Here is a 276,414-nt window from a genome sequence, read left to right as displayed (position 1 = left end):
AACCACCATTGAGCAATTATTACTTGCTGTGTGCACAAAGGCTACAAGCAACTAGAGTCAAGCCACTTTTGTTAAAAGGGAGTTAAAAATTTATCATGTTAAAACAAAGACCTGTTGAGTTAATAGTTGCAGCTGACAGAGACTGATGGTTATACAAACTGATTACACAGGTTCCGTTTTATTTGATAAACTTAACAATATCTCCTGACCCCAGCTGGTTCTTGTGGGGCAAAGGTGAAGACTGCTGCTTTGGCCCACATTAGGTTTGTAGGCCAACCCTCCTGGTGATTGTTTGTTGCTGGCTGTGAGAGAGTCACTGGAAAGGTGGAGCTGGTCTCTGAGGAGTAATTGAGATCCATATCACACTTGGATCAGGATGGGATCATGGCCTTCGGAGCGGAGGGTGTTTGGGTAGTAAGTCGGAGTGGCGGAATGGGGACTGGAACGTGCCATGATCTGCATTGTGTCGATGCTAATCCAAATGATCTTATTGTCACCAGTGAAAGTGTGTGCCCTCATCAACAATTTGTGTTTGATTATGTGTGGATATGGATCTATGTGTATGTCTTCCTGCATCCCCTTGGTCATCTACAGTATTTAAGCACAACTACCAACCATAATGGTACTGTTTACAGTCACAGCATAATGATGTTATCCAGGAGAAATGGTCCTCCAAACCATCCCTGACAAAGCAAAGGGGATGCATTTATCTCATTAACAGGGTGGAGATGCTTAATTACCACAAATTTCTCATGAATGAGTCTTCAGCAGACTCTGTATGTCCCTCTTATCGCTGTCTTTTTCTTTTTTTTTTTTTTTTTTTGCTTGTTTATTTCTAATGTGCATGTGAAAGTTTTAGCTTAATGTAACGTTTAATGTGCATTGGCTAAAAAGCCCATATTATAAAAAAAGCTGTTCTTGAGTTTTTTGTTTTGTTGTTGTCACATAAATGTCATGTCATTTAATTTTAGCTTCTCAATATGTTTTTTTTTATTAGTCACAGATGTATACAAGAGCTGCTTTTGTATGAAAGTCCCAGAGCTGAGTTAGAGGAAACAAAGTCACTGCAAATACTCTGAATGCATACTGATCCCAAGACATACAATGACTAAAATAACCAAAAATAGACACAATAAACACAAACAGTTGAAGATTGAGCAAAGGGTTAAAACAGGTCCTGAAACAAATGACACACAAGAGACACAAAATGACAAACCCAAGGCAAAAAACAACCAAAAATAGACACAAAAAGGAATGAGAGGAACAAAAAATGACAGTAAGCAACATGAAATTTGTAGTGGTTTCGATTGCTATATTATGTAAATGTCAGAAATGAACAGTTTTAGGAACTACTATGAAATGTGCTTCATGGGTGGATTTTAATTAGAATTTTCATTTGTAAGAGCTTGAAATGTTTCCATGACAACTCAAGCTTATAATATGATATGGTTAAAAAAAAGAAAAATGCTACAGCTACTAAAGGGAATTTAAGGTGAATTTGTTTTCTCTATTTCACTTTCCAAGGAGAAGGTTGAACTTTGAACTTTGTTTTACCCTTACTGTCTTGTTTATTCAGAGATAACAACTGGTCTTTGAGGTGTAGGGCCGAGTCCAAAGAACACATTATTTTCACTCATATGCCTGTGGTGCTGTCAGCCTCTGTGGATGTTTCCATGTTAGTTCCACTTGTTCAGCATCACTCGACCTTCCTTCAAGCATCAATCACTTTGCTCTGTGTCCCCCTTCTTTGGCCACTGTTCTTTCCAAAGCTTTCCATCTGTGGGAATGTGATGTGCAACTGACTCAACATGCACAGACTGAGAGAAACAGATGATGTGTAGATGTGCGGAGCAGCATCGCCGAACACCTCACACTCTAGATCTTGTTTTTCCTTTACAACAGAGACCAGTTGTGTAGTGGAGCTTTGGATTGCGATGGAGTACTGATGTGGACTGACAGTATTTCTTTGCTATTACACAATAAATATTCAAAATAATTAGATAAGCGCTTTCATGTTTGATATATAAGGAGGTGTAATACACCTGAACATTTAAAGATAGCCAAACTGCAAGTTTTATTGTCTGAGTAAAACAAGGAAGCTTTCAAAAACAATGTAATCAGTGGTTTCTATTAAACATCCATATATCAGAAAATCTACACACAGCTCTAATTCTGTCATCTCTGATGAAACCACATTCTCGCATCCTTCCTTTTTTATATCCTCAAACATGTGCAGACAATATTTTCTCATTTCCTTTTTGTTGTGAACCTTTCAACCCAGAAATGCCCCTTAACCTCAGAGACCAGGCCAGCCCTCTCCCAGCGGGTTACAAACTGAAGAGATTATTGCCTGGAAAATTATGCATTATTACATGCATGGATTAATTCAGGTTTACATTTTGACATACTGTATAACTATTTCTATAACATCTTCTTTTTTTATTTAACATCCTCTGCAGGTCTCCTGTTTGTTGTAAATCACTACTCTTTATTTTTTTAATATGCATGGTTTTAGAGTGAATTTATTCATTTACACTAAAGCTGATTAAAAACCATGGTCATAGTATCTTGAACTAGTACAGAACTGAGCCAAGTCTGGAATCTTGCTCACTTTTACTGGATGTGTGGTGCCGAACATTTAATTAAGTAAGTAAATTAAGTAATTAAGCAGTCGTACATTTATTTAATCTTTTTGTAAAAAGTTGATGACCAACTCGTGGTTTACAGATCAGCTATAATGTGTGCCATGGACAGAATGAAAAATATGATTGTTTGCTTTCTTAGAGAACATTTGCTATGACTTCACTACGTGTCACTACATTAATTTAACAGTTTTAACCAGCATTAAGAGTTTAGCTGTCAGTAATTTAAGTTAAAAACTCACTCAAGTTCCAGCAGCTGTTGTTTTTTTATCCATTCCAAATTGCTGGATAGTAACTGAGATCTTTCACCTTGTTTATTTATGAATTAAAAGTTAATATTCTTTGCCAGAATAGATCTGGACAAATCTGCACTAGATTTGTTCATTCTTGTTTTCAAAAACATGAAATTTAATACTGTGTTAAAAGCATTGTTTTCTTAGTGGAGTGCTAAGGTACATTTTAGAGCATGCACGTAGTACATCAAATATTTCAATTGGTACTTATACTTGTCGTGAAGTACTTTTTAAGGAAATAGTTGCACTTTTACCTCAGTGGTGAGTTTGTGTACTTCTACCACCTCTGGTGGCCATTGACAATACATCATTTCTGTCCAACTTTGATTTATTTCATGGCCAGATTAATGCACCAAAATGCTGCTGGGCCCCTATTGTCCACTTGCAAAAAAACAACTAAAAATGACAAAGAAATCTCATCTTATAAGCCATAACTGGATTGACTTCGACTTGGATGTGAAGAAATTTAATTATGACTGGGTGTTTATGTATTTCTATGTGCTAATATTTCCCTCAGTATGTTTTTATGTTTCCCGGATTATGAAAATCCCAGCCAACATTTATCATGTTTGGGTTTCCACACTGAGAAATGCCAGGCAGGAAAATGTAAGGAGTTGTGCTTAACAACTGTGCATAGCTGCTTAAGCACAACAGCCTTACTCTGCAGTTGGGTGGGATGAGTCTTCTCTATCATCCTGTCTGGTGGGTAGCTCAGTCATGCAGGACTTCCTTTAATGGACATCATGCACTACTTTCATTCTTGAAGATGCACTTCAGTCGAGAGCACAAAAACAGAGCTTATGAGGAAAAAAGGAAAAACACCTGTTTAACCAGGGTTACTTTTGTTTGGGATTAATCTTTTTCACTTACAGTATGAACTGTTGTCCTGAAACTGCCCCGAGAAAAACAGCCTGTGAAAGGCAATTAGTGTGGAAACAATACACTTAGTACGCCTCAAAAATCCTGTTTGTGTGTATGTTTTCGACAGGCTGATTGTTTACTTGGCCACTGATTGCTGTGTCCTATGTTAAAACGGGAGTCCAAACGACTTAACCACTAGAGACCAAAGCTAAAAGTAGCACCACCTGTACCCAAGTCCTGATTGCAAACATGATAAATAGATGCCCCTGTGCATTGCTGCTGCAGCAGTTAGAGGAGCTGTTCTTTGTCCCAGCTGAAGACAGAGACAGACGTCACATGCAGTTTTGCTAACCATGCCAAATCAGAAATGTCTCCTGATCCCACCCAAGACATTCCTCATACTGCCAGGCCTCCTTCATCTCAGCAGAGAGCAGTGATTCACTGCCTTGTCTGGTCTGACCTACCTGTGTATGTGTGTGTGTGTGTGTGTGTGTGTGTGTGTGTGTGTGTGTGTGTGTGTGTGTGTGTGTGTGTGTGTGTGTGAGAGAGAGAGAGAGAGAGAGAGAGAATACACCTCCTCCTTAAGATGATATACTGTATGGAAACATTATCTCACTCAGATAGGCATGAAAGGGGACTCCCTTTTTCAACTTTTCCTCTCATATTTCTGAGATAAAGTCTTCCCTGTGGACTTTGTTTATTATGTTGTAAAGTGTGATTGAATATTTGGCAATACTTTTATAAATACTGAGTTTATGTTAGGTTACAGTGAAGTTTAAACATGCTTGTTCTGGCTTTGAGTTTGAGACTCCACTTGTATCCACATCTGTGACCTTATTAAAAAGTTATATTCCCATTTACTCCCTACGGCTCAGTTCACAGTCTTAAGGCTGCTGTAAATCTGCAAAAAGGTGCATGGGGGCAACAGACAAAAGTGTTGAACATGACCCATTTCGCATTATTAACTTGATATGATGAACTTGTTAGCAGACAGTTGATTATTTACACATCCAGGACTCGGGGAGCAACATTTCCTTTCTTGTTAATAAATGTGAAATATTCACTCTCTGTTCAATAAATGCTCCACTATGTTCATGAGCTAGTTGCTAATTGTTTTGCGTTCGGTGTTCAGTGGGTAGTGTACGGTGGGGATTTGATGGCTTTTGTGCTGAGAGAAGGTCCCTAGTGCGGTCGAAAACAATATAAGGGTGTTGAGCGTGAATCACAACAATAAAGTTAGTGGACAGCTATGCGATGAGCCCATAATAAAGCTTCCTAAAGCCGAGGGGATTAGGAGATTTAGATGCTAATTTTCAGTTCAATGTTTCCACATAGTTATGAATAAATATTGATTATAGCTGCTGCTTCTTCCACACTCACAGTATCACATACTAGTTTGTACCAGCTTCTCTTTCAAAGTTTTATTGCATTTGCCGTTGTTGTTCTTAAAGCAACTGAGCTCATACTCTGGAAGTTTTTTCACCGATGGAAGGTCTGATGGCTAAAATGGCGTTATCAAAGTGAATAAAAATGGTTGAATGTGTGCAAGATTAGTTTGTATTGCAGATTCTGGATTTGAACAAACACCATTTTGAAGTAGTTTTAAAGCTGTAACATTTCGTCTAAATGTTCCCATATTTCATACAAATTTAGCTAAAGAGACTTAGTGTTAAGAATCCCTACACCTGAGTGACTGACTACAACTTAAATAACATTATGTGCATCAAAGTCTAAACGGTGTGAAGAGACCTGTGTGACAATACATTTTTCTGGGAATCCACACAATGTTATTTGCTTCAGACAGAATTTTCTCGTAGTAGAACCATCAGCTCTATTGAACCAAAATCAGAATGATAAATGTGACTAATAAATATGTTTGAGGTTTCTTCTGTGTATGAGTATCTATGTTTAGAATATAATAACCCGAACATCAAGCTCTATTTCTTCTGACACACACATGCACTCCACTCTCCACCTTTTCTCCCCCACCCTCCATGTTCCTTCCTGTTTCCTGTTCCGCTGTCCTCTGCTCAGGAAGTGTTACTGGGTTGCAACAGAAACTTGTGACTCACCAAGCCGTTAACTTTGTGAACATGCAGAAGAAAAGAGTTTTTTTTGTTGTTTTCTTTTTATCTCCATCTCTAACCCCTCTGGTTCTCACATTGTTTCTTAGACAAATGGCTTGCGGGGGCTTTAACTCTGGATACAAAGCCACATTTGTCCTCCACGTTTAACCACCTGCTGACTCTTGGCTTTGCTATCTCTGAGTAAGGTCTCTCCAGCTGGGAAGTCTGTAGACTGTATGCACCTGCTGGCACTGATGCAAGTCTGAGTCACTTAATAAAACATTAATTTAATCTCCTTTACTTTATGACTTATCCGAAGTGGTGGAAGTCAGCACCCTGACCAAAATGTGACATGGACGTAACTGTGTGGTCTCAATCTGTCTGGTTTAGAGATTTGCTGTAAATGTTTCTTTGTGAGTTATGTTGTCTATTTCTATGAGGCATTTTTTTGATATCAGCTATACTCCCTTTGGCCAGAGTTTGTGTTTTGTTGTAACATTTACAGGAACACTCTGCTCTTCACATGAAACACAATGAAACAAAAGTGTTGCTGCTGTCACAGCTCTTTTTGCAGTGACCATTACAGGCTTTAAGTAAATCCCTCCTTCATCTTCTAGACTGCTGTGCATAGGCTGTGTGTGTCCCCACTTGCAGGAATGTCTGCCGTCCAGGCCTTTTATTAGGCTCATCCATACCACCACATTATAGGCTCCTGTAGCCAGGCAACTGCAGGTTCTGGCTGGTTACCATGGCGAGTACCCATTGAGTGACGTCGCTGGCCCTATTTGCTTCGCTCCTCTTTGGAATGAGACCCCCCCAACATACACACACAACCCCCTACCAACTCTTTTAACACTCACACACACATACACTCACTTAACCCCTTGCACACACCCACTGCGCTTCGTCACCCTCTGTGCAGTTATTAGAGGAACTAACAATTTGACAAAAACATGAACTTTCGAGGATGAGTCTTTAGGTAGAAAGCCCGGAGTGGGAACTCCTTTAGTAAACTGGCAAGAAGCACTGTGCTTTACTTTAGAAGTAGATAGCACTAGCCATACCACAGTGTACAAATACCACAATGCAAAAGTACTTTGTTGACAATCATATGCCTTGAAGCTTGTGAATTTTTCACAAAGGATCAATAAATTCTTGTGAATATCTTGGATTTTGTATTAACAATCTGTATCTGAAAACTATTACGTAGAGTATTTATTTTAAATTGTAGCAAAGTATGTAGCAGAAAATGAACATACCCAAATGAAAATATCTATATACAAATTTTACTTAAAAAAAATTTATTTTACAGATATCAACAAGCATTTTCTTACTGTAAACAAATGTAATTCAGAGACTAAAGATTTTTAGTTTTATTTTTTTAGTGCATTCCAAATAGATTATCACCTCCTATACAGAGTCATTTGTTTTAGGAAACAATTGAAACTTCAGAATTTTTTTCTTTATCACAGTTAAGCATAAAAGTGTGGATACAACTAACATTTATTTCCTTTATCAGTAACTCTTTCAGTTATTTAGCAATACCTACACATTCTTGACGTCGGGCCTTAGTTTACAATTAACTCCAAGATCAATAATGATCTCTCATTTTTCTGGGCCAAAACTGACAGGAATAAATAAATGTTGTTTGCGGTATTGTGTTCTATGTACAGCTTGGTGTATTTGTACTAGATGTAGAGAATATTCTCTGGTGTAATTTGCTCAGTCTTAGTTGACCTTTTACTAAGGATAGTGATCACACACTCTCCTGAATCTATAGAGACTTTCTGCATTTTTTTATATTTTTATCTTTTAAGAGGCCATATGACCTGCTAAGATCCTTAAGTCAAGCAAAACAAGCAGCTGTGGATAAGCTTTTGTAATCCAGTCACAGTTTTAAACAAGAGAGTTGTTACTGACTGAATATTTTGTGTTTTTGTTTGTACTCTAATTGTTGTCACAATGTACACTGTATATTTCCAGTATTCCCAGTAATATTCTGTGGCTTATATCATCAACAGTGTATCATGCTGTGAGCTTGCAGAATGGAAGCTGCTGTGGATAAACTAATTGCTTCAAAGTGTTGGTGTGTACTCTTTTGTCATATGCTCCATCTATCTTAGCACGGTGCTGATGGTGGGAGGTGGGTTTGTGACGACTGGTGAATGGAGTGACTTGCAGGAAGAGGATTCCAGCAAGTTCTCCATGGCTCTAATTTGAACGCCTTTCATTAACTATGGATGATGACGGGTGGGGGTGGCCTGAAAGGGGGGAAAGGTGGTGGGGGTTGTGGAGTATTGTGATCTGAACAGCAGAGCCCCACTCCAGCTGAATGGGCATTGTCATCTGGATTTCAATGGCTAACCAAAATACTTTCTCTCGCCATGGGGGTTCATGAAGGGCACTCCTGCCTCTGTGGAGCATCACATCACAACTCAAGTGATTTGTTCAAGAACACACTTTAACTAACGATTTCAGACTCAGTTTAATCGTAATAAAATGAAACAATATTGCATCTTCATATACACGTATAATGTATGATTACATTAAACGTCAACAAACAAAGAGAAAAAGAGTTTATTCTTTACATGTTGAGAAAATGAGACTTCCAGCAGTGACAATGATGCAAAAAACATTGCAGGTGTTCAGTGCAGCGGAAAAACGGACTGCTACGTTTTATCTTGTAACCTGGATATCCAAGGCTATCCGGAATCTACAGGTCCAGAATTCGACTGCAAATTTAAAATAAACTTATGAATAAAACTAAAATCTGTCCGAGATTTATTAGGGCTTTACCGTGCCTGTACTTATCTTCTTCTTTCTTTACTGTTATTACACATGGTTGGAGCTATCAACATGTCGCCGTAGTTCCACAAAAGGAAATTGAATGTGTGGGAGTGCAGTCTCTCTCAGCTACTGTACAAATTTGTGCTGACAGTGCACATCAATGTAAAACAACAATGTATGTATTTAATAGCAAAAGTTCCACAAAGAAAAAAGAACTTGCAGTTACAACGGTAAACAATTCAAATTACTAACAATTTAAAAGTCTTACAAAAAACAGGTACCTAAGAAAGATACTCCTTTTTGTCGTGAGCTTCCCCTTGTGGCTGATAGTCTTAAAAAAACAAAGAAACAAAACCTGTAGATACAAAAAAGGCTTTTAAATTTGTGGTCCGACGGTGTTGATGGGCCAGCGTAAAACAGCCAGAGGTGCTCCCGTTGATTTTAAAAGTTCAGATATTTAGAATTAAAAATAAGAATGAAAAACATCCATCACAAAACAGTTTTTGAAAAGCTGCAGGTCACTTTTACGCACCAGCTGCTATGAGCCGCACGGCTACACATAATTCCTCTTGTCATAGTCCCCGTTCTGCGTGGCTCTCTTTGTCTGTGCGTATTTTACTGAATATCCCGAGTTGTCCCTGGGCGGACAGGAGCAGCACAACACAGCTCCCCCGATCAGCAGCAGCGCTGTGGCCGCCCAGCCAATGTAAAGCGCAGCGCCGATCTCCCTCTTCTTGGATGGAGGTACCTGCGGGTTGTAGAAGTCCGATATGATGTTGTTGGCCATCCAGCAGAGAGGCACCAGCACAAACAGGCCACTGATAATGTAGATGACCCCGCCAGCGTTCACCACCCGGGCTTTAATCGTCTCAGTGCGAATGCAGTTGGTGCACTGCGCCCCAGCAATAACAACCATGAGCCCCAGCACGCCCATCACAGCGGAGATAATGGTGAGCGCCCTAGCCGCCTGCAGGTCGTGGCTGAGGGCGAGGATGGAGTCGTGCACCTTGCACTGCATCTGACCCGTGCTTTGCACCACGCACGACATCCACAAGCCGTCCCAGATTGTCTGAGCCACCACGATGTTGGCTTCGATGAAAGCCGTTACCTTCCACATAGGAAGTCCGCACGCAACCATCACCAAGAGTGAGCCAAATACGCACATCGACAGTCCCAGGATCTCTAGTGCAGCCGACACCATTTTCGCTCTTTAGGTTCAGTCAGGTCTATCTGAAACTTTTCAATCTCTTCACTAATTTCTCGTCTTAAGTGCAAGGTTTTTTTCTGCTTTTTCTTATGCTCTTTTTTTTCGTTCTTTTCTCGAAGTCTAAAAGCGTCAATCGTTAGTTGCGCATCACTAGTTTCACTTACTGCAGTGCAGGGATGTGAAAACAACTGGAAACACAGTAGCACGGATCGCGAATATCTGAAGGGTGGGGGCGTGTGGAAACTTTGCTCCAATCAGCTGTAGCTGCATCATCAAAGGACCAATGAAAATGCAGGGAAGTTGCGCGGCTGACAAAAAAAGCGGTCCAGGACGCATTGTGAGGTTGAACTGTTATTTACAATGAATAGTGGGGCAACAGAGGGGGTGGAGGTGGACCAGCTGAAATACATTGGTTTGGTGAATCATGGGTTTGTTTTTGAATTTTCAGACATGGAGACGAAACCACTTGTCTGTGGTAACCCCCATTAAACGGCTGCCTAAAAATCACTGATAAATAAATACATTAATTGATAAATGCATAAGATAAGATAAATATCATGTTCTTTTAAAATTGGTGCCGTTGTCCTTATGTTTAATGGTTATTTGAATAATTTACCATTACACATTGAATTTCCAAACTTATTTTTATACTTGAAATTATTGCAAGGGTATATACATGAATAAGATAGGAAAAAAAAGAGAAAGAAAATTATTTCTGTAAATGTTAAATGTCGTCCAACAAAAGAAACAAAAGACCATGGCTTTTGTTTTAATACAGGCCTATATTACCAATGAAAAGCCACATAACCAGGATCTATATTCTTTAGTCTATTGCAATTACAATATTTCATTAAAAGTTTATTGGCTGGCAATTTTTGTTATTTGTAAACAAGAAATTGTAATATGTAAAGGAATGAGCGGCTGTCAAAGGACTGTGGCATACATGTGGCAAAAGCATATTTAGATTTAATATTGCAGAAGAAGCGACTTAAAAAGACACATGAAAACACATGTGCATCATAATAATATAAAATGTACATATATGGAAAGAAAAACTTTCCACCTCTGCATTTCTAATTATAGTCTGGACCTATAAGTGTAATTTGGGGCATGAGAAACAGAATTTTACACATAGCCAACAAAAACACAAATTTTAAGCAAATGTAATCTTGGCAACTATATTTTTTTAACAAGATTTCAAACATTCAACTGGCATTAAATAAATGTGCTAGGATCCGCTTCTTTTACTTAATTAAAAGTATAACTCATCATTGTATAATTAATTACAAACTACAGATAAAGTGTAAAAAACTATGGATTATTTAATCAATTGTTTAAATTGAAAACATTTGAAAAATAGTCAGAAATCCCTTTAAAAAAGACACCAGATTTTGTTGCATGGATCCACACATTTTAAATAAGCTGTCTAATATAACACAATGTTGTATTTTATAAAATGCTATATAAAACTAAATCTGTTACATGGCACATTTAAAAACGTGGGCTATATTTCGGATGATTAGTGGAAGTAGGTTTATATAGATTTAAAATAAAATACTAAAGTAACAAACAAGTATTTCATTTTTTCCCCAAATACAGCGCTTACATGTAATATTTTCCAGTAATTAGTCGGTAAATCAGTGGGCAAAGAAGGGATTAGAGAAACTACACTACTTTAGCGGCCATATTGGCTCTTTCACTCCTTGAACTTTACCTGCTAAATGTTCCGAACGTTGAGCCGTAATGGCGTCAGTGTCACAGGACGAAAGAAAAACTTAATGGACGAGGGCGGACTCACGAGAACAGTTTCCGGGTTTCCTTTCCCTGGGCTGGAACTGCGACAAAAAGTAAAAAAGCTCCTGTTGATAACAGTTCTTCAAAGTTACCGTCAGGTAAGGCAGTGTTCGGTGGCTTGTTGTTTCATGGTTGTTTTACGAACTGTTAGGGCGAGTGGGAACAGTGGGAAGGAGAAATACGGTAGATTTGGTTGAAGCCGAGCTGGCAACATGACACCAACGGCGCTAACAACTGTTGCATGCTAAAGTTTGGTAGAACGTTAACATAGTTTCAGTCCTATTTTAGGATCTTATGCTGTTGATCAAACACGATTTAATTATGTTTAACTAAGCTGTGTACGCTGTGTTTCGTAACGTTAGTGTCAAAATGATGTCATTGTACCAGATGATGTTTGGACAGTTCAGGGTCTAACAGACTGGGTGTGGTGGACATCCAACTGTTAGACACTCAGAGGCCTTTACATAAGTTTCAAACTCCTTCCCCAGTTACTGAAGCATTTTTATGTTCTTTCTAACTTTCTGACACAGCTGACCCAGTTAGCATTGAACACTGATTGCCCAACACCCTGCTAAAAAACCCTTGTTTTTTGTTTCAGTTGGAGAAAGTAATGACACTTATCTGTGCGGGCCTGCATATTCATAAATCAGTGCCAAATAAAATGTGAATCAAACATGCTCATAGCACCTATTTTAATAAACTTCCTGTAACCCCTTGAAACATTCCTGAACTCTGAAATCACTTCTGATTTATCCCTGACCTTTTGATCGGAAAGCACATTTTCACAAAATAAATTCTGTTTTAGACAACTTTACAATAACAATGGGAAACATTACGTGTCTGTCTGAGATGTGGCGGAGGGCCGCTATTGAAGTATTATCATCCATCTTTTCTTGTTTTTTGGCTCAGTGAAAACATTCATATTTCACTTCCTGTCTTGTTGAGTGGCAAACATTATAGGCACCACGTCAGACTGTGTGAGCTCTAATCTCAGCCTGGCAGTTGCCCCTTTACTTCAGAAAGAACTTTTCACCCAGTTGAACACAGATCAATTGGTTTGAGAAAGAAAACACTTAGTGCTGAAAGACAGCGGAGGCCTCTGATCGAGCAATTTCCCACTTTTTCTGCCACCTTACAGTTTTTTTAACAACCACCTGTTGGAACAAGCGCACTAGCAAAGACATCTGTCTGACAATTTAAACTACAAGGGGATGTTTGCACTGTGGTGTTAATGGAAAAAGAAAACTTGATTATTGTTGACAAACCTGAATGGACCTGAACTATTGTGACTTTGATGATTTTACATAGCAAGATAGCTTTACTCACTAAACTGTGGGGAAAAATGAATAAACACATTAAGAAGCTGTTTTATTGTGATAACAGGAAAAACAATCATACAGTATGTGATGTTTGATTTAATTTCACCCACTCTGTGGTGCAGCCAGTCAAACATATATTGTTAATGTATTGGGCTGGTAATAGGTATGATCCCTTCGATTTGTAGCTGCAACTATTTGGATTATTGTGTAAGGGATTTTATGCCTCCATGCTGCCAATAGCCATGACTGGAGGCATTCAATTACTTGGTTGTCCTTTTTTCTATCAGCTCCATTCTGCTCAACGCAATATCTCAGGAACACATTGTAAGCAAGCAGTTTCTTCAAGTTTGACCAAAATATTAATTTGGACTGAAAGGTGAACTGATTAGATTTAGAGCAAACTGGGACCGCCATACTTTGTACTTTACAAAGACTACTGCAATTCAGTGAACAATAATCAAAATACACAGTTCAGACCATGAGTATTTGGACAGTTAGTTTTTTTTTCTTTGAGCATAACCTCGGTCGCCCGCAGGACAAATGCACAATCACCTAAGATATTTCACAAATGCACTGATTTATCCCAAACAAACCTCGACAAACTATACCTTGTTAGAAAGCAGGAAACCTTAACTATTCCAATCGTATAAAGCAATCTAAGATTGAAAAACCACAGCAACAACATTTTCTCTATATATATTAAGAATTATCTTTTATGATGTTTGCAGGGGCACAAAGTTATTGAATCCACAAGCGCACACCATTGTCTGAGTGGTACTTCAAAGAATAAAATAGTGCCAAGCTCTTGATCTCAAACACAACTGCAACTGGTGTCCGCCTGGCCATACCCTTATAAAAAACAATCCTGAAAGCTTATTTTCTGTTATTTTTCACACAGTTTGTTAGATTTCTGGCCCCTTAAGTGTCCGAAAGTGTGCCTGTAAGTCCATTTTGTTGTTAGGTTCACCTTGCACACCTCCATTTGACTATTTTCAGCCAAAAAACTAAAAATTTAGCTGAGGATAAACCCAACATTTTTACCAAGTTTGTGCCTCTGTAATTTTGTTGCAGTATCAATTAACAAGATTTTGTCTTTTTATTATAAAACTACAAAATTCCCCCTTTCCAACGACACAAAGCTCATTGGTGTAGTCCTTACTATTTAGGAATTACAACCATTTTATTTTGGGTATGCTTTTTTCGGGCTTGTGAACAAAAAGAGGGATGACATTTAGAGGGTTACATTTAAAGCTTAAATTTGAGAATACTGCAATTCAGTAAACAACAAATAATCAAAATAAACAGTTCAGACCTTGAGTATTTGGACAGTTACAGTTTTTGTTCTTCTTGCTCTGAGCTTCTGAAGTAATCAGGCTACAAATTGTTCTTTGAACAGCTGTCCTTTAATCATGTAGAAAAGAGGCTCACGCATGGTTCAGATTTCTTTGAATTTTGACATTTAGGGTGGAGCTGTTTGTCAATATGAGGAGTAAAGATGTGAGCATGTAGACTGGGTGTGTATCTGTCCAGTTATATTTGAAGTCCTAAATGCTTAGGGGTCTCAACCAACTCTGAGCCACTGGTTAGCTCTTTTTGTCTTGAAATGACACAGTTGTTATGGAACATTAAAATAAGTGTCCAATTACTTCCGTACTCTCGGTATTTCAGCGATGTGTTTATTGATTTGCCAAATTATTACATATAAATTCCTATTAACTAAAACATAGCTGTACATATTCCATATCTGGAAAGGTCAAATAGGAGGATGGTGCCAGGTCAATAACCCCCCCCTTGAAGTGTAACTTGTTTTAGTTTCATATTTAGTGTTGGTGCAGAACTTTTTTTTGTTAATCAAATCTTGCCTTGCTAAAGGGTAGTCGTCTGTGGAGCGCAGTGTTCTAGCAAAACATTTTGTGTCTATGTTGTTACTTTCCTATCCTGTCCACATAATCCCAAATGGTCCATCCTGTGCTTCAGAGTCTGAGTGTTATGAACACGCCTGCAGACTTCCTTGTATTTGAAAGCCTTTTTATACTGATTGAGGCTGTTTTTCTTTTATCTAGGCTCATTTCATATAGTGTTGTTGCCCACCATGACTAACTCTGACCCCCAGGGGCACCTTAATTACAGACAAATACCCCTGACCATGTCTGTTGTTGTGTGTCTGTGTGTGCCTTTAATTTTGCCAAACACCACTTTTTTGTGGTCCATAGCCTTGGCCTGGGGTCTCAGTTTCTATAATCAGTAGCCAGGAAATTATCATTTTTGTTGTCGCTCTGAGTTCACTGAATCTCCATGGTGAAAAACTGTTTCCAGTAAGAGCAGAAACTCCTTTATCCAGAGAGTGAGTGTGCGAACCCTTGACATTGCTTGTCAGGAAGGTGAATAGGTCTGCTAGTACTGTTGTCCTTTCATCGCTTCACTCTAGTCAATAAAACAACTGTAAATGCATTACATGCCAACAGCTAAGGTGCCATTTTTCCCTTTTGGCCTAAAGTGTTTAAGCCCCCACACATCTAGCCTGTTAATAGCTGTATGTGTGTGAAAGCAGCTTAGCAATCCAGCCGATTAAACTGCCATTATTAAGAGAGCATTACTCCAGTGTGCCTCCTGCCTGTCTATCCTGTAGTGTTGTCTTTGTGATATTACAACTGCTATATTGGAATGGTTTAATTAATCTGCTGCTGCTGCTGCTGGTGGACTAATGCTTGTTCCCACAGAGCTGTTGAGGAATAATACTTGGGGTGTGAGTACATGCACGTGATACACATGATTACAGTTTTTGTACAATTATAGTGTGGGTGATTAACTAATTGATATAGTGTCAGGTTAAGTTAAATTGGTGTATTTTTACGTGAATGGCCCTTTAGCTCCTAAACTGGCACTCCTCCACTCTAAATTACCGGTGTGTTCTTGCTGTGGTTGGTCCTGAATGTGAACAGCGGTGAGGCACGTGTTCTCCCATTGCCTCCAGCTGAGTTGCCCTGCATAGGAAAGGCTTCAGGAACCAGAGGGATAAACAGCCATTGTTCACCCTGAAGGCTTGGTGAAACCACCCTGTCAGTAGGAGAGATCGCTGCCCACTCTCATTTAGATACAGTGGGTACCCTGACTAAAACATTCAACAGTGAAAAAGGGTTCCCCAAGTGTTCACAAATGTATGTTTATTACATGTCAGTGGAGAAAGGTCAGTTTAGGTTCCCATGCCACCTTTTTTTACAATATTTAATCAGAGTGCATCTCCATTTGGCAGTGCACTGCAACCGGCCTCTTTCTAATGCTTATCACACTCCACCTGTCAAGGGCTAGTGTGCTGGGGATAAAATGGAGACTGTTCTTCCTGCTCAGTCATTATGTAGCTAATTTATCAACCAGGCTTGTTCCTCTGTCGTCTGCTCAGGGTCATAGGGTGGGGTAAAAGCACAATACTGTAATAGTTTAATGGGAGTCTGGGAACACACTTGTTGCACAGTGTTCCTAATCTCAGTTTCTTCTGTACAATAGTATTAAAGAATAGTAATCAGTATCTGACGGCCTGAGGCTCAACAGGCAGGGTATCAGGCTGGAATGCAGAAGTCTCCCAGTTCCCATCCCAGCCCACACACCAGGTGTGTCCTCGAGCAAGACATTTAGTGGTAGCCCCCCAAGTCACTCAACTCGACACTCAACAGCAGTGCCAAGGATGGATTAAAATTTTATAATTTATTTTTGAAAAATCTTACTACCACCAGAGAAAGTTTATGTTGAATTGAATTTTTTGCATTGTAAATATAATTTGAAATGGAAAAAAATTGCAGATTTGCTCTATTGATCCTAGCACAATAACTAATAATGAGTAAGTGAAATTATATTATACATACATACATATATATGTTATGTCATTGTTATAAATCAAAAGTAATAATACCAAAAGGATCCGACTGGTCAAACCTTGGGTGAAGTGTAAACTCTGATTCACCCTGACTGTTGAGGGACAAACACTAGTGTTATATTATTTTGTGTGCAAATTGCTTGTTGTTGGGCAATAACTTGTTATTTAACTGCTCTTAACTGTTAATGTGTCTTTGTAGTAATAGTTTCTCAGGGAAAAACTAAATCTAATTTTGGGTATTTTTAATGAAAAAAAGTTCCTTCGTGAGTGAGTCTCTGTGATCTAATTGAACTCATTATATTATCTAAAATGCATTGTCTCAATTCTTAAAACTGGACATTTGTAGCTTGTGAAAAATTTCGAGGTGGGGTTTTCACAGGAAAGTGTCATAACTGCTGCGTAAGCAAGAGTCAAAATCGAATACTGTCCCAATGTGGTGCTGTCTTTAAAAGAAAACATTCATAAAGCAGGTTTAAGCAAGTCTGCGTTGTGTTGTAAAAAATGAAACTAACCAGATTATTTTATAATTAAAATAATTACTAGTTGCTAGCTAAAATATGTCCTTATGGACAAAACCTTGTCTTGTTCCGGCAGGATTTATTGATCTATTGATCCTAGGACAATATCTAATAATGAGAAAGTGAATGAATGAATAAATAAATATTAAAAAAAATAATGACACAAGGATGGCTATAGTCTCACAGTATAGGTTGCTAGGATTGCAACACTATTAACAATGTGATAGAAGGAGCGTTACTTTACGATTTACAGCGTACTAGTTTTGTGCACAATCACCATACAGATGCTAAAACCGACAATAATTCTCCTTTTCTGACATTCAATCTCTTAGCCTCCAACTGGAAGTAGCTACTTTTTCCAGAGTCTTCCTTTGTAGTCCAAAAATGACCCAGACACACTGCTTCACTGGGTGACATGTTTTTATTTTTTATTATTACAAAGCATTTGAAAAACATATTTTAGCAGACTGACAAACATTAAATGTGAGAAAAGGAGATTGTTCCCCATAGCATTTCCATAGTTATTGTAGATAAAGATGATAATGTAGAACATAACCAAAATGATGCTTTAAGAAACTTTATAAAAGAAAGCGTTCAGTGAGTTCTGAAAAGGGCTTGCCTGGTATTGCTTGAAAGAAGTGGTTTTCTGCTTGTGGAGTAGAGTTTTAACTGTATTTAAAATGTCTACTTTTCTTTTTCTTCCAGCAGGCCCATCAGGTATCAAGTAAACGGTAGTGATGTCTCAAACTGGGGAGAAAGGGAAGGTAAATAAATGTCATCATCGACAAATTTTTATTTTTTTTAAATAGGAAGGGATTTTAATAAGGCAGTAGCGATTAAGATGCTTGCACAGGCATCTAGGGAGGATATCCTGTATATGTGCACATTTTGTGCCTTGGTTTTATTGCCTGTTGGAAGTTCTTGACCGTATGCATCATCAGTCTCAACTCACATCTATAGTACACTTCATACAAAATGGAAAATGTCAAACTAGGAGTTAATAAGCAAATTTACTGAATTAAAGGAACAAGAACTTAAATGGAGGAATTCACACATCAGTAAAATGACATAATTACTTTCCCCTTTCATTTCAGTCATGATGTATTTTTGTTCAATATTTGCTGGTTAATTGAAGTTTCTGGTCCTATCCTTTTTGTGCTCTACAGTTCCCAGATGCAACAGGTTATGTAGGGTTTGCCAACCTCCCGAACCAAGTGCACCGAAAATCAGTGAAAAAAGGGTTTGAATTTACCCTAATGGTTGTAGGTGAGATCGCTCTTGCCTGCTTGTATAGTGCTTGTTTTATCCAAAGTCCTTCATATTGTAGGTTAAGAAAATACATTTTTATTTTACATTTTCTCTGTTTTTCAGGAGAGTCTGGTTTGGGCAAATCAACTCTTATAAACAGCTTGTTTCTCACTGATCTTTACCCTGAACGCTACATTCCTGGTGCTGCAGGTATACTCCCTCGTGTACACACACACACACACACACACAAACACACACTAAAATACACAAATATGCACACTGTAATAATAGAGAAATGTCTGATGCAGTGTCTCCAGCTGAGCATTATTTTAAGAGGAATGTTGGCAATGTCTTAGTTACAAAATAAGACCGTGTCATTTTTATGACTTGACTAACAGATAGATTAGGACTTGTTATGGATTAAAACAAATCCTGGTCAGTTTGTATTGATGGGAAAACACATTATTTGATTTTCTTAAAGCTGCGTCCACCTTACTGATGCCTGCAGTTATGGCATTGGCAGGTTGTTCACTGGCTTTTTATAAGCACAGAGCTCAACCAGGAATTTTAGATATGAATGTTCTGAAACCGGTTGAGCACTGAGTGAATTCATATGTTATGGGTGTTAATGTCAGTTATATCAGTTTTTCTTGAACTTCTACTCCACAGAGAAAATTGAGAGGACAGTGCAGATTGAGGCATCAACTGTGGAGATTGAGGAGAGAGGAGTAAAGCTTCGCCTTACTGTTGTCGACACCCCTGGATATGGTGACGCCATCAATAGCCAGGACTGGTGCGTGTGTATGTGTGTGTGTGTGTGGAGGAGTGAGAAGTGATAACAATTTGGGACATGTTTCCTGTCCGGCAGGCTCTCTCATCATTCCCTCCTGTCCTCATCAGCTACCTCCAGTTTAAGCCCAGACTCCCATACTCCTGCCTCTCCTCCCTCTGCATTCCATATGTGTAGATTTCTAGAACTGTGTGTGTGTGTGTGTGTGTGTGTGTGTATTTGCTTGTGTGGCAACCTCTTGCCAGTAGCAATGGAGCCCTCTGTTGATTGTTTTGGCATTTTTTTTAGTCCTGTAACCATGTACACTCTTGTAAATGATAGCAAAGAAAATTATGTTTGGTAATTATGTTTAAAAGTAAATAAACCAGGGTTCATATGCGTTATTTAACTTCATAAATAAACTAGTCTAAAATTAAAACTGTTGCACCTGGGGGTCTGCGTGTGACTGTGATCCGCCAGTCTTTTTTCATGTATGACCCTGCCACACCCCTCAGACACTGAGTCGGACATGACTGCGTCAACATGTCAGGAAGTCGTTTTTAATGAGTGGGTTTGAAAATGAAAAATACAAAGTGGAAAAAAATCTATGTATAGCCTTCTGCAGAAACGACTTACAACTTTTTACCTCTGCGCTTTTGGGTCACATGAAAGGTGTGCTGTAGTATAGGACTTTCAAATAACATTAGACCAGCTTTACACATAAGTGTTAAAGGATGCCTTCACCGATTTTGAACTTGCTTCTTTTGTTTCTAGTTCGGGTAGTACATGTAACTGAATGCAATAAAACTTCCCTCTAATTCCCTACATTAAAATATCTCTCTACTTCTAGCTGAAATATTCCTCGAGATAACATCACTTGGAGGGACTTTCAGTTCAAATTATGTTATCTTGTTGCTTATACTATGGGTTTTGTAGTCATGGGCAACCTGCTTTTAGAGAGCTCCCCAAATGACATCATCTGAATTCCTAATGACTAAAAAGTCCTCTGGGTGATGTCATCTGGAGAAGTTTTTTATTGAGAAGCATAAATATTTTAATATAGGGATTTCAGAAGGAAGTTTAAAAGCATTAACTTTTATATTTAAACCAACCTAGTGAAGTTCCTTTAATCCCAATTTCATGGTATTCATGGTATTGAATGCAGCACTAAGAGCTAACAGAACAAGTATAGAGACGGGTCCATTATCTAATGCCATGAGAAGATCGTTGGTGACTTTTACCAGTGCTGTTTCTGTACTATGATGAACTCTAAATCCTGAGTGAAATTCTTTATAACAATTATTCCTGTAAAGGTGGTCACATAATTGTTTTGCGACTACTTTTTCAAGGATTTTAGAAATAAAGGGGAGATTAGGTATTTCTCTGTTATTGGCTAAAACACCTGGGTCAAGACAGGGTTTTTTAAGTAGTGGTTTAATTATAGCTACCTTATAGGCCTGTGGTACATAGACTGTTTCAAAAGATACATTAATGATATCTAATAAGAATGTATCTATTAAGGGTAAAGCTTCCTTGAGCAGTTTAGTTGGAATAGGGTCTAGCAGATGGGTTGTTGGTTTAGATGAGGTAATAATTGCAGTTAGCTCAGTGAGATCTATGGGTAACAAGCAGTCTAAGAGGGATTGGGGCCTTATGGATGATTCTAGCAATGTTGTACATGAAGTTTGATCTGTAATGTTTTGGGGGAAGATCTGGTGAATTCTTTCACTAATAGCTACAATTTTATTCATAAAGAAAGTCATGAAGTCATTGCGGCTTAGATTTAAGGGAATACTAGGCTCAACAGAACTATGGCTCTCTATGGCATTCATTTTAAATAGGGTGGCAAAAACGTTCAAACCAACTCCTAATATAATGCACTTCAGTATGACTCCTCCACCAGCTATGACCTCAATAATAAACACATAGTTGAATTATCACCTTTATAACATTTTCAACATAAAAAATAAGAAATTATAACCATATAAATGTAGAATTCATGGCAGAGCTGCTGTAATAGATTGCACAGGTGGTCATAATGTTATGCCTAATTTGTGTATAATGCAACCTTTTGCTTTACTTGGGACTAGTTTGTTTTAATGAGGTTTTGTTTGTCAAATAAAATTTTGCTTCGATTTGTTTGTTCTCTGCCAGCTTCAAGACCATCATCCAGTACATTGACAATCAGTTTGAGCGTTACCTGCATGATGAGAGTGGACTGAACCGAAGGCATATAGTGGACAATAGAGTACACTGCTGCTTCTACTTCATATCTCCATTTGGACATGGGTAAACAAACATGACTCAAATCATGATCTGATTTTGAAATTATGCTTTCTCATTTTGGTTTCCCCATCTGTCTTTAGTACACCAGAGATTACTTGATATAAGAAAAATATAATTTATAGTTCTCACTATAAAACAATGCACCTCTCATTAGGACAGTTGCTAGCTAGTGTTTCACCAAAAAAAACTTTTTTTTATGGGTCATTCATTTTGAACTGTAGTTGCCTATCTATGCTTTTGAATTTTATCTTATTATGCTTTGTCATCCAGTGTTCTCTAATGTTTCTTTTTCTGTAAAATGCTCCACTTTTCTTTTATCTTCTTTCAGCCTAAAGCCTCTAGATGTAGAATTTATGAAGGCCATCCACAGCAAGGTCAACATAGTCCCGGTCATTGCCAAGGCTGACACACTGACCCTGAAGGAGAGAGATCGTTTGAAGAGGAGGGTGGGTTTGAACACAGACGCACGTACACAGACACTCACACACAGGTGTCCACAGTTTTCTACTATATCATCTTTTCCCAAAATGTGTCGAGATACTTGTCAAAATGTGGGTGGCTGTTCAATGTGATATGCATTTGTTTCAGATTTATCTGCGAGTGTATGGATTCACAATTAGAAAGTACATCATTGACCTATACATTAAAACCCCATCACACATGCACTGAAATTCTGATGTGTGAAAGCTGCCGACATTATCTGGACTTTGTCCTTCGAGCCCCCAGCACAATGTCCACTCATGCATGCAGCACAGCACTCTGTCCTGAATTGTCCGGTGGATTAAAAGCGAGTGAATGGGCTTATTGGAGACACCTTTTTCATTTGATGCACAGCTCTGATGTGCTGTAAACAAAACACTGTTTCCCACATCCTAAGTTTTCTAAAATGTTGTGCCTCCTGTGTTTCACATGTGAGGACATTTCTTCCTCAGATGATCTCCTGCTGTTTGTTGTATGTGTGAAACGCAACCCCAGACAATGTTTTTCTCTTAACATTGTCCACAGTTTCTTAGGAAAACAGGCTTGTTGATAGCAAAACACTTGTACTTGTCCACCTTTATCAGCAAGCCTGGTGTGACAATCCACATGTGATGTGTACATTCCCAACTAATTGCAGAGGTGTAGGGCCTATGTTTTTTGTGGATTTAGTCAGATTGTTCAAAAGTGGAGGGAGGGACAATATAAGGGAGGAAATGGTATGAGGTACAGAGAAGTACGAGAAGTACATTGTATATAATATAGATGAAGCACATCAGATTCAGTATCACCCCATCCCACATACTTCCTGTTGAAGCTGACCCAAGTATCCGCTGGTCTGCATGCTCCTCAGCTTCCTGCAGTCCCAACAGGGAAGGACACATTCATTTGATACAGCACACACACACACACACACGGCACAGGAACATGTTCTGCTGATAGCCTAACATATAAGATGAGTTAATAGGATTTTCCTGCTTCTGTGTTACTCTTTCCCCTCCTGTCCTTTATTTTCTGTGGTTGTGTTCTTTTCTCTCCTTTGTAATGCAGTATTCATATAAACAGTACTTTTCATAGCTGCAAGTAAAGACACTAAATAGTTTTAAAGATAAATTTAAACAACTCTGTGGTCAACACAGTACTATGATTGCCATACTCACTGTGCTTTACATCTGGATTTAGTATAAAGCTGAAACAATTGTTCAGTTAGTCATATAATAGAAAATGAATGGGAAACTATTTTGGTAACTGACTGACAAATATGCCAAATATTCTTTGGCTGTAGCTTCTGAAGTGTGAGGATTTGTTGATTTGTAACTTTTGCATTAGGGTTTTAGGCTGTTAGTCAGACATAACAAGTAATTTAGACTACAAGAAGTTGTGTTATGCATAGGATACTATACTTTGTAATTTTACTGCCAAAATGATTCATTGAGAAAGTTACTATCAGACTAACCCATTAAAATATTAATGAATTGCATTCCTAGATTAAAATGTAAGCAGTGTGTGTGCGCCATTTGTTGCAAATTACTTTTTCTTCTCAGTCCACTTCAACTCTTTAAAAAAATTTTTTTTTTATTGGAAGTCAGGCAGTCTGCCCACCTGCCCAGACCTCCCACCTGCCTCTGATTGAGGTCCTGGAGCCACTTGCCTGGCAGGCGTCAGGCTGGTCGGCTGACTGGTGTTCAGCTCTTCTCTGTTCTAATCAGCAGCAAGTCTGCTTGGTCCAAAGCTCCCACAGTCAGATTGCTGGAAATAGCTGATGCAGCATCTTAGGAAAGAATGGGTTCACAGTTTGGGTTTTCAGGACACACACTTTTTTCCCCTAGAGTGAGTATATAACACAAAACTGCAGTGATTAAAATAATGTGCTTTTACCAGTACACATTGATTAGGTCTCAGAAGTCAAATTCCTCCATGGTATTGTCTTTAAAGGACAATAACAAAAAGGTTTTGACCTTCCTCAAACCTTCTAAGTGTTTCTTTGGCACTTAAAATGAACAAAACCATGTTTCCTGCTGGGAGCACCCCCGCCCCAAACCACAGAAAACCCCCAAGCAAGGTTACTTTCTGATTCAGCTGGCAGCATGCAACAGGTCGGCTGCTTTGATTAGAGTTTTGGCATAATGTTTGTTTATTTTTTTCATGCTTTACTTTTCATTCAGTTCACTGTTAGAGTTTATATACTCATAGTGTAACCAATACTGGCATAGAGGGAAATGATAAAAGTGGGCAGCGGAAATGCTCCAAGAGTATCATTCTCAGCGTAGCATGCCAACACAGATAGTGCTGGCATGCTCAGTTAAGTGTTCCCTTAACAGAAATTTCCCACTGTACACAAAGGAGCAGTTAGCTGATGAGTTTAACAAAATGAACAACCTCATGCACACAGGCCCACACAAAAACATAAGTACATAAATCCATGCATCCATTTGCTAATTTTAGCAATAAAATTATTATTATTACTATTATTATTATTATTATTATAAACTAAACTACATAAACTACATTTATAGACGGCTCATTTTTGTACAGGATGCACATTAAAAGACAGGTTTACATTTAAATCTACTGTATCTAATACATTCCTGGACAAGTCATTATTGTCAGGAAATACACAAGGGTAATTGCGCTATAACTTTGTATCCCTACGGAGTACATATTGTTCCTGTTAGGCTACATTTTGGATAGCCAATCATCTCAATCAAAATAAGTGGGCTGCGAGTTTGTGTTTATGTGTACTTCAAATACACATGGTATAGTTAATAAGATTTATGTCTTTGACATGAATTTACATACATACACTTCAATATTGTTAGTTTTATCATGTTACAGCCATTTCATGTGGATTCTGTCTTTTGCAGACTGCTACACAGAATTCATATGACATATTGACTCACTATATTTAAATGATGCCAGGGCTTTTACAAAAAAAACACTCTGTGACATAAGACTACTGACTAGACTATACCAGCTAGTGTAAATATCTTGTTTCTTGTGTGTGTGGGTGTGTTCAAACAGAGTCATAAATGTGCTCACTCATCTCCTAGAAGTATAAACATATCTACTCAAGTACTTGTCATGTTGATTATATTAGTTGAAGTGGCTTCTAGGTGTCCATTCCAGATTCCTGCCATGCAGTCCCGTACAGTGTAATAAGGCACCGGGCCTTGCTTTGAGGTTAGAGCACTAGCAGCCAAAAATCTGCCAGAAAACAAGTGCTGGAGGATGATTGATAACCCCCATTCTCCCACAGTATTAGTTTGTTTTTTCACAGGGTACTTTTTTACTGGATAGAGTCATTTGTCTTTTAGTAAATGGGACCCCCACCTCTCAGGGCTTGTCTAAAACCTTCTCTTATTATTTAGGGGAAACAGCTTGTAAAAAAAACAATATATTTCCTCCAGTGTCTTAAGACTGTTCCACTGTCAAAACACAACCTGTTGCCCTGTGCAGCTCAGGTCAACAGACCTTACATTGTTCAGTTTTCATCTCCTTAGCATTGCTTGCCTCTTGCTCAGGCTTTCTTCTCCAGGCAGTGACTTACTCAGCTGCCATATGCTTTCTTATTCTGTAGCCTTGTGTTGTCTTTTTGTTTTTTTTTTTGTTTGCTCTAATGCCAATTTCCTTCAGCAGGGCTGCTGTTGTCTCTACCTCAGAAGTAGCCCTGAGGAGGGGGCTATATTGAAGGGCTGATCCTCTCAGACTGGACCCTCATAGTCATATCCTGTATGGGACTTTAGTCCTAAATTGCTTTGCTGGTTATTTTCTTTTTGAACATAGAGGATGTTACGCAGATGTTTTGTCTATCTCTATCTGAACAAAAGATTGTTTTGGGGCTGTTTTTCACATACTCCTTTAGTTCAAACTATTTAAGTAATTTAACTGACAGAAAAGTGAAGCTACAGTCTTAAAAGTTTCTTTTGTTGTTGTTTCATTTTTTGTTGTTTGTTTTGTGCATTCACGTGCTGGATGGCACCTTAGACATCAGAGGAGTAATCTACCCAACAGCCAAACAATTAAAGGGCAAAAGCTCCTTTTTTTGTAAGTAAGATTTTCACGAGAACAGTTTGCATAAATCATGTATTTTGGTGAAATTTTAAAAAACACTGCCTTGAAGGAAAGGAAAGCACAATTAATGCTCACCACTGTCAAACTGAACAAAAACACAGATATACTAAAGAATTAAAAGCTAGTTGAAGACAAACTGCTGCATTTTTGGTATAAGCTTCAATCTGTCTTTTTTTTTTTTTCCTTTGTGTGAAGATGAAAGGCTGCTCTCCTAAGCTAGAGGTCATAAAGGACTAGAGAACCCAGTTGCTCTTCTGTTCTCACACAAGGCTGCGGGCAGCAGGGAAAGCAGCCCTTTTACCTCCCTCCACTGTCTTGGTTTTTGTTCTTTCCCTACTCTCCTTTCTCCTCACAGTCAGCATCTTGTCTTTCCCTGTCCATCACTGCTCAAGGTCTTCAAGTTAGAAGAGACACCCCACCCACCCCCCACCCCCTTCCAGTAGTTACCACATTTCACACTGGCTAAGGCACTGTCACAGTTTTCCCCTTGTTTTCTGATTTGCTGTTGTCTCTCGCCACATTCCCACTGTGTGAACCAGCTCCACAGCCCCACGGGGACGCATTTTCAGTGCCGGACTGCGTACAGCAGCCAGTATTCTCACCAGAATTTCTTAAATGGAAATACCAGAAGGTGAACCAGTTTTAGCCCAGAGTGATCCAATCTGTTTGCGCTAGAAGAAATTATGAGGCAGGTATAGGTGACTGATAAATGATGTGTTAATATGTAAGTTTGATGATTTTTGTGTCTTTGCTATTCTATGCTGGTACCTCATCAGTACATGTTGACTGGTGGTTACTTCATTCCTAACTTGTGTGCCCATGTGCGTGACCCTGTGGAGCTTGTGCCTGGTCCTTTTCCTCTCACTATTTTAAGCACGAGGATACATTTATTTTTCTGGCCTCCAGCAGTCATTGTGCCAGGGTTTGCCACATGTCTCTATAGATTTGAAAACAATAAATGTGTGTTTCAATTTGTTCGCAAGTAAAAGTACATGCCAATTATAGCTTGAAAACAGCAGGTTTGCTGTGTTGCTAATGAGTCACATTTTGCTTTTGACTTTACCTTTGAAGACCCTTTTGATTACCAGAACAAGTCATAAAACTTATATGTTGTTGAAATGCTAAACTTAAACTGCCCCCTTCTAAATCTCACTTAAATACAACATTACATGAATAGCTCAATTGTTCCCCTCCATGCTCTTTGATCAGCGGGAGAGGTGGGTGGTCTTAACTGTACTAATACTTAGCCCAGACAATAGGAGTGTGAGTTTGTGTGTCTGTGTGCTTGCATAGTGTTGATCACGCTACTCATATGATGCCATAACATTACCATGTTTGTGGGACTTCCTCTATGCTTTCCATCAGTACTTCCCATTAGAACAACTCCAGCTTTTCTGGTCTGGTCTGGTCTGTTCCAGCCTGAACCGTCCACTCCATCTCAGCTCTGGTCTGGTCTGGTCTGTTCCAGCCTGGACCGTCCACTCCATCTCAGCCTCTGACTGGAAATATTTGGAATGTGTGTCTTTGCATGTATGCAAGTTTCCTAAATCCTTTTGAAAAAGGGTTATTGTTGTTGTTCAAGTGCCGCATTTGTCAGTCTGTACTCTACAGTATAGGTATATTTAATGTAGATGTTTAAGCAGCTGTAAAATATGGCAGAAAATGTATATTTTCTCATGCCAGGTCATCTTTCACCTCTTCTAATCCACTGGTGTTCTTGCGCTACTAAACTTCACACACATAAATTCTTTTTGTACTCCCGATGCCAGATTAAACCCAGTCAAAAAGTGTGTGTGTGTGTGTGCGCGCACGCGCGCGCGTGCACACACTTACTACTTAGTAAGGATCAACAGAGTGAAGACATTTTTGTAGAGTGAGATAGAGAGTGTGAGTGAGGTTGGTATAAGGTCTAAATCCCTTTGACCCCCCCTAGATCAGGTATTGTATGGGGCTCCCTCACCCCCTCAGACTGCCTGCAGGCAAGCGAGAGCCAGTTAGCTGAAAGTTGTTTCCTGGCATTTGTTCTCATGTTTTAAGTTTAGCAATATAAGTTTGAATACTTTATATGCGTAAGAGTGAATAGAGTTTTGGTGTGTTTGGTTGGAAGAAGCCAATGGAGCAGCCTTTCTCCTTGTTTTAGATTGTATTTATGTAATTTATTGACATACTACAGACTGTACTTTTATCTGAGTTTTCACCATCCTAGATTCAGTATTACAACTGGAGATATCGCTACTTATCACCATATATTTTCTTTATTAAAAAATGGGTTTGCCATTTATTTTATGTAGGAAGAGAACATATTTTGCTTGTTAAGAACTCATATTTTACAAAGTTTATTTTTGCTAGACAGTTGGAATATCAGACCCACTGGTGTTTCATTTATCTCATGTCTGACATTTTTATGCGTTAACCGCAGCATGACAGTTCTCTTAGGGAGTTTTGTTTAGACAGTAAGATAACAGACAGTAGGACTGCAAATCCCGATGATACGTACACTGAAGGTGTGTGTGTCTGTGTTTATTTGGCCTTGTCATTGGAATGAGTTTATGACCGTGATAAACTGAAAGGTTTTCCTTAAACAGCTTCTGTAGTTTGGGGGTTTTAATGCACTACATGCAGAGCTCTCTCCTTACTGTTAATTTTGTTAAAATGAATGCTGCTTGCTGAAGGGTGTGAATACATCTAACCTCATTTTAGCCCTTTCCAATGTAGAACAGGTATTTCTGTATTAAAACAGCTAGATGAAATGGTTATGTTCACTTAGTTGCAAACACACATTTGGACCTGCTCAATGTCATAAATGAAAAAATGAACTCAGCAAAATGAAATGAATGCCCACCATGGTCAGAACTTTAATTTAATAAACTCTGCAATCTTGGAAAAAGAGGGCCTCTGTCCCTCAAGGTGTTTTCTCAGTATGAAACCAAGTTTAATAATGACTTCTAATAGCACTAACGCACATATTCATTCCCACTCGACAGAAGCTGGCAGTCAGCTGTGAGCTTACTTAAAATTGTTTAAAAGTGCTGCTAGTCTTGTCCCTCTTCTCGACTGGGGTTGATTAGTGTTGAGATGCAGATTGATTGTTTTGTATTGTGATTTTTTTTTTTTTCTCTCTGTACGTTGTTGATTTCCTAAGAATGCTCTGGTACATGTTTGTACTTCCAAGTATTGTTCCCTGTTAGAGTTTTTGTTTCATGGATACAAACACCATGCCAGGCCAGAGGACTCTAGGTTCTCAGGAACCACTTGAGAAAACTGTGTAATTGTGAGTGTGTTTTTGTACATGGTGTTACCTGTTGAATGTCAGGACTGCAGGGTTCACCACAATCCCCTGTTGTGTCTCTTTCCTCTTTTCTTCAGCAGCTATTTGTTTTTGTCCAAGGTTGTTTGTCCAGCAATCATTTCTCATCGCTTAGCAGGTGTTTGACTCATTAGTATTTCTGTGGGTTTTCTTGTTAGAATGAACAAATCATAAAAATATTTTTCCCTCAGCAGGCTGACGCGATAAAACTGTTGATCCATATAATGATGGGTTTGCATCCTGTATCATTACATTTGGGGCTTTTGGTTAGATGTGCTGCACCACTGTAGAAAAACCGCTTATCCATGTATCCCGTGAATTCACCCTGTTTAATTACATCTATGTATAGACCTGCAGCTATATTTGGGTTACACATAACCACTACATTATATTTAATACTGCTATTCCTAGACTTTGAATGAGTCTGACCTTATACTAGAGCATGATTCACCTGCTGTTTGTCTTATTTCCAACCCATTTTTAACTGAGTCATGTTGGAATATTTCCATAAACACAGTGTCAAAATCATCTCAGTCAAAAATATAAATATTTGGCTTCCTTTTCTGATTATTACTGGGGCAAAGTGTTGTGTGACATTGTTTGCCTTTTGCCCTAAGTGCACTTAGAGGACGTGCATGGCCAACCAAAGGAGCACAGGGAGGAATAGTGGTGGGGGGGTTGTATTATAGCTGGACAGGATGGTCATAAAATTAAAATGGCTCTCACTGCCAACACCTCTGTGCCAACAAAAATACCCAATTGTGTGAAGGAGAGGCTGGTGTAACATTAGGAATTAGGGCTTACATTGTGTACAGTAAATCAGTAGGAGACAACAGGGATTTGGAGCAGGCAGTGATTTTGACATCTGATGATCCCTGAGAGGTCTTGATTATAGGTGTCAGGCCATACTAAGCACATGTTACGGAACAGAATAATTCAGGTAAACAGCCATTTTGCAGCTTTTGGCTTAGCAAGGTCTGGAAACAGATGATGGCAGACAACGGACTCATGTTTGTGCAATGACCAGATGATGATTCTGGATATTTAATGGTAGTTTGCATTCATTATAAATGTTGGATTGTCTTTCTTGTTTATTCATTTAACAGATTTCTTGTTGATCTTAAAGTTTGATTTTTTTTCATATTTTATTGCATTTTATCTGAAATTTTCTATCGTAGCTACTGTACTGTACTGTTACTGTATACATTGTTTGTTTCAGTTTTCCTGCCATTGTGTGAGTTATGTTTATTTTCCCACTGAGTGCACAGATTTCCAGTATTCTCAGTGCTCTGCCCCAACCGGGTGATGTTTATCCAGCATCCATGTTGGAAGGCTCAGTAAATCACGTATGTTCGAATAAATGAGAAAGAGCCTCTGGTCCAGTGTCACGCTCTCCTGAGTCCAGTAAGGCCTGTTTGTTTATAGATCTGCCCCACAACAATACCCAGCTATCCCCATGCGCACTATCTTGCGCACAGAGCTCACTGAGAAAACAAGCAACAGCCATAACAAGGGCTCAAACAGAAGCTGTGCTCTGTAGGAAAACCTGCGCTCACTTCCCAGGCTCCTGGCTGACTCACCACTGTCCTATTATACAGTACAGTACATGAAAGTCTCCCAAAAGTCAGGGAAACAACACTTGACATTTTTTGGGCTCCATTATATAAGATTACATTGTGGATTAAAAAAGCCTGCTCCTGGGAAAACAAAAGAAAAATGCAGCTTTGATGTTTAGAATAATAAATACTGACATCTGTCCCTAAGGTAGTGGTGAAGAAAGTTCCTTTGTTTTAACTTGTTTCTTCACCGGTGGGCCTGTGACTAAAGGGTGAGAAGCGTGTAGCTGTTCTTTCCGAACCTGAACACACACCTACACACAGGCGGTTATTACTTTTCACCTGTCTACCCTTTCTGTCTCACCACTCTTTTCCTCCATTGGGGGGCTTTAATTAAAGTTGTTGCTGCAACAACAGGTCTTCACTCACACCCTGTGTCTATTAGTTTATAGGGCTCTCTCACTTTCTGTTTATTAGTCATAGCAAACAACTGTTATTTGTTTCTCACAAATGCATAAATTTTATACATACACTGGAAATATGTAGATATATTACAGAGGTCATTGCCTTTTTGGAATCAACATCTGCAAGAACTACATAATGCATCTACTGCACACAAAGTTTAATGATTTAAGGTCAGGCGTACCTTTTGATTGTTCCTGCTGTGACACCTCTGCAGGGTTCATGACTTGGGCAGGGGGATATGTCAGAGGGTCACAATGAGGTTGTGACACTCCTGCCTCACCCTGTGGGTTTTCTGTTGTTTCCACCTCTCAGATCCTGGATGAGATCGCGGAGCATGGGATCAAAATTTATCAGTTACCAGATGCAGACTCTGACGAAGACGAGGAGTTCAAGGAACAAACCAGAGTCCTTAAGGTGGGTAAAACTGCTGACATCAGCTGTAATTATGCTACGTTAGACATTTTCATCTCCTGTTTTAGTGATTGATACCATTCTCTGCCTTCTCATGCTTGTTTCCCTTTACTGCACTTTCCTCCACTTAGATATCTTTATTTTCCAGTCCCTTTCTCACACTTTTTCTTCTTGGGGATGCACTGACCTTAATCTGTCTTTACTAGGCAAGCATCCCTTTTGCTGTGATTGGCTCCAACCAGCTGATTGAGGTGAAGGGAAAGAAGATCCGTGGTCGTCTTTATCCCTGGGGAGTCGTTGAAGTGGAAAACCCTGAGCACAATGACTTCCTCAAACTTCGCACCATGCTTGTGTGAGTCAGCTTGGTAATAAAACTGAGTCAGTAACCCAATATAGAGAAGAAAGTTCTTTTAAAAACTTAACAGAATGTCTGCCTCCATAAAGCTGGTTGTAGTCTACTAGAGAAAACAGCTCTACTGCCTCCTAGTGTGTGAAGACAGGATTGCATGTCTGTCTTATAGGACCCACATGCAAGACCTTCAGGAGGTAACTCAAGATCTGCATTATGAGAACTTCCGCTCAGAGAGGCTGAAGAGGGTGGGCAGGTGAGACACTGATTGCTATATTTTCGACAGCCGATGGGATGCTTCTCTTTCAGGCAAGACTAATTTATTGTTTTTGTCCCTGCAGAGCTGTGGATGAGGAGGTGATGGATAAGGACCAGATCCTGCTACAGAAGGAAGCTGAGGTAAGACCACACATAGCTGCAAGTTAACTCTTTATCCTAATTTGTTCTATAATTTGTCTTAATTTTAAATGGCAATGAGTTCAGGCTCTTCAGGATCATTCAATTCTCACTATGCCATACAGTATGTGATAGGAGTTGCTAGTTGCTGTAATCATTTCTGTTCTTTCTGGCTGAGTTCCCTTGCTAATGCAACTCTGTTGCAAGAAATGGGTGACAAAATGCCAAGTCTTTACATTGTTGGGTGCAAAAAATAGCATAATTCAAGTAATTTATGCCATACAATTAAGTTATAGTAAATATTAAGCAGTTTAAGTATTTTTAGTTCAAGTCTCACAGTTGTAGTAACATTTCTCAAGGCAGGCAAAAAAAAAAAAACTCCTGCATGTGATCACTTAAAGGTTCCCAGTCAGATGCCCACTATTTAGCGAAGTGTGAATTCACACTAAATGTGTAGAAACACTACTTGTTTCATTTGTTGTAAATATGGTATTGATAAGATGTAGCTCTGGTTTACTAATGGCAAGACCTCAAACCTGTTAACTTTTCAATTCTTTCATGTTATATGGAACGAAAAATTATTTTTTTAACCCCATTTGTTTGAAATGCATTGTTTAGCGTCTTGGCCATTGAGCCTGCATATTATGAGGCAATAACCTGTTTCCTGATTGTAGCTGATTTGCCTGTTTATGTTACTTCTACAATTCTGCTATACTGTAGTGAGTGGGCAGGGTGCAGTCAGAGCTGTTTGTAAACACTGTGCCCAGGAAGGATATGCCATCATATCCTGTCTGGATGTCCTGGGCCAGTTTTATCCAGTTTTATCCTGATGGGCCCAAAACATGTAGTCTTCATCCAGACGGACAGTTGGTAGTAAAGCATTATTTGGTGGTGATGAGTTGTCTGTGGTTTTTTGATTTTAATAATGATTGAAAAATCAAGACCATTTTCCATTGTGACATGTATTTTCGCTGTTAGTGCACAGCAGGTCATCTGAATGTGTAAAGGGTTATTGCAAAACATACTAATTACTGAAATAGTATATAGCAAAAATAATTAAGTCAATAAAATTATAAATGAACCAAACATAAACTACTTGAGTTTCCAATGAAACATAAGTATGTCTTTAGGTTTAATTTTATTTTTTTTTCATTTACATCAATAGATTTTTAATAGTTTACAAAAATAAATACTTATCAAGTGCTTAAGGCCCTGGCCTTTTCTGTGAATTCGGTTTTTTGAGGTAGTGCTAGGTTTACCATGATTCAGAACAAAGTCTCAGTTCTCGCTCTCGCTCTCGCTGTCGCTCTCTCTCTCTCGCTATCTCTCTGTAGATGATTTCTTCCTTAATGTCAATAAAAAGACATTGGCTTATCCTATTAAATCTGAATTAAATGTAGAAATTTGAAATCTATTGTGAGGTTACTTCAAGCATTTTCACTTGTCTTGATTTTTTCTGAATTATGCTCTTTAGTTCTTCAGCCATTAATGTATATTTCAGATGTTATAACAACTGTAGAATAGCAGAGTTTTCAGCCTTTCAGTTGTCCCAAAACAGCTTGATTTTATTTACAACATAAAACCACACAAAAATAACTAAAAAAGGAAACTGACATTAATGAGCTAAAACGTGAACCATGTGAACTTCTTTTCCTGGCCACTGGATGGCGATATACATAAAATCAACATACAGTAAAATGTGTATTTAACTGTGTGACTGGTGAGACTTTCAAAATGCTATTATCTCGGTAAAGGTTTTTTGTGTGATTATATATATTATTAATAGTCCAGTTGTTACGTTTGCATTTGAAGTTATTTACCTTTCGGACACAATTTATTCAGACACAATTTAATGTTTAATTAATTTTTAAACAGTTTATTCAATTGCTATTACGGGGCCACTGGGTAAGGCAGTCGTCCACGGTCCACAGGGTCAGTGGTTCGAAGTGTGTTTAAGTATACGTCGAAGTATCTCTGGGCAAGACACTGAACCCCCAACAGCCCATCCCCATCCCCAGCTGTGCAGTGCTGAAATTGGGGGGGGTTGTTGCATCATGAAGGGCATCCGGCGTAAAAACTGCCAAATCAATGCGAACAATGCTCTGCTGTGGTGACACAGAACTCAGGGGATAAGCCGAAAGGACAAAAAAAATAAAATAAAAAATTCAATTGCTATCCATTATTTTTGTGTGACTAATGCTAATAAGTCTATTTTAGTTAAATGTCAGTGTAAGTTTTTGTTTATTTACTTCTTTGATTTCTGCTGTGACGTTATATAGATTGACATTTCTTTTCATAGTTTGTTTAGTCATCACAGTTTGCCTTTAAATGTGGTCGGACATTCTCATTTCCTTAAGACGACACTCAACAGCAGTGCCAAGGATGGATTAAAATTTTATAATTTATTTTTGAAAAATGTATAAAAAGATCTTACTACCACAGATGTTATGTTAAATTGAATTTCTTGCATTGTAAATATAATTTGAAATGGAAAAAAATTGCTGATTTGCCCTATTGATCCTAGCAACTATGTGTGTGATTATGTGAGATGAGATTAAGTGAAATTATATTATACATAAATACATATATATGTTATGTTATTGTTATAATTCAAAAGTAATAATACCACAAGAATCCATCTGGTAGAACCTTGGATGAAGTGTAAACTCTGATTCACCCTGACCGTTGAGGGACAAACATTAGTGTTACATTATTTTGTGTGCAACTTGCTTGTTGTTGGGCAATAACTTATTTAACTGCTCTTAACTGTTAATGTGTCTTTGTAGTAATAGCTCCTCAGGGAAAAACTAAATCTACTTTTGGGTATTTTGAGTGGGAAAAAAAAAGTTCCTTCGTGAGTTACTAAAAATCTCCGTGATCTAATTGAACTCATTGTATTATCTAAAATTCATTGTCTCAATTCTTAAAACTGGACATTTGTAGCTTGTGAAGAATTTCAAGGTGGGTGTTTCACAGGAAAGTGTCATAACTGCTGCGTAAGCAAGAGTCAAAATCGAATACTGTCCTTATGTGGTGCGGTCTTTAAAAGAAAACCTTCATAAAGCAGGTTTAAGCAAGTCTGCGTTGTAATGTAAAAAATGAAACTAACCAGATTATTTAATAATTAAAATAATTACTTGTTGCTAGTTAGCTAAAATATGTCCTCATGGACAAAACCTTGTCTTGTTCCGGCAGGATTTCAGGCTGAACCTGCACTACAAATCAGCCTGACAAACCGAAACATATTATGTAATCCGGACTTCTCTCTAGCAGTTCCCTTAACAGCTTAGCTGTGAACATTAGTCACTTTGCACTACATGGTAAATTTATCACATTTTGCCACAGGCTCCATTTATGGGGAAGCTAACATCTAAGCTCATATGTATTTCACAAGTGTCTGCCGAGAAGTGTAGTTCATGTGGTTTCACATTCACTGCAGTTGATTTAAAGCTAAAACGCATTTGACTGATGGCTCGAGTCTCACAGTAAGCAATTGCTTGAATAAAATGTATGAGACTGTGTATTTCACTTGTACAAACCAAATACAGCAACAAATTGCAACTGATACAGAATAATTAATTTTGCCATACATACTTTTAGAAAGGTTGACAAATTTTAGTTATTGTCATGTTTCATCTTATAAATTTGAATGAATTTCCAGCTTGCATTAAAGATGAAAAATTCTCCTTAGCTTGAGCCCATAATGTCAGAAGTTTAGTGCAGGTGATTTGCATTGTGCCTGTTGTTAGTCTGAGCTTGCTACCTAAAGTTCTCTTGTGCTGTTACAGGGCTTTTGTTTTTTTTTTTTTCTCATATTTTACAGAATAATTGTTTCAGTACTACAGCATATGTTTAACATGTGCTTCTCTGTGGCAACGTTGCAGTTTTGTCTTTATAGATTTGTTTTCTTTAAAGTGAATTGATGTGATCTGTGTTTATTGTTGTTAGTCTTATATATTTCACAGTTTTGAAATCAATCAGTCAGTACTTTGTGAAGGATTAAATGTAGAAATATTCAGGGTGTTTGAGGCTATACTGGGTGAATAATTTAAAAAATATCACTGCTTATTTTAACAGCTAAACTGAAACTTACAATAAACCACACTTTATCATATCTGTAACATTGTTTAAATGTTTCTTGTCTTTGTAGCTGAGACGCATGCAGGAGATGATTGCTCAGATGCAGGCGCAGATGAAGATGAAATCAGACGAGTAAAGGGGTCAAAACAGAAGGGAAGCACGGTGCTTCCTCTTTTTCTTCTTCCTTCCAAATATCCATCTATCTATCTAGCTGTTCAGAAGCTCACCACTCATATTTTCTTTAACATATTGTCAAGACTCAGATTTGTGTATTGGTTTGCTAAGTTGGACTGCACAGAATTAAAAAAACAAAAAACAAGAACATCAGTTATGATTGCCACATGTACCGACCTGCCAGTAACAATGGTACTTAGAGATTTCACCATCACACATCATGTTTACAAAAATATATGTACGAAATAAATTATTCTTTTTATTTTTAATTTTTTTTGCACTTTCAGCTAAAACAGTTTAAACATGTTTTAACTTATAAACTACAACGTGCTCCTCGTGTTGTCTGTTGGCCTATGAGTAATTCAGAAGCCCGTCATCTTTACCTCTAGATGGTTTTAGACCTTCAGTGCCTGCTTGTTTCAGTCTGATAATGCCGTAACTATAAATACTATATAACCACAGTGAAAGGTAAGTATATGCAATAACTGTATTGACTGTTGAGAACTATCATATCCGGTGTTCTAGGTGAAATATTTAGAAATCTTATTTTATAGCCCTAAAGGGAGAAACAAACCTTAGAGTTGTGTTTTAGCTGAAAAAAAAAAACGGCCATGTTGTGTGATTTTCACATTTAATCACCTAGAGCTGCAGGACCTTTAATCTCAAAGAAAACTACAACCTCAGACTGAAAACTAATCTAAACGTTCAGTCCAGTATCTGTATGTGTCCATACTTGTTCCACTGATGCCATTTAATGTGTGAAATGTCTGTTTGTACACTACCTGTTCAGTTTTTCATTACTTTACTCTATTTAGCCATTTACGTTTCATTATCAGAATAATACATTTAACTTTTATATGCAAACACCGTCTACCACTCTGTGAGCAACAGACTTAACCCTTTTCTTCAGCACGTCCATCCAATTCTACTGTCAACAATGTGCCATTGTTTTGTTACTTACGCAAATCTGTGTGTTGGAATTAAGACAAACATCATTAATTCTTGAGCATCAACATGTTTTTTTAAAAATTTGAAATAAAATTTGTTAGATAAAATTTACATTTGTTTCTTGGCTTACTTTTATTCCGTCTACTATTTGTGTTTGTTCACTAGAGTTAACAGTGGGAACAAATCAAATATAGGTTTTGGTAGCTGTTAACTGTGTCTCAATTTGGGGGCTGCATCCTTCAAAGGAGAGAACCATTTTTAAAGCTCTTAAAAATGTCCTCTACTTTCCCCTGGCAGCCACCTGGTATCGAAGGCTCCAATGGGTCGACCCCTCACAGCATCATATCCCAAGATCCTTTTCATGTGTTAATTGATGTGATGTTGGTGGCTAGTTGCTATGCTAAAACCAAGGAATCTAAATACACAAGTTTTTATGAATATACATGTTACAGACATACAAACGTAAAACGGGGTACTTAAACCTGTCTAACCATTTAAACATAGGTTTCCATGCCATTACACAGGAAGTAGAGTGAAAAAGGGGGAAAGAAATGGGGAAAGAGACAGGTAAATCACAAAACAATGTATATCATCATATCTTGTCATCTTGCATTTTGGATTTTATGATCACCCATTAACACAACAACAACTGTGAACTTACATTTAACAATACCAATGATGATAATGTGACCACTACTTATTTAAAAATAAGAAACTTACCTAGGTTACTGCTAACACCATGGTGTTTCCCTGCAGCACTGTTTAAGTGACGGAATGTTGAGATGTTTTTAAAAGGCTGTTTTATTGGATGTAAAGGTAAAAGTCTTTGTGGTTTTATAGACTAATAGAAAAGGGAAACTTATGGAGTTGCGGTAGTTTGTATCTTACTGCTTTAGATTTTTCTGTTTAATTTATATTTAAAAAATCACTTAGATGTTTTATAATATTGTAATGTTTCAGATACGTTTTCAACAATCGATTACCCTTTTAACCGGTGTTTTGAGATCTTTATAATCAGAAAGTCGGTTTCTGACTTTAAAACAGACTTAATAAATAATCTTCACTGGTGTCAGGGAGGCTGAGTTTTGACCCTGACCCCCTCACGGCATCCTGCGTGACTCCCGTTTGTAGAAATCTCTGCACTTTGATTGGGTGAGGGGAGTAGGAGGGGCGTTCAGCTGTCAGCTCAACCCTCCCTCCTGCTCTCTGTCCGGGGTTTGGAGCAAAGCAACGGGCCGCTTTCTGTGAGCCGTCGCTGCTGTGAAAACAAGGGAGGAGATCGGTCAACATGATGACCAATAACAGATACAAAAGCCGGATCCCAGTTAAAACAGGTGAGCCTGGTTTCTGCGGTTATTTACGGTTATGCGTTTAATAAGAATCAATGCAGTGACTGCTTCATGTTTCTGTGTCCCTGGGCGTCGCTCCGCATCCTTGCACCTGCGCCGCCTCCTTATCCATACGGTGATGGCCAATAGAGGACAGCACCGAGGTAAGAGGCGACATTTAATGTATTTATTGTCTGCTTTTAAGTGCATCTTAAAATGGCTATTTATTGCAAGGTGTATTGTCTGAGTATAGCCGTGCACAGCTCGGCCTCGGCTGAGGCAGCATCAGGTCGCACGTTTTTGCTGTTGTCCAATCGTTTGAATACTTAGTGTGGCCATGCCATCACAGGTTGACTTCTGATGGCCATCAGTTCAGGCGCAGGAGGGGTTAGATTTCATTTATAAGAGCATATGTGGAGCAGCCAACATGGTACCCAAATCCAGCATCCTCTTCTCTCCATCCTCTCTCCTCCGTCTCTCCGCAGCCCGCAGATCTCTCTGCGCGTACTGCTCGTTCAGGCGACCTAATTGTTAGCGTTACACCAGGACCATTCATGATTACAGTCGCTGATGCTGGCTGCCTTTAGCGAGCCCTCCCTGAGCATTGTTCAGCTGAAACACAGCTGTCACACGAGCCTGGAGGGGAGGTCGCATGTCTGATGACCCTGGGCCCTCCTCCTCCTCCCCCTCTTCCTGTTAGTGTATTTTAGTGTCGGAAGACTGTAAAGCAGTTTTTGTATGTGCAGGGTGTGTTTTATGATTCAATAATGTTGCTTAATAGTGTTGATCATCAAAATGACCAAAAGCCATTAGAATTTGTAGGAAGGGCAGAGTTTAGTTAGCAGCAACTCTAGGACAACAACGATGTCTATCAAACAGAACACATGCATATTTTCTGCATATATACTCAGAGATGGGGAAATACTTGAACAAATGTACAATTTATGTTGAGTCTGCTTATCTTAGAATAATATGTATTATTGGAATATATATTAGCTCATAATAGTTGAGCTATCTCAGTAGCCAGTAAAAAGGAAAACATTTGCATGTGAATGTAGTGTAGAAGTAGCAGAAAAGAGAAAAATGCATATAACTGATCACTGCAGAAAAATACATTATTTGTTTGGTCAACCAGTATTTGGGTAAAACACGCTATGCTTTCCAAACCAGCATCTGCCAACTAAACTAGAGAGTGAGACATACGAGCATTAAAATCTATATGTACATGAAGAATAATGTAACCACATTTTGGCTCTTATTTGTATATTTGAAAAATAGCGGTTGTTTTTATATTTGTCCAGTATTTAGTCTCAGTTTTGAATTTTGTCCTCCTCCACTGCTGGTATTTAAGCTGGTCAGCTTGCAGAGAGATTTGCTTTCTCCCCCCAAATTCACAATTGCACCAAATTCAGCGTCTGAAATGTTTGTGGTCAAATACCAACACCACAGAAAACACAGACTGAGACACACAAGCTTTCTGGATCACCTGGATTAGTATGATTCTTGCAGACTGGTGTCATTGCATGTGACATTTCCAGAGAATAGAACTTAAAGTCTAAGCTCCACATGCTCTTCTCCTAACATTCCTCCACTGTGAGTATTTAAAATAATACATAGCTTTTACACCTTGTGAGTTTTGCAGCTGGCTGTCATCCACTCCTGACTCCCACATACTCTGCTGCATCTGACCCCGTTGGCTACTTTGACACACATATCTCATACTGTGGGCCATCCAAGAGGTGGAAGGAGCTAAACAAAAAAAAAAACATGATCAGTACGGCTGAGTTAAAGCGGAGAGCATCTCTCCCTACCTCACATTTGCCGTAATTTCCTTTGCTGTGATATTCTGTTACCAGGCAACAGTCTTTTTTTAATCCGTTTTCAACAATTTTCTGATATGAAGGAGTGGACGGCACCATCTGACCTGCCCACATTCCCATGTGGTGATTACTGTGTGTGTGTGTGGGCAGATTTTCACTGAACATTTTTCATCACACATCAGAACCTAGAGAAAATCACAGTTTCATCAACACTAAATCTGCATGTGTCACCTCGATATGGTGACACAGAAAGTTCATACAAACCGCCTTTAAAATGAACATGGTCCCAGTGTAAAAATATTCTCATCCTCCCTGAACAGATATTTTCAGAGCTGCTCCAATCATCTAAAAACGTGAAATTAGTCAATTCGCAGCTTTTGATCGAGTCACACAAATCATACTGTAGATTAATTTTTATTTTACTGAGCACCTCTCGTCTACTTTTGGCTTCAAATATGATTTGATTGAAAGCTCATTCTTAACCTTGCAAAGACAAAAGTCTTACTAGGCTTACTGTTACACTGCAGCATCCATGAAACACATCTGCGTCTTGACTTCATTTTAATCCCATTTGGAGCTATGGGAAATCTAATACATTGGATTTGACTAAAAACTTTTTTTAAATATAAAAAGTACTTTTTTATTTTAATCTTGTTGTTTTGTCTTGGAAAACGAATTCATCTTCTGTAGTTCTTCCTGCCTTCTCTACTTTTGACAGAGCCCGATGCTCTACACATTTGAGCCACCAGGCCCCGTTAGCTAGTATAAAAAAAGTACTTTAAACTCTGGATTGCAGCTGAAAAACAGGCTCTGCTCATACAATCATGGTTCAGGGCTGCCACTTTCTAATAAAGCACCATCAAAAGGGTTCATAGATTGTATAGGTAATATTATATTGTACTATTAATATTGGTTAACAAGTTATTTACATATGTATCAAAGATCTGTTGGCTCAACATGTAGATCCTTCAGCCGACCTCTGGCCTTCTAATAAAGGGCACAGCATCTAGAACAAAATCCCACTATCAATAATTACTATTGATAATTAATATCGATTATTACTGTAAAGACTAAAAAACCAGAAACATTATTTAATACCTGGGAATCCAAAATAGCTGTTTACAAATATCAAAACTCTTTTAAAAGTGTGCACTGCATTAAAATGTTCTTGTTGTCTCATCTCGGGGGTGTTGCGATTGTCAAAAGAAAACAGACGTTGATTAATATGTATTCACGTTCATGCACATGTCAACTCACTTTGGACACACTGAACTCCCCCCACACCCCTTCTTTTGCTCCAGTCTTCCTTCATTACTCCTCACTATCCCACTTACTGCCTCTTTGTCTTTAAACACGGTCTCACTGCTGCATATGGGACCCTCACTGGCTCTCAGTGAGGACCATCTGTGAGACTGGAATTGGTGAGTCTCAGGGGGTTGGATGGAGTATTGAAAATTGGTATTGGACCCCCTGTAGCTCCTGGTTCTTCAACCAATTTATACCAAAAATAAAAAATATGTTTTTTGTCTAAAGTAAGTGGTTTTATTTCAGGAAATGCTTATTATCATATTCTTATTGTAGATAAAACTTAGTTTAAGACTATGAACATAAGCAGGTTTCCAGTCTTATTGCTAAACTAAGCTGACTGCTACTTACTGTAGTTTTATATATAAGTGACAGACTTGATCTAATTCTTTGCAAGAAAAAGCATTAAAAGCATAAAATGTGACATAAAACCGTTTTAATGTCCCTTTAGGGTTGCAAAAATCTTTCTTAATCCATACTTTTAATTCAGTTTCTGTATCAGATTGTTTAACCATTTGACTAAAACATTGTATATAACATCTATATATATTGAAAAACGTTTATATTATTTACAAGTATCTTAATGGCAGCACCTTTGCAGTAAAATTAAATATTCTAGATGTGTTTTGCATCATTTTTACACATTTTGCTTTTGTTTGGTACCTTACTTAAAAGAAACTTTAGGATCTCCAGTAGAATACAACAGCATCAGTTTGCAGCATCCAAAGAGCAGGCACCCACTTGTTAAAGGGTTTAATATTACACTGTTTGCATTTTGATGCACTTTAATACATGAACCACTTTGGTTTAGAATAGGAGAAAAGCAACAACATTTTCTTTGCCATGAGAGATTCTTACCTTGAATCTGCCTGATCTCTGAACATATAATCTAAATGAAAAAGAAAATTACCAGAATAGATGTAAAGGGAAAAACAAATAAAATAAAATAGCAACAAAATGAGACCATAGCATATACAATAAGAAACAAAATGAATGAGGGGAAAAAAACAAGTTTACTAGATGGCTGCCTGAGATAGTTTCTACAAAGGAAGGATAAAAGGAAACATTAAATACAGTATTTGACTTTTAACATAATCACAGTAAGCCACTGTAAATACAGCAAATCCTAAAATAAGTCAGTATCTGTCATTTTTAGCATGTGTGAGTTTTTCCTCAGCTCTTTGTTCTTGTTCATGTGTTTGAAGAGCTTCAGCCATGCAGTGTATTCGTATTCACTACTGCATTTAACACCAATGATCCAGTCATATGTGCCGGCTTGTTTAATATTTCTTGTACCTGATGTAACTCCACTCCTTTTTATCTCTTATACTCTGGGGTTCTTTTCTACATGCAGTACCTCTGCAGTATTTGTCATGCCTTGACTCTGCATTTCAAAACGTTGTTGGAAAGTAACTGGAGGCTGACCCAAATATGGTGGTTCTTAAAAAACCTTTTTAAGTATTGGGTCGCCCTTGACATACCTGGGATTATGAGTACGTTGGAATTACAGCTCAGGAGACTCAACAGTAATCCACTGAGATAACAAGTATTATATTTGTTTCATAACACTTCTTCCCTAATGAACTGCCAACAGTTATTTTTGACTGTATAAGACTTAAATGTTGCATTTATACCTATAATAAGATTTTAATGAATTCTATATATTGGAAACATCTGTCTTTGTCTACAATCAATCTTCTGGTGGTGTCTTGATTTGCATTCTTATAGGGATAGTCACAAACTCACAGTTTGTCATCTAGAAATGTTTAAAGAGACTGCAGTGTTGATTTAAATACATTGGTGAGCCATAGCTACAGACACACATTGTTGCTAAAAGTGTTGCCGTTTTTTGCCAAATCAAATTGTATATTTGTGTTTTATTGCATCACAACAGTGTTCATATTCATCATGATGATGATGTAGCATGGTTAACTGACGTGTTTTCAATAGTTTAAGGACAACAGTGAAGATAATAGAGACACTGTATTGGGGCTGTGGATAGAAAAACAATATTTCACAAAAGAGAAAATATAAAATATCACAAGACTTCTGAGAAACTTCCAACATCCCGGAACATATTTTTCCTTTTTTCCTGACTGAATTCTTCTGCTTAATGTTCATGGATTCCATTTAAGGTTATAGCTGTGCCCACACAAGTTCCCATTGCTGTTGAATAGGGGGATGCTGAAGTTGGCCTTCAATAGCAAAGTGATCTTCAGTGAAGCAATTTTATTGTTGGCTGAGCAATTACATGCTGTCAGATTAGCATGGTAAAGAGCCAAGAGCGCACAAGCCTTTGCATCTCTGAGGCAGGAAATCAAAGTGGGGAGAGGGAGGCTTGGGGGGCACAGCATCTATGCTGTTTGTATACCCCCACTCTCACCCCTCCTATCTCCCCTTATCTCTCCCTCTTTCTCAGTGTTGCCTCACTTACTGGTCAACAGGCATCAAGTTAGAAGAAGCATTCAGGGTTAATGGAGTGAAAGCGTTGCCAGGAAAGGTCACCCCTGTTGATCTCTACATCCCAGCCTGTCTGTGGACTTAAAGCCAGGAAAACACCACATGATTTTCACCCCAGTTATTAACACAATTTGACCAGTTGATCAGAGTGACACCCTACGCATGTTCTTCACCGATAACATCCAACTGTTTTATCTCCATATCAATAGTGATATAACCTATAGCTGGCTGGTCTGGTTGTGCTGGAGGTGGCAGAAGTATTCAAATCTAAAACCTTGTACCTAAGTTAGGTGCAGGTACTTGCTTAATTAAAAGTATTATTTCGATTTCTTTAATCATGTTGAAGTACTAAGTACTAAAATGTAAAATGGACTTTATTTAGAAAAGTGCAAGTACATCACGAAGAACATAATTTTTCTGGACATTTATTTGATCAAGTTACTAATAAAAACAACGTATTTTTAGACACTGTTAAACTTGTTGCTGTGGCAACATAAATGCAGAAATCTGCTCCAGAAATCCAGGCTTTTTAATGATTATTTTATGTACCTTTGTGCTGTTCATTTCAAACCACTTATAACTATCAGGTATTTAATCCATAACACTATACCCGCCTTTATTAGTTTTTATTATTTTGTATTAAGAATCAGTGTATTTAAAGTGCCTAGTTACTAAATCTGTAAAAAAAAAAAGTCCTACTAAAATATGAGCCGTCAACAGTTGACCTTAAGTATGTGCATAAATGTACTTATTGTACTACCTCTGCTCTACAGGACATTAATAATTGATTTAAAACAAGATGTGATGTGATATTTTATTCAGATCGGTCAGCCACTGTGTCTTAGGCAATTAAAATAATGACAATAATGTGCTAATTCTGCACTTAATATTTCTTTTGTTACTTGAAAATATTTGCTTGAGGATGATATTCTAGTCCTACACTGGGTCAGCAAAATTAGGTCACTGCTGGTAATCGCCAGTGGACCAGTCTTAGCTGATCCTGCGGTATGACTGCAGTCGTTTAAAAAAGCCTGTTATCAGCAGTGTGATGCTGAGTCTTTTCATGGTCAGTTAAAGTCTCCTTCAGCCACACTGTGTTTGTGGCTGTGTTGTGGCATCTCACTGCTTTAAGCCCTGGCAGAGATGAAGAGATGTTGGACCATTCTCGTTTGTATTATTTCCTCTACTACATGCGTGCTGTGCTGTTTGTGTGTGTACCCTGGCAGTGGAGTAAACTGCTGTGGCCTTTTGGGAGTCACTTCCTTCAGGGCCACAGCTTTGAATGTCTGAGAGGAAGAAGCTGACTGCTGCCTGCTGACTGAGTGGCTGATCTCTGGATCTCTGCCTCTGCAGGATCGGCCAACAACTTGACTGACAAGCAGTCTGAGTCATGGTACATTCAGTCTCTCAAATATTATTCACACGGTCATTTCCCAAACTCGGTAAAAGACCAAGACATTAAAAAAAAAAGTTCATATTTCATCAGCATTCAAATTCGGCACTTTTTCACATCACTTCCAACATTGTCCAAATTAAGGGGGGTAGTCAGCACTTGGGGCAGATTTAATTAGTGCAGCAAAAGTAAGTAATAACATTTCATTTTGAAGCTTCCTAAGCACTAGAATGAAAAACTTTATACAAGACACAGTTTCTTGTCTTCACTTAAGATGTTAGTTGAACATAAAAGAAGTGTGCCTGGCAAAGATCATGTGTAGTTTGTGTGTCAGGTCATTTGTGTATTTGGGAGAAAGGGACAGCTGGCTACTAAGAAACACAAGGTGGGGGTTTAGGCCGGGGGCTATTGTGATACCATTTAAAGACATCTGTTCCTTTCTTCTATTCAGATTTACCCTCCATCCCCTCCACACACAATGAGATACTCTTTCATGTCTCTAAACTCATTATAAAGTTTGCATCATAGCTGATAAAAACAGAATTTCTTTTTCAGCTCAAACTTATTTATTTATTACTTACTTGTTTGTTTGTTTGTTTGTTTGTTCTGAGTCGAGTATGTCTCCCCCCAGTGGTGTGGAGTGGAAAAAGAAAAAGAAAAAATGAAAAGAAAAAAAAAAGCTCAGCTTCTTTTATTTTAAATAGTTTTTAAGCTCTGCTGCCCACATCATGTATGAGTCAGACACACCCATTTATACACATGCCGCTGCGCTGTCACATCTGGAAGCAACTGAGTCTAACCTCTGCAATGAAATGTACCTCATCCATTATACAGTCTATGCACTCACACAGTCTAACAGTGAATGGATTGCTGAACAAGCCAACAGGGCACAGGCCCAGAGGCCCAAGAGTTCAGAGAGCTCCTGGGCCAGAGCCTCACAGTGTTAATTATCTGTTGTGTCACATATCTCAGACAAAAAGACCACAAAGAAATGCAAAACTATCCAAAAGTAAATGAAAAGAGTCAAAAGTGACCAAAAAAAGAGACAAAAAAATGAGAGAACAAAAGCAACCATGAAAAGAAAAAACAAAACAAAACAAAAAAATGATATAGTGAGACAAGTGACAAAAACATTCCCATCACAATGGCAACAAAAATGAGCAGACCAAACATTCCCTACAATTGTGAGCAGGGACCCGTTTTCTCATATTCTGCCTGTGTGTGTAACCCTAAGCAGAGGAACATTGTCGACTTTAATAATTTAAAATTAGTTTGAATGTATTTACAAACTAACAAAACTGATAAAATGTGTCACATATGTGAATATATAGAAAATTGCTTTCTGCTTATTAAACGTGAAGTTACAGCCAGCTGCCAGCACTAATGAGCAGAAAAAGCTATGTTTCACCCTTAAATTTTAATGATTATGAGAGATAATATTTCCCTGTGATTACTTATTTCCCACAACTCCTTCTCTTGGAGACATTGCACAAATGCAGGCCTTGCAGGACAACCTAAACACATGCGGTCAAAACATCTTCAGCATCAGTTTAATTTAGTTCAGCCATTTAAACTTTCATTACTACTGATTTTTACAATTTTAGTTGTTAGTTTTGATCACATATAGAATCTGATCACCACAAATTGTTTACCTCATGAAAAATGAATCACATTATAATAAAAAAAAAAAGGAAATTCACTAATCCCTAACTGGCTGTAGCCTTTATGAAAGACATTCATGTTAATAGGTCAATTGGTGGCTCTAAATTGCCTGTAGGTGTGAATGTGAGTGTGAATGGTTGTCTGTCTGTGTATGTCTCTCTGTGTTGGCCCTGAGATGGACTGGAGACCTGTTCAGGTTGTACCACCCTACGACACCTGGGATAGGCTCCAGCTCCCTGCGACCCTCAACAGGATCAGCGGTTAAGATGATGGATGGATGGATGGAATTTTACTGGATTCTGGGCAGCCTTTGTTTATTTTTAAAGCATCCACTGTGAACCACTGGCTCACAGAATGCAGAGCAGTCTCTGTTCACCACACTGTCACAGAGCAGACTAAACATATGGATTGACAGGTTAATCTACTCAATGATTTAATAATCCCATTCTACAGGCCTGTACCTGCAGCAAATGTCTCTTTATCTGTTGTTTGTGCTGAGCTGCAACTTTTGGCACTTTTTCAAGTTCAAACAAGTTTTTTTGGTTTTACATCTTTTAACAGTGACGTCTAAACGCTTTCTCTAATTCCTTTCTTCAGCGTTTCTCGAGGCTCGTGGTCATTTCTCTCAGCATAGGGTTTTATTTTTCAACTGTCGGAGCTGGGGGAGGGAGCACAGGCTCAATGAATGAGTTTCTTTAAGAGCTTTTAGCTTCTTCCATCCCTGCCTCCCTCAAATTACCAGCTCTCTCCTACTCCCTCTCTCTGTTTTCCTCACTCTCGCAGTCAGAATTCCTCTGTACCTGTCTGAACAGGGAAAGTTGAACGCTGCAGGGCAGAAGAAAGACAGAAAGAAAGAAAGAGGACAGGGAGGAGAAAACAAAGGGAATCAAGAGACACTTTGAGAGAACAGAAGATGGTGTGTTAGAGGCTATTTGGTAAGAGACAGAGAGAAAGACGGGTTTGACAAGGTCTCAGGGCTTCAGACTTGCCTTTTCCTGTTCTGTGCCAGTCTGTTTTTTAACTTTCTGAAACCCGTGGCTATTTTGGTCCATCAGTGTCGAAGAGGTTTAGGATGGATGCCATCATGCTGCAAGAAAAACTGGTGGAACGGCTGCTGTGCCCACGAGTGAGAACAGCCAGGCAGAAGGTAAAGAGCTAGATTTGTGGGGAGAGGTGTGTGCAGAACAAGCAAAAGGAGTGGGGAAATCTAAAACAATGGTAAAGTAGCATGGAAAATAAAGACATAATATCCAGGATTAGTTTAAAATAACAATAACAAGATTCCCTCATAGTTGTAAGGGCAGTGTCCGCATCGTTTTGGTGACAGATTTACTGCTGAGATGATTCGTCTATTCTCCAAGTGTTTTTATTATGTTATTGATTTATTTCCCTCATTCTTACTCCCAGGCTCTTTGGCAAGTGTGTCTGCACCACCTGTGGTTTTTTGTGTTTGTGTGTTTGGTTGTGCTTGTGTGCGTGTGCGCTGGCGCAATCCTCACCCGAGGAGGATCTTGGAAATGCCCGTAACAAGTTATGACAGCGTGTTAGGACACTGACTGTGTGTTTTGGCTCCAGTGTTTGCAGAGTGAAAAAGAGCTTTTCAGGTCTGTTGAATGCAGCTTCTGTGTGTGTGTGTGTGTGTGCGCGTGTGTGTATTTGTATCTACACGTCAGCCTGTAGCACTGCACAGTAAGGATGACGTGCTGCCAGATGCAGAGCTGGACACAGCGAGAGACTGGTAGCCTGTGGTTCTCTTTGTGTGTTTCTCAGAGATATTTAGTGGAAAATCTGAGACACTGTTTTTTTCTCAGCTGCTCACAGAGGAAGGCTGTGCACATGTTTTTCCACACAGTTGTAGATTTTCTGCATTATCGACCCTGCCTGTCTGTTGTGGGGATTTTATTGCATCAGATGCTGCCAGATTCATTTTGTTCTCACATTGACTGCTGCTGGTGTCTGTTTTTGTTTTTAACCAGTTAGTTTTTGATGTGTTGTTGTGGAGCGGAAACAATTAGTGAATTATTCACTTAAACAATATTAAGTGGTAAAGTTTTTTATAATCAATAAATTGTTTAGTATTTGAATGAAAAGTTCTTAGTAAGCTCTTTCTAGTTTGATTAGTTTTATAGTGGTAAATGCTGTCAGACCTTTTTTGTAAATACACTGTAATAAACTGTGAATTACATGTGGGGGGATCAATAAATGATTCTGTCTTATTATATCATAGCACATGATCAGTCTGGAAGTAACTTGTAACTAGTATCCAGACCCCAAAGATATAGAATTTCCTATCAGATAAGAAGGGAAAACCGCACACACAAGAAACTGTCACTAGAGAATATTTGGTATTTTTACTTAAAATGACAACAGTATATTAATGAACTACTTGTTTCAACTATGCAATAATGGTATATAAGTAATAAGTCAGATAAATTGATTATCAAATCCTTTAATCAGCCCATTAATGACATTTTAAATAATACTATTTCTTCCTCCTCTTTGGGCTTTTTTTCTTTCCCAGGAGAAGCAGTATGTGGGGTTTGCAACTCTGCCCAACCAGGTCCACAGGAAGTCTGTGAAGAAAGGTTTTGACTTTACTCTGATGGTGGCAGGTCAGTTCGTAGCTGAAGATGCAAGTGTGACAGTTGCCAGTAAATGTAGTCCAGTACAAGAAAACTGCAGTACAACTTGTCTTCATGATAGTTATTATGTACATTTTTAGTGATGTGCTGGTTTAAAGTTTTGGTTGTTTTATCATATTTACTCTCACAAAGGTTTAATATGTGCAAAACTATAACGCTTACCTTAAAGAGATCTACATAATAACTTAACAGCTGGGTTCATTTTCACTTAGTTCATTCTAATTACACATACATTATACTGTGTGTGTCTGTCTCTGTGCTGCAGGAGAGTCTGGGATGGGTAAATCCACCCTGGTCAACAGCCTGTTCCTAACAGACCTTTACAAAGACAGGAAGTTACTGAATGCTGAGGGTGAGTTATATTTTTTCTTGTGTTATATTATCTTTGTCATCATGTTGGTCACTTTTCTTCCATTCTTCTTCACCATGATGCTTTTCAGAGCGTATAAACCAAACTGTGGAGATCATCAAACACACTGTAGACATCGAGGAAAAAGGCGTCAAACTCAAACTGACCATTGTAGACACTCCGGGCTTTGGAGACGCTGTAAACAACAACGAGTGGTGAGATGGAAGACCTGCTGCTCTGATGCGTCCTTGATTCAGCCTAACAACCTAAATTCACAGTGTCTGGAGGATCTGCTAATGTAGTTTCTGTGTGTGTGTGTGTGTGTGTGTGTGTGTGTTTTTCTGTGTGTGTGTATGTCCTAGCTGGAAGCCGATCACAGACTACATAGATCAGCAGTTTGAGCAATACTTCAGGGATGAGAGTGGACTGAACAGAAAGAATATCCAGGACAATAGAGTTCACTGCTGCCTCTATTTCATCCCTCCGTTTGGGCACGGGTAATAACACACACACACACACACATACACACACACACACACACACTTATTCATGGAGTCATCAATTAAAACATTATTGATTTGTAGGACTTGAATTAATTTGCTCTGTCTCTGTCTTTCTTTCTTTACAGACTGCGTCCAGTGGATGTCGAGTTCATGAAGGCTCTGCATGAGAAAGTGAACATTATTCCGCTCATTGCAAAAGCCGACTGCCTCACGCCCAACGAGATAAAGAAGCTGAAAGACAGAGTGGGTCCCATGCCTCAAGCTCCACATGAATTCCAGATGTTTGCAAGTGCGCCAATTATTGTCTGTAACGTTTGTTCTGGTGTGTGTGTGTGTGTGTGTGTGTGTGTGTGTGTGTGTGTGTGAATGTGCATGTGTAGATACGAGAGGAAATAGACAAGTTTGGGATTAAAGTGTACCAGTTCCCTGAGTGCGACTCTGATGAGGATGAAGAGTTTAAACAACTAGACAAAGAGCTGAAGGTGAGCCTGGTTATCTACTGATTCTATTCAATAAATTATAAAACGTGGAGCTCATTGCATATTGAATGGAATAAACCATTGATTCTAAACGGTATCACTTTACATTGGCACACGCTTCACCCTCTTTTACTCAAAGGGACTTAAAAGGAAATATTTGGGGTTCAGTGTCTTTCCTATTGCTATTTCTGTGTGTTTAGAAGAGACTGAGAATTTAACCGCTGCCTCTGCAGTTTGTGGAGCTGAACCACAAATGCCCAGGGTAAACTTGATATACAGAGAAAGACGATGGCCATAGAAAAAATCATAAAGGCTTCATTATGTCTAACATCAACTGTATTGTGCAGTTTATAAAGGTCACGTAATTTATTAGTGTTTTGAATTGAACGCAGTCAAACATAGAGCACAATGTTTGGAACTCAGAGCCTCCTGGTGACCGTGTGCCCACTTTTTCTCCATCTCCGTGTCTTTTGAGTCTTCATTGTCTCGTCACAGTGAATTAAACAGTCGACACTTTGAAAGGTTTCTAATGTGTAATGGAATGTGACAGAAGTAGTTTGTGAAGAATATAACTAGGGACACGAAGGTACGAAGTTCAGGCCTCATCAAAGACTGCAGGAAGTCAAGAGTGATTGTTGGATTATCTGTTACAGAAAGTTACAGAATGGTCGGAAAGTAATCAGACACAAGCCCCCAGTTCTGCTATTAGAGAGCACGTTTAAGATGCTGTTGGTTAGTCGCACAGTGTTTGAAGAAGCATTCACCAGGACACTATGTCTGGATGGATGCAAAGAGTCTTTACACTTTTTATTGTAAATAAAATTCCACTTAGTTACACAGAATTGAGACGGGGGAAATCCTGAGTCTCTTTGTGATATGGATTAAAACTGATATTTTAACATTTGGGTGCCTTTAAAGTGGAATGTAGTGGCTGCTCAGAGGTGATTAACATGACTCCACCGATCAGCTGGGAAAAACCAGTGCAGGAAAAATGAGCAACAAGCAGACTTTTACCTGTCTCAGGGAATACAGTTGTGCGTCATTTGAGCTTCTCATTGGCCTCAGTAACACCGTTTATCAAGGCAGAGCAGAGAGATTAAACATTTCACCATCATGTCTGCGTGTGCAGGAGTGCACCCCGTTCGCCGTGATTGGAAGTAACACAGTGGTGGAGGCTCGAGGGCAGAGGGTGAGAGGACGGCTGTATCCCTGGGGAATAGTTGAAGGTATGTTCATGTGATGTGTTCCCTGTCTTTGCGGCTCTCATCAGACACTGCTTAAAATATAGATATTTCTTTGCTTCAGTGGAGAACCAGTCGCACTGTGACTTTGTGAAATTGAGGAACATGCTGATTCGTTCGCACATGCACGACCTCAAAGACGTCACCTGCGATGTCCACTATGAAAACTACAGAGCGCAGTGCATACAGGAGATGACCAGGTGTGTGTGAGAACAACTGCTGACTTTTACAGATTGTAGTACAGATGAGTTTGTTTCACTCCTCCTCCTTTTCTTTTCTTCATTGTCGTCTCTCAGTAAACTGGCTCAGGATAACCGAATGGAAAGCCCCATCCCCATCCTGCCGCTGTCCACTCCAGATATGGACACTGAGAAACTAATCAAAATGAAAGACGAGGAGGTATGCTGTGATTTTTATGACTTGATCTCAGATTGGTCCATGCTTCCATCCCTGCCCCTTTACTCTTTAAAAGTCCTCCTAATATTGTTTTGTGACAAGCATATGTAGATGGATGCTAACTTCATGTATCTGGATTCAGGAGCTTTTTACTTAATTAATACTGAATTAAGGTTGACACACTGGCTCTGCTGGAATCTTAAACCTACTGGCCCCTTTGAAGCTTGCTACTAAAAACATTACATACAAACAGTCATTAGTGGTTTCAGGGAGCAGAAGTTGCCAGTTGTGCAGCATGCGCAACAACCTTTGCTCACTGCCACATCCTTACATGTCTGTGCACAGATTGAGCAAACAGGGTTTTTTTTGCTGCTGCAGTTTAAAGGATAGATTCACAATTTCTAATATAAAGCAACAGGGATTTGTTTTAATCAAAGCAAGTGGTTTTCTTTCACTGAACATGGCTTTCCTGTTAAGATGGTGTGAAATGTGTCTAATTTAGAAGATTGCAGAAGCAGAAGCATGCACATAAAAATTCACATATATTTTTTTTATTATGGAGGTCAGGGCTGTGGATCTTGTGCTTCATTCCTTACACAGGAACCATCTTTAGGTGGAATCTTTCAAAGAACAAGACGAACAGGAGGTATAATATTACAGCAAGCAAAACCTGTTTTAGTGTTTGTATGACGCCCATAAACGGATCATGAGAAAATAATAATCGTTTTTTAGTCACTTTGCATTATTGATATATAGTATTTTGTGTCTTCTAAATAAGCTCTTCCAAACAAGAAATAAGAATAGTAACTTTGGCCTTTGGGCTTGCGCTCAAGTCCATTCATGTGAGCACTTGATTTTTGATATTAACTTGAAATTTTTTGAACCTATCCTTTAATACTTAGCTAACCCTTTAAGTAAGTAAGTTTAAGAAATGCTGCAAGGTTGCAGGTGCATGTATGTATTACATTTAAGTGTAAGTGCAGTTGTCGATCTTATCGTCCATCCTCTTGTCCTGTTCTGATGCTTCTGAGGCAGCATTTGAATCACTGTTAACTCTTAAACCCTTGCGAACCAGTTCAGATTTATATGCTTGAGTTTAACCCTCCAAACCTTTCTCATTTTCTGCAGCTGAAGAGGATGCAGGAGATGCTCAACAAGATGCAGCAGCAGATGCATGAGAAAGACCAGTGACTGCTCTCAGAGCGGAACAGAGTTGGGCTGCAGTGCCACCTGCTGTTTCTCCCCTGAGCTACAGCGAGACCTTCAGACTTCTAACATGGATCTGTGTTAACTCTGGCTGTACAATTTTATCTTCAGCTTGGTGCTTTGTATAGTTTGTCTGCCTGGAGGGTTGTTTTGTCAGAGTTTTTTTTTCTCTGAATCTATGCGTCTGCCCACTTTTAGCCCCTGATGTGTTTTAACAGTCTTACCATATATAATATAAATGTGTAATTTAAATTACTACTCAGTGTATCTAATTTATAAATGCTGATCTTTTTGGATATTTTATCAGGGTTTGGATGCGTGTTACAATATGTTTTTTTAACAATTTTAGGTTATTTGTGATGCCTAGATTTGAACATGGATATTGTTTTTATTATCTTGTTTGGGTGTGTGAGTGTTTGTATTTTATGAAATTTCATTTGATTTTATCACCAGGCATCCGTCCATAAAAGTCCCTTTTTTTCTTGGAAAGGCACCACAGTGAATCTACTTTTTTTTTAATCCAACTTCTGCTCTTGTTCATTTGCTCTCTGATCCTCATACATATCTTAATGTGATATTTTTAACATATGTGGCAAGTCTAAATGTCCTCTCCCAGCATTTTTATACATGCTGGCTGAGCTGAAAATGCACTTATTGCCAGTGGCTAACTGTGAACGGAGAGCCTTTGACAAACTGAGGGGGTTGGTGCAGTGCAGGGTGCATGTGCATGCATGCTGCCATTACTCATATCTGCTAAAGGCAGTGGGGCCATTTTTACTGCTTAAAAGCCCTGTGCTCATGATAAAGCGTCCTGACATACAGCGTGGGGTGGCAAAAGTAGATCAGTAATGAGCAACTGATGCTGTGTTATGCTTCTGTTTTATATTTTAATTCCTCACTGAGCTACAGTATGCCGTTGAAGTATCCTGCTTGTGAGTTTAGTTTGAATGTGTGTGTGTGTGTGTGTGTGTGTGTGTGTGTGTGTGTGTGTGTGTGTGTGTGTGTGTTTGCTGGTACTGATGAACGGTACATATTTTGCCTGAAGGCTGTGAGCTCAGCCTGTGCCCCATTTATATAAAGGTGTGACAAATAAACTCTTGTTTCTCGTCAGTCTGGCTTCACCGAGTGATATGTTAAGTTCTAGTGAGAAGAGCTCGACATCCTCTGTTGCTTCCGGACGTCCGAGTCTGATATGGAGAGCTGGAGCTGCTGAACAAAGGGGATCTGCGGATTCACGTTTATCTCCTGCAGCAACTCTTCCTCTGCACTGACCACAGCATCTTCTCCTGCCACTCAGAGAAGTCAGAGTGGGTAACTAAATATTTCTACAGTGTGGTAGTAGTGCTTTTGCTTCTAACGTAACAGATGTGTGAAAGTACAAATGAAAGTCATGCATTTGCAATCTTATTTAGCAGTGCTAGTAATAAAAGTAATATAATAGTAAAGTAATAATAATACCAATAATGTAACAATAATGCTGCACAAAAATATATAATAAATGTAGTAGAATATAAGTATTACTGAATTGTCAGAGAAATCAATTATTTAAAGTAGTTTAAAAATAGAAATAACCAAGTACAAGCACCTAGAAATACTACTTGAATAAATACCTGTACGTGGATGCATCATGATACAGACCATGTTGCCACCTTTACTGCACTTCTGCTGCAGATGTGGCTTTCTATGTAGTTTCTACTTTTCATGGGAAGTTTCCTGGAAGAAATACAAACCAATAAATACGTTCAATAATTTTTTATAGTTAAGTAGTACTTAAGTTAAGTGCAGTTTCCGTGTAAACAGAAAACAAACGTGCAGTATATGTGATCCGGCTGCAGCAAAGTACAGATGCAGACCGTGAGACAAGAGTTGTAGGTCTAAAAATCTAAAAATGTCTCTGTATTACTCTTTTAACATAACCAGAATAAGATGGGGATGCTTCATCAGTGTGGGTAACCAAAGGGATGTAAGCCTTATATTAGCCTGTTTCGATTGCTTTGATCCTGTTTCTTTTCACCCTGCTTTGATACTTTTATATTGTGCTTTGTTCCTGTTTCTATCGTGCTTTGATCCTGCTTCTCCAGGCTCTGATCCTGTTTTCAGTCTGTTTCGAGCCTGTTTTGTTAGGGTTAGGGAAAGCTTCATTAAACATAGCAAAAGCAGAAGAAACTGAGTTATTCCTGCATCGCCTGTGGTTGGCTTTTGCCTTTTTCAAGTCTGGTCAGTCGTTGAAGCAGACTGCAGAAAACTTGACACTGGGTCCCTTGCTTTTTACCATTTACATACTAATTTACATTTTTTATGAAATAAAATGGCCCACATGCAACTTTCTCAAATTAAATAACAAAAACAAAACTGTTACTTATTGGTACTAAATCTACTTTAATCAAATCCGACAGATATAAAATTTCTATTGACAATTACTCATTCTTTCCCACCCCTCAAGTTAAAGGTATGGGTGTCATCCTCCATTACTTCCCTCATACATGACATCACACGGTGAGCCTACGCCATCTTCGTAGCATCAACCATCTACGTCCCTCCCTCACATCACATAACACTGCCATAATGGTTCAGTCTTGTCACTTCTCAGCTTGACTACTGGAACTCCCTTCAGTTTGGTCTTCCCCAAAAACCCTTCACAAACTTCAGCTTGTACAGAATTCGGCAGTGCCAAATTTCTGCCTGTCACATTGCACCCGTTCTTCAGCAACTCCATTAACTTCCTATATCATATCTCATTCACTTAAGAATACTGTTGCCATTCATAACCCCGCCCCTTCATACCTTGCCAACCTCCTCCATCAGATCCTCTTCATCTATCAGCCTCACTGTCCCTTCTGCTTGCCTATTATGGGGGGCAGACCTATGGAATTCCCTACTCCCTGATCCCAGATCTGTTCAGGCTTTAATAGTCTCCATGAATGGTTGACCTTCACAGATGTCTGTACAGATGATGTTGATGCTGTGACATGTTCCTTTGTTTTCTGTTGTGTTGTATTATCTTTTATTTTAATATTTTAAAATATACAAGTATTATTAATTAAAATCTACACAAATTAGTGAAAAATGTAAAATATATTGAATAAAAAATCTATTTAATTCCAATGAATTGTTCATTTGTTTTAGAAAACTTAATTCTCAGTATATGCTGAATTGTGTGCTAGTCTAAATACACATTTTTATGATTTGCATATTTTGTTGGCCAGCTTTAAAAGACTCAAATAAAATGGAAGTGTTTAAATTGCCAGTCATATTCTTAATTTGGTGGTACATTTTTCATGACTATTAAAACAGAGTTAAACAGTTACTGAGATCCTTTCCATGTCATTGTGCTCTACATGTATGTGCAAACGTGTGTGTGTGTGTGTGTGTGTGTGTGTGTGTGTGTCTGTGTGTGTGTGTGTGTGTGTGTGTGTGTGTGCTTGCACGTGTGCTCTTTATCAGTCAGAGCCAGCTGGCAGTAACAAATAGACACATCCCTGTCAGAGCAGCATTAAGAAAGATAGTCCTCTCCTGAAGACGTGCAGAACTAAAGGTAAATGATTCTCTTCAGACTTTATTAAGTTTTCTGTTCTGTAGTTTTCATAATATTATTGACCTTAAAACATGAAGGTAGTGATAAAGTAGCTGAGTAAATTAATTATTTTTTATGAGAGAAGAATACAAAGAACTTGCAAGAGATACATGTGAAACATTTTATTTTATTAAAAATGTATCACACAAAAATTTAAATACAGTTTCAGTGTGTTGTGCCACTTTTCTGCTTATCAAGAAATGTCACATGGGCTCCTGATCTCAGAGTCTTGACCTCTCAAAGCTGTAAGAAAGGAACGCAAGCACAGGGCATTTCTCCTATTGTTCTATATTGTATAGTGTAGAGTGTGTTTTCAATAAAATCTATAGTAAAGTCATTTTAAGTATTTATTTAGAGGATAAAAAGCAGATACATTTTCCAATGTGACCATAACCATTATAAAAACTCGACATCCTAACACACTTACTTATACACTAGTCGTGATGCTACTGATATAACCTACTGGTATTTTATTTGATAGAAAACATTGCAACAAAAAGGCAGCTTTGCCCTATTTTTCACCTGCATGAAGATTTGGACTTTACATGTGCATACAGTTAACATTTTCACATTTTGGAATAACATTTTTCTGTATTAATTCTGTTTCACTGTTTCACTGAAACTGTTAGTAAAGTAACATGACATTGCTGTCATAACAAAATCAATTACTTGCTCTTCTTTTTGCACAGAATATATACAAATGTTTATAATATACAGTATGGCAACAATAGAACACAGAGCCAACTCAGCACCTCTCTGACATGATATGATGATATATTAAAATAAATTACTATGCTGCCTTTATCTTCATGCCAGCCACAAGAATACAACATTATGCTTCTGTTGATGTTTAATGTTACCGTCCAATTTACATACATCTGCTAAAACAGCTGAACCATCACAACCATCGCTGAACCATCACTTTGTTGTCGTGTGCACTCAGAATAAAGGGGGTTGTGGTTTGAGTTAGGATTAGTATTGGTACACCTTTTGAATAGTGTGTACAAAGGAATATAGTTTTTGTATTGGTACTCCTTTGTACACACTCCTTTGTATAGTGTGTACAAAGGAATATAGTTTTTGTATTGGTACTCCTTTGTACACACTCCTTTGTATAGTGTGTTCAAAAGATTACCAATACTAGCACCTTTAAATATACAACTATATCAAAGTCAGACTAAGCGTTTAATGGGGAATAACTTTCTTCTCCCTTTAGTGTATTACAACACAAAACAACTAATTTTCCTCTCCTCTCCTCTCTTCCCCTCCACTGATTAGTAAACATGAAGGGTTTCCTGCTCCCCTGTCTGCTTCTCTTGTTCAGAGGTCCAAGGTCATCTGCCTGCCCCCATGTTTGCTTCTGTCACGGTACTAAGGTGGATTGCAGCAACAGGTCTCTTACCTCCTCCTCGCTGCCCACCACTTTTCCTGCTGGGACCACCGAGCTCCTTCTCCATGACAACTGGCTAACCTCTCTTCCTAATGGGCTCCTGGATAACCTGACCTCCCTTCGCTCTGTCTCCCTTCATGGTAACCCCTGGGCTTGTGACTGTGGTGTCCTTTACCTGCGAGCCTGGCTGCTGCGTCAGTCCACTGGCCTCACGTCTGACCTGGGTATCAACTGCAGCTCCCCTTCTAGTCTGAGAGGGCGACTAGTGGTGTATTTAACTGAGGAGGAGGTCTTAGACACCTGTCACTATTGGTACTGTAACCTGGCTTTGGTCTCGCAGGTGTGTCTGTTTGTGTTTGTATTTGTGCAGGCGGTTCTTCTGGTGGCCCTCATTGTGTTTCTGAGGAGATTTGAGAGGCTGTCCAAGGAGGCAAGGGGAATCACACAGGAGAGCTTCACAGCTGGGGAGGCTCCGGGGGAGAACGACTATGCGCCTTTAAAGGATAGCAGCATCTAAAATGGAGCTGCAAAGTGTGATCGTTAGATGGAAAGAGGAGAATATATAGTTTGGACTCTAGCGAGAAAATATTGGTTATGTGCTGTTCTGTTCCAGACCAAAACTCCAAAGTTATTTTTTTTACATAAGCAGGAGACAAATTAATGGACAAACCTAAATAAATGAGGAAGTAACATAATACACACATTGGGGAGAACACTGAAGCTACTCTGGCAGCTTGTGATGGTCAACATATCACTGAGATTCTCCATATTGTTTTGTTCCTTGAATTTGTCATCCATATATTTGCTGTAGACTTTCATGGAACTTTATATACCACTGTGCACCACCTTAAATCAAAATAAGGATCAAAACAGATATCATAACAGATAAATATCCTGAACAGATCCTGGAACACGTAACTTGCAATCCTGCACTGCAATTAGGTAGTTATCAGCCATATGTTTATGACATTGATGTACATGTTAACCTAAAACAAGTATAAGTGAGTGAGAAATGGTTACTTTATTATATTTGTATTACATTTACATTTTCTATACTGATTGTTTATTTTAGTCTCACATAAAATTCAATGTTTAATTATGGAACTGCATCCTGATCTTTAATCCCCAAAATAAATGTGAATAATTAGTCATGATTTATTCATAATATTGTTCGTCATTTGCATTACTAACACATTATCTCAAATGAAGACAATTTTACTTTCCTTGGGTATACATGTCATTGCTGTATTAGTACTTTTCAGTTATAAAGGGAAATTTTATACTCTTCATCTCTTTTAATGTTTAAGATGTGGACAATTAATACAAAAATAATCTATAACAAAAATTGTTTGTTTGTTTCTTTTTAATTATTCTTAATCAAGCTGGCAGAAGACAAACTAAATAAAATTAGTGCCACCTTTACCATCTGCAACAGTAGTGGTATTTACACTTTAGTTCATCAATAAATATATTCCAGTATTATAATATGTATCATAAAAAACATGTGTGCAGAATGTTTATGTCCTGACCGACCGTGGCCTTTCTGTGTGGGGTTGCATGTTCTTAACCATGTTTGCACATGCAAGTGAGTGTAAATGGTTGTCTGTCTGTGTCTATTTCTCTGCATTTGCCCGCAGATAGACTGGGGACCTGTGCAGGGTGTACCATGCCTCTCGCCCTAAGAAAGCTCCCCCGCGAGCCTACATAGGATAAGTGGTTACAGATAATGGATGGAAAATACATGTGTGCAATTCTTCAATTATAAGTAATGATTACTGTCACGTTGGGTACTTTATACAAAGTTTTGAAAAATTTTACATTTGCATTTAACCGAGTATTTCACTTCTTTGGGTAAAAGTGAACAATCCAATCTTATCTTATACCGCAGCTTTGTGAATAATTATACCTTTAATTGAGTATAATTTCTCAGTTTTAAAACGAATGAGGGGCCAGAACTTTAGAACCACCTCGTGATATAATGCACTCCAGTGTGATTCCACCACGCACTTTGACATTTATAATAAGCACAAATTAGATTTATTACCTGTTTGACAGTTTTATCTCAAAGAATAAGAATCGATAACTATTAGGTTGCATTATATTGTACAGATGTACCTAATAAATTGGCCGGCGAGTTTACTTATGGTAAATGTAGATAATCGTGTTTATTTTTGTGGCGGAACCTTTCTGCTGAGACAACGTTTCAGGGCGGACGGTTTTACCTGATGGACCCGCTTATGTTTACACGCGAGATTTTTTCGTGACCATGTGTTTAAATTTCAAATGCCTATATTTGAGCTGTTAAAATAAAAAAGGTTTGTTATTTATAACAGCCCATAAGATCTGGTAGATCTTTTTAGCTATGTTAATATCGTAATTAGCTTCTTAGCTCCTGTTACTTCTTTTCTCCAACTGATACTGTGACAGCTTTTATACGTGTTTTTTTATTTACCTGTACTAATCTGCAGAACTTAGTTTAAAATGGGAAAACTAAGAAAGAAACACAACTGGAAGGGACGACAGCAGAGTGACCCTCAACAACCAGCAAATGAAGAGGAAACAGGCGTTGTGGTTGAACTAAAAGGTAGGAAATCATTCATGTCCAGATCCAAGTAGAAATGCCACAATTTAAAAACTTTGTGGCAAAAACGATTTTATAAAATGTTATTAAGAAAAAGTAAAATGTTTCATAAAAACTTAATATTTTAAGTCAGATTACCTTACAGTTAAAGTACAGTACTTAAGTAGCTGTACTTTGCACCAGTGCAATTAATCTGTGAAATTTACAAACGGGTCACTTTATTATTGCCACTTAAATTTGTTAAGTGTTTAATCTCTTGACTTCACCAATGTCTTTGTTTTCATCAGATGGAGCAAAATTAAAAGGTGTAGATGAGAGCAATGCATTGGTCCTCCCATCCAGCAAAGCCAAGAAGAAGAAATCCTTGGTGACACCTGCCCCCACCAAAAAGCCCCTGACCAAGAAGCAGAGGAAAGAGCTGCAGAAAATCCTGGAGCGTAAACAGAAGAAAGCTCAGGTAACCAGGGTTTCGGGTTAGGAATGGGGGCTTAACACATAAGTTTATTAGAGGTTACTAAAAATAAAGTCAAAGAAACAGGAATAAACGTGCTTTGTGTTATTGAATATTGATGCTACTGTTGAAATTCTTTGTATGTTACTGAACTAAGACTTGAGATCAAATTTGTTTTTGCAGTTACTCCACAAAACTTGATGAGATATAGTTAATTCATAAAGTAATAAAATGATAAACATAATAAAAAAACATTAGTTTGTCTAAATACCTTTCAGCCTCCAGAATTGTGGGCCTATGAATAAAAATGGTTGTAATTATTGTTATTATTATTAATATATCCAATATATTAGACATAATAATAGTTAAGAGGCTACGTTCACATCTTGGTTGTTGCATTTCCATTTTGCCTCTAGTTGTGTACATACTTAAACTGATCAATATTGTGTCACTATCCAAAGATATATGGACCCAACTGTATACTGGACAACAACAGTCTGGACAGATATGACTCCGAGGACTGATTTACAACACACTTCTGTGTCCCCCTCCTTGTCTTGTTTAGAGAGCAGACATCTTGACCAAACTGGCTGAGGTGCAGCTTCCAGAGTCTGAACTGAAGCTGCTGTACACCACCTCAAAACTGGGCACGGGAGACAAACTTTACCAGTCTAAACAGTAAGTGCACAACACTAGCTTCCATACACAAAAATCATTATGATTCTCATTTAAAGATGTAAGGAAGGTGGAGATTTTATTGTTTGGCAATTTTTAGGTCATCAGAAGAAATAAAAGGGGAGGACTCTTGTCCAAAGATTAGCAGCGTTAGTGGAGCAAACAGGAAAAGAAAATGGAAAGAAGAGGAGGAGGAAGATGAGGATCAAAAAGAAGAAGAAAGCAGTGATGCTGACACGTCCTCTGATGATGAGGATCAGGGTGATGAAGTAAATAAAACTACAGAGGTAGTTGAAGATAAGAAATCCACCCCAATCCTCTGTCAGGACCCAGAGGAAAAACCAAAAATACCTGAGCATCAAACCACAGCAGAAAAAGATGGACAGCGAGAGAAAAAGAATTTGGAAGAAAACAAGAAACCATCACAGCCAGCTGTCTTTATTCCTGTTGACAGATCACCAGAGATTCAGGTGTGTGCTCAGTGTATGTGTGTCTGAGAGTGTAAAATGTCAGAGTCATTCAGATTGTTTTCTGTGCAAAAGCTTTAAGTGTGTTTGAATGTGTTGCTTTAGGAGGCTCGTCTAAAACTGCCTGTTCTGGCAGAGGAGCAAGTCATCATGGAGGCAATAAGGGAAAACCCCTGTGTCATCATCTGTGGAGAGACGGGAAGTGGAAAAACAACTCAAGTGCCTCAGTTTCTGTATGAAGCTGGCTACGCCAGGTACTTTATGCAATGTTTTTTTTATATATATATATATATATATATATGTGTGTGTGTGTGTGTGTGTGTGTATATGTGTGTAAATGTATATGTGTGTGTGTGTGTGTGTATATACACACACACACACACAATTTCACGTAATTTTCTTTCCCCCTCCAGTGGCAGTGGGATTATTGGGATCACAGAGCCAAGAAGAGTAGCAGCTGTCAGCATGTCCCACAGAGTGGCCAAAGAGATGAACCTGTCCACACGGTACTGAAGATGCTATATATTTGTATGGTTGTATGACTCAAAACAGCATGCATAGTGAGGTAGTTATGATCTTATTTTTATTTTAAAAAAACAAATATTGAAATAAAAAAATAACCATCTCACTATGTGTGCTCAATCTACTTGTTATGTGTGGAATGTGCAATAGGAAACCATACATTGTTTTCATACCTCTGAACTTTTTGCTTGTTTTTTTTTTAACTTATGTCTCGCTGCAAAGGAAATTATCAAATGGATAATTATTGGATATGGATAATTATGAGTTTACACAGATCAGTGCTTTGAATAAAGGCATAAAGACATATACTTCTAATAATGACAGACATGTTAAATTAATATGATTCATAATCACATTTTGTAAATGATACCTATTATGTTATGTCTGTGCTCAGGGTGGTGTCTTACCAGATACGATACGAAGGGAATGTAAGTGACGAGACCAAAATCAAATTTATGACAGATGGCGTTCTGCTTAAGGAGATTCAGAAGGTAATCATTTTACACTCCATTGAGTTATGTATATTAAATACAGTTTCACTTGTTATAATTATTTTTAAGGTGTAACTGTTATTTGTGACTAATTGTGGCGATACATTCAGTTAACAACATATTTCCTGCATTTGTCTACAGAGAGATGAGAACAGTGTGTAAAATGACATCCTTTGGTCATAAATGTTAAATGTTTCTTCTTTTGCTTTGCATCAGGTCTTTTTTTTTTTTTTTTTTTTTTTTAATAAACCCAGTAACATCAAATGATAGAGGCTGGACAGTGGTGAATATAATATGCTGAGGAGCTTAACCAACTTATTAACCAAAGACATTTTAGGTGTTGGTTTTATCCTTGAATGACCCATTAGATTTGACTGAGTTTTTTTCTGTATAAATATAAAACCATAACTAATTATTTTTTCAGCTTGCATCAAACAATTTTTGATTCACAGTACATTATATTTGATTTGTAATTTTTCACCATTTCTGTCTTAACCTACAGGACTTTCTGCTGCAGAGATACAGTGTTATAATCATTGATGAAGCACATGAGAGAAGTGTGTACACAGACATTCTCATTGGACTGTTGTCTCGTATTGTCCCACTTAGAAACAAGGTAAGACACACAACTGCAACAAGTTCTCAGAAAGGTTATTTTTATAATCATCTTTGCATGTCCCACACCCTTTGCAGAAAGGCATGCCCATGAAGCTGTTGGTCATGTCTGCTACTCTCCGGGTCGAGGACTTCACAGAAAACCAAAAGTTGTTTCGTACAACTCCACCTGTCATTAAGGTGGATGCTCGCCAATTTCCTGTCACCATCCATTTTAACAAGCGCACCCCACTGGAGGATTACACTGGAGAGGCCTTTCACAAAATTTGCAAAATCCACCGAATGCTGCCTCCAGGTGCACAAATACGCAAATGCACATTTATTTAATTTTGTATATACATTTATAAATAGTTTTGGTCTTTGTGTGGCCTGTAGAAAGAAAGTGAGAGTGTGTTTGACACTATGGTGGAATTTATTAAGATTTCAGATAAAATCAGGGATTTGTTTTAAATGTGAATGGGGTATTTATAAAAATTGCCTCCCATAACTAAGCTGGGATCAGCACTAGTTTTTAACATCCTTATCCTGTCACTTTCAGGTGGTATCCTGGTATTTTTGACTGGTCAGGCAGAGGTTCACAGTCTGTGCAGGAAGCTGAGAAATGCTTTCCCCTTCAGGAAGGGAAACACGGCCACTGCTGAGTGTAATTCACACACCTGTTTGTCCCCTCACACTCTGACATATCTGCAAAGCTTTTTTAGATTACCTTTGTTTTTTTTGTCCAGGTGAAGATGGGGGAGGAGACATCTCAGAAGAAATGAGGAAGTTTAAGAAGGCTAAACAGAAAAAAACTGTTGTAAGTTGAATTTTAGGAATATTCCAGTAAAACGTTCCTCTTTCTTAAAGCCACATCTATTCTTGACACACGTTTCTTGTGCACATTGCACATTTCTGTCTGTAGTCTCTGCCCCGAATTGACTTGGACAACTACTCTGCGCTGCCAGTGGATGAAGGTGATGAAGACAGAGCAGCGGGGATTGGAGATGAGGAGAATGAAGGCTCTGACTTGGACATTGGAGACGATCCCACCGATGCAGGCAAGCTTCTCCAAATGCATACTGCATACAATAAATCCTGTTGTATTCGTTTTAGATGAGTGTTTTTACGGATTCTGCTCTTTGGTTTGTCACTGCAGAGGAGAAGGCTGACCCATCGATTCCCCTTTATGTTCTCCCACTGTACTCTCTTTTGGCCCCAGAGCAGCAGGCCAAGGTGAGATTAACATAATTTTAATGCAAAAATGCTTAAAAGTGTAATAAAAAAAAACATTTAAAGCAAACATTTTACAGTAAAAAGGAGAAAATGAATTTTAAAAAATTTTGTAAAAATGGATCCCCGTGGTGCCGGTCTTTGAGCCTGGATAAAATGGGAGGGTTGCGGCAGGAAAGGCATCCGGCGTAAAAACACATGCCCCATCTTGGCGGAACACGTTCCGCTATGGCGCCCCATGAAGGGACAAGCTGGAAGCCATTGATCTTTGATATTAACATACAATTTCAAGTTTAAAGCATTAAATAGGTTTATGTATTTTGTTGAAAACTACTTTAAGACATATGCAAAGGTTCTGAAAAATAAAATAAAGAAGTAAATTAAAACCACACTGCGGTGAAAAGATATTTTATTTGTTATGAAACTGTATTTTTGATTAAAATGAATTTTCTAAAACTGGTATAGACAAAAGTATCTTGTGCAGGTAATGGTATCAAAATGTTTTGAGATACTCAGACCTTGCTAAAGTAGGTATTTTTTAAAGGAAGTTTTGATTCTCCATAGTATAGTAAATATCTCCTATAAAAACCTCACACAGGATGAATCTAAAAGCAATAGCTGTAGCATGACAAACTTATACAATAAACATATGATAATGTTTGATTCTTGACTGTAGGTGTTCAGGCCGCCTCCATCTGGCACCCGTCTGTGTGTCGTAGCCACCAATGTGGCTGAGACCTCTCTGACCATCCCTGGCATCAAGTACGTGGTCGACTGTGGCCGCGTTAAGAAACGTTTCTATGACAGAGTGACAGGAGTGTCATCCTTTAAAGTCACATGGACGTCACAGGCTTCAGCTAATCAGAGGGCAGGTAGAGCTGGACGAACAGAGCCAGGGCACTGCTACAGGTCAGTACTGTGACACTGTATTATTAAGCAGTTTTTTAGATAAGAACATTCAGTTATTTGTGTGTCTGTGTTGGTGATGTTTCTGCAGGTTGTACTCGTCCGCAGTGTTTGGAGACTTCAGTGTGTTCTCAGAAGCAGAGATCACTCGCAGACCTGTTGAAGACCTGGTTTTACAGATGAAGGACCTCAACATAGATAAGGTCCGTTAAACTCAAACTGTCATTTCTGTTTGGAATGTACAAGGGTTAAGTGTCACATTATAGAGAGAAACTCTTCTCTCATTAATGTGTTTTTGTCTTTCTATATTGTTTGTTTGTTCCTTATGTTATACCACAATGGATGGAGATGAACACCATTTTAGTCCACTATGTGTCTGAGACAGTAAAACTTCTTGATTTTCAAATAAAAAACAGCTTTCTATTTTGGGTTTGTGCAGGTGGTCAACTTTCCTTTCCCTACACCTCCCTCTGCTGAAGCTCTTGTCGCAGCTGAGCAGTTATTGATCTCATTAGGAGCTCTTAAACAGCCACCCTGCACTGGACGGTAATTGTCTGTTGTTTCCTTCACTTGGCGAAGTCCCCTTCTTTCCATGTTCTTTCCAACTGTTTGTGAAAGGGCACCTTCACTGATACTGATCTTGCTTTTTTTGGTTCTAGTTTGGTTAATACATGTAACGGAATGCTAAAAAACTTCCCTCTGATTTACATATATAAAATATCTCTCTTCTAGCTGAAAAATGCCCCCAGATGACATCACTTGGAGGAACCTTCAATTCAGATTATGTCATCTCATTGCTCGTACTATGAATTTTGTAATCACAGGCAACCTGCTTTTTTAAAAAATCCACCAGATGACATAATCTAAACTCCTAATGATGAAAAACTCCTCCGGCTGATGTCATCTGGAGGAGTTTTATCAGCTAGAAGCAGAGAAATATTTTAATATATAGCGACATCAGAGGGAAGTTTAAAAACATTAATATACATTTACACCTAAACTAAAGGCATAGAAAACAAGATGAAAATTGGTAAAGTTGCCCTTTAAAGCAGTTTATGTAGTGTTGAAGTGTCTGTTTTTACAAAGAAATGTGAAATTAAGAAGGTCACATAGGGTGAAATTAGGGTTCTAATGAGGTTATTGTGGACAATATCCAGTTAATAGAATTTGTTTTTCCCTTTTTTGAACATGTCTTCTGACAGTTTCTTTAAACATGCTCATTTAATTAGCCTTTTATATTTTTGTTAAAATTGGAACTATGGTGTGTTTTTATTTTATTAGTTTTTTTAGTTTAGCTTTCCTAATTAAACAAATTGGGAAGGTTTTAGGTCATTTCAAAGGACCAAACCTATTTTTTGTTCTCAGTGTAAAAGAGATAGAGAGAGGAAGGCTGAGTTGTCCCATCACCGCTCTAGGCAGAGCAATGGCTTCATTCCCTGTGGCACCACGATATGCTAAAATGTTAGCACTTGGTAAGCAGCAGGATTGCCTGCCATATGTCATTGCTGTGGTAGCAGCCCTGACAGTTCGAGAGATCTTCGAAGACCATGACAGGTAAGGACACAACGCTCACTTCAAGTATATCCATTTTTAGATGTTAAAGTCTGGAACAATGGCTCCTTGAGTGACCCAGAGAAGAAAAGCTAAATATTTTTTATGTTTTTAGATTATTACATCTTTATTTTCATTTCCTCTTAGACCTGCACATAGTCAAGATGAGAGTTCCAAGCTCACACAGCGCAGAGCTCGACTGACCCAAATGAAGAGGTTGTGGGCTGGCCAAGGAGCCTCGCTCCTGCTGGGGGACCTCATGGTCATGCTGGGTAATATAACTTCTATTCAGATTTGACTGTATTATTCTGTATACTGTAGGAAAGTTATGCTGTTAGATCATATATTGGTGTTTAGAGTCCCCATGGCTTCAGAAACATAATAACATATAACCGGTTTCAGCACGGAGCAGAGAGGTTTAAGATCAAAAAGCTTATGATTTAAAGTCTTCTCTTAAGTCAAGTTTTAAGCCGAGACTTAATTTAGGAAGAGAGGATTGAGGTGCATAAAAATGTGTGATGTTTTACCTGCACCTTCAACAAATGTTAATCATGTACAGGCAAAGAAATATATGCAATATGTTTTTATTAGGTGTGATATAAGGTATACCTATACATGTGTATGCATGTGACTGCAGGTGCTGTTGGTGCTTGTGAATTTGCCGGCTGTACTCCTAAGTTTTGTGAGGAAAATGGCTTGAGGTATAAAGCCATGGTGGAGATTCGGAGGCTCAGAGGACAACTTACAAATGCAGGTACACATTAGCAAAAGACAAAAAGCTCACACATACCCGCCACGGAAACACAACAGAAAATAATGTGTTATCCCATCCCAGTGAATGCAGTGTGTCCAGAGGTGGGAGTATTTGTGGATCCCAAAATGAATCCACCAACAGAGCACCAGGTGGTTTGCTTGCGGCAGATAGTTCTGGCGGGACTAGGAGACCATCTTGCACGGCGTGTGCAGGCTGAAGATGTGCTGGACCCAAAATGGAAGAATGGATACAAGGTGTGTTGGACTAAAGGTTGTATCTGCAATAGGCGTCAGTGTTCCACTACCACTCTCCTTTATCTTCTCACTTTTGTCTGTTCATAGACGCCTCTTATGGATGACCCAGTCTTCATTCATCCCACTTCTGCACTGTTCAAAACATTGCCAGAGTTTGTGGTCTATCAGGAGATCATGGAGACCACCAAGATGTACATGAGAGGTAAATGGGTTTTGTGAAACAGCCAGTAAGGTCACTCATGTCCAGTCATCAGTGATCTCTTAGTGTTGACTTAAAGCACCCTCAACTGTGAATATAAAGTTATGTGTATGTTGTATGTTATCCTCTCCCAACCCTCGCTTTCATTGTAATGAAATACTTGTCTAGAGAGTCTACATTGTCAATGTGTTGTGTTGATATTGTTGTAATAATTTTAGGTGTGTGTGTGTTCCTGAAAATGCTGTCTCAAATCCACATTTCATTGTTGTTCAGTTTCAAGCCACAACAGTTTGTCTTGCATTGCAATGTTGCTGCTGTTTTTGAAATTACATTTTCAGGATGAGGGTCTCAACAGTTCATTAGTCTTCCTTTCGGTCTTTGTCAGGTGTGTCAGCAGTAGAAGCAGAGTGGGTCCCCCAGCTTCTGCCTGTGTACTGTCATTTCAGCTCCCCTCTGGAATCACCATCACCGTGGTTCTGCTCGTCCACCGGCACTGTCAGATGTCACCGTCCGAGCACCTTCTGTAAATTCCCTTAAGCAAACCACCAGAGCTGTGTTTATGCTGACAAGTGTCTCTGCCTATGTTTAAGTCATTACTTTTTATTTCTCCTGCAGTCCGTGTTGGTTGGCAGCTGCCAGCAGTGGAGATGGAGTATCCAGACGGCCTGCAGCGTTACAAGCTATTTGCAAGGTTTTTTCTTGAGGGACAGGTAATGGATTAACCTCTGAAATTGTTTTCTCTTCCTCTCTTAACTCTTCTCTTGAATTTCACAAAAGTTTGGGCACAAAATCTTGAACCTGACTATTCAGTCATGTCTGGAATACGTGCTGATGTTTCTAACTATCAGTAGCCTTAACTATTTAGCATCCACCTCTCTTATTCTGTATTTTCATCAGAAGTATTTTTTTTCTGGGGTTAATAATATAATCAATATAATTAACAAATATTTTATAATGTTTTAGATGTTTTTGTCTAAATAAACCTAATATTCTGTTATGTTCTATATTGTTTGTGTATCAAGCAAAAATGTGTATTAAAGATAACAATCAAACAGGAAAAAAAACAAAAACATTAACAAGAACCTGAAATTTGAACCTGCCCTTAACTGTACAGAGAGGGAAAACTATTGGTTGCACCATTACAGACCTGAAATAAACACTGCATGTAATGTCAATGTTTGTCTGCTTTGCAGGTTTGTCCTAAGCTAAAGAAAAACTGTGGGCACCTTCTCTCAAACCCCTCAATCATGCTGAAGACGTGGGCAAAGTAAGTTGATAAAATCCCACATATCCGGCTTTACTCTTTGAGGCTTATTTTTTTTAATTGTTTTTTTTCTTTTTTCAATAAACTTTTATTATTGTGTCTTTATTGCTTTAGGCTGCAGCCAAGGACAGAGGCTGTGCTTGGAGCAATGGTGTCAAAGAGAGTTGACTGTCGAGATGCTCTCTTTAGTGTGTGGAAGACTGAAGATAAATGTGAGGATTTAATGTGATTTGTATCACTTGTTGGTCTCTGATTTAATCTGCCTTCATGTTGTTATAAATAAGGTTATTTTCTCTTATCCTCCTACAGTCCTGTTGTCAGCATACTGCCAGTGGATACCTGAATCAATGCATCAAGAAGTAACCAAAATCTGGCCTCCTATGTAAATATTGTATGGACTTTTGAGAAGAAATTGGATTTCATCTCTGGTATTGTTTTAAAATGTCCTTTCATAGTGCAACTACCACCACACAACATGGCTATTTCACCATTGTTTATTTTGTACACTGTATCTTATATTTGTACACTTTTGTTCAGCTAGTTCAATAATTACGTTTTAACTTGTCATTGGTATGCTGCTGTGAGTTGTAAATGTCAGATTTTGTCTTCATAAGACGTATTAAAACTGTCTGGCTCCCAGTAAAGCTTGTGTGGGATTTATTTATACTTTAAGGGCATCTCAGTTGTTTTAGCAAGTTAAAACATTGGTTTAGTATTCAACTTTAGAACTTTTCAGCCAGTGAACACCCGTTGTTAAGTGTCTTCTAAGGCTTCAAATGAGGTTTGTAAGGTCTGAAAATGAAATTCTGATGATGGTAGTCATGGTGACTGCTTTCAGTTTTTTATAAATGGGAGTAAAAATAAAACTTTTACAGGTTTCTGACCAGTGGTAAGATAAATGTTCATACTGCTCTTAGAAGGAGTAGTAAATAAAACACACCACAACCTCCTTGAGGTGGCTATTCTAGAAAGAGCTTAACGTTAAAATTGCTACAAACTGGATCTTAAAATGACCAATCAAATCAAAAAGTTAGGTGCTAAAGTTATGCAGACATGGCAGAACATCACCAGAGAAGATGCCCAGCAGCTGGTGTAGAGATTGCATGCAAATGATATGCAACAAAATGTATGAAATGTGGCTACTTTCATTATATAACATTGCTGTATCTCAATCTTTAGGTTTCCACAAAGGCTGAGATTATGTGTAGAGGCAAGTTTACTCGTGTCCAGAGATCGTTGTATGACACACAATGAACATTTATTGAATTCCACGTTTCACAATTGAATTAATAAAGTAATTCCTCAGAAAACGTTTCTCAAATAATTCCACAGATCATTATAAGAACCCCTGTCGGCTCATACATCGCGAATGAGCACTGCTATAATTTCTATTATTAAAACTAAACGATAATAAGTCTGATTATTTTTTTATAGTTGAATTTGTGCACTTAATGCTATGTGTTTTTAAGTGCTCCAACGTCACGGAAGGGTTCCATCTTCAAATTTTAAACTCAAAGCTAAAGATAAAATATGAGTACTGTAACATAGTAAATGTCCTGATATTTGATCCTTCATAAATGTACAGGGATTAGTTCATCGCAGAAAATATTGAGAAAGTTTGCTGTGATTGGGGGATCGTCAGTTGTGTCGTCATATCCTCTTCTCAGCTTGTACACTTCCGGAGAAGCGAATGACAACAGTGGAAAGTCACAGTTCATATGTAAAATTATCAGGGAAAAATAAAAAGCTTTTTAATCTGAGTCGTTTTAAAACCAAAGAACCAAACTGTCGAAATGGTGAGTACCGTTGTGCTTTTGTCCACCGTTGACGAAAGAAATAGTAACAAATCAAACAAATCCTGTTGGTTTGCCTAGCTAACGGCTAACTTAACAACAATACAACGACAGGAGGAGAAATATGCCCTGTCACTGTGAAATTAAAATCCCAAAAACTCAGGTAAAATATGTGTTATATTGATATGACTTTGTTTATTCCACAGTTTTCATTCCACATGTTTGACCACCCGATGGCCCGGGGGTTTCAGAACCGCTTCTCCACTCAGTACCGATGCTACTCGGTGTCGATGCTGGCAGGTCCCAATGACCGATCCGACGTGGAGAAAGGAGGCAAAAGTCAGTGTTATCGTCATGTGCCGGTACATTTGTGCCGGTACATTTGTTAAGAAAAGTTTTGAGCTTTACTTTACATGATGAACTACACACCTTTTTTCCTACATTCTACAAAAGCCATTCTTAAATTAATAAATAGAAATAAATGAACTGATAAATCCTTTATTTAGTTAAGCTACTGTAATCAGGAAATCTAATTGTGTTTGAGATATTATTTGCTTTTCCAAGAGATACCTATAAACAACTTATATAGTATATTGTATATTGAAATTGAGAACATAACAATACAATGTTGCAGCTCTTTCCAGTAATATGGTATATAGTAGTGGAACTAGCTTTTCTTAGTTCAGAATAGCTATGAAGAGCTTTTAAAGCCAGTCTCTCCTATGATGTGGTGTTATACAGGGCGTTGTACTAAATCCAAAAAGGCCTTTCTTCATGCAGTGTTTTATGAGTTTAACAGTTTTTGTAATAGCCAACCTAATAAAGCCACAGGTAAAGATAAGTTTATCACCTCTTAAAAACAGACACACAGCAGAGACATGACAATTAAGCCTAGACATAACAAAAACAGACAGTGCTATAACCCTATACTGAGCTTTTCGTCTGCATTGGATTCTCAGCTTTCTAACATGTTCCATTGCTGCAGACTTTCAGAATCAAAGTCTCTCTTGCTGTTGTGATCTCATGTTCTTTCTAGGAACTAGGTCTCAGTCATTAAAATGAAAAGTCACAATCCACCAAATCCTTATACTTTATGTGTGCAGAAACCTTTAACTGGAAGGAGGAAGGAAGGAGTTTATGTTGTTTTTTTTGTTAATATATCAGCTAATTAACTTTTTGATTAACCTTTTTTCAGTAATAATGCCACCTTCAGCTCTTGATCAGCTCAGTAAGTACATGTTAGATTAATAACCTCTTCATAATAATAAAAATAATAATAATCTCTATGAAGCTTCCATGACTCTGATGTTTCTTCTCCTTTCTTATCTGTACAGGCAGACTTAACATCACCTATCCAATGCTGTTTAAGCTGACCAACAAGAACTCAGACAGAATGACACACTGTGGAGTCCTTGAGTTTGTGGCAGATGAGGGAATCTGTTATTTGCCACACTGGGTGAGTTTAATTAATTTTAAGTGTAGTGTTGATGTGACAGGGACATAGTGGTCTGCCTTTACCAGGGATGGAATACTAAACTTTCCTTCCTAAGTAGAAGCAAAATGATTAAACTACATTAATAGTGTATGGGAAAAGGGAATTGCGAAATATTGTTCTAAATGTTAAGGTTAAAACATTTATATTCTCAACTATTTTAAAATTTAAGCGACTGAAATAAGAGATAAAATCTAATTACAGGTTTCTTAGTGTGTCTGAAATGTTCTCTTTTGATTAAACACTATTAAGTTGCCTTTGGAAGTCAAGACAGGACTCATATTTGCTTAATTTTATTTAATACAGATGATGCAGAATCTTCTGCTAGAGGAAGGTGGTCTGGTCCAAGTGGAAAGTGTTAACCTTATGGTTGCCACTTACTCCAAGTTTCAGCCACAAAGTCCAGACTTCCTGGACATTACGAACCCAAAGGCAGTGTAAGAAATATCAGTTAGGAACAGTAATTAGAATTTATTTTCTCTCAACATTTTGTGGTCAACTAACTAATTTGTCACTTTTTTAAAGACTGGAGAATGCGTTGAGAAATTTCGCCTGCTTGACAACCGGTGATGTCATCGCTATCAACTACAATGAAAAGGTAAATTAGTTTATTTAAGGTAGTGTTGAACTAATATGCAAATTAGCCTTCATTTTTATTTATTTTTGCTGAATACCACAGCTAATAAACGTGTGTGTTTGTTTCAGATATATGAGCTGCGAGTAATGGAGACAAAGCCAGATAAAGCAGTATCCATTATTGAGTGTGACATGAATGTAAGACCCTCATCACAGCTAACCATGTTATTCTGTTTTTTATGCTTGGAGTTTAATTTTCTTTCTTTGGTTCTCAGGTGGACTTTGATGCTCCTTTGGGTTACAAGGAGCCTGAACGACGACCTCAGCACCAGGAAGAACCAACAGTAAGGACCAAACTCCTGTAGATACCTCTGCAGGTTGTGCTCTGAATCATTTTTATACTTTTTCTCCACAGGAGGAAGAAGGAGATCCAAGCAGTTATGCTGACATGGACACAGGATTTAGAGTGAGTAAATGTTACTGTGGGTTAAAAACAAATACATTTTCTTATAACTACTGACATCTAAGAAAATTGGAATTAATGTAACTTTACCTGAAATTTTAATTTTAACCAACAGGCATTTACGGGTTCTGGCAATCGTTTGGATGGTAAAACAAAGGGGATTGAGCCCAGCCCTGCTCCATTTGCCCCAAGTGACTTTAAAAGGTGATTAAGTATTTTATATATGTTATACACACAGGATAACTCTCTATCATAGTTATGTCCCTTTGACTTACTCTGTTAGCCAGTAGGTGTCAATATTTGATCTTTTTACTACTGCTCTTTGTGATATAATGATTCAGGAGTTGGTTTTAAGCTTAAAATCTGTAACTTGGTCTTTCATCTCAAATTTTTGTCATACAGAGGCATTCCCAACTACGAATTTAAAATTGGCAGGATCACCTTCATCAGAAACTCAAAGCCTCAGCCCAAGAAAATTGTGGATGATGTAAGAAGTGTGAAGTATTTTATTATTATTTTAAAATTTTGACTAGGCTGTATGGATATTATTCTACACATTGTAGTGTACTTCGTCACAATCTATTGTGCAGTACCATAGCAGCTTACCATAGCACCAAAGTTATTTGTTTTATTTGTGTATTTATACATTTATATTAGTTTCACTGAATCTGTTTACTTTATGTAGAGCTCATGCAGCAGTTTTCCAACTGTATCTACTTTAAATCTCTTTTCTCAGGATGATGCAATGAACAGATTTATTGCCTTCTCTGGACAAGGACAGTCTCTACGCAAGAAGAGCAGAAAGCCTTGAAGTGAACAGACTAGGCAAACTGCACAAACTCACCATCTACTGTCACATTGAACAGCAAAGTAAAAAACTAAATTGCCTTCTGCCCCAGATAAATTGGGGTTTTTCCTCTATGTTCCTTTTGAGGGAGTTTTGCTGTTGGGTTAGGATTTTAAATAAAATTCTGACAATAATGTGTTGCTCTGCTAAAGTTGAGGTGCATAAAAGGCTGTCAAACCAGTCCAGGTTGACTAATTAGAGCAAAGCAGAAAATATTGTATCATCACAAAGGATAGCCAACATAAAGATAACTTTTGAAGTATTGTAATATCAATTTTGAATTGCATTTGACCATATTTCCACTCTTCTGCCCATAATTGATGCATTTTTACAGCTTATTCGACACACACTGTTTCCAGAGATCTGTTCCGATTATCTAATAATTAATGACCTTTTGTTTTTAATAATAAAAAAAATTTAATTTCTGTTACCTTTTTCTGAGTTATTGGGAATAATGTTTTTTTTCTGGTTTATTTAAAGACAAATAAATAACTTTTTTTTGAAGATTGCTGACTTATTGTGGCTAGTGATTTATTTTTGTAATGTCTCAGCATTTAAATGAACTATTAAATTAGACTGGAATATAATAGAATTTGTCTAAGTCATGTTCTTAAAAAAAGTTTATCTACCCTGGAGGTAAAATGGCTACAGCGCCTCTCCTGTGACTGCAGAGCCCCCAGTTTGGGTTTGGCGGGGGATCTTTTTTTGCGTGTCAGATCCCCCCTATATTCATAAAATGGTCTATCATTAAACAACATTCATGTGCATAATCTAAAGCTAGATTTGGAGTTAAGCAGACTGCATTAATCAAGTCCTGTTGTCTTTGGACGTTCCCTGTTGAGATGCAGTGGAAAGATTCTAACAAAAAGAAGGTTTTTGTAATTGAAAGATAGCAGTAAAGATATTCATTCATGTGATTATCTTTTCTTACTTTTCAAAACCTTTTATTACTTTCAGAAAAATCTTAATAAATTTTCAAGGGGGGAAGCCTGTTGATTTTGTCAGCCACCATTAAATTGAAACTCATCTTTTGGAGAGGCCTGTATTAGCAGGATGAACAGCTACAGCAGTCAAAATGAGAAGGTGAAGGTCTTTTAGCTGTCGGACTCGGAGATTCTCGGGCTCTTATTGTGAAAATAAGTAAAACCGGAAGTACTCGGCATGCTAGCAAAGCAGCTAACGTTAGCAATGGACAAGTCTGAAACACGGTGGAGGGTAATTTATCAAGACATTAACTTACATTGCGAATTATGCTCTTGGCAAAATGTCGTTAATTAATTTCGCCGATCTTGGCCTAGTACTCTTGATTAAAAAGTGAAGAATGTCAAATCCGAATCAAAATGTTGCAAGGTGCTTAGCTATTGTGGCCAAAGTAGCCTGAGGTTGCTTAGCTAACGTTAGCAATAATCAGCAGTTCCAGACAGGCCAGGAGGCTCTAACAGAAAAGTTAGTTAGGATTTGACTACTTGCTTTTAACTAACGTTTTTAAATTAGTGCGCTATTGTAAATGGTGGGGTTGTTATTTTCACAATTATAAAGTTTAAATGAATTTATATATTAAATTCCAGGAGTTTCTGTTTCCTAATAGTGTGTGCAAGTTTAATTTCTTGCAATTTTATTTTATATTGTATATTTTATCAAAGTCAATTGGCCTGGAGTTTTAACCTTTTGAATTTTTTTTTTAAATTAATTAGTACAAACTGTAATTTTATCTTCATATGCTCTTATATTACTGTCATCTTAGGGCATGTTAAATGGAACCATGGGAGTGGAAATGATGCAGTCATTCACTGGAAACAAAAAAACAAAATTGTAAAAGTATGATTTGTACAATGCCGATTGTTATTATTGTCTTTTGACTGTTTGTACAGCCACCCCGAGGATGTGATGACTACATAAGTGAATTCAGACACTGCAAAAGCTTGTTGAATTGTTTCCATCACTACTACACTTATGGTACCACTCCTTCGTGCAAGCAGTGGAAAGAGGACTACAAAAACTGTAAAGAGTGGGAGAACCACAGAAGCTTTGAGGCCAAGGTAGGCTACTGTACAATTGCATTCTATTTGATTTGCATACAATTGAAAAGACTGTAACAGGTCAACAGGTTTGATGAAATCAATTAAAAAGTGTTGCAGCTTTTTCTTTTTGCCAGTGAGAAATCCAATATATGTTATGTAGTCTGATAGGTGTGCATCAAAATTGTTTGTGTAGTTTGACTTGAACTGCTACTGAGATGTTGAAAATCACTTAACCTTAGAGAGCAAAAGCTAATATTTCATTCAAGTAAAAATGAAATATTTATTAAGAAAGAAACTGTTCATGCATCCACTACAATCAAACCATGTCTTAATCACATTCACACTTTTACTCACAAAACGTTTCTCTGTATTTATACTGCAGGAAGCATTGCAGAGCAGTGAAAGGAACAGAGTGGATGAGCAAAGAAAGTTTACCCCAGTATGGAAACTGAGGCAAGATCCTCCCAGAGACTGGCACACGCCCCTCAACCAGGAAAAGCCTCAGGACAGCTAAATTATCACCTAAACTGTTGTCACTGCTCCATGGTCACTAAATCAGAGTGAAATCAACAATCACTAAACATTAAAGTTTACTTAATTTACATAAATATCATTTAGTTATTCACTGCCAATTTGAGTCAAATTCTGTAAGTAAACATGATTATTTAGCACCTAGTGGTCAGATGAAGATGACAGTGATTATTCGACCTGTGAATTACAATATAACCCCTGCAAAGTCAGTGGTGTTTTTTCATAAATAATTGCATCTTTAAAGTTTATTTACAGTAAATGCTGATTGCACTCACTGTAAATTCATTGAATTAATGATGTGTGTTTCATGTTAAGGGCAATAACATTGGGTCAAATTGGTACACTTTCAAGATGCCAAGATATTCCATCCAGTCAAGCGAAAGATCAGCTGGAGGTCATAAACTTCAACTTCTGTCTTGGCCCATTTTAGGAGCTAAGTTAAAGTTAATGCTGTATTACAGTATACTAGCACTTCATATTCGGCTTTGGTTTGCCTCAACCACAATAGCCCTAAATAACTTTATCTTCTATCATGGGGTCATGCTGTTTTTGATGTTGTAGGCACACTATTGTAAAAAAAAAAAACAATTATGCATTAATCACCTTCAAAGTTTGAAACCATGTAGAGCTGTGTTTTAGCAGCTTTGTGTCATATGCGATTATAATAATCCTCAAAGAGGCCATATTGTGCTTTTTTGGATGTGATGTAGAATTATTTACTTCTGTAAAATTGAGTGTCAATATTTCCCGTAGTCAAAGGCTGAAATGCTTTAAGTGATTTTGTTTACATGCTCGCTCTAAGTAAAAAGCCCAGTTTTTAGTTAGCATGGGTTGCTGCATGGTGCATGGGTTTCCATGGACACTAGGTGCACCAACAAGGAACATTTCGGGCAAATCAGATGAAAAATTTCTCAGGGCTTGAGGGGTCTTAAAGACACAAGACCTGAAACAAACCATTTCAGTGACTTGAAGAGATGAGCTGTTGCATAAATAGCCAGTATATAATGAGCAAGCACATTTTTAATAATATGTTGTCTTGAAACCACAAAAAATTATATATTATTTGTGAAGTTAGAATATTCCATAACAAATTGGATCAACAAAAACATTTATTTCTGTAATGTTTTAAACAGATGTGTGAATGTCAAAGAACAACTACTCAATACTTAACAGTCTTGAATTGTATCTGATATGAAAATACACTAAGGTCACTGCCTCAATCTTTATGGTGCTTCAAAAAAATAAAAATAAAAATCAGTGTTCTTCACATCTACAGGCTGTCATGAATTTTGAAAAGTGTACAAACAAGGACACAAACTAAATGAAACATACACAGAGGCAGCGCACACACAATTGATCTCTGTCCATCACTGTGTGTAAACCTTAGTGATATCATTGTATTTTCCATCAGGAGCTTCATAATTGGTCTTGGGCGGTGTGTAGGCAGGACCTTCATGAGTGAACGGAAACAGAAGGATGTCTGGCTTCAGTGCTGCCAGGTACAGCTCCTCAGACTCTAACTTTAGCTCCTCTAGTGCCTCCCTCTGTGCCTTCAGAGCAAGTTCAACAGCCTGAACTTGGGCCATGTGCTGCTTCTGCAATAGCAATGACAGATGAGCATGATGGAAAGTAGAAGTTAGAAGTAACCCCCACCCCACCACACACACACACAAAAAATCTAACACAGATTTGATGGGTAACTGGTAACCTGCTTGTATCGACTCCACTCTTTCAGCAGAAGCGCTCGCCTCTCACTTTCATCAAATGACAGGCTTGGTGCAGAGCGTTCCCTTTGTGAGAAAAAAGAAAACTCCAATTTATGGCACGGTCACAGTAATACAAATGATACATAATAGCATGCCTATAAAATTTATAATTTACAAATTGCAATGTCTGTGGCTTTGTAAGAATTAGCTTTAAACTGTTTTAATCTACGATGTGGAACTGCTAGAGTGTGATATAGTTTATTAATAAAGCTATTTTTAAGCCTGCATTCTAGGAGTCAATTAAATTCTAAAACTTGACTAAAGAACAATTCACATGAAGACATTTATGTTATCTTTAGTGTGGAACCTAAATGAAAGCTGAGTTTAAAAATCAGATTAAACCTAACTTATGAGTGTTTTCAACTGTACTGTGATCCGAGTCTCTGGAGAACAGACATGGATTGAACTTGGTCACTAAATTCAGATTTTTCGGTTATCAGTTGGCTGAATTGTGAACAGAGTCAGCGTGTAGAAACATGAAAATGTGCCTAACATTGATTCTTCATGTTACAGCTGAGAAGCAAGAATATTTTTTTGTTTAAACAACTTACAGATGACATTGCTGAAAGTAACAGAGCATCAAGACATCAAGGATGTCACTAGTGTCTATATTTTTTCTTTTTTTAAAAACTCCATGTTAAGACAGAGATCAACATGCCACCACTGCCATTGTTTTAATCATCAGAACATCAGTGTTTGGCCAATGTGGCTAAAAGTGAAATGAGCTGTACCTAGTCTCATCCAAGCATTTGGCTGAAGTGATGAAGTCTTCTATTGGGATGAGCTCAGGTGGAACCTTCTCCATCTTTTTCAACTTTTTTTTCAGTCGCTCTTTCATTATCAGATCCCTTCTTGGATCCACTTTCTTCTTCTTTTTAGGCTCTGCTCTATTAAAATACAAAGTACGACTTTATGTGAGAACATTCACTGACAACATACACTCTGCAATAGATCTGAATAAAGCAACATATATAGATAGGATGGCAAGAAAAAGAAATATTGTCTAGCATCATAGCTGGTGAAAAAAAAAAAACAGGAACAATGAGATTTCGGACTAAATTTTGTGTCAAGCAAGGATGAACCCTCCTAACCTCAAGCTTGGTGAAACGTATGCTGGAAACAGTTCCTGTTACCTCCAGGTTTATATTAGGTCAATTTTATTTAAATAACACCTGATACAGAGTAGCAATTCAAGAAGCTTCACATCAGCGTAAAAGTACATTTGTCAATATAAAATCTAATCAACATCACATGTCAAGGTGAAACTTTACTTCATTGGGGTTTACAATCTGCTAATTAAAAATGCCTGAGAGAAAACTCCCCATAAAGAATCTTTACACAAACATCTAATTATAAACAGATTAAAAATCCCTAAATTGTCTCCTATTCCGAAAGAGAAATTATTTCAAAATTCTACTGCTGGTCTATAACACATGACTGTAATTTTACTGAACTGCTCATTCACTATAATCCAGCCAGACCCCATAGGTCATCTATCAGTCATCGTCTGTGTAGGGCACAGACAGATCCTTATATCAACAATCATTAAAAAACACCTGTTTTTTGTAGCCACATAGTTTGTGGATTTGGTGGCAAATGATTAGCAGATAAATTTATCAGTTGATAAATACATAAGTAAGAAACAATACTGGCAATTAGACAAAACACAGAACAGAATCTCAATAAGCAGAATCTTTCTATTCTTCCTTCATGCATTTTTATTCATTTTTCTTTGCAAATCACTTCTCATATTTTTACAGCTGAGCTAATTTAAGGTCTATCCATAGGTCAGGTTGTTCAAGTCAGGATAAAGTAACAGCTGTTCCATAAATGTCTGCAGGTATTCTTATAATATACTTAAAGGACTGCTTTGGATCATTATCCTGTTGTAAAACCCAGAATCTTTTAATTTTCACTTTCATGACTGAACCACGGGACTTACATCCAGAGTATGCCGTTATGTGGTGGGATAAAGTGATACAGATTTTTCACTAAATGATAAATAAGTACAAATAAACTATATACATAACCCAGTTGGGATCATACCTCAGTGGAGCTGATGTTTTTAGTGTCATCACTGGTGCAAGCCAAGGATTCGGTACAACACGGTGATGTTCTCCCAACAGCAAGCTGCTAAACAACACACAGCAAACAGGATGCAAATCAAAACATGTCACCTGCAGAACCCTTATGTTGGCGGGAGAGTATCTGTCAACCACAGAACTGAATCAGAAATATTTCACCACTAACTAAATAACCGTAGTACAGTAAGCTGGAGTTGGCTAGGCCCTTGTTAGTTTACTTTATATTACAAACACTTACCGTGACAGAGCGGTTTGTTGAGATAGAACCCTGCAGGAACAGCGCAATACAGCCAAAGACATGTTGTCACTGTCTGTTTTTTCACTTTAAACACATAATAATAACCGAAATGTTCACATGTAACTACACATCACTTTGCCTGTCCCCTTGCATGAGCAGCACCATGAAGATGACGTTTATTTCAGGCGTAGCGCAGAAGGATGACGTTGGATGAGGCACTCCTAATTTCACGTTCGCATTTTCGGACAATTTATTTGTGCTAAATAATTATTATACTGGACTAAACCTAAGCAGCTCTTCAATAATTCAATGCTAAAGGGTTTAATGTTATTTATGATTCTTTAACGATTTAATAATGCATTCTTTTTACATGTATGAGCTTTGGCGAATCTTACTGGACGAATGGAAATTATTACCGCATTATTTAGGGGAAAGGTCGGGGCTGTCTCAGCCTTTATATTCACCACGAAGTGTTTCAGCTCCACAGCATATTGTTCTAAAACGTTGATCCTGACACCGGTGGATTGTTAAATCAGCGCCATGGCACTTCTGAGAGGTAAACAAACGAGTTCTCCCAGAAGGGAAGCAGGCATTCATGCTGCTGGACTTTAGATGTGATGCTTTGATTCCATGAAAATGTTCATTTTAGTCGTTTTTTGTATCTGAATTTTTGTGGTTGCTTTAAAACGAATGCTTTCCACACACACTGTAAATATTATTTCCATGTAAATATCTGGCAACTCAAACTTTCGCTGCACGTAACATTTCTGTGATATAGCTTATGTAGGTGAAAGGTGACAAGATGGTGCAAGGTTCTTGTCGATCACATCTCCTTTTTGTCAATTGTAATAAACGAAATATTTAATATCACATAAACTCGCAACAAATTTGCTATGCAAAAATGGAAAAAATGGACATATTTACGTAAATGCTCATCACAAATCGATAATGCTGAGAAGACATGATCTGTCTCAGCATACATAACGATTCGTTGATAAAGAAATTTAAGTTAATTTAAGATTGATTTATTTGGTATATTTTTTTTTCAATTTTTCCAATTTTGGCAGTAGAACTAAAACTTATTAATGACACTAATTTATCAAGCGTCAAAACAGATGTCAGATAATACGTACCATTAAAAAACTCAACTAAAATATAAATGCTTCAAATCATAATTACAATTAGTTAAATGCACTTTGTTTCCAACTCAGATTATGCCTTTACAGGCCTTTTAATTGTTCACTTGTTCACTGGTGCACTTTGTATTTTTGTTTACTCTACACGTAAAGGGTAGTGTGTGTAAAACACACAACATATTGCACAACACATCCCTCCAGCACGTCAAATGTTACTATGTTACTAGGTCAGGCAAAATCAAAACAAAAATCCAGATAGTAAAAAAGACAGGCTTCAACAGATGTTAGCCAACAGTTCCATGTCCATCCTGTACCCCCTGACACGTACAATAATCAATAGTTCCATGTCATGCACACAAATCATTACACACTGAAAGGGAATCCAGTATTTCAGACAGCGATCACACCTGATTATTGTGAAACACTGTGCAATATTTAGTACTCAAAATGTTGATAAAAGCTGCAGTTTTTCAAATCAGTCCGGTTAGAGATAGAATGTGAGAGAAATATTCATACCTTGAGGACTGAAATTCCGCAATTCTTCCTAGTGTCATTTAATGTATGTCCTTAATATTCTATTTTTGACCTTCTGTATGTGTAATGTGTCTACTGTGCCTGTTTGCAGTGTGTCCAGTGGTGGGTGGTATGAACTTCTGTCACTGTCTTAAAATTCTCTTTTTTTCTTTAGGAGTATTTATTGTAGCTGGTAAGCGCACTCCATTTGGAACTTATGGTGGCGTGCTAAAGGATCATAGTGCAACAGATTTGGCTGAGCACGCAGCCAAAGCTGCTCTTGCTGCAGGGGGCGTGGCACCAGAACTCATAAACAGTGTCATATTTGGGAATGTCATGCAGGTACAGTCACAAAAATCGAGCGGCTGATCACGAGGATCATTGAATAAAAAAGCCTATAGTGCTGACTAGTTCCCTAACCCCTTTAATTATTTTGATTTTAGAGCTCAGCTGATGCACCTTACATTGCTCGTCATGTGGGTCTAAGGTGTGGTGTTCCCATTCCGGTGCCTGCGCTCACTGTGAACAGACTGTGTGGATCTGGTTTCCAGTCCATCATCAATGGTGCTCATGTAAGAACTTCACCAAGGACAAAAAGCACTTGCTACAAACAGCATGTTTCTTCCATCAGATGTAAATTAAAATATTTCACAAATATCAGTTGAACATAAGGTGTCTGTATGTGTGTGCGTATAGGAGATTTGCCTCAAAGAGTCTGAGGTGGTTCTGTGCGGTGGATCAGAAAGTATGAGCCAGGCCCCATACGCTGTTCGCAACATACGATTTGGTACAAAGTTTGGAGCCGATCTAAAGGTTGGTTTTTGGTTCAGTGTTGGCATGTGTTGGTTGTTCACTTGGCATGTGAAGGCTGTAAAAAACATTATGCAGTTTTGTTCCAAAAACTTCAACACAAGTTTAAAATCTCTCCTCGTCTGCCTGACAGCTAGAGGACACTTTGTGGGCTGGTCTGACTGACCTTCATGTCAAAATTCCAATGGGCATCACAGCAGAAAACCTGGCTGAGAAATACCAAATCAATCGAGAAAACTGTGACAACTATGCATACCAGACACAACAAAGGTGGAAGGCGGGTAAGACAGGCTTCATACTTGGATATCTTTTTTATTTCATGGTCTTTTCACCCAACACATAGTAAAAAAGCTCATTCCTAATAATTGAATTGTAATGTTTTGCAGCTCAGGAGGCTGGTTACTACACAGCAGAAATTGCTCCCATTGAAGTGAAAGGTAAGAAAGGCAAGGTGTCCATGACTCAGGATGAACATCCTCGTCCTCAGACCACACTAGAACAGATGGCAAAACTGCCTCCTGTCTTCAAGAAAGGAGGGACTGTTACTGCTGCCAATGCTTCGGTGAGTTTAGGCCTAAGGTGCTGTGTCCTTTTTACAGGCTGATAATGAGAGTGATAATTCATCTTCAATCATTTGACGGAAATTTAAAACAAGTGGTTAGTTTTTATTGATGACCTAACAACCAACTTCATAATGTTTAGTTAATTAAACATGAAAAGCTAGAAACATCAATTATACTTTTTTTGTTTGTTTGTTTATGCTATGATTTAATGAAAACAAAGTGCTGGATCACTTTTATTTTAGGAAACAACTTTAAAAGTTGCATTTGTATTGTCAACCTAAAAGCATTCCTTGGTCCCTGAAAAGCTGCCAGTTTTTTGATGGAAGGTTCCCACTCAGCTGCAGAACATTGAATTTTCTTATCACACTTGTCATTTTTTGTTTCAACTGAGAAAAGACCTACTCAAAATCTAAAAATAATTTATCAGTTTAACACTAATTCATTTTATTCTTGTTGTTTTTTGTTTGTGTTTTTTACGTCATTTCAAACTCTTGAATGAGCTTGTGACAATATAATTTACAAATAAACACTAACATATTTTAATATAAATATCTGACAACTCTTCTGTTTTGTCATAGGAAATACTAATAATATTAAACAAAATACAATATCTTTCTGATCTCTAGGGTGTATCTGATGGTGCTGCGGCACTGGTGATTGCAAGTGAAGATGCCCTAAATGAACACAAGCTCACTCCGTTGGCCAGAATTGTGGCCTATCATGTGTCAGGCTGTGACCCAAGCATTATGGGAATTGGTGAGTGACACCACTGTCATTGAGATACAGTTTAATGGCTTTGAATAAAAAGGGAATGAATTAATAATTAATACACTGTAATAAGGTAAGGATTTCTGGTTCTCATTAATCATTTTAGGTCCCGTTCCGGCAATCACAGGAGCTCTTAAAAAAGCCGGGTTGACCATCAACGACATGGATCTAGTGGAGGTTTGTTGCTAGTCCAAATGACACTTTCTGCCTCAGATTACATATACATTTTATGAGGTGGATTTTTTCCTCAACCAAAACTACCAATACAACAACCTGAAAATATTCAATTAAACAGATATTTAAAAAATCATAAAGTCAAAGGTCACAGAGTAGTTTTAAAGTTAAACTACATGCTCTTGGGGTAAATGTTCTTAGTTGGTGATTATGGTGTAAGTAGTATTTTATGGCTATAACTGTTTGAGGTGAAGCTGGGTGCACTATACACAGATCTTCCATAATTTTACCACTAGATGTGTTAATAAAATCATGGAGGACAGGGGTCAGCATGGCCCCTCCTCCATACTCAGCAAAATGGGATACACTGAGTACAGAGGTGGTAGAAGTACACAAACCCAGTCCAGTATTGGTCTAAAAAAGTCTCCACTACACGTACCTGCAGAGTAATAGTTATAATATGTCCTTCTCAAATTTAGTAAAGCACAAGCATAATGTTTTTTTTTAACTCAAACTACGTCATTTTGTGTCTTAAAATGGGGATTACTCAAGTGTGTCATTGATGTCATATTTTTTTATACAGGTGAATGAGGCGTTTGCTCCTCAGTACCTTGCTGTTGCTAAGTCTCTTGGTCTGGATCCAGAGAAAAGCAATGTAAATGGTGGAGCTATTGCCATCGGACATCCACTTGGTGCATCTGGAGCACGCATAACTGCTCACCTGGCCCATGAGCTCAGGTAGCCTATTCATCAGTAATTTCTGTTAATGTAGCATATATTAGGAGACATCATCACTAAGTAGCTTTGAGTTTTGAATTTTTGTCTCTTGACAGGCGACGAGGGGGCAAGTACGCTGTTGGCTCTGCCTGCATCGGTGGTGGTCAGGGCATCGCCATTGTTCTCAAAAGTTGCTGAGGACTGTTAAAGCTGCCATTGTCAGAAAAAGTTCTGTGGAAGAATAACTTGCACACACCTTCGATCTTCATAAACTAAAAAAACAGCTGACACATGCAAAAAAGTTTTTTTTTTCTACTTGCAAAACAAATGACAAATGTTTGATCTCCTGCTCAGTTCTTCATCACACAAAATCACTCAAAACTCACGTTATGCTGCAAACTGTTTCTACGAAAATGTACAATAAATGTTTTTGTAGAGTATTGCCTTGGCAGCCTATGTGAAGATAACTCCTGTTTCTCATCTATACTTTAATGTAACAGAAAGTTGTAAGTCTGTTTCTTTGTATGTCGGAAATACTGAGATAGGTAGTTGGTACTGTTAACCCATATAACAATTATTAACTGGGTAAAAGTAAGGTGTTAAGGAGCTATATAATCTGATGGTTGCCTTGACGTGTTCTCTATCACTCCTTTATCAGGGATTAGCATTAACAGAAACTGTCTGACCCGCAATGGCGGAAAATAATTGTTTTAGTGTCAAACAATAAAGTGAATTCTAATAATAAACAGTGTACTCTGAATTTTTCCTCGGTTCTTTCTAGTTAAAGGGGAATAAAGCTTTAACAACCACTAATAATTTTAAATTTCTTAACATATGTCTGTAAAATAAGACTACTTTATGATTCAACAATTCATATTTGCTGTTCTCTTTTTCTTCTTGTTCTGCTGCTGCAGAAGATATTGATATTGTTTAATCTAGTAAAATAAATGATGATCTTAAGTTACTTATTTACATTTGAAGTATTTTAAAAATGTATTATGGTAGGTCTATTTGATGTTGGGCATTACCTCAATTTATATTCATTTATTTTTAAACTTTTGGTAATAAAAAATGCAGAAAGTTGCACACATAAGTACTTACTGGTTGATTTACAATATTACCGTAAAATAAAAGTGTTAAATGTTTATGCTTTGATGTTACTGCCACTGTTTAAGGATTGATGTTTTTAGCGTTTTTAATTGCGGGTTCTAAGATTATGCTGAAATGAAAGAAAGGTTTTTGAGAAATAATTTTCTTTAAAACATGCTGCTACACAATTGTGGGAAAAACCAGCTGTTAAGAAAACATGCGATTGCTATGTTATTTGTACACAGGAAGTTTAGGAGAACTTCAGGAATACAAGGACTAACATCCTGGAAGTCGCCGCAATTGCGTCAACGTCATCGCGCAGCGTCCTTATATATGTTACATCCCCGGATGTCGTTCTTTTTTCATAGCTAAGGTAAGACACCCTTGCCTCCATGTTACTGTAGGATAAAAATCCGTTTTCATCGCTGTTACAGAATTCAAATCAGAGTCACAAAATATCACAAAGTTGATCCGTATATGTAGAAGATTCCCTTGATACCTCTATTGTCATGATTTTTCTGTCATGTTTGTCTAATAATTACAGTTTGTCTATCGGTAGTCCAGGGCCTCCGGTTAGCTCTTGTGCTCTCTGTAACGTTAGCTAGCTGGCTAGTAGAAACGTGCTGCCCCTCGTTGGATTTCTGTGCAGTTATCATATAGTCCTGTTGTTGCACTAAGTTAAGTTTGCTTTGTCAACCTCGAAATCGTACGTTTATAGTGAAATTGCCTGGCTACCCGGTCAAGCGTCAACTTTTGACTCTATTGCTAACTGCTAATTTAGCTAACGTTAGGCTACATGTCATGCCTCCTATGCGTTGGGTACTGCGGTTCCCAATCAACCAAACGAAATGTAGTTTTGTTTATCACGGGCATAGTTTAATTTGACTAAGAGATTTACTCAAGTCAGTAAGGGCAACTATGACTTTTGAGTTTATCTCTTGGTCACATTGTTGTTGGTGTTATTCTTAAGCAGTTGATCAGCACCATATTAGCTTTCATGTATTGGCTATACACACTGTCCAACTACGGCTGGAATATGGTTTTGATAAGATTATTCAAAATATACCACATCAGAAACAAACGTATGACACTATTGATAGAACTTGACATTCCTACGGTTGATTAGTACTAACATTTGATTTACTTTGCATTGTGTCAGATGGCAGAGGGAGATAAGAAGTCTGCCAAAAAGAAGCATGGCAGCCGGAACCCGGTTCTGGCCCGGGGCATCAGCCGCTACTCCCGTTCTGCTATGTACGCACGAAGGGCCATGTACAAGAGGAAGACCAAGACAACGGAGACTAAGGTGAGTGCAGATTGACAACCTACCAAATATGGGATTAAAGAAGCTGTATGCACTTGATAGTGATTGTGTTTTACTTTAATTAAAATTTGCTCTTGTTTCAGATTGAGAAAAAAGTTAAGACAAAGCCCAAGGCCACTGTTGTCAAGACTGTTGGAGGAGACAAAAATGGTGGCACTCGTGTTGTCAAGCTGCGCAAGATGGTGAGTGACTGGCTATCTTTTCCCTCTGTTTTGTTTTGGTGAAACCTGAAATGCCAATATTCAGAGAAACAAAGTTCAAAAGGTGAGTAGTTGGCATTTAGACAAAATCAACAGTGAGAAGGAATAAATCATTGTATACTGCTCAGAGGATAAATCTGGTAAAATTGGTGGAGCATACACTGCTCAGTTTCTTGGGTTCAGTTGACAGACTGCATGTTATTAACGAAAACATCTCAAGTCTACACATTCAAAATCTAGCACCCTGCATACAATGGGGATTCTCTAGGTTAAGTTATTGGTTGTCTTTAATATATTAATGGCTATTTATGAGTTTAGATAGTCCTAAATAAAAATAATTGATAAATAAATAAAATGTCACAGGGAATAGGTCCGATTAATTTACAGATAAGGTGCAAGTAGTTATTTTGACTGTAATAAATATGGATAGAAACATTTTCTCTTTTAGGCATGTGGAGTGGAGATTAACACACTTCTTAATTTTGTCTGTGGACTTAATACTGGATTTCTGAAGTGAAGCCAAAATTAAAATACATCGTGTATGTTTGTGCTTCTTTTTTAGCCCCGCTACTACCCCACCGAGGATGTTCCCCGTAAACTGAAGAGCCATGGGAAGAAGCCCTTCAGCCAGCACAAGAGGAATCTGCGTACCTCCATCACGCCAGGAACTGTCCTCATCCTGCTCACTGGTCGCCACCGTGGAAAGGTAAGAAACATTTGGAGCACACCCCTTGATAATGTCCGAGTGCTCGTGTTTGGAAGAAATAAGTTACATGCAGCACAGGCTAAAAAATATTTGCAGTAACTCCAGTAGTGCATTAGACAGGTCCGGCAAGTATTTGAAGGATCATTTTTTTTATATATATGAATAATTTTCCACAATCGCCATACAGATACTAAAGCAAATCTTCTTTACTCACATTTCTGAAATACTATGAAAAAGAGAATGATATAAAAGTGGCAAATTTAGTGTAATTGTATGCAAATTTAATGTTGAAGATTTGGCTGTGACTGTAGGAGCAGGAACCTGTATTATATGCATTATATCTCCTTTTTTTTGTTTATTTACATGCAGTGCTATGACTTGATGGTTATTTCCTTACATCTGCCACAGACACTCATAGTTTTTCCTGTCCCAGTAGATTGAACTACATTATCTGTAAACTGAGACAAAAGCAATCAGCTTTTCCTGAATTTTCTTTCAGATGAATTCTTGGTAGGTAGTAAGCAGCATTTGCTTGTACTTCCACTGGAATCAGGATGCACAGAATTGACTCCTGAATGTTTCTAAACTCTGTCACAGCATATTTGCTTTATATTGCAGTTATCAGTTTGAACTCGCCCGTGATGCATTATTGCAAAATTGATTTATTAGACAACCTGTGTTGGACACACATCATGCAGAGAAACACTTGATCAAGATGATCAAGGTCAATATGCACAACAATATTTCAGTAATTATGCATAAAATCTAATCCACATATGAAAAATGATGTATCCATGAGTGGCTTTGTCACACTCTTAATGACTTCTAGGCTGAGACTGATTGAGGCTCTCCAACACAACAATGCCACAGTTTAGTATATGGGGCAGGTATTGACATTAGATTCAAATTTATAGCTGTGAGGCAAACTTTTAAATTTTGTGATTGGATGGTATTAATATGATGGTGGTGCAAAGTACAGAAACATTTAGCCTATGTTCATTCTTAGGTGTCTTTAGATTAAAAGATATAAATCCCCTCATTTAAAAAAAAAAGGTTGTATGGTTGAAATACTAGATAATGCATAACATGAACAGCAATCCAATTCATGGCAGAGCCACTGTATTTGCATTAAGTTGCACAAGTGGTCATCATGTTATGCTTAATTGGTGTATGGTACTCAAATGTAGATATTCAATCTGGATAAGTGGTATTGGTGCATCCCTATATATATTATACAAAACCTTTTTGACACTGCAAGGCTGCTGTTAAAGGTATTGGTTATTATAATCTGCCAGCTACCTATTGCTACCATTGGTTTAGTATTTTTACTGATTACTGATGACCTAATTTGCCTGACATTGTATCAGTAAAATGCTTCAACTGACAACATAGTGGTAATGTTATTGTGTATTGTTCTCTGTATTCTCAAAGAAAATCAGAAGATGTACAGATCTCGTTCTCCAAACAATTCATCGATTCATCTTAAATCCGGTTTTTGCTGAAGCACATAGTGTGGGTTTAACAAGTGTGCTGGACACCACACTACAATCACAAACCTTCAGCACCACAGACACTGTCACTACCTCCCACTCTCAAATACTACATGGGCAAGTTATGGAAGACTGTGCCTACACATACAGTACTTTGAGCTGTGGCTGACCTAAATAAGGTTTCAGCTGTAAGACTGAGTCCTCCTCATAAAAAAAAGGGTTGCCTGCAGGTAGATTTATTTTATTTCCTCTACAGTGGCGTATCATGAAAATGTATGGTAGTCTTGGACAAATAGCACATTTGTTTTTCAGTTTGTTTGTTTTTTAAGCTTTACACCAGTTAACTAAGATGTGTCTTGTATGTATTCACATTGGAATTAAACTCGCATAGTGGTCATTGGGGTAAATGCCTTTTGGGGGCGGGGAGTCTAAGATCAGTTTTGTAACAGGGATATATTTGTTTTGTTTCTTAGCGGGTGGTGTTCCTGAAGCAGCTCTCAAGTGGTCTCCTGCTTGTCACTGGTAAGGATTACTGGCTCCCATGCATTTGGCCAAGATTCTGGGATACTCTTTCTAACCTTATTCTGCTTTGCCTATGTTCAGGTCCTCTTGCCTTGAACAGAGTTCCCCTGCGCAGGGCTCACCAGAAGTTTGTCATAGCGACTAGCACCAAAATTGACATCTCTGGAGTCAAGATCCCCAAAACTCTGAATGATGCCTACTTCAAGAAGAAGAAGCTGCGGAGGCCCCGTCACCAGGAGGGAGAGATCTTTGATACGGAAAAAGAGGTGAGCCTACTTGGGTATAGTCTCAGAATGCATATGCTTAATCTTTCCATAAGGCATGGATTTTCAGATTTGACACACCAACCTGTGGGTTTCTCTTGCAGAAGTACCAGCTTACCGAGCAGAGAAAGGAGGACCAGAAAGCTGTGGATGCTCAGCTCCTCCCCCTCATCAAGAAAGTACCTCAGCTGAAAGGGTATCTGCACTCTACCTTCTGCCTGTCTAACGGTGTTTACCCACACAAGCTGGTTTTCTAAATATTATGTAATAAAGAGTACCACCTCTCATGCTGTCTCTTGCCTGTATTTGATTAGACCTTCATATACCTAAGTTGGACATTTCCTGCCCAGATGAGTACAGTGAGTCACTTATGCAAGGGCTTCTGCAAGACTCCCCAGTCCTCTACTTCAATGTCTGTCTCACTCTCCTGATAAGGCATTTGCTTTGCTCATGTTCTGGTCGGAATTACACAAGCATGCTTATAAACTTTTATAAATACTAAGACATGCGTTTTAAGGCATAGGTATTCAATTCTATTTAGTGTAACGATGCAATAAAACGACCACAGCAGACATTGGACCCAGACAGCTTAACAGCTATGCTTTAATTAAAAAAATTACGTGTCTAACATAACAAGACAAAAATAAATACAAGTGTTTCATCTCTTTAACATGGCCACGGTTTGTTTTAAATCCTCAAAAACAAAGTAGAAAGCAGCGCAGAAAAAGGCAGCGGCCTCTCGCCAAGGAATGATACGTGCCTTTGTCGAGTCAGTCAGTACGGTAATGTATGGTCATCTGGTGGGATAAAATTTATTCCTCAGCCGGACTTGAACAGCAGAATGGCCACCTGACCCAAGTAGAAGTAAATAAAATGCTTGGTTTCATGAGTCACGTAGCTGCCAAAGTTTCTCCCAACGATGCAGTGCCAGGTGGGGTTGTATTTCTTGTCAAATTCCTGTGAGGGACAAGGGACAAAGTGCGTTCATTCAAGAGGAAAAACATCTGGCAATAATACACAGAAATAGTAAACATGATTCAAATGAATTTTTTTAAACAGTTTTAATGTTACATCATCTGCTGTTTTTTCTGCATCAACAAAATGACCACACTTGCAAGCGTAAACATATCACTAATCAACATGCAGCCTCGTTATTTCTCACAATCTGGGTAACACAAGCGATTTATGCCATCGTAACTTCAAAGTGTTAATTTATCCATATATAGTTATGTGATATTAATCCTCTCAAAAAACAAAAATGCACATCCCCTATTCGAAGCTCAGCTTGTTATGAGTCAACGATGCGCTGAAAGGGAAAAAACAGCTATACCCGAGCTTTTTGCAACTCCATCATCATCACATTAAGGTTAGAGGTGTGTCACTTCCTCCACTGAGCAGGAATACCACAATGGGTAAAAAAATATGTGGCTTGTGAATCAGAGTCCGTCAGAGAGGGAACAGGCTAACTCAGGAAGAATCAACATTCCAAATACCAAGCTGGGTGTGTAACATGAAGAATGATGAGTAATATAACAGTCTCATATAACGGACTCTCGAAAGTCAGCAGGTTACAGTTACACTTTGTGCAAATCTTCTTTGTGAACTGAGTTTGACCTCTGTGGTCTTTACCTTTTTGATGTATGCAGCGATATCTTTCTCGATGTTGTACTTCTCCAGGGCCTGTGTGGCACACTCCACGGCGTCCTGCTGCATGTCCTCCGACATGTCGGCATTTTTGATCACTGCCTTTCTGTCAGACATGGTTGCCCTGGGAAACCAAAACACAGCGGAGCATTCGTAATCTTCTCATACAATGACACACACTCGACTTATTATCCACGGACTTTGAAAGATATTGTATCGAAAGCACAAAAGGGTTAGTTAGCCAATAAAGGAAAACACAGCTAGTTAGTGACGAAGTTATCATTACATAACGGACACACAATATTTGATCAGCGTTTATTACAAGTGTTGCATAACAACTTCCATCGGCTGCAAGATCGCCGAATGCGCGCTCTGCGTAGTTTCTATGGATACGCACGACATTTAAGATTACCGTCTCAGATTTACCAGAGGTTTCAAGAAGAATCTGCGAAATGAACTCACAATGTTTCAACTGTCTGAAAAAAAAAGAATAAGCATGCTTATCTGTTTCAACGTGCAGGGCGCCGACATTACCACAGCAATCTCGTGATTATACAAGGCATAAATAGTTTTTTTTATTATCTAAAGTACGGTATCATGCGGAAAAGGATTTGTTAGCAAGCCCGCACCGGACCCACATTCCGCGGTGACGAGCTGCTAATTAATACTCGCTAACTAACGTTAACTGAAGGACTAGCTGCCCATTCATCCGGCAGAGAGGGAAAGAAAACATCGTCTCATAAATTTCGACAATACTTAATAAAGGATAAATTAAGCATCTTGTAATTTTCTGCAAGCGGAATTCTGAAATTTACCTTCTAGTGTCCCGTATATTGTTTGTCTAATTTAAAGAGACGAATGCTGCTGTAGTGACAACTCCCGCGAAGTGGTATACACAAAAGTAGTGTGGGTGTGCGGCTGCGAGAGCCTGCTGCCTCGACTTGCTCCCATTGGTGGATATTATTGCACAGCCTGCTGTCATTGGCTGATTCAGCTCTATCTTTGTGGCGTTTCTCTCTGCATTTTGTTTCAAACCATCATGCTTTGCAAAAGCACCGTTGCCGGGACAACCATTGTAAATAATTTGCCCAAGCCCCTGTATATCACTAAGGATAATGTGAAATGAATTGATTTTATTAAAGCCAACTTAGATACAAATCATTTTTTATACCTTTCAAAATAATTTTTTTTCTACCTTTCGCTTCTGAAAAGTTAAAAACCCCTCTGTATTTGCAATTAAAATTTATTCTATAAGTACCAAACTGATGTGACTATTTCAAATTTCCATAAATACATTTAGAACATTAAAATGTTTAAAGAAAAATGAGGCTAAATGTTACCTAAATAACAGTATTTTCTGATTTCAAAAACTTTTTCCTTCACATAAATTAAATATAGGCTTATTTAAGGATACTCGGACACTCCTGACTTATCCTAAATAAAACTTAACTACTTCCTATAAGGTTAAAAGCTGTTAAAAGCTACAGATTTAGAATCAGGTTTTATTCGCCAACTACCATGTATAATATACACGTCCTGAGAATTAAACCTGCAGTATTAATTTTATGAAATTACATTAAAGAATCCCACAAGCATAATTCCCCCTTTCTGATTGGTTAGAATGCCGAGTCCCATTCTAACATCTTTAGAGGAGAATTTCTCTCCAGGCTGTTTATTGAGTCTGGGTCAAAGCATCTCTCCACCTTGGGATACATTTTGTGCTATCCTTCTACTAAAAACGTTGGAAAATGTGCTACTGTAAACACGAACAAATAAAGCATGGTTTATACATGCATTACTTTATCAGATTATGATAAGAATCAGTGTAGTTACAACAGAAAATATTGTGCTATAAGAACATTTTCTCATATTTTCACCCTGCTGCAGCATCCTATTTTCATTTTTAGAAAAAACACTGTATATGAAGACAAAAAAAGGAGAATCAAATACCATTAACTGATTTATTTCAGGCATAGTCAGTTACCACTTGACTGTTGATAAATATTCCCATAGCCTTTTCTTAAATATTGTTGAAACACTGGCAATCCACATACAAAACAAAACCACAGTCCTAGTCTTAACGTTTTGAAGATTAAAAACTTTATCAGCACAGTAAATTGGAGTATTATTTCTGTTTTATGTACTGATTTCAATGTTTTCACATGAAAATTACTAAAAATATAATAGTTCCCTGTTCCAACAGATTATTTTCCACAATTCTATCAAATCCACCAGTCTCATTCATAGGGCAACCAATAATTGATGGAAATGCAAAATCACATTTATCCTCAGTTATTGTTCACAACCAGAAATTTGCCCACTCTTATTCAAAATTAAAAAATAAACACAAAAAAGTTGTTCTTAGATATATTTTTCTGCTGAGTGCATGTGTAACAACTACACTTAAAAATAAGGCCAAATACCTCTAATAAGTACTACCATCATAGTGGCTCATGGTTCATGATGCATGAATAATAACTGTAACAAAAGTCACTCAACCTTAAGACCCAATCCGTATTGATACATACACACAATACAAAATAAAATATAAATTACTGTTTAAAAACCTGCTTAAAATGGAGAATGAATCAGAAGGCAAAAAAAAAAAAAACTTAAAAAAAACTATTCTATTGTACAAAGCATGTGTGTGTTGAGGCAAAAACTCCATAAATCCAGACATATTCAAAATCAAACTTGAAATTCTAAACAATTTTTTTTCAGTTGAATATGAAAGGACACTCTAAAGCAAACATTTGTAAACATGCTTCTGATCGTATTTGCAGCATAACGTAACTTCAAATACATTAGAGGTATTTATTGTAACTTCACTCGCTGCGGTCCTTTGGTTCTTTGTATTTGTACTGGATGTATTCAAAGATGTCTCTCTCGCTATCCACCAACAGAGGCTCGCCTGCCACACCTACAACAGACCCACAAAAAAACAGCTGATATTCAAAGGTAAAAGAAAGAATCACAACTTATTACAAAAGTTATCCAAGTTGAAATAAAGTTTAAGGGGTTCATTAAGCGACTCACCTGTGACTCCAAGTGGCCGTATGGTGTACTCATTCAGAGTGAAGCCCTTCTCCAGTGCATGAGTTCTCATATTTTTATTGAAGATATCACTTCCAGTGAAATACAGAACTCCACAGTAGTACTGGTCCTTGGGAATTAACCTTTAGAATAACAGAAAAGTTAAGTCAGACAACAAGAACAAAAGATTAACTAGAATAATCAACAAATAATAAGAAAAGCTTGCGTCTCTGGTGTTTTTGCCAGAGGACAAAAAATTTTAATGAAATGATGTTGTCATCCTCATAAAGGATGTTTTAGAGGTACAATGAATAATGTTTTACATAAAAATGTAAAAAAAAAAAAAAACTACTCTGGAATCTAACAGCCAACTAAAGCAGGGCACCTAATATCAATACGCCTGTGAAAGTATTCTTCCTCATCTTCATCACTCCGCTGCAGCTGGCAGACTCCCTAGAAAACAAAATCAAGAACATTGTGACCCCAGTCATGTGCTTCATGGGTTGCAGATAGTTACTGTATTAACCACATTACAAAGTACAAATCAAGCACATGCAACTGAGCACACAAAACAAAATAAGGTCTCACCATGAACTTGGTGTCTCCTTTGGACAGAGTGTCGGTCACAAAACCAATAGAATCCAAATGATCGACCACAGCATGGAGCAACTTAGGCTGGAAATTGAAAAAAATTCGGAAAATGCTACTTAACTTAACTTAACAAATCAGGCTGTAACTAACAGCAATGCTCAACATTTACAGTAGGTAATATTGCTCAGAAGAAAGGAATTTTACCTGCTTTTGAGTCAGAGAGGTGTAATCTGGATGGGTCAGCAAAATATCAATATCTCCACTTGATGCAGCACCTGTTAATTGTAAACCAATACCACGACTAACGGTTTATACAGCTGTCGCAAACTAAAGATTTAATGGGAAGTATCTTGAATGTAAAGTTTACCTCTTCTGTAGCTTCCACAGATTGTTCCAATATATCCTGTATCAATTTTTTTCAACTCTCCAAGAATCAGTATCTAAGCAAAAGGACAATGTAAGGAAACTGAAAAAAATGCATGAAGAAAAAGAAAATACAGATGCTTTATCACCTCCATCTGTTCCATTTCAGCTCGTGGAATCCTCTTCTCAAATTCCTCAAAGTACCTGAAAGTAGAAAATAATCTATGACAAGCAGCTCATGTATCAACAAAAGATTTTAAGACATTTCTAAACAGATTAATTACCCATTTAGAAAAAACTATTTAAGAGCCAAACTTACTTGAGTCCAATTTGCTGATGATGGTTTAGCTTGTGCTCAATCTTTTTTAAATCTAAAAGCCAGGAAAAAAACAAATATAGCTATTTATGCCAAAAGCTATATCTACTTTCTGGCAATTATTAAGCATGAAGTGAGTATTGTGTAATAAAATAAAGATTGCCAGCATTTACATATTTTGTTTAAAGTAAGTTAACTCCCAAACAAACCTTCCAATGTCTTCACCCCTTCTTCAAAGAACTTCCTGGCAGCAGCAGGGCTAAGTTGTTGAAGAGAAAGCTGAAGTATGTCACATACATAAAGCACATACAGCAAGCCTACAGAAATGAATCAATCTCCCACAATAACAACATCCCTCAGAAAGGGAAACTGACCATGCAGCAAATTTAATTCCTCATAAAGCATTTCAGAAATGTCCATATAACTGGATTAGTAACTGTCATGACATACCCAATTCCAGTAACTCTGGTGAGGAAATTGATGGATGAGCTAGTGTCATCATTTCGAATCTAGAAGAAAATACAAGTATGACATTATGTGGTGCAATTTGTTAAAATGAACCATTAATAAACATATATACAGTATAGCATCTTCCATGTATTCACAGACTCACCTTTTCTAATTTCCGTAGCTTGCCAGTCTGTAGGAACTCATCAATCTTTTCTGCAATTTTAGCTCCAACACCATCCTGTTAAAATGTGAAAACAAAGACTAGGGTGCTGAATAGTGCAATCTGCAGCAGTTATGTAAGAAGTGAAAAGTAGCTGTAAAAAATGTTCAGGCTACAGCAGAGGGCATCACAGGGAAGACAAATAATAATGGAGTAATTTCTTATTTTCTGAAATGATCTGTCATGACAATTTATTTCATATAAATGTAAAAACTTTAATTTCAAAAAGTATTATTTTTATTGGCAGTCAACAAAGACATCAACACTCTTAACACATACCAGTTTTTTGGCCTCCTCACCACTTTTGATCTTATGGGGGTACTTGGCAATGGTAGATGCTGCTTTCCTAGACACAGAAGATGAGAAGAAGTATAGCAATTGCAATTCAATTTCACTTTCATCAATTTTAAACATAGTTTTACCAGAACTGTCAGATTAATGACCATTACCACTGTCTGTATGTTATGCTCACTAGGCAGCTCGGACACACCTAGTAAATGAAATCAGTCTAATATTACAGTTCAAAAAAACATTTCAACTTCACTAACTATTCCCGTCAACATGCCCAGGAGAAGGGATTAACATCTCCCCAAAGACTGTCCGCAAAAACTTAAGAGAAATAAGCTTAGGGAAGGCAGCTTAGGAGTTGTTGCATGGCCTTAACGTTAATGGAATGCACAGGTCACAGCTAGCTGTACAGAATAAACCTTTCTTCAGTAACAAAACCATAACGAACTCATCTTACCTGTATGCGTTGTATTTGTGAATAGCCCTGTTGACATTTTTCTCGTAATTAGCTAGCTCTGGAAACACAAGTAGAACATAACATAATTTATCATTTCCCTCATTCCCTCATTATGGGCATTATTTTAGAAAATGCAGATGACAGAAGGAGGCATTTAAATGATCGCCAGTGTACCAGATTATGCATGTAACCAACACAGACTAACAAATTCGAGGGGGAAAAAATAGCACCACTTTTAATACTATGACAAACATAGTACTTGTGGCGTTATTTTCGTTATTAAAGAACAGAATGTAACTATCAAACTAGCCACTGTTAGCTGAGCTCAACCTTCTTACGCATCACGTACCTACAAGGAAATCTGTTATTCCCTCATTTAGGGATTCCTGGGGCGCTTTCCTCTTGCTCATTGTGGCTTTGACAAGTTTTCAAATGTCAAAAGATTTAAACGATCTCATTTACATGCAAGAAAAGTTAAGACGTTTTTGTTTTTTATCCGTTAGTCTTCAGCACATTAGCTAACTGCTAGCTGCTAGCTTACTCACGCTGAACAATGACCAAAATACGTACAGGCGTGTGACGTATGCTATACGTCAAAGGTTTTTTAAATTGGGCGTTCAGATTTATTAATGTCCAACGCTGTCCAATGCAGGATCTCAACAGTGAGAAAATCACACTCCATCGTTCGTATAATACTCAGTAATTAAAAAGCATACAATGTTTCACAAAATGTTATTATTATAAATTAACAGCCACATTTACAATAACACAATACAAATCACATCTCAGAAAGTGATACCTAAGTTAGTGCTTTTTGCTTTTAGGTTTACAGAACATTTGCATATTATTTTTGTCCAAGAGAAAAACATATTGTTCTTTAAAGAAGTGACATTGACGTCAGCATTAGATAATAACCACAACACTTATAAGGACAAAAAAACAAACAAACAAAAAAAACCCACTTATAATATAAAAGGAAATTTTAATCTTCAAAATTAAACTACTTTTTAACGCTACAATATCATTTAATTTACAAGGTTCGGTGGTATGTTACATTATACAAAAACAAAATGAGCGAAGATTAGTGGATTCACAGGACCATCTTTTCTTCCATCGTTCCTCCCTCATCCTCCTCCTCATCACCATTTGCTATTAATCTATTTTTACATAAACTTTGTCCCTGGAGAATACTTTAATGGCCTCCTCAATTTCAGAAAGCCTGCAATCAAGGTGACCCCGACGTGAGCGAACACTCAGATTGTCAGCTTTGAGAGGGAGGGACAGCAGCTCCGTCACCAGAGAGCGATGAGCTGAGGAAAAATCAGCAACAAGAAAATTAGGCAAATATACAAAGTACATTTATTTCTCTATAATGGTCATTTTTAAGGGAGGGGATAAAGACCGAGAGGCATACTCTCTTGCAGGGACTTCAGTGTCTCCTGTCTTTCACTCTCAGGCATCAGTGTGTGACCAGCTGGGACTGTGGGATCTGGTGCAGTTCTCCTCCTCTCCTCCTCCTCTTTCCGCCACTGCTCCTTCCTTTCCTCAAGACTGTTTGGGCATCAGAGAGCGATTAAAACAGTGACAGACATCAGAAAATGCTAAATAAAAAAATAAAAACAAATGAACCAATGCTGATGAGTCCAGTGTGTTTACCTAACCAGCAACATTTGAGAATTTCTGAAAGATTTAAAGACGTGGTATAGGCATACTTACTACCTAGGCACCTGGCCCTTGACTGCACTTGGGACAGGCTTATCTTTTAGATTTGTCAGTGACTGTGACCGACGCAGCACCATTTTTCCTGCAGCTCTTGCATTATGTTTAACGAAGTCTATGGTCTGACCTTGCACCTGTAACTGCATATCACATATAGAAATGTAATTCAAACATAAATAAGTGTTACAGATGCACATGAACGTGATCAAAGTCGTGTTAACTGTTTTAATAAATAAAAAGACAAGAGTTGCAATCCCTACTTTTTTTTTGTCAAATTCTATGCTACTATGCCTTATATTGCCTTTTACTGATCGCATGGTTGAATTGAAAATTCTCACTCGCAATTCCTGGTCAGGAGAAGAATTAGAGGGGGCTGGGCGCTGGACAGCTGCAGGGGAAGTTTTGGATTGTGGTCTTTGTGGGGCGGTAGATCCACCATGAGAGTGGGCCCTCAGAAAGGTTTGACACTGTGGTTTAACAGTTGGACTAAAAACCTGTGTAAAACAGAATGACTGAATCAAAAGTGACCCAAAGGTAATATTTATAACTCAAGAACTTCCATCTCTCACAGGCATTCTCGTTACCTGTAGCTGGGCTATCACCCTAGATGGTACATTCTGGTATTTACAAGAAGTCCAAAGTGCCTTGACTGGAACTGGACGAGACTGCGCTCTCTCAGCCTCCTGCTCTTTGCAGCGTCTCTGGATTTCCCGAAGTCGACGAACATTCTCTTTACCAAAGTCATGGACTTGCTTTTCTAAAAGGCCAAATCACAATTATCTGCCTTAACAACTTTCTTTCTGTGTGGTAGTTTAATCAACATTTCAGCTTAGAAAAACTAACAAACCAAAAAATTAGAAATGGGAAGAAACACTGATGATTTACAGAAAATAATAGGTTGCACTTACTTGGTTTTGGAACAGGGGTGATAGAAATGCCATCTAATTTAAGTAGTTCCCCTACCACCCCTCTCTGTCCACGTTCCAGAATGTGGGTAGCATTAAGGCCAATACGAGGAGGATGTGCTTGAGTACGTGCACTGTAGCAGCCAGGGTACAACACAGGATCAGGAGCAAGTGGCCCTGAGAACAAAGTCCCCTCAGCGTTTCCCTCTAAACGTCCACGAGCTGGGGATAAAAGCTTTAGATTGTAGGTTGAGGCCAGCATTGATTTCACATGACTCTGTTTTACACATTTTCAGACATGCATGAAAGAAACTTATTTTGGGAGGGGAATCACCGCAATAATCCAAATACAACCACCATTAAACTAAAGGAGAAAAATATGTTATGTTTTTGATATCCACTTTACCGTATTACACACACACAGTAATATCTGAAAAGACTATAGCCCTGAGGGTAAATCTCACCTGAACTAGGTCGTTTGTAATATTGGGGAAACAGTGAAGGATCTGGGGGGATTGGTCCAGATATTGAAGAGGGTCCCTCACACATCTGCAGTTGTAAAATGAAGAAGCACAAGCACAAACAAATTAAAAATGACAAAATCAGCAAGACCAAAGTAACCGAGTTTGACCAAAGTCAAACTCATGCATTTTTTATTAATCTTAAGATAAGTCGATTATATGAGGCTGTGCAGCAGTATAACTTTGATCAGTCTGGATGGGCGATGGCTTTCTTTGGGACATGTGGAACAATTAGTGAATGAATGAAGGAATCAACGAATGAATGAATGAACGAATGAATCATTCTTGTTAATACAGCTACCCGAATCTACAACGTTGTTTATCCAGACATAAAATGCTAGCTAACGTGTATTTAGTAAATTAGCTTAGCTTGTAAACGCATTAAATCAATACACTGTCGATTAAGTTGTTCAGAAACCATCAAACGTGCTTTTAATGAAACCCAAGTGCAATAATGTGCGTTGACCAACCAAATGCAATGGGTGAAGTTTCATATAGTCTGTAAAATAATTATTTTACCTTTGATATAGTCTTGTTTATCTATCGAGGATTTGCTTCACGCACGTTGATGACGCCGCCAAGGCTTGTATCGTCTTCACCATGGCAACGGGGCTGTGAGCACGCAGAAATAGAACTGATAGAAGGAACATGTCCCTTAAAACGGCCCCGGCTGCTCTGAAATTTGAATCCAAAGCATTTAACTGATGAGCTTCCATCAGAAGTGAGACACAAAAAAAGCGGGACATTCACAACAGCCCAATAATACTGTGTCTGACCACTATGTCGCAATAACAATCGTCTAAAATTGTGGCGTACCAAAGAATAGAACCATACCTTACTCTGCAACTGCAGCAGTTTTGAATTCTAGCAGGTGTATTTCTGCTCCTACGGGAACTATTTCCCTGAGTTTTGCCTTTCAGGTTGTCTAAATTCACCTTTACTGATTTAACCAGAGCCCAACTTTTAACTATCCAAATGAAAACATAACCATTTGACTGTTCGAGCCTGGTGGATAGGATTAACGTCTACCTGACACAATCACTTTAGGTAACACTATTATCAGCATTATTAACGGGAGGGCCCTGTCCCCGAGCGGTGCGAGTCTTACCACACCAAACCGCTTCATCTTTTGCGCCACACACTGTTGATTCATACTTGGCGGTTTAATAATGTATATATACAATAAAATACTAGTATTGCAGTGATTGTATTATAAGCGTATTCCCCACATTCTTATTTACTCAATTTAAATAAGCATTTCGTTAAATTTGAACTAAGGGTTAAAGAAATACATGCACGCATTAATTTAGGAACTATTTGTGGAGCAACTACATACATTTGTTAACGTTGTTAAATTTAGACCAAGCTTACGACACTTTGCCCACGCATTATATCATTTATACATTAGGTAGTGATTACAGTTTATTTCATCCAATGCCAGTTGCACAACGCCGACCCCCTCCCTCGCTCGGAGCTGTGGCTTGCGCCTGCTCAGTCGGTCTCTGCTTTCTCCTTCACCGTGCCCCGAACTGCGCAGAGAAACTCTCCGTCCCACAAATCAAGGTAAAAAAATAAAATAAAACATTCAGCAGACTACAGATAACTCATTGTTATTTGCCAAAAAGTCAGCTTTATTTCGGTTTGGGTGCATGATGTTGTCAGTGAGATAAGAGTCACACAGAAAGGGGTGGGAGTGCAGCAGGAGAGTATCACATGGATTCAGAGCCAGTTCAGGCCTGTATATTCTACTTCTTTAGGAAAATATACATTTGTAAACAGTATGTAAAGTACCTGAAATTACATGTCTGCAAATGTACATCTCATGGTCAGAAAAAAATCATTTGAGTTGAGTGCGTGGCGATACCGGGCATTAGAAGCATAATTTTCTGCAGAGCTTTAAAAGTAGGAGATTTCACCATTGACATATATACACTATTTTATAAGGATATTCCATTTTATAAAGGTATGATAGGTGTTGCTGTGTTGGTGGCCAAGGACGTAACGTGTACGTCGTACATACGCGAGAACAATGGAAACCAGAAACGGACGCGCATTAAATGCCCGCCGCTCATGGGACAGTCCGACCTGATGCCAGAAATCTCGTTAAAACACCTAATCAAAGTGTTTGTCATGAAGCACAAGGTCCATGAACAGCTACACAACAACGACCGTTATCTTTTATCTTAGCACCTTTATGCGCCATCTTCTGAATAATTGCACTGTCGGCTCAGTGCTACTGGACATGGGCACTATAGAAATAAAACATCAAGGTCAGCTTGGAGGAACAAGTTAAAGTGAAACTTGCTATTTTGCAGTAGAAAAACATAACAATATATAGCAATATATAAATGGTAAAATACTATGTAAATACTATGTAACATATACATGTACTTTACATTCAAGTAATAAATTGACTTGACTGTAATTTGACTGCTCTTAACCTTATCTCCCCCCCTTTCTCTCTCTCTCACACACACACAATCTCTGTTGTTATGTGACACACACTTGTCTCTTGGTTTCTCATTATCTAAAGGTATGGGCACATTTGAATAACTGCCTGTTTACACATGGTTTATTAGGAACGTCTGTAATATCAGGATTTCTTCCAGTAACCTTTATTTATTTATTTGTACCTGTGTATAACACAAACTGAGCACTTTTTACATTTGACAAATTTATTGATACATAAAAATAGCTTGACATTTCACTGATACTGGAATTGAGTATATAACAATTTCCATACATGTTCCAATAATTATAATTATAGATATTTGCATATTCAGAATCAAATCAGGAGTTTTCAACACACTGTATGTGTTTGTTGACAATCACCAGCATATTGCTTGTGTACTGTTTTGTTTATCAGTGTCATTTTGACCTTTGAGCTCAGTCGAGGCTGTCATGTGGTTGCCTCTCAAAAGCGTTAAAGTGAGCCTCAGGAGGGTGATAGTATGGAACGGTGTGGAGTTACAATACAGAAAAACACATCCGTTTTATATGAGTTTGATTTGGAACGTGAACTACAAGGTCGCCACATGTTGAAATCCAGTCACATGTGTTGTAGTGTCAGGTTTACCTGGGCTAAATATAGATCTGGATGTTGCGACTGAGGGTTAGAAGCTCTGAAAGCTAAACAATCTTTCTTTCACTAAAGGGTTTGCTAATTGAGAAGAAGTGCATGTATAGAGTGAAATGACAAAGACAGTCTAGGAATTACTCATAGTCGACAAAACCCAGGTCAGCTGGCACGTAGTTCCTTAGAGTCTGACAAATGAAGGGCACCAGACACAGCTCAGATACAGTCTCTGGGTCCCCTGTTTGGGTATAGGAAAGATCACATTTCCGTGGTAAAAGCTGGGATCCAACAAGTATTTAACATTTGTATGCTAAACGTAGGTCAGGTATGGTTAATTCAGTTGAGATATGTCTGCATTTGTGGTCCATTCCTTGTGTCACTAACTGGGCAGATCTCAGTGGGTTGAACTAAACAGACATTTAATGCCAGTTGTGAGGTTGATTTCTTATGTTGTCAAACCTGTTGAAGGGGATTAGCTGAGCTTTTGTTTAGTTTAAGCAGCCAGAGTTTAAATTGATATTATGTGAAAACTAATTAAAATTAACAGTGTTCATTCTAGTGATGAACCTACAGAGACCTGTCACTGAATCTGCAGCTTTGTAATTAGTTTCAGCCCATTGTTTAGCTGTCCGCCTTTTAGCACAAAACACTGCAGATCACCGAACTGTAGATTCAGTATATCTAGTAATTAGTTAGCTGGTGAACATAGTGCAGCTTTTTTCAGTTAGCAGGGCCTGATAGAGAGCAGAAATATATAACCACATCCCCTTAAAGGTTGATGATGTGTGATTGTAGTGTTTGTTTTAACATATTCTAATAACCTGAATCCAAGTTTTAAGGGATGTTCTACACTACATCCCATCTGAATACAAATAAGAATAATTATGACAGATATTGCTGTATGTTTAGGACTCATCTTGCCTGTAGGTGACATGCTAGAGGTGAATGACACTGACATTAGCCTGTGTCTTGAGGAAAGATGCTCCTCTGTATGGTGTTCTGTGTTTTCCATGCTTTTGTGTTAGGGGTTCTACATTGCCCCGGATCACCATCACGTGTCCCTCATGCAGCTAATCACCTTTCTTTGTCTGATAAAAATGCCATCTGTTGTCATGGAAGGGCTGTACATGGACCTTATCATGTTTCAATGCAGTTCACTCCACACATTGATCATCTGTTGGTCTATGGACATACTGTACAATGTGATGCCACAGTTGGACAGTTGTCTGCATAGAGAGGAGACCTCTGGGGTCTTACTGCATGCTAAAGAAACATGCTAATGTTCACAGCTGCTCTCAGCAAAATAAAGACTTCTATTGTCCCTCCTTGCACGTCCCTCGTCTGAAGAGAAATGGCAGAGAAAGGAGTGGGGAGTGTGGTGCAGCAGGACAAGACAGGAAAAGGCAAGCAGGCAGAGAACAAAGGCCACTGTACATGTCAGCACCATGCACCTATGGGACACGGTGAGTGGTGTATGAATGTGTGTGGAGAGAGACAGATGAAACATCATCAGGGTCCCTCAGTTGCCCCTCGGCTACATTATCCTTAGAAAAATACCTCGAGATAAAAAGTCTTTGGTTCTGAGCAATTTCCATCACTATCCTGTTTCAGTTTGACAAAACTGGATCACAGTGACAAAATTTAGTGGTCTGTACTGGCTCAGTCGTGGAGGCATTAGCTGGTACATCTGGCACTAAGTAAAGTCCCGTCTCCATCTTGAAGAAAATATATGGGATTTACAGCAGTACAGAAACACAAGAAGGAAGGGAATCAAGTAGTAAAAGATGAAACAAGCATCAGGCTTTAGGTGAATCTTGCAAAGTCACATTGTCAAACCGATGTTCATACACACACTGACCCATAGGACTAAAATGACACCCTGAGTGCAGTAGTGTGCAGAACTGATAGTTGCTGACTTAACAAACCTTATAATGCTTATGTTAGCTCTACTGCAGTGGCTTTATACACATTACAGCACTTTCTGTTCACAACACATAAAGAAAATACTGTTAACGTTAAAATATAGTACTGATTTCGGCAGTAAAATGTCTTTATTTCATCTGTGGATGTGAGCTTTTAAAATATTTCCTCCTGAACATTGCTAGTACATCAGTCCTGGAGAATAAGCCCCTTTAATTTAGCAACCTCTGCTGCTTGCTGATGGACTGCTGTCAGGCAATCAATAGGGTTTATGATGTGGAAGATAGGTGGGCAGGAGAGAAGCTGGATGTTACCAGAACCCAGACAGCCCCCCCCCCCCCCCCCCCCCAGAGAGGGAGGGCCTCCCCGCTGAGACACGTGTATAGTGATATGGTTACATGTAAATATTTAGGATCTGCGATTTTATTTTACTTTCAAAGTTCTGTCTGATTTGTTGTTGTGTCACTTGTTTGGTGTATTCACTAGAGTATTCAGCTCGTATTTTCCCACAATATAGAGGCATAAATCACTGGTTTTAGACGAGATCAGTTAAGTCCTCAAGGGAAGCACTTAAGCAGCAAAGCATAAAGGCATGCCAGATGTAGGTTTTTACAGGGTTGAGAGGGTTTAATGAAATTTCATGCAAAATATAGGATCAAGCATCTTTGGATCTTATAGATGTGGTTGCTTCACTCTCTGTTGCACAGATTTTGACCACAGTTTTTTTTAAATCTGTCTCTTATGAGCCATCCAACTTTATGGATGTGCATTAATAAATTACTAGACTATCTCTTTAGCTCTGTGGCGGTCAGGTTAATGCAGAGCAAAGTGTTTTTTAATATATATATTTTATATATACTGCATAAACATGTATATATTGTGAAAACTCCTTACAGCGTGTGCATGTCTGTTTTCTCAGGCACGATGGCCACCCCCCCTGCTTACGCTGACTTGGGGAAATCTGCCAAAGACATCTTAAACAAGGGCTATGGTAACTCCTCAAATTCTCCCTACATATGCTGTTGATCATGTTGAATAATTTAAAGCTTTTTTGGATGAAGCTGTGCTGAAGCAGGACAAATAATTGAGAGCATTTTGTTGTAGTTTCACTTTAAATGGATGCTGTTTATTTTTACTGCAGCTGTTTTAAAGTCATGCTGTGCAGGTGCAGGAAGTTAGTTATTTTCAGCCCTTTCTTTTAATTTCCCTCATGTCTTTTCTCCACAGGCTATGGGACTCTGAAGCTAGACATTAAGACCACGTCCCAGAGTGGAGTTGTAAGTAGCCTTGTGGTCTGTGTAACCCGGATGTACTCTCATGTTCATATTTAGGCCTCTTCTCAGTGCTCTGCAGTGTAGAGCAAATGACTCCTGCAGGAACCTCTTCTCAGAGTGTTTTTTCTGTCGGATGTCTATTTTAAAAAGTCAGCAAAGTAACACTTGACATCCAGTTTACCCTCCATTCTTGACCCTTAGACAATATGTTGTTCCATGAAAGGAAAAACTGTTTAGTTACTTCCAAACATGCTGTGTTACTATACCCCTGTTGCTATGGTAAAGCCATAATGAGCCCTAGATTACTGAGTTTCCCACATGCCACAAAACTGTAGCACTGCGTTTTATTTTCCTAGTGAGCGGATAAAATGCTGCATGTTAACCCTTTGTGGTTCTCCTAACCTTCTCTCCATTCTCTTTTTCTCCTTGCATCTTCCTTGGATGCTCCTGTCAGATGGTAAGAGTGTGTGTGTGTTTGTGTTTATATTTAAACACAGGTGCACTGTGGCTTAAGCCAGTTGATACCTGTTTTGTTTGTGCGCGGACAGTGTGTCCAGGCTTCCTGTCAAGTGTTTCTTTGCAGCAGTAGCTCAGCACCACTACCTGCAGCCGTAACAGCACTGATTCAGAAATACTGTCACCGCGACCTCTCCCTTACAGTCCGTCAAAGATTTTCAGTTCCCCAACTAATTTCTCCATCTTGAAGTTCAAAATTTTCTTTCCAACAACCAGTCATTCAAACCAGAGAGAGACTGTGTGGCAGAGGATAAACAGAGAAGCTTCTCTTGTTTTTATTGTTTCTCTATCCCTGAACTCTGAACTCTCACCCTCTTGGCTTTCTGTTTAATACAGTGGCAGGGCTCTAATGTGGCACCTGCCTTTCTGCTTCCCCTTCCCACCTCATTTTTCATCTCCAACTCCCATCCATCACTCCATCCCTCCTTGTCTCGCAGGAGTTTGCCACTTCCGGTTCCAGCAATACAGACACGGGAAAGTCTGGGGGCCACTTGGAAACCAAGTACAAAATTAGTGAGCTGGGCCTCAGCTTCAACCAGAAGTGGAACACAGACAACACCCTCACCACAGAAATCACTGTGGAGGACCAGGTTGTTTCAAACATATAAACAATACATGTTATAAATGACAGCTTGTTTAATATATTATACTTCCAGGTAAAATATTAACTCTGATTCCTGTCTGGTTTTCTGTGTGTAGCTGGCTAAGGGCCTGAAGCTTGGTCTGGACACGTCATTTGTGCCTAACACCGGGTAAGACCCACTCATATCAGGGTCGTTTTAAATGTCTTCAGAGTGAACTAATTAGTTTATACCAGTGTGTTTTATGGTATCTAAATCACTTACCGTCTTTTATTTCTGTATTATTCGTCCTGTAGGAAGAAGAGTGCCAAACTTAAGACAGCTTACAAACGTGACTATGTCAATGTGGGCTGTGACCTGGACTTTGACATGGCTGGTCCCACCGTCCATGCAGCTGCTGTGCTGGGTTATGAGGGCTGGCTGGCTGGCTACCAGCTGGCATTTGACACTGCCAAATCTAAACTGACCCAGAACAACTTTGCCCTTGGATACAAGGCTGGTGACTTCCAGCTTCACACCAATGTGTGAGTCTCAGAGAAAAGAGGCACGAAATGGAAGTGATGCACACAATGAGAGGAATCGTTTCCCCAGGATTAAAGATAATGTGCTACTAATTTCCACCTTTTGTGTGTGTGTTTTTTTGCGGTTTTATTTCAGTAATGACGGCACAGAGTTTGGTGGCTCCATTTACCAAAAGGTGGACAGCAAGTTGGAGACTGCAGTCCACCTTTCCTGGACAGCTGGCAGCAACAACACACGCTTTGGAATTGGAGCCAAGTATCAGCTGGATAAGGATGCCTCACTCTCTGTAAGAGCAGACTTCAGAACATTGCAGCTGTGGCTTTACTAAGTGGAATTGGCATGTTTCCCTGTGTCTCTATGTGTCAGAGCTGAGATGGGCTGGTGATCTGTGCAGGGTGTACCCCACCTCTCACTCAGCTGGAATTGGCACCAGTCTCCCTGTGAAAGCTAACAGGATAGATGGTTAAAATAATGGATGAAGGGATTAAATGGATTACCAGTGAAAGTGACTGCAGTGTACAAGGGATTACACAATTAGAAAACAAAAAGATTTTAAACAATCCTCTTCACACAGGCTAACATTTCAGTGAGACTTTACCTATTTGTTCTGTGAGCTGAATGTGCACAGTGAAAATGTTAAACATGCTGGAGTTCAGCATATTGGTTTGTTATGTTCATTATGTTAGTTTAACATTGGCTAATTAGCATTAAATACAAAGTACAGCTGAGGCCACATTCATTAACTTTAACGTGTAGTTGGGTATTAAATTAAAACATAAAGTGAAATATTCTTTGGTGTGAATGGAAAATCAGGAGACTGACTATGTTACTTCATTTCATTCCAAAAGGGCATTAGAGTCTGACCCAAATGTCACTTTATTTGTACTGTATATAAATTTGCCCCAAAGGGTTTAACAGTCTGTACCTTGCCATAGCAGCACTGACCTTAAACCTTCAAATTAGATGAGGGAAAACTTCCTTTTTTCCACATGGGGAAAAAATTTGTCAAGATATTTCACTAAACCCTCTCAAAGCAATCGTGGTGCTAAAGGAAAAGTTAAATGATGACGATGATTGAAGCCTTTATTAGCTCTTGGGACATTATGCATCTGGACTACAGTAGTAGACTGACTGCTCAACAGGCCACCACTGCCATCCCCAAAGCTACAGTACACCACCATTTGGCCAAATAATTACTCCCTAAACTCACTCTGCAGAACCTCTTGACTTACTGTACGTTTCAAACCATCATTCAACTCCTGTGTAGTTTTTGACCCAAAACTGATGTATTAATGTATAATTTCTGTACATACATTCTACTTTCCTTGTATCAACTCTCTTAATACTGTGTTCATGATGTTTGGCTTCTCCTTACAGACCAAAGTAAATAACGCCTGCCTCGTTGGAGTTGGATACACACAAACCCTCAGGCCGGGTTAGTTAATTGACTTTTTAACCCTATTTCATGTAAAACATAACTATGCTTACACAATGTATAATTTGACACTTTTCTGTGCAGGAGTGAAGCTCACGCTCTCAGCTCTGATTGATGGGAAGAACGTGAATGGCGGTGGGCATAAAGTTGGCCTGGGTTTCGAGCTGGAAGCGTAAAGATTCAGCGGGAGGACAGACAAAAAGAGCGAGAGGGAATCAACACAAGAGAAGAAAAAAGAAAGCGACCTGAAACACATTTTTCCTCTGAGTCCTACACATACATGTAAACAGACACACACATTCTTTGGCCTTAACCCTAAAACGTCACGCCTCTAAAACCTCCATTATTGTGATTTTCAAAGAAAGCAAGTATTATTTTGTTGTGGTTATTTTATTGTGCACATATATTGTCACAGTACAACAGACAAGAGGAACAGACTTGGCAGCAGGTGATTCATGCAAAACTCTAAATAACTTAGGACCAGTTGGATCAGACCAAGTGCACCTTTCATAGAGAATTTGTGTCTCAGCCATATGTGTTCCTAAATACAAGCACCTTCTTATTGACTCTGTTCAGATGAGTTTTAGAAAGCTATACTATTAATAATACTGTTTGGAGATATTTTTCATGTTTTCAAGGCTAGAAAGAGGTTTGTGATATTTCATTGTCACACTGACAAGTACAGTGACTGTAAACAGGCACAATAATAAAAGCTGGAGACAGAATTGAACAGAATGACATAGAGCGACTGACTTTGATTTTACCGTTTCACCTCAGAAACACAGGTATAAACTGTGAACTTTCAGTTGCCTAACTGTCTATTTTTCAGATCATGTTAGTAAAAAAAAACAAAGGTCCAGTGGAAATTTGGATCTCTGTGTCATCTCTTTGTCTTGTCTTGATTTGTACCTGTTGAACCGTTATCACATCTTACTTTATCTGTGCTGTGCTTTATATAGGAAGCTTAGTCAACAGTTAGGACCTCAAACTGATTTTATTGAATTAATGGAATAAATAATGTAAAACACTATAAAACTGATGTTTTTGTTTTATTTTTGCAAAGAGAACGAGTGCCCTCATTCCCTGATACAAAATTCAATTTTACTTATAGAGTATGTACACAAATAGGAGATCACAGACATCTGACAATGTGTAGCATCTGTCATCACATATGATCTGTATTTCTGCAAAGTCTACTTCCAGTAGTAGATATCGTGATGGGCACAGCTTTAGGCAAGTTGTTAAAATAGCTGTATAATGTCAAACTGCAGTAGCAGTAAAATACCAGAACTCAAATATAATGGTAATAACATGAATGACTCATTAAAATGTATGTAAATTTGAGGCATCTTCACAGTTTTAAAAGGAAAGGTATCAATATTACAGTTTAGGTTACATCTGATTTTACCAATATCTTGGACAAAACTAGGAGAGTACTGTTATACGTTTGTGTCATTGTGACAGTTGTTACTCTGAACAACCTCCATATATTTATCAGTGGATTTAAACAAAATCACATAAAACCATTTAAAATATGGTTAGAGCTTCTCGTGTTGTTCAGTGTTTGTCCTGCCAAAATTAATTCTGCATTTAATTGTGATTGTCCTGATACACAGAATACAAATAAAATCTAATAGACATTTACATTTTGGTACATACTGTAACACAGTTCAAGGCAGATGTAACTAAAACCCACTTTAGTTTTTACCCGTATTAAAGTATTTTTTAATAAGTTTTAAAAATGGCACTCTGCAGTTTTCTACCAAACACGATGAAACAGAAGTAACTGAAATATATAATTTCAATTTTTCTTTACACTTATAAATATGTTATTTACATTTATAACGTTAGAAAAAAATTTTTACTTGATTGTAAGCATGCTCTGACTGGGTTTTTAGAAGTTCTTTATGTTTGTAGGCTCCTCCGACAAACATAAATGGAAAGGTTGATCTGTTTATAATGAAAAACCCAAAGTATTTATTGGTTCTGTGACACTTATAGGCAAATAAATATAAACAGTCTTTTAAATCTCACTAATGCCTCATAATCATAATCAGAATGCCATAATAAAAACAGTGAGTAGGTTTACCTAATTCTCAATCTCGTTAAGCTAATAAGTAGCCGCAGCTATCTGAAACAGCTGATACAACAGCCTCATGTAGTTTGACATCCCATCCACACAGAGGCAGCACAGTATCATGTGCAATCGTATAATTAAACCCAATTTAGGAGAGGTCACTGGAGAAGTTCTGGTTTCCACGCAGCCACGTCCACTCCCTCAACATCTGGTACAGTGACAAATGGGGTGTTTTTTATAGCCGTGGCACATGATTGGGAGAAAACAATGAGATGCCAGAAAGAGGATATGTGTCAGAATAAGAAGCTGAAAAAGGTAAAAAAAAAAGTGTGTTTGGTGGGAGTGTGAGGATGTACCTCCATGCTACTCTCTGATTCCTGGATGGTGTCATGCAGCAAACTTTGGAGTCGATTCTCAAACGTCTTGCTCTCCTCCACAAGAGACTCGTCGCTGCAGGCACACCCAAAATGATTCATGCATTCACATTACTCATGGGTTTGCCCCTTTGCGAGTTTCAGGATGCTGTTTTCAAAGGCAATGGTGTGGAGGTTCGGATGGGTAGACCTTCTCTAAAGGATAAGGCTATCCCATAAAAATCCCATAAAAAAAGACAAATTCTTGTGACCTGTAACTTTCTAAACTTACTTCAGCATAATTGTTGATGCCATCAATTTGCGGGAAAAAACTAAAAAACTGAAAACACATCGGTGAGTCACAATACTGCACTGGGTGATAGCAGTTTTTAAGGGAAAAAAGGAGCTGCAAAGTCTTAAAATGTCTCAAAAAAATCACTTTTTACATGACCCACTTCTGTGGAAACCAATTTCAGAAAAAAGGTGGTGGTCGTTCTTTGTTTGGAAGCTTTTTTAAATACTAAAAATACTAAATACCTTAATACTAACATTTTAAAGTTCGTGAGCACCAACAGAGCCAAAATTATTTTTGCAGACATTACTATGCAAAGATGAAATTTAATGTTCAGTTTAAGTTTCTTAATCGGTCAAGACTAATACAAACTAATTAAAATTGAATGTGTACGTGTGTAAGTGTGTGTGCACTCACAGCTGCTGTAAACTGGGTCTGGAGGTCAGAAGAGGTGGCACTGACGAGGGGGTTCGTAATCCATCAGGACTTCCACTCACTGGGCTTCGAACTTTACTCTACATGTGACAAGATGATGCACTTTAGTCTGGGTCTAGTAAAAACTGTAGAGCCTCTACTTACTGTGAAAAATGTAACAAAATCTTATGTTACTGACTGCATTTAGAATTTATGACACTGACACTGTTTTAAAGGAGAACGGTTATTCTAAAATGTATACATAAAACTGCTAGAGCTGCTTGAGAATACATTTAGCAAAAAAAAAAACTTGTCAAAATGTGCACAGCTGCTGCTACTCAATCATTATTATTTGTGGAAAGCGGAAGATACGCTTTAGTAAACAAATCATCTGCAGAAGGGGCAGAAAAGCTGTGGACAGCTGCAAGGTGAGAGACAGAAAACCAGTGGAAACTTAGAACCTTAGAAATGTAAAGGCATATCAATGACTGTACAACTGTACAAAAACCACGAGTGGGTGAAAAGATATTCTTCAATAAACTTTTGAAAGGCTCCAGCGCCTTGGGCTCATCTCTTCTCAGGTAAGAACCTTTGAAAATTTACAACCTCTACTAGAAGACGAGGTCAAGATTATAAGCCCCAAGAGGGGGGACAAAGGGTAGGGATGCCGAGAACCCAAGACTGAATAACGGTTTCCTCCCTCTATCCACTGGTTGGTAGACAACAAAACAGAATTTTAGAAGTGATTTTAAAATTCAGGAAGGGAAACTACCAGATGGAATAGCGCTTAAATGTGCGCTTGCCTGAGTGATATTAACCAGAGGTGAAACTGAAGGGTCTAAAAGACAGTGTTAATATATAACAGAGAGGTGTTCTCCAATAAAAGATATACAAAGGGATGAAAGTCATAACGGGTCAATTCTTACCAGAGAAGCACTTGAGTTAAGGAGACTCAAGCAAGGGTGACCTTGGGAATTGCGGGTGCTTCCACGATATAATAAGTAATACAGTAAGGCTAAATTAATAGGCATGCCTAAAGGGATAGCAGAAGTGTTTGTGTCTGTGAGTATTTCACGTGTCCTCACACAGGCGACTTTGAGCAGGTTCCACAGCTCCTTCTGCCGTTTCTCCTGCAGACTCATCAGGACTTGTTCGCTCTCAGCCATCTGCTGCACCACGCCCTCCACCTTCGGCAGCAGCTCCATCACACGCTGGCGGCACACTGCTGTCTTACTGCATGAAAAGGCAGTCCAACACAAAGGACAAAATGTAACAAAACGTGTGTATGTTGTGGCTGGGTATTTTCTGTTTGTGTAGTGCAGAAAGAATGTTATTATGTTTAATATATGACATCTTATAAATAACTAATGAGCCATTTTAATTGCCCTGTTGTGAACAGGAATGTCACCTCCCACTGATCATTTGACCCCTCACTCCAATAACAAAGCCTCAGGTTATATATTAATGACTTCTAACATTTATAACCACAGGCAACTTCATGTAAAATGAAAAGCTTGCAATAATAAAGGGTTGTGACATTTTACACTTTATAATAAACCATCAAATCAGCAGTTATAAATGTCACAAAGCCATATTTAAGTGTTACAAATTCCTCACTTTAACTAATGCAGCTGTAAAACGTTAATAGGTAACAAGGAGTAAGTGTTTTCACTTGTTCTGCCTCTGCCCAGAACTGTGTGGGTGTCTACGTACCAGACAAAAATGTCACTCACGTGTCTCTTGACATTTTCCCAGGCAGAATATTTCTTTTCTTGTCATAAGAGGAAAAGTATAGGTGCACTAAATTATATTTTCCATTCCTTTTAAGTAAACTGGCAGTCAGTTCTTAACAGTGACATTAATGAATCAAAATTACTATTATTATTTATACCTGTGCCTTTTCCTGCATGTGAAAAGGTGTTTTATGAAAAGGCCTTTTTGGCCATTACAATTTCTGTTAGGTGAACTTACTTGTTTACTTACTAACACCTCAAAACATCTGTGTGGGTGTGCAGAGGCTTTAATTAATGCTCTACACACTCAGGCAGATGTCCGTTTGAAATTAACTATAGCAGCGCAAACTATTTTGGCAGCATAACCCCAACCAAAGGTATCCTGGGAACACAAGTTTTAAACTGTGAATTGTAATGGCCTTTTATCTATCAGTATACAAATAATAAACCATGTAATCCATTAAAAAACGTCTGATGCAGTAGGTTTGACTGGAAATTAACCCTTTCAAAACAACACTATGATGGGACTATGAGTACTTTTACGAAAAAACTAGTTTCCAAACAAGAGTTACAGTGACTAAACGGTAAGTGACACAGTCAGTTAAACCGCAGAGTCGTTCAGGAGTCATTCAGTCCACTAAGCCAGATTTTCCCGAAAAATAGTGACGTACCATATTAGTACTACTTTATGTCATTTGGGAATTATACTCAAAGTTTAGAATGTGAGGACCTGAGGTGTGTGTAGAAGTCTCTAATCTTCCTCTCGTAGAACTGCACAGCCTGAACCACCAGACGCACAACCTCCTGGCCATCCCCTGAGCACCGCTGATCTATGCATGGCAGGGAAAAGGAAAGCATGAAAGCATATAAAGAAGGTTTATTTCCACATGGAGACTCTATAATGAGTGTAGAGTAAAAAGTGAACAGGTGCATGAAAAATCCAGACCTCTGGGTTTCTCTCTGAGTTTGCGGACCAGCTCCATGGCTTTTCCTTCACTGAGTATGAAAGAGGGGAAGAGAGCAGGGTCAAAGGTCACAAAGTGGATGTTGATGTTGTTTTTACTGTTGAGTTTGGTTTAGACTTACAGAGTGTCAAGAGCCTCTCCACTCCTCCACGGCTGCCTCTGCACATCCACTATGTCTGGCTGCAGCTGCATCATCTCTTCCTCCAGTTCACTCACTTTAGCCTGGACCCACACAAATGGGTTTTAGTCTTTCCCAAACATGCACGAATACTGCTTACACACACATGCCTGAGCACAAACACACTCAACCTTACCTGGCCACAGCTGATAGCAGTTTGCTCCATCTCCCTCCAAACACCTAGGAGTTTCTCTGAAGCTACAAAGCAAGTTTAAGAACAGGACTCAGAGGAAAACTAGATTGTTTAAGGCATTCAAATCCCCGAGGTAAAGGCAACAGACAACCAAAATAAGCTATAGAAAGTGTGTAAAGTACTGTAATACAGTACCAATCCCGGTGGCTGTCTGCTCCTGGTATTTGTCCATGTCTATGTGAAGGCTGGTGGTGAAGAACTCAAGCTTGGCCATGAGTCTCTGGTGCATGGACACCATCTCGTTCTTCTGTTTGGACAGCGAAGAGTTGTGCCTCAGGAGGCTCATGCTGAAAGGAAATAATCAAGCAGGTGACATCAATGTGTTTTGTTTGATCAAGCAGTTAATGCACGTGTCCGTTGTTGTATGAGTCTGTGTGTGTCCTACATGGCAGCTTTCTGCCCCTGCTGCAGCCTCTGCCAGTCTTCCTTCAGGGATCGGATGGTGTGCCATGCCTGGCCACAGGTCCTCCTTAGTGGGCTGTAAGCCAGAACATGCTTAGGCTCCTTTTCTATGTGAAAGAAAAATACAGGCAATGAAAGAGAAAGAAAAAAACAGACAAGAGCAAAAGATGTGTCTTAGACAGAAAAGATGCCTAAAAACATGTCACATTTAAAGCAAACGTGCAAGTTACAATTCTGAAGATGAATAATAGTTGTTTCCTCTGCATTACTTCTGTGTTTCGTTCAAATATGGACAAACAGACTATTTTGTTGAACAAATTGGATAACTATTTCAGTATTCAAACCATTAATGCTATTTTAAATAAATTAACTGGTATAACAATAAATATCCTTATTTTTTGTACTTACGGACAAAGCGGATGTTTTCAGGGAGTATGCGTGGAGCAAGCTGGGGCTCATAACTGCAAGAGGAGCGATCAAACAGGAAGACCAGAGGCAAATCTGTGCGCCGCCCATCTATCTCCTACGAGAGTAGACGATAAGTACAATACTGCAAATGAGTCCAGCACCAGACTGTGTTGTTGAATATTCTGTAATGGCACTGTGTGTGTACGTTGAGTGTTTATGTTAGATATTACTGTGTAATCTATGGCGCACTGTGTGACCAGTCCATTAGACTCCAAGGCTAATCCCGCCTCCAGCAGAAGCTCCTGATTGGCTGCAGGGATGTTGGTGTCTTTCTCTACTCTCAGCTGCAGGTCGGCAACAGTCTCATTGTCGGAGACTGAGTACGTTAGGATTTTGGCAGACATCATGTTCAACACATGAACCAGCTGAAGGAAAAGACAAATTAGAAAAATTAGAAGCCTTATTAACAGCTAATGAGTCGGAGGAAATGTGTTTACAGCTTCATCATAGATTCAAATGTGTGACCAAATGTACTTATTTTGTTAAACATTGTTCATGTACAGATCAATAAAGACAACAGGTGTTAAAGAATAAATAAATAAATGATTAAAGTAACCTTGAGCTGTAGTATGATCTCCAGCTGGGAGAAACAGTCACTGGGTGTAGCACTGAGGTCTTTGCCTCTCTCCTGAGGAGACCACTTTAACATCAGCTGCAGCCACCGCTCCAGCTTCTCTAATAACAGACTGTGCAGCAAACATGTTAACACATGCATGTTTTACGTACATATGTGCAGGTCTCTCACAGATGAAATCACCTGTTGAGGTTGTTGGGCTGAGGCAGATGTTTAGAGAAGCGAACTTCCCCTGAGAGATCCTCATAAACAACAATGTCGTCATCCTGCTTCAGCCTCAGTTTATTGTGCCTAAAAAGAGCACAGATGAATAATATGTGAAAACAGACAAAGGAATTTAAAGTCTGACGTGCGTAACATTGCACGTCAGACCTTACTTTTCTTTACCATCACCTGTGAGTGTTATGTGCTGGGAACTGAACCTGTATTTCTGCAACAATTCAATGGAGTACTTTCCTGTATTTAACAGAGGCGCCCCAAGAGTTGCATATCTTTAATTTATAATTTTTGCATCACGGGGATTGACATTGGCACAACCCACATATCCTGCAATTCTTAGCTTTAGCAAGTGTTGATATACCCCCTATGTGTTAAACTCCCAACACTCAACAATAACATTGTTCTAAAATTAATCTTATCATTGCTAAACATTCAAAAACATCATTGTTCGCAATATTTGCAAAGCTAGACAAAAAACAAAAAAAAGAGGATTTAAGAGGAGATTTATGAAGAAATGGTGGAAATTTTTACACACAGCTCCTTCCAGCTAGTGTCTGAGAACTTCACTTTCCTACTGATTACATGTATGATTTTTTTTTAAAACGTGGTACTACCAGGGAACAGGCTGCCAGGTTGGAAGGAAAGGGCGAAATCCTGTGATACACTCAAACACCAGAGTCCCAAAGCTCCAGTAGTCCACAGTGACCGTGTACTTTTGCCTCTCAATGAGCTCTGGAGCCTGAAAGGTAGAAGGGAAACACTCAGGTTCATGTGTTGCTTTGTAGAATACACGATGAGATTGTGTAAAACATGTTTCCTCACTTACTAAGTACTGCAGTGTTCCCACAAATGAAGTGCAAAGGCTGCTCTGGTCCAGCTCTTTAGCATAGCCAAGATCTATGATCTTGTGGATCAACTAAAATTAGAGGAAAATAATGTTATCCTGTAAACAAATTGATAAATAATAAAATGTTTTACAGTACATTTTGCAAAAAGCAAACATAAAAACTACATATTTAGGGGAGTATCTTCTCATCTAACTCTACTAAAAAATGAGTATCTTATGCTAAAAATTAGCATCTTTGTCAAAAATGTTTCTCTGCTTCCAAATTTATTTCATTAATATTTTGGAATCATTATATGAAAATTGAACTCTTTCAAGCCTCTTTTAAATGAGTACATTTATACAGTATAAATGCCATGTATTTATTTTTATTTGTTTAACTGGGTGAGTTAATTTAGAACCAGTTCTCATTTACAATAATGACCTGGCCAAGACAACATATAAACATAAAAAAAACATATAAACAAATCAAACTAATTTAAACATTTATAATGACAGTACAGTATATATGCAGTGGCATACATTTAAAAGTGGATAGTTAATCTTGGAGTATTCTCTGTATTAGAGCAGGATAAAAGAGCTGAGCTTGAGTTAAGGCCAATCCACTAATGAATACAGGCTGCAGTGGTGGGTATTAAATGGAGCCCTTGATACGAAGCGGGTGGCACAGTGGTAAATAGAATGGAGCTTATTTAGGAGGGTTTTTGAGGCTGACCTATAAACAAATTTGCCATAGTCCAAAATAGGGAGAACTGTCAGTTTAACCAGAAGATGTTTTACAGAGGATTTACTACGAAAATTAAGTCTATTCTTGATTTTACCTTTGTAAGCAGAACATTTATGTGTGTTTCAAATAAAAGTGTTTCTATCAATCCAGATGCTTAGATACTTATAACAGTTAACAAAAATCAATGTCAGAGCCATGCAGAGAGTAGATTTTAAGGGGACACTCAACCTGTGGCAACCTTCGGTTAAAGACATTTAGTTTTATTTGTGTTTAAAATATAAAAAAAGTATGTTGAATATTACTGAAACTGGCCTGCAGGGAGGACAGTGGAGTAGTTACAGATGAAGATTCTCAGTCATCCAGGTTTGGTTATCCAGATTATCTGGTTATCTTCAGATAAATATGTATGTATCTCTCTCTCTCTATCTAGTTTACTACATGGAGCCACCATCATGGCAAAGGCTGCTGACTTGACAGTTGTCCAGAAGATGATCAATGACTTCAGAAGGTCATCGCTGAACGGGCTGGCTATTTGCAGTGTGCTGCATCAAAGCATATTCATGGAAAGCTGACTGGAATGGAAAAGTGTGGTAGGGAAAGTTACACAAACAACAGGGATGACCGCAGGCTTAAGACTGTCAAACAAATTCAAAGAAGAGGGCCACTTGGAAAATAGAATGGAGAACTGCTCAGTGGTCCAAAGTCTTCTTTTCACATGAACAAATGATGCAGTTCATTGGGAAACCATGATTGTACATTTGGTAATGATTTGGGGTGGCACGTTATCTTCTGGTGTTTTTCCACTGTGTTTTATCAAGTCTAAAGACATCGCAGCCTTTATGCAGATACAGATTTCTTTTTCCAGGAGGATTCAGGACCTGCCCACGGTGCCCAAACTACAACTAACTGTGTAGGGTGCTGATCTTGACTGAATACTAGATAATCTATAAAAAAAAACTGTCAAAATTACAAACACTTGAATCAAAAACCCAGAAGTTAGAGGCTGCTATCAAAGCAACCTGGTCTTCAATGACGCCTCAGCATATACTATGGCGCATTGATGCAGTAATTAATTCTTTCAAAAAATAATAATAAATTGAAAAGAATAAAGGGGCCCCAAGCAAGTATTGAGTGCATAAATTACCAAGGCATGTTCATTAAATTAAATACTAATAATAACATTTTCATGCTATTCTGGCTGACTGAGATCTGCTCTTAACTGGCAAAACCAAAAAGTAACATGTGCTCATGCAAACCTTTAAACTTTACTGTGGATAAGGTTTGTTTTAATAAATCGCAGAACTTTTTATACACTTTAATGTCATTACAAAACATTCTTCATACTGCATGCTGGAAGATGTTATGATTTCTCATATGACAAATAAAATAATGTAAAGCCCACAGAGGAAGTCAAGACAAATCCCAAATGTTCCTAATAACTGTGAGGATAAGTTATTAAAAGACTCAGCTCAGTTGGTGAGTGTAAACATGTGGACGTGAGAGAGGCATCTGCACTTATTCCACAAAACCCACGTAGAGGCAAAAAGCTTTTATATGACCTCTTTGTTGTGGTTTAGCTGTATTTGTCATAACAGGATAGTCCACAGGGTCTTTAACTCACTCTTTTCTCTCCCTGCTGCAGCACAATGTTTTCAGGTTTCAAATCTCTGTGGATGATCCTCTTGTTATGGAGGTAGGTCAGAGCCGACGCTAGGATGTGGGTCAAAAGAAAAGGATGCAGAGTTAACTTTGCGTGATTTGTAAATGATTTGATAATGTGATTATTATAAGCACATTCTTTAAACTTGGCTAAGATTCATGACTCTAAATAGTTGAATTTTGTTACATGTAAACTACAGCTGAACTAAAAAAAAAGTATAGGAGTATAGGATATCAAATGTTTGTGTATATGAAGACTGAATTGGCTATTATATTATATACAGCTGGTTGAAAATTTCAGGTGTGTTTCACCTTTGACCACACCCACAGCCTCACTGATGAATATGATCAGAGATGGGCACTGTTGCAATACACCCAAAAGGAATGTAACCTTGTGATAAGTTACTCTTTAATATGAGTCAAAAGAGGATGAGACTGATGTGTGCAGCACATTCTGTAGCCTAAAATCAAAGTTAAAGTCTACCATGCTTCAATTTAAAACTGAAACTATATGTCGCTACACTTCTGCCTCAAAGGGTGACTAGTGTGTGTACTGACAATGACGAATGTCTAATTAAGCATAACTCATGTACTTTGGGTGTTTATTCAAATGCCTGTTTTTTTAACCCTTGGTCATGAATTCATATTACGGAGGGTCACTCATTATTATCGGAGACATGGTGGAGGAAAAGGAGTTTCTTTGTTTTACTTTCCGCTCTTCTCTAGAAGTGTGGAATGAGTACCACATGATAATCAGTCGAACTTGTTTATATAATGTGATATACACCATGTTGTTAGAGGTTATCATTTGACCAATTTCTGAATAAATGTTGTTGACTGTGAGCTGTCATCAAATAGACTAATAAGATTTACTCACTTTTTAAACAAACATATTGATATTGGATACTCACAAATGTCCCTTAACAGAATCAGAACGGAGCCCTCCCTCATTCCACAGCAGTTCTCCAAGAGGTTCAGATACTGCAGAGAACACAAACAAAGACACTTTAAAAACATGAGCCATGAGAAGAAACTCTTTGTGCACTGTTCATTAGATTTATTACAATTTGACAAATTAACACTGTTCTTGTAAAGACTGATTGGCTTTACTTTAAACATCTTTAAAGTGTTCCGCTGCTGGAAATATTTGGGAGACCGGAAAGAAGAGGATATTGCTGTTTTCTGCTCTCTGTGCACACTAACAACTCCATCTGCTCAGTTTTATGCCATCTGGGGTGCTTTGAAAGTTTTATTACACTGCTGTTTGTTACGGTTGGCATTTTCATCTTCTGATGATAGCCCAGTGCCATCAATTTCTATTGCCTCAGGCTGCATGGTCAGTTTGTTGCAGAGCAAAAATTGCCATAGATTTCTCCCCCCAGAATGAAGTATATTTAACTAGATAGATAGATAGATTAGATAAATTAGATAGATAGATACATAGATGTAGCAATAGGACAGAGAGGTACAATGTTGCAAACACACATGTTTACTCCTCCAAGGTGATTTATTGTGATTCAGGACTTTGAGGAAAATGGATTTTGACACAGGATTAATGTCCTGAACCACATGTGTGAACACAGACACTTGCAAAACTACCACAAGTTTTTACCTTCCTCAGGTCCCCTCCCTGACAGTACTCCATTGCCAGCAGTGGCAGGTCATTGGTGCCCACCAGTTTCTGCATTCCTTCAGGAACCTCTCTGGCTGCCACCACATTGACATGTTCCAACCTGAGTGAGAGAAGACCAGCAAATATTTGTCAGAGGATCTGCAAAATATATTATATATTTTATCCTTACTGGGATATGTATCTACATAGCATAATGGTTGCTGTCTAAAAAAGTATTTAGACAGCCACCAATTGTGCAAGTTCTCCCGCTTAAAATGATAACAGAGCTGTGTAATTTTCATCATAGGTACACTTCAACTCTGAGAGACAGAATGTGGAAAAAAATAAATCGAGGAAATCACATTGTAGGATTTTAAAAGAATTTATTTAGAAATTTGATGATGAAAATTACAGACCTCTGTCATCATTTTAAGCGGGAGAACTTGCGCAATCGGTGGCTGACTAAATACTTTTTTGCCCCATTACACATGACCAAGGGATGAGATTTACTAACCAGGCAGCTTGTGCTACACATTCTCAGAACTGTGACATAGTCAACCCTTCTTTTACAATGTTTAATAATGATTTGTCAACAAGGGAAAAGTTGTTCTCTTTTTGACCTATTAAAGTAAAGAAGTGTGTTTTTGACACTCTTGTTGCATTTTTCTCTTAGTTCACTTTATTCGTAAGCTAATATTCTTTTTTGCTGTGAGTATGAAGAGGCCAATAGGTAGAACTTAGTGGTATTCTTCTCTTGTGACCTTAAATAAATAGCATTCTTTCACAATTCCTTGAAAGACAAACTTGTTCATTAATAATCTTTAACACTCCCCTCTCTGCTCTTCAACCTGCTCTTTCTTACGTTGTCTGTTTCTCATTCTTTGGTTTCATAACTCTGACAGAAAAAATATGTTTCTGATTGTCACAGGATCCAAGAAGAAATATAAAGTTCACAAACTGATATTAGATCCACCAGGAAATTGGTTTAGACTGTAATAATAACAGTGTAGCATATAAAAGCAATGAGGGTAACCGGTACAATAACAGTAGATGGATAATAGTCACGATCAGAATAATAAGCCCTAGTAATCAATCCTGATTTTTTCTCGGCACTTCTACAGTACAAATTTGTTTGGTCAAATCAGTGAATGATAAAACAAACCTAAACATGAGCATAAGTACTATAATTGATATATAGCACATTGTTTGATGACTGTATTGCCATAGAATTCTCTGATGTAGGGCAACTTACAGTATGTGCATGTGTCTGTATGTCTGTGTTAAGTAGCTTTAATAATAAAATGGTACGGTGCCAGTCCCCTTCCCTGTGGTTTTCCACGAGTTGAGCGTGGGAGCATGGGAGGTTTGTGGTTGTGACCATGTCTGTCTGAAAACAACACACTTGTTAAAGTGGGACTTGGAAAGAAATGGTTTTATACACATGTTTGCAACAGTGAATGACACACACACACACACACACACACACACACACACACACACACACACACACACACACACACACACACACACACACACACACACACACACACACACACACACACACACACCTAAACTCTAACTCTTAATAGACACTACAGACGTGTGGAAATGAATACACACCAAAGCAGAACAAAATGAGGAGGCGGCACAGACCAAAATAAACCAACATTTGCTGTTGTTCTAATTATTTAATGTCCTTTTACTATTTGAAGACACAAATTATTTTTTGTACTTTCAGAAAACTCATGAAACAGATGGGTATATAAACGTCAAATGTCAAACTCATAAGCACACAGCTGGATGAATAATAGCAACAGCTAGTCACAACATCAGCGTCAAAACAAAACTCGTCTCCTACACCAAAAGAAGCCCTGAGGAAAAGCATGAATGGGTTTGGAAGGGAAAAACTAAACTGGGAAATTCCGAATTCCTTTGGCCAAAAAAACAAACAAACAAACAAAAAAACCCAAACAAACAAACAAACAAACAAAAAAGCATAATGTATCATTTACATTTAGTCATTTAGCAGACGCTTTTATCCAAAGTGACTTACAAGTGAGGTACAAGGCAAGCAAGTATCATAGACTCAGGTGCTATCACTGTGGAAAATAACTCCTGGATCTTTAGCAAACAGAGAGAAAAGCTTAGAGCAAGCTGTGGTCCAACAAAAGAAAAGAGTCTGGAAATCTGATCTTATTCAGTCCCTGGATGTTACAGAACAAAGTGCTTTCTCATTAAACTGAAAGTTATTGTACTTCGCACTCTGTTCAGTACTGCACAAGACACAAGACAAGCAGCATCTGTTAAGTAAAAGTGAAATTGTGACTAGTTATGGCCAGTATACTGTACTATATACCAAGCTTATATGGTACATAATCCCACATACATTTCTGTTTAACTCACAGAAACACTGGTTATAGAGTGTCCTGTGTCCATAATTCATAATGCAATGCATTACTAACTGTTTATTGGTTGGTGTCTGGGGCTAAAAAGAGACGTGCCTCTGCTGTGTTTTGGATATTTGAAGGTGACAGAAGAAGGGCAGTGGCCCTAAAAAGGACCCCTCGGCTGACTGATGCATACAAGCTTCAAACTGACCTCTTCATGATCTGGATCTCCAGACACCACCGCTCTTTGTTTCTCTCACTCAGCTCCTGGCGGCACTGCTTTATAGCGATCTGCTCCTCTGTTTCCTGAAAGCACACACGTACAATTTTGATATACCGTAGAATTTGAAGTGGAAATTATTCGCAACGACACCCATCCATCCATCCATCCCCTGCCTCAACATAGTCCAGATGTCTCTCTTTTCAGCAACATTTTCCTTTTACCTCTAAGGATCTTGTACAGAGGCCAGATGACATATATAATCTCTTCAGCACAATCTAGATCTTCCCAAGGTCTGACTCAAGATCCTTAGAGGTAAAAGGAAAATGTTGCTGAAAAGAGAGACATCTGGACATCTGGGAGGAGCCCAGAAAGATACCTGACAAGATGTCTGAACAACCTCAACTGGATCTTTTACTCTAAGCGCCCTCCGGACTTCAGAACCCTGTCCCCGATCTCTAAGCCTGAGTCTGGCCACCACTCATTTGACTGCTATTCACAGTCTCATTTTATGTGGACATTACCCAAAGCTCATGATCATAGAGAAGGGTTGGAACGAAGACTGACTGTTACATTTTGTACCCAATATTAAAATATTTAAAACACTGCTCACAACAGAACTCTTCTGTTTTACCTTGCACTCATATCTCATCTCATAAAACAGAAACACTTCTTCTCATAGTACTTTGCTGTAATGTATTCCCGAGTTTGATTTTCGCTTTCCTTGTACCAAACTTGTAAGTTGTTTTGAATAGAAGCATCTGCCATATGACTGAATGTAAATGTAAAATGTAAATGTTAATTGAAAGCATTGTCTTCCAGCTCAGTTCCCTGTTCACCACAAGAGTCCAACAGCAAAACATCTCAGTTAGGAACGTGTTAGTTTATTGTGCGTTTTGTGCAAAAGAATCAATCCATTATTTGTTGGGTTTGTAAAACAGACGAGAACAACATCAAGATTTTCTAAGGGCTTTAATTTCTAAGAGCTAGAGGGAAGATATACATCTAATTTACTGTTAATCAAATACTATAAACCAATCTCATTTGAGAAGCTGGAATCATTGTACCGGTTTTGCTGATAATTAAAGTTTTGCTGCTGACCAATTATTTTCTTCTCCCAATGAATAATAAACTGATCACTGCAGCCCTACATTATTTGTATTACAGCGTATACAAGCAACATATCAATAATTATTTGTGGTCTCCACCTGAGAAGTTATTTGTTCATGAGAACATTTACAATTAACATTAAAGATGCTACACTACAGTGAAAATATTTAAATAACAATTTTAATAGCTCAAATACAATGTAAATGTAAATACTACAGCATAAATATGGCTTTAATTCTTTATTTCTTTTAGAAGAATAAACTAGTGATTCATGATAATGAAAAGATAATGATAATGAAAATATTCGAAAATGTAAAAGTAAAACCCATGACATAGACATAGATCAATTCACCTGCAGATGACTGATCTAACCATTAGCCAAGTATACTGAGAAACACAAAATCTGGCTACCAGTTTCCCATGGCTTCAACGGGGAAAAGGCCTATACCTTTCTTCCCACAATGTGATTTAGGAACTAATAATAGCTGACAGTAATGTCTTTATTTGAGGGAATCTCCTGTAGAGGATGTTTAGTCATTCTTTTATCCCCGGTGCCCTCTTCAGTCTTTTTTCCTCCCATTCGACCACTGAATCCTGGTAGCCAGTCTCATAATTGCGGATCATATGTGGCAGATAATGTTACACAATCAGTTTAGCTTGAACACAAATTCCTCGATTACTGAATTTTTTTTCATTTAGTAAGTACTATACTATCAGAAATGCAGCCACTAAGTTTGCCATTGACAGCCTGTGAATTTTATTTCAAGTGATGAGAAGGGTTTATGTATATTTTTTTAGATTTGAAAACACAAGGGAATATTTCAAGGACATCATATTCTCAAGTGCTTTTCTACAGTTTCTGTGTCTCCATCTTTTGTATATCTTTGTTGACATGATGCTGCCTGGCTTATCTCTTTGTTTCCTTTAAAAGTGGGTGTAAGTAACAAAACTTAAGATTTAAACAGAGGAAGAGGAAGGTCCACTAAACGGGCATGTACTAATGATGCACAAACTGCACATCCTGTGACTTGGCATGATACCATTACAATAAACTTCTACTGGACTGGGTTCACAAAGAAAACCACTTCCTGAACTGATGTCATACTAATTGAAACAATATAAAAGTTAAATTTACATTTCCTTCTGGGTGTATACGATTGTTTCGTAGAGTATGATGTATTTTAGGTATAAAATGCTCACCATTATTGTTCTATTACCTGACAGAAATCAAAAATCAGGTTCAAGTGTAATGATAAACCATAAGGACTGTCCCTCTCTGCATCAGATAGTTTAGTAGGTTAAGGAATCTGAGCTCATTAAAGTAACAGTGAAACATTCCGTATGTGCAATAAAAGATAGTTTGCTGCGATTTTAAGACAGCTTGTTAAAGCTGCAGTTATTTGAAAATGGGACAAGAAAACATATTATTTTTAATACAATATATCTTGATTTTTATTAGTGAAGTTGACAACAATTTTGGTTATTTCCATATTAGCACTTCATATGATCAAACACATATTTGTGTGTTAAATAAACATCCTGTTTTCAGGGGACATCTATTATACAGTCATATCACAGCCACAAATAAAAGACAAATTTCCCATAGGGATGTAACACTGTGTTTGAAGTGTGTGTGGGTTGTGTACCTTATTTTGCCATCTTGTAACATTACCAAAGCCTCCAGTGCCCAGTCGCTCCTTCAGCTCCCAGGGCTCACAGCTCTGCGGCTGCTGCAGGGGGACTCGATTCATGGCGTTCTCAGCTGGTCCTACATCGAATAAAACAATAACAACAAACTCTAAAGACTCAACACAGCAGTTGTGTCGAACGCACAGCAGAAATCTCAGACTCAGCTCTACATTACACAGCTGACACTGACATTAATTTGTCAATCAACAGACAAATAATCACCAACATTTACTATATTCTAAGAGTCATTTAAGTAAGACATTTTGATATATCACAGCAGGAAAAGCCCAGGTTGATTGTAAGGATATAACCACAAAATACAGGGAATATGTAAACAATATACATCTGAACAAAGTAGCTTGTACAGGCAAAAAGCTCTGTATTGTGTGGCCCACAGTTTCACTGTGCACAAGTTGTATTATTTTGGGGAGAGGGTCTTAAGGTTTTCATAGGCAATCTTCTGATATATTTTGCTATGCTTCCTTTAGCCCTGGATTCTTCCTAGTCTGGGCTCAGTTTTTTTCCCCAAGATTTAATTTCATGGTATTAGGACTATGCCTATGACCATTGTCATGCCAAAAGAAAAACTGTGCCTATTTAGAACCTTTCTATACGGAATGGAAGGAAGTATTAAAACCTGCCTGTCCTTTTGAAGCTCTCCTGATCTCATCATTTAGGCCCATTATCAAGACCACTGACAGATGTGCAGTCTCAAGACATGACAGACCCTCCACCATCCACTCATACTTCCTATTCTCTCGATTGGAGCCAAAACTTCAAACTTTTGATTCATCACTCAATAGTTTATATTCTACTGATATAAACTACAGGCTTTTTGCCAGGTTCCCTTGGCTGCTATCTTTCCAAAAAGGCAATTACTGAACAAGCTTCTTCAGTCAGGGGAAGGATCACTTCTGTCAGTCTGCACTTATATAGCACTTTTCTACCTATTGGCCCTCAAAGCCCTTTACCTGCTTTTTATTCACCCATTCACACTCACAATCAAACACACCGGTGGGGGAGCTGCTATGCAGCTGGCCAACACTCACCGGGAGCAACTAAGTTGGGGTTCAGTGTCTTGCTCAAGGACACTTCAACATGTGACTGGAGGTGCTGGGGATTGAACCAACAACTGTTAGATTGGTGGACAACCACTCTACCTTCCCCCACCACAGTCCCCCCTGTGTGAAACTCTGTAAAATGTGTCATCAGATTCTTCTTGTCCTTCTAGTTCTGTTTTTCGGTCCAGGAGAGTTGCAGACATACTATAAGTGCCAAGGGTTGGTCATATTTTTCTAGTTGTTTAATAACTGTGAAGAGTAGTAGTGTGAAGATACTGTGAAGTAAATATATACAGTATATGGCCATGACCGTATTTCTAAAACTACAAATCTAATGGTGAACTAAGACTTAGATCCAAGAATGTTTTTTCATTATTGTGGCCACCACATCGTTTGCGTTGTTGGGGTTGTTAGTGTCTGTGTGCAGAATACCATCTATACGCCTTGGCAAAGACGTACAGTTCAGGGGTTCAGGCCATTATCAGGCCTTTGCAGTTTTGCAGTAACCGTACATTAACCAATAATGTTGCCTCCGTTTTGTAATTGTTCCGTTAATTCTCTATTGTAAATACCGTCGTGCCCCTTTGCTCATAACCAAACGAATGTATTTAAAAAAAAAAACGCGCTTTCCCTCTGTTTATGTGTAACAATGTTACAATGCTCAGCACTACAACCTTGTTGTTTTCGGTTTATACCATCATGCACCAAAGCGCTTCGGTGTAAGTGTTATTTGAACTAAATCCTACCTTAGACTTCGCCCGCACGCTTTCACACCTGATTTTCTTTGAGCAATATGTGTAGCCAGTCTTTAAACGATTCAAATTTTATAAACCATGAGACTCACTTTGGGGACACTCCAAAACTCCAAAACTTTCTACTTCCTGATAGTCATGTTTCCTGTAAACCTGCTGGGACCCGCCCACAGAGAGACAGAACAGACTCACGTCCTTCGTGCTGGGGTTTTACCCAGATTTACTGTCATTATAACTCATTGTGCAAGTGTTCTTCATCATAAAGAAACATGTTTCCCAGTGTAACAGTTTGTCATCTATGTCAAGTGGTTACAGTGGTTCAATTTGACTCGCAGGTGTCTATTTCCAGTTTCAGTAACCGCACAAATCAATCAATCAATCAATCAATCAATCAATCAATCAATTATTCATACAGCACCTTTCTTAAAAATTTATGCTTTATAGATGATTGAACAGTATCCAACTAGGTAAATATCGTAGCCCCCGATATATATATAATATATAATATATAATATATAGTATATAATATAATAAAAAGAGAAGATGAGAAAATGAGGTAAGGCATGAAACAGAATATGGAATAATAATATGTATGGAATAAAGTGTAGTATAATTGATACCTATTGTAGGTACCTATTATTGTCATAATATTAAAAAAAATATTAAACTTAATCAATAATTCATTAAACATAAAAATGGGCAGATGTTATGCCAAAATATAAATCTAAACTGTGTTCTAAAAATAAGCAGTGCATTGCTCCTAACACATGGATGACATCAGATTGGCTGATTGTGATTTCCTGACGTAGCTATGACCTAACTGGGAGCACACACGGTGGCTCTCTCACTAAAGACAACAAACACATGAGGTTTCTAAGGCAAATTGAAACATGACATTTAAACTCTCCTTCTTTGGGGATAATTATTTGTTATTAGACTATTTTGTAATGCAGACCCAAGTAGACCAGATATACTCAAACGAGTTTGTTCAGATTTTCAGATCATTTACACACACAGTGTCTTCAAAAAACTATCCAAACATTCCAATTTTGCAGTATCGTTGATGATCCAGCGGATGTTTTGTTTTGAGAGGGTGCACTTGAGTTTCCAGAGTAGTGATGTGATTCATTTGGACATCAGCTTTTCTTGGATCAGGTAAAAACCTTACAGCTTGTTTTTATCTATTTGCTATCTATTAGACATTTTGTGACGTCTTTGTGATCTCTGTGGGATCTGAGTGGGTAGGAACCACTTTATCAGAATTAAAATATTTATAAATATGATGCTGCTTCCTAATAGTTCCTAATAATTTAGGAAGATTCTAACTCACTAAATAAGAAGTTATATCACGTTTGTTGAAGTCATAAAACAGAGTGTAAGACTGATAGTTGTTGACTGGTGCACTGCTGGTAAAGTGATTTGTTCATTTGAGGGAGGCAGGCTGGTTCTTTCCTTTTGTTTCTGGTCTTTATGCTAAGATATGCTAAGCTAACCAAACGTATGCTACGCTAAAGTTAACCAGCCATTAGCTGCAGCTTCATATTAACAAAAGAGATGTGCAACTGGGGTCAATTTTGTCATATTATCCTCAACAATAAACCAAATAATCTATCTAAAAAGGTTTAGTGTTTTATTTATGCGCTAAGTTTGGGCAAACTCTCTTTTTCGAATAGCGAACTCTGTATGACAAACTTATGTGCTCTGCAATCTTTGTTTTTTTTCTCCCACATTTTCTTTATTGTGACACGTCGCGTTTACCTCACTACCAGTGTGCGTCTCTGCTCAAACATCCCTAACACCTATTGTTGTACAAATATTATGACACATGATACTTTGTTTATGGATTTAAAGAATCTACGTCCAAGGATTGTGAAAGCATTCACCCACACATTGCAACAGTAAACACACGTTTTAAACAGTGGTTTCTTTAGTTTGTGTAATTCCTCCACAGACTTTACACATACAGTACTTGAAATTGCGATTCATCGCATAAAGTAAATAATAACCTGAAAATAACGACAAACCCAAAGATAGAAGACTATAGAGAACCCATAACTTTTAGCTTAAATCATCTGTAGTAGATTCAATTTTTACATTACATTCAGTTTTTACGTTAAATCTTTTTCCTCTCCACTGTTGCCTAGGGCTTGCTCAAGGGGGAATTTTTGGGTTCTCTCTATACATCTTTATAGGCTTGACTTTATTCTGTAAATTGCCTTGAGATGACTTTGTTGTGGTTTGGTGCTATATAAATAACGTTGAATTGAATTGAGTTGAATTGAATTGAATTGAATATGTGTGTTATTTGTGTTTTTTCCCCGTCAAGTGGTGGGAGACAGTGCTCTAATCTAAAACAGATGCAAACAAAAACAGATCCAAACAAAAAGGGCAGACATCAAGCTAAATACCCTGAACCACTACATCCTCAAGTGCTGTGTTCTCAGCTGTTTAATGTGCATTTGACAGACAGTAAAAACAATGAATCAAATCAAATAATTATCCAGTGCAATAAAATCACTGTTGGTACTAAGAAGAGATGGAGCTATTCTTGACGCTAATTGACTGATTTCCTGAAGAAGGGCTGGGTTGAATAAAGGGGACAGTGGTTACAACAAATGACTCCTGGTGCCAAATTATTACAGCCATAAATGTCATCAACAGGCCGTCATAGGCAGACCCAGTGTGACTGGTAGAGCAGAAATAACGCCAGTGTTTATGTCAGACAATTTAGATCAGACTCAGTTTAAAAACCACAGTAGTTTCAGCTTTCTTTTAAAGAGCTGAGTGTCAGAGCTGTACAGATTGCAAAGGAGCATTCGTCATTTGTGATTTTGAGCTATGTAAGGGAAATCTGGATTGGCTCAAAATCTTGTTTAACGAGAATCAATTAACAAACTAATCATTTCTTTAGCATTAATTGGATTCTGGGTGTCTGAGGAAATCATGAAACTCACAATATATGAAAATATACTGTATATGATCTCCATGTGTGCACAATAGATAACCAACGTTTTCCTTATTCAATACCTCCGAACAAAAATTGTAGGCCGGATTAGCGTGATTTGCCCTTTCATCCTCCTGGAGCACTTGGGACTTGGGGTCGGATGTGGCCGCCTACCAGCCAGCTGCATCATCACGCCCCACCTCGCTTTCCCACTGAGGTCACTGTAGCCCTCCCACTTCACTTCAAATACCGGAGCGCGGTGATAAAAGCTGAAAGCAAAGCGGTAACCGCGTCACTCCGAGCGACATCTTTGGCGGCGCTGCTGCAAAGAGAGAAGATTTCATATCTGGTAAGCGCATTTCGCTTTGTGATTTACTATGATGCTCTCGCAACAGACCCAGCTCATGCACCAAGTGAAATTAGGATATGATGTTGTAAAGTTCACAGGACAGGCGTGGATAATGTTACAGTCCTTTTTTTTTACTTTGCAATGCGAACAGACCTCAGCTTGTTCAATGATAACCCGAAAGTTAGTAGATTATTGCTACCACACCGTGATCAGCTTTGCATAGCAGACACAGTAAACAGTGCATATTAGGCTAAATTGTATGGTTACAGTAGTAATATTGATTTTTCCTAAATTGCGGAGCTGTTGCCAGGAAAACTGTGTGAGCAGGTGAGATTGGTGCAGGTGCATTGTAAATTATGATTAGTGAACTTTACTTGTATAAAGCATGCCAACAGATCGGCTTGAAAAAAACGAGTAAACTGGATTAGGAATTGTATTTCTACTTACTAATGCTAAGTGTAGTACACCTACAATTGGGTTTACACAACTAAAAAAACAGTGTACAGTACTTAAAACTTTACTTATGTTGTACTCAATTAATAAATGTGTGATACTATTGGAACAATACTACACTATACCAAAATATTATGGTAGACTCCCAGCCGTTCCATCTAAAAACTCTTTTTTTTTTCAATTAGCTGTAATTATCTAGTGCTCACATCAGTCCCACAATAGTGGAAAATGTTCTTTACATTTTGCTGCATACTGTCAATGGGAAATATATATTACTTGCAGCAATGCACTTTTGAAAAATGTAATCCTCTGTCCTTAGCAAATGTCATCTGTGGATTTTCTAAGAGCAGAAAATGGCCAGTGGTCAATTGCACCAGGATGCTTTGACCCCATTAATCCTTAATGAATAAAAATAAAAACCTTCCTAGAAGTTTTGGTAGACTAACCACCTTTTTGTGAATTGTTGCTTCCCCCTGGTTAATTAGTGTTAATGTCTCATTAGTTGCCACTTTTCTTGATCGTTTTAAGTTAGTTTCACTCAAAAACAATGAGTAAAGTTTTCGGCCTGCGATTACCTCTAATTTGATGAAAACTAGTAAGAAGTGCATGTTGTAGATAACTGAGTAAAGTTAAATAAAAAAACAAAAACAAAGTTAGGATTAACTTAATGATTTTGGATTACCTCGTGCTTGCTCATCCAAACATTGCCTTACTCTGAAATCAGCAGCGCTTTGATATTTACAAATGTCCACGCAGTTTGCAACACACTCACCTGTCATCCTCAAAAAAGTGGTCCAAGTCCCTTTGCAACATAAGATTCAGTGTGTGTGTCATCTCAGGAACCTTCTTGCTATGTGTATGGTGTGTATCTGTGAATCATTACAAAACTCGCGCGGTCTTGCTGTAATGGAAGCTCTTATCAGGCTAATGAAGTTGGTTTCTGTCTAAGATGAATCTTTGGGAGTACTCCTCCCTAGTACTCGATATGCACTGAGTTCCTCTTTACTGATTGCTGATAATCTGAACTGTTGTATGTTGAGAAAAAGCAGAGTTTGTGTCCACTGTCTGCATTCTTAGCACTCTGACTCACCGCATCAGTGTGTTAGCTTTTAAACTTGTGAGTTACGAGCAGGTCAGACATGCAGTACAATAGTGCTGGATCAGATGTTGGTGCAATATCTACAGTCAGAACCAAAAAAGTTAAACCTACACAAAGATTTTGCATCACTCAGCAACTAAGCTGGTTGAGCTTAGATCTCGACAAAGACCCTCTTTCACATCTCAACCCCATCTATCTAACTGAATTTGACTTTTCACATATGGAGCTCAATTCTGGTTATATATCCCATCAATGCCTCCATCTGTTTCTCTGTCCATCTGCAGTCCTGGGAGCTGTGGTGACTCAGGGTTAGTCACTCTCTTTGTGCTGAACTCTGGGATTTAATTTCTTCTCTAGTGTCTTTTGTTTGATTCTCCTCTTGCAATTCTCACCTATCTCTGCTCTCCCGGCTCTCTCTATCCTTTCATCTCATTCCACTTTTTTGTCTAAACAAAGCTTTACTGTCAACACTTTCTGCCTGCTTCTTTTGGCTTTTTTTGAGTTTGTTTCTACTAAGAAGACTAAGGCTTCACATTGTGCACAGAGGGAAGCTGCAAGAAAACAATGCTCTCTGTTGTAAGGGACTTTACAGAGCCACATCATAGATGGTTTGACTAAAACCTCCTGAGTGAATAATACATAATGTAATTTAAGTAGCTTACATGACATGTCATAATACACCATCAGCAAACAATTGACACTGCACGCATTCAAACCTCTTAAATAAAGGAACACTGTCTAAATAGAAGCCATTATAAAGGTTGAATACAGGTTTAGGGATCCCAGCAGGTCAAACCAGTTCAAACATGTTTTAATGTTTAGATTTGCTACTGGAAACAACCACTGTCTGCTGTGAGATGACAATGGGAGTAGTCTTCACAGTCTAATTCCAAAAAATTTTTATCTAAGAAATATAGATAAAAGTTTATCTTCAGTTTTTTTTTTTTTTTTTTTTTTTTTTTTTTTTACCTTTCAGCTTATATCGTGACTTCAGGGTCACCAGAGCGGATCATTGTCCGCATGTTGATTTGGCACAGGGATGCACTTCCTAACGCAACCCTCCCCAATTTCTACCGGGCTTGGACTGGCACTGCACAGCTGGGGAGGGAAATGGGATGTTAAGGGTTCAGTGTCTTGCTCATAGACACTTCGACATATAGCCAGGGCCAGGATTCGAACCACTGACCCTGTGGTCCTTGGACAACTTCCTTTACCAACTGAGCTATAGCCACCCCCGCAAAAGGATATCTTCAGTACCAAGGAGATTTGGCTGTAAAATTGCTACAATACTAAATGTCAGGTCGTTTCCTGTGCTAGTTCCTCTTCTGTGGGCAGTTAACCAGTCCAAAAACCTTATATTAAGAATCATTTTTGACACTTGTATTAATGGGAGACAGGAAATAACATCACATTAGAGTGAACCATAATTTAAACTTCATAGGGTTCAACTGTGTTTCCTGCCCACAGTCTAACATGTACTGTACTTAGGAAATAATAAATGTCTCATCGATGGCCCAGTGAAAAATTTCTGAAAATGTTTTGAAACTGCTCACTAACAGGAGATGCATAATATTCGTGGAAAACCATTTACTTGGAGCTAAGAACATAAATTGATATAATCTATTGTGGGACATTGCTCTGCTAAAGTGGTGCATCTTAAAACCGCTGCCTTGAGGCTGCTACTGACTCACAGTCTGCCTGCTTCTACTCCAAGATGTTTTCATTTCTTCCATTCATATTTGACCTACTAACTGGGGGAACCACCCTCTCCACAGGCTCCATATTTGGTTTTACATGATTCAGCCAATAACTGATTGGGTGTAACAAACAAATGCCTTAATCCTGTTAGTTCTAATGAGACTCTATGTAAGTGTGACTCAATATATTAACATTTCTGGTGCATTTAATTAAAATAAGGCAATATTAATTAAAAAAAATAAACTGAAGGCATACTTGTAAATTGTTAGTAATGATTAAGAGGGTGTTGTAAGCTCATATTTGCTGCCAGTTACCCCATATATAATTGATTAGTGGATTGAAAATATGGCACAGTCAGAGAACACAATGTAGAAATAAAACATTTTAAAAAGCCCCATGAAAAAGGAAATGACCAAGTCTAAGAAGTCATTTCCACTGTACATAAAACTACAGCAAAAGAGCAGTCAAAGTTTTACATTATTTCTTGTGCAGGAAATGAGGCTTGCCATAAATCGTACATGTTTATTATGCATGTTTATATTTGTTTGTATACAATGTTGTGACAGACTACAAAAACAGCTAAAACTCAAAGCAGCTGCATTGTGGGATTATTATGGAGCAGTGTTGATGGTTCTTAAACTTGGCCTCCGTATGTCAGATATCACACACTTTAAGAAGGGTGGGATACACACATGTTCAGGTCTGATGTGTGCAAGCTGGCACGTGTTTTCGTGTGTGCATGTCTTGATATGTATGCACGTTTCCGAAATGCATGGGGCTCAAATTGGCAGCGTTTTAGCAGGAAACACATGTTGTGGTCTGACATGGCTTGAGAGAAGTGTCTGGACAGAGCAGAACAGCTGCACAAAGGAAATAAAGAGGAAACTAGTGTGTTGCCCATGAGGCTCAGTTGGGGGGGTGGTGGGAGTAAACACAGAGGACAACAGGGGTTTTATGTGTTCGAGGCAAGGTTAGCTTTCAAGAGAATTCTCCTCGTAATGGTGAGTGTGTTAATGCATGTGTGTGTTTTCAAACACAAATCCTGAGGGGGAGGCTTTGTACCCGTGAGTAGAACAAACAGTAAAGTTTTGTGTAAAGGAGTGTTGATTAGCTCCACATTCCTGAGCACTTTGTGCATGTGTTAGAGTAGCGGGTGTTCGTGTGTGGTTTGCCAACATAGCAGATAAATGTACAGCACTGTTTTCTGTTGGCTCAGTCAACTGCAGAAGGTGAGTCAGTGGGGAACCAGTCGACAAAGCAAAATGTAAATTAATTATGCCCAAGGATAAAAGTGTCAGTGCAGGCTCATGTAGTCCTGTATGCAAACAGTTGCTATACCTGTTATTTGGCAGTTATATTTTTTATTTTTTGCATTTTTTGCTGTGAGAAGAAATGTCTAAAGGTTTTTTTACGCATCTTGGCAGTTCTTATTTATTTTGCTCTCTACTAATTCTTCCACCTGCTCCTTCTTTCACATGACTCATGTTTACTCACACTTAACTGAGGAGCAACTCTTTTCAGCATAATATGATGACTCCTGTAAAACAGGGAAGAGGAACAAATCTGATCTGAAACAGCTTATTTTGGAAAGGAAAATATTTAGTTTAGTTACGCTTTCACTATTTTCTCTTTCTCTTCCTTCTCTTTAATGTCCTGACTCACTTTATCTTCCTATGACTGCTGCTTTGCTCTGTTAAACAAGTAAGGGTGAGAGTATGATGCAGAAGCTCACTGCTCTGTATGCTGCCTTTCATCACTACAAGATGTCCAGATTGCATCGTTTCATGTTGTGGACAGCTTCTCATGTTTGACTTGAGGATGATCTGTGTCATATTTATTCCAAGAGGGAATGAAATAGAATTATGATAAAGGGATTGGTTTTATGGAATGTAATTGGATGGGGGAGGAGTGGGCTCATTGGAGGAATGTGACAAGAAATCTAACCATATAAAAACATTTAAGGGGAGTAATGCTACATACAGCACACAGTTTTTAACCTTTTGAACTCAATCTTCCATCAGACTGTCCCGCACAGGCTGTTTAAACATCCTGTCAACAAATTACCTCAAATTTCCCACAAGCATCCCACCTTGTCCCTCCCTTTCCTCTCTAGTGGTCTCTCTCCCTCACCCCCTAAAGTGAGCAAGACTTAGGGTGCGAAGGGATGAAGGAAGGAAGCTGAGATGAACACCGTCGATCATTTTCCTGCAATTGTTGACTCAGTTTGGATGACAGATTCATGACAAAGGCCAACACATATAGATATACAACGATGAAATCACTTCATCATTTTAAGTTAGTCATTCATTTTAATGTACGCTACTTTAACTTGTTAGTGTATGTCATTACTAATACGGCTTGCAAAGTTGTAATTATTTTTTAGAAAGAAGTACTCAGTGTTCCCACTATTCACAACTTGATCTGATTTAATTTTAAACTGCATTTTTTAAAACTTTGGTAAGGTTCCTAGTATTTGCTGTTATCCACACAAAGTTTCTGAAAGTATCCTGCATGTATATAAACACATTTAGTTTTATAATTTTTTGTCACTCCTTTCTAACATCTACTTATATTCTACTTGCAGCAAACTGAAGAGCACTCGAGTTGAAGACGACTTGAATAGACATGATCAGATCACTCAGACCATTAATTCTCATTTCTATTCTCTGCTGCTTCCTAGCAGAACGTGTAAGTACTACAACATTTATGAGAGGACCCTTCAAGTGGTTATGCATGCTGCACCCCAGTGATTACCCCCCCACCCCCCGCACCCCAAACCCCTTTTTAAGATGCCCTTATATTCATACATTTAAATTCTTTTTGTTTTTTTATAGTGCTTCAGTCTGTTTGATAACTTCATGAATGTTTTAAAAGGATGAATGTTACTAATTTACTCTACTACTCTCAAAGTATGGCTATTGGAGCATTACTGTATGTGCCATCAATTGATGCTTGGCTTTGGAAGGCGCCTAATGTTGGCTGCAATGGATGATCCACTGTCTAAAGCACGTTTCGAACCTCTGCAAGTTTATTTTCAAAGTATCCTGAAGAAATGAAATATAAGCCCTGACTGTATGCTTTGGAAACCAATGCAATGAAACCAGTTACCATGCAGTGTTAAACATAGCTTTACTCTTGCAGGTGGAGCTGCTCCGCACTAAGAGAGGGACTCGTTTTTACAGAGGTGAGCCTGACAGGCAGCCAGCTAGACGGACGCTTTTGATTATTCATGTCCAGAAGTCTTCACCTTCCTTTGACACCAGCCGTGAGCCCCATTGCACTTTTTCTTCCTTAATAGCACCATCCTTATCATCCTTATCATCCCCCTTCTTTTGATTCTTTTGTTCCTCTGTCATTTACTCACGTGTTCTTCTCTGTCGTGCTTGCGTTTTCACATGTGTAAGTGATTATGTTTTTTTGTGTGAATTCATGTTTGATCAGCTGTATACTCACTGTGTGTGCGTGTGTGTGCGTGTGTGTGTTTTCACAGCATACTGTGTGGATAGCGACACATCAGCAGTGCGTAGTTTTGGGGAGACTTGGCTGCGATGGAGGGGACAGCAAGTGGAGTATTGTCGTTGTGCATTAAGAGGACAAGAGCTTTGTCATGGTGTGCCTGTCCTCAGTGAGTGTGACAGACTCACAAACACTTGTGGTCTCGTTTTATTTCCTTTTTTTTCCAAATCATTTTTATTTGCTTTGAGCATAATATAATCTCATGTTTGTTGATTTGTCTGCTGGCCTGTCCTAACTGACCTCTCTTTTATTATGACTTCATTTTACAACTTACTTTTACAAGCTCAGATGATTATTTTTTTTTTGGTTCTCCTTACTGAGATGTCTCCAAATCCATTTTAGTGCATCCAAATGAACACCTGTTGACTCTCATTGTTTTTCAGTGGGCGTAGTTTAGTCTGAAATACTTTTGCCAGACTGGCCCTCGTGCACACTTTCACCCTTATTGACTAATTCTGTGGTGCATGATTTCCCCTCCTTCTGACGAATTGCAACAAATTTTCCATCTACCAAACTAGGGCGAGTGGGGTGCTGTTACCCTGAACGCTAGCCTTTAGGAAATGCTGAAATAATAAATTTTAAAGTGGAGTGTTACTGGCATTAAACTATTTCTGCTCTGGGAGGAAACAATCAGCATGGGCTTATTTTTAAATGTGATTATAAAAATGTTATGTTATAAAAAACTTTGCTTGTACAGTGTGAGGATGAGCCATTGGTACAGAGCTTTGCACAGCACTCAGTGCTTCTATATAACGTCAAATGTGACACACAAAGCCAAAGCCACAAGTTCAATTCTCTGCAAACAAACGTGGTCGCGTGGTCACACCATTTGCCGGTTCTCTGATTATTGTTTGTACTATGCTGATGACGTATGACTGACTAACTGCTTGTCTGTCTGCCTCTTCCAGACTGCTACGTGTCTCACTGCTATAATGGAGGAACCTGTAAGGAAGCCGTGTACTCTTCTGACCACATATGTCAGTGTCCCAAAGGCTTCAGTGGGACCCAGTGTGAAATCAGTATGTACACTAGTAAAACCAACCTAGGAATGTTATATTTTTATCATTGTTTAACCTAAAGGTTTTATTGTTGATTTCACGCTGTTACAGTGTGGTTGATTACTCCAAACCATAACAAGGTGGCCAGTGACCCAAGTTGTTGACTCCTCTTAAGGTCACAGTCTGTGTGACTCATACTGTCATGGGCCTGTGTTATGCAGAGAAAATATCATAAATGGCGGAAAGGCATTCTGACAATCATATGAATGTTTTTGTTTCTGCAGGCGCCTTTTGAGGCTTTAGGGACACCCCGCCCTCTCAGTGGGATTATTATGCGACACACATTGGTGGTTTGAGAGAAAGTATAATGAGATACAATGGTCAGACATAATAAATCTCAGTGCATTTATGATCGTAGTTTAAGTTTGGGCATTGTTATAAACCACCAAATGGAGCTGTGAGTGTAATGTCTGATATAACAGTTTTCGTAACAAAAACAAGGTTTATTGTGTCAAAATAAATGAACATGTCAGTATTTTGGGTGATATCAGCGCCATATATAAATGTGTGACTCTATATTCTCTTTTACCAACAGACACCAATGAGAAATGCGTTGTGGGGAAGGGTGAAGGGTACCGTGGCACATGGAGCATGAGCCATTCAGGAGCAGAATGCATCAACTGGAATTCTACGTCTCTGAGAGGACGCAAGTTCACAGCTAGAAAATTGGACGCCACTAGTCTTGGACTGGGCAATCACAACTTCTGCAGGTACGTCACTAATGCAAAGCGTGCAGGAGCATCACTAAATGCAAATATAATTATTAGAGATTCTAGTCATGCACAACAAATAGGACAAATTGTACCCCTGCATGACTTAACATTATGAAGCTTAATTAAATGGACTGTCCGACGTTGAAATGCAAAAGAAAATGCAAAACTTTTTTGCATGATGCATTTTAAAAGTTTTTTTAATCACCTATGTAACTCATGAATATATTGACTTATTGTCCTGTCATTGCCTTTCTTTCCTCATATCAGGAACCCAGACAATGACAGCACTCCGTGGTGTTACATCTATAGAGGCTCCCAGGTTGTCTGGGAGTTTTGCTCCTTGCCTAAATGTCCAGAAGGTACAGCTTTCTGTTTGTGTGCACATCTGTCTGTCTGTCTGTGTGTCTGTCTCCTAATTGCTTTTCTTTCTCCGTGTCTTTGGAGCAGATAGGTACCAGGAATGTGTGCTGGGCTCAGGTCAGTCATACAGAGGAACGACATCTGTCACTAAGAGTGGCTCTCGCTGTCTCCCATGGGACTCTCCTGTTCTCAACCACAAGCTCTACAATGCTTGGAAATCTAATGCATTGAAGCTTGGGCTGGGCAGCCACAGCTTCTGCAGGTAGCGATGACATCAGACAACAACAAGAACTTGATGTCACATATAGGAGCATCCCCTCACACGCAGAAATGTTACAATAATATTTTAATTTCTTTTTTTATCCAATAGGAATCCGGATGGTGATGCTGGTCCATGGTGTCACACCTACAAGGACATGCAGCTGACCTGGGAGCTGTGTGACATCCCTAATTGCTGTGAGTTATACTATGGTTTACTTTTGCAGCACTGTTCATTATGTACATAGATGGATGCTACTAGTTAGCTACCCATTAGAAGAGTAGGAATTTAAATTTCCCCTTTTTTTTCTTCTCAGTGAGACGTCCATTTATGATCACCACCTCCGGCCCTCGTGCCCCCACCACAAACAACAACAACAACAAAGGTACTGTAGCACATGTCCAAATCCAGTGGTAATCACTCAGAGTCCATTTAGTAATTGTTAACTCATCATCCTGCAAACTCTCTGTAGCGACATGTGGCCAGCGTGCAGATAACTCCCTGAATCGCCCGTCATACCGCATATTTGGGGGGAAAGAGAGTGACATCACAGAGCAACCATGGCAGGCAGCCATTAATGTTTACACAGCTCGTGGCAAACAACACTTTTACCGGTGTGGAGGAGTCCTCATCGATTCCTGTTGGATTCTTACTGCTGCACACTGCTTCAAGGAAAAGTAGGCACACACAGACAGACAGACAGACACACACACACACACACACACACACAAAAAAAAAACAATTTTAACATAATTTTAACATTTTCCAGTGAAAAACTGGAAGTGATTTTGGGCAGAACCTTTAGGCAGCAGATTTCCAGTGATGACCAGATTTTCAAGGTTGAGAAGTACTGGATACATGAGAATTTCGAAGAAGAAACATTTGACAATGACATTGGTGAGTGAACAATTGTTTAAAACTTTTAATTTGTTGCGTAGAACAGTTTATGTGTATATGTGTATATATATGTATATATATGTGTGTATATATATATATATATATATGTGTGTGTGTGTGTGTGTGTATATATATATATATATATATATATATATATATATATATATATATATATATATAAAAATCTTGTTAAAACTTTCAATTATTCCCCAGTCCCTTCATCCTACGTTTAGCATTACCCTGACTTTCCTCTGGTCACTCTCCACTTGCAGCTCTGCTGAAGCTGCAGGCAGAAGCTGGCATCTGTGCGGTAAACTCCCCAGAGGTTCTTCCAGTGTGTCTGCCTGAACCGGATCTCGTGTTGCCCGACTGGACTGAATGTGAGATCTCAGGATTTGGACGAGAAAAAGAATGTAAGCAAACATTAGAGATAATTTGTAGCAGCCTCTTAATTTTGCCCAGCAACTGTTGCATCTGACAGCAGAGGGCAGTGTTGGCAAGCATTTCCACAAACTTTAAATTGATTTATTTTTGAATAAGAGATGGTGAAGATCTAAGCCAAACACTCTCTCCACAGTTTCTGAAAATTACTCTGAGCGTATTAAAAGAGGTTATGTTCGCCTTTGGCCCAATGAGCGCTGCGTGCCAGATTTGTTCTCTGGGCGCCCAGTTACCTCTAACATGCTGTGTGCAGGTGACACCCGAGGCCTGGATGATGCCTGCAAGGTGAGAACACGTGACTTTCATGTTTATCCTCCGCCTTAAATCGGTGCTGGTAACAACCTTTGATCTCTACATTATGCTTTTTGAATTTCACCCACAGGGTGACTCTGGTGGCCCCCTCGTCTGTCGAAACGAGAACAGGATGACTCTGATGGGTCTGGTCAGCTGGGGCGATGGATGTGGCAAGAAGGATAAGCCTGGAATGTACACCCGTGTCACCAATTACATCGGCTGGATCAATGGTAAAATGAAAGAAAACCCAGTGTGAAGTAAGAGAGACAGAAAAGGAGATGTTGGACGATCATACCCATAAAAACAGTGGTTAAAGCAGCCTACACAGATGTATTTATCTTTCAAAGGATAGACCATGAGAGACCCACAGCATTCTGAGTTTGTTCAGAGCACGTCTGCTTGTTGATCTAAATCCAAACTGATGAGGTTTGAAACCACTCCTACAGGGCTGCACAGGAATGACCTCATTCATTGCTTTCCATGCTCTATGTAGCTCTGCGTTCCCATGTTTTCTGTTCCTTACTAACTGACAGCGTACATATGGACAGAAACCCAGAGCTATTTTTTTTTGTCCTTTCAGGCCACCTTGATCAGAATAATGTTTTTTGTTTCACACGGATGTTTTTCACGTGTTTGCTCAGCATCACCTTCTCCATACTGACAGTTGAGGCAGTGAAAATAACAGCTAAAATAGCAAATGTCCTCTGCTGTGCCTTTCTGGCATTATGCTTTGTTTCTTTGGAGACATCACAGTTATAGACAGGCCAGTAGCATTTTAAGCCAGTGTGACAGACTTATTTTTTATAGTTTTTGTTATATCGCTTCTTTTGGGGGGGGGGGCAGGCCCCAGGCCCTTACTGAAACCAGAAAATGTATCTGCTGGTTCAGATTCTGCTTGTTTTTTGTGGTTTTCCCTCTTGTTTGCTCCCTGTCGCCCTGTAGCTGGGAACAGATGTGGACAGGACGAAGCAGACAACTTCAGCTTCATTACAGAAGAGAAGCAGTTGTCGCTGTTTTTGTTCCAAACTTCTAGATCTATTTCCAAACTCACACGTGGGTTGAGCCCATCATTTTTATAATATTTGTAACATCTGTAGTTACTTTTACGCAAAAACAATTATATAGAGTTATTTTTTTCTGTTCCACATTAAACTGTTCATTGACTGCAAAGCTTAACACACTCACTATGTTCTGTGATAGACTCTGGATAATTAGTTTTAGATGTTTTGTACTAATATTAATATGTACTAATGTTAATATTTGTGTCTTTTCTGGGTAACATTTCCATATGTTTTGTGATATGTGCTTAATAATTTATTCACACTGTCATTATAACCACAATTAGCAAATGTATTCATAATTTTGTAATAAAAATTTTACTCTAATAAATTGTTTATGGAATAAATCACTTCATGCTATTTTCACCTTGTCCAATTTATAGTCATCAATAACAGTAACTACGACAGCATAAGGATTATTGAGGCATTTCAAAAAGCCTGAATTCATCAGTTTCATCAAGTGCATTCCTGGGCCTACACTGAGCTGGAAAATGTATTTGAATATATTGCTTATTTTTCATTCATCATTATAACATTCACCCATATCTCACCTGCTGGAGCGTTGTTGTATTCCTTTCACCTTTAATATTTCTGTTAAATGTTCCAGATAAACTCACACTTGGAATTAAATGAGACACACATTCAGGTCACACAGGCCTCCTCAGAAGTCAGTGTTCATCCTCTCGAATGCCGAATCTCCTTCAATCATGTGTTTTAAACAAACTTAAAAAAAAACAAGATTCAATCTCAATTTTTAATGTATTTATCTATTAAAACATGGCAATCACAGTCCACCCCCTAATCGACCAGTGCTAATTAATAAAACACTGAAAATGAATAATCCTTAAAATATTTTCATATCCCTTGTGGAATCAAAGGTCACTGATGATTCTTTAAGGTTACAAACTCCATATTTTCATGTACAGAAGATTTCTCTGAAACCTATTGATCCAGCACCTATGATGAATCACTATAAAGTGATTGCTCTAAAACCTTTATGTACATTTCAGCGTTGATGGTGCCTTTCCAGATTTGTAAGTTGCCCATGCCATAGACACTAATGCACCCTCATACCATCAGAGTTGGAGGCTTTTGAACTGTTTGCTGATGATAGCTGGATGGTCCCTTTTCTCTTTAGTCCACAGCACACAGTATCAATGGTTTCCAAAAAGAACTTAAAATTTTGATTAATCTGACCACTGAATAGTTTTCCATTTTGCCTCAGAAAATTTTAATCAAGCTTTGTCCCAGAGAACATGGCAGCGTTTTCTGGATTGTATGGTTTCTTCTTTGCATGACACCTCTAACTTACATTTGTGGATTGCACAGCGAACTGTGTTCACAAACATCGATATCTGGAAGTGTTTCTGAGCCCATGCAGTGATGTCCTGTAGAGAATCACGCCTGTTATTTAATGCAGTGCTGCCTGAGGACCCGAAGATCACGTGTTTTGACCTTCGGCCTTGTCCCTTGCGCACAGAGATTCCTCCTGATTCTTTGAAGGTTTTGATGATATTATGTACTGTAGATGGTGGGATCTTTATAGTCGTTGCAATTTTCCGTTAGGGAACATTTTTGTGAAATTGTTCAACAATTTTTAGATACAGATTCGTGCACCTCTCTCCATCTTTACTTTCAAGAGGCTCTGCCTCTCTGAAATGTTGGAAATGTTTTACAGAGGTTTTTATTTAATCTGTATAATCATTTACAAGGCTGAAGGTGGTGCTGCTGTTCACTTGTTTACCTAATGAAGTGGGAAGTTAGTGTAAGTAGCTGAAAGTGTGATTCATTTTGAGTAAGCGCTGCATACTGTGACATTATTATTGCTCATTCATAGCTGCTTTAAATGTAAACCATACAATTATCTCCAAGGAAGTTGTCCAACTACTTAATGACTATTTTGTAATTGCTTTCTTGGTCTCTGTTATGTGAATAAAAGGTTAATAATTATTGTTCCCTGTTGATGACAGTTGAAAGACATTTCAACTGCCATGCGATTTACCAGTCGCAGCAAATGATATCAAAGCCATATGAGCATGGAAGGTTGCAACATGGAAATTTGAGCTGTACAGTTTGAAGGCAGCCAGTCGAGCAGCAGGTGAAACCGTCTGTCTGACACAGGTAGGAAATGCAAATGAGATCAGTTAGAGCTGCTCTTGAAATTCTCTCTATATCGCTGGCTTTCAATCTTTAAAACCATTTGCATCCAAGGACCAAAGCAAAGAAAGTTCCTCATGAGTTGAGCTGTGAGACTGGACCTCAAATCATGGTAAAGTATAGTTTTATTATGGTTCTATTTGGCTTTGCAGACAAACAACATTGGGTGTAGTGAGTAGGAAGTAAGAAGGCATTGTCTATGACAATTATAGTGCTGTATATTGACTGAGTACGTTGTAATTTTACTATGTAGTCAACGTTTATTTCAGCCTATTTTTGTGGGAAACATGCAATTGGAGCTACAAGTAGTGATTGCGTCGGGGAGTGAAGGCAAATAGTCGAACCAACCCAGCCAACTAACTGTTGGTAGATATTCTGAGAGTAAATGCTGCAACATGTATCAGTTTGATCGTAGAGTAAAGAACTCTGAAAGGTAAAACCAGCTTGCTAAACTGTCTATGATGGTTGTGCTTTGTTCCAGTTTGATCACAGGGGAAAGTTTTGCTGTGTGTTTGATCTTTGAGCTTTTTTTGAATAATCTCTATTTTGTCTTAAATATAACGATTTGATCATTTTGGAAAAGTCAAATTAGAATAAAGGAAGCTTTACTTTTTCTTTATCTTTAACTTGTAGGATTTTAACTGTTTTTATTTGAAATAAGTTACGTGTTTTGCCATTAGAGCACTTTGATACACTTTTTCATTAAAAATGACCATGCAGAAGCCTGGAAGGTGGTGGAGTTTACTGAGAGAAAAAGGACGCTCTGAGGCTCCGTGTCTTTCATTCTGAGCGGTATTTTGATTATTTTAGCTTCTTGGGCAGTTTTAATTATCCTGTCTGGTAAAAAGATTCACGTGCATCACAAAAACAAAAAAATTCACAGTCAGTCTCAACATGACGTGTTTGCTCACATAGTTCTTTAACAAAAAGTCTACACCATACACAGATATTGTTGTTTAGAAGTGGTATCTAACCTAATCTAATCTCAAGTGGTGGGATTCAACAAAAATGCCCCAGATAAATGTTTTGTTGTTGGAGAAGTAACCTGTATGTTCACATATTGAAAGCAAACATGCAAAAGAAAAAAAAAAAAAAAGATCTAGTCTGTGTAGTGTGAATGGTTAATTAAATGTCTGACGTTCAAGTAAGTAACACATAGGATACATACGACACATAGGACTTTTCACTGACACCGTAAACATATATTTTCATCACAGAGAGGTTACAGTGGTGTACACTGTCACTGTAACTTGACCCAACCATAAAATACAGATATTTTTGAAGTGACATAAAATCCTAAATAACAGAACAGTTACTGGACTTCTCTTTTATCACCTGCTCCTCATATATCAACAGGAAATCAGTTGTTTCTTGGCACAATGTGTTTGAAAGATAGACACTGTCCCTCGCTGTGTTCTTTCTGTCTATAAAGATTTACTTTACATCAGCACTTCCTCTACTGACCTCTGCCACTGTGGGAAAACAGATATTGTCACTCCACTTCCTGGTTTCGGTTGACGTGGATCACATTTCTGTATTCTGTGATTTAACTGATAATATTAATTAATGTTTGCATCAACCCTGCATTGGTTTTAACAGTAGCAGCACTTGAACATCACATATTCATGAAGATAAAATAATAAGAAACAAAAATGTTACAGTGAGAAAACTGTGTAGAATTACTCTGTTACAAGTGAAAGCCCTTTATTGAAATCTTAATGAAAGTAAATTAACAAAAATACTTAAAATGGTCTTAAACTTAATTTGCTATGATCTGAAGAAAAGCATGCATTACATTATGTTTTAATGATGATTAATTATTTTATGATTAAAATTACTGTGCATTGGTGAGAATATCCCATCAGTGTTGCCTAATGAAGGGGCCAATAAATTTTAAATAAATGTACAGTAGTGAATTCAGAGGTTGTGTGAAAAAGAGAAGCAGACAATTGCAGTGAAGTACAAATACTTTAAAATGGTATTTGTTTCCACTAGAAAACATATGTTACAGCAGATTATAATACTGTAGGTGGCAACATAATTCTAAGCAGATATGAGGACATCCCAGTGTAAGCACAGATTATACATGTGTGAAGCCAAAGAAACAACCAAGCAGGGGGGTATACATGTTATAGTTTACAGACATGTAGAATATGTACTGTATGAAAAACTATTATACTAACCATTTGATATAAATGCCAGCAGTGTTTACAGCCTTGCAATGATGTTTTACTTCCTTATCTCCTACCGAAACAGTTTTGACCTGTATGTAGACAACATACAGTACTGTTGTTTTTGTATTTATATATGTGTCTATTTAAAAAAACCTCAGTTTCCTTGAAACTGAAGTCATATTTCTCTATATGTAAACAAACCTGGCCAAGCAGTTGTTTAATTGCTCACTAAATTACAATTCTACATGGAGTATTAGGACAATCTCTACATACTCATCTGGGGGTCCCTGTGTTTTTCAGAGCTTCTTTGGAAAACTGAAGAACCTGTGAGTACATTAAACCATTTATAAAACATCATTAGCTTTGCTGTTAATGTTTTGAAGAAAATAAAAGTGCTACATCATCTTACCTCTCCTCCCATCAGACACAGTGGACCCCCAGCTCCACCTAAAAGGATAGGTGAGATTTAAATGCACTTTGACATGATGAAAAGTACATTATGTTTTCCTTTGTCTTTATGTCATATCAAAAATTAATCAAGAGATCCATTTATTTTTGGATCTGTTTCAGATAACAATGAAGACTTTCAGTGGCCAAAGGATGAGTTTGTATGTCTTTGAATTTGTTCTTGAATTACTTCCAATTCCACATTACTTTACATGTGCCACATGTAGCATTTTCAAATAGCTACATTAGTGTATGATCCTGTTACCCAATTTCCCCATGGGTTAATCAATGAACAGGTCTATAGGCACATTCACAGGGACCAAAGGGTCAACTGCAGAATATTGACAAAGAAAGATAAAAATTAATATGCATTAACAAGTTAACAAGGCAATAACTCTTTGTTAAAATGCTAAATGCACGCACATTCAAAACAGTTTTGTTATGACAGGATGACGGAGAAGGGGATATATATGAACCTACTCCCACTGAGCGTCAGGCTGTGAAAGTTCCACAAAGACAAGTGGCGGACAACGTATATTTGGGTAACAGCTCTGCATCTGCACTGTAACAATACTGTAGATGGGGTTAGGGTTTTAACAAAGTGTCCTGTTCAGCATAAGACAGTCTTTGAGCTGTTTGATGCAATTCTCTACAGAGAGGACGTCCACTCCTGCAGCTCCACAGAGGCAGGCAGCTCCTCCACCCAGACCAGGAAAACCATTGGTAACCTGTCTGTGTGCCTCTGCAGCTGTCAATACAGTTTATGAATGTAAGTATTTTAACATTTTCTTTTTGTTTTAATTTAATTATCTTTAACCTAGAAACATCAACCGCATGCTGAGGACTTCTTCCATGACCTCAACGTCAAGAAACGTGAGTCATTCATTTGCATTAGTTTGCAACTTTCTGTTTTTTTTCTTCATTTATTGTACACTCCACCTCTCTTCATCTCTTAAAACTCCCTCTAATGTGATACAACTACATCACTGCTCCTCCCAGCACCAGAGATAGACAGAAATGAGAAGCCTGGGAGACAGATGAAGATGCCCCCTCAACCTGTCCGATCTGCTCCTACTCTACTTCCTGCATCCAACACTGAGGAAGGTGCAGTATAGTGTATCATATCATGAAAGATTTTGTGAAAAGTAGTAACATTCTATTATTAAATAAATAAAACCAGAACTAGGTGGTTACTGCAAAGACTTGAGAGCTTGGCCAATGCAGAGAAGAGAGTGCCACCTACTGCAGAGTCGCTGAGTTGCACCAGAAGTGCCTCAGAAACCCAACTTTATTAGTAAATGAATCGCAAAGAACCTGATCTTCAGGAACACCAATTATATGTGGGATCTAGCCAAAACTTCAAGGAGGCAATTTCCACATACTTCTGCCTTGCCCGATTACTGCAAATGTCAGGACAAAGTGAATTTGTATCACTTTGTATACTGCTGGATAGCTTGTGAATGTATTTCCCTGTTTACAAGAAAAATAAATGTTTGTACAGTATAATGCAACAACACAAGTATTTTGTGTTTCAGATGTGTATCTGGATCCAAATGAAGAACAGGTGAGTTTCACTCTGTAGCTTCTTTTTTTGTAAGAGAGTGAAAGGCGGGTTAACATAGCAGACCATGGCATTTATGAAGCCTGGATTAATGAGGTCTACAGACAAAGAGACTAAGGGGTCATGGGAAGTCACAGTCTTACTTCTGGTTCCATTTTTTTGTCTTTTAACATGCAGTACATGTTAACAAAATCCAAGCCAATACTTGTTTTCGTTGTAATTTTTCCTTTACTTTTTAACATTACAGTTGTGCAGGAAACTTAAGACACCAGGCTGAATGCAGTATTTAAAGTTATCAAATCAGAGACCCTTAAAGCAAGGGACTGACTGTTTATAGTCACATCTGGTGGAAAAGCCAGTCTGTACCTGCTCTGTACATGAATATGACTGGATCTTAGAGCCAGACATTGCCACATATGAATGAAACAGATTCTGCCAATCAGTTTATAAACATTTGGCACATTTAACACATTCCTGTGATGTATTGTTGTCATTATGTGTTTTAGGAAGACAGTGAATACCTGTATTTAGAACCAACAGCAGGTATGCAGCATCACACCCCACAAGAGCGGGCATAATCATTTACCACTCACAGTTACTTAAATGTGGTTTTAAAAATTATAATTTCTTCCTTCTTGGTTCTCAGCTTGCTCTCCTCCACCACGTGCACCAATGAGGAAGCCTCCATCTCCTAAGGCAGCATTTGTACCTTCTCCTATTCCCATGTAAGTGCACTCTATCCTGAATCAATCTTGCAAAAACTTAGCACTATAACTTAATCTGTAACATAACCTGTTTGCACAGTTTCAAACTCCACACTGAGTCATGCTGGTTTATTTATGCTGTGAAATGTTGTAGATATACTACAATAGATACAATGTTATACAGTAAATTGCTCATGCAAAACAAGCAATAAGAAGAACATTCTCTCTGTCTGTAGGATGAAACCTCCTGTTCCCAGAGTGAAGTCTGTGAGTGTGTCTATTTACCTTTATGCTTAGTCATGTTTTGCTTATACTAAACTCTGTCTCAGACAGAGGCTGATTTAGAAATATTTTAAAATGACAAAGGGAGTAAAACAAACATAATATTTAATCCACATTGTTCAAATTTTCTTTGATCTTTTTGTGCATTTTCAAGTAATTTATCCATGGGGGTTGCAAATGATTGCACAAATTAAATTTTCACAATTTTACATTTTGGTAGTTCTGATGATAAAACTTCATTTGCACCAGCTGAACGTGCAGTATCAGTATGTTACAGTAGTTTTAGGATGCCCTCTACATGACATTTCAGAGAAAATGAGTTGATACAACTGTTTTCTTTCATTAGAAGTAACAAAAATAGTATTTTCTTTAAAAAATGAAAATTATATGGGTGCAAACTTTTGAATCTCTCTTGATAAATGAATTAATAAAATTAACTTTAAATATATTTCTTATAAAGAAACATTTGTACTAGTTTAATGTGCATTGAAATATTATGTTGATGAAAAAAATCCTTGGTTTCAAAAATAAGGGGATGCAAACTTTTGCATCCAACTATAAGCACAACAGTGACATTTATTTCCTCTCTTTCAGAATTCAGTCTTGCCTTCTTTGAATGAGATAAAACCAGGTAAACACCACATTAAAACGGATCTTATTATCAGTACATACCACATCTGAAAGTAACTATGGTGCACTGCACATAATGTTAAAGAGGACATACTGTATCTTATCTCTTCAGTTGCTTCAGTTGAAGCAAGGCGTGCCACATTTCCCACCAAACCCCCTCAACCAACTCCCGGTGTTAAGCCCACACTGCCTACATTCCTGAAGGAAGCTAAACCCAGGTAAGTGGTGAATATGTTCAGAGAAGAAAGTGAGACAAAAAATGGAATTTAAATATTAAAATGACACTGATTTACATTTGTGTCCAACTTGTTTTTGCGGCTGACTCCATCTATGAGTGCACACATACATCAGAATTACATGGAATTACATTCAGTGTGTAACATTAGCCTTCCTTCCTTTATTCCAGCCCTCCAAATCCTCCTGTTGCAGATACTAAACCTGTGGGTAAGCTCACTTTTTTCAGAGAGAGAGTTTCTAATTCCTGAGGGATGACTGTGATTATTTGAGGTCTGCTTAAATTCTTCCTTTAATGGAATCCAAACAGTGCATTAATAATATTTTTACTATCTGGCTGTTGCCAGATTCTTCAAACTTTTAACATGTTTCCTGTCTGTTTTAAGCCTCTTCTATTGGCATGAGGCCTGCCAAACAGTTTAGGATGGAGGTATGTACATTAAATCTAACACAAGTTACTGAGTGGTTTAAAGAACACTCATTTATTTATATTTGTAAAACATCCCAGGACAAAGAATGGTTTGCTGGCGACTGTAACAGGAAGACAGCAGAGGAACTCTTGATGAGGGTCAACAAGGTAAACCAAACAGTTTCATGTTCATCATGAGACAACAGCTAAAGCTGTAGTGGTGGGGTGTTGCACAGACAATGACATGTTGTGCATTGTTCACATTTTTGTTGAAGGAAAACTTAAATGAAACACTTCCAAGATGATGATTTCTTTAATTCCCTGTGCTCCTTATTTCGTCAAAGCCATTATTTCATCTTTTGCCATTTTGTAGGACGGTGCCTTTCTCATCCGACACAGCTCAGCCCAGAACCGCCGCCAACCATACACACTAGCTGTGCTCTACCAACAGAAAGTGTACAACATTCCCATCCGCTTCATGGAGGAAACACAAGGCTATGCCCTTGGAAAGGAGGGCAAAATGAATGAAGAGGTGAGGGCACAGGAGATAGGTTTAATAAAAAGGCCGTTCTGCAGAGAGAAACACGTTCAAGGCAGCTTCATAAGAATTTCATTTTCATTGATTCAAGACCTATTTCCATTTATCTTTCTCTTGTTTTCTCAGATTTTCACCAGTCTCCATGAAATGATCTCTCACCACAAGAATAACCAGCTGTTTTTGATTGACAGCAAGAGTCAGGCCAAGCACACAGCGTATTTAACTCACCCTGCACGCCCTTAAAACTCCACTACTTTCTCTTAAGTCTTGTTCACATGAGCAAAACAGTGGGTGGATAATTCCACAGTCTGAAATACTGACAGCCAGCTCTGTGAAATCAGTCACACCACTGTGACTGCTATCTTAATTTTCAATTAGGTGATCATCGCATTTAGTTTGACACGTGATTTTCATTTTTCTGTTTGGATCCACATTATCATATCAGCATCATTGCAAAATGTTAACTGCCCTGTAGTGCCAAGGAACATATGTTACAGTCATTCAGTCTGGATGTTTCACTTAGGAATCACTGTCCCCTGGCTTTGAAACATACAAACAGTATATGTTTGCTAGAATTAAACAACACTGAAACAATGGGTTAACAGCTAAAATATTTTGTGTTGAACCATTCAGATATGTCTCCATGAATTAGTTATCTGTATTTTAGTCACAAGTACAGATTTCTCTTTCTTAATTTAGGATAATTTTATGTACTGTTTTGGTGTGGTATTGTGCAATACAGAACCAAAAAACCTTACATTGTTTCTGTTTTATTGTTTAGTAGTTGCCTTAAATATACTGCTGTTGCCCAGTGACCATGAGTTAACCTGCATCCTTGAACTTACAATCCAGCTCTTTAGCTGAGGTTTCTAACAAAGTGCACATTGGAAAATCCTGATGTATGATGGTTCCTTGACAAGTAGAGTCACTGCAGCGAGGGGAGAATTCTTTGCTTTATCTGTGTGTGTGTGTGTGAGTGCTGCCTGCCAGTGGCCACTGATCAGACCCTCATGGTTACACCCGCTTACTATCAGGGTGAAACCATCTCCTTTGTGACCAAACATTATATCTGCTTGCGAGATTACTACGTGGCAGAATAACAAAGAAGAAGGAATATTTGTATATCTGTTGCCTTTTTGACCTGACTTATGCTTTTACTGTATTACCACATTTGTAAGTTGTCTTATCATATTACACGCTGGATTTCAGCGCAGGCTGAAAATGTAGAGGTTCGTGCAACTGTAGTTGCTGTATTTGCATGAGCGTGTGGTGTAAATGAGTACTGCATAACTTCCTGGAGCCAGAGTAATTTGGCAGGTAGATGTGGAGCATGTTAAACAGTGGCTCTGTTGCACGACTACTGCTGGGTGATAAACTCAGTATATTCTCAAGATGGTGATTCCAACTACATTGACAGCAACAACAAAGTATTTATAATTAGTTCATTGGGCCCCAATTTCCTTTTAATTTAGAGATATGTTAATGTTTAATTACATTTTTACATCCATCACATCAGGGGGCTGATAGTACATGAGATAAGCTTTTCAGAGTTGACTACTACTACTACGTCTTTTTAGACTCAAAAGACGTAGAGATTTTCATAAATAAATTTAGCAAATAAAACACATTTGCATGGGATGTATTGCCATTGCCAATATATTTAATAATGTTTTCATAACAAAAAACACAATAAATAAAGTTTATTTGGTTTATACTGCTTTCCAAACAAAGCTACAAATAATTTTAAAGGGAAAAACGAAAAGGTGTTTGTCCTATAAGAGTTAATATACCATCATTATCATAAATGTCTACAGAGCCCTTATATTTCCTTTGTTTTGCTAATTTCCAGTATGGGAAGTTACGTTAATTGTGTAAGAATTAAGAACTGTGTGGAACAGCAGCTTTTTTGATTACACATACCACATCCTGTTTACTGACTCATGTTAGTGTATGGGCTTTTGTTGATCAAAACCAAATCAGACTGACCATAAACGGTCAGACTTTGAAATTGTCCAAACGCTGGGTTTTCATAATCTTTTTTTTTTTCTAAATGCAAAACTGTGTCGACTACACAGTCATTTACACTGTATGGTTCCAGGGAGCTTTTCATTGTAACAATGGAGTGCAGTTTGTGGCTTTTTTAAAAATTTGACTGTTAAAGTATATTTTTAATGTGCACAGCCTTCGCCTGACCATGTCTGAGATGGTACTGGGGAGAGGCCCATTGATGAGATTATGATGTCTAAGTCAAAAAGATGCAACTCCAGCTCCTAGGAAAAACACGTCAAGCACTTTAGCTAAAGATGAGCGTGTGTCATGTTGTAAAATGCATACAAAGGTGGGGCGCTTGTCACGAGTCCTGATTTCGAAGTTAGTGGATAGGAAGGGGGAAGGGTCCGCGGCGGAGGATTACAGGCTGCACATCCGACCCCTTTGCATTGACAGTTCTGAGAAAACCAAATCCGTGACGGCGACTGCTCAAGTCATCACTTGCAAAAACTGTGTGCGGATTGGTAGCACAGGCCCGTATCCACACAAGCCTCGAGAAGGAACTGGTTTACGCACAGGGCTCGGTAGTAGCTGAAGTGGACTAGTTTTCTTAGCGGAGGTGCGGAGTTTTTGATTCAGGACTGGCGTAGTAGGGGGGCTACTGAATGGGAGCAGTCACTGGATTCGTGTGATACCAACGCAAGCCACCCAGACTCCTGCCCATCATTTTTGACTTTTGGGCACGTTTAGGGCACACACAGAACATAAACACCTCTATCCCACCTATTGTCCCCTTCCCCTTTCCTCCTTCACCGATTTTCAGACAACGAAATCTTCCAGAGATGGCTCAGATACTGCCGATACGATTTCAGGAACATCTGCAGGTAAGCACAAGCGGAAAAGCCTTTAAAATTAATTTCAGCTCATTTGTTTTTGCGCAGCTCCTCGCCCAGGAAGGTCCGCGCACACATGGCACATGTCGCATTTAAATGGAATCTGTAATAAGGCTGCAGGGTGGTGCTCAATATAGCCACAGGCCTAGTTCTCTCCTGCCGGGCAGATGATGACTTGTAAAAATTGAATAGCCCGATCGTATACAGCTCCAAGGCGGACTGGTGTGTGTGGACACGCCGCAGCGGATTTTTTTCCCCCCGTCAAGTGGAAAAACGCCGCTGTCATTTCCAGTCCGCACTGAAGCAAACTGCGGTGTTTTGACACTTTTTGTTGCAGCCGACTGAGCTCAGCTGTTCGCAGATACACTGTAACTGAGACCTGAATGGCACTTGCACTCAAGCTTTGTGGCTACCATGTTGTTGTCATGTCCTGCAGCAACAAATCCTACGTTGTCTATGAGACGCATGTAACGTTTATTGACACAGTCACCACTATATATTGATGGTGGTAATAATAATATTTTATAATTTTAGGCCTCATCCTTGTCGAAAATGTTTGCTTGAAGTAGTGGAAGACAAGTTTAGAAAACTCCTTCAATGATGGGGCATATCGCCATGGGAAATCCAGTTTTATGTTACAGCATCAATATTACATTGATCTAATATGACTCCCAGTTCTTCTTGTTGCAGGAACATCTGTTCAGCTTCAACATGATACACATGCAAGTGTAGCAGAGGCCCTGTAGTCTTTGGCTGGCAGCCTCTTGGCGGAGCAAAAAAAAAAGCAAATACCCTTTTTAAAATCTGCCTACATAAAAGGAAAGCAAGCAGCCACATATTTGGTCACCAGTGGGGAAACTATTCCCACTATGGCCCCTTGTTCTGGTTTACACTCTGTGTCCCATTGCAGCCCCAGTGCTTGGTGCCTTGCAGCCAAAAGAGAAACTTTGTGACGCACCCTTCTACCTCCCCTCCTCTGTAGCCTGTTGTTATGGTAACAGCAGGCAGTGAAATGGCCTTTCACTAGAAAAGAGCACATAACCCCCCCTCGCCCCCCTCCTTTAGCCAGTAGCCCCACTTTCGTCAGCTATAGATCCTTTATCCACCCCAAAAAAAAACTGTGCTGGCCAAGAGAGCTTGCAGACCACCAGGCTTCCCTCAGCCCCTGACAAAACTTGTACACTGTTGATGACTTATACAGGGCAGCACAGTGCTCAGTAGTGTCGATGTTCAAATTGTTCTCAACAGTGTATGCCCCACTTTATATAGCAGCAGACTGGTTTACGTTCTATCACTACCATGAAATCCCACCTCTGCCCTGGTCGTATGCTCCTGTGAATCTACTGTAGGTGGCTCCAGCAGAGTGAAAAACGCTTGGAATTTGCAAACCCAGGTCTTTGGGCCTCAAGTTGTTGAGCTTTTTTTTTTTTTTCTTGGCCTGGTATTTACAGCTCAGTGTCTGCAGTCTGGGTTGGGGTTCAGGAGTCGGACACGGAGTTAGCTCTGTGATGAAGTAGCAGCATGTTGAGCTAGCAGTTGCATGAGACAAAGAGTAAACCAAATGCTCCACATATGCTTTAGACAGCTCCTTTACTCTTCTCTGGTGTTAATGGTGATGTGGAGGATGAACCCTCGATTTCAGAGAGATTGTTTTTTAGCTGGAAGAGATTCACTGGTATTTATTTTCTGACCCCAAACCAGTAGCAATGGATTGTCTTGCTTACACTGTCATTACTGTTCAGCGGTGTGGTACAGTCTCTCTCCACCATTACCCTCAGCCTTCCATGCTTGTTTACTTTAGTATGATTTATGATCCCAGGTTCAGGGTATGTATTAACAAGTCAAAGCGTGTCATTAATTGACTAGATGGATCAGTGCCCTGGTTGGATATGTGGAGCTCAATGTAGGCCTCGTCACTGACTGGCTTTTAAACTGTGGTTAAGTTGTGTGGGTTATGTCTTCCTAGCAAGATATAGGAAGAGCTAAGGGGAGAGTCATTTGCTAAAGGGAGATTCATTTGCACCTTGGCGGCCTGGTAGCTCAATGGGTAGAGCAGCAGGATGGGATGCAAACATCTGCAGGATCTAATCCCAGCCTGCTCCCCCAAAGGGGGATGGGCCAAATGCAGAAAAATAATTTCTTTGTAACATGTATGTGCAATATGTATATGTGCTCAATGACAATAAAAGTTGTTCTGTTCTCTCAGTCGGCACCGCTTCTGACTGTCAGCGAAGAGGCCCGCATACTGTAGCAGCTTGTGTAAGTGCAAAAATGTCCTGCAGCTTAGAAGTGCCTGCACATTTTCCTGTTGAGTTGACTCAGAGACCTGCTGCTCTGCGGCTTTTCACATCATCCTGGTGTGCTGTTGTATCTGTACTGCTGAAATGATGGTCGATGGGGATGAGGTAAGCAGGCCTCATCAGGCAAATCCCATCAGGACAGGAAGCAGGATGACAGACCAGTCTAACAGAACACAGCTGTGACCACAGCAGAGGCTGGTAGAGAAAAATCAACAGCATGAGTGCCCAATCAAATACTCAATCACGAATACATTCAAAGAGCAGTCATTCACATACAGTATACTGTCCTGCAATCATGCAGCAATGGTCCCCAAATAGACTAGAAGTTACATCACTTTGTGTTAACTGTTGAGGGACACGGACGCCACTGTATGATCTATAGGGTCACCTGTGCTTGCTACAATGCTTAAAATCACATCTGTTGATACTGATATCCTGATCTTCTCTTTATATCATGGTGTTTGTGTTTAAGCTGGTAAAACAAATTAAATTCACATTTATACTATTGGCTGGTTTTGCTTTCTGAATGGGTTTCTGAATAACAAATGCTTGATTCACATTATTTATTTCTGAACCATTTCCAAACAACAGATGAAGCTCTTTTTTTTCAGAATGAAATCTGCCTTAGGCTTTTCCAACATGCAAACGTGGCTTGTTGTGTTTGCTCATGTGAGATGCCCATGTTGCAGCATTCACATGTAAATTAGTAATGTCATGATATAACAAATTATTTACATGGGGCGAAATTATTACAGTATACAATATGGCACAGCCCTGTTTATATTGTTCTATATGGCAACACTTTTCAGAATAAAGTCTAAAACACAGCCTTAAACTCACAAGAGGGTGCCCACACAGTTAACACAGCATGACATCAAACGAACATTATTAAGAGAACTTTTAGAGCTTATGGATACAATGCCAGAGTGAACTAAAAAAATGGACGTTGAGCGACGAGTACATAAAAAAACAATGAAGCTAAAATCTTCCCAAGAGGGGACATGAATAACAGAGTTGTATGACCTGTGGTACTGTCAGTACAAGCAACCCCTTCGAGATGCACATATTTAATTCGCTGTCTTGTATACTGTAGTGATCCTTCTTCCTACTCTAGGCATAACTAACCTATTTTAAATTTTTGTGCAAGAAAGTGTAAGGTAGAAACACTTAAGGTTTTTGTTGGATTTCTCAGTTTAATTGTGTTAAAAGTGTAAAGTGCTTATGAACACAAAATCTCTCAGCTGCTGATGTGAGGTGTCAGTGCTTCAGCAATGCTTTTGCTCAGTCTGTGACTAACTGAATACCAGCAATGTTGTGTCATCATCAACTTCTGCTGCCTTTGTTATGATGATATTTCCAGTTCTTCTGGTGAGTCAGTTGCCCCACGCTGAACTTTAGTTTGCCAAAGGTCTTTGTTACTGTAAAGGCACTGGCCAGACCAAACTTCAGTTATCACTCTCCCTTCTCTTGTTCAAATGGATTTTCTTCTAACACTCAACCTCTCTTTGTTTTTAGCAGAACACTAGACATTGTCTTGAGCTCCTCCTTTTAATTGTAGTCTTATCTTTTTATTGTATTTTGCCTCCCCTGTCCTCCCAGAAATAGTTTTGGCAGTCTCGAAGAGATGCAGCATATGGCTCCAATCCTCCCTTGGGTTTTTCCTGTGGCCTTTTCAAAAAGCCTTTATCTTGTAGATCCCCATACAGCACATGAAAACTAAAACTATACACTTCTGTAGCAGAGTGATTGGCGTAACATCATTATTATAGTAAATTATATAGTCTTATAATAAAATGTTTCTTAATATGGCCTTTTTATTCTAAATGACATAATTATACCAAAATGGTGCAGGCCTCCATGTTATTTGATGTCATGAATGATCTGCAAATTCTTTTTTTAGTTAAGTTTTCCATAGTACAAGTCTTCAATTTTTTTTTTGTCCAAATCCAAACATATTAAATAAAAAACATTAAAAAGCAGCAATTCCTTACATTTAAATACACGAAATAGATAATGTTTTGCGTTTTATTTCGAATAAAACTTATCAGACCAATTAGGGATTTCTGTCCATCAACCTATCATTTTGGCTTTAACTAATTTACAAAGAGAAGAAACATGAAAACAACAGTACAGTACAGTACTGTAGCACTGTCTCTGCGCTACAAGCTGAGAAACCTGATGATGTAAAAGCTGCATTTATTGCAATTGGAAATAGAGTTGATTTACAGCATAATTTGCGGGTCATAAAACCAAAACAAAAAGCTAAAAGAGGCTGAAAAGCTCCACAAAAGCTTAGACACTACTGAGGTGAAAAATGACGTTTCTTAGATATATTTAATTAAAGAGCTGTATTTGCTAGAAAACAGCTCCTCTCACTGAAAGCCCAGACTATTGACTCTTAAACCTTTCTATTTGTAGATGACATGATTTAATTGGCTCTGCCATCATGATTTGTTGTCCTGCTCCACCGGCCAACCGTGAGATAGTACAGTCCTTGTGATGAGCATAAGGATTCCTTTACGCTTGCCTCAGACTGCATAATGCAGTCAGCTCAGTCAACACAGGGAGAGTGCGTGTTATGGGCTCCCCTCTCATTTCAGTTCGTTTGACAGTCTACACAATGATTCCTCTGTTCAATATCCAAGGTGGAGTGGTTCATGTTTATTAGTACTGCTACGATCTCGCACAGTAGAAATTTGCATCAGCTCAGAGTTTGTGCTTTTGCGTATCTTGGATCCTCTTCTCACTATGAAAGTACACATTCTGATAATGAATTGGATATGTTGAATTCAAACTGAATCTTGGATTCAATGGATCTCTGTTTAGGATTTGTCTCAGACTGGTTTGCATGGACAATTAAATGCAATGTCAGGGCTTAATCAGAAATACTTTATTAAACTTTGTTAAATAATAATCTAACATTTTGCAGTAACCCTGTACTTTTTTAGTATAATTTAGATGTTGTAATTTTCACAATAGTGGCATTGCACGATAAACATCTATCATTAAGCATGGTTCCTAAACAACTTCAGCACATTCAGAGGATTATTAGCAGCTATAATGAGAGTGTAAAGTTAAGCTGTGTTGTGTTAACACCCTGTTGTCCACTGTGTCGCACGCTTGTTCCCTCCATGTACCACCAGACCTCCTGTCTGTCTGAAACAACCTTAAGAAAATCCCTAAAAAAAAAAACTGGAGCAGACCTGCTATTTTAATCAAAGCACTGTTTTGGTCCACTGCTCGCTACTTTTTTCTGCTACCGGGCAAACGGAAACTGTTTATCCCACACTGTACACATTATTCTACTGCATTTTATTGTTGATGTGATAGCTAAAACTTTTTTTGTCAGGTAGCACTATTTCTACTACAATTAGAAACAATTATAAACAAATTAAAACACTTATAACTTATTATAATGTTGTATGTGCCAAGTCTACTCTGTATACATAGATAAAAGTTTTTATTAAAATATTTGTCAACAGGTACAACTTCACCTGTGAAGCAACTGTAATTAATGGAAATAACCTAATAGATGAATGTTAATTTAATGTAGCAGTTTTTATCATAGGCTATGTCTTTATATCTTATTTGAAAATTAAATGTTATACATAACTTCTTATATCATGAGCCTATTTTTAAAAAATCATTATGTCTATCTGTATAGCCATTGTTTTGCATATGATTATAACTTTATTATACTGTATTATCTCATTGACAAAGTGCGGTTCACCAGTGAGTAAATTTTAATTTAAACGCATTCTCAAAATGTATATTCTACAATTTTAAGCAGAACATTGTATTGTTATAAACAGTTCATTAAGCATATTCTGCTTTGATAAAGGTACCACCTTAGTATAAAGACTCCCACTGCTGCTGTTATCTCATTAATGTCTCCAGTTGCAGAACCTGGGCATCAACCCAGCCAACATTGGGTTTAGCTATCTGACCTTGGAGTCAGACAAATTCATCTGTATCAGAGAGAAGGTGGGCGAGCAGAACCAGGTGGTGATTGTGGACATGTCTGACCCCACCAACCCAATCAGGAGACCTATTTCTGCCGACAGTGCCATCATGAACCCCGCCAGCAAGGTCATTGCCCTGAAAGGTAAGAGTATGTATGTTGACCCATACAGCAGCAGAGATAGTGGAAGAGTAAAAACAGTTTACTGCTATCATTAGTGTCTTAACACTAAGCACTTATTAGCAGTTATTGTACTTTTTTGATTCCTAGAATAAAATCTGCATGGCTTTCACAGTGTTTATTTGTCTAGTTCTGAAAAATTTATCCATCAACTCATATTGTAATAGCGGTACTAAAGTCATGCATTGATTAATGCCCTGTCACTGCTGTAAATATGGATGGTGCACTTACTTTTCCCTGAACATACTAAATTGCTCGTGAAAATTGATCTACTGCCACTGAATCTAGCCCCTGGAGCACAAATACAAGTGCTGATCATGATGATTTGCCTGTAATGGTTCTCTCTCCCCCTTACTCTGAGGATAATGTGCCCCCGTTTGCCCCTGCCGTATGGTCTATCTTTGTCTCCTCTATTTAACCTGATTGACACTTTGCTTTTTCTTTTGCTTTTTTCCTCGCTTTCTGTCATTTCTCAGATGGTGAGTTGCTAACTGTCCGTCTACCCGTCCGACACTATGTTGTGATGATACAGTAGCCATGTCTCTCATAAGAGCCTCCAACGTACCCCTCACAAGTACACTGAGTTATTTGGACCAGCAATCAGTCAAAAGACAAACAACTGTTTAGTAATGACCTTTGGTGCCAGTAAATTGCTTCAGTATCACACCCTTACTCTGACCCAAACTACTGGCACTTATGTTAATTTTATGAGAACTATACATGTGTTAGCATGACTTGTTGTATGCTGGTAAAGTGTATTTGTGGTATGCATAATCAGATATGACCGTACACTCTAACAAGGGACACTATATAATTTTGCAGGCCTGTGGGAGCATGTGCCAACAACTATATCAACATTCGGATCTTAAACTGCTGCAAACAACGGCTAATATTTATGTATCATCACAGATGTGTATTCCATTATACATCTAAATCATGCACGTTTTTGTTTCTGTTTAATTGGTAATAATAGAGGATGTTACTTGTATGTTTGGCTGTGAAGACTAGCAATTAGATTTCCAGGCACAGACACATTATAGCTCAACCAAAACTGCTGGTATCAATTAGTCATTATGACTTTTTCTAAAGTGTTCTGTAGCATTCAGGAGGCAGATCACTGAATACACAGTGGCATCACCCTGGGCCCATAAACACCCTTAACCATATTAATAAAACTTGTTAAATCCTAGTTTCTGTGTAGTTCTAGATTATTCATATAGGTTCACAGTGGTCTGTGGATTGTTCACAGCGGCAGTTACATTGAAATCTGCACCAGTAAAACCAAACTTATCAAGCCTATGAAAAATATATCATTTATATATAACTTGATATTACTTTTTTGTTAATACTTTATGTTAAAATAGTCCAACTGTCAACAAAAACCATGATTTGTGTCTTCAATGCCTGTGAATCCAGAACAAGATTTTATATATTTTGTCTGAGCAATAGACCCTTATTAGTATTCAAAAATTATTTAAAACACATCAGTGATATATAGATTATAGACCTAAAAAGGTTTAAATAGCTGATGGTCATTCTCAGACTTTGGAGTCTATAAAGATATGTAGATATAAATAATCCATCACATTTTTATGAGGAAGGAACGGGGAGGGTCTGCATCACTGACAAACATTCTACAATTAGGTTCTGGATTCACAGACATAATAGTGAGTGAAAACAATGCATTGTTGAGTTTTACTCTGTGATTTGTTAACAACTGAAATGCAGAACTACAGGCTCTTTTTTTTAACTAACAAAAGAACAGATCATCTTTACGTCAACTATCTACAAATTTCTTTACGTTTGATTATGATAAAATGAGTTGAATACAGCTTTGCTTTATTAGACAAAATAGTCTTATATATATATATGTTTCTCATATACATCAAAACCTTAGACAATTTAAAATAGACTTTTAGACAGTGAAGTTGTTTCATACAAGTTGCTAATACTGCATTACATGTCATGGCATTTACTTATTGAGGTAATTGTCATTTACTTTAACTTGAGGTAAATGACTTTATCACCCAGTCCTAACATTGATAGCTTTTTGTATCTGTGTTATCCTCCAGGCTCAGTTTTTAAATTCTTGCTGTTCTTCCCTCTCTTTATTTAGCTGCCAAGACGCTGCAGATCTTTAACATTGAGATGAAAAGTAAGATGAAGGCTCACACCATGACAGAGGAAGTCATGTTCTGGAAGTGGATATCGGTAAACACTGTGGCCTTGGTGACGGATACGGCCGTTTATCACTGGAGCATGGAGGGGGATTCCCAACCAACCAAAGTATTCGATCGGCACGCCAGTCTGGTTGGATGTCAGATCATTAACTACAGAACTGATGAACAACAGAAGTGGCTACTGCTGATAGGGATTTCTGCACAGGTATAAAAACACACATGAACATGTTTACTCATACTTCAAGCGGAAGAAGACACCTAAGCGAGAAATTAGCCTGGTTTATCTCTGTCTCTGTCACAGGTCGCTAATCTACTTGCTCATATGACTTCACACTTTACAAAAACCTTATATGGGGACATATTTTGTTCTGGCAGTTTTGTCACTTTGTCCAATCTAAGTCTAGATTTTTAGACCATAAAGCAGAGTTTCTTCAAGTGTATTAAAGCCAAAATACCAGCGTTATTGTTGTTTGAATGGGGACAACAGAGTGTTTTGTTAAGTGATGAAAAGGCCTGTTCAGACACGGTTTGTGGCTCTATGGCAGAGGGCGAACGTCTGTCACATTTCTCTGTCAACTCTGTGTATGTGAATATAACACAAATTGTAATGACTGGTATTCGTATGCAAGATTCACTGTTCGCCTGGTAGCATTTAGAACAGTAATGGAGTCACAGATTTGTTTGACAGCTGGTTAAGAAAACAGCTGAGTGTGAGTTAGCCCACAGTGATACATAGCATTAGTGATGATGGGAAATGCATTAGCAGAGTACTTGGAGTGATGTTCACAAACGTATTTGAACCCAGAACCATGTTTGATGCCGGAGTGTTTGATTAATGAGGAAGTGCATCAATAATTCCTTTTTACTCTTGTTTTTATCTCTTTGCCCTGAAGCAAAACCGCGTGGTGGGGGCAATGCAGCTATATTCTGTTGACAGAAAAGTGTCCCAGCCCATTGAGGGCCATGCTGCTGCCTTTGAGGAGTTCAAATTGGAGGGAAATGCCAAACCCTCCACCCTCTTCTGCTTTGCTGTGCGCTCACAGGCTGGTGGAAAGGTGAGGGCTGCTAGATTATGTAAGAGGATTTAATTTATGATGGTATCACAGTATATTTGGTCTAAACTCTGAACAAAGAGCTTGAGCTGCACAAAGTCACAAGAGAAACAACTAGTTTTAATGACCAAAATCCACTACATGTTTAGTAGTTTTACAGTTGACTGTCTGGTAAATATTTATGCGGGTGCTCTTTTTCCAGTTGCACATTATTGAGGTTGGTCAGCCACCTGCAGGAAACCAGCCATTTGCTAAGAAAGCTGTGGATGTGTTCTTCCCTCCAGAGGCCCAGACGGACTTTCCTGTAGCTATGCAGGTAAGGAAAGACCTCTGCTGCTCATTTGTTTGAGAGAAAACTCAACTGGTCAACTGCTGAATGCTTAAACTCTCTCTGATCTTTCTTCTCAGATTGGTAGTAAGCACGGTGTAATATATTTGATCACAAAATATGGTTATATTCACCTGTATGACCTGGAGTCTGGAGTTTGTATCTACATGAACCGAATCAGTGCAGAGACCATCTTTGTGACTGCTCCTCATGAAGCCACCTCGGGAATTATTGGGGTCAACAAAAAGGGACAGGTGAGAAACTACTATTTTCATAGCTTCTTGGAACAAAAATGGATTATAATAGATATTGACATTTATCTTTTTGGCCTGCTGTGTATGAGGATAGTCTCAGCAGACTGAATTATTACATTGGTTTTCAGGATTTTTATTTGTACATGTTTTGTTTTAGGGATATTTTACCTCCCTCGATTATTGAGCAGTTTTCATGTTTATAATTGTTTTTCTTTCTAGGTCTTGTCAGTGTGTGTAGAAGAGGAAAACATAGTCAACTATGCCACTAACGTCCTGCAGAACCCTGATTTAGCCTTGAGGATGGCTGTGAGGTCAAACCTTGCTGGAGCTGAAGAGCTTTTTGCCAGGAAGTTTAACACACTCTTTGCCCAAGGAAGTTACTCAGAGGCAGCAAAGGTTGCTGCATCAGCACCCAAGGTATGCCTTTATTTGCTGCAGCACCATGAAAAAGTGCTTCTACAATTATTTAAATTTGTCGTGGCCATTTAAAAATTATTTTTGTTTGCTCTACTGTGATTCCCTGTTGTCAAAAGTAAAACAAATTCAATTTATTTTGCTACCTTGGTTTTACTTTGACCTCAAAACCCTTCATTGTTTACCATTTTTCCCCACTTAGGGTATCTTAAGAACAGCAGAGACCATCCGTAAGTTTCAGAGTGTCCCTGCCCAACCGGGTCAGGCATCTCCACTGTTGCAGTACTTTGGTATTTTGCTGGACCAGGGCCAGCTCAACAAGTTTGAGTCTTTGGAGCTGTGCAGGCCCGTCCTGCAGCAGGGCCGCAAGCAGTTACTGGAAAAATGGTTGAAGGAAGACAAGGTAGGACTGGAGCATTAGCACAATGAAGGAGCTTTCGTAAGCATAGTAGAATTTAATTAAGCCATTGTGAAAATGATGTGTGTTGTGGGAAAATAATTGATACATTTTTGCTGTAGTTTTTAACGTATATATGGTTCTTGGCTCCTTTTATTGTTAAGTCCCTACTAATAACTGTCTTTATGTATGTGTTGTAGCTGGAGTGCTCAGAAGAGCTGGGAGACCTAGTGAAGGCTTCAGACCCTACACTCGCTCTTAGTGTGTACCTCAGAGCTAATGTCCCCAACAAGGTCATCCAGTGCTTTGCTGAGACCGGCCAGTTCCAAAAAATAGTGTTGTATGCTAAAAAGGTAATTGACTTCCCTGGTTTGTTTACTTGTGAAACTATAAAGGGAAAATAGACACGTTTATGTATTGATTGCATAACTCAGCATGGGAAAACATGACACACAGTTTGGTTGGTTGAAGTAATTTTACAACTGTAATTTTGTAGGTTGGCTACTCCCCAGACTGGGTGTTTTTGCTGAGAAATGTGATGCGTGTTAATCCAGACCAGGGACTGCAGTTTGCCCAGATGCTGGTCCAGGATGAAGAACCATTGGCCAATATCAACCAGGTAATGCACACATCTTCATGAGCAGGTCACTCACTAAAGACCTACTACAATGTTTACACATGCCCTTCTTTTAAAGTACATCTGCATGTTTACCTTTATACATTCACGCAAACACGCAGAGTTGGAGCCTCCATCTGTGTTATTCCAGATGTGCTAGCAATGCCAAGAATTCCCTGAGTCAGTGACTCGCTCCTCCTTACAAAGCCACCTCATCCCTCTGCTTAGTCCAAGTCTCAAACAGAAAAGTTGATGACTGGATGCTTCTCTAAGGTGGAACCGCTGCTTCTTTTTAGTTGTGGCCTCCGCAGATGAAATTAAAAACATAAACATCTGGCTCCCAGGCCCGTGGTGCTTAATATGGTGTCACTCTAATCTTAGCTTTCACGCAAACTGAAATGAGGGTTTACAAACCATAGGAAATGTACGATTTTCCTTTTTTTCTATCTTTGTACTTTATCATTTTCTTTTTGCCCATTGGTAGATTGTTGATGTGTTCATGGAGGGCAGCCTGATTCAGCAGTGCACCTCCTTCCTTTTGGATGCATTAAAGAATAACCGTCCAGCTGAAGGACATTTACAGACACGTCTGCTTGAGATGAACCTTATACACGCCCCCCAGGTGAACAATCAGGCTTTTGCTCATACTTTAAAATGGCTTCAGCTTTGATAATAGTAAACTCAACATGTGTGTCCATGTATGTATAATCCTTTTTAGGTAGCAGATGCGATCCTGGGGAACCAGATGTTCACACACTATGACCGTGCCCATGTTGCACAGCTTTGTGAGAAGGCAGGCCTGCTGCAGAGAGCGCTTGAACACTACACAGACCTGTATGATATCAAACGAGCTGTGGTGCACACACATCTGCTCAACCCTGAGGTATGCCTGTTCAAGTGCAGTCATGCTTGTAAATATGACTCTCGTGGGCAAAGCCACTTTTTACTTTTTTTATGAACTGTGAAAAAGCCTTGTGACTGCTCTTAATTGCTTCCTTCCATGCTCACCTTGTCTCACCTCCTCCTGTCATCTTTTCTTTCTAATTCTGGGTTTTTATTTAGTGGCTGGTGAACTTTTTTGGCTCCTTGTCAGTCGAGGACTCTTTGGAGTGTTTAAGGGCCATGCTATCAGCAAACATTAGACAGAACCTGCAGCTGTGTGTCCAAGTAGCATCTAAGTATCACGAGCAGCTGGGAACTCAGTCATTAGTGGAGCTCTTTGAATCCTTCAAGAGTTATGAGGGTAAGTGCAACTCATGGGCTGGGGTGGTGCACAGACCTGGGTCATGTTAAATAAAAGTGGGAGAATGTGTAAAATGATTCGTTTTTTCTGTTATTGTGCAGGTCTTGAGTGATGATATATGGATCTGACTTGTGCTGTGTCTCCCTCTGCCCTCTATATTCAAGGCTTGTTTTACTTCCTTGGGTCGATTGTAAATTTCAGCCAAGATCCCGACGTTCACTTTAAGTACATCCAGGCTGCCTGTAAGACGGGCCAGATCAAAGAAGTGGAGAGAATCTGTAGAGAGAGCAACTGTTATGACCCAGAGAGGGTTAAAAACTTCCTTAAGGTAAAAATAAAGTGTTATTGTTTACCACTATACTACCTATGTCATGCAGTTTAATGACAAATTTACCTTATGTTTGATCTTTTTGTAGGAGGCCAAGCTAACAGACCAGCTTCCTCTTATTATTGTGTGTGATCGTTTTGACTTTGTCCATGACCTGGTGCTCTACCTATACCGAAACAATCTGCAGAAATACATTGAAATCTACGTACAGAAAGTAAGATCAAGACCAGTGATGAATCTTTTATATATAACTGGTTGTAGTACCCACGGAAAGCCAGTCTTTATTTAAGTTTGTTATGTTTGTTCAGGAATTTGTTGTATTTGTTTTCAGGTGAACCCCAGTCGTTTACCAGTGGTGATAGGTGGATTGTTGGATGTAGACTGTGCTGAGGATGTGATTAAGAACCTGATCATGGTGGTCAGGGGGCAGTTTTCCACTGATGAGCTGGTGGAGGAGGTAGAAAAGAGGAACAGGTGAGATCAAATTTCTGTTTCTTGTCATCTTGCATACTGTAGTTGCTTCTCAATGCCTTGAAGGAAGTGATCTTAATGTAACGCTATTCAGAAAATAAATGCGCAATTCAATTATTCGCTTTCCCTGTAATGCTTGAATGGAATAGCAGAAATAAAGTTAGAAGCACCTTGTTTGCAAATATTTTAATCTTTATTATTCCCAATAATGTGCATAAATCACAAACTTGTTGAAATTGAATGAAATGTGCATCTAAGTGAAAATGAAACGGTCAAAAAATGTTTAAATAAATTCTCTGGGAAAAGCATGAATGCTTCTTAAAGTAAAACACTGACATCTAGCGCTGGGAATGTGTGTCACAGCAAAAACTTAGGCGTTTTCGTATTACAGTTTAATGAAGTTTATTGTCATCTTCTTAGGTTAAAACTTCTGTTGCCATGGCTGGAGTCTCGTATCCATGAAGGATGTGAGGAGCCAGCCACTCACAATGCCCTGGCCAAGATTTACATCGACAGTAACAACACACCCGAACGCTTCCTGAAGGAGAATCCGTTCTACGACAGCACCGTAGTTGGACGCTACTGTGAGAAGAGAGACCCCCACCTGGCCTGCGTGGCTTATGAGAGAGGACAGTGTGACCTGGAGCTCATCAAAGTATGTAAATGCGAGTTTATAACATTTAAATCATCCTTAACCTAATTGTAATGCAATAATCAACTTGAATCTTTCCATCTCAGGTGTGCAATGAGAACTCGTTATTCAAGAGTGAGGCTCGATATCTGGTACGAAGGAAAGATCCAGAGCTTTGGGCAAATGTGTTAGAAGAAAACAACCCCTTTAGAAGGCAACTCATAGACCAGGTTGGCATTTCTTCACCTGAAGTCATGACAACTGTTACTGTGGTATCTTTAAATGTTTATTATTTTCATACTTTTGTTTTCTTAATTTCATTGGATCTCAGGTGGTGCAGACAGCACTGTCAGAGACTCAGGACCCAGAGGAAGTGTCCGTCACAGTCAAGGCCTTCATGACTGCAAACCTGCCTAATGAACTGATTGAACTGCTGGAGAAGATTGTACTTGATAACTCGGTGTTCAGTGAACACAGGTAAAACAGGCTCACATCTTACTGGACAGCACAACAATTAACACAGGCTTTAAAAAAAATCCCTCTGTTCTGGATCATTTTTGCAGAAACCTCCAGAACCTGCTGATATTGACGGCTATCAAAGCCGACCGCACTCGCGTGATGGAGTACATTAACAGGCTGGACAACTATGATGCTCCAGACATTGCAAACATTGCCATCAGCAATGAGCTCTTTGAAGAAGCCTTTGCAATTTTCAAGAAATTTGATGTCAACACCTCGGCCATACAGGTAAAATTGGAGTACATTTTTTTTTTGACATTCAGCAGAATAAAATGAACATCGATATGTGCGTCGGTTATGTTTATGGTGAATTAGGTTACATTTTGGATTTTGAAAAGTTTCTTTCTAGCTTTGAAGTAGATTTTTATAATCTCAAAGTTCAGACATTAAAAGTATTGATATTGGTATTTAACACAGACAGTTTTATTCTCACATGATGAAAATCTCTAATGTACATTGATGCTAAACATTGTATCACTGTTAAGTAAAATAGTCAAACTCCAATGTATTCCTACAAATAAGTGAATTAGAAGTTGAAAATCTTTTATTCCTGCTGTGCAGTGTACTTTTAAGTACATATAATGTATGTCTCTCTTTTTTTGTTCTTTTTTTAGGTATTGATAGAGCATATGGGGAACTTGGATCGTGCCTATGAATTTGCTGAGCGCTGTAATGAGCCTGCGGTGTGGAGCCAGTTAGCCAGAGCTCAGCTGCAAAGAGACCTTGTCAAGGAGGCCATTGACTCATACATTAAGGCTGTTGACCCTTCAGCATATATGGAGGTGGTCAATGCAGCCAGCAAAAACAGTAAGCCTTTGTTTTGGTGCATGGGAATGCTGCTACACACCAGCAGTAATCGATTTGGGTTAGTCATTATTTGTTCTTTGCAGATAACTGGGAAGACTTGGTTAAATTCCTCCAGATGGCACGAAAGAAAGCGAGAGAGTCGTACGTGGAGACAGAACTGATTTTTGCTTTAGCTAAGACGAACCGCCTGGCTGAGCTGGAAGAGTTTGTCAATGGGCCCAACAATGCACACATACAGCAGGTGAGAAGCATCACAGCTGTGGTGGTCTTTCCAGAATACTCTAGCTGCAAACGTGTCTGGTAATTTCTCTCTCTCCTTCTCCAGGTGGGCGATAGATGTTATGAGGAGGGCATGTACGAAGCAGCCAAGCTCCTGTACAACAATGTGTCCAACTTTGCTCGCCTTGCATCGACACTAGTCCACCTTGGAGAGTACCAGGCAGCTGTGGATAGCGCCAGGAAAGCCAACAGCACACGCACATGGAAAGAGGTACATGTACCTGCCACACAAAAAAAGTTACATTGAAAATGGTGCAACAATTTGACGCCATCACTATGTAATCTGTGCTGTGAATATTAGTATATGAGAGCTTTTACTTTACAGTTTTTGCTAACTCTCCTCTCTGACCATCAGGTGTGTTTTGCATGCGTGGATGGCGAGGAGTTTCGGTTGGCACAAATCTGTGGCCTTCACATAGTGATTCACGCAGACGAGCTGGAGGACCTGATCAGCTACTATCAGGACCGCGGGTACTTTGAGGAGCTCATTGCTCTGCTGGAGGCTGCGCTGGGTTTGGAGCGGGCCCACATGGGCATGTTCACCGAGCTCGCCATCCTCTACTCCAAGTTCAAGCCTCAGAAGATGAAGGAGCACCTGGAGCTGTTCTGGTCCAGAGTCAACATTCCAAAGGTAAAGTGTGTTTGTGTGTGTGTGTGTGTGTGTTTCAGAACAATTCTTTCTATTATCTATCCAATCCTTTAGTTCCTCATAAACAGAGAATCAACCATGACCTCCTCTCCATTTTTTAGTCTGCAGAGATTTTTGCTCCTCATCAGCACCCTGGGAGGATAGCATGCTTCATATTTTCATGTTTTTACTTTGAATAAATTATTAAAATCTTAACTAGGTTAAGCAATGGTGTGTATTCCTGCCCTTATGAAAACCAGCAGTAGAGCCATAAATATTATGTCATTAAGGTAAAAGGGTTGCAAATAGTCTTGCAAATAAAAACAACTTTAAAAGCTTCTGGGCAAGTCTTTAATGAGAAGACCTCTTTTTGTAAGATAGGATACATATTTAAATGACCTTGATAAACAGGGCTCTTATTCACAAACAACATTAAGTAACAGTAAATGGTCTGTATTGCCTCTGTTTTGCTCTCCAGGTTCTTCGTGCAGCAGAGCAATCCCACTTATGGGCAGAGCTGGTTTTCCTCTATGATAAATACGAGGAGTACGACAATGCTGTCATTACAATGATGTCTCATCCAACAGATGCATGGAAAGAAGGGCTCTTCAAAGATATTATTCCTAAGGTAAACAGAAGTGTTTGTGACTAAACTGTTTGTCAAAAATGTTTACTTGTTTCTGATCCGTATGTGTCATGTTTGTCCTTAGGTTGCCAATGTGGAGCTGTATTATAAATCTCTTTCCTTCTACCTGGACTACAAACCCCTCCTACTGAATGACCTACTCACCATACTATCTCCCAGGCTGGACCACAGCCGGGCTGTCAACTTTTTTAGCAAAGTAAGGAGCAGCCAGGTCAACCTCCATGATAAACACTGTCTGTATTTTTCTCTACATTTAAGATTCAGTGCCAATGATGTAATGCGGCTTGCATTTGCTTGACCAGGTGAACCAGCTAAAACTGGTGAAGCCTTACTTGAGATCTGTCCAGAATCACAACAATAAGTCTGTCAACGAAGCTCTCAACAACCTGCTGACAGAGGAGGAAGACTACCAGGTCTGTCACGCACTCTGCTACTGATGTTACAGCAGATCGTTTTAGTTTTAGTTTGTTCCTTACTGTTGCATTCTTGTTAAAAGCTTTCCTTATAGATAAATATCTATTCGACAGGTGGGGCCTAGATGATGTGGCTTCATTTCAGTTGTGTTGATGTGTTTATTTGTTTTAATACTTGCCATTTTTTAACAGTGTTTGTGATTCATTTACATCAGATTGTTATGTTAAAAAGTGTTTAAAATTATTTTATTCATATTTCCAATATTTTAGATGTAACATTTGCAAATTAAACTTGTATAATTTATCTGACAGTTAAAAATTCACAAACAGGTGTTTGTCCTTTAGTTGCCACTAGAGGGCCCTTCTGAGATCCAGTTAGATGAGGTACACACCAGTTTGCTGTTTCTTTTGGATGTAGGATGTAATCTATTTCTGTCTCTGTGTAATGTGCAGGGCCTGAGAGCATCCATTGATGCATATGACAACTTTGACACTATTGGCCTGGCTCAGAGGTTAGAGAAACATGAACTGGTTGAATTCCGACGTATCGCTGCCTACCTGTACAAAGGCAACAACAGGTGGAGACAGAGCGTAGAGCTTTGCAAAAAGGACAAACTCTACAAGGTAAGAAAAAGACCCTCACAAAGAGAAAAGCTCTCATGTAGTGTATATGCCAAACAGTCACAGATGTCAAAATTCTTCTATGTGCCTATAGAAGTCAAGGTTCACTTTTTTTTCCCTTAGCTTTGAAATATCTGGGGAAGAAGCTAGGATATACACTAATGTCAGTATTTATCACTAGATCACTGTATTCACTAGAACCCATCTCCTCACTGAAAGTAACATTTACACCAATTTTGTAGTTTTGTTTTTATAATATTACATACATGTCATTCCCAGGATGCCATGCTGTACGCTGCAGAGTCTAAGGATGCTGAGCTGGCAGAGACCCTGCTCCAGTGGTTCCTGGAGGAGGGCAGGAAGGAGTGCTTCGCTGCGTGCCTGTTTGCGTCCTATGACCTGCTACACCCTGATGTGGTGCTGGAGCTTGCCTGGAGGCACAACATCATGGACTTTGCCATGCCATACTTCATTCAAGTCATGAGAGAGTACCTCACAAAGGTTGGTACTCCCATCACAAACATTACAAATGATTCAGCTTTTGCAAATAATTCAGCTTCAGCTTTTGCTTTAATGTAAAGAAATGAACAGTTTTTAGAAGTAATTTCATTTGAACTTATGTATTTTTACTCTGTTTTGTAGATTTTTATATTTTTTTAGAAAGCTGTGGAGCATCTCAAAGGTAGAAAATAGTTTGTCTCTGGTTGATTTGTGCAGGGGATACTGGAAACTTTAGTTACCACAGATATAACAAGAGTTATAAGTTATAAGTTTTCTTAAGTAATGGTTGTTATATATATTTATGAGCAAACTCCCTCAGGTTGCCATGATTTCCTAAAATGTAGACATGTGAGGTCACTTGAGGTCATTTCTTTGGGTTCTTTTCCAGGTTGATGAGTTTGCAGCGAAGGTGACGGTCTCTGGCCCTCTTTTTATTTCTCCTCTGTGTTCTGTTTGTTTTTTTGTTGTAACTTATCTCTTAGGTTTCTGATGTAGGAACCTAGCATGGACTCTAGACTCAGTATGGCCTAACTAGCTCTGGTCCTAGACAACTGTAGTGGTGTGTGCCAGCTTCAGTTCCACTTCCACACCAACACGTTTTAATATATTTTGGGTTGATACTGGAATAAATGAAGAAACAAATTCTTCTCCTAAAAAATTAGGAAATGGACAGGCAGGCTGTCTACTGAATTCCAGAGGAAACATAAAATGCAACGTCTCTCTTTTTGCAGCTCATAATATCTGAACGTGAAACTCAGTGCTTTCTGTCCTCATAAATGAAATGCACATATAGATTTATGAGTTGACTAATCACTATCGAAATAAACTGTTAACAGTGTAAATATAAGCTGCTACAATTTAAAATAATTCAACATATGCACTAGTTTGGTAATTTATAATCTACTGTTCCTCCAGACCCCTGACTTGCTTGCATGTTTTTGATCAATGGTTGGACACAACTTGGACCAACACAGAGCCTGTGTTGATGGCTGGAGCCAAAGCCTGTGCACCATCTTGTTGTTCAGGACCAGGATTAGCCTGTCTTGGCCTAACATCTTAACTTTTAACTCCTCTCTGTCAAGGCTGCATTTGTCCATGTCAATGTGGCTAATTCTCTCCAAACAGTGGAAATGAAAGCGAGTGTTGAGAGAAGCCACTACAAACTTGTTAGATGCATCCCCATGTTTTAGCTGACTGTTCAGTTCAGGGCTACTGAACAAAACAAAAAGTAGAAAATTTTATGGATTATTCTTTTTTTTGTCTTTGGGGAAATGTTTTCAGTTTAGGCTAATTTCTTCTACAGACTAAACACTTTGTTCTATAAGTCACAAGTCAAAATGGTAGGGATGGATTCTAGCTTTTTACTTCCCTCAGAAAGTAAAATACCAACTCCTCTGTACTTCACAATAGTTTAGCACATACCAGGGACCGCAGTAAGGTTGCACCTATTTCAAATATGTATTTTCTAAATGCATTACAGAAGTAAATTACTAACAGACGTCCACTCATACCCTATATTATACTTTGTAGTCATAAACATAAAAGTGCTTTACACATGTTATTCTGCCTTTTTTATTCCTATATCTAAACTTTTGCCTTAATGTCTTTAAATGATCATTTAACAGAAATTTAACATTTTTATTCTAAAGATTTAGCTGGACAACTTTTTTAAAATTCATCTCACCTTACATCAGAAACCTTTCTGCTGTGTGCACCATTGGATGCCAGATTCTACGTTTGTACTTAGTGACTAAGAAATTGGCACAACAACAAACTCACTGCGCAAATACTGTATGGCTGGCAAGGTTGAGCTTTAAACTGTGAGCTTCTGATAAGTAGCTTGATTTTTAGTCCCGCAAAAGGAAACACTCTTCAGAAAATCAATCAGGAGAGCCTGCTTACATTTGTGAATGGGATGCATGTGGAAGCTGTGACTGTCATTTAAGGATATGAGACTGTTAACTGTGATTGGCTGGAAGTGTAGCATCAGCTTAAACCGTAGGCATGTATGTAGCTTCTTCTTCATGTATGAAACTATGTAATATTTCTTTAACCCTAAATCCCACTGTAAGTCTGTTGATAAAGTCAGTTCACACAAATTGCAAAAATATTTTCCAAGTGGCATCGGGCCACGATGCGGTTTTGGTGTTGTTTGGTACATTTCTGATGCTATAAAACATTCCAAATTACATTTCAGAAACTCAAAAGCAGTTCCTTTCCACATATAACGTCTTCATTGTCTTCTTCAAGATCCACATGCCTCGTTGCCAGCAGTTTACACTGTAAATATAAAAAGTAGTGACTGCTGGCAGTGGGTCCTTATAATGAACAAGGATGTTGTATTTGGAAAGAGATATTGCTTTGATTGATTGATTTTTGATTTTTTTAAATGTATGTTTTCAGTGTTTTGAGCAGCATGAATGACATTTTATTACCATCTAATGAATTTTGATGATATAGAAGTAGACAAACCAGTGTCTCTCTGCAGTCAGTATTTGCAAGTTTAAATAGCTCTAAGGTTGGAGTCCTTTTTTGTGATTTGGTTGAACTGATCCTTTAATTTAACCTTTGTACTGGTTGCTGTATTAGCAATTCTCACCCTACCTGCATGGCATCGTCTCTTTTAGGTAACCTTACTCTTTTTGTCTTTCAGAATATTTTTTTAGTATTTTGGTCTAATGTAAGAAAGAAGAATATAAAAGTAAACGCTTAAGTATATTTTTATAAGTAAAGAAATATAAAGTAGGTTATGGTCTACTGTAATATATGACATAGGAAATGGTCATTAACTATAAATAGATCTGGAACATCATTGTATTTATTACATTGTAGGTGTCCAGCAATAATCCTTTACTTAAAAACATAGCTGGTTTGTATCTCTCTGACCAGAAATTTAAAGTCTGTTGTTGGACCAAAGTGAGATTTCTGCAGGATGCTTACACTGTAAATTAACTTGGTTTTATTCTGCACGATGGGCAAGTGGTCGATGTCTGATATGTTCTGTTTTCTTCATCGCCCTTAGGTGGACAAACTGCAGGAGGCAGAAAGCCAAAGGAAAACTGAAGAGGAGGTGACAGAGCCTCAGCCAATGGTGTTTGGTAGGTTTACAGTCAGTACGTCACCCTGAGGGAGACATGATTGTGACTCCTCAGCAGGGGAAAATTGCCTCAGGCTGTGAAATGGTGAATGTGTTATACCTAGATGGCAAAATGGCTCGTGCTGGGGAAAAGCAGATTTAAGCAGATTTATATGGACTGGATGAAGGTAATGGGGTAGCATTTTGCTGAAAATTGGATGAAAAATACAGTTCTTTTAACTTGTCGTAGTCATTCTTCTAAATCTTGGCTGTATTGAATTTGGTCATTGGGAATTGTAGTTATATTGGCTTCACAAGATGTCATGATATTATTTATCTTGAAATCTCACTTTTGCTACTTTTTTTCTACAGTACATGATGAAATACAATATTGATTAAAAGTTCATAAACATTTTAACATTGTTCTGAGTTTGTATTGCTAAACAGTTTTGCCCTGATGTTTTGCCTTGTTACATCCAGAAAGAAACCATCTGATTTCACATTTTTTCCATAGTGCAAAGAATGCTGAACGTATACTGTACTTGGCGAACCAGGACCTTTAATCTATATTACTTCAAGGGATTTTGCCATTTAATCATTTTCTTTAGAAATTTTATTTTTAGCTCAACTTCTGTTGCTAAATAAGAGTTTTGTTTACACTTTTGAACATTTTACCACTATTGATCAATGTTTATGTAATCCAAAATTAATTATATCTGCAATCTCAGTAATTCAGTATAGTCAGTTTAATCCTGTGCAACTACATAGCAAGGAGAGTGTAGCTAGATATTTTTCCTCAGCACGTCACCCAGTGTGTGTGTTTGTGTGTATGTGTTTATGTGATCAGGCCAGCAGCTGATGTTGACTGCCTCTCCTGCTCCAGTGGCTCCCCAGTCACCATACCCAGGCTACGGCTACCCTGCTGCTGCTGCCCCTGGGGTCTACCCTGCTCAGGTTGCTGCCCCTGCAGGCTACCCTGCTCCGCCCGCTTATGGTTTCAACATGTAGAGGCCCGATCTGGCCTCTTCCATCCCTCTCCTTTTTTTCCTCCACAGACACTCACGCACCTCCTAGTCCCACTAGACTGATGGTGTGGAGACCCCCCCCCAAAAAAAACAAAACAAAAAACACTCAGCTGGACCTTCACTGAAATTGCAATTGAAACCCTTCATCTCTCCTTTCTGTACAAACACGTCAGATACTACATCAAGGCTGTTGGACGCTTCTCTTTATGTTATGACTGCATCACTGATCTACACAGCATGAAGCCCCCTCTTAGCTCCTACAGGAAATAACACAACAATGACATTAGTAACATAAAACCACTCTGTCCTGTTGCTGTTTAATGTAGACTAACAATTGAGCAGCTTTTACCATTCATTATATTTTATTTTTCCTGGTGATTCAGCACTGATGAGGAAGAGACTTTGAAGAGTGGTGGGGCGTGCGTGTGTCTCACCCTGCCTCCTAATGCACTGCTACAGCCTTATGTACGTCGAGAAAGTGGCAACCATCAGGCTCATTTGTTCATGTTTAATTCCAAAACTGTCTCATGCTTTGGTTAGAAAGACAGTTACTGTGCAATAGTTTGACTTTCACAACAGTGTGTTAGCTTCATACGGACTAAGAACATTTGTAATCTAGCTTACAGTACTGTCTATATTTGTGTGTGAGTGTGTATGTGTGTATTTGTAGCCTCTGGCCTTGGAGGCACATGTCACCAAACCAAGAGGCACTCAATGAAATTTCTACTCCCTTGCAGCAGCAAACTGTTTGCTGGTTCGGAGCAGTCAATCTCCTCATCTGGAGTTTCAGGATGATTGTGACAAAAAAACACAAGAATAAATATAAAAAAAAGCAGGTGAAATAATAAAATAAATGCCATATTCTGTAGTCTGTGCATGTGCTGCCAAACTATATCGTTGCAAAAAGGAGCACAATGTTCATGTTCCACTCAAATACATCAAGTATTACTAATGTTGTGTCACTAAGTGATGTTCGATGAAACTTTTTCACCCAACTAACAGAAAACGGCAATGAAGCTCCAACAGACTTGAGATGAAAACGGGACAACTCTATCTCTCATCCTGGTGGCAGGTTAAAGAAAAACATTATTGTACTGAAGGCAGTGTATAATTTAAGATACATTGAAATACCTAATCAAAGACGTCAAATATTATGGAATACCTATGTATTGTCTATAGTGTGTTGTTGTAGTCTAATAAAACAATGATTTTTGTAAGAAAAAGACAAAATGCACAAACAGCTGGTTAATAAATGGCAAAGTCTTGAGGCAAGGCTGCTTGAAGTGTGATGGTTTGGTTGGTTACTTCCTGTGCTGCCCAGCAGTTTCTGTGTCCCACCATGGCGTCAACTTTCCCACATTACGAAGCAGATAACGAAAACCTGAACTACACATGAAGTACTCCAATCACCTGCACATGTCATGCATTAGGATCAACATTTAACAGCTCGCTGGAGGTGTCAGCCTGTTTTTGGAGTCCGTGTGGGAAGTATTACAACCCATGAACTGGGGCTTTTCGGCTGCAGCCTTGTTTCCCTCGCGTGCTGAACCAAGACTGACATTTGGGTAGCAAAGCTGCTAAGGACTGATTTCTGTGGAGGCTTACAGCCTCTTACTTCGGGAAGGGTGTGGTTTATACCTACTTCTATGTGCTGCTGAGAAAATAGTTGTTGCTCCCGATTCTCTTTGTTTGAATCAGTTTTAATTATCTCGCTGTGGCGATGCGTTAATACAGGCAGACACAGGCTGCGCCACGCCCAGCTCCTCTGTTGTGGAACGGTCCTCTCTCATAAAAGCACCCAGGGAGACACCCACTAGGTCCAGTCATACACCAGGCTCTGGTTGTTTACCTTCACTACGGCTTGTGGAGAAATTGCCACACGGTTCCACGCGGCAGCAGGATACGGGAGGATAACTCTTTGTCCGCCTCTCCTCGCTTCCGGCTTCGCTCTCTTACGCACTACTGTCGCGGAACAGCGTTACCATAGTTACAAAGAACAGCTATCGGATTATATTGAAGGTCCTAACTTCGCAGACAGTCTCAGGACCCGCCCACAGTCAAGACCGAGATCAGCTGGAGTCTCCGGGCGCGTCAGTTCACCTGCATCCAGGAAAGCGCATAAGACATCAGCCGTCCAAGTGTTGCGCGCTCCAGCCGCCTTCATAAAGAAATAGCAAACTAGCTAATTGGAGATAACTGCAATAAGACAAAAAGCTTTCGTAGACGCGACCGTGTTGTTTTCGGCTACAATGCAGGATAAAGGCACATTTATCAGCCCCTTTTCGAGACCGCGAAGTCTGGCGGCAGCGGCACCGGCGGGAAAAGCGAAATTAACTCACCCGGGAAAAGCCATTCTGGCAGGTAAGTTCATGGGGATTTGTCACACGGAAAAGTCGGAGTTGGACAAAATTACAAGTAATACAAAGTTAAAATAGTATGTGTGATTTCGAGCGCAGTCGTGGCGAGCTGACAGGATACAACTTACATCCGCATTCAGCTCACGAAAACTTACTGTATTCTCACAACATACTATTTAGTGAGATCATTACTTATTCATGACTACAGACCGCCTACAACTTAAAGGAATAGTTCAAATCTTCGATTTTACCCTCCTGTGACATTTTGGCAGCATTGCTATAGCTTCATTTTATTGTTGTTGTTTTGATGGCAAACCTAATCATGTGTGTCCAAATGTTAAACAACTATACATTCAATATGATTTAATCAAAGTAATCATTGTTTTAACAGACCAACTTACCCACAAACCATCTGCAGCCTATTGCATTGATCTATTGCAAAATGAAAAGTTCCGGCCTTCATATTTCAGTGCACACACTGAAGAAATCAGTTTTTTTTCCCCTACCATGTCCTGACATGATCACATCTTTCCTGCTGCATTGATGTTTAATCAATCATGTCTAAAGCTCACCTCTAGTGCACTTTGCAAAATGCTGTGAGGGAAGAGTGATGCTGTGACAATACACTAGAGCCAGGAAGGTCTCATTCGTATTTGTGGTGATCAAAGAATCAAGCAAGAGATCTGAGAGAATATAACGGAAGAAACAGTTTAATATGGATTTTACCCAGTTGGAATTGCAAATTTATTTGCAATTTATTCATTTGTCTGTGCACTTAAACAATTTCTTGCCATTGTTAGCTTTAAGAAGCTGATCGCAACTGGACAACATCCATCTGCTGTTGAAAATTATATAATAGGATTAAAAAGCTCCTGAACACCTGCTAAACAGACCTTGTGGTGGGACTGTTTTTTCACCCTTGAGTGATTGTCTGTCAGCTTGTGGAGCTTATTTGTGGTTTCTCTCTCAGATACAGCAAGAGGATAAGATATGAAGTAATGGGTTAACAAATATGTCACAAACCCATACGAAAAACATCCAAAGTAAATAAGCAGAGCCAAATCCAGAGCTGTAAACCTAGAACATTCCTTATTCTATACTATATTGATTAGTAGGCTGGAATAAAAACATCTGTTGCACTAAAGCTGTGACCAGCAAGGGTCAGGCATTTCTTACAAAAACAAGGAACAAAATTGCATAATCAATCCTCATAATTTTAACATCAGTTGTTTGGTTGCTGCGCTGCTGCAGTCGTGCTGCTTTTAGCCATTTCTGTGAGTCACTGGTTTATTCCCGCTGAGGTTCAGGAACCCACTCTGCTCTGCACTCCCCCCCCGGCCTCAAACCTCTTGACCCCCTCATGTGATGATGATCAGGAATCAGCAGCTCCACTTGATGAAGAGGCTCTCTGAGGTGCTGCTGTATTAAAGCTTGCTTTATGCTGCTATCTGGCAGCACACACATTTCTGCCTTCTGATTAAAGATTAAAAACAAACATTTTTAGGGCTTTGTTTAGTTATTCTACTGTTTGCTGGACTGATTAATGGGTGATGTTGGCTATCAAATATCAGAATGTAGTAAGAATGTCAAGTGTAAAATCCTCGAGCCCATGTGTCTAAATTGCTCGAAAACACTATATAAAAAAACCTCAAATCAACACAATTGATAAGATGAAATCAGCAAGTGTTTCATCACTGAACTATCTGCATACTGTACAGCTACACGAGTAAAAGCTGATGTTAATGACAAAAGTTTTTACATGCCCATTCATTTCAGATTATTATTATGTTATTATGCTCCATGGTTATATGGTTTACATGTAGAAGTACAATAATGACAAAAAACAGCACCCAGGCAAATAAAGTTGAACATGAATGACTGAACCACAGGTAAAAAAAAAAGTTTTTTTTTCAAGAATGCTACATATCTGTTTTATTATTAGTTTGATTTGGCTGTAATAACATTTTTTTTACCATGGATGAATCGTTAACACAGCAAAAATTTATTGTGCTTGTGTTAATCCTCTCGCAGACATTACAAAGATGTCAGACTTTCTATCATGTCCAAATCTCTAAGCTGTGAAGTCACAAATAGTCAGTATGTAATTTAATGTATTTATTATAAAAATTAACTTAATGATTTGAGTGCACTGAGAGGCAGAGAACAAAACCTCCTCTCCTGACTCATGTCACCCTGTCTTCACTAGAAAGGGAACAGTGGCAGTGCTGAGACCCTTCCCTTCCCCCACCCAGTCCTGTGCAGCCTGATTGACTGGATATGTCCCAGTATTGCACCCTGTTCTCCTAACTCTGCCGTTTAGCTCATCTCAACCCTGTCCGTCCAGTTTTGCAACTGTAGCATTATTGCATTCTCTCTGTCCCAGTTCTGACTCCTCAAAGCCTCACTGTGAAGGAACCAATCATTCATCACTGTCTTTTAACAGAGAAAATGAAAATGCTTTGGTCAGAGCATCACCTGGATGACTAGGCTATAAACTGTCTCCTGACCTGAGATATCATACATCAGAACCCACAGCTGATCATTTACATCTTTTTCACTCAGCTGAGTAAGTGGCAGTTCATAAATACAGCTCACATCTCTCTTCTGGACTTGCTAGTTACACTTTATTTGAAGTGGTTAGCAGTTATGTCTTAGTGAGGAGAGTGAGTCACTTGAACATGCCTGAAGGCTCTAAGTAGACAAAGCAAGAAGCAGAAGGTCAAAGCTTAATAGGTTAGAGAGCCCACATAGACAGTGGTTGGGGAGGGAGTTGGACATTGCACATTTACAAAGCTTTTAGGGGCCTACAAGCTCTTTCTGCTCCTGTTGGTTAGTTTAAGTCCTCTCTCAGCAGTCACTGGTCATGACCGAGATTAAAACACACAAGGAGTTTTGTGTGTGTGGTGCTTGAGGGTAAGAGAGTGCGAAATGGGTCTCTGGCCCTGATTTGCTTGCTGGTATGCTTTCATACACTGCTGTGGCTTTCATTTATAAACCTTTTGCTCAAGATAGTGTGGATTCAGACCATTAGAGGGCTGTACAGAGAGGGGGGGGAACTGTTCTCTTTTTATCTTGATTTATTAGAGATTGGATTTTTTGACTGAGGCAGACTCATTCTTTTTGTCACTTTTCCCGCTCCTCTTTTCCTATTTGTCTTCTCTCTTTTAGCCTCAGGGCAGTCAGTTAGGTTTTCTGAGTGGCTGTCTCCTCTCAGGCTCACAGGGCTCATCAAACTATGGACTTACTGTCTGTTTTCTTACGTCACAGGCGACGTACACAGTCCACTCCCATCCAATGTTTCTGCTGCTTGCTGAGCCCAAATACCAGGAGCCAAGACAATAAATCACAGACTCCTCTGTTCAGCCCCTAACCACCCTCACTGTTGGCCTGTTAGCGGCCGCTCTTTCCTTATGATTCCTAGAGGTTCCTTTTATGACTAAAGATGTGGTAGTACATGTATACATTACATTGCAGAGCATGTTTTCTTTAACATACAAAAAAAAAAATAGATTTTCTGTCAGCCTTTCATCTAAGAGTTTTGATTAATGGCACTTAAATCTTAAATTACAGAAATCGATCATGTGAACATTTATTTGCTACTTGTCAAATTTAAAGTATTCACAGCATTGTAATAAATTTTGAAGTAATTGCCTTGTCAGTAGGCCTGTGTACAGAAATACTCAGACTTGCTGAGCAGCGGCAGTCCCAGAAAATGTAAAGGAGAGGCCAAAACTATTAGCCCCCAAGGAAACATTTCCTTAAAATTCTATTTAATGTTTGCATCATTCAAAAAAAGTGTTCATCAAAGTTATAAGGCCCCTATTCGGGACATGTTGGAATGTAAAATAAAGGTCAGGTTTTTTCATACTAATGTAGTGAAAATTGTGGCAGTCAGTCACCACTGAACTTTACCGAAGGGACTCTAATAGTCAGGGCTAGTGGGCTTTGAGGTCTTCGTCCAAATAAAACTCCATTGCTCACATGGTAGCACGTTAAAGCCAGACTGAAATTTACGTGTAAACATTTGAACAATAGGGATGATTTATTTGAAGTTTGTCCTTTGGTCTGATTAGACCAAACTTGAGCTGTTTGCGCCCATGGATCCTGCTTTTGTGTAATGGAGGAAGGGATAAGCGTTTAACCCTAAAACCACAGTTCCCACAGTTAAACATACTGGTGGGAGCATAATGCTGCAGGGTTGTTTCAGGCACAGGGAACCTTATACTGGTACATGTAGTTGTGAAGAAAGAACAATATGTTGACATTTTTAAAGATAATATTAAAAAAACATCTTCCAGTCTAGTTTGAGGTCACCGCTCACCGTCTTTCAGCAATTCAGCGACCAGAAGCACACATCCGTTTTGGTGAAAAACATTCGCAGGACACAAAAATCCAGGTCCTGGACTGGCCCTCAAAGATCCCAAATGCCGACCCTGTTGAGAACCTGTGGTGGGAGCTCAAGGTTAAAGTCCACGCTTGAAAGCCTTACAGTTTGGATGAGCTGAAACTATTTATCATCGAAGAATAGTCTAGTAAGACACGTGCCAACCTAACTAGGAACTACCATAAGGTAGTAAGGTTGTGAGTCAGAAGGGTTACACCTCTGACTATCATTTGTCGGAGAGCTACTAATGTTGGCTTTCTTGGTCTTTCTTGTTTCAAATATTCTAATTTCTTGAGATCAGTGTCTTTTTTTTCTTTTGGAAGCAGTGAAACTATGAACACTTTTGGTTATTGTCCTTTCTGTGTTTTGTATTGGGAACTAATAAGTGACCTTAACTGCATCTTCCCACCTCCTTTCAATATGTGATGACACTTTAAATCAAAAGGCAGATGAACTACAATCATTTATTACATTCACTATTCAACCTTGTCTATAACTGTTTCCTTTCAAAACAACCTGTGTGTAGTTGCTGTGTTCGTGTAAATTAGTGTACAGTCTGCATGCTGCAGGGTTATAGGCACAGTTCCCATGTAAAATTAATCAACATCCCTTCTGTAATTAAGCATCTGTGTAGCACTGGGGAGTGTTGTTTAGGACAGAGGAAGCCTAAAAGGCCAGCTGTCATATTAAATATTCTTTTAATGTTTTTCAAGAGGCAAACAGAAATATTGGATCTCTATTAATAGGACACCTCATGTTTGAAGTACATAAGTCCTCTGGCTATGTTCTCCATTTGGGTTGGAGATGTGGACATACCATATTTCCTTTCCACACCAAAGAGGATCATCGGAATGGATAATTGATCAGTTCTGATATAAAAGTGCTTATTAGTTTTCTATGCATGTACATATACACATAAGATGTTGTTTTGGGTGAACTTGGTAGAAAAAAAGATTAATCTTGTTAAGTTTCACAGCAACAGTGCTTGCAAAAAAAAAATCCACAACTACTCAGCAGAACAGCAGATGTATGATGAATCATTTTGCTCAGCTGCTAGTCTACAATGTTAGTACTTAAATGAAATATTGTAGTGCTCCAGAAATGTTTAGAAGCTACCACATTCGTAGCCTGTACTTTACTGTCAGTTCTGGCGAATAAAAAGGAGTTTCATGGTGGACCAGATGTGTTGGGTGCTCATTAGTGTCTCCAACCAGGCAGGGCAGGATTTTAGAAACTCCCAGTCAGCTAGCTGTCTGCCTGCTCACCTGGTCTCCTGTCACTCTCTATAAGAGGCTGACATTTTATATTCATGAGCATCTCTGATTCTTGGATATGTGTGTGTATGTGCATATACTGTATACTCATACTGCACACCAAGTGTTCTTATATGTGTTGTTTAATGTGTTAAAATATGTTTCTGCACAACAAAGCTTAAACATTATTATAACAGGTGCTTAATCAACAAATATCCTGATATGTAAGAATTTATGGTATTTTCTCTTTTTCTCAGTTGTGACAATGTTCTGCTTTTCTTGTTGTGTGTGTCATAGTAAAATGACCTATAAAACTAATATACCTGTATACATAAAACCAATTCTTCCCTTTCTGTATGACAAGGTCTTTGTGAGAAAAATTAGGTCCTCAAAGATTTTTCTTTTTAAAAGTGGAGGGTCCTCATTCTGTGTTTTTCTGAATATCACTCCCAATACCTTTTCAATTTCTTCTCATGTAATAGTGAGTGTCAAAGATCTGTTTTTCATGCATTGATTTTATGGCACAGTGTGGAGAAGAGTAGCTGGGGGATGAGGAGAGAGGTGAAGGAAGGTGCTGCCAAGAGAAAAATTATGAACAGAGAGCAGAGCGGGTTTGTGAGGATAAAGATTAATGGCCATTGTTGCTTGTGTAACCCACGTTTGGCAGCAACACAGGAGTCATTTAGGGTGTCATCTGTAAATGTGTGTGTGTGTGTGTGTTTGTATTGGATTTAGGCTGCAAAGTGGACTAGAAGACAAACAAGCTGCTTCTCTTCCATAGACACTGTGTGTCTGATGAGGATTGATTATGTGTTTGAATCCGTTGCAGAGTCATTGCCTGTGAGTGACTACTGCTTGGTTTTCACATGCAGCTCTGCCTTGGCTGAAATCAGATGAATGAGGTTTATTGTTTTTCCTTCTGTAAGACACACTGACCCACTGATCACAGATCAGGACTACTGGGATGGAGTTTTGGAAATGTGATTTCATGTGATTTAAGTCTCTGCCGGTCATTGTGTACTTACTTAGCACTCCACGAAAATTACAAAAATCACAATGGCTTTGACCTGGTGAGAGAGAGAGAGAGAGTGTGTGTGTGTGTGTCTAAGAACATGAATGTCAGGATTTCTCTCAGTAGAGTGCATATTTTTTGAATACTGCTGAGTAAGTGAATGTACGTATAATAAATTCTGGGCATTTGAGAACTAACATTATTCCGTTATAATTACTAAATTATATTGCTTCTAATGGGGTGAGATTAGCTAAACTCCTTCAGGTCACAGAAATAAAACACTAAATTAAATATAGGGTAGACTCAGTAATACCATATACCTCAGATATTATGATCTCAACCTGTGACACATTTTGTTGTGAGTTTTAACTGATTTAATGTCAACAATCACAAAATTTCAACAGTGGATTTTTATAAAGTTACATGAAGTGACAACGTGCATATATAAAAACATAGTTATTTATTTGCCATTTATTTTTTTATTAGATCAACTGTACTCACAGAGGAAGAGATGTAGATAAAGAAAAGCAGAGGCAGAACCATTTCAGGCTTTGAAACAACTTAGATGCAGGTTATGAAAGACTGACAACAACCAAGCACCAGGAAGATATCCCTTGTGTTATGTGTATGGAAACTTTTACTATTTGATTTGCATTACCATGCTATCCCCTACTACCATGTACAGTATGTTAAACGGTAGTTAAATGTATGTTCTTTATCTCAACTTGAGGTGATGCTGCTTCAGTAGGTGGTTGGGGCATAAAGTTCGTGGCAACAAAGAAATGTGAAAGGTGCCAAACTGCAGAGCTAAATTTAAAAATACACTATATAAATATTTATACTGTAAGAGAAACAGTACTGGGAGATAAATCATTTGCACAAAAATACACCTGTAATAAGAAATTGTTAGTCTGACGTGATATATGTGCTCATAGTCCTACTTTAGTCCCACACAAATGAAAATGAGAATTTTCAATAAAAAAGAAAGTAGTTATAGAAAGAATAGATAGAAACAAATAAAATAATCTCACTCTCTGATTTAAATAGTGAAAGTGAAATAGGACTCAACTGAATCACTGAATAACAGTTAAAGTTCTTTGTGGCGTTTGAAAGTTATTACCTGAGACAGTGAATGGCCCACAGATGCAAGACAAAGAATAGATTCAAAGCAGCACACAGACTGTATGCATTTTATATTTTACATACAACATGTACATACATTTTATGTCAATAATCTAAAGGCTGTAATCTCACATAATACTTTGTAGCTTCATAGAAGAGTTTTTTTATGTTCTCAGCACAGAAACACAGAAACCCACTTCCTGCTGAAAACACTTCTCTTTGAGCCAGATCAGGATTCAGGATATTCTAGGAATAAAAAGCATTTCCATTTATGATTTCACACTCACTAGTTTATTGCAGACTTTTAAATGTCCTGAGTTGGCGCAAATGCAAATCATTTACAGTAAAATACTCTTCATAATTAACCAGATAAATTTTCCAGGCCGAGGAGTTATTTTTTGCTGTTTGGGTGGCATGTTGATATTTTCCTGTGTAAACACGAGCTGAGTGTGTGTTTCCTTTACACAGTGTGTTTGTGTGCATGTGTGTGTCTGTGTCATTGACTTAATGGATGGTCTTGGCCTGGGTAATGGAGCCCCTCCCTGCAGGCTGAGCAGATAATTTAATTAATGTCCGCCCTCCCTTCATCCTCCCTTCTTTCCTTGTGACTCATCTCTGTTGTGCATTAGCTTTTGGACACATCTCCTGAATTTGTCGTCTGTGGCAGGTTTCAAACAGAACCCTGCAGCAGTAACTTGAATGAATATGTCATTCACTAAATTTTAATCCTTGACTTCCTTCTTTATATTTGAATTAATAGCAGCACAAATTAATACTACACTCAAAAAATTTGAACTTGTATCTGATCAAATCAAGAAAACGTGAACATGTTATAGTAATGCAATGAACAAGAATAAATCATGTTTACCTATGTTAAATGATTTATTCTTGCTCATTGTATTATTAAACTATGATCAAAATAAAATATGGTTATATGTTTGAGTGTAAATATATGGAATACACATTAGTCCAACATTTAGAAGGCAGCTACATTTCCCTACACAACCCTCGCTTGTGTTGGCTCTCACTGCACAGTCACTGTAAAGTTCAGCCATGGCAGGAACAGTTGATTCATACTCGCCTGGCTCGTTACTCTCCCTCCCCCAGCAGAAGTGCTTTTAATGTTTATGGAGAGAAAGTCATTTGTGGAGTCACTGTAATGATCCATGACGTAATGGCACCTCCTTGTAATTCATGAGAGAGACTGGAAAGGTTGCAGCCAGGCAGAGATGTTACGTTTCAGCTATATGTTAACAAAGCTGCCAGGCCAAAGTTAGTGCTTTTTCATTAGGTTCAAGTTTAAACCGTGTGTGTTCTTTTTGTTGGTCATATTAATGTTCCTCTGCTCTGATTTGCTGTGTGTTTCAGGTGGAATTGCTGGTGGCATAGAGATCTGCATCACCTTCCCCACAGAATACGTCAAAACACAGTTACAGCTGGATGAGAGGGCCAATCCACCCAAATACAGAGGAATAGGTGAGGGTGATCCGCCATAGTCACTTTGCCCAAATATCATGCTGAATGTGGGCTTCAATTTAACATCAAATATCTGCCAGCTCAGACACAGACATCCACTGCTGATAAAGAACAAGTTCATTCAATTGTTGTTTTAAATTAAGAAATATTAAGAAACAGACACTAAATAAAACTGGAGCAAACACGGGTGCAACTCGGAGAGAAAGCCTCTGTACTGTATTTCTCTGGAATGAGATCAGTTAAGCTCCTATTGAAATTCTTTCTGCTGCAAGATCACATAAAAACAACATTAATACTACGAAAACACAGTAAACCAATAGGACAACTGTCATCATTAGAGTAATCGTTTTATTTTGGGAAACACATTATATAACAGAACTGCAAAGCCTTAGTGCAATATCACTAACATATAAACATATTCAGCATTATACCATTGTACAATAATAAACAGTCAGAGGTTTAATAGTCTAAATTCAAAGATTACATCTACCCATCCATCTATCGTGTATTCGGTTTTTTACCCTTACTCTCGTCCTCTCACAGGAGCTCATTACCAAATTATCCACCATCTTCAGGTACATTAGGGATTCTGGCAGGCTGTCACTGTGCTTGTTGTTTATATGACTTAAAACAGACCAGTGCACACATGCACACTCACCCTCCGTGTTCACCAGCTTCACACACACACACACACATACACACACACACACACACATACAGGATCAATTAATGTTGGCTGAAGCTCTGAGGATTCCAGACCGTACTAATGAGTGCTCGAGACAGCTGTTGGTTTTCTTGGCCAGTTGTTCGTTTGCTTAACTAGCACAACATGGATTACTGAACTCATGTCTCCAGGAGTCAGAAGCAAGACCAAGGAAAAGCACAATGTTTTTAAGGAATTAGCCTGTGGTTCAATTTGACATAAAACACTACGGTGTCAAATTGTGATGGTGATTATTTGAAGGTGATACTGATGTTTCTTATGTGTTGTTTAAAATAATTACACATGACAGTGGAACTATATCTATGATACTGTTGAGAAAAAATACTAACATACTAATTTCAATGTAAAAGTCAAACAGTAAAATACTTATTTGCATGTAGTAATGCGAAGTATAATCAAATAAAGGTTTGAGATTTTATAAATTTATAATGCATATATTTTTCTTTCTCTTTCAGGTGACTGTGTAAAACAGACGGTACGGAGTCACGGTGTTAAAGGACTGTACAGAGGACTGAGCTCACTGCTGTATGGATCCATACCAAAATCTGCAGTCAGGTACATGAAACCCCTGAAGTTATCCTGGATTATGTGAATAGGTGTAGAACTGGAATGGTAGCGGCTCAGTTGGCACCCCTCACTTCCCGAATACATGTTGAAGTTTTCCTGTGGAAGACACTGAACCACCCATCCCTGACCCCAGCACTGGGGAGGGGAGGGTTGTGTCAGGAAGGTCATTCAGTGTAAAAAAAGGTTCCAAATCAAAATGCTGAATAATGATCCCCTGTGGCGACCCTGAACTCACGGGATAAGCTGATAGGACAAAAAAATAAATAAATCTGAATGGGTGTAGAACTCCTGTATATTGCTCAAGTAAGATTTGTGATGTCAAATTTGATGACTGTAAGGATAAAAATGAATAAAAAGGAAACAGTAATTAGCTTGAAAAAGAAATTGATTAATTAACATGGTACTGACACTGTTTGGACTTGGTTTGGGTTCCCATTAATAAAATTAAAAATTACAAGGTTGCAAACAAAATAAACAGTGTAACAGATGGAATTTAGGTGATGTGATGGGCTGCATAGACACAAACACACAAATTAAATATGTGTGTGTGTGTGTGTGTGTGTGCGTGCATGTGTGATGTAAATGCTGGATGAAATACAATTTTAGCTGAGCTGCTTTGATCTTCTAGCTGGAACCACTAACTCGAATACTCCAATTATTCCAGTCCATTACCCACAATGCAAGGCATAAATGCCACACTAGCCTTTGGTATAATTATGTTATTCTTTCCTTGCAATGACATTTGTCTCCAGACAAGTCCTTACAATGCAGTGCATTCAAGGACACCAACACACAAACACACCGCACAAGGCCATGGCAGAATCTTTTATTTTTACAGTTTTTTGTTATTCTTTTTTTCTTTCTTTTCTTCCCTTTCTCTTTCTGTGCGTGTGTGTGTGTGTGTGTGTGTGTGTACTGCTTGAACCTGTCTGTTCGATGGAGAGACAGGCCCACCCAGGCAGAGCGGAGATGCCACTCAAACATGGACAGGGTCTCAATAGGGTTCAAAGATGGAGACTTGTGTTGATGCTCTGTTAGTGTGTGTGTGTGTGTGTGTGTGTGAGTGTGTGTGTGTGTGTGTGTGTGTGTGTGTGTATGCACATCTGAGTTTGTGAGTCTGCCTTTAGCATCTTTTCCAGAGGGAATCTAAATTGTTTTGTTATCTCTCCTAGGAGGTGTTATTGCTAAGCAATTATAAGATGGAGGAAATCTTTTTGGTCTCGTCTTCTGACTGCATTGTATATATTACAAGTCTTACATAGGTGGCTGTCTACAAGCTATTTGTATTTAGATTGAATTATCTAGGCAAGTGGTTCCTGACCATTTAAACAAGTAATTATTATGTTTTATCTATTATAGCTTATGTCTAGGGCTGTTAAAAAAAATATCAATACGCTTGCGTATTGTGACATTATGTTTTGTGACACTTTGTTCATTCTCAAAAACACTTGATTTTTAACGAACAGTTTATTTCCAAACTATCGTGGTAGACAACAGTTCATTTTCTGCTGTTTATAATCTAGTTCTGATGACTGAGTAAACTTCTATTTATTTAGATTTTAAATGTATATTGTTGTATTCCTACTATGACAGCTTTAATAAACCTAAAGGTAAAAAATTATCTCAATATATTGCCTTCCTTACAATATTAAAATATATCGAATTCCAATCCCTGTATCATGCTTCACATCTTATTGTAGCCCCAGTTCAGTTTTTCTCTTTGATTTATTTTAATAATCTCTAGAGACCTACAGAAGTACATTTCTGAAAAATCTTTAAAAACATTAGGTTTTTCAAAGCACCAATGTTTAAATGGAAAATAAATGTCAAGTATATTTTTCTATTGACGTCTTTCCCTATAAATCCATTAATTCATTACTTTCTCTATCTTCCTTCTCCTATTCCCAGCCTGTAGCATCTCCATTAACTAATTGCTTATTCAACATCATGCACCATGTAGTTTGCTGAAGGGTTGCCATGATAGTATTAGAGAGACTGACAAGAGAGCCATTGACCTTTTCCTCCCCTTAACCTTTCATCCACATTGTGTCTGTCCAACCTGTTTTTTGGGTTTTTTTTTTCTCTCTCTCCTTCACCTTCTTTTCATCTGAACAATGACCTTGTGGAAAGTCCCATTAATGAAGATTGGGCAGCACTCCGCTGTCCAGAATTACTCATCTCTGACTGTGGATGTCAGCCAAACCATGGATGAGAAAGCTTTAGAAGGTGGAAGTTAGACCACTTGTTACAAGGGTATGGAAGTAAATTGCCAAATGAGCAGAACTGGCAGTAGCATATTTCTCTCCAGCAGCTTTTGTTTTACAGGGTTAGTTATTAAGTTCAGTCCCATTTCTGTGCAGACCAAGCAAACTGTGGGGAAGTTTATTTTTAACTGTCCTGAAGCTAAAAAGCTGTTCACAGTCAGAAAGTGGTATGCAGAAAGGCAGTGATGTTAGTGTTTTTTCTGCTCAACTGTGGGGGACAGTTTTGAGGGCCCTGCCTTTCAAAACAAACCAAATCTGTTCGAGAACTGAGACAGAGAAACCGATGTAGTACGTTAATGAGCAGAGGAAAATTATTCTCCTTAGTAGACAGACAGGGAAGAAAACTAAAATCAGAAGAGCTGAGTAGAAGAGAAGACTTCTGTTGGTCCTGTGATGATTCCAGGTCAACTGAAAAGAAAAGGCATTTATCAAGGACAAGTGTCTGTCCTCCCCCGCCCATTTGCAGATGTCCCAGGCAGCATCCTGCCACACCACAATTCAATTCCATCTATAAATAACCTTTCTTGTAAAGGACTCGCTGGCACAACATTTTCTGATTACAGAGATACAAAAACCACACCTCTCTCTGTATGGGCTCACTTTCATTTCAGCTGTTGTCACTCATCAGTTTTTGAGACACAGGTGCACACACGTCTGTGCAGATTATTGGTGCATCCTTTAGTGGGGACGAAGGCCGAACAATAAAATGAAACCCTAAAGCGCATTCTGCACTCTTAGTAGTTGGTCTCCACTGAAGATCTGACTTCGAAGGATGTTTTGCCTTGAGGTGCATCTGTGATCATGTTTTTATTTGTACTCATGGAGACATGAAGAGGAAACTGGTTTTGCATGTCATTTTTCCAGAGCTGTACTTTTAACAGATTTACCGTTTAAACAATGTTCAATTGATTTCCCATAATTCCATTTTGACACTATTTTCCTTCTCAGGTTTGGAATGTTTGAATTCCTCAGTAATCGTGCAAAAGATGAGTCTGGTCGACTGGAAAGCACCAAAGGGCTGCTGTGTGGGCTCGGAGCAGGGGTGATGGAGGCTGTTTTGGTGGTCTGTCCAATGGAAACTGTCAAGGTGTGTTACTAACAGACCTGTGGTCAGTTTGAGTTTTAGTGTCTTACACCTGAGTGTGCATGAAGCAGCTGCCCATCTTACATTTGTGTATGTTATAGGTAAACAAATTAAAACTAACACCGTAGACATGAATAGCAAAGATTGACCAAAAGTAGATGTGTACTGTCACAATGCTGATGTTATTATCTTATTAGATAATTAAATAGAAATTCCTAAATTCAGTCTCAGTGTATTAGTCTTTCTCATTAATAGTTAAATCTTGTTTTCTGTTATGGGTCACAAGTATCCTGTTCCTTCTTTATCTCCCAAGGTGAAATTTATTCATGACCAGACTTCACTGACCCCCAAATACAAGGGTTTCTATCACGGAGTCAGAGAGATCATCAGAGAACAAGGTGAAGCTTTACTGCATGTAGTTCTCCTGACATCTACTGGTCAGACAGGGCAGTGCAGCTAAACGCATGGCGCCACATAATGAAAACATACAGCTGCATTCATTGAAAAAGTCCTAACTCTTTTCCTAAATAGGAATAAAAGGGACATACCAGGGTCTCACTGCCACTGTCCTCAAACAAGGCTCCAACCAGGCTATTCGTTTCTTTGTGATGACCTCTCTAAAGAACTGGTACAAAGGTAAGTATACATGAAGACTACATTTGATTAACCATATATTGTCTGTGGTCCATAGTGTTGACAGAGCACCTGCACGGTTTTAGCAGTCATATACCATATCCAGCTTTTTTTGTTTAAAAGTAGTGCTGGCTTTACTTTAACCAACTGTTCAAATTTCCTGACTCAGCTGTTACGTCCTCTCACAAGGTGATAACCCCAACAAAGCTATTAACCCCTTGGTGACTGGAGTCTTTGGAGCCATAGCAGGAGCAGCCAGTGTCTTTGGAAACACCCCGCTAGATGTCATCAAGACTCGAATGCAGGTACCTTATGTAATGAGAAAACACGATGAGCACAGGATCACAATTTGTTACTTCCCTGTGTGTTTTACTAGTGACTCAAAGAAAGCTCACATTGTCATCTTTGCCACTGTGTCCTTACTTTCCAAAGGGTCTGGAAGCACATAAATATAAAAGCACCCTAGACTGTGCTGTGAAGATCCTGAGAAATGAGGGCCTCTCAGCGTAAGTACACCTCCACTCTAGTTGGTGTTGTTTGACTTTCCGCTCGAATCATCTGCGATGCTGTTAACAGTGCATAAGAAACACACAGTGGCATATTATTTGTGTTAAACACATCTATTAACTTTAAACAACAAATGCTGAATAGTAAAATACATCTCTACTATTATTTCCCCTGAAAACCCTTGAAAATGTGGTCAAGTCTTGACTGTAATCTATTATGTGTGTAGTCATTTCTAGATTTAAAGTTACACTAAAATAAAATGGAAAAAGGTCAGCTATTAATAAATGTGCCTATATCTTGCATTCACCCCTCTCTGTCTCCGCTCACAGTTTTTACAAAGGGACAGTTCCTCGGCTGGGCCGTGTGTGCCTGGATGTAGCTATAGTTTTCATCATCTATGAGGAGGTGGTAAAGGTCCTAAACGCAGCCTGGAAGACGGACTAAGCTGCTGGGTGAAAGAAGAGGGTGCCACCTTCCTGCTTCTCAGGCATCTGACACAGATCGGAGTTTAGCAGATCTCTTATGTAGAGCACAAAGTTGAGGGTGTGAGAAAGAGATTTGATTGGTGTCACATGCTGACCAGGAAGTTAAACCGCTTCTGGTTCAGTGTTGCCCACATCTGCACGGCTGGGGTCTATGCAGAGTTTTGAGGACACCTGACAAAAGCAAGGGTCAGTTTCACAAAGTGGGATTATAAAGTTGTTATTATTATTATTAGTTTGGCCAAACAACTGTGAAAAAGGATGCTTCATTCTACAGATACATCATCAACTGTGAAACAAAACCTAATTATTAGGGTCAACAACATGAATTCTTCATGACTCTTGCAGAGATTTGTAAACCTGCTTTGTAAAACACCCTTCTTCTGTAAACAACTTTATTTCTTGCCATTTACTCTTTTGCTGATATTACAAATATTCAGGTGTCATACTCGATATTCTTGAGTTCATGTTGCTCTCTGTCTCCTTTTGTGCCTAATATAGTTTAAAACCCAGAGGAGCCAGGCGGCAGCTAATAGTCATATTTCCGGCAGCAACTCCCATAAGTAAGCCTTTAATAGAATGATTTAGTGTTTATAATATGACAATTATTTTTATACATTTTAGATTATATTGCCAGGATTGTGATCTTCGTGTAAATTATGACGTATTTAATTTGTGTGCCAAATGCCAAACCTAAAAGTGTGTTCAGGACATGCAAGGCAAGCCTAATGATGTGATGAGGAGCAAATATTGTAATGCTTATTGTGGCATATTTTATAAATGTATTTATTTTGAGTTGAATGTTAAATATCTAGATAGTTCAGAGGCTATTTACTGTAAACTTGTGCAACTTTATTTCTGTAATCAGGTCTGGGTGTAACGGTGTTATAAAAACATTTTATTGCTGTAGTTCAGATGAAGTAATCTCAGATCTTCCATCTTTAATTGACTAATAGTCATCATGTTTCCTGCCAGAGATTGGTTGTCTTCAAAATTGTCTTCAGCTTTCATCAGAAGCAGTTCCCAGTCTCACACACACACACACACACAAAACTGGGAATCTTAGTCTGTTCATTTCCACTGTTGATTCAGGGTTTGTTTTTACTTCTCTTTCATGTGCCTTTTGTTGGTGTTTGTTGGTAAATGCTGCTTGAAAAAGAACATGTTTTGTATAAAAACTAGGGATTTAGCTCCTGTTATCTTCTTTAGTTATGTGAAAACAGTCATAATCCATGTCCGACTGTTGTGATTGCATTAAATCCACTTCTCCATTATTAAAGTCATGTTTTTTGTATTTTTCTGTTTAGCCAGAAAAGCACTTTTGTTCCCAACTGCCAATTAACCAAGAGAGAAAAAGATTTGCTATTGTTACAGCAAATCTGTGAATTCCAAGACCCTCTCTCTGTGTGTGTGTGTGTGTGTGTGTGTGTGTGTGTGTGTGTGTGTGTGCATGCGTGTGCGCACGTAAGCTCTGCGGTTCTTGATGGCCAAGCTCCACACTGCCCCCGATCTTGTCTGAATTCAATCATCTGTCATCTGTCTGGATTTAATGTGAAGTCCTTTGTTGTAAGGGGACTAAAATGTCACTATAATAAACACATGGAAACTTAAAAGCTTACACGGGGTTGTTTTATGTCTTCTCACTCCTTCCCCTGTTGTTTCACCCATTTGGTTTCAACTGATCATGTTTGGAAAAAACATGGGGGGTAGGTAGGGGACAAATTGAACAGGGAACTCATTGTTCCAGTTTTGGCTGATGCTCATGTAGGGTGAATCAACTATCCATCTCTCTCTCGGTTAGTGTGTTACTCACACACAAACACACATTAAATTCCTGGTTACCCAGTGTTTTTGTGCAAAGGAATGCACTGCAGTCTGCAGGAGATGGGAGCAACCTGTAGTGGGTTCTGACTTGAATAAGAAACTAAGGAAAAAAGAAATATTACAATAAAGGGCTTTGTATTATTTCTTTTGACTTGGGTGCAAAATGTTTTGGTGCACAAGTCTTTAAAAGGAATTTATTTGACCATTTTTCATGGCAGAATTGGTTGAGTTCAATAACGTAAATGTGCTTTGAAATAGAAAATGTGCTAATGAGGTTGAATCAATTAGCTTAAAATCGAAATACTCGTGTAAAGTGCCTCAAAAATAAGTCTTAAGTTACTGTCCACTACTGTCAGTGAGAATCAGTGCATCCTTCGTAACAGGAAATACAGTACACGCTGACATATACGAGCATTAAAGGACTTTTGAACAGTAGGGGGAGCTGTTGTTTACACATGCTATTATTTTCTCACTCTGACACACGCACGCACGCACACTGCTGACAGAGGCCTCCTCTTTCGTCACATTAGTACAATAGGACTTTATCAGGAGCGTCAGAGCACCCACCAGCTGCCCTTGATCACGACATCATCACCGAAACAAATGCAAGAGGTGGACATCATGCACACTAGCCACCCCACCCCCACACCCTGACATCAGGGCAGATGGTGCAGCCAAAGGAGTTGCTTCATTACCAAAGCCTCCTTCATCCCTAGTCAAACCTTTTGCTCTAAACCAGGGAGGGTCTCCTTCCACTGCCAAGGTAACTCAAAGATAAAAAATAAACACGTGTTAGAACCAGTGCACTCCATACAAACCATGTAAGATACATAGAAATAATTTCAAATCAGATAAATGTCGCTGTGTGCCATCATTTGTTTAAATGCAGCTGATTGGCCATTAAATGTGCTGTATTTGTGTAGAAAAGCAAACTAATGAGGTGGGAGAGTGATTTAACACGGTGTGTTCATATCTTAAGTTTCCAATAACAAACAGGGCGTAAACAACAATTTGTGACTGGGAAACGCAGCTCACATGTTGGCAAGGACTACACAGTACAATGTAAGTACAAGGACAGTATTTTTTGGAAATTATTTTTACTTAAACTCGGTGACGTTCTCTGGCAATAGTGGAGATTGTATCATGCCTTCCTCCTCCTGATGAGCTTTTACAGTAGCCTCCCGTGCGCAGCTTCTCCATTCAATCAGAACCAGTGAAGGATAAGTAATATTATTGTTCTCCAGCCTTTCCCTAAATGGGGAGGGTGATCTTATACGGGATGGGTGGAGATCGTTTTGTCGCTGAAGCTCAAAAAAGGAGCTTCACACATCCGTATACCGGCTCCAAGGCGAATCTTATGAAACATTCTAAACTTTTTAAAATACGTTGATTTTGTGCGTACGTTTTGTGCGTGTAACGTGGGTGCACCGCTGTCCGTGGTGCTGAATTAGATTTTATTCTTTTAAAATATCTATATTTCCAATCCTGTTTACAGATATTGTACTGGGACAGACTTTGGGCAACTGGACAACTGTTTATGGTCCCAGATTGCAAGTCAATTTAAGTGCCCTGCTCAGTGCTTATGTAAAGTGTTTGGCCCTCATGCTTTGCATTTCAGTTGTATTTTAAAGCCCAGCACATCTTTTTGCCAAACACTTTTAAAAGCTCCTTCGTCTTTTGCATATTGTGCAAGCAACAGAGAGACACACACACATAGAGAGGAAGGCTGGTACTTTACGTCTTTTCTAAAAACTAACAGTAGCTTCAAAGTGGGCGGTGTCCGACAGGCGAGCAGAGCTGAGCGCACAGGTTTGGTTTTTACGCACCAGTTGTCCTTGTAGATATCAATGCAGTTGTTGCGTCACCCTCTTCTTAAGTAGGACCATGACACACTTGGATTTCATATAGAAAATACCATCTTTGTCTTCAACACATAATTCCATTTTAAGCACCACTCAAAGTGAAGCATACACCAGTGGAGTGTGGAGCAAGTGTGGAGCCCAGAAACGTCCTGGTCATGGGAGCGCATGGATGGAGCTCGGCGCGTCTTGGGTTTGTCGTTTGTGGATATTTGGCGTTTTTCTGCGGGGAAATTGTTCCATGTGCTGAAGCGGGCTGCAGGGAGAGGGAGAGCCCAAACTGCTGCACCGGCCGAAATAACGAATGTTTTGAGTACAGCAGGAGAAAAACGGTGTGCTACTGTGATGCCTACTGCCAAAAAACCAGAGACTGCTGCGAGGACTATCAGCGTGTGTGCCAAGTATCCGGTGAGTTGCTGTTGCTCATCGCATAACTTAGTGATGCTTTGGGGGCTTCGAGATCTCCTGGTAAAAAAACAACTATACTGTGTAGATTTTGCGTAGATTCCAACTGTATCGTCCATTGTGTGGAACCTGGGGTAGCTATCACTGAAGTGACACGGAGACCGTGAGACGTACTAAACATAGTAGTTTCTAGAGCATCCATTACAGCTGTTTGTTTAGAGTGACCAGCCATAGGTGACCATTTGTAAAGGGGAATTCGTGGCGTATGTTTCAACAGCAGGTTGTGTGTGTGTGTGTGGTTTTAAGTTTGTAGGGTTGACCCTTAACCGTCACCTCAAAGCTTCAAACTACACAAACTGGCCATAAAGGGATTGGAAAGTAGAGTGATGGGAGGAGAGAAGTCTTGTTTTTCTCAACAAAGAAATAATAAAACTGCATCAGGAGATTAAAGTGAATTCCGCACAGAAACAATAAATTTGAGTTTGGGTAACCTCTTCGCTCATCTCCCTGGCTGCTGCTATATAAGGACAAATGAGAGAATGGACACCATGGGAACAGACTGCCAAAAATGGTTTGGGTTACAGTAGAGCTGTGTCTGAGATGTGACAGACAGGAAACTCTCCTCGGCCGCTCTTACATCTCAAGTTCACGAGCGGGATTATCCCAGAATGTGCCCCCTGTCTTAAGTGCACACTACCATCATCTGCTGGGAAAATTCTAGAAATCAAAAAGTACTAAAATACGGGAGCCACTCATCTGCTCAGGCATATTTAGAGCATAAATAGTCAACTGTCCTTTAAGTAGTGTATCTGTGTAGTGATGTGAACCGGTGGCCTCGTACAGGCTGGAATCAATCACTTAAACGTGTGTATGAAAGTACTCTGATGGAAAGCCGTAACACACTTTAATTAGACCTATCAGACATATAGTTTTAGTCAGCTGATTTGAATGTCTTTTTTTAAACTCCATGAACACAGAATTGAAGACAAGGCTCAAATCTTTAGTTAAAACTAAGCAATATGAAACACTCAAGCAGCACTAAAGTAACTGCCCAACTGACTATATAATGGTTACAAATAGTTGTACACAGTTGAAAAGAGGCATCTTCAGTACAGTAAATACACACAGTAACACAAACAGCGAGGAAATATTGCAGACTCAAATGTCAGCATGTGCTTTTTATTTACCAATTAGTCAAATTTAAATGTAACATCTATTTTGGCAGCTTGGTGGGATCACCTAATCCACTCCATATTTCTGGCAAACTGAAATTTAAGCTCAGGCGAGTGTACTGTACTGTTTAGCATCTGGTCCCACGAGTTCAATGCTGCCATGCAGTTCACTTACGTGTATGGGAGTTCTGGTACTGTGGACCTTGTGTCACTGTGATGTTACACAGTACAGACCAGAGTGTGATGGAGATGTCAGAGGCTGGACAGTGTTTTTGCAGGTACAAATGGTTACTGTCCAGAAAAACTGTAAATCAAAGTATCTTTGCTCAATATTTGTGTGACAAGGCAAAACATTTTCAATACAGAAAGTAGAAATCATCAGTAGATAAACTCTTGATAAATACTTTTAAATCCTTTTGTAGTATGACTGAATATGACTTTTGCTGACTTCACAATGAACTTTGAACACCACCACCTTGTCCCTGTGCAACCTGAGAATGTTTACAGTGTAAACACAGCATGCGTCCTGTGGCCTGACTCAGACACATTAAAGTGCCTCGATAGTTTCTCACCAATATTCCACTCAGTTCTGAAGCACATCAACGAGACGTTCTGTGTGCTGTATGTCACGGCAAATAGAAATTGGGGAGGGTTGCGTCAGGAAGGACATCTGGCGTAAAAACTGTGCCAAATCAACGTGAGGACACTGATCCGCTGTGGCGACCCTGAACTCAAGGGATAAGCTGAAAGGACAAAAAATAAATAAATGAATGTTCCTCCATCCATTATAAGGAGAACACTCAAAAGCAATGGTATTATCGTAATGTTGGAGACAGACACTGCTTTGCTGCCTCTGGACAGCAGTTGCTTGCGATGATGGATGGAGCTATGACTTTTCGGCTGTACAAAACAACTTTTATGTGAGGTTTTACTGTGTGAACTAGAAAATTAACAGTAAGTGGATCATGTAGCACGTCAATGACCTTAAACACATAAGTCATTCTACCAAAGAAATGTTGATGCTGAGGAAATGTTTTGCATTAACTGAGTCAAAATCCCGAACTTAATCCTGTGATGAAATATGTATTTTTGTCAAATTTCTTTATATGGTTTCCCAATGTGTAGCTGCATAAACATCTGATCACAGCTGGTTCAGCTCATATTTATGCAGAAATGGTCAGAAATGTTGAATATGTGCTGTATTTTTCTGAAATTCTTGCTGCATCCGACTAGCTGAACGTTTCAAGGCTGCCCCTGTGTTCAAACTAGTCTTCTGGTTTTTAAACGTAAAATATGGCAGAATTTTTGCTGACCAGGATATATATGATGCTGGAAATAAATTATGGAGTAACACAATCCTGATCCTTTTTAAATTGACTGATGTGTGGCTCTGCCTCTAAGGCTCCATCAGAAACCACCTCCTGGAAAGATAAATGTCACACATGAATTAACTTTGGATAAACATTGTTAGGATTTCAAGTGGGCAGTTGTCTCCTGTTGATGAAACCCTTTTCCATCACATCATTTTTGCTTCTGCTTTACAAAAAGTCTCTTGTTGCTCGATCCTCTCCAAAGGATTTAGAGCTCAAATGGCCCAAAAGGAGGATGAGGGAGGCAGCTCCTCTCCTCCTGTCTGCCAGTTCTCATTTTCTCACAAAGACATAATGTAGCCTCAGCCTCCAATACACCAGAGGTTTGCACATCATTCATTTTTCTCTCCTGCAGGCACTTTTCCTCCTTTCCTCTTACCATGATGTTTGCTTCTTTCCACTGCCTTCACTCCCTCACCTACTTCCTCGTTTATGAACGGTTGATGTTTTTAAGCTGGCCACCTGTTGTAGTTCACAGTCAAGGTTCCCCTGGTACTCACACTATTCGAAGTGAGATAATTGCATTTGTTTGCTTAGGTGATGTACTTCACTTGAACTTGACAGTTTTTAATAATTACAAGGACGTAGTTGCACAGTTGAACAGTGCTCTCTGTTTTGTGCGTGGGTTTCCTCCGGGTACCCACAGCATGTATGTTAGATTAAATGATGACCTCAAATTGCCCGTAGGTGTGACCGTGAGTGTGAATGTTCCATTGACTGGGGACCCGCTCACCCTCTGACAGCTGGGACACACTCCAGCTGGATTGATTAGCATGAAAGGTTTATATGTTACAACAGAACTTTTCTCTAGTGCCATCCTCAGGTCATCCTCAGCTGTATATTATAAATAGGAATGATCAGCAATTATCTTGAAGCACAAACAGTAATTGATATTAATCCTTTAATAAAATTAGTTTTACGTGTGATGTGATATTCTCTGTCTTAAAGAGACTTAACAAACCTATACTCAAATTTCTAACTACGTTTAACAACCTTTGGGTTGATAATTAGATCAAATTTAAACCTCCCATAGAGGACCCGCTTCGTTGTTGCCTTTATTTTTCGCTTGTTGCCACAATTTTCTGAATAACATTAAAGTGCACAGTTGTCTTAGCAGGTGTGAACCTTCAACTGAAAAGAGCACATTGCCTCATTTCTTCTTCTTCTTTGCTCCCTTGTGTTTAATGTTGTTGGATTGCTCTTAGGACATCACTCCAGTATTTAGAATTCATATGTTGAGCTTGCTTGTGTTGGGAGGCTGTGCAAAGCAAACAGAGGTCTCACAATTTTACCTCCAAATCGCTCTCAGCTGCGTTTAATGAATCCTTTCAATAAGTTGCTTTGTTTGACTTCTTATTGTAAGGTGTCTACAGGAAACATTTATGTGCTAACTTGTTATTAGGGCTCAGTCCCACGCCCGTCATCTCTATTAGGAGGCTTATGGTTCGGACTTGTGTTGCCAAACATTATAAAGCTTGTCAGATCGGACCAAGGCCCAGCTGTCTACATGGGAGGGAGCCCGAGGGCCAGTGGCCCACCAGTGCAGCTGGACATCTGGGTCCTATTAGAGAGACCATGGGGGGTAGATAGATGCAGGGGGAGGTGAGTGAAGAACACAAATTTCAGAGAACAAGGGACATAAGGTGACAACAACCTAAGGTGAACTGAAGAAAGGTTTATAGTTCACTTGTTAGGAAGTCCTGATTTCCTAACAAGTCAGGCTCCTGAAAAGGAGATAAAGAGATAAAAGTGCTGATGTCGGACACACATTGACTGGCCTGGTTCGGTTAGTGGTGTTTGTCTGAAGTCCAACTAACTGCCAGGGAAATTAGTCACACGAGATTTGTCCATGCAAAGTCCTGACACTCGAAACCATTTTTAAAATTATGGCCTTTTGAAATGGCTTCAACACAATTTAAAGCACCATCACTGTTCTTATCATGCTTTACAGCCCCAGAAAACCCGGTGCCTGAGCTCAGTTTTATTCACGTTCTGTAAAGTTAATTGATAATGACCACAACGATATTTACTACATTGTCAGTTTTACATTCTCATACTAACTGTGCAGCTCAGGCTGACTGTCGGCAGGTTTGTCATGTGGATTGTGCGACTGTCACACTGCTGGTACAAGTAGTAAAGTCGGGGACCACCACAGCTTGATAATTACTTTCTGACCTCTGTTGTCTTGGGGTCAACCGCCTCAAGCTGCCAGACAGTGGCCCTTAGGTGTTGGTGTCGATCAGAGGGGTATTAGCTCTGTTTCCCTCTCGGGTGCAGAAACCCACCCACCCTATTGGTTTCATTCCACTTCCTCTGCAGTAAAGACACTGCTTGTGTTTTTTCCCCCTGTGAAAAGAAGAAACGGCAACACAAAACCCGCTTGTGTGAACGTCAGAGGATGTCGAGGAGGGAAGGAAAGGCTAGGAGTCAGGAGTAAGGATAAAGAGGAGGAGGTGGCACGAGAAGGAAGCTGATATGGGTGTGGTGTTGGATTAGTCCAAGAAACTTCATGTCACTCTACACGAGGAAATGTGTATATCTGTGTGTTTCAGTGCGATGAGTGAGGGGTGGGGTTATTTGACAGATATTGTTCTCGATAAATGTGTGCGTGTGTGCATGTGTGTGTGTGTGTGTGTGTTGTGAGCTGGGAAAGGCGAGTGTCAGGTGGGCAGCACTAATGTGCAGGAATGCAGAGATTCCACAGTGGCTTTGTAGATCGGCTGTGTCACTGAGACAGGCACCCCCCCCGCCCCCCTCTGAAACCCCAACAGGACCATGGGAATAAACCAGACGGGCGGCATCTTAAAAGCTCTCTCTCGCTCTTTTTCTCCTGTTCACACACACACACACACACTTATTCACATGTAGTATTGTACTGTGGGGTGGGTGTGCATTGTAAAGACAGACTGAGGTAGATTAGATGGCACGGGAGGATTAGATTCAGTTATGGTATATTTATCCTCTCCTTCCCTGTAATTTCACCAAGGACATCTAAGCGTTTCAAGCTGTGTGCACCTGCTCTCATTGTATTAAACTTGTGTAAATAAAGAAAAAAAAACACATGAGGATCCGGGAATAAAATATTCATGTTTAAACTTACACAATATGTTTAAGTTCCTACATTTTTGTTTGTATGTCTCTTACATTTAAGCGTTTACCACGTGTGCACTTCCTCTCTAAAACAAGGCTGTTAAATGTCTGCCACTATTAATTGTCTGTGTTAGACCAAGCTTGATTACGGCCGGAGTCTCTTGGCTTTGATCAGTGCAGCCATCTGATACAGCTTCCTCTTAGCCTGATATAATTGGCTAACTCAGTCTGCTGAATGGTGCCTGATTGCTGCTGCTGCTGCGTTTACATGGTGGGTTGTATTTGTACGTTTAATTGGGGGTTAGAGGCAAACCAGTGAGAACAGGATGCAAAATTAGACCCTTATTCAAATGGCCCCCACACTCATGACCCGGGTTGCAGACTTCCTGAGTCTGGGGTTTAGCTGATCTGATATTAGCAGATGGTAATGACCCAGTCACTGGTTTGCCACCCACCAGACTGAGTCGGTGCTCAGTGCAATATTTGTGTGCGTTTCAGCTCACACCTTCAGTCATGCACTGCAGGAAAGATTAGGGCAGATTTTACAACCTGTGGGTTAACGATAAATTTTGTCTTCAGAATAATACAGCTTCATGATAGCAGCTGTTCCACCCTAAATCATCCACAACTGAAACTTTTTTGAGTTCGCAAAACGTGTTTGACCTTCTCTGAGAAAACAACTTAAAATGCTAGAAGGATTTTTGCGTGTTCTGTTTACTTTTCCATTATTTCCCAAAATTTCCTGAGTTGATTTTTTTTCTTGTATTTTTTGTCTTTACATCTTGTTGGTTGAGTCAAGTCATCTCGAGCTGACAGGTTTCTCTTGTTGCTTATCAAAAACCATCAGGTTGATCTCTGCATCTTCTTGTTTCCCTAGCAGCCCTTGACTGTGTGGTTGGATCATGGGGTCCCTGGTCATCATGCACATCTGCATGTGGAGTTGGGAGCACAGAAAGGAGTCGTCAAGTATCTGTTCCCCCTAGAAATGGTGGCACGCCCTGTCCTGACCTCAAACAGCGTCGTGGCTGCTTTGGAAACAACGCCATATGCCGCACAGCAAAAGGTGAGAACGTAACCTTTTCTACGTACCACTCTGTGCATGCATCAGTGCACGTGTGAATGTGAATGTGTGATATCAATTTGACATTTTAGGATTCTGTGGGGTACCTCATCTTAACAACTTTACTGTAACCAACACATTTGCTAACATCTGTCCTGAAGTCTTATTCCAGATGCACTTTTTCAAACGTCTCAGTTATACACCTCACTGTTGCATCACATTCCCAGTAATGAACACCAGAACATAGATAAACACTTTTCAGAGAAAAGCCTTCCAAGGAAAACTGACTACAGCTACATCAGTTCTAGTAATTTGCTTCATTGAGTCATCTTTAGTCATGAACATGGGTTGAGAAACTGACCTGTACTGTCTTTTCTGTGACAGTGAGGATATACAGTATCTGACAATATTGTTGCCTTTTCTCATGTCCACCTTTGCATTTTCTCTACGAACTTGCAGAGGTGGCAAAGATCCTGCCTGATTCTTTTAAGAGGAACTTCAAGGATCCGTGGAGACGACCACACATGCTGATGAGGGAGGAGAAGTCCAGGTAAGGCCTCTATTATCAGACTACAAACAAACACAGAGGACTGCTCTCTACTGATCCAGCCAGCCCACTTTATTTTCCTCTGGAGAACTGGCTGTCATGTGCAAATGATACGAGGGAGTAATTACAGCTGAAGTGTGTGGAGGGTCCAATGACCGTGTCTCTGTACTGGGGTTGGTTGCTATTCTTTCTGTTTCATTTTTACCAGCTCAGTATTTCAGAAACATTAGATTCTAACTTTTAGAAAATATCTCATATTCATGGATGTAATTGTAACAATATTCACTTTAAAGCCAACATTTTTATATCAATAGGTTCAGATGTAGCAGGTCATTCTGGCATGAACCACTTTGGATCCAAGTCTAACTACAGGACTGCCTTCCAGATCAGTTCTTCCTTTGTTTTTTTCCCTCGTATTTTACTTTAAGATCAAGATTCGAGAACACAGATCAAGGCCAAGCATGCAAAACCTTGAATTTGCTCTGATTGTGTAAAATGAGTGGTATGCTTGAATATTACCATCATGACCTGAACTCTGCAGATAAGGCAACCATAATCCGTGTAAAAAGTAAAGCCTTCCTGGACAGATGTCATCTTTGATCTCAGCTGATTGTACATGTTCACAGAACTGGAAAGAATCAGACACAGGGGAGTAAATCATGGCTAGTTTTCCTGACAGCCCAAAGCCTTTCAAATTGATTAAAATGGACATTGGATCCTTTCTGTTTTGACCGGAGCACATTACACATTAATGTGATGTGAACCATTGATGGATGACATAGATTTAGGGTGATTTCACTCAGACATGTGGTACGTTGATGGGTCTCTGGTGTTGTCATTGGAATTGGCTTAGGGAGCAAAGGGTGTAAAAGACATGGAGTAATAATACGTAATTATATTTTGACTTGTACTGTAATTGTCACTGTGAAATTATCTGAGTAATAACATGTAGTGTAAAAATTGTGCATATTCCAAAGAAGCCGTGAAACCTCAACCTCAAAAAACAAAAATCTATGATATTTCTTGATCTTTTTACAGTGTTTCTGGCAGACAACAGTCACTCTGAGAAACAGATTTAGTGTTTTTCTTAGCATAACACCCCACTGTGGATGGTATTCTCAGCTGACTGAATCATTGACAAAATAAATGCCAGAGAACACGGGCAAACAAGGACCTATTACTGTTTCCAGTGCACAGACTGAGCTGTGTTGATGTTAGGATATTGCAGGTGATTGTGACACTGCTGGATCTCCTTCAGACGATGCAAATCTGGGTTGTCTTTTGTCTGGTTGTAGTGCCTCTCACTGGGATGAATCACTGCTTGGCTTTCATCAATCCAGCCAAGTTGGATTGCATTTAGGGCTAAGAAGCTTTTGTTTGAGTGCTGTGACCTCACTTGTCTCTGCATGTCCTCATTTAGACATGTTGCCATTGATGTTGTAGGAAAATTATTTGAAGACTTCAAAGCTTAAACCAAAGATCAAAATGTTACATGATAAAACGCGTACAGTGAAACAATGTGTAATTTGACACTTGTTGCCCCATTTAAGAATCAAACGTAAAATTGAGTTGATAATTTTTTGACACTTTTGTCTCTCTGTGTCTGTGTTTCTGTACTTGCAGTTACTGTGTGATGCTGCGGGTGACACAGGCCAGTGCAGCATGTAGACTGAAAGTGTGGAGTGCACAGCTGGTGAGAGACAGAGTGGTCTGTGCAGAGTGTCAGAGTGAAGCCATGTCAAAGTCTGACCGGTGTGCAGGAGATGGCCTAGAGAGCATCAGGTAAACCCACCATTAAAGATATCCCCACCCGTTACACTCATTAGTTTTGAGTTAAGGGTATTAGATGACCGCTTTCTGGTGGAAAAATGTATATATCGCTGTCAGAAAACTAAGCCCTAAACTATGTCTCTCTATGCAGTTTGACAGGACTTAAACAGAGTTGCTAATTTAACCAATTGACATAAGTGGAGCGAACTAATGATTGTGGTTTAGTTTTTAATGCAACAAACAAAAAATTTCCTTTAAAAGTAGGTTATGTCAGGCTCAATGTCATTTGTTTCCTAGAACATTCTGGACAGCAGCTTCAGTTCCAGGCTGCCATGGATCCTGGGTTCGAGAGTCATCGCCCGAAGGCTGCCGGTGTCCTCCCTCCTCTGTGCTCTTTGTGTGAGTAAATATGAAAACCCCAGATGTCTGTATGCAGGGAAAGGCTTCCTTCTGCTGACCAGCTCTGCCAGCCAAGCTAGACCGCTCCAATCCAGGTTACTGGATGGGTAACTCAAGGAGATCATCAACATCCTGCCACTGTTTCCTTTCACCTCATTCTCTGTACTGTATAAACTGTTGCTAAGCACACAGAAATTCTTGCATTTAACTTCCGATTTTAAAGCCACATTATTTACTTTCTGTCCTCCAAAGCATCTATATGCCTTTTACCTCTAAATCTTTGCTATCTACCTCCATCACTGTAAGTGCATTTGTTAATGCATAATGTATAAATATATAAATATATTATTTTGCTTTTTACATTTTCTACTTTTGTTTATGAGTTATATATATATATATATATATATATATATATATATATATATATATATATATATATATATATATATATATATATATATATATATATGTGTGTGTGTTTATATAGCTACACTTATTTTTATCCAACATTTTAAACTCCAAACAGCAGTTGCTGCACCCAACTCAGGCCCCAGTCCATTGGATCCTAAATAACATGCAGGTTGGATCGTCCAAGATGTGTCCGTTGCAAATAATTGCAAAAATCCTCCTGGTCCCTAAACGTAAACAGAAACGCTTCATAACTCTACTCAGAAATCATCTTACCTTCACAAGGAAGTTTATTCCAGCATAGTATCACCCAATATAACTATCACATACTGTATGTTACTCCCATTTTTCTAATTAACTCATCCTCCTCCAAGCACTCCCTACAGCTCCCTGATGTGCACTTTGTTCCCTCATCTGCTCCCGTTGTCTCTACTGACAGTGTTTTTCTATTAAAGAATCTGCATATTAACCCAGCACTAACATCTTAAAATGAAAACAGATGTCAGTCAGCTGGCTCAGTATGCCTTCCCACATCCCTCATCATCTCCTAAGATGAGGACGAGTGTAGTACCAGTAATCGGCGTTTCTCTCTTAAAAGCTGTGACTTTCACTCCCATGTCTGTGTCTGTTTGTGTGTTTATTTATTATAAAACAAGCGAGGATTTTATTAGTGCAGCACATCATTCTCTGTACACTGTCCATAACTGAAAATAAACAGCATTACTGATATATTTCTCCTCCTCTTGTCATATTTTTCAGATTTTGGTATTTTATAGCATCACTAGATTTAGACTAAACAAAACCACCATTGGCATTTCCAGCATTTCCATCTGTATTGACTACAATGAGTACGACATAAGTATATCCCTAAGTTTGACCAGTGTTTACATGCAGCTTACATAACTTAGTCCAAACATGTACCAATCAACATGTTTTCAGTTACATGCTCGACATTGTTACCTAGGGTGTAAACAACATGGCGAAAAGCAAAATGACAACTAATGCGTATAATCATGTGTTTCAGCCACATTCTTATGTAATTTGGGGTTTGGTTTTATGACGTAACTTACAGTTGTGATGGATATGGTGTGAGCACCCCAGAAGGCCCAAATTGATGGCAAATTGCCTCCAATAAAGTAATTAACTGAACAAAGAGAAAAGGATGTCCAAATCCTGAATCCAAAACCTTACAACTTTGTTTACAAAGATAAAGAGTTTTTGTGATGGAAAATCCTTAGCATTTTACCTAGTTATAATTGCAACTTGTACTCAGTGTACTTTTGAAGAATGTTTAAAAGATTGTATGTTGTTCAAACTTTGTCTCATATATATGTTTTGTCTCGAAGTGTTTGCAGAACTGCTGCAAGATCAGTTATTGTCTAACAGCAGACCATCCCGCACTGACTCTGACCCAGAGTCATCCCATGCTCACAGGTGCTTATCAAAGTGCTGGAAAGGGAAATGGTTTCCATAAAAGGAGAAAGGGCTGGGGGCAGTTTCCTGAGGGTGGAGGATGGTCTGCCCAGCAACAAAAGGTTATAAAACTATGTGCGAATGTATGAAGTTTAGAACTGCATAGGATGGAGAATTGAAACTCTGTCGATGTACTTCTCTCTTGCAAGATAATAAAACCCTAAAAGACATCCTGGGTGCTGCAGCTTCTTTACTGTTTACACGTGAGGTATCTGGGACCAGATATTGTCATTTCTTTGCCATGACAGTTTTCTTCACCTTTACCAACCTCAAGTCACATAAATAATACAAATTAAATGACAAAGTAAATATATTTTTTGACAGATTTTACTGTACACTGAAGTACTTCCACACAGAAGAGGTAAAACCTGGCAGGTGGGGAGCAAAGAGGAGGTTGAGCAAATGTAAGGATGCATTTAGGCCTGAATTTGGTATTTTAAAAGGATTCTTATTGTTTTTGTTAAATATACGCATTTTTTGAAAAATGAAATACCAAAACAAAAACAAAAAAAACAAACACTTGACCTCTGTACTCAACAGGACAATACTCATAGCACTGATAACCAGCACAAATTAGTCCTTAGTGATTCATACTCCTGGCTAGTTTATGTGTATCATCTCAGAGGCACATGAACTTCTCCTCCTCTATTAATCTCTACAGCCACACTCCCCTCTTCCTCCACCCTCCCTCCCTGCTCTCACTCCCCAACTCCCTACCAAACTCCCCTCCGTCAGCACAACTCTTTATTTTCTCTTAATACAACAGTGGCAATAGAGTGCTGTCAGCCTGACAGCCCATCCCCTCTGAACCAAGCTTTACCCCCCTGGATGCCCTGCTTCTGCTGCTAACTCGCTTTCCAAAGGCCAGGAAGGCCCATCTCTGGCCCAGTGCCTGATGGGGTCAGACAGCAGTGTGTTCTGGGATTACGCCCACTGAAAAGGGGGGCATTCCAGCACCAGCGCCCTTTGTTACAGCACAGCCACTGTTTGCTTTTGACAAGACAGCTGTTCACAGACCTCACAAACCCCATGGATGGAGTGAAGGACAGAACCCAGAGGTGACTTCCGTTTATTGGTGTCGGTGGATGTGTGGTGCCACCTTGACCTGAAGACCCTTCTTCAGTTCAGTTTGACCTGCCCGTGTAATCACATTGTGCTCACATTAGATTGGGCTGTGCCAAAGCTGATTCAGAAAAATACTAACTTTGATAATCACAATTAACACATACTTGTCAGCCTTGGATTTACAATGTTATTCATGCCAAGTCATATTTTTAATGATTTCACCAATATCCTCTCCTCTGTGACCCCAAACAAAAGGTGGAAAATGGACAAAGTGTTAAACTTATGCACATTCTGCCTACTGAAAGAGGCTTTATTTTCTCCTTTTCTTACCTGACACTTTTTGCATCCATATACCTTGTGTATGTGTGTCCCCCCATAGGTGCTACATGATTCACAACTTATTTATTTATACTTTAATACACAGTTTGAGATATCACAAAAACGCCTTCAGGCACAGGTATTTGGGTGTCTCCCTTGGCATTGGGCTCTGGAAAGCCGATTCCCCATTTTCTCCTATGTATTGTGTACTGTATATGTGTTTTTGGGATGTGCGGACTGTAATTAGCAAGCTATTCTAATGGGGGCTTTTTTGCTTTTGTAGAAGCAGCTGGTCCATCTCATAGGAATGAAAATTAATAGATGCCTTGACATGAGGGCCTGAGCTCCACACAGCAACACAGCTGGTGCACAAAGAGACAGTGAACATAAACACACACACATGCTGAAATGTATCATTCTAATACAAAATGTTTCATCACAGTAAAATAATATCATTACTTGCAGAACTAGAACAGTTGCAACTACATTTTTCATATGGTTTTTGTTTTGATCGTTTACTATCATGTGTGAAAGGTTTAGATGTCTATTTTTAGGCATACTTCAATAATGAGATAACTTCAATTATTTTAAATATGACTTAGTTGATGTATTTGTATTATGAATTTTAAAAAAACTAGTCCAGTCTTGGTGTTATTTATATAAACTGATGACAAATGAACAATTAGGTATTATGTGAACACAGAACGTCATGCAAAATCCATCCAAGAACTTTGGCGTCACCTAGTGGCGTTTAAGACTTCCTGCTCCACTTAATCGAAGGCACAATTATTGAAACACAAATACCCATCCTTTTGAATGTTTATTGGGTACGTTTTAACTCAACTGCATGAAATACACGACTAAGTTAAATACATGTGACCATTAATGCATGTTTATTTCCTCATTTTAATTTTTTTTAAAACTCACACGTGTTTCAACTATTACCTTGTATCCCAGGACAGATTTATGACTGAAAATATGTGTGCTATCCTTTCAGTGTGTAGATTTTTTATATTCACATTTTTATACTATATAATAATTCACTCAATCACATTCTCCATTGAATATGATGTATCAATATAAACAAAGCACTGAGAACATAAACATAATTCAATTGAAAAGTAATCAAATTCACTGTAAAGAATCTAAAAAGAAAAAGAGAAGCATCTTAAGATGACAAGTGTGACTGGAGATACTGTACATACTAAATGTAAAGCAAAAGTAACTTCAGATAGACTTGCTAGTGTTGTACATTTGTGGAGAAAGGTGCAGTAATCACTGACATATGAATGTACACATTTAAAAAAAGATTCCAGCCTTGACATACGTCATGTTCTTCTCCATTTAGTCAACAATTAAAAATACTCTTTTTCACTTGTCAAACAAACAAAAATGTACATGTTTAATGTTTGACTGAGTGAATCTTTGGTGATCAAAAAAAAAAAAGACAAAAAGATAAAACTTATTAGCTAATCACCCAAACAGACTACAATTAGACAGAAGTGTGGTGAAGTTTGATGGCAAACAACTTAGATTTTGCATGAACAGGCAATGCATTTTTATCAAATACACATATCGAACAAAGGAAGGTGCAAAAGTAGGCGAGACAGAACTCAGTATGTTAGTATAAAAGCCAGTGGTAGAAGTACACCAAGTTTGATTTAAGAGTAAATATAAAACTAATATATGACTTTTCAGTCATTCAAAAAGAAAATAATGAGGATAAAATTTGATTCACTCATCTGCCAGTTACATGTACATGTCTCAGTCCATTAAAAAAAACAAACAAAGTTTTTTAACAAAGGCCAAAGGAAGGCAAGTGTGATAACTTTTCTTATCTCTGACTCTGTGTGGTGAGTTCAGGTGTTCGTTTCATTTGAGGTTTTTGATCTGTCGGTTTGTGTTGTGGATCTTGACATCCATCTTGTCCACTTTAGTCAGCAGAGAATCAATGGAATCGTCCTGGTCTTCAATCTCAGACTGGAGACCAAGTCCAAGGTTCTTTAGTCTTCCCAGGCCAACAGACATCTCATCTAGGTGTTTCACAATAGGACAGAAGGAAAACGTATGAGTGGAACTTTAGGGGATTTTGTTTATGTGTTATATCACAATAAATAAACCTAACATTTTACACTTCTAAAATACAGTAGTGCACCAGTATTTTTGGATCATGCATTTTAGAGACTAAACCATTTTATTTTTTCAGTGTTTTTATGTTAATTGGCAGTATGAAACAGGAGAGATTCACTGGTTCAAACCTGCACTTGCAGTGTGGAGTTTGTATGTTTTTTCAGTGCCTGCCTAGGTGTCCTCCAGGTTATATCATTTCCTCACACACTCTTGACATAGAGTTAGGCTAACTGCCTGTAAGTGTGAATGTGCTAATGAATGGCTGTCTACATCTATGGGCCAGTCCTATGATAGACCGCAAACCTGTTCAGGGTGTACCCTGCCTCTACCCAAATGACAACTGGAATTGGCTCCAGCCCCCGCAACCTTTTACCGAATTAGTGATCTGGATAATGGATGGATGGTAGATAATTTGTGGTAAATAAGAAATAATTTAAAAATACTAAAAACATCGCCCTCTTGTGCCTACCATGTGCAATGTATAAAACTTTGTACTGTAATCAAATTGAAAGTGAAAAAGAAACAAAGATAAATTTTACCTAAATTGTTGTCTAGCGTCTGGTGAACCTCCTTAAGGTATCTGTTCTGAGGGTAACCATTTTGTCTGGATGAGCTGTCATCTATTGATGCAGAAGCTCCGAAACCTGCAACACAGAATAAAAAAAAATGGTGGGAGACAGTTAGTGGTATAGTTATGCCATGCTGAGATTCTGGTGGTGGAGACAGTCTTACCTGCTGTCTCCAACCTTCTTAGGTTAGGGTGACTAGCTTGGTATTTATCTTCATGTTCCCTGCTGCCAGACACAGCATTCTGTAATCTGCAAAAACAAGCAAATGCCAGATAAGCTTTCTTCGGCCATTTAGTGAAGGGCAGTCTATGGCAACTAGCTAGAAATAGAAAAAGAACAAACGACTAAGAAGGTAGTAGCAGGTGACGATGTAAATATGCAATACTAAACTCTACCTAAACCTAATTTGACATGGTTTTGATAAACACTGAAGGACTGGATCTTACTTCTCGTTGGCCTGGTAAGCTTTTGGTTGCTCAGGTGGTGGCTTTGTCTCTGGCTTGCCCTTGAAGTAATTAACAAGCCCACCCCACACGCTCTTTATACTGGTAATATGCTTTTGACTGGTCTTCAGGTCCTGGTCCATGTTGTCCAGCATTTTGTCTGTTTTTTTCAGAACCTCACCTTGACGTATCAGCTCCTACAGTTACAAAGAAATCAGAAGTAGATTTACTGGTAAGTAGGATTCACATACAAGGAATCTGTCTTGGTCATGTGGTGTAATTCTAGTTATCATGTGGCTTCAAAAAAGGACAAAAAAAAAAAATACAAATGTCAGACGTTTAGACTGAGTGGAATGCGCTTAGATTTGTCCATAGAAATGTGCCTTATTGGGTACAAGATTGAGAGAAACCTCATCACTTCCCCCGAAACAATGTCCTTCTTTTTGTGCCAGACTAAAGTGAATTAGTCTCACATACCTCTGCAGTTTCCACACCCATCTTCTCTGATTCATAGATGAGGCTGAGGGAACGGTTAGTGCTGTCCATAGCAGACTGAGCTGTACGCATCACTTCCTGCTGAAGGTACCTCTGCCTCCCGTCCGGATCACTCATTCCCCTCTCATTTGAATCATCATAAAACCCTTTACCTTTAACTTTAAAATCTACATCATCATCATCATCAGCAGCAAATGGGTTGTGGGATTGCGGGTAAGCCATCTGTGGAGCAGACACAATATCTTGATCAAATAATCTGTAACCCAAAGTCTGTATATTATGATCTTCGCCTTTGTTAAGGTACCACTTCCAAGACAATAATTAATATTGACACTAAGAGAGTTTTATTGAAGAGAACAGCTGTACAATAGGCTGGCACACATAGACAATGCCCGACTAACAGGAGTCGATGAACCAAAATGTTCAATCAAAAGGACACATGTAGGTCACCTTAGATAAACGCATCTGCCAAGTGAATGAATGTGATGTGATTCTGACAATGCTTAAAATGGGAAGAGAATCTTGTTGAAACAAAACATGAAGTCGTCCGGTAGGAAATTAAAATAACAGGTTCTATTTTTTAAACATTAATCAGTTTCACTAATAATTTCTTAACACCAAAATTGTCTTGCTCTAACCACTCCCACAGCCTTTGCAAGTGATTAGCCAACCAAGGGTTTCCTCAGTTTTTGTTTTTTTGTTCTATGTATTGTGAACTGTGCTGTATTGTGTGTCGCGTTATGTTTCTGTATATTGATGATGTCATTAGTGACGTCATATAGCTTTGATAGTTGCTTTTGTAGTTTACCTTTTAAGATTGTTGTCCAGTGGTAAATAGAGTAATGCAATAGCAAAGGGTTTGTTACAAGAGACGCTGTTCAGCTCAGCTACTGAAGGGAGCAGATGTGACACAGTAACTGGAGCTGAGCAACTGACTACAAGGTAGAAGAGAAAGGTTCAGTGTGAAGGTACACGTTTTTTTACCTATTCTGCGAGTTCTGTAAGTTCGGCCATAGTTTGAGAAACTTGTTCGATGAAACTGTTTGTCAACGTGCTTGTGAGATTACTGTACTTAAAGCTTGTATATACAATTTATCTGTCATGGGTAAGTTGAGAAGCAAATACAATTATTGTTCAATGTTCATCATATAACAATCTCTGGAGTGAAGAATTTGCGGGAGCGTCATATTCGAGTAAGATCGCCTCTAAAATCTGTTTCTTTACTGAAATTGTTATATATATATATATATATATATATATATATATATACACACAAAGTAAATAAACATATGAAGAGAAAATATTGAATAGTAAACAACATATCACTATTCAATATTTTCTCTTCATATGTTTATATATATATATATATATATATATATATATATATAATATTTTCTCTTTATATGTTTATTAAGACACAAAGTAAATAAACATATAAAGAGAAAATATTGAATAGTGATATGTTGTAAAAACAACATATCACTATTCAATATTTTCTGTAAAAACAACATATCACTATTCAATATTTTCTCTTTATTTGTTTATTTACTTTGTGTCTTGCATAGACAAAATAACAAAATATTAATAAACAAACTATCCTTCAACCCAAACAACAGTAACAAAAACAAATAAAATGATTATGTATTTTATTCAAGTGGAAGAACACAGAACTTTACTTAGCAGTGTATTTTTGTGGTTTAAACTTTTACTCAAGCACGTAGGTCTAAAGGATCGGAGTACTTCTAACACTAACTTACATTTCCCCTCAGTTAACTTTGCTGATTCGACAAATAGCAAAGGTCTCCAAACTATTAAAGAAATTAACTGACCTTACCTTTAAGGGTATTGGCTTCAGCGTGTCTCAATGTTTCACACTACTCAGCTACTAAAACGGGCTATGGAACTATTTTAATGTCATTATTACAACATGGTTATTTACTTATGTTTCAACCGTTAAAGCTAGCAAAGGGTGTTGGCTAGCTATCTAGTCAAACGATAAGCAAAACCAGCTAAATGTCAGTATTCGTAAACAAGACAAGACTACACTGTGCCAACACCGGCATCTCCTTCTCTCTGACTAAGTAATGTTCACACAAAACTGTAAAGCTCAAAGATATCATCAATTTAATAGACAAACCTTTGACCGCCGGAGACACAGACGTTGCTGCTGCTCAGCTGAGCTAACTGCAGCAACTTCCGATCACGTTTGGTGACGTAAACACGTACTGTTACTACAGCTGACGCTGGGCAGGAAAAAAATGCGTCTTCACTCGCACAAGTTTTGTCATCATCTTTGGAAATGTGTTGTAAAAAGACTGTCTTTTAGAATTTGAAAAATACTATTGCTAGTATTATGTCCAAATAATTTGACACTAAGTGGCATAAACGTATAATACGACGTTATATTTACAATGTGCAAGAGATGTGCAAAAATATGTTCAAACATTGTACAACACAAGGAAGTCCATTAAGTCAGCTAAACTCAATTTATTTTCCATATTATTATTATATTTGTTTTACTGGAAAGTACATTTTTTTTCAGTCTTCGGCACCATTTGTATTTAAATGTTCCTTTTTTTCTTTTCACATGTCTTACATTGAGATGGCAGTTGCTGGAGTCCAAAAACAATACGATGGAACCTGGGGTAACTATCAATTTATTCATATGAAAATTTACAGGAATGATTAACATGGGCAGTACAACCTGCATCCTAAACACAACTACATCAGTTGGTACTTAAGTTTGATACAACTGTGCACATCATTCCAAAACAAATGCAAGTAAACACAGGTTAAATAAATTAATTTTTCAGACATTTTCAGAATCAAAATTACGAAAAGACTAATCTTAGCAGGAATCTTTCCACCATTATTTCACAGGGTGAATTTGATGTAGCCTTAAATCTTGAATGATATGTATACACCAGTTTTGAGGCTGAACTTGGAAGGAAGTAATATTTAATCTAAAATTGTATGAATAAAACACAAAATCGGTTGCTAAGCAACATTAATAGGCAGGGGAGGTGGCAACGGAAAACAGCCATACGTGCAATATAGGTAATCTGGCTGCCTCAAAGTACATAGGCAGACACTGAGATAAGAGTTGTAGGCTGAATTTAATCTAAAAGGGTTGATAAGTCTCTGTTTTACTCTTTTAACTCAACCGGAATAAGAAGGGGATGCTTCATCAGTGTGGTTAACCAAAGGGATGTCATGAGTATGTAAGCTGATTTTATTGTAAACAACTCATTGTGTAAACTACTGGTATGTTCATTTGGTTGACTAGCTGTTTTAAGTTTGTGTCATCAGTATTTTTATGACATGTAGTGTAAAACGAAAAGAGTGTTTTACGCACCTTCAGCATGGTATCCTAATTAGCCATGTGCATGTGGAGTGATTTGTGTACATGGGGTGTACGTGACGCTGTATTTATTTTAAACTTATGTTAAACCCATATCATTAGTGTGGGATGAAATGGCCCATATTGTTGGTGGTTATAGTATAATGTTACAAAGTGAGTTATTCCTGCATCTCCTGTGGTTGACTTATGCCTTTTTCATGTTCTGGCAGTTGTTGAAGTTGTTGCACCCCAGAAAACTTAACACCAAGCAGCCACAACATTAATACCAGTGGTCCTAATAATGTTATTGGAGGAACATTGTCACCCTGGCCACGTCTGAGTAGTCTGCCACTCCGCAGCCACATATACAGCAAAATGTTCTACACTGTGCACAGTTGGTAGAAGTACAAAAACTTAATACTCAAATAAAAGTTTTGGGCTAAAAAGTCTCCACTAAGAAAACAATGTACTTAAAATATAGTATTATAGTAATTATAGCAGAGAAATATGTTAGCGTGTAGGACATGTATGAGAGCTTTAATACAGTGGTGAGGTGTGCTGTAGGTGTGACAGAGGAGTTCAAGTGGAGGTGGGTCTGCATCAAAGATCGGCTCTAAACCCTTCTTGTTTGCTCTGGTGATGGACAGGCTGACAGATGAGGTTATACAGAAATCTTTGTGGACTATGGTGTTTGGAGATGAGATTGTGAAGCAGGTGGAGGAAAATCTAGAGAGGTGGAGGTCTGCTCTGGATAGCAGAGGAATGAAGTTTATCCGCAGCAAGACAGAATACATGGGTGTGATTGAGAGGGACCCAAGTGGAACAGTGAGGTTACAGGGAGCAGAGGTAAAGAAATCGACAGTTCAGAGCACCAGAGTGTGGAAAAGAGGTGGAGAGGCGAGTACAATTAGGTTGGAACGAGTGGCGAAAAGTGTCTGGTGTGTTGTGTGATAAAAGAGTATCAGGAAGAATGAAAGGGAAGGTGTTCAAGATGGTGGTGATGCCAGTGATGTTGAACAACTTAGAGTGGCACTGAAGAAAAGATAGGAGGTCGAGCTGGAGGTAGCAGAGTTTAAGATGTTGAGGTTTTCTTGGGGAGTGATGAGGATGGAAAGAGTTAAAGATAAAGTCAGAGAGGCCAGATTGAGGTGGTTTGGACATGTTCAGAGGAGAGACTGTGAATATATCGGTAGAAGGATGCTGAGGTTGGAGCTGCCAGGCAGGAGGTCTAGAGGAAGACCAAAGAGGAGATTTATGGATGTAGTGAGAGAGGACATGAAGTTAGTTGGTGTGAGAGAAGAGCATGCAGATGATAGGGTTAGATGGAAGCAGATGATTCGCTGTGGCGACCCCTTAAATGGAACATCCGAAAAGGAAAAGAAGAAAGATAGTAATTATGGCAGAGCATGTACACTAATTATTAAAAATAAAAGTGACAAAGATCACTTTGTTGGTAAAGGCGGAGCTGATTTTAACCACTTAATGTTCTGACAGGTGGTTAACCCATAATGATACATCAGCATTTATAAGTTTATAACATTTTCATAAAAACTATATCATATTTTTATATAGTATACACATATGCAAATAGTATTTCTATTGGAAAGCATTATTTTTTCCACTGTGTGTGTCTCAAAAAAAACCCCACAAAAACCTAGCAGTCTAGTGTTAGTTGTGATTACAGTGCTCCAATATTTCTTCGTCTTCACCCCTGGGTTTCTTGCCGGCATTTTTTTATATATACAATACAATATTGTTAGCAGTAGTATAATATTAATATTAAATAAATGCTTATAGACTATTCAGGAGTACTGGAATAGTCAAAGCCACTCTCGCCGGATTGTCCTTGCTGAGTTGCCGTACTGCGGCTTCGCCAGTTGCAGTTCTGTTGTTTCCTCGCTGAATTTCGCTCGCATGTAAAAGTAAACATGTCTGTAATCAGAGGTGGAACGAGGGGTTTTTATTTCAACACAGTCCTCTCGCTTGCTCGCTCTTTAGCTGCCCACCGTCCCGCACCGGTTGAAAAGGTGAGGAATGAGAAAACCGAGTGATGTCCGAAAGACAAATGTGTTGTTAACGTTAGCTAACGTTAGTGACGAAAAGCAACAGGGTTGTTCAGGGTGTAACGTTAACGCTAGCTGCGCTTCCGCACAGGCGATAGCTTATGATCTCTGACGTGACAGTCAAACTACCATTTGACAGGAGTGTTATGTGTGTGTGTCTGTAAGATCATCTGTGTTGATGGATCACTTGAGCTTCTCGACAGTGTTTTCCCACTAATAGACGGAGGAAACGATCCTCGAGAAAGTGGCGTCGCTGCTTGTTACTTCATCGACTGAGACAGTGGTCAGGCTTGATGAGCGCTGCAGTCAAGCGGGCTTTACACAGTAGAGAGCTTTCAGCGTGATATAGACACGTATTAACCTGTTGCAAAGATGACGAGGTTTAAATTTACCGGGGTTTCGGTCATTTAAAAAAGATGGCAAAGAGCTGCCGCAAAGTAATTGAAGAACAGTTTGGAGTCAAAGTGTGCAAGATCTTTCTGAGAAACGTATAAGTGCAGTGTCAGTGAGTATCAATTTTGTTATAGTGGACTGCAAATGGTTACCAACATAAGGTAAATTTTACTTAGGAGCTAAACACAACGATGAGGTAAAAGCACAACATAGCCAAGAAAACCAAAAAGAAATGTACAAGTATGAACAATGTTTGTAAACTGTATGGAAACCTAGACCATTGTGCATAAAATCAATTCACGTGCAGTTTTCTAAAATTCCTGATGTGACTTTAGCAAAAAACATGCAATCACTCCCAGCCTCTTGAAATATATCACATCAAAACTATCCACTTACATGTAAATCAATAATTTTTTTATGATGCTTTAACTACAGGTACACACAAGCAGCTGCAGTGGACAAAGACAAATGGCCCGACCTGAACGTTCAGATTATCAGTTTTATGTCTAAGTTGTTTTTTCTTTCAGGTCCAGAAGCTACAATGTATGTGTCCACAGGAAGTCCGTGGTGTGTTCACGCTAGATGTGCGTCGCAGAGATGCTGTTATTGCGATGGCTGTGTTTCTGGTGGAATCAGGCTTACAGGTGGGTCTGTGAACAGTCGAGCTGTTGATCCTTGTATCACTGCTTTAAACAATAAATCTTTGGGCTCTTCTAGCAGTAATTTTGTAACATAGAAACTGAATCTGCTTTATTGGCCAAGTATGCCAACACATACAAGGAATTTGCCCCTCAAGGGCATGTTTAAAAATAAGGACAGAATGACAGAGAAGTGATAATATTTAGAATGCAAACATTGGACAGTTTACAAAGGTTATTACATAGAAATATTGAAGGAAGATATTACTTGAGATTATTAGCATTACTAGTGGTATTAGTGACTTTTGGTGGAATGACAAATGTCAACATTATAGTTCCCATAATCTGACTGAGTTGCAATGAGGCATGTGAAGCCTTTTAACTTAAAAAGACACGATGTGATTAAGTAGAGATAGAAACGTTACTGTTTACTGTCAAGGTCTGATATATTTTCTTTAATCTACATAGTACATTTGATTTGTCAGGATTAACAACACCTCGTGTTTCTGATTTATCTGATTGTGAGGCAAACAAAAGCACTGCTATGTGCTAACAAGTACAGTTCTGTGTGGTGTGTAACGATTGGATTTATTCTGGCAGCACAAAGACATACTTGTTTCTTACTTGCTGAGCCTATTGAGGGGTCTGCCACGGGTCCAGTGGATCGAAGAGAGCTTGGGAAAGAAAGGAAAGGGTAAGAACAATGACCTTATAGTGGGCCATTTTGTTTTATAATGGCGTCTGTTTATTTGCTCTAGCACTGCAAAAGATATTGGTAATCATTATGATTTATTCAAGATGTTTTGGGGATGTATTGAACAGTTTATACAAGTCCATGAGACAGCACTTCCCACTTGATTTTGGTCGTATATGATTTTGGAACGACATTCTGTAAACTACAGTTTTGTGTACATCTACACATTCCTCTGTTTTACAGTATTTGTTGTTTGCAGTATTAGTGTTTTTTTTTATTTTCTGCTCTTCAGAATTTCTCCCAGTTTCAGAAAACTTCAGCTTCTGTCTAGTGACTCTTTTGTCAGATGTGGCTCAGTGTGACCCAGACTCCCGACAAGAGGTCAGCTTGGCAGTAATATCTCATTATTTAGCAAGAGTGCATGCAGTGAAGTGCTAAGATAGTGTTTCTGCTGTTTCCCTTTCAGATCTTAACCACTATAATGGAGGTCATGCAGGCATTACATGACATGTGCCAAACACCTGATAATCATGATAAAGGTAAACACACACACACACACACACAAAGTCAACAAATTGCAAAATATCAGTCTTTCTAACATAAACTCATTCCTCTCTCTTATCTCCAGTCTACCTGTGTAGGTATATTGTTCCCAGCCTGCTTGGCATAACTCGAGCATTTGGCCGCTACAGTAACACAGACGAAGCCCTTCTGTCCAAGTTGTTTCCCAAGGATTCGCCCCAAGCCCGCCGTGCCACAGAGGAAACAGAGGGAGTGCGCCGCAGATCCTTCAATGACTTTCGGTCTATCCTTCCATCCTCGCTTCTCACAGTGTGTCAGAGTGACACTCTGCGAAGACGTACCGGGCCAAACCTAGATTCTTCTCCACAGGTGTGTGTATATGTTGTGATGGAGCTGGCTGTATTCAAGGCATCATTTTGTGTGTTCAGGACAATGTTTGTATAATTTGTGTTTCTATTTAACAAAAAATTCAGAGCGATAGGAATTTGAGATGGTTTGTTGTTTTCCACTTTAAAGAAATGACCTGAATGTGTTGTTTCATAGGTCTGTACAGACTCTGGAGGCCACTCTCCATGCTCCCCTACAACACCTGGACCACATTACTTTGAAGGTAATTACCTAAAAACTCACTTTCATTACATTTGCGTTACATACGTTTGGCAATGTCAATTTGTTTTCTGTCAACTCATCTTCCTTTATCATTTTCAGCCATTAGTATATTTAACAAGTTGGTACTTGCATCGTTCTTAGCTAAACGTATATTTATTGTGAATGTATATCAGAACCATTACAGCCAAATCAATAAAATGAAGTTCATCTCCAACCTTATCTTTATATGTCTTGTACTTCTCTCTCTTTAATTTCAAATAGACTATATAACAACTATGACAAGTGATAACTTGTTATAGTTCTGTCTGCTTCACTCCAACAGTGAATGTGCCTTGGAAGCAATTGGCTTGTTGTTGTGCAAATCTGACTTCTGAATGAGATATTTCAAGTTCACTTTCAGTTATCCTGGGTAATAAAACACATTGCAGCTCTGTGAAACCTTAATTGCTATAGTCTGGTTTTGGTGTTATAGTTCAATTTTTTTTTTTTGTGTACTCGAGTCACCATTTTGCACTGGTGATCTAGAATTATATAAAATGGAATACATTACAGAGATGGAAGTTAATTTCATCTTTTACAGTGGTATAGTGCAACAATACCCTATTATCCCTATGCCATTTGCTGTAAATGGTACCTTTAAACAGTCACATGTTGTCCTTCGTTTGATTGAATCTCTTTTTTAATATCTCTTTTTTTCTTGTTAGGTGCCTATCTCCCAGACAGCAGCATAGTAGATCCTGATTACTATTTCTCTACGATTAGCTCCAGTTTCTCAATGTCTCCTTTATTCATCGGCGAAGGAGAACACGAGGTGGAAGTACCTATTGATTTACTTCGACAGCTGCTTGACATGGTACAGTAGCCCTTTAGCCTTTTAGTATGATAGTATTTCTTTTTTCTCCAAATCTGTAAATGTAAATTGCAGCTTTATCTGTGATTGTGCCTATTGTCAATTAACAGGTTAAGAAGTTTGTTTCTGACTCTTTTTTGAAAACACTGGACACCACTATGACCGAAGTTATAGAGGTAACATTAATGTATAACCACTGTCTATACAAACAAATTGTAAAAAGTAATTTCAAAAGTGTATTTTAGTATCTCCACTTAAATATTCTTTTCTGTCATTATCTTTCCTGTTTGTTGTTAAGTCTAATGCAGGAATCAACCTCTATTACAAAACCTTCAGTGACCCTCTCTATGTGTGCGTCTTCAAAATGCTACGGGACACACTATACTACATGAAAGGTAAATCACAAGTAGCTTATTGATGTTCATTAAAGCCACACAGTCTTGTAATTGCCATTCTGGTTGTCCAGCTCAATGAACTCATCATTGACCTTACTGTCACACTCTTTCTTATATTTCTCAGCCTTGCAGCCGCCATTTGTACGGGAAGTGCATGACTTTGTATTGGAACAGTTTAGTAGCAGCCAGTCAGAGCTACAGCGGGTACTTCATGACACGGGGGGGTTGCCGGGGGAACAGAGTCCCCTCAAGCTTCGTTGCCAAGCCAACGCTGCCTGCGTGGACCTCATGGTGTGGGCTGTCAAAGATGAGCAAGGTAATCAATTGTAGCTGACAGCGAGCAGAACAGGTCATTCAGATGTCATAATCAGAGGGAAACTGGAGGTGTTTTTTATTGGTTGTGTAACTTTTCCTTGCTGGTGTATTTTTTTCTTTTTCTTTCAGGAGCTGAGAATTTGTGTACCAAACTATCAGAGAAGCTGCAGTCGAAAACCTCTAGTAAAGTCATCATTGCACATATGCCACTGCTGATCTGTTGCCTGCAGGTAAAATTGTTAGAAAGAGCATAAAGGAACAATGGAATTTACAGGGGATGAAAACATCTTCCATGTCTGCGTTTTGGAACTGACAAATAAATACCTATGTTGTTTGATCTCCTCTGTTTCAGGGCCTGGGCCGGCTGTGTGAGAGGTTTCCAGTTGTTGCTCACTCCGCCACAACCTCTCTTAGGGATTTCCTGGTGGTTCCCTCCCCTGTTCTTATAAAGCTCTACAAGTATCACAGCCAGTACAGCACAGGTACAAATATAGTAATAATTTAGACCCGGACTGACTCAGCACTCTTACATTTTCAACATGCTTGATTTTTGCCCTAAAATATACTGTGACTCATCATACTATTTTGGGATCAAGTTTAAGCATCAGAATGTGCAATTTATTTAAGGAGAATCTGTAGCAATTGCTTAAAACAGGATTTAGTTTGAAACTAACAGCTAAAGTTAAAATAATGTATAACTAATTCAAATTATTATTTCAAAACATATACAAAACACAAATCTAGCATCCATCCATCCAATCCTAATTGGTTATTCTGTTCAGGGTCATGGGGGCTGGAGCTTATCCCAGCTACCAAAATCTAAGGATTTGCTGAAAATGTTTTTATAATACTCGGAGTGAGAACCTTTTTATATTCACTGCTGACAGCAAATTGCAAAACAGCACTGTGGCTGATGAGTGACAAATATATGTCAATGACAGTGTCATGGCCACTAGCAACTGTTATCTAGGATGGATCTAAACAAAGTGATCATTGACGCTTTGCTGCAGATACAGACAATTGGTGATGCATTCAGGCTACTGATATTTCTGTGTTGTCCTTCACAGTGCACAGCTTTTTTATGGACCAGCTAGCATTTTTAAAAGATAACAAACTTTAGAGTTACCATTTCACTGTGCTGTCTTATATTCTCTGCAGCATCAGTAATGTCTTATATTGTAGGAGAATTTAAAAGAAATATGTTTTTTGTTCCTTTGTGTTAATATTTTTGCCTTTGTGCTGCTTTCACTCTTTTTTCAGGCACAGGAGAAATTAGGATAAATGTGACAAATGAACACTGTCAGTCCACCTTCAACCTCCTATCAAACCGAAAAGACCAACCATCTATGTATGAGCAGCTGAGAGACATTTCCATTGACAACATCTGCAGGTCAGACTAAAATGTCCCATACAGCTGCAATTAAAAAAAAAAGATTATCATGGTCTTTCTAACAATAGTTTGTCATTTGGGTTTGGGTTTTTTCTCTCTCAGATGTCTGAAGGCTGGTCTGACTATGGACCATGTGATCGTTGAGGCCTTTCTGGCCAGTCTGTCCAACCGTCTTTACATTTCACAGGAGAATGACAAGTGAGCAACAATTTTAGATGGGGGGGGAAAAAAATTGACTTTGTCTGTTGTTGAAACCTAGTACATTTTCAAGTCACTGACACCAATGTGCAGCTCGTCTAAAAATAAAACTTGTCTTCTTGCCAGGGATGCTCATCTAATCCCAGATCACACCATTCGAGGATTGGGCCACATTGCAGTGGCTCTGAGAGACACTCCTAAAGTCATGGAGCACATCCTGCAAATCCTTCAGCAGAAGTTCTGTCAGCCTCCATCGCAGCTGGATGTGCTCATCATCGACCAGCTTGGCTGCATGGTTATTACAGGAAATGTAAGGACAAAGTAACAGTGATGATGTACTTTTGGAGCATCTTTCCTCTGTTATTTGATGAATTTATGCTGAAACGGATATTAGGGAAGCACATAAGTCACAGGGGATTTTTTTTTTCCATGTGTGATTATTACTGTTGCGAAAATAGAAGGGAAATAACTCCTTTTCCTTTGTCCAAAGGGGCTGACACATTGTAATTATTGTAATCTTTGTGGCTGCTGCTCTGTTGACTGTATGTTAAGAATAGGTTCCAGTTTTCAAGTTGACACGACGGTGGAGTGTAATGGGGTGGTTTTGGCAGCCAGTGTTCCCAGGGTGCAATAGGTTACAATTAAACAAAGGACCGGAAATGTAGCAGATAGACATGCTTTTCTCAAGCATGATACAGATATCGGACATTTACTTATCCCTAACATCTAATAATAGAATTTTTGTTTTTGAGAAAATGGTAAGTGTGTCATGTAGAAGATGCTAACAAAAATGATTTTTTAATCTTTCGTTTAATCTGTTGGTGACTACAAAATCTTACTCCCTGTTTCTCTCTGTCTGTTTGACCTTTAGCAATACATCTATCAGGAGGTGTGGAACCTGTTCCAGCAGATCAGTGTGAAGGCCAGTTCAGTAGTCTATTCAGCCACCAAGGACTACAGAGATCACGGCTACAGGTCAGCATCTCCTCTCAAAGAATGAGTTACCACAGTGGGCTACAGCTTAAAAACAGCTTATGAGAAAAGCAGTTGTACATTTATGAGTGTAACTGTTCCCTCCATCTATGCTTTTATTTTTTCCTTCTTTTTTTTAATCCAAGGCACTGCTCTCTGGCGGTGATAAATGCTCTGGCCAACATAGCAGCCAACCTGCAGGGGGAGCAGCTGGTGGATGAACTGATGGTGAACCTTTTAGAACTGTTTGTCCAACTGGGCCTGGAGGGAAAGCGAGCGAGTGAGAGGGCCTCAGACAAGGGACCAGCGCTGAAGGTAAGTATTTACAAGCACAAACAACTAAACACAACAGGAAATTGATAAGAAAAAACATGTTGATACAACTGTTACTGGCTCTTTGTCTCCTGTAGGCATCGAGTAGTGCTGGAAATCTTGGAGTCCTTATTCCAGTGATTGCTGTGGTAAGTGCTAGACTGTGTGTGATGTCCGTGCCATGTGCTGTCATGTAAGAGACCATTATCATTTATAAATGATGCCCAAACATCCTATTTAAATAGTTAGCATGAGGATTTGAGTTCTTACCGGCGAATCCAAGCTTTTAACTAAGTGAACAAATATTTACTCTGTGAGCTGCACTAGAAACATGTAGGTCCCCCAGTTCATTCATATATTTTATTTTAGTTTTTTCAAAAGCTAAATTTTGAGCCAGCCTTATTGAAATGATTCAATTTAATAATGTTATTATTTAACAAAAAACTATTTAAAAAATGACTAAATATTTTAAAAATTTGAGTTTTATTCACAGAATATTTTGTTTATTGAATCTATGGATTTGTAATTATTAGAGTAAAACATGAGAGACATTGAGAGTTTCTTAATGTCACTTTAAAATGACCTTTCCCATTTTTTGCAAATGATGAATCATTAACAGACAGTCAACAAGTCTTTATTGTGCTAATTTAAATCGGCACTTTGAGCAATAGGCAGAAGTTTGAATGTTAACACTACATGCACATAAATATTAATTTACTGAATGTAGCATTTACATATTATACTAATAGTAGTCCTTGACTGTTAAAAAAAATGGCTCATTGAAACCTAGTTGGAACTTTTAGCCAAACCTGTTCAAGTTTAGCTATGTAAGGGATTGACCACCCGGCCCATGAACACCAGGCAGTCTGTGCGGTGCTCATAGATCAGGAAGAGGAAAGGATGATCCACAGTGAACCGGATTTGAGAGGAGAGGGGCATGAAACCCACCTGGGTCAAAGCAGCAGCTTCTGTCCCCTCTTCATTCACTGTGATGATTCCTTGGTGCTTCAGCTGCAGAGAGTGATCAGATGGTGTCCATTAGATTGAATTTGTTTGTAGGGATTATTGAGTGTAATTGTACAGGAGTCTGGGTGACTGAACACACCAAAGACTTTTATTTTGTATGGAGTTTAGCTTTTTGGATTCATTTACTTACTTCTTAGTGAAAACATGACTGATTTAGTCTTACTCACCCAGTTCATGGCAACCTTTTCAGAGGTCATTCTAGTGAAATCTCCAGTCTCCTGGAACAAGTCAGTGAGGCCCATCTCCTTTAAATTGTCAATCAAGTCATAGTTCTGCTCCAGTTTAAACTGGGGTATCACTACTTCACGAGTCCTGAAGGAAGCAAAGAAAATGACAACGACAAGTCAATAATTATAGAGGAACTACTGTTGAAAAAGTTTAGTGCATATTATTATGTACAGTGTGCTTTCTCTTTCTATTGACACGTTGGGATAATGAAGCTGACCTGTTTGTCATGTTTTTGAGCCACTTGTTGACAACAGTTGGGGAGATTTCCTGCTCCAAAGTCCTCATGCCAGTAATCTTCCTAGGCAAGGCAATGAGCATACTAATGTTTCCTGTGTATGGGAGCTGAAAATCAGAAAGTTACCATAATTACACCACAGCTCTGTCGACTTATTTATTGATCAGTATGAATGTTTGTCTGTGAATTCTAATACGCCACTCTTTAGGGGCAACCCACCTGGAGGATATCACACTCTAGTTCATGGTCAGCAGCAGCAAGATAGTTCCCCTTGTTGATCATCATTGGCACCCGAACCACTGTCTTTTCATTAACTCTGAAGTTGCGATTGTGAGTCATTTCTTTGGGGAATTTCTGTTCCCATGTACCTGTTGATGCAAACCAGTTGTGGAGTCAAAAATTCAAAAAGGATTCAAATAACCAAATAAAGCAAACTAATTGGCTTTAATTTCACTTTCTTACCTTTGAAGTACAGGTAGTTGAGCAGCATCAGAACCATATTTGGGTCCACTTCCTTGAGGGGCTCCTTGATCAGCCCTTTGGTCAGCTTTTGGATGCGATGGTTGGCTTTTTTAAGAAAGGTTGGGTCTCTGAAGTCCACCGACTGAGGCTCTGCAAAGTAATAAGCCTTTGTCTCTTTGCGAAAAGCATCTTTCACTGAGACATCGTTCTTTATATAGACGTCATTTACAGAGCGTAGCGTGTAACCAAAGTTCCTTCTGAATAGTCTGTGCGTCAGCTTCCTGAAGAGTTTGTGCACTGTTGTGTTGTCATAGTGATAACTACTATTGGTAAAGTCACCGAATCCCAAAGCTTTGTAGATCTGATCATGGGTTTCAGGTCCTGCCCCTAAAGACATCATGCCCATAGCAATGGAGATCCCAGCAGGTGCCAACAGGATGTTGTCACTCTGGTTGACGTCATTACGAAGACTTCGATAGAGATTAAAGCCAAACCGGGCATTGATGATGTTGAGCCGCTGAAGGCGAGACCGACCCTGGAACAACTGTAGGAGTCTGGCACGGCGAATCTTTGGGTCGGAGGGTTCGGCAAAGATGTCAATGTCCGGAGCTGGTGTGGCAATTTCATCTATTTCATCACCTTCACTGAAAACAACACAAGTTCATCGTCAAATCATTCAAAATGTCCAAATTAGTTTTGTTTAAAAGTCTTTTAACTACATTAATCAATGTAGCAATGTTCAGCATTCAGTTTTTGCTATGACTTGCCAGAAGTAAAAACATTAAAACATACGTGTAGTCATCACTGCCCATAGCTAGGATCTTATCAAAATCAATGTAATCTTCATCTTCAAAACCATCAAAAAGGTCGTTAGTGACAGTGTTTTCTTTGTGAAACTCCAATGGAAGGGCCTGTATATCCACTGCCCCCTCTGGTTCAAAGCCTCTGGGGTCGGGTTTGGGATCAGTGAAGTGAGAGCTGAGGTCTTTGATCCCAGCCAGGGATGGACTGACCAGCAGACAGGCCACAGAGATGGCGGTGATCACCCACATGCTGAAGGCTGAGGCAGAATGAACGAACATTTAACATGATCGAATTAATTGCCTGATCAACATTTAGTAGATTTGCTGAAATCACTTTTACGCAAAGTTCCCTTAATAACAGTCTGTAAAATGTCTTACCGTTTCTGTGTGCTGGTGGGAAGTACTGTGTTGCTTCTGTTTGCTTCTGTGAGGACTGAATACAAGAGTGAACTTTGATGTGGGCTCCTCCTGAACAAATAGACTAGATCAAACAGACCAAAAAGTGCTGTGACTGACTGAAATCTTTAACTGTTCACAATTCAGCTTACCTGTTCAGAATATTTAATGTTACTTAACTATTAAAGGGCTGGTAGCCTAGTCAGAAGTGTTTTGCAGTTCCTTGTTTTTGTTTTTTTTTTATTTGTTGCAGTTTTTCCTCAAAATATATATTTGTGTATTCCTTTTAAATTAATTTAAAAGACTGTGATATTAATCATCATGTTGTGAACTCACAGTTGACCAGACGTCTTCCGCCAATCAAAGAGGCCAAGCCCCGTCTGCAGAAACTGTTCAGGGACTTTTGGCTGTACTCTGTTGTGATGGGTTTTGCTGTGGAAGGATCAGGTGAGAATGGGATAAATTGATTTTAATCTGCTACATTTTAGTATAGATCCATACACTATGTCATATAAAATAAGTTGATTTGAGTTTTAAAAGTACACTCAACAAATCACAAGATCTTTTTGTTATTCATTATTGCTGTAGTGAATCTCAGGTGTGGTCTCTGTGGGTTTTTCTGCATTTCCTGATAAATGTTTTGCCCTATCAGGGCTTTGGCCAGAGGAGTGGTATGAAGGTGTGTGTGAGATTGCCACGAAGTCTCCTCTTCTCACCTTCCCCAGTGGGGAACCTCTTCGCTCCGAGCTGCAGTACAACTCAGCTCTAAAAAATGACACAGTAACACCGGTACAGTGCTCAGAATCAACATTATTTTCGTCATTTAAGGTAGTTTGAAGATGTTTAAAACAAAAACACTGCCAATTTCTTTCTTCCAGGCTGAGTTGACTGAGCTGCGAGCAACTATCAGCAATCTCCTTGACCCAACTCCTGAAGGATCTGCTCTCATTAACAAGCTAGACTTTGCCATGTCCACATACCTGCTCTCAGTCTACAGATTAGAATACATGAGGTCAGCACCGCTTCACTTAAATCCTACTATTATTTCTCATTATTTATTACTGTTGGTATTGTTCCTTAATGAAGTGAGATCAGGTTTTGTGACCTTGAAATGTTTCTTTTTGCTCTCGCACACCTCCTCCACTCTTTAAGGATGCTGCGATCCAATGATCCCGACAGGTTCCAGGTCATGTTTCGATACTTTGAAGACAAAGCCATCCAGAAAGACAAGTCAGGTGAGTTTTTTTCGCCTGTTCTTTTCTGGGTATCCTTTATGTAAAGTGATGCAAATAATTTTCTTTAATCCCCTTTTTATCTTCGCAGGCATGATGCAGTGCATTATTTGCGTTGGCGACAAGGTGTTTGACGTCTTCCTCCAGATGATGGCTGAGAAGGTAGTTATCATGGTGTCTCTTTTAAGGTTGAATAACAGCAGGCACTATGTAAGGGTCTGCACATTTTGTTGTTAATGAATTGAATTTTTATTGAAATGAAAGTGTATTTCTTGTATTTTTAGCCAAAGACCAAAGAGCATGAGGAGGAATTAGAGCGACATGCACAGTTCTTGTTGATCAACTTCAATCACACCCACAAGAGAATCCGCAGAGTTGCAGACAAATACCTCTCTGGTTTGGCTGAAACGTAAGTAGTAATTATTTTTACCATGTCTGCCTTTTTCTTCAATACTTTATAAACTAATTTCTTATGTCCCTCAATCAGATTCCCACACCTTCTTTGGAGTGGTCGAGTGTTGAAGACCATGTTGGATATTTTGCAGACGCTCTCACTGTCACTAAGTGCTGTAAGTTTCAGGAGTTGGCCCATTCCACACAAGCTGGTTTGATTCTCGATAATAAACATTTAAAGGTTGTCATCCAATAATGTGTAGTATTCTGGTTTTAACAAGATTAAAAACTTTTGTTTTGTGGTGGAACAAAAGCAGATTTCAATTTTTTGGTGAACCTATAAGATTGCAACAAATTTCTTTCTGTTTATTCAGGACATTCACAAGGATCAGCCATACTATGACATCCCAGATACTCCCTACAGGATAACTGTTCCTGACACATATGAAGCCCGAGAGGTTTGTCTAGATATTAGAATTTTGGACACTAGAGGACATTACAGTATTGGTTTAATCTCATTTGTTTAGTCTGAACTCTTTTGAATAGAGGAATCAATTTGTCATTTTAATTAAAATTAATGAAATATAAATTAAACTCATTTTTTGTTACGGTATTTATGACAGAAATCAGTTATAAAGGAATTGCTTAATTTTGCCTTTTGTGCGAGGACATATTTAATTGTAATTGAATGTCCACAATGATTACTATTCTTTATTAAATTCAATTTATAACCTTTTTTCTGAATCTCAGAGCATTGTAAAGGACTTTGCTGCTCGCTGTGGTGAAATCCTGAAAGAAGCAATGAAATGGGCCCCATCAGTCACAAAGTCCCACCTACAGGTCAGTTCCTTTACTTTCAGGTCAACACAAATTTATTTGAAATCTTGTTCTATAAACTAAGAAACATGTTTAGCAACACTTAAAAACATGTTAGACACATGTAAAGCAAGTAGCTAATTCCAAACTTTATAATTAATTGTTTAGAAGAAAAACTATGTGTATATATTTGTATATTCTGTTTTATTTAAGAGTATATTTTCTTTCTGTTTTCTTTCCTTTGTGTTTGAATATAATGTCTAATGTAGGAATACCTGAACAAGCATCAGATCTGGGTTTCAGGACTGTCCCAGCACACTGGCCTCGCCATGGCCACAGAGAGCATCCTCCACTTCGCAGGCTACAACAGACAGAGTACTACCCTAGGCGTAAGTCACAAGCACACGTGGTCATTCATGCATGCTTGCACGCAAACACTTTCAGATCACTGCACTGACTGGCTCCAAACTTTACCCCAGATTTATGGTAGGTAAATTTAGACTAATTGACATGGTTACAATCAATTGTTTTAATCTTTGCTAACAAACATATTTTAGCATATTTACAGATCACCCTGACTGTACTCTAATGTTCGAAACATGGTTTGGAAGTACATCATCAAAAACCAAAAAAAGCCCAATACACGCTTTTAATCCTAGGAGGAGGAAGTTTGATTTTGTTTGATTTTTGTTTGATTTCTTTGTAATAAGGTCACTATTCTTTAGAGTGGGGCCTGGTGGGTCAGTGGTAGAGCATTGGGTTAGGAAGCAGGAGTCTGTGGGTTTGAATCCCATCCCAGCAGGTGTGGCCCCGCCCAGCCACTGAGGGCCACCTCCTTGCCGTTCCCAAGCCTGGATAAAATGGGAGGGATGCGCCAGGAAGGGCTTCAGTCATAAAAAACTCATGGCAAATCAACGTGCGGAACACATTCCACTGCTGCGACCCCTCAGTGTACAAGCTGAAAAAGCTGCTGATCCATTCTTTAGAGCACTGAGCAGGAAGTGACAAATGCTGTGTCACTTCTTGTAAAATGTTGTACTGGGGACACCCTTTACAAACTTTAAAAAATAAAACTGCTTACCCCACAAGCTTGTTGAGTTGACGCTTATTAACATATGTCCAACATTAATGGCTAAAAAAGTGCCATTCAGCTTCTTTTTAGTCTTTAGCGTTTTGTTGAGCAGATGTGCCTTGTGTCCTTTCTGCACATATGTGTTTTATTGTACTGTGGGTGTTCTGTATGTGTGCATGCTTACTCGTCTGTGTGACATTATTTTGCTTGCTATGCCTTTCCCATATGTTGTTGGCCCAGCCGTCTGCTATATATGTCTTTTCATTTGCTTCCTGTGTTGTATTTTGTCTTTATTAAACGGCATCGAACGGCCCTCGTGGTTGCTTGGCTGGTTTACGGATTTGCTGTGTACCTGGTTACTTACCTGCAATGGATGGGTTGGTTGGTTGGCTTCTTGTCCATTTGGCTAACTGGTTATGCTGGTGCTGTCCTCCACCATGTGGCCAATAGGCTGCTTTTGCTCAGGTTGGTCTGAAGTCTAAATACAGAGACAGGACTAAGGCATGACACGCTCAGTATATCCACAAGTGTTTCAGTTATCCTCCTTTGCTTGCTTGTGATTGTGTTGCCCTAAGTGTCCTAAGAAATAGTTTTCTTTATTAGACCACTCAGCTGACTGAGAGACCAGCATGTGTAAAGAAGGACTATTCCAACTTCATGGCATCACTCAACCTGCGTAACCGCTACACAGGAGAGGTAAAGTCTTACTGTAATAAATATTAGAATGATACAACTTTTTTAGACTTTATGCATCCAGCATGATTCATGACTGTTTAATTATCCTTTAGGTGGCAGGTATGATCCAGTTCTCAGAGGCAACTCACAGCCAGTCAGACCTCAACAAGCTGATGATCAATCAGACAATGACTGCTCTGGACAAAAAAGACCCAGAAGCCTTCACTCAGGCCATGTTTAAGATGGCGGCCCTGCTCATAACTACCAAAAGTAAGTAGCTCTTCCTCCTTTAATTTTTTATATTAATTGTTTATCAGTAGTAGCGTAATAATTTTTTTGTTGTTGTTGTTAAAATTGAGTTATGACAACTTCCTATTTTTTGTTTTAAGACTGTGATCCTCTGCTCCTGCACCATCTGTGTTGGTCTCCACTGAAGATGTTTACAGAACATGGCATGGAAACTGCCATTGCCTGCTGGGAATGGCTACTAGCGGCACACAATGGAGTGGAAGTGCCAGTATGTGCATTTATCACTTTTGATAAAACCATATTTGTGTAAGGTATATGTATTATTCTTGATCAATTCTTTTTTTTTTCTCTTTTTTTATATCTACATAGTTTATGCGTGAGATGGCTGGGGCATGGCAGATGACAGTAGAGCTGAAGATGGGCCTGTTTTCAGAGGCTAAGGTAGAGGCTGGCCCTCTGGCTGTCTCAGAGGAGAGTCAGCCTGCACCCTGTGCACCTGATGTCATCCCTCATTTCCTATGGATAGAGGTTAGTGACGCTGAAACATAAACTGCCGGGTCATATTTGATCTCTTGTCCCTGTTATTGCCTCCTAGTTTTGTTGCCTTTTTTCTCTCAGTATTCAGCCACCAAAAGCGTCGACATATCACACACCACATTATCACCCACCAACACGATCTAGAATCCTTTGCCATTCTCTCAAATGTAAAACATGCGACTTTGGTATATCAAGCTGTCTTTGAACAGTCCACTTGCTCAATATTGTCAGTTTTATTTGGTTTTGGTTTATGGTGGAGATTACCTACTTAATGGTTTAGGCCAATTTGGCCAAGAGTCAAACTTAGTATAATTTTCTCTCACATATATTAGCAATATTCATTGTTAGGTATTGTTCATGAAATGAAGTTGACATAATAATTTGGGGGGCATAAAGGTTGGAAAGTGCCCCTCCTTAATTCTATCTGTTCTCCCTTCAGTTTTTGGTGCAGCGATTTGAAATAGCGAAGTACAGCAGTGCTGACCAGGTGGAGATATTCACCGCCATTTTGCAGAGATCTCTTAGTCTGAGTGTTGGAGGATCCAAAAGCAGCCTTAACCGACATGTTGCTGCTATTGGGCCAAGATTCAGGTAACAAATCTCACTGTTCCACAGCTGTGTAAAAATTATAATCTGATAATCGAATGTTCTGAATCCTAAACTTGCTAAGGGTATTGTGTCTCCCATTGCTTTATTTCAGACTGTTGACTCTAGGTCTGACTCTTCTGCATGCTGATGTTGTGACTAATTCCACCATCAGAAATGTACTCAGAGAGAAGATCTACTCCACGGCTTTTGACTACTTCAGGTATAAGATATAAAAGTCTGTTTGTATTTGACAAGTTAAATAACCAGTTTTTCCTTTGCCAAAAAAACCTTTTTTCGCTATTTCTGTCTTTGTGTAGTGTTGCTCCCAAATTTCCCACTCAGACAGATAAGAGGCTGAGAGAAGACATCAGTATAATGATCAGATTTTATGCCAGCCTACAGTCTGACAAGAAGTATTTGAATGCCAATCAGCTGGTCCCCCCAGGTACAGCAGTGAGAAAACAGATCCATCTTTGATTAATATTAACTGAATGTTGATTTATTTTTTTGTGTCAATTGCGGACAGACTTGTTCTCTAATCTGTGATCACAGAAACAACTAAGATTTCAAGTTTTCAAATTGTAATGTTACATAAATGCATAAACTGATGGATATTACTACTCTACACTAAAAGCCCTTTTACCGAACTGTTATAATTTCAAGAAAAAAGTTGGTATCCGCGGCTTTCCATTTTAAATTTCTAGATGGATGCACAATTTGTTGAGTTAATCAATTATAAATCCAGGATATTTTTATTTGTCTAGATCCACAAGACATGTCAGTGAATGGTCTGTCTGTAGTGGCAGTCACAGACAGCCGGAGCAGTCTTGATGCAGCGGTGGGTCAGAGGCAGCAGGTTGCTCAGGGCTGGATCAACACCTACCCTCTGTCCTCTGGGATGTCCACCATATCCAAGAAATCAGGTAAAGTACTCACAGTTTGTTAAAATTAAATTGGTTATGCTATAACATACAGTCCTTAAAGAGAAGACCTTTATTTTCATAGTTTAGATAGATATTTGATTTAAAATGTTAGCTCTGAATGTCTGCTAATGCAATGCTCTGGTACTTTTTCAGGACTATCTAAAAAAAGCAACAGAGGCTCCCAGTTGCACAAATATTACATGAAACGCAGGACTCTACTACTTGCTTTATTGGTATTTACATTTGTGTGTGTTTATGTTCATAAAAATGTGGTCAAATCGCCAGATATTCACTAAACGTTGCACCTAGTGGATCATATGTCTTGTACGCTTCTCTTTAGGCCAGTGAGATTGAGCGGCTGACAACATGGTACAACCCGTTATCTACTCAGGAGCTTGCGATCTCTACTGAACTGTCTGTGGAGAACAGCATTGCTAACTGGAGGTCGAAATACATCAGTCTGACTGAAAAACAGTGGAAGGACAACGTGAACCTGGCGTGGAGCATAGCACCTTACCTTGCCCTGCAGCTGCCAGCCAGGTACACAAAGAAACATACACATTACATTAAACCAATAGAAAAAAGACCATTGTAAAATATTTTGGGGGGGAATTTCAAAATGTGACTGACTTCAGTTACAGTATTCCAAACAAGTAAGCAAAGTTTGTTTTTTAAGCAAAAACAGCCGGGGCTTCATATTTCCTTGTTCGATCGACCAGCTCCCTTAAATTACTATTTTACTTCATGTGCATTATATATTCACCAACAGATGTCTCATACACAGACTATGGCTTAGTTGTAGGACTTGTTGAATGAAGATAAGTGGTGTGTCCAGGGTAGACCAAGCAAACAACAACTTTTACCCATAAACAACACACTTTACGCACATACTTTTGCAAGTTTAGGACATGACAACTAGAGACTTCATCAGGTCTGCCACTATTCAGTTTTATTTATTTATTTCAGATTTAAAAACACAGAGGCTATTGTCTCTGAGGTGACCCGTCTGGTGCGAATGGATCCAGCTGCTGTGTGTGACGTTCCTGAAGCCGTGAAAGTAGGTTCTTCTGCATTCTGCTGCTTCTAACAGGCTGGCAGTTATGTTTACTATCCTTTAGGTCTTCTATTCTAAGGTTTTTGGGGCGGATAATCTTAAACTCAGGGAGCAAGGGGCACAGACTTTTTACTTCTTCTTGGCTTTTTATGTTCCTACTAGGGCATTTCTGTTAAGTTGCAAAGTTTTTGTTTGTCACTAAGTGCACTTTTTTTTCAAGCAGCCATACACTGTCACCTGAGATATCATCGTCTTATTGAAGTCACCTCTTTCCCTCCAGCTTCCTCTAGTCCCTTTCATTTACTTCCACGTGACTGAACTCTTAATGAGCCTTGTACCTATCTAAAGAAAGCAGGGGATGGAGAGCATGACTTTCCCCAAAGGCTGATGGTCCTCCTTTACATCTGTTTATTACAGTCACAATAGTAACTAACAAACACATGCTGGTTAACATGCCATCAGCCTTTGGGTCATAACCTTACATGAGACTGCAGAAAATAATCTTACCTCCTGATGTAAATGTTGGCAGAGATTACATTTTTGGACATATTTAAAATGTTGTTCTTTCTTGTTTCCCTTTAGTTCTTAGTGACGTGGCACACAATTGATGCTGACTCTCCAGAGCTTAGTCATATCCTTTGCTGGGCGCCTGCAGACCCCCCAACTGGCCTCTCCTACTTCTCCTCCATGTACCCTCCTCATCCTCTCACAGCCCAGTATGGAGTCAAAGTGCTTCGCTCCTTCCCTCCTGTACGCTCACCTATACAGCATAGCTGTTGCCATTTTCATGAAATTTATTTTCATGCTTGTGCATTACCATGTTAAAATACACCTAATGGCATAGCTTTTACAAATTCTGTTGAAACCGTGACTGATGAGCCCCATTATGTCCTCATTATTTGTAGGGAAAAATCATGTTTCCATTCTATACAGTCACACAGTTATGACATTTTGTTATTTATTTCTTCTGCTGTTTCTAGGATGCCATTTTGTTTTACATTCCCCAAATCGTCCAGGCACTACGTTATGACAAGGTAAATATCAGATTTTCTAAGTCAGTCAGATTGTTTGATTATCACAGTGCTCTGTGTCATTTTCCTATCACATCCTGGTTTAGATGGGTTATGTAAGAGAGTACATCCTCTGGGCTGCTCAGAAGTCTCAGCTGCTGGCTCACCAGTTCATCTGGAACATGAAGACCAACATATACCTGGACGAAGAGGGACACCAAAAAGACCGTAAGTTGTTTCTGTTTCAGTATGTGTCACTCATCCACACACACACACTCATTGGCCACTTCAATGCAAGCCAAGAATTCTACTTATGTGGTCGTTCTAAAAGTGAGAAACTGAGAAAAAACTGAGAAATTGTAACCTTGTAAAAGTTGAATTCATGGCAAAGCCACTGTTTTGGCCGCCCTAGTTATGATCAATGGTGTGGCCAAAACATTAGAACCATCTCTTCTTACAATGCACCCATTACCACTCCACTACCCACTTCGACCTCAATGACAAACACATAGTAGATCATCACCTTTCTGACAGTTTTTAGCTATAAACTGAGAAATCGTAACCTTGAAAAAGTCAAATTCATGACAGAACCACTGTAATGGATTGCATTGAATTGGACAGGTGGTCATAATGTTATGCTTGACTGATGTATATGTATGATATATAATCTTGCCTCGTTTCCTGCAGCCGACATAGGTGAACTATTGGAACAGATGGTGGAGGAGATCACTGGCTCTCTCTCTGGCCCTGCCAAAGACTTCTACCAGCGAGAATTTGACTTCTTTAACAAAATCACCAATGTGTCAGCCATTATCAAGTATGAACACAATTTCCACTTTTTAAGAAATCATGCTTTACAATACACATGCATCAAACAGACGATGGCAAAGATTTACAACCTTTAAAACATTTCATCAGTGCAGCTCGAGTCAATTTGAAGAGACTTTAAGCCTGATTGAAACAAAACAAGATCAGTTTAGAGAAGGAATTACAAAGTTTATTGTGCTGCAGAATATAAATTAAAATGTGTAAAAACATTTGTAGCATCCTGTGATGCTTTTAGCAGATAGCATCTTTTTTGTTTCTTCTTATTTTTTCTTCTTATTTGTTTTTTTATATTTATTTTCTCTCATCGTTGTCCATCTTTATCTTTCTATGTTTGTGTGTTTTCCCTTTTACTTGTTTTTTTTAATCTTTCTTGAATGTCTTTCAACAATATCATTAGTATTTTTTATATATAATACACTTTGATAGGTAAAGTAATAAAAACAGAAACTCTCAAGCTACAACACCTAACCAAGGCGAAGGCCTTAAAGTAGCACCAAAGTTTAACTTTGTGCTACTTGTTGATGTTACTGAGTAACACTACTCTCAAGGTAATGTTTAAGGTGTTTATGGAGTGATAAGTTTTCTCCTGAGCCTTGATGTTTTGTACTTTCCCCTGCTTAAACCACATTGATCTGTTCCCACAGTCCCCTTGTGGTTCATTTATTTGGCCACTGATTGCTGTACTGTCTCTCTGATTATGCACTGGTCTAGAAGATATTGTATGCTGTTTTTCTGCTTCTCGTTGACGAGTAGTTTACTGACAGGTCCCATTATTGCTGGCTTCTTCATCCCATTAGAGACTGAAAGAATTCCCCTCTGCCCTCATTACAGCACTAATTGTAATAAGTCAGGGGAGGAACCTGTACTGTCCCATGGCTTCCACTCTGTCCCTCTTTACCTCAGCGTGTCCCCTCTGTGAATAACAGCAGAGCCCGACTGTCACCTATGGTCTTGAGTGATTCATGGAGATACTCATGCATGCTATTCTCTGTAATGTCTGTCACAGAGGTGTAGAAACTCTGTTAAACTTTGTTTTTGTTTGTCTTCATCAGACCTTTTCCCAAAGGGGAGGAGAGAAAGAGAGCCTGCCTGGAAGCCATGTCACAGATCAAAGTCCAACCTGGTTGTTATCTTCCCAGCAATCCTGAGGCCATAGTTTTGGATATAGACTACAAGTCTGGGACCCCCATGCAGAGGTGGGCGTCAAAACTAACTTCTCTCACTCTCTAAGGAATTCAAATAATTCATAATGAAATGTGAAAGCTTTGTCAAATTTTGGTTAAAGCTCCTCACTATGCTTTGTATCTTTGTTTAGTGCTGCCAAAGCTCCCTATCTTGCCAAATTCAGGGTTAGGAGATGTGGAGTCAGTGAGTTGGAAAAAGAAGGTATTATCACTGTTATAGGAGTTATGATTTTTTTACTTCTAAAATTAGTGCACAGATGAACAATGTTTAATATCTTTCTGTCAGGTCTTCTGTGCCGCTCAGATTCTGTGGATGAAGGAAAGAACGAGGAGGAAGCCAAGAGAATCTGCTGGCAGGCAGCCATCTTTAAAGTTGGAGACGACTGCCGGCAGGTCTCAGATTCACACACATGATCTTACTTAACCCCACTGTTGTGTCACCTTCAGAGCTCAACTACTTTTGTGTTCACAGGACATGCTGGCTCTTCAAATCATCAGTCTGTTTAAGAACATCTTCCAGCTGGTGGGTCTGGATCTCTATGTGTTTCCTTACAGGGTAGTGGCCACAGCTCCAGGAGTAAGTTTATATCATTACGTTTATTTACAAGAGACTACAGAAAACATTTCCTATCCTTCGCTAGTTCACTTTCTAACATAAACCACTGAATGCTCTAAATGCAGTTTCCTCTAATCTTCACAGTGTGGAGTAATTGAGTGCATACCGGACTGTAAGTCTCGAGACCAGCTGGGCCGACAGACAGACTTTGGCATGTACGACTATTTCAGGAACCAGTATGGAGACGAGTCTACACTAGCATTCCAGAAGGTACATCTCCCAGCGATGCAGTCATTTTCAGTCGTCTGTAAAATTAAAGCGGTAAATTATACCATATTTACTGATGTGATTTTTCTTAAATACTTCTCTTTTCAGGCAAGGTACAACTTCATCCGCAGCATGGCTGCTTACAGCTTGCTGCTCTTTTTGCTTCAGATAAAAGACAGACACAATGGCAACATCATGTTGGACAGCCAGGGCCATCTCATCCACATTGGTGTGTATTATTTGCATTTTCCTGTGCCTTAGTGTGTGTGGCCATGATGTGAATGCAAAGCTGTACCAGACCTAATCTTTTAATAAACTACTAAACACTTCAGTTTGTCTATAAAGATGCAACTCTGCGTTACTACATCAACATTGGAGGTATACCCCTTTTCAACCGAGCCTTTATTTGGAATCAGTAATAGAAGAAAAGGAATATAAACAGTTGCTTCAGGTTACTTTTTTGGGTGATTGTGTTTGTCTAAATAGTTTTAACAATATGATAATCCCAAGCTGCTGTCTTTGTGCTTTCAGACTTTGGGTTCATGTTTGAAAGTTCTCCTGGGGGGAACCTTGGCTGGGAGCCTGACATCAAGTTAACTGATGAGATGGTGATGATCATGGGTGGCAAGATGGAGGCAACACCCTTCAAGTGGTTCATGGAGATGTGTGTGAGGGGATACCTTGCTGTCAGGTAAGTGCAAAAGAAATTGCTCCCTGGACATTAAAGATCGTTAAAGACATTTAACACTAACACAAGTCCCTTTGATAAATCAGGCCCTACATGGATGGAGTGGTCTCCTTAGTTACCCTCATGCTGGACACTGGCCTCCCCTGTTTTAGAGGACAGACCATCAAATTGCTCAAGTAAGTAACGCATGTGAATGAGTCAAGCTGTTTTAATTGTATTTGCTCGTGTTGCTCAAAGTTTCTTTTGCTACATATAGACAGCGATTTAATCCTGGTTTAAGTGAGAAAGATGCTGCTTCCTTCATCATCAAAATCATCCAGAACTGCTTCCTCAGCAACAGGCCAGTACATTTGACACATTCTTCTAATATTCATGTTAATATGTATTTGCAGAAATCATTGTTTACATTTGTGCATTTTCTCCCTAATTTGTATTACAGGAGCAGGACGTACGACATGATCCAGTATTACCAAAATCAGATCCCGTACTAAACGTTTGTGCCTAAGCATGTGCATATATTTGCTGGTACAGAGTGTGTGGGTTTGTGTGTATGTGAGTGGGTTTGAATGTGTGCCTTCACTGAAGATTGTGTCTCAGTGATTTTGCTGATTATTGGTTATTGTCCTTTGTGTTTGCTTTAACTTCTTTTTTTCCATGTTTTCTTTACATCCGTTGTCTGTTCCTTTTTATTTATTATGTTATGTTGGAATCAATGTTGTTAATGATTATTATACTATTGCACTTGCATCTTGACATTTGTGCACTTAAAGATGAACCTCTTGGTAATCTGCACGTTTAGAAAATACTTTACGAGAGTTTGTGCCAATTTAAAAACATTTGTAATGTTTGTGAATGTGGATTCTTAAAGCTTTTGATTTCAGAGAGGTTTGAAATGTAATCGGATACTTGAAGTAGCTGAAGTGGATGGTTTCAGTTCTGACCAATGTGGCCTATTCTGTCTTCTTGTACTTGGCTGTACTACTGTTCTTATGTTTTTAATGGACCAGTCAGGTGATTTGTGGCATGGTACTTGTATTCTTACTTGTACTCTTGTATTTTTAACAGTGAGACTGTACAGAGGTTGATTACACTGTATGCATTTGGGGGTTTCCATGTTTTCAATTACTGCAGAAGAAATGATGCACACAAGTTCTGGGAAACACTGGAACAGTATTTTGTATGTTTAACGTTGTCAGAGAGGGAGGGAAGATTATGCACATAAATTTCACTTTCTTGTTGTGAAGGATAGTAAGGCACAAAGAATTTGAGGCAGTTGCATGAAGTTTGGTGTTAACTACCATGTAGCTTTTGGTGAAGTATTTTCAGTAATCCAAAGTGCTGTGCCACATATCCATATGTTTAGCCTAATGTTTTATGCAATCTTACTGATTGTAAAGATTTTGCCTCTTTGTATATTTATATCCATGACCCATTTTTTTGTCTCATTTTCTATCTTCATGCCTTTTGAATGAGAATGAGAAAAGTTATGAAATCAAATAAAGATCTGTTAACTTCACGACAGTGTCTTATTCTTGGTCCTGGAAGTTTATTGTAAGTGCTTCCTATTAAAGACATGTTTGGTGACAGTGTTAACTACAGTACATCTGAAATGTCTTTTAATAATTTGTTTCCAAAAACAATTTCTATATGTTGTGTTTGGAACAGTAAGTATTACACTGAAGTAAAACCTTTTCCAAGTTGGAAAAAAAAAGGAATAAAGGAATGCATATCAATCATTCGATAATTAGCTAACTTTGTTTTTCTTATTTTGCTCAAATTAAAAGAATACTGGGATATTTGTGGAAAATCATAACTACAAAGATGTAACAGGTTTTCCTTTTGGTCTCTATTTAGTGATACCTTCAGTGTCCTTGCTTCACAAGACGTGTCCAGTATATGTTAAATGTTGGTTTGGTAAATCATATTTTTCACTTACATACTATATTTATTTACATCCACCAGAGGGCAGCAGATAACGACTAATTTAGGAAGCTGATAAATGAAATGGTCAAAACCAAATCAGCTACCACAACACTGTATTTGTCCTCATGTTTTGAGGATGGCTCCAACTGTGGACAACTTAAAATACTAAAGTGAAACAAGTTAACGTGAGAGAAAAAGACCTCAAGCATTCAGGCTTTCAGCTGTTTTCCTAATGTGACTTGTATGAGCCTTGGAGCATTTACAGATGAAATTTGTGATTCTGCTTTCGAATAAGTGTCTTCTGACAGCAGGGTGACTTTAACTTAAGACTGACATGTGTCTGCCTTTCTTTGCTGCCACAGTCGTGTGCAGAGTAATCAAGTAATGTTTAAACACGCTGGTACTAGAAGAACACACAAATAAAGCTGAACCTGAAGGCTTTTACAAAGTGGCAGGTTTCACTTCAGTTGTATTAATGTGTTAAACTTTGCAGCAGCCTCTGGGATCATCTTGTGTTTCATTAAGGGTGCACTGATCTGTTAAATACTGGAGGGCATGTGGCAAAAAAAATGCCTAAAAACATTTATTCAATAACTCTTTGAAACAACAAATGCTTTTTCAGAGCCAAAAATGGATTACCAGAGACATGTTGGGCTCTTTTTCTCTGTCTATCACAGGCAAAATACCCATTCATTTGTCTGTGAGAGCATCTAGCATCTATATAATTCAACGTTAGTGTGTGTTGACTGGACATGGGTGTGGGCTGTCAGGAGATCTCCAGGGAAAGAGCCCACCATCACATGAGTAAGAGATAAAGAGAGTGAGCAAAAGAAACACTTTGGGCTGCTCAAGCGTTTGGTTCTCACAGATGGTATATCAGCAGTTATAATTTTAAAAAATGTTATGTTATGACTGGATTCTCTATACTCTGTTCAGTTAATAATTTATTGCATACAAATGTCCGGAGGGGAAGTCCCTCTATGCGATTTTGATGAAATCGTAGCTACTCTCTGTGGTCCTGCAGATCTTATCCCAGTAGCCTCACACAGTTTCTAATTCAATGTGTGTTTATACAGTTGGATAGTTGCATCTGTGTTTGAGGCCTAAAGACAAAAGTGGCTCGTGTAATTCTAAGCCTAAAAGTTTGTTTCATGTACATAAAAGACAAGAGCAAACCAGTGACAGCCGCACACACATAAATCCGCTTGAAGTGGATAATGATCAAAGTAGAGCAGTTACACATTAAATATTGAAGGGCAATATTGAGTTTAACCTGCCTGTGTCATTGCTTTGAAGACTCAAATAATGTCTGAATAATGTCTCTAATAATGAATTAGATTTTGGATTTCACACTGCAAAGACTGACAATGTGAAGTGCATGTTTATTCAAATGGGAGGTGCTGGGTGCTTATACTAGTGTGTAGGTGCTGGTGCTTTGGAGAGATTAATATTGGAATTGTTAGCACATGTGAGTGATTATCCAAGTGAATGTGGTCTTCTTTGTTTCTTATGACTCTGTCCTCTTCCATTATTTTTTACCCATTCATTCTAGCTCCTCATATCCTTGTTCATCATGTGTTCAACTGTCGGACATCTTGTGACACCATAACATTTCTTGCACTGGCACAGCTGCAGCCCTGTATGCCAGCAATGTGCTACTCAATAATGAACACTTCTCTGAGTTGTCACAGCCATTAAAGCTGTGCAGAGGGAAGTTGAGTAGAAAGGGCTATTTGTCCAATGGACAGAGCAAGACAGTCAAGCCTATTGATGAGATGTTGATATAATCAGGAGCAGTGGCAGCAGTGACCCAAACAGCAACGCTGATGTGTTTTATTTTATTCGTTCTTTTGCGGTTGAGGGCAAACCCATGCCACACCAAGTTAGGCTGTCCCTTCTTGTGACCACTGTGTTGCTTACATCATGTCATGCTTATTATTGTGAAAGTATGGAACTATTATTTTAGCATAGATTGGCTCATAAAAATGTATCCCCCCACCTCTGAAGTAACCCCCCCAGATAATGATTGGTGCAGCCAGTTACCAGGTATCACAGAGTTGGTTAAATGGAGATCAAATGAGTGCAGTGAATGGGTTTAAAGAACTGTAGTATAAATAAACTTGTCCACTTACTGATGAATCAGTATTCCAGATAAAATATATGCCATGAGGACAAAAAACAAAACAAAAAACACTTCAAATAACTCAGAGAAATTATTATTGAACAGACTTTAGGGGACAGATACATACAATTATTACTGAGAAATGAAGGAACATGACTGTCAATCTGCCCAGAGCAGGGTGTTTTTTAAAAACTGAGGAACCTAATGACCAAGGCAACCAAGAAACCTATGACTGCTCTGGAGAAGTCACATACTGGTATTTTTACATCTTTTAATTTATTTAGATTCATTTGTAGAAATCGTGCTGCAACCCTCCCATTTTTTTATCTGGGCTTGGACATTGGTGGCTGGGCGGGGCCACACGTGGTGGGGTGGGATTCCAACCCCACCACGTGTGGTATCGCAACATAATGCTCTACCACTGAGCCATCTTAAATTGACTAGGATTTAATGTTAGTGAAAACTTCCAAGGGGGGCAGATACTACAGTATCACTACACTGTCACTCCAATTCTGATACATATTATGTAACTCAATACAGTTGAAGAGCACCTAAAATCCAAATTACTCATCAAAACTATTTTAAAATAATTTGTACAAAAAATACTGAACATTACAACCATCATAAAGGTGTTGCCCCAACTGCTTGGGCCACATTAGTTTAAGCTTTGAGTCCTGATTTGTTCTCGACTGCAACATACAAAAAAAGTATCTACATATCCAAAAGGGAGAATGAGTGGCATTTCACCCCTAACCTGAAGCTTAGTGTCGTTTCTCTTTGGTGGCTGTGTGCTGCAGTTTATTACGGGACTGTAGGGACACAGTAGGATCAACTTCTCCTAGGCAGGGTTGCCGCTGTTGATCAGTTGTGTTATGTGATTATGTGATGACTTAAGGGAGGGTTCGGAGGCACAGGCTTATCCTGCACAAACTCACTGTTTACCTGGGAGCTAAAGGCCAGTGGGAAACAAACACTATATTTAAATACTCCAACACATGTATGTGCTTGCAAACAGAGGACATGACCGAGCACTGTTTACCTCTGTAATGCACCTAAATTTCACTGTATTCAATATAATTGTATATTATAATAAATTGTTATTTTGTAATGTTTGTCTCTGCGGCTTCTCTAAGGAAAGGAGACACTGTAAGAAATGTCTGTGAAATGAAGCAGAGTGCTGTAAAATCATGTTTTTCAAAAAAATTTAAATAGAAAAACACTAATGCAATGTTTAATTTTCAGTAAAATTTAATAAAGTAGTGAACAAGACAGCTGTTAATTTTAAGGTATATATATGTGAAAAAATATTTTATGGTATAATTGACAGAATACTGTCGTACTGTCGTAATTACAACAAGATGGTGTTAATATAAAGATTTTTGTTCTTTAGAAACCATTATATTTTACAAAATCATATGCTATGCTTTATAGATAAGAATATGAAAAAATACTGTAACATTAGGTAAATAAATTGCATTACATAGCCTTTAACAGATATTATACTTCCTAAAAATGGAACTCGTAAGTAATTATAACTAATACACTTTGAGTGTTACGCTGGGCACAATGGGCAGCACGGTGGTGGAGTGGTTGGCGAACCATAGCAACACGACTTGACGACGCTGCCACCTCACAGGTTGCGGGCTCGTGTCCCCGGTCGACCATGGCCTTTCTGTGTGCTTGCGTGGGTTTCCTCTCAGTACTGCGGTTTCCTCCTCTAACTCTACCAGGACACAGGACTGTCCCACAGTAGACCAGAATCCAACTCCAGTGTTTGACGTGCGCTTGCGAAGTATGTTATGTGTGTTACAAGACAAAGTGCATACAAACAAATGCTACTATATACAGTGACAAGTTACACACGTACTCGTGAGCCATAGCTCAGTTGGTAAGGCAGTCGTTCACGGACCACAGGGTCAGTGGTTTGATTTCCAGTCACTCCTTGCTATGTGTTGAAGTGTCTTTGGGCAAGAAACTGAACCTCAAAGTTGCTCCAGGTGAGAACCTGGCAGAGCAGCCACCGCCACTGCTGTGTGAGTGGGTGAGTGAGAAGCAACATTGTAAAGCACTATATAAGTGGCCATTTAACTTAAACCATACCCTGAAGTTTTACTGCCTAAAACTAGTCGATGTTGTTTCTCAACGTAACCTTACCCTGAGGTTGTTTTCTCTAACCATAATGCAGCTTTGTATGTATGTAAAGTCTCTGCCGTGGTGTAAATTAAGCGACAGCTGCATGTAAATCTTACTGAAAGAATTTGTAGTTTTTACGGCACGGTTATGTTAATACAACAGATACGGTCTGTTAGGGCTACAGGTTTAAAATGTAAATAATCTGTAGAATGTACAGTTTTTCCTGTAAAGGGGTTAACAGCGGTAGTTTTTTTAACTGAATTATTCTGACAACCACAGCTGCCAGTTTTCTTCTGTAAAAACAACAGTTTTATTACAGTGCAGATTACTCTCTCTTTTCCCCCTTCTCTCTGTTTCTCTGTGCCCACTTGTTGTGTGCTGTTGGTCTGGTCTCCTGAATGGGCCCCAGTGTTCGGCCTTTCCTTATCGTATGACCTTTGATCTGTTTGGACAGCGTGACCGACAGAGGCAGCAAGGAGAGGAGGGCTGACAGAGACCCGAGTCAGAGCAGAGAAAACTGGGCACAATTCAGTGAAGGCGCTAAATAAGTGCAAAGAGGACCTAACAGGCACCAAATGCACATTTATGTTTAGTAAGTGGAAATACAATAAGGTTTACAACTCTTTCAGGGCTTCACTGCTAAACTCTAAGTGTTGAAATTGTTTTCTTGTTAATTTTGATAAAATTATGATACTGGTGTTTTTTTTCCCAAACATCCTGATAGCTGTCAATGTTGTCCCACTCTTTACTGATGGTCACTGAGCCGATGATGTGAGACCATGTAGTTTTGTGTTGTCCCAGCAGAGGGCTGAAGCAGTGCCAAATTAGAGAAGCCTCAGTACAGAAAGACAGGAAGAAATCCCATACAGGATATAAGAACTGTCCATGAAATGACAGAAAAGACTTGACTAAAAAACTTTTTCCTTCTTTTTTTACTTACCTTCACCCTGCCATTATCTCATTTTTGGGAGGGTTTAGATCTAACGTCATTTAAAAAGCTTTATTTTTCTTTAATGACAATTATAAACTGAAATTCCTAAATTGTGCTACAGTTTTTCTTTTGTGGCTAAGTCAGATTAATTAAACACTGTCCGTAACAACAAGGCGACAACAAAAAAACCTCTGCCACTCTCTCAACCGCCATGACCACTGTTGCCAAGGAGACCCATTCAGATGCCCGGTGGTGACCTCTGACCTTAAGGGAGGCTGGTGAATGTAGCTGAAAGGGGCGGCTGGGTCGGGGCATCTGGGGTATCATCTGGTGCCTTACAAAGCCCCTCGCCAGCTGGGGAGGAGGGCAGGAGAGAGAAGGAGCTGGAGGAAGGGGCACAGAGGAGAGGGGAGTGGAGAGAAAGAGAGAGCACCCTTTTCTTCTTGCCCTCTTCAGAGAAAGTGGCCATTGACACTGTGCATCTCATTAAAATTTGTGCAACCCCCCCCCCCTTCACCTCCTTCCTTCTCTCTGGAGCACAGGACCCAGGCAGCTGCCTGTCCCGCTCTGGCTATTCAAGCTCAAGTGCAGTCCACTGCAGGATAGAGAGAAAAAAGGCAGACTGAGAGAAGCTTGGGAGTTGGGAGGACTGGGGGGGGTGGAAGAAGCTTTGGACATATGCCACCACCACTGGGACTGAAAAGACTGCATGGAGAAAGACATCCCTCCGCAGTTTTATCTTAAAATTGGCCTGTTTCTTTCTTTTAAAATTTTTTTAAAAAAAATCTGTGCTGATTAGAAATGTGATAAAACCATGTTTTTCCATTTTGAATTGCTCCTTAACGCCGCGCAATCTCATAGCCTGTCTAAAAATAAAAAACGTCAGCCACTGTGTAAGCCCTGAGCTGGCCAAATTTTTTTCTGCACTTTGAAGGATGCAAGTGAGCTCAAGAGTAATGTGATGTCACCAAGGCGCCAGACGCAGCCTCCTGCATGTGTAGATGGACAGCGGAATAAAACATGCAAACAGCTGCTGGGTGGCAACACGCGTAATCACAGACTGCAAACAATGACAAACCTCTCAGAGCCCCTCTGGTGTTCCTACATCCCCAAAAGACATTGTGGATATGCACGGGGCTTTCTGAGGGTCATGGTCATGTGGCGTGTGTGTGTATGCATGTGTGTGAAGCCAAGAGAGCACAGCAGGACTGCTGTCAAAACACAAAATCTGCCATGGGGTGCAAAAGGTGGGGGATCTGTAATAAGGGAGGGGAGAAATTACTAATAAGAGGGGTAAGCCTTAAACTGGTGGATGCTATGCTAATGAATTGAGAACACTGCAGGTACTGGAGAGTGGAGGACATAGAGCCACATGTTTATATGTGTGCAATACATTTATTTGCGCACAAACAGACTTTAGGCATTTAATTGTTTAAGCAACGAGAATGGAGTTGGAAACAACACGTATCACATGTCTGGAGAAATCAACTTCGGTGCTCCTTCCTCCCTGTTTACTCTTCACATGCTAGTTTGGATTCCTGAATTCAAGGGTACAGAAACAGAGCCCCTTGTACCCCAGTATCTCTCTCTCTTTCTCTCTCCCTCTCTCTCTGTCATCTTCACTGATGAATGGGACTTTGCGTGTGGATTTTAATTACTGCTCTGTCGAAGTGGGAATTGGCCATGCATTAAATTGGAATGAGACACATTTTTCCCCTCAGCAGCATTGAGAATGGAGAATGGAGAGGAGGAGGAACTTGCTACTGTATAGTAATTGAACCATCCAGTGGCATAAAGTTCTCACATAACTGTACAAGGCCCACAAAAAAAGATGCTTAGAGAACAGACGTGCACATTTCACACGGTGCACATGAGTTACAGAGGTTTGCTACTGTAAGTGGGGGAGGTCATAGAGACAGAGCAGAGCACTGCAGGACTCGAGCACGGTTGGCAAGGGCATATGCAATTATGATGTAGGTCTATGTGTGTCAATTACCTCTGATTAAAAAGGACATTACATAGGTCAAATTCCATTTTGCAGCCTGCCAGTGCAGCTTAGCAGCATCAAAGAAAATGGAGTGTTTAATCCATTCACACACACACACACAGAAAGGCTCATGTCACAGACGTGGTGTAAAGACAGCAGTGGTGTGTGTATTCTGTGTATGCATGTTGGTTTGTTTTTTAGTTACAAGAAATTAAAATAGAGCAAGCTTTACATTAATTGTGCACATAAAGCACAGTAATTCTGCTCAGACCTGTACAGAAAATTCTAAGAGGTTGACTTGTGTGCTTTCCAAGTGTTTTCACTGTGGCATCTCATGTGGGAAATTTCTATCATGCACCAAATGAGGTTCTGTCAAGTGGGAAAAAAACAATAAGGGTTGTTGTGCATGTTGATTTCCCACTTGAAGTAATGCAACACCTTGTCATAAAGCTTCCATTCTTCATCCAGAGGAAAAAACTCAAATAGTGCACAAAGGATTTTTGGACACTAAGAGCTGTAAAAGATTCTCTGGTTGTGTCTTGAAGATGTAATCAATGTGGCATTTTCTGTGCTACGTTTGAAGAATTCTGTCATGAAGCGCTGGCTCCACATCCAGACACAGTAATACTGTTGTTGCTTGTGCTATGGTCATTACATATGGTTATTGGCTTCTTCCTGAGTGGGTGGTCTTTCAAAGGAGGGTTGTGTACAATTTAACCACTACACCAGTTCCCCCTGAACTCTTTGTCATGTACAGGGATTACATTCCTCCTATTTAACAGGCTAAAAACTACATGCTTTTACAAATTCAACCATATCGCCATAGAAGTACTTCTTCCCACAGTCTCGGAGCCAGTAAACAAGATCCCTTCATGACTTAGCTAAGACTTTGAAATGTGTATCTTGTATCTTGGCCGTGTTTACCTCCACACCAATCTGTATGCTCTGAAGAATGATAGAGTTGAGTGTAAAGCCAAATGATGCTCACATTTTCTGTCAATTATTTACTGTCTCTTGATAAGACCACGGCTCGAAGTGTCTCCTCGTCAGAGGTTTTTGCTTTGCCTTTATCTCAGATGTTTTTAGAGGATTTGTGTAGTTCTGTTGTGGTCATACAACAGGCAGACAACATGCTCAGCTGACTGTAGTTCTGGGGCAAATCCAGCATCATATGATTTGATTGGGGTTACAGGGGTCAAAACCTGGTCATCTGTACTCAGCTGACAGGTTGAGTCACTCTCTGATAAGAGGCCAGACGGGCAAAGGACAGGAAAAGGGTGACCTGGCAAACAACACGTGACCCTCACAAAGATCTTTGTCTATTTGTCCTTGTTTGTCCATTTTATTCTCTCAGACTATCCCTGTCACTCTTCTTTGAAGTGTGTTTTTCTCAGCTCTTAATCATCCACTTTCCGTACACGGAAGCTGAGTGCTGCAGACATTTGGTTTTATGAATTATAAATTAGTTGTTGGGGTCTGACTGTAGCATTACTTCCTTGAGAATAGTTTGAGTTGGCGTTATGACTCGACAGTAATAAGAAATCACATTGAACTTTTTTTTGGTTTGAAAAAAAAAACATCAAAGAATATTCCTCAGTTTTTATAAATTAAAGTCAAAACACTTTAAATTCGAGTGCTTGAGATTGATCCTTAAAATGAACAATTATTTTTCATTTTACACAACATTTAAACTACATTGTCCTGATTAATCTTCATTTTAGTCATTTTCTCCATCAACCATCTTACTCCATCAACCCAGCTCTAATCCTCAGATTGTAAATGGAATACAAACTGAGAAGTGGATTATTTTGGCTGCTCCTGCAATCAACTTTTCCACTCTCTTTTCAGTCCATCATACTGCTTTTCCCTCTCTTTTCCCTTCCTCACCTCTTCATTTTCACACTCTTTTTCTCCTGCTCTCCTCCTCCACTGTCTGTTAATGGAGAGTTGGCTGCGAGCCAGGGGGAGCCTTGCTTTGTAGGTTTTCCCCCTGGCAGAGCTCCCAGTGTGTGTGTTTGTGTGTGTGTGTGGGTGTGTGTGTGTGTGTGTGTGTGTGGGACAGAACTCTTTCATAATCACTGCCATTCAGCACCTTGCCAGAGTGTGTCCATGTTTACATGAGAGAGGTCAGGGAGCAGGCAACAACTCTTTCTCTCTTTTACTTCAGTCACACACACGTGCGCGTGCACACACACACACACACACACACACACACACACACAAAGGTAAAAAGTTCTAGTTCTTTTAGGACAAAAGAAGACTTTATACTCTCATAGATGCTCCCAAACAATTTCTTCAGTGGAAATACTAATTTCTGAATAATATGCTTGGTAATGTAATATGACACCTCAGTTCATGGCACATTAGACACATTAAAATAGAATTCTTTTGGATTGGTCTTAATGTTTTCCATAAATTTCCAAAGGGATAAAATAACAGCGCTCATAGAGTTAGTTACTGGGATTTTGGGCCAGTTTGGCAAAAGTATTTTAGACTGATGTGTGGGTTTAGACCAGCTTTGCTCTTGCCCGTGGTCTTGTGCAAAAACAGCTCATTTTATGCATAAAAAACCCCCCACCGGACCTGAAGGCTAACTCAGAGTTAAGAAAAGGTTTGATTATTTACACATGCTGGCCAGTCATGCTGTCACAGTGTTTGGTTTTCAAGCAACTAGTTGAATGAGAAAGTAGAAAGAGTCGGTTGTGTATATATTCAAATTCATGGAAAATTAGTCTGAATTGAACAAGTCAAGAAATGGACAACTTTGTGGAACAGACAAATTTTAACTGGTCTGGGGAGATGGTACATATAAGAATATAAAGATGTCTGGAAAGGGAACAAACTTCACCAGGGACCAGGAGTCGAACCACTGACCCACTTTACCTATGGTGCATGTAGCTGCACAATAATGCACATAATTTTCATAAAAACCCGAACATGATAACTGTTTACATAAAGTTGATTCATTTGTTGGTGGTTTTTAGGTTTCCGTCAGTTTTTTCTTCTGGGTCAACACTCAAATTACTGCTATAGATTAACAGCTACAAACCTGTGTACACAGCTCAACAGGAAAACTATTCTTCAGTTTTTCTCAGAGGAAGTATGTTAGTTACAGATCGCAGGTCTGTGCCACAGGTCTGAATGAACAGTTTCACGTTGCTCACGCTGACACGTATTGTAAAGAAGATCTATTCTGCGACAAAGACTCCCCTGGCATGGAGGAATGTGGCTGGTTCTCTCTCACTTGCCGTGCCTGTTTGTAATCGGTTATTTTTGCTCTTCCTCTAATAGCTACCCTCTGCACTTGCCCCTTGAGGGCTTGTAGGCCATTCCCTTTATATTTGCATGCTTTGAGTGGGTGCGTGAGCAGTTCAACAGTCTGTTTGAATCTCAAACAGCCCTGGGACACACTAGTCATCACTGGATGGCAACTATGCTGCTTAGAAGAAATGATAAGACACCTTCAACTGTGACACTGACTACCTTTGGGGCTGTCCAAACACAATTACCATTTTACACTGTTTTAGATTTAATATTCATGATTCTGGTAAGTGGGTGTGTGTTTTTATGAACTGCTGCAGGAAAGGTGGTGCCAGTATGCAGGTATTCGTGTGGACCTACATAAACATGCGTGCAAATGTGCCTAAAGTGATACATACAATTACGTTAGAGTGCAACTGAATGGAAAACAGAGAGATGGGAAGATATAAAAGCTCAAATAAAAATGTACACGTGACATTTTTGATTTGTTTTACCAGCAGGCCTTAATCCAATAAAGGTACATTTACAAACATAAAACATTTAATTGCCATTAAATTAGGATTTTATATTCAGTAGGCAGTGTGTGATGTTTTTATAATTTCATTTAAAATAATTTATTCATAACAAATCACATTTATTTTGATTCAGTGACAAACACTGCAAGAGGACAGCTCCTGCTGTGACATAAGTGGCATGGCTGAGTACATGTGACCCATAAATTGAACTGGGTTTACATCCCTGCTCTTCCCCATAGATTTCTCTCTAGCCTATAACTGGACTGACAAAACAAATGATTTGGTCAGAGAACCTTTGTGATTTTATGTTACGCTGACAAATAATTAGAAATAAACTAAATAGACCTGACAATCTTCATATAATCTACATACTGCCTCTAAATGCTTCTAACGCTTACTTATCCGTCTTCTAAACTGGTGGCATTTAGACCTGAGAGTGGCCAACTCATCAGTAATCTTCTTATACCAACTAGGTCATTTGCTCCTAATGAGATCAAGGAAGAGTGATCCAGAGCTTTGAGCTTGAGATCACAATAGAAGAGCCTTTTATATTGATATCTATATCTATATCTATATCTATCTATCTATCTATCTATCTATCTATCTATCTATCTATCTATCTATCTATCTATCTATCTATCTATCTATCTATCTATCTATCTATCTATCTATATATATATATAGATAGATAGATAGATAGATAGATAGATATATAGATATATAGATATATATATACACATGCTAAGTTGTAATGCTAAGTATATATATATATATATATATATATATATATATATATATATATATATATATATATATATATATATATATATATATGTATATATATATATATATATATATATATATATATATATATATATATATATGTATATATATATATATATACGTATTGTATTCCGGATTGTACAGTGACAAATACACACAGACAGTGCAGCCATTGACCAGTAGAATTATGATAGGTCCATTACACCTGTCCCTCTGTCTCTTACAGCACTGAGCTTAGTGCTGAGTTAGTAATTCTCCAAGCAGATCAGGATGCCTACTGCATGCTTGCAGAGGATTGGGCACATGAGAGCAGAGTTCAACAATATGGCAACACAGACTAGTCACAGTGGCACATGGTCGTACGCAGGTATAGGCTTACTGCTGATTTTATAAACACACGTGATTCAACTCTTTTCAGACTGATGCACCATGAACAATATAACACAAACACAAAATCACACACAGCATTATAATACAGACATTACACACACCAGAACAAAAGCTTGTTCATCTAATGGATCTCTTCTCAGTGTTCAGAATCCATATTACATTATTGACAACATATAGTCTTCTCTACTAAAACATTTATATGAACACTGACAGGCATTTAAATACAAACAATGGGTTTCACCTCAAAGATAATCTGCTCTGGTGTGTAACATGTCAGCCTTCTACAATGCATTCAACAAAAAAACTTTGTTTTTGTGTAGGTTTTTTTTAAAAACCTGCTTCACTTACTTCTGTGTCTGCTTGTGATTGCCTACATTTCCCAGAAGACTAGTTTCACTCAGCCGTGGGTTGTACGGGAATGGTGATTGAGAGACAGAGAGACATACAGTTGAGAGAAAGCGAAAACGGGCTTGTTAAAATTGGTGCAAAGCATGCTGGTCTGCTGTACCTGCACTCACTGCAGCAAAGGGTTTGTATGATTTCTCTCTCTGTGGCTGTTAAAAAAAAATGCAAAATGAAAATCAAATGAACCAGCAGTTTCTTTTTCCAGTATTTGAATATTTTATATCTTCAATGCATACACACCAGCCCTCAGTTCTTCTAAGTAATAATTTGGGAGAGAAGAAGAACAAGCAAAGCAGAGAAGAAGCCTTCAGTGTCCCCACTGGTAGCTACATCTCCTGTCTGTATCACGAGCATGAGCATTAATTTGAACTATGTGGAACAGGAATACACTGACAGAAGATGTCTTATGTGATCCATCTCCTTCTGGTCTGCTGAAGAAAGAGTAAATTCAGAGCTGCTTGCTATGTTTCCGTCCTTTATTCCCAGGACTGTTGCTACTAGAGAAATGCCATCCCATAAAAAATGAAACTGGAATGTGCTGTCAAAAACTCTGCATATATATTAAACTTTTGCCTTTTTAGCAACTGCAAATGTTCATTATACACATGGTGCAGAACTGGTGAAGACTCTATCTGCATGTCCACATAGAGCAGGTCCAGCCCAGAGAGTCCCAGAGGCCCACTGAGGGTCTCAGAGCCCCAGTGGTTGATAATAGCTATCTATATTCATTGGCCAGCTTTGTAGAGGCCTGCTGTCACGGCCTCCCCAACCCCCATGGCAGACCAAACCAGGGACCAGTGTGTGTGTGTGTGTGTGTGTACGTGTGTCTGTGTGTGAGTATGTGTGTGTATGTGTGTAGTGTGTGTGCCCCTCATGGCACTAATGCAGTGTGACAGAGATGAATGAAGCTGGACCACACGGTTTTCAGCAACGAGGGGACCAGAGAGCAGAAAGCAGAGGGAGTTATCTGCATAAAAAGGCAAAGAGAGAGAAGAAATGGAGAACAAGTAGGTGAGTATAGAAGAAAGAGGGAGGATCGACTGCGGGGGTGGGGAGAGACAGAGAGGAAGGCAGAGAAATAGATAATATTAGGGAAAGGCGGCATGAGAGGGGGGAAGATGCAGACCTAGAGAGGAGAGGGGAGAAAGGAGGGCACAATACACTTGTCTTTGGCACTGCATCTGCAGCAGATTCAAATCAAGAGAATGATGACACTGAAAGAAGATACGCTGGTGAGACAGGAAAGACAAGGGGAAGAAAAGATCAAGCGTGAAGGAGGACAGATAGTGGTGGCCAGGAAAGGGTTTTGCAATAGGAAAAGCAGGAATAGCAGGGGATGGAGTGAGCATGGAGAGCGGTTTGAGTAATAGGGGCTGGTCCCATTAATGTTAATCAAACTGCCCTGACAGATCCTAATGAAGGGTTCATAAGAAATTATTCATGCTTTCTCCTCATGCTCTCTGTGTCTCATATCCACAACAGAGTTATGTAAGTGGCAAGAGGGTTCATCTTCAGAGTTAAATGAGATTGATTCCTCAATTAATTTTCTGCATAAAACCAGCATTCTTTCAAAAATAAATACAAACACAAAGAAGACTCCAATGTTGCCATGTGCTTGCTCACCTGCTGGTAACAGAAAGCCTGTTTGAGCTCAAGATCCTTTTCAAATCTGATTACAGCTTGAATGAGCCTTTATGTTTGTCACAGGAAGAACAAATGTGATCTGTAGTATTACACATGAAATAAAAATGGTTCTTTAGCATGTGCACGAGTTGAACAGGACACAGTAGTCTACAGCTCAAGCCTGACACAGCGATAAAACAGAACGTGAACAGAAGGTCCATTTGTGAATAGATAGCATTAATCAGTTTAATGTTAATTTCCCAGTTTGTCTATAGGAGATCCTGCTAACAGACTCTGTTACATGTATAACTTTAGGATTTAGGATTTGTGAAAAATGTGAAAATTTCGCTTTTGAGGCATGAGATCTAATGGTCACCATGGTCAACAACATCATCTTGAGAGGAACAGCTGCAGAATAATAATCCTTTATGTGAAGACCGGTGCTGTGTGTCTGAGTGAGGGTGGTCAGTGTTGATCATTGTTTTTTTCAGATAGGTCTCAGGTAGGTCAGCTCTCAGTCATGTTTGTGCCTTATAACCGTTACGCACGTTAATGACCGTTATGCTGTGGACATACACATGCAGACCTCTGTCCCCTTTTCTGCAGGGTGTCTGACATGGCAGCAATGCTGTGTTTATGTACCATATGCACCATGCTGGTTCCTATTATGGACCCGGGGCTCTTTCTCCTCCCTCCATCCCTCACCACGATTAACAGCACTCTCCTCTCAGACTAATGAACATGCCAGAAAGCAAAGGAGGAGAGAAGGGTGGGAGGGAGAAGAGAGAGGCGGCGGTTATGAAAGAGAGCAGAATGAGAGGGTCTGAATGAGAGGGTCTGAAACACCTCAGATATAAATTAGTTGACATGATATAGAGCAAAACAAAGCAAAATCTAAGCTCTGTGGTATAGTGTGACTTGGTTGTTACTGCAGACACAGGCCAGTTTGAGTCAGAAGCAGCAGATGAAATAAGAATAAACAACAGTGGACAGACGATCCATCACAATGACACAGTGGGAGCCAAACAGTTTGAATTTGACAAGTTGAAGCATGTTTTCTTTAATTTTTAATCATCTTAATTTGTGCACACTGCAAATTCATAAAATTGTTGCTGTGGCAATGCTAAAGGGCGCCCACCCCTTCTGTCTTTTAACAACGTAGTACGTAGCTGCAGCCTTTATAACTGTTGTTGTTGCAAACACGGCCAAAATGTGTGTGGTTGGTGTTCAAAGACTCAACACTACAACACTACAGTTACCCTGAATCTACCCCTGGATCTCTATAGTTGTAGAGATTCGGAAAAATTAGAAATTATGTTAAAGGGTAGATAGCAGGGGCAACTGGTCAGCCTCCAGAAATGCTCAGAATAAACATGATGTCAGTCAAATCATTTCTCAAAACAAAAACAAATGTGAGATACAAGCAATTGCAATAGCTTGTGAGGCCAATGCCTACAAGGAGGCAGTGATGTAAAACTATCACTAGCTATAAAATCATGATACCTCCTTTTTGAGAAAAAACTGCAGATTTAAGAAAACCAAAGTTATCTTTTAAGACAAGTGATCTTGAGTTAAAAAGCCAGCACTTAAATATATCTGACCTATCTGAGCTGGAATAAAATGCGTATTTTCATGGAATATTTCTGATGTCCACTGCACATTTTGGAGTTTATTTCAAACTGTTTGCTCAACACAGACAATCATACAGATGATATGAAGATGTTGCTTTCACATAGGTTTCGTGTTCAGTAGTAACTTATGTTACATACGTGCATTCTTTTTTCTGTATTTGCATGTGCAGCTGGCTTGTGCTGTGTTTCTGCACATTCAGATCCCCTATGGTGTCCACACGTGTATCCCAGGTGTATTTGCATTGTTAAGATGTTAAGTATAGTAATTTCTTTTCAACAAATTCTCCGCTGCTTGAAAGCCGGTCATACTAATTATTTCCCACTGATTAAAAAAAAAGAGTCTTCTTCTGTGTGAGCAAGGGCAGCAACAGGGATACCTAACCCACATCCTTTTGACTGAGATGAGCCACACTGTTGGTTTGAAGAGAGGCTTAGACCCATAGGCTGATTACCCATTACCGCAGTACTGCTGAGTATGCTAAAGCACATAGGCTCAAGGTGGGTTGGGTCACTACGATTAAGGGAAAGGGGAGGTGGGTGTTGTGGACCTGAAAGTAAAGGAGGGGACAGGGCCACTGAAACCCCACCAAGACAGAAAACTGCTGAGGTGGACTGAGACTAAAGCCATTAGGGGCCAAATGATCTGCCTCCTCTGTTCTTCTCATTCTGCGTCAATACCCATACAGAAAAACTAATTAGGAAACTGTTCTCTTTTAGAGGAAAAGCATCAAGAAATATTATGTAACTGCAATGTTTGAGGCACTGCTTGGGTGATTCAGTGTGTTCACAGCTGCCAGTAAAAGTGTCAGTCACAGACACAAAGCTTGACCCCCTTTTAAGGTCTGCAGAGGACGCCTGAAGCAAATACTGTACTAGTAGTAAAACAAAAAAAGGGTAATACAGTCTGTGCTTCATAGGAAGAGGCTCAACAGAAAATGTGCTTTGGTGAAGAAAACACTTGAATAAAATGCTGAGTTTACCTTTAATCTGTCTGTAAAGACCAAATGCCAAGATTATTAAATCAATTTTTGTGCATGTGTGTGCATTCTTACATAATGTGTTTGTGCGTGTGTTAATCTGTCCCCTTGAGGTGGCTGGTGACTTTATTGCAGGTCGACTTATTGCCGCGGTGTAAGTGTCCGATTGCTGGGAGTGAGACCATAATGAAGTTGCCTTTTATTGGTTTAACAGTCAAAGTCAAGAGTTCACTTCCCAGCTGCAGGACACAGCTTTTGTGCACAGATGTGTGTAGAGTTTGTACAGATATAAAGAGTGATCGTACTGTAAGTGGGAGACAGGGAGACTTTGTCTTTTATATGCTAGTACATAGTGTATTTGTAGGGAGATTAAGAGCTTGTATACATAGACTTGTGCAAACACACGCAATAAGCCATCAGAGGATATTAATGACTTAACAGACTAAAGTTTATTTAATTATCAACACAGGCTTCTGTAATTTCTCCTTCTTCAGTTGTTTTATTCGGTCCGAAATTTAAGTTGGGAATAGTATTATTCCATGTTTCCGTCATCATTGTAACATACAGGTTATACAGTGGGGTGTTGAATGCAGTAGTCAGACTTGAGTGAAAGAGTGATGACAGGAAAATTAAATCTGATATCCCTGTAGATGCTGTGTTATCGTTTTCTGAGCTAAATGAAAGACAACCAAGGTAAGATGATAATGATGACCCCTGTAAAAGCCTATTTGTACAGCAAATGAATGCATGTACAGTGTCACATTGGGGTACTTTGAGAATTAATGTCTGTGAATGATGATCAGGAATAATTTCATCAGCTTGTTAATGAATCATTTACTGCTCCTTCCCTGTATCTGGGCTAGATTAGTGGGGGAAATTTCTATAATGAGGAGAGGGGGGATGGTGGAGTCTGCGGCTGCAATGTCAGCCTTGGGTTTCCACTCATTTCCGTATCGTGTGAATTTCAGCTAAGAGACTCCTAAAATTTGCTTTAATGGTATAATACAACACTAAAACCTAAATTTAAATAAGCATTTATCATGGTAGGTTACTTGTGTCTTTTTGTCCAACTGACCATACAAGTAGATTAGGTTTCAGTAGATTCCAGTACAATGAAGCTAAATCTTAACACTGTGCGACCAAATGTGCAAATTACCCAGTAGAGGGTCTTATGACCAGCAGCCGCACTGCCACTCTAAATCCACCCTTCCATTAGCTGTACCAATATATCCTGTAGAGGGTCATGAAGGGACTGGTGCTGAACCCCGCTGACAATCGGGTGAGAGGTGAGATACATGTTGGACAGATTGCAAGTCAATCACAAGGCTGACACAGACAACATCTGATGCTCACATCACACCTAAAGACAATTTAGAGTCACCATTTAACAGGACAGAGCGAAGTAAAGGAGCATGAAACCCAAATGTAAACACTCAGTGAAAGGCCTCGGCCAATGGGTGGGTTCAAAACCAGAACCTTCTGGCCAAGAGTCAAACACTGTGCCACCCTACCACTCTTAATCAGTAGTCATAGTGGCTATGTGAATAAAGCACTGTGTCACATGCAGAAGAAGCTGAATTGTTCTAATATTGTAATTGACTGCACAGAGCCCTGCTTATGGCTCACTGTGCAAACATTTTTTTATAGTTATAGATCATCCACATTATGTTTGTGCTCAACTGGGGAAAAATGATATTGCTGCGGAAGCACATATTAATACTGAACAGATAAGCTCCTCGTCTTTCGCTCATGTGAAATCTGGAACCCACTCAAAGGTTGCAAGACACAGCATATTTACCTTCCTTCCTCCCTTACACAAACACACACACACACACACACACACACAGACAGTATTGCTGCCAGGCAGTTTGGAATTAGCAGAGATGTGCTTCAACTTGCCCAACCACATTCCCCAGAAACCATGGCAACCTTGCAAGGTATAGCGGGAGCGTGTGTTGTGTATTTACTTGCCTTTAATGGTCTCCAGTGCCCATCAGCCTCATACAGTCTGACTGACTGCACCAAGCCTCAGCGGAGCCACTCCACATCTTTCAGGAGCTGAGTAGGGTCAAACCTGCATGGCAACAATCTCTTTTTTCTTTGTGTCTCTCTGGGATCCTTAAAAGCAACCAGGAGGGGATAAAACTCATTCATTGACTCACCCACCTACACAGACACACACGTGTGCTCTTTCTTTCTTCTTTCACACACACACACACACACACACACACACACGTACACCTGCAAAATGTGATGGTCACTTGGGAATGGAGGGATAAGTGCAACACCACGTCACATTGACCCTTGGTTGAAGGAACATACATTTGTGTATACTCACACTTGTACATAAAGACACATCCACAACCACAGAAACATACACATGCACTAAAGAAGGACTTAAACGCCACATTATAAAAGGAAGTCCAGCATTCCCATTCAGCTCCATCTATCCTCAATCCTTCTCAGCATGGCCACAGTATATTTTGACACCTATGTTGTGTATAGCTGGACATGGATTCCTGAGCAGGGCCGGCTATGAGCTAGGACAGCTAAAGGTCAGTTTACACGTCTCTCCCTCTCAGTTTCTCTGGGTCTCCTTAATTATTCATACACCCTAACATCCTTTCCTGCTCCCAGCCAATCACCACAACTTGGCAGCATCGAAAGAGCTGATGAATCTGTGGGCTCCACAAGAAGCTGCCACTCATTCATTCACTGTGAACTCCATTATCTCCTGGAAAGTATAAAACGGGAAGTATCTGATTCCACAGGCAAACGCTGTAGATGGTACACACATGTAGACTCATTATAAACAGCAGCTTCATCCCCCTCTCTCTGTGATGCACATATAGAGGCACGCTCATGGAAACCCTCACTGAACAATACTGCCACAATTGCTGTGTAAGCATTAGCATAGTAATGGTGTCTTGAATGCAGGGTCAGGCACAGCTCTTAGGTTATTAGACCCACTCCAGGTGCCCTAAATGTAAAAATGACCCTATTCAACCGTGCCTGCAGTCATTTTATGTCAATACAACATTTTCTATGTGCTCACTGATATTCATGGAATTCAGGCGACTGTACATAAAGCAGGGTAATTGTGGCATAACCTGTGGTAAGGGGCAGGAATCACAGAAAGGATTACAGTTTTTGTCCGGCTGAAAAAAAAAATAAGAGAAAAAGACCTACAGCCTTATAAACATAGAGAATGTAAATCGTATCTATGTTTCCTTTATTTGTGCCAGCGCTGTGTCTACTGCATCAGCATCAAGTTAGAGAGCCGAAAAAGTGAAAACATACTCACTGTTGAGCAACACAAACAGAAGACACACTTATTTAAACAATACATTGCAAATGTAATAAAATGGTTTCTATTTGTTTGAGAACATACTGTATGACTGTAGGCTCCAGTAGTTTAACATTGCTCTTCCGCGACGTTGGAGAACAAACAGGAGGCTATGGAAGCAGCAGAAGCCAGGACATGAAGATATATTTAGGTCAGACTACAAAAAAATCTATGTATAATCTGCTTTCACATACAATGTGAGATAAATAATGAACCCAACTAAGTAGTACTCTTCATGATTAAAACCAACAAACTTTATTAGTCAAATTGATGATGGGCCCCTTTAAAACAGACTATACTCTGACTATATGACTAAAACCCTACGTTGAGTAAGGTCAGCTTACATCAGTTACTCTTTTCTATCCAAGAAGACAGGTTCCACACTAATTGATCTGTGGAGGTGTGAAAAATAAAACACAGTCTAACATGAGATTTCACTACAAGACACCTTCTGTCATTTTGTTCAAAAACACAGGCACAGGCTGATTATTATCTACCCCCAATACAGCTCATCTTACTTATGTAACACATGGCTGTTTACATTGCATGAATATTACATGTTGTTGGGAGGGACTGAGCAAATAGCCTAATCACTGTCCCTCCCTGGGGCGAGGCTGACCTCCTTGATTGCACACAATACACTCTGATGGCTTCAGGGCAAAAGGTGGAGCTCTGTGCCAGAGAGCTTTCCTCCTGCCCCACAACATAGCTTTTGCATTTATTGTAGCCTCCCTTCTCCTCTCTCCCTGCCCGTTCTCTGTTTTTAAACACAAAGTAATGACGCCAAAGGGGGTGGAGGAGAAAGGGGCAAGGGAGAGCAATGCAGACACAGACACAAAGGTTCTGAAAAATTGAATATATTGCATCACGGGGAAAGACAGCAAGTAACAAAAAGGGGGGAAAGAAAGGAAAAAGACTACAGAAGAAAAAAAGAGAAAGGGAAGCGGATCAAATTCTATCCAATTACAGCAGGAGCTGAGGCGTAAAGTGAAATGGTTAGGGGATGGAGGAGGTATTCTCACTAACCTAATGTTAACAGGACGGAGAGGAGAGGAGAGGAGAGGAGAGGAGAGGAGAGGAGAGGAGAGGAGAGGAGAGGAGAGGAGAGGAGAGGAGAGGAGAGGTGAAGAGAGGAGAGGAGAGGAGAGGAGAGGAGTGGAGAGGAGAGGAGAGGAGAGGAGAGGAGAGGGGAGGAGAGGAGAGGAGAGGTTAAAGGACTGAAAATTGATGGCAACAAAGAGGTGACAAAAGAAATGAAAGACAAAAACTCTATTTCCAATAACAATGAGTTTCTACATTAGCAGCCAAAATAGTGATTATGAATGACTGTTGATATAAAATATATAAACAATGTACAGTCACAACCTTCTGTGAAACATAACTTAATCATAGAGGCTTTTAATAGCAGACCCCCCCCCCCCCCCCCCCAAAAAAAAAACAAAAACACAAAAAAACAAAATGCTTCAAATGGTCCAGTAGGTCTCAGCATATTTCACGCACTCTACAGCTGGTATGAGTATTGGTGGAAGGTTAGGCTTCTAGATCAAATCAACAATCTACATCAATCTATGACAGCAGGATAGTAGTGACAGACAACACTAAAACTTAAAGTAATGGAAATAAAACAGGCAGGTAAATCAATAAATGGCGGATGTGAAAAACAGAAATGGCAACACTTTGTCCCCAGGATTCAAACAGGTGGCAAAAGGTTTAAAAATATATTAAAATTGTTTGATAATGAAGACTTTTACAACTATGTATATAGTAAATATTCCCTTTGTGGGATTCATTTGTGAGTTTTCCCCATATCAAGTTGTAGTAGTGCATTAAGCTTTGACATGTTATATAGGAGGACTTATAAATAAACATTCAAAGACGTAGAGAGAATCCCATTACTCCATGTCTCCTGAGCCTTTAATGAGGAGCAAAAAAGAAAAATAGGGGTTTCTGTGAAACTGAAAGGCATGTCTCTTCACAGAGTCGGTGCTTCATCTTCCAACGGTGCCAGATCTTCCGAGGCTCTTTCATGCCATCGTCGTTACTGCTTTTAAAATATTCTGTGAGGTCAGAAACAACTGGTAATTGGACCATAAGGGAAGCTTTTGAACTGACACAAAAGAGACTACTGTGACATCTTATTAGGAATACACAAATCTTTTTATTTCCAGGTGTTTTGTTTCATATTGTAAAACACAGAGTAATAAATGTGTCACATTTAAATGAGTTTAAAAATGAACATTTATGTGTCACTGTTGGGAAGCAGCAGCCAGTAATTTATTGGCCGCACAAGATTACCTGTATGATTGTACGAGTGTTTGAGATGAGTGTTTATCTGCACACTCTGATTAACACTCAGAGACAGCAAGGGAATGATAAATATGGAAGCAGTTTTAATTCACTTGCCACCAAATTGAACAATTTTTAAAAATGTAACACACACACACACACACATAAACAATTAGTATAAAGGGGAGGAGATTAGAGAGCAAATGAGTTGAGCCATACACCATGATGCTGATTGCTCTCTGAGACAAATATCTTTTCTCTCATGATATTCTCCCTCTGTTTATGACTTGATTGTGCAGTGTGTCCCATTAATGAGAGCAAATTCATGAGAAATGGAAGCAAACAGTGGATGACTTCATATTTAGAGCACACTTTGCACTGTGGAGGGGCGGTTTTGATGCGTATTCTTAATGTGGCTTTCAATTTAAACCCGTTAACTGAAAGAAAAATAGCAGCCGTTAAAAACTATTCTCATTATCAATTAATGTCTCGTTAGTTTTAATCACATGTCAAGTTGACCAAATGTCAGGAATACTAAAAAGTAAATGTCATAACAATATAACAGAGGATTTGTGATGCCTTCAAATTGTGTGTTTTGTGAGGCATTTTTGATCATTTATCAATTATTAAAGTGTAATATGAAGTCATTTTGTGCTATTAAATAATTTTATGAGCTTCCATTTTGACCTTGGAAACAGCGGCTGATAAAACAATCTAACCTAAAGGCCATTTAGCTTTTGAGCATTTTCAAAATATCTTCCTCCTAAGTCCTCATTGTTAAACTAAATGACTAAACTATAAGTTACAAACTCACAAAACATTTGACTTGTCTCGCAAAAATCTAATGATCGACTTGAAACTATTTTTATTGTTAAAGACCAAACACTGCTGTTGACACAGACAACAGCTAAACCCTGGTGACGCATAAACACGACACATCAGTCATTGCACCCTAAAAAAACAAGAAAAACAGGAAAACACTGTGCTCTTGGCATTTAAGAATGCAAACATCTTTATTTAAGAATTTTGCAACATTTTGTCTTATCAAAAGTCAATCTAATGCAAAATGTATATGTGCACCACCATGCAGAATGTGTGCTTGTCGGTGAAAATGTGGTTAGTCTTACAAAAAAGCTGAATCAGACTGCAATACTCTACCTAACTAATTGAGTAATGAATAAGGTTTGGTGAAAAGAGAGACTCGTTCAATAAACGACTCTGATGTGTTTGGGTTTTAGCAATTCAGAAACTGGAAGAGAAACTCAAATCAAAAGATGGCTTGAATACAGAACAGGCAATGTTTACTGAAGGTTGCATCTCCTAAGGACAACTGCACCATCACCTCACAAAATGAAAAGGTAAAAAAAAAAAAAAAACTGCTGCCCTGAGTGGATACAAAAATAAAGCAGATCAGCCAGCTTTAAATTCTTATTTAGCTCTTAAAATGGCATAATGATGATAATGAGTATGATTATCAAAATAGACGTCTTGGGGGACAATAATCTCAACTGTCCATCACAAAGGGGAAAAAACAAGGATCTGGGCATTTTTTCTGTGCTCCCGTGTGTTACAGCTTACAGTACTACTCTTTAAATGAACTGGCATTAGCATGATTTGAAAGGAGCAGGGCTGGGGTAAGGGAGCAGGTGAAAATCTCACTTTGAATCATTTCCCCTCCCGGTCCCTGCCATTGTTCCTGTCCTCACACATGGCAGAGGCAGAAAGAAAGGATCCTATTATTCCGGGCCAAGCCTGTTCTCCTCGTTTATCGTTTAAAAGAGGGGAAGAGGGGGGAATATTCTGATGGAAAGCAGGGCCTCTGTGGCAGCCTAGCAGTTGTGTGCCAGCTGAAAAGACTCCGCGGGCTGAAGCTGCGGCGGTGCCCACCACCTGCCGAGTCCTTTCTCCTTCATCTCTCCCTTCTCACTCTGCTCTCTTTCTCTGCCTTTCACCGGCAAGCGCTCAGTGACTCAGCAGCACAGGTTCAATTCAGACTGAGGCCTCGTGCAATGAAGAGAAAAAAAAAACAAGAGACAAAAAGAGAAATGATTCATTTCGTGAGGGGGAGAATGAAAAGGGGTTAAAGTAGCAGGCAGATACATAGGTACTGTATTTTGTTTTGCATAAAAAAGAGGCCCAAGTTGCACCTGGCTCTGGATTTTTAAGTGATTTTCATGGGCACTGGAGGAAGTCTTTTAATAACTAAATTCCAAAAATCCACATAATATCGTGTGATCTAATCGATCTAATCAGTTTGTACATTATATGATTCAAATGATCTGTGCCAAAATAGACCTTATCTTCTTGGTGTAGGCCTCGGACATCCTCCCCATACTCCATAAACAGATCCACTTAATTTAAGACTGATGAAGAAGTGAATGAATCCTTATACCACAGCATCATGTGACATGGTGAGACTGCACAGGAACATATGTGTGTATGTGTTGAAATAATAAGATAGGACCGAAAGC

The 276,414-nt window shown here is 38.9% G+C and overlaps 23 protein-coding genes across 54 annotated transcripts; 15 read left to right on the top strand and 8 right to left on the bottom strand.

Moving 5' to 3' along the window:
* Window positions 1-8,328: 8,328 nt before the first annotated feature.
* Window positions 8,329-10,057, bottom strand: cldn5a (claudin 5a). The gene has a single exon (XM_067520936.1). The coding sequence runs from the start codon at window positions 9,848-9,850 to the stop codon at window positions 9,203-9,205; it is 648 nt and encodes a 215-aa protein (XP_067377037.1). The 5' UTR covers window positions 9,851-10,057; the 3' UTR covers window positions 8,329-9,202.
* A 1,539-nt stretch (window positions 10,058-11,596) lies between these two features.
* Window positions 11,597-38,006, top strand: zgc:63587 (uncharacterized protein LOC393431 homolog). 2 transcript variants are annotated; one of them, XM_067520934.1, is made up of 12 exons: window positions 11,597-11,748; window positions 18,064-18,122; window positions 18,525-18,624; window positions 18,730-18,816; window positions 19,276-19,399; window positions 21,530-21,664; window positions 21,990-22,107; window positions 31,850-31,951; window positions 32,155-32,300; window positions 32,470-32,553; window positions 32,639-32,696; window positions 36,844-38,006. In XM_067520934.1, the coding sequence occupies exons 2-12, from the start codon at window positions 18,096-18,098 to the stop codon at window positions 36,907-36,909; spliced, it is 1,047 nt and encodes a 348-aa protein (XP_067377035.1). In that variant the 5' UTR covers window positions 11,597-11,748; window positions 18,064-18,095; the 3' UTR covers window positions 36,910-38,006. The 2 variants fall into 2 exon arrangements, with proteins under 2 accessions (XP_067377035.1, XP_067377036.1); XM_067520935.1 differs by having other exon boundaries at window positions 11,652-11,748; window positions 18,067-18,122.
* A 10,562-nt stretch (window positions 38,007-48,568) lies between these two features.
* Window positions 48,569-55,789, top strand: septin5a (septin 5a). 2 transcript variants are annotated; one of them, XM_067521032.1, is made up of 11 exons: window positions 48,569-49,010; window positions 50,385-50,475; window positions 50,771-50,857; window positions 50,946-51,069; window positions 51,217-51,351; window positions 51,483-51,600; window positions 51,738-51,839; window positions 52,966-53,062; window positions 53,142-53,277; window positions 53,374-53,476; window positions 54,602-55,789. In XM_067521032.1, the coding sequence occupies exons 1-11, from the start codon at window positions 48,936-48,938 to the stop codon at window positions 54,662-54,664; spliced, it is 1,131 nt and encodes a 376-aa protein (XP_067377133.1). In that variant the 5' UTR covers window positions 48,569-48,935; the 3' UTR covers window positions 54,665-55,789. The 2 variants fall into 2 exon arrangements, with proteins under 2 accessions (XP_067377133.1, XP_067377134.1); XM_067521033.1 differs by lacking the exon at window positions 48,569-49,010 and adding an exon at window positions 49,701-49,907.
* Window positions 55,790-55,853: 64 nt separating this feature from the next.
* Window positions 55,854-60,338, top strand: gp1bb (glycoprotein Ib platelet subunit beta). The gene is made up of 3 exons (XM_067521034.1): window positions 55,854-55,986; window positions 58,124-58,214; window positions 59,532-60,338. Exon 3 carries the CDS (start codon window positions 59,537-59,539, stop codon window positions 60,158-60,160), a length of 624 nt encoding a protein of 207 aa, XP_067377135.1. The 5' UTR covers window positions 55,854-55,986; window positions 58,124-58,214; window positions 59,532-59,536; the 3' UTR covers window positions 60,161-60,338.
* Window positions 60,339-60,348: 10 nt separating this feature from the next.
* dhx37 (DEAH (Asp-Glu-Ala-His) box polypeptide 37) lies at window positions 60,349-72,238 on the top strand. 3 transcript variants are annotated; one of them, XM_067521029.1, is made up of 27 exons: window positions 60,349-61,386; window positions 62,112-62,227; window positions 62,512-62,681; window positions 63,241-63,353; window positions 63,451-63,820; window positions 63,923-64,071; window positions 64,231-64,323; window positions 64,734-64,830; window positions 65,333-65,446; window positions 65,524-65,740; window positions 65,984-66,088; window positions 66,171-66,241; window positions 66,347-66,482; window positions 66,581-66,657; window positions 67,331-67,563; window positions 67,652-67,763; window positions 68,000-68,106; window positions 68,926-69,114; window positions 69,259-69,383; window positions 69,749-69,865; window positions 69,947-70,119; window positions 70,207-70,321; window positions 70,704-70,841; window positions 70,934-71,028; window positions 71,512-71,585; window positions 71,697-71,794; window positions 71,892-72,238. In XM_067521029.1, the coding sequence occupies exons 2-27, from the start codon at window positions 62,125-62,127 to the stop codon at window positions 71,966-71,968; spliced, it is 3,468 nt and encodes a 1,155-aa protein (XP_067377130.1). In that variant the 5' UTR covers window positions 60,349-61,386; window positions 62,112-62,124; the 3' UTR covers window positions 71,969-72,238. The 3 variants fall into 3 exon arrangements, with proteins under 3 accessions (XP_067377130.1, XP_067377131.1, XP_067377129.1); XM_067521030.1 differs by having other exon boundaries at window positions 60,349-61,408; XM_067521028.1 differs by lacking the exon at window positions 60,349-61,386 and adding an exon at window positions 61,430-61,958.
* Window positions 72,239-73,227: 989 nt separating this feature from the next.
* On the top strand, window positions 73,228-77,266 carry ufd1l (ubiquitin recognition factor in ER associated degradation 1). The gene is made up of 12 exons (XM_067522274.1): window positions 73,228-73,378; window positions 73,582-73,714; window positions 74,571-74,603; window positions 74,710-74,831; window positions 75,174-75,304; window positions 75,393-75,465; window positions 75,573-75,641; window positions 75,719-75,787; window positions 75,859-75,909; window positions 76,022-76,110; window positions 76,309-76,393; window positions 76,643-77,266. The coding sequence occupies exons 1-12, from the start codon at window positions 73,376-73,378 to the stop codon at window positions 76,715-76,717; spliced, it is 933 nt and encodes a 310-aa protein (XP_067378375.1). The 5' UTR covers window positions 73,228-73,375; the 3' UTR covers window positions 76,718-77,266.
* A 613-nt stretch (window positions 77,267-77,879) lies between these two features.
* On the top strand, window positions 77,880-80,578 carry c11h22orf39 (chromosome 11 C22orf39 homolog). Its single transcript, XM_067520015.1, has 3 exons — window positions 77,880-77,968; window positions 78,625-78,792; window positions 79,157-80,578. Exons 1-3 carry the CDS (start codon window positions 77,915-77,917, stop codon window positions 79,286-79,288), a joined length of 354 nt encoding a protein of 117 aa, XP_067376116.1. The 5' UTR covers window positions 77,880-77,914; the 3' UTR covers window positions 79,289-80,578.
* Window positions 80,397-83,580, bottom strand: mrpl40 (mitochondrial ribosomal protein L40). Of its 2 annotated transcripts, none has more exons than XM_067520013.1 (5): window positions 83,394-83,580; window positions 83,118-83,204; window positions 81,803-81,958; window positions 81,014-81,095; window positions 80,397-80,900 (listed from the first exon to the last, which is right to left on the bottom strand). In XM_067520013.1, exons 1-5 carry the CDS (start codon window positions 83,453-83,455, stop codon window positions 80,673-80,675), a joined length of 615 nt encoding a protein of 204 aa, XP_067376114.1. In that variant the 5' UTR covers window positions 83,456-83,580; the 3' UTR covers window positions 80,397-80,672. The 2 variants fall into 2 exon arrangements, with proteins under 2 accessions (XP_067376114.1, XP_067376115.1); XM_067520014.1 differs by having other exon boundaries at window positions 83,118-83,201.
* Window positions 83,581-83,791: 211 nt separating this feature from the next.
* acaa2 (acetyl-CoA acyltransferase 2) lies at window positions 83,792-88,820 on the top strand. The gene is made up of 10 exons (XM_067520006.1): window positions 83,792-83,949; window positions 85,218-85,384; window positions 85,486-85,614; window positions 85,739-85,855; window positions 85,986-86,133; window positions 86,239-86,414; window positions 87,042-87,171; window positions 87,290-87,360; window positions 87,941-88,095; window positions 88,191-88,820. Exons 1-10 carry the CDS (start codon window positions 83,934-83,936, stop codon window positions 88,270-88,272), a joined length of 1,191 nt encoding a protein of 396 aa, XP_067376107.1. The 5' UTR covers window positions 83,792-83,933; the 3' UTR covers window positions 88,273-88,820.
* A 1,477-nt stretch (window positions 88,821-90,297) lies between these two features.
* rpl6 (ribosomal protein L6) lies at window positions 90,298-93,955 on the top strand. Its single transcript, XM_067520012.1, has 6 exons — window positions 90,298-90,469; window positions 90,571-90,669; window positions 91,250-91,393; window positions 93,357-93,405; window positions 93,487-93,671; window positions 93,773-93,955. Exons 1-6 carry the CDS (start codon window positions 90,323-90,325, stop codon window positions 93,923-93,925), a joined length of 777 nt encoding a protein of 258 aa, XP_067376113.1. The 5' UTR covers window positions 90,298-90,322; the 3' UTR covers window positions 93,926-93,955.
* Window positions 93,956-94,247: 292 nt separating this feature from the next.
* dynll1 (dynein, light chain, LC8-type 1) lies at window positions 94,248-96,276 on the bottom strand. The gene is made up of 3 exons (XM_067520016.1): window positions 96,128-96,276; window positions 95,298-95,436; window positions 94,248-94,625 (listed from the first exon to the last, which is right to left on the bottom strand). Exons 2-3 carry the CDS (start codon window positions 95,427-95,429, stop codon window positions 94,488-94,490), a joined length of 270 nt encoding a protein of 89 aa, XP_067376117.1. The 5' UTR covers window positions 95,430-95,436; window positions 96,128-96,276; the 3' UTR covers window positions 94,248-94,487.
* Window positions 96,277-97,259: 983 nt separating this feature from the next.
* Window positions 97,260-101,603, bottom strand: polb (polymerase (DNA directed), beta). Its single transcript, XM_067520007.1, has 14 exons — window positions 101,380-101,603; window positions 101,031-101,088; window positions 100,565-100,631; window positions 100,229-100,303; window positions 100,066-100,124; window positions 99,825-99,874; window positions 99,619-99,670; window positions 99,449-99,503; window positions 99,304-99,376; window positions 99,141-99,211; window positions 98,934-99,020; window positions 98,731-98,798; window positions 98,349-98,488; window positions 97,260-98,232 (listed from the first exon to the last, which is right to left on the bottom strand). Exons 1-14 carry the CDS (start codon window positions 101,438-101,440, stop codon window positions 98,138-98,140), a joined length of 1,011 nt encoding a protein of 336 aa, XP_067376108.1. The 5' UTR covers window positions 101,441-101,603; the 3' UTR covers window positions 97,260-98,137.
* Window positions 101,604-102,444: 841 nt separating this feature from the next.
* Window positions 102,445-104,985, bottom strand: enkd1 (enkurin domain containing 1). Of its 3 annotated transcripts, XM_067520009.1 has the most exons (6): window positions 104,695-104,978; window positions 104,119-104,203; window positions 103,658-103,876; window positions 103,334-103,506; window positions 103,088-103,261; window positions 102,445-102,581 (listed from the first exon to the last, which is right to left on the bottom strand). In XM_067520009.1, the coding sequence occupies exons 2-6, from the start codon at window positions 104,201-104,203 to the stop codon at window positions 102,576-102,578; spliced, it is 657 nt and encodes a 218-aa protein (XP_067376110.1). In that variant the 5' UTR covers window positions 104,695-104,978; the 3' UTR covers window positions 102,445-102,575. The 3 variants fall into 3 exon arrangements, with proteins under 3 accessions (XP_067376110.1, XP_067376112.1, XP_067376109.1); XM_067520011.1 differs by lacking the exon at window positions 103,088-103,261 and having other exon boundaries at window positions 104,695-104,976; XM_067520008.1 differs by having other exon boundaries at window positions 102,451-103,261; window positions 104,695-104,985.
* Window positions 104,986-105,612: 627 nt separating this feature from the next.
* vdac3 (voltage-dependent anion channel 3) lies at window positions 105,613-114,534 on the top strand. 3 transcript variants are annotated; one of them, XM_067520860.1, is made up of 10 exons: window positions 105,618-105,738; window positions 108,599-108,714; window positions 110,091-110,162; window positions 110,399-110,448; window positions 111,399-111,551; window positions 111,661-111,713; window positions 111,839-112,066; window positions 112,200-112,350; window positions 113,442-113,499; window positions 113,584-114,534. In XM_067520860.1, exons 2-10 carry the CDS (start codon window positions 108,603-108,605, stop codon window positions 113,673-113,675), a joined length of 969 nt encoding a protein of 322 aa, XP_067376961.1. In that variant the 5' UTR covers window positions 105,618-105,738; window positions 108,599-108,602; the 3' UTR covers window positions 113,676-114,534. The 3 variants fall into 3 exon arrangements, with proteins under 3 accessions (XP_067376960.1, XP_067376961.1, XP_067376959.1); XM_067520858.1 differs by having other exon boundaries at window positions 105,659-105,738; window positions 108,541-108,714; XM_067520859.1 differs by lacking the exon at window positions 108,599-108,714 and having other exon boundaries at window positions 105,613-105,738.
* A 1-nt stretch (window position 114,535) lies between these two features.
* On the bottom strand, window positions 114,536-133,625 carry ikbkb (inhibitor of nuclear factor kappa B kinase subunit beta). 4 transcript variants are annotated; one of them, XM_067520855.1, is made up of 22 exons: window positions 133,521-133,619; window positions 131,573-131,694; window positions 128,808-128,902; window positions 126,210-126,330; window positions 125,509-125,578; window positions 124,560-124,648; window positions 122,194-122,283; window positions 121,982-122,106; window positions 121,332-121,439; window positions 121,131-121,260; window positions 120,745-120,939; window positions 120,515-120,629; window positions 120,090-120,213; window positions 119,840-119,991; window positions 119,648-119,709; window positions 119,455-119,555; window positions 119,315-119,364; window positions 119,099-119,198; window positions 117,721-117,868; window positions 116,639-116,736; window positions 115,933-116,026; window positions 114,536-115,784 (listed from the first exon to the last, which is right to left on the bottom strand). In XM_067520855.1, the coding sequence occupies exons 2-22, from the start codon at window positions 131,675-131,677 to the stop codon at window positions 115,725-115,727; spliced, it is 2,232 nt and encodes a 743-aa protein (XP_067376956.1). In that variant the 5' UTR covers window positions 131,678-131,694; window positions 133,521-133,619; the 3' UTR covers window positions 114,536-115,724. The 4 variants fall into 4 exon arrangements, with proteins under 4 accessions (XP_067376956.1, XP_067376955.1, XP_067376958.1 ...); XM_067520854.1 differs by having other exon boundaries at window positions 133,423-133,579; XM_067520857.1 differs by lacking the exon at window positions 128,808-128,902 and having other exon boundaries at window positions 133,521-133,625.
* A 2,936-nt stretch (window positions 133,626-136,561) lies between these two features.
* Window positions 136,562-148,917, top strand: plat (plasminogen activator, tissue). Of its 5 annotated transcripts, none has more exons than XM_067521894.1 (16): window positions 136,628-136,721; window positions 142,085-142,266; window positions 142,556-142,659; window positions 143,113-143,236; window positions 143,462-143,596; window positions 144,396-144,506; window positions 145,081-145,255; window positions 145,526-145,617; window positions 145,706-145,880; window positions 145,989-146,074; window positions 146,194-146,262; window positions 146,350-146,554; window positions 146,647-146,774; window positions 147,047-147,187; window positions 147,352-147,500; window positions 147,598-148,917. In XM_067521894.1, the coding sequence occupies exons 3-16, from the start codon at window positions 142,597-142,599 to the stop codon at window positions 147,763-147,765; spliced, it is 1,821 nt and encodes a 606-aa protein (XP_067377995.1). In that variant the 5' UTR covers window positions 136,628-136,721; window positions 142,085-142,266; window positions 142,556-142,596; the 3' UTR covers window positions 147,766-148,917. The 5 variants fall into 5 exon arrangements, with proteins under 5 accessions (XP_067377998.1, XP_067377994.1, XP_067377995.1 ...); XM_067521895.1 differs by lacking the exon at window positions 136,628-136,721 and adding an exon at window positions 140,954-140,972; XM_067521897.1 differs by lacking the exon at window positions 142,085-142,266 and having other exon boundaries at window positions 136,562-136,721; window positions 143,113-143,155.
* A 1,504-nt stretch (window positions 148,918-150,421) lies between these two features.
* Window positions 150,422-158,460, top strand: si:dkeyp-117b11.1 (B-cell linker protein). 3 transcript variants are annotated; one of them, XM_067521899.1, is made up of 20 exons: window positions 150,422-150,688; window positions 150,779-150,836; window positions 153,199-153,224; window positions 153,323-153,357; window positions 153,469-153,506; window positions 153,794-153,887; window positions 154,001-154,068; window positions 154,167-154,218; window positions 154,345-154,449; window positions 154,881-154,909; window positions 155,413-155,449; window positions 155,553-155,631; window positions 155,847-155,877; window positions 156,487-156,523; window positions 156,635-156,740; window positions 156,929-156,966; window positions 157,143-157,186; window positions 157,265-157,333; window positions 157,539-157,697; window positions 157,830-158,460. In XM_067521899.1, exons 2-20 carry the CDS (start codon window positions 150,834-150,836, stop codon window positions 157,944-157,946), a joined length of 1,167 nt encoding a protein of 388 aa, XP_067378000.1. In that variant the 5' UTR covers window positions 150,422-150,688; window positions 150,779-150,833; the 3' UTR covers window positions 157,947-158,460. The 3 variants fall into 3 exon arrangements, with proteins under 3 accessions (XP_067378000.1, XP_067378001.1, XP_067377999.1); XM_067521898.1 differs by lacking the exon at window positions 150,422-150,688 and having other exon boundaries at window positions 150,695-150,836; XM_067521900.1 differs by lacking the exons at window positions 153,199-153,224; window positions 153,323-153,357; window positions 153,469-153,506 and having other exon boundaries at window positions 150,429-150,688.
* A 1,700-nt stretch (window positions 158,461-160,160) lies between these two features.
* Window positions 160,161-184,738, top strand: cltcl1 (clathrin, heavy chain-like 1). 11 transcript variants are annotated; one of them, XM_067521885.1, is made up of 32 exons: window positions 160,161-160,576; window positions 166,783-166,990; window positions 169,143-169,411; window positions 170,100-170,261; window positions 170,461-170,574; window positions 170,667-170,840; window positions 171,060-171,257; window positions 171,457-171,657; window positions 171,852-172,004; window positions 172,148-172,270; window positions 172,752-172,889; window positions 172,986-173,150; window positions 173,330-173,510; window positions 173,675-173,838; window positions 173,927-174,052; window positions 174,170-174,312; window positions 174,730-174,964; window positions 175,048-175,170; window positions 175,272-175,417; window positions 175,504-175,687; window positions 176,074-176,266; window positions 176,350-176,507; window positions 176,592-176,756; window positions 176,901-177,176; window positions 177,652-177,801; window positions 177,884-178,015; window positions 178,122-178,232; window positions 178,686-178,856; window positions 179,133-179,354; window positions 179,743-179,763; window positions 182,377-182,452; window positions 184,458-184,738. In XM_067521885.1, the coding sequence occupies exons 1-32, from the start codon at window positions 160,535-160,537 to the stop codon at window positions 184,490-184,492; spliced, it is 4,959 nt and encodes a 1,652-aa protein (XP_067377986.1). In that variant the 5' UTR covers window positions 160,161-160,534; the 3' UTR covers window positions 184,493-184,738. The 11 variants fall into 11 exon arrangements, with proteins under 11 accessions (XP_067377986.1, XP_067377985.1, XP_067377987.1 ...); XM_067521884.1 differs by having other exon boundaries at window positions 179,743-179,769; XM_067521882.1 differs by having other exon boundaries at window positions 160,164-160,576; window positions 183,314-184,738.
* A 528-nt stretch (window positions 184,739-185,266) lies between these two features.
* On the top strand, window positions 185,267-202,614 carry si:dkey-178e17.1 (tricarboxylate transport protein B, mitochondrial). The gene is made up of 9 exons (XM_067521890.1): window positions 185,267-185,816; window positions 194,952-195,059; window positions 196,239-196,338; window positions 199,563-199,701; window positions 200,012-200,096; window positions 200,230-200,334; window positions 200,521-200,636; window positions 200,764-200,837; window positions 201,168-202,614. The coding sequence occupies exons 1-9, from the start codon at window positions 185,705-185,707 to the stop codon at window positions 201,280-201,282; spliced, it is 954 nt and encodes a 317-aa protein (XP_067377991.1). The 5' UTR covers window positions 185,267-185,704; the 3' UTR covers window positions 201,283-202,614.
* Window positions 202,615-204,063: 1,449 nt separating this feature from the next.
* Window positions 204,064-216,867, top strand: si:dkey-178e17.3 (somatomedin-B and thrombospondin type-1 domain-containing protein). 2 transcript variants are annotated; one of them, XM_067521892.1, is made up of 5 exons: window positions 204,064-205,411; window positions 211,921-212,103; window positions 212,560-212,650; window positions 214,271-214,429; window positions 214,715-216,867. In XM_067521892.1, exons 1-5 carry the CDS (start codon window positions 205,162-205,164, stop codon window positions 214,818-214,820), a joined length of 789 nt encoding a protein of 262 aa, XP_067377993.1. In that variant the 5' UTR covers window positions 204,064-205,161; the 3' UTR covers window positions 214,821-216,867. The 2 variants fall into 2 exon arrangements, with proteins under 2 accessions (XP_067377993.1, XP_067377992.1); XM_067521891.1 differs by having other exon boundaries at window positions 204,065-205,411; window positions 211,918-212,103.
* A 2,020-nt stretch (window positions 216,868-218,887) lies between these two features.
* snap29 (synaptosome associated protein 29) lies at window positions 218,888-223,940 on the bottom strand. Of its 2 annotated transcripts, none has more exons than XM_067521875.1 (6): window positions 223,855-223,940; window positions 221,700-221,939; window positions 221,226-221,419; window positions 220,943-221,028; window positions 220,750-220,854; window positions 218,888-220,113 (listed from the first exon to the last, which is right to left on the bottom strand). In XM_067521875.1, the coding sequence occupies exons 2-6, from the start codon at window positions 221,937-221,939 to the stop codon at window positions 219,953-219,955; spliced, it is 786 nt and encodes a 261-aa protein (XP_067377976.1). In that variant the 5' UTR covers window positions 223,855-223,940; the 3' UTR covers window positions 218,888-219,952. The 2 variants fall into 2 exon arrangements, with proteins under 2 accessions (XP_067377976.1, XP_067377977.1); XM_067521876.1 differs by lacking the exon at window positions 223,855-223,940 and adding an exon at window positions 223,552-223,777.
* Window positions 223,941-226,917: 2,977 nt separating this feature from the next.
* pi4kab (phosphatidylinositol 4-kinase, catalytic, alpha b) lies at window positions 226,918-251,146 on the top strand. Of its 2 annotated transcripts, XM_067521243.1 has the most exons (55): window positions 226,918-227,084; window positions 228,041-228,157; window positions 228,752-228,845; window positions 229,138-229,226; window positions 229,312-229,384; window positions 229,474-229,736; window positions 229,911-229,977; window positions 230,681-230,829; window positions 230,937-231,002; window positions 231,125-231,221; window positions 231,346-231,537; window positions 231,666-231,766; window positions 231,889-232,018; window positions 232,797-232,926; window positions 233,029-233,124; window positions 233,251-233,434; window positions 233,996-234,099; window positions 234,243-234,411; window positions 234,507-234,557; window positions 237,897-238,005; window positions 238,211-238,347; window positions 238,437-238,570; window positions 238,711-238,793; window positions 238,882-238,952; window positions 239,075-239,199; window positions 239,278-239,359; window positions 239,558-239,641; window positions 239,934-240,023; window positions 240,269-240,388; window positions 241,522-241,536; window positions 241,675-241,767; window positions 241,860-242,016; window positions 242,136-242,263; window positions 242,365-242,523; window positions 242,972-243,123; window positions 243,233-243,340; window positions 243,438-243,565; window positions 243,885-244,043; window positions 244,197-244,276; window positions 244,384-244,583; window positions 245,010-245,100; window positions 245,680-245,847; window positions 246,078-246,131; window positions 246,215-246,335; window positions 246,795-246,924; window positions 247,988-248,131; window positions 248,251-248,321; window positions 248,406-248,512; window positions 248,592-248,696; window positions 248,820-248,945; window positions 249,051-249,171; window positions 249,474-249,633; window positions 249,717-249,806; window positions 249,887-249,970; window positions 250,070-251,146. In XM_067521243.1, the coding sequence occupies exons 1-55, from the start codon at window positions 226,986-226,988 to the stop codon at window positions 250,119-250,121; spliced, it is 6,309 nt and encodes a 2,102-aa protein (XP_067377344.1). In that variant the 5' UTR covers window positions 226,918-226,985; the 3' UTR covers window positions 250,122-251,146. The 2 variants fall into 2 exon arrangements, with proteins under 2 accessions (XP_067377344.1, XP_067377346.1); XM_067521245.1 differs by lacking the exon at window positions 241,522-241,536.
* On the bottom strand, window positions 235,027-237,688 carry serpind1 (serpin peptidase inhibitor, clade D (heparin cofactor), member 1). The gene is made up of 7 exons (XM_067521246.1): window positions 237,541-237,688; window positions 237,152-237,419; window positions 236,360-237,003; window positions 236,117-236,265; window positions 235,880-236,004; window positions 235,602-235,746; window positions 235,027-235,419 (listed from the first exon to the last, which is right to left on the bottom strand). Exons 2-7 carry the CDS (start codon window positions 237,409-237,411, stop codon window positions 235,228-235,230), a joined length of 1,515 nt encoding a protein of 504 aa, XP_067377347.1. The 5' UTR covers window positions 237,412-237,419; window positions 237,541-237,688; the 3' UTR covers window positions 235,027-235,227.
* Window positions 251,147-276,414: the final 25,268 nt, after the last annotated feature.

Source organism: Channa argus, chromosome 11, assembly GCF_033026475.1.
Source record: "Channa argus isolate prfri chromosome 11, Channa argus male v1.0, whole genome shotgun sequence".
Classification (NCBI taxonomy): domain Eukaryota; kingdom Metazoa; phylum Chordata; class Actinopteri; order Anabantiformes; family Channidae; genus Channa; species Channa argus.
This window is presented reverse-complemented; position numbering and strand designations above follow the sequence as displayed.

Excerpts from the sequence above, each read along its gene's own strand:
- dhx37 (XM_067521029.1), top strand. The coding sequence starts at position 62,125 with ATGGGAAAACTAAGAAAGAAACACAACTGGAAGGGACGACAGCAGAGT. Across the intron at positions 69,115-69,258 it reads ATCTTCGAAGACCATGACAG|ACCTGCACATAGTCAAGATG; the intron begins GTAAGGACACAA and ends ATTTCCTCTTAG. Across the intron at positions 69,866-69,946 it reads AGGACAACTTACAAATGCAG|TGAATGCAGTGTGTCCAGAG; the intron begins GTACACATTAGC and ends ATCCCATCCCAG.
- cltcl1 (XM_067521878.1), top strand. The coding sequence starts at position 160,535 with ATGGCTCAGATACTGCCGATACGATTTCAGGAACATCTGCAG. Across the intron at positions 172,890-172,985 it reads ACCTTATACACGCCCCCCAG|GTAGCAGATGCGATCCTGGG; the intron begins GTGAACAATCAG and ends AATCCTTTTTAG. Across the intron at positions 175,418-175,503 it reads TCGGTGTTCAGTGAACACAG|AAACCTCCAGAACCTGCTGA; the intron begins GTAAAACAGGCT and ends TCATTTTTGCAG.
- acaa2 (XM_067520006.1), top strand. Across the intron at positions 85,385-85,485 it reads TATTTGGGAATGTCATGCAG|AGCTCAGCTGATGCACCTTA; the intron begins GTACAGTCACAA and ends TTTTGATTTTAG. Across the intron at positions 87,361-87,940 it reads ACGACATGGATCTAGTGGAG|GTGAATGAGGCGTTTGCTCC; the intron begins GTTTGTTGCTAG and ends TTTTTTATACAG.
- snap29 (XM_067521875.1), bottom strand. The coding sequence starts at position 221,939 with ATGGCTTACCCGCAATCCCACAACCCATTTGCTGCTGATGATGATGAT. Across the intron at positions 221,420-221,699 it reads TGGGTGTGGAAACTGCAGAG|GAGCTGATACGTCAAGGTGA; the intron begins GTATGTGAGACT and ends TTGTAACTGTAG. Across the intron at positions 220,855-220,942 it reads AAGAAGGTTGGAGACAGCAG|GTTTCGGAGCTTCTGCATCA; the intron begins GTAAGACTGTCT and ends TCTGTGTTGCAG.
- pi4kab (XM_067521243.1), top strand. The coding sequence starts at position 226,986 with ATGTCTGTAATCAGAGGTGGAACGAGGGGTTTTTATTTCAACACAGTC. Across the intron at positions 238,571-238,710 it reads TACAGATTAGAATACATGAG|GATGCTGCGATCCAATGATC; the intron begins GTCAGCACCGCT and ends CCACTCTTTAAG. Across the intron at positions 249,971-250,069 it reads AACTGCTTCCTCAGCAACAG|GAGCAGGACGTACGACATGA; the intron begins GCCAGTACATTT and ends TTTGTATTACAG.
- gp1bb (XM_067521034.1), top strand. The coding sequence starts at position 59,537 with ATGAAGGGTTTCCTGCTCCCCTGTCTGCTTCTCTTGTTCAGAGGTCCA.
- si:dkey-178e17.3 (XM_067521891.1), top strand. The coding sequence starts at position 205,162 with ATGGGAGCGCATGGATGGAGCTCGGCGCGTCTTGGGTTTGTCGTTTGT. Across the intron at positions 212,104-212,559 it reads CATATGCCGCACAGCAAAAG|AGGTGGCAAAGATCCTGCCT; the intron begins GTGAGAACGTAA and ends ACGAACTTGCAG. Across the intron at positions 214,430-214,714 it reads GATGGCCTAGAGAGCATCAG|AACATTCTGGACAGCAGCTT; the intron begins GTAAACCCACCA and ends TTTGTTTCCTAG.
- enkd1 (XM_067520008.1), bottom strand. The coding sequence starts at position 104,203 with ATGTGTGAGGGACCCTCTTCAATATCTGGACCAATCCCCCCAGATCCT. Across the intron at positions 103,877-104,118 it reads TTACAAACGACCTAGTTCAG|CTCGTGGACGTTTAGAGGGA; the intron begins GTGAGATTTACC and ends TTTTATCCCCAG. Across the intron at positions 103,507-103,657 it reads CACCCCTGTTCCAAAACCAA|AAAAGCAAGTCCATGACTTT; the intron begins GTAAGTGCAACC and ends TTGGCCTTTTAG.
- cldn5a (XM_067520936.1), bottom strand. The coding sequence starts at position 9,850 with ATGGTGTCGGCTGCACTAGAGATCCTGGGACTGTCGATGTGCGTATTT.
- septin5a (XM_067521032.1), top strand. The coding sequence starts at position 48,936 with ATGGATGCCATCATGCTGCAAGAAAAACTGGTGGAACGGCTGCTGTGC. Across the intron at positions 51,352-51,482 it reads ATCCCTCCGTTTGGGCACGG|ACTGCGTCCAGTGGATGTCG; the intron begins GTAATAACACAC and ends CTTTCTTTACAG. Across the intron at positions 51,840-52,965 it reads AACTAGACAAAGAGCTGAAG|GAGTGCACCCCGTTCGCCGT; the intron begins GTGAGCCTGGTT and ends CTGCGTGTGCAG.
- mrpl40 (XM_067520013.1), bottom strand. The coding sequence starts at position 83,455 with ATGTCTTTGGCTGTATTGCGCTGTTCCTGCAGGGTTCTATCTCAACAA. Across the intron at positions 83,205-83,393 it reads CAACAAACCGCTCTGTCACG|CAGCTTGCTGTTGGGAGAAC; the intron begins GTAAGTGTTTGT and ends TGTGTTGTTTAG. Across the intron at positions 80,901-81,013 it reads AGTGGAGTCGATACAAGCAG|AAGCAGCACATGGCCCAAGT; the intron begins GTTACCAGTTAC and ends TTGCTATTGCAG.
- si:dkeyp-117b11.1 (XM_067521899.1), top strand. Across the intron at positions 154,069-154,166 it reads CCAGACCAGGAAAACCATTG|AAACATCAACCGCATGCTGA; the intron begins GTAACCTGTCTG and ends TCTTTAACCTAG. Across the intron at positions 154,910-155,412 it reads TGGATCCAAATGAAGAACAG|GAAGACAGTGAATACCTGTA; the intron begins GTGAGTTTCACT and ends TATGTGTTTTAG.
- serpind1 (XM_067521246.1), bottom strand. The coding sequence starts at position 237,411 with ATGTGGGTGATCACCGCCATCTCTGTGGCCTGTCTGCTGGTCAGTCCA. Across the intron at positions 237,004-237,151 it reads ATGGGCAGTGATGACTACAC|TGAAGGTGATGAAATAGATG; the intron begins GTATGTTTTAAT and ends TGTTGTTTTCAG. Across the intron at positions 235,420-235,601 it reads AAAAGGTTGCCATGAACTGG|CTGAAGCACCAAGGAATCAT; the intron begins GTGAGTAAGACT and ends CACTCTCTGCAG.
- ikbkb (XM_067520855.1), bottom strand. The coding sequence starts at position 131,677 with ATGAATCGAGTCCCCCTGCAGCAGCCGCAGAGCTGTGAGCCCTGGGAG. Across the intron at positions 125,579-126,209 it reads AGGGAGGGGACCTGAGGAAG|TATCTGAACCTCTTGGAGAA; the intron begins GTAAAAACTTGT and ends TGTTCTCTGCAG. Across the intron at positions 119,365-119,454 it reads GGAGAGGCTCTTGACACTCT|TGAAGGAAAAGCCATGGAGC; the intron begins GTAAGTCTAAAC and ends TTTCATACTCAG.
- vdac3 (XM_067520860.1), top strand. The coding sequence starts at position 108,603 with ATGGCAGAGAAAGGAGTGGGGAGTGTGGTGCAGCAGGACAAGACAGGA. Across the intron at positions 110,449-111,398 it reads CCACGTCCCAGAGTGGAGTT|GAGTTTGCCACTTCCGGTTC; the intron begins GTAAGTAGCCTT and ends CTTGTCTCGCAG. Across the intron at positions 113,500-113,583 it reads CACACAAACCCTCAGGCCGG|GAGTGAAGCTCACGCTCTCA; the intron begins GTTAGTTAATTG and ends TTTTCTGTGCAG.
- polb (XM_067520007.1), bottom strand. The coding sequence starts at position 101,440 with ATGAGCAAGAGGAAAGCGCCCCAGGAATCCCTAAATGAGGGAATAACA. Across the intron at positions 99,671-99,824 it reads AGGGGTGAAGACATTGGAAG|ATTTAAAAAAGATTGAGCAC; the intron begins GTTTGTTTGGGA and ends CCTGGCTTTTAG. Across the intron at positions 98,489-98,730 it reads CACAGGCGTATTGATATTAG|GTTAATTCCCAAGGACCAGT; the intron begins GTGCCCTGCTTT and ends GTTATTCTAAAG.
- si:dkey-178e17.1 (XM_067521890.1), top strand. The coding sequence starts at position 185,705 with ATGCAGGATAAAGGCACATTTATCAGCCCCTTTTCGAGACCGCGAAGT. Across the intron at positions 185,817-194,951 it reads GGGAAAAGCCATTCTGGCAG|GTGGAATTGCTGGTGGCATA; the intron begins GTAAGTTCATGG and ends TGTGTGTTTCAG. Across the intron at positions 200,335-200,520 it reads TCTAAAGAACTGGTACAAAG|GTGATAACCCCAACAAAGCT; the intron begins GTAAGTATACAT and ends TCCTCTCACAAG.
- plat (XM_067521893.1), top strand. The coding sequence starts at position 142,597 with ATGATCAGATCACTCAGACCATTAATTCTCATTTCTATTCTCTGCTGC. Across the intron at positions 145,881-145,988 it reads GGCAGCCACAGCTTCTGCAG|GAATCCGGATGGTGATGCTG; the intron begins GTAGCGATGACA and ends TTTATCCAATAG. Across the intron at positions 146,555-146,646 it reads GCACACTGCTTCAAGGAAAA|TGAAAAACTGGAAGTGATTT; the intron begins GTAGGCACACAC and ends AACATTTTCCAG.
- dynll1 (XM_067520016.1), bottom strand. The coding sequence starts at position 95,429 with ATGTCTGACAGAAAGGCAGTGATCAAAAATGCCGACATGTCGGAGGAC. Across the intron at positions 94,626-95,297 it reads TCGCTGCATACATCAAAAAG|GAATTTGACAAGAAATACAA; the intron begins GTAAAGACCACA and ends TGTCCCTCACAG.
- ufd1l (XM_067522274.1), top strand. Across the intron at positions 75,910-76,021 it reads ACATGGACACAGGATTTAGA|GCATTTACGGGTTCTGGCAA; the intron begins GTGAGTAAATGT and ends TTTAACCAACAG. Across the intron at positions 76,111-76,308 it reads GCCCCAAGTGACTTTAAAAG|AGGCATTCCCAACTACGAAT; the intron begins GTGATTAAGTAT and ends TTTGTCATACAG.
- c11h22orf39 (XM_067520015.1), top strand. The coding sequence starts at position 77,915 with ATGCTAGCAAAGCAGCTAACGTTAGCAATGGACAAGTCTGAAACACGG. Across the intron at positions 77,969-78,624 it reads AGTCTGAAACACGGTGGAGG|CCACCCCGAGGATGTGATGA; the intron begins GTAATTTATCAA and ends CTGTTTGTACAG. Across the intron at positions 78,793-79,156 it reads ACAGAAGCTTTGAGGCCAAG|GAAGCATTGCAGAGCAGTGA; the intron begins GTAGGCTACTGT and ends TTTATACTGCAG.
- rpl6 (XM_067520012.1), top strand. The coding sequence starts at position 90,323 with ATGGCAGAGGGAGATAAGAAGTCTGCCAAAAAGAAGCATGGCAGCCGG. Across the intron at positions 90,470-90,570 it reads CCAAGACAACGGAGACTAAG|ATTGAGAAAAAAGTTAAGAC; the intron begins GTGAGTGCAGAT and ends CTCTTGTTTCAG. Across the intron at positions 90,670-91,249 it reads TTGTCAAGCTGCGCAAGATG|CCCCGCTACTACCCCACCGA; the intron begins GTGAGTGACTGG and ends CTTCTTTTTTAG.
- zgc:63587 (XM_067520934.1), top strand. The coding sequence starts at position 18,096 with ATGTCTCAAACTGGGGAGAAAGGGAAG. Across the intron at positions 19,400-21,529 it reads GCCATCAATAGCCAGGACTG|CTTCAAGACCATCATCCAGT; the intron begins GTGCGTGTGTAT and ends GTTCTCTGCCAG. Across the intron at positions 31,952-32,154 it reads AACAAACCAGAGTCCTTAAG|GCAAGCATCCCTTTTGCTGT; the intron begins GTGGGTAAAACT and ends TGTCTTTACTAG.